Source organism: Bactrocera dorsalis, chromosome 2, assembly GCF_023373825.1.
Source record: "Bactrocera dorsalis isolate Fly_Bdor chromosome 2, ASM2337382v1, whole genome shotgun sequence".
Taxonomy (NCBI): domain Eukaryota; kingdom Metazoa; phylum Arthropoda; class Insecta; order Diptera; family Tephritidae; genus Bactrocera; species Bactrocera dorsalis.
The window spans coordinates 87892121-88148611 of NC_064304.1; the positions used below are offsets into that span (position 1 = coordinate 87892121).

Here is a 256491-nt window from a genome sequence, read left to right on the forward strand (position 1 = left end):
TGACTTGCCAGTACGCAAAGAACGTGGGCTTGGAACTGATTTACGTACTTATTATGTATTTTATGAGCATACTGTTAGTCGTTGGCTAGGTGAAATATTTTGTCTTACTAAACTTGTAAAAGTCGAGAAATGCTGGCTTAGGCAGTTTTAACCTTACTGACATACAGGTGTGATACTCTCGTGAGGTAAAATTTGACTAATTGCCTTTGAACTGGCGTCAGACAATTTATATTCTGATTCTATATTTTACATAAATTGATCGCAGTTATTCGATTGATTATTCTCCTTTATTTGTTGGCTGTGAAGAGCCACAATGGATCGGTAGAGCGAATGTCTAACGAAGACAGGTTTAGAAATATAGTATAGTATAAATAAGCATTATTTGGACTTTAGTGAATTACCGATTTTCCAGTGTTATGGTGGAGGGGTGAAAGTTTAAAACTACATAATTTATGTTTTGAAATAAATACATTGACAGATCGCACCTTTTCGACTTGACCTATGCATTTATTTATTTTCACTTATAAGTTTGAATGACCTTGGAAAGGCCACATATCGTTTAATGAACAACTAGTTAAGGGTTAAGAAATCTGGTGCCAGCAAAGCTTGCAGAAGCAAAATAATGCTCGCATTAATTTTCATATGAAAAATTCGGCGAACTTTCTTGACTAATCGACAAAATAACACCAACACATAAATCGTATGATTTTGAACAGAAAATAAGGAAGGTTAAGATCGAACGAAAACGCGCGATCTTTATAAATATATTTTGTAATATGAAATATCAGATCTATGTACTATATATTCCCCACTATCGACGGCTGAGAGGTCTATGACAGAGCCAAGCCCAAGTCACTTTATTACAATCGCTAAACATTTTCTCTCTGAACTGAAATTGTAAGAAAAGATATTAAAATACCGCTAACTGTAATAGGGGAATTGTTTATGTCATAGCATGAAAGATCTCAGTATTCTTATTTCTTCCTCAGTAGTTAATGTTGCATCTGAATTATTCAGACGAATGGACCGGACCGGACCGGACCTTACGAAATCCTATTATTTCGTGTACTTAAGACTCTTTGACAGAATAGTGCTGTGCGCGGGTATAAAATGATAAAAATGAAATTGGAATCCCACGACATACCCCCCATGGCATTGCACGAGTACAAAACATTTGCCTACACGCATACATGAGCATCATAGAATGTGAACATTAAAGGCCACAGCGTTGTGACGGGTCCCGTGGCCAGAAAATTTAGCTAAGCAAGCGCTGGCCGGCAGAAGCGTATGCGTCCTAAAGAACTTTGGCTGAGTTTATGCCAAACCAAATAGGCCAGCAAAACAGCAGCGAGAAATAATATTTCGAAAATTTGGATGTTCGTTTGGATCACTCGGCACTGGCTCTTTGGCTCTTTGCTTGACTTTGGTGAACGCTATAGTATGTATGTATGTATGAACATACGCCTACCATTGCCTTTATTGCTGTTGCTTTTGTTAGTTGCTGAGAAGCATAGTAAATTACATAGAAGTCAACCGCATGGCTGCTGTGGACGGCGCTGCAGCGACAATGCTGATGAGAGTGAGCGGCTGGTACGCGCGCGGTCGTTTAGCTTGCCTAGTGGCGCGGCGCGGCACGGCCGGCGCTGCTTTGGCGACGACAACGTTGTGTGTCTGTTGTCTGTCTGCCAGAGAGTTTTAAAAGTTGACTTTTTTGCGCGGCGCGCCTCAGAGACTACGGTGTACTGGTTTTAGATGGTTAGCGTTCGCTGTGGCGGTAACGAGTGCGTCCTCAACGTTTTTTCGCTTCTATTTCAATTAATTATATATTTAGCAAATTTATATTTTCAATATCGAAACAGTTGTTCCATTTCATAATAATTTCGAAGTTGTTTTTATCATCGGAAATAAATATACATGTGTGTGTGATAGTGTGTTTGTACGTACGCAAAAAAAAAAAGAAAATAACGTATTCTATGCGTTCGACTGTCAATCGCTTCCTGTTGGATTTGCGAATTGGAAGTTGAGTTCAAACGAAAGCGCACAGAAATCACGATTTGTTATACAACGATATTATAAAATTATTCTCTGAGAAATGTGTGTGGCAGCGAAATAATAAAACAGTGTTTGTTGTGAAAAGTATTAAATACGAGTGTATCGAGCGCTGGAAGTGTAAAACGAAAGAAAAAGAAAACATTTGAATTAAATATTTGTTTTGGAAAAATAAAGTGCAATAACTAAGGCTGTCGTCTTAAAATAAAAAAAATATCATTTGTATTGAAAATGTTTTCTGGCTAGAGTGTGTAGCATATTTTTCAAGCTGTTGCCGACCGCTTTGCTCTTGCGTACCGAATTGCTTGTTACTTGCTTTTTTTGCTGCACAGTGTTCTGAACCTGATAAAATTTCAATGAAATATCAAAATAAATATATTACAGATCTACATTATATCTGCGTGAATTAATTTCATTGAAATACTAAAATGCTTAACAGAGTATGCCAAGGAAACTAAAATCTTAAAGGAATGTTAAAAAATTAAAAAACATTAATCATAGCGACAAGTCAATTTTGCTTCATAGAACTATGTGCAAAAAAAAAAATAAGGTTTAATAAGCTCAAAATCCTTCGTGAATACTCGTATATTTTTATTATTTGACTTCATGTTTCGTTTTAATTGCCTGTAAATAATTTAACATTCAAGACTCGTGTGCACATATTTTGTGTTAAACTGTGTTTTCCTTTGAGTTTTAGCAAGGAAATATTTGTTAAAAATAAGTTTCAACCCTCGGGATCCCTACCAGGGATAAACAAATTTTTTGTAAATCTCAGATATGAACTATAAGGATTTGAGGTTAAAAAAATCATGAATGTGTCCATTTTGTGCATCAAAACTCAAATTGTCTCAAATCATCTTAACGGATATATTCTAATATATTATTGTATAAACAAAAATCGAGATAATAAAATATAATATATATTTGTAAAACTTCGAAATAGAATGATGTGTACTGAAATTAGTTCTGACTTTTGTTTTAAGTGATTTTCGTTTTAAAAACAATTATAAGTATTAAGCGTAAAAATTTGCTGATGCAGACTTTATTTCGATTGTTAAATTTGAGGTTGTAACAGTGTTGTTGTTGGCTTACGAGTTGTTGTGTCTGGTTATGTGCTTGAGGTTGCATGTTTTCTTCTTCGATGGTCAATTTTCCCCAACAGTAAAAGAAATTGGCATATTTTTGTCGAGATTTACATTCCGCAAGAATATATATCCCAACTAGTGAGATTGGAACTAGGGCTAATGAATGGTAATGTGTTAATGAATTACAGAAATATTTAAATTATTTATTTTATTTCAAAAAGGTTTTAATGTTGCCTACAAAATACGACCGCTTCAACTTTAGATATGTTTCAACATGTTCACCAATATTACAGTTGATTAAAGTTAATGTAATCGGTGGTAAACCATCACTTTGATTTTGAGCGTTTTCTTATGCAGTTCTTAAAAACGTTCTTCAAATCTCAACTTTTATTATACTTGTATAATATTATCTATATAACAGTACATTATATTGCATGCAGAACTTTCACTACAAATTTTACTTTGGAACATAGTATATGCCTAGATTAGGGATTGTCCTTGATAATCATCCATGTTAGCTGTTTAACGTTGAACACTGCTGCTAAAAAAAACAACTGTGGTTTGTAGCGCGACCTGGCTAGATCTCTAGCGACGTTGATTTGCCATTAGATTATTTAATCGGAAACTCGTAGATCTAAGGTCTAGGTTAAATTGATGGGGAACTCAGCCAAGCACATGATCAAATGTAAGAATCAAAAGTACATAAATTTCTATGTAAAAGTATGTATGGAAATTACATATTCGCCTAACCAAGTTGTACGAGTAATAGGGCCAATCTCACTATCTATTCGAAGTCGAGTGCGCATGCAGCAAGTTCAACGTTATTATCAGTAGATTAAACATTGCAAATTATGTTGATTCAAAGTCATTGTCGCAGAACAAAAACGTTTAAGTATTAAACAAACATTAACTACAATGAGCTAAACTGAAAAGAATAAAAAGTGAATAGAAAATGCAAAAATATGAAAATACTAAGCGAAGTGTGGGCAGCAAACTAGCGAACGAACAGCTGAGAAATATGAAAAGCTGATGATAAAATATAAATAAACAAAATGAAAAGCCCGCCAACTAACTGTAAGCTATGATAATGACGACCAGCGTTGAGGAGCGCAGATTCTAAAACACACACACACACACACACACAAGCGCGCGTACGTGTTAGCATGCAAATACACTACGTGCGTCATCCCAAAAACGATCTGCAGCTAGCGATAGTGTGATAACTACGGACGAGCCGGTATCTGTAATCAAGTCAAACGCGTGCAAAAACATTAAAAGCATACAAATATTAGGTTTGGCGAACAGCAACTGCTGCTGTGACTCGCTTATCGCCACCGATATTGCCGGTTGTGTGTTTGCAAATTCAACCCGCAGTCACACGGCAATGACTCGCAACAGTTAGCGAAACACTCACAAAGTGGCAACAAACAATCACTCAATCAAGCCGCCTTACAACCACATGTGCAAATATTCAATTGTTGGGCCTTTCAGGAGCCCTGAAGTTGGAGCGCGTGTGATAACGGTGCTAAGAGGGGCTACGCCTTGCGTTGAGGTAGCATTTATGTTGGGCACAGAGTGTATCGGTGGCGTGAGTTTCTACGCGTTGTGTGTGTGTGGTCATTGCAAAAAGGCTAGGTAAAAAATCTGCTGGCACAGCAAACGCGGCAATGAGTAGAACGGCAGATAAACCAAAAATGAAAATTCGCAAAGAGCCAAGCGGCAAGCGGCAAGCGGCAATGCTGAAAAGTTAGCTAACAGCGAAAAAACGAATATAAAGCTGTAATGTACAACAACAACTAAAGCTATAATTTCGCTGAAACGTGACATTTGGGAAGGCAAATAAACGCAAAGCGGCGAAGAGCGTACCAACAGCGCCCCGCGCTCCGCAACCAAAGCGCCGTAACGGCGTGCGCGACCGACCGAATTCAATTAACCGTCTATGCTATTCAAGCGCTTTGTTGTTTTTTTTTGTTTTGAATATTCATTGTGTTTTAAATTTAAGCAATTTTTTGCATTACCTTTCCTCCGAATTTCGCATTTAGCGCAAAGCTTGGAGTTTTGCTAGTGAGAAATAAAATTAAATTTAAATAAATTTAATTCAAAGCATTTACTTACTGTATGTAGGAAGCTAAAATTCGCAAGCCGCTATAGTTGACTCAATTGAGTGTTCGCCGAAAATGGGCATGATGACTGCTAACAACAACAACAACAATAATAATAATAATAATAACGATAGTGAAATTAATAATAATGGGAGTGGCGCGACCGCAATAACAACAACGCCCGAACGGAGCACTGCTGCTGCAGCAGAGACTCCACCAGCGCCCGTTCACCCGGCGCAGAGTGTCACCGAGGAGGCGTTGCCAGCCTGCATGGCGACTGGAGATGTGCCGTACAAGCAAAGCACCAGTGATTGGCATGACGCTGATGGCGATGTCGCTGCTATCGCAGCAGTTGCTGCAGAGTGTGAGCGTTTGCTCGCAGCTGCAACAGCTGATACAGACACCGGTGATGGGAAAGTGAATACTGCCGAAAGCGTTGGAACTGCCAACGCCTGCAATAATGCAACGTACAACAACAACAACGCGCAGTGCATGTGCGAAACGGTTGAGGGCGGCTTTTACGATGATAATGACACTGACTATGCTGACTATGACTTGGATAGCGCCGATGCAGAGGTATTGAATAGCAGTGCCGAAGTGACTCGTTCGAAGCTCGACTACACTACTTCGTTTGCCTCCTATGATAGTCATGTGCATCAGTTGAATCGCAGCCAACGGTGTAATTCGCACGCAACATTAAAGTTGTTGCGACAACAGCGTCAACAAAATCAACAACAACAGCAACAAAAGCTGCAACAGCGCTACAGCGCGCAGCAAAATTCGAGCTCTTTGAAGCTCAGCGCCTCCAATGCGTCCATATGCTCGTCAACCACCTCAACCTGTCCTGCGTACAGCATCGGAGAACCGTTGTACCAATCTGTTGCATTCACAGACTATGGCACTACGGGAGGTTGTACCATAGAGACGCTCACCACGGGTGAGTCCGCTGATGAAAGTGTTTTGCGGTATTCCTTTAAAGGCTATCCGCCTGAGTTGTATTCACCGCGCAAGGAGTTCATCTACACGCGTCCACTGGTTGAAAAACAGGTAAGGTAGTCCTTTTAAGTTTTTTTTTTTTTTTAATAAAAACCTTATCTCTTTATCTGTGCTTTAAATATCTGAATATTTTTCAAAGAGTCGGGTAATTAAGTTGAAACTTTAATTTGTACCGATTAGCGAGTACCGTGAGATCTCGATTAATCTACCTTGGCACATCGAAACATCAGTGTAACTTGCATTTGCTTCACATACTATGTATATATATACATTAGGGTGATTCAAAAAAAAAAAAGTTATAAAATTATTAAGAAATAAAGAATTTTTCCAACAATAGTCAAATTTCAACCGTTATTATCTTTTAAACGGTTGGGTTTACGAAAAAATCATAAGAGACCATATTTTAGAGCATTCAATTTCCTACAAAACCTAATTAACAAGATATTTTTTCAAGTATGTAGTTGGAAGCAAGATATAAATTTTTCTATCTGATAATAAGAAAAAATAGAAAACCGTTAGGCGGAGGACCTTCCCGTTACAATTAAAATCTCATATTTGGAGAGGCTTTCTTAGAGGTGTCTAGGAACCTATTTTTGCGAGTACCAATTGAAAAAAAAAATTTTTTTGAATCACCCTAATATACATATATACATACATATATATATTTTTTTGGCCCATCTACTCATGTTATCCTTATTGCTTTTGTGCTTTTATTGTTGTTTTTATCGTCTTCGGACACATCTGTCGTATTGGGTAAAATCCATTTAATTTGATTCGATTGGTTTTTGCACTTTTTATACCCATAAACCACTCACCACCATCTTTATAGCACTTGGTTCCGATTTATACATGAAAGGAACCAACAGAGAAATCGGAAATATACCCATTTTATGGGTGCAACCACATGTACTTCGGCTGTATTTACTTACATTGTTTTTCGGGTTCCACTCTCTAAGAAAAGGTGATTAGGAAAGGTTACTCTTTATATAAAGTTGACAAATAGCATGAATAACACTGTCAAAAGAGGCAAGCTCAACGCCTTCAAAACACTCAAAAACAAAATATATTTCATGATCATAAAAATTGTTATAATGTGCGTTGGGTTTGAAAAGAGTCGGTTGCGCTCAATGTAGACTTCCTTATTTAATTTGTTTGTTCTGAAATGTTTTTTTGTTTTTCAACTGCTTTTCGCTTTTATTTTCATTTTATGCACGTTGCTATAACGAAATACCCATAAATCTGAAAATGCTTGAGTGCGCGCGAAATAAATGAATTATAGAGCGTTTCATGTTTGAATAGAGGAACGTCTGTGCAAGTGTGCATATGCACGAGCATGAACATATAAAGCCGACTGCGGCAGTGTAGCTCGCGTGTATGGCGTGACGAATTGACCCCAAGTGTGAGGACACTGATACCTCTAACCCGTTGAGAGCACCGAAAAAACCGACTATACGATATATATGTACAGATAAATATATATATACATATATATATAGTATATTTATATACATGTGTATATAAAAATAAGATTTTCACATCACAAGCTCAACACTACATCGATTCAAACTCATGGTTGCAGCTATAATTATAAATAATTAAGGAATTAAGGTAGCCTCTGATCGGGACCACAATAACGGGTGGGCCATCTAACGTTTAAAATTTGAATTATCTATATTTCGACATTGGAAACGTCAAATACCATTCGGAAAGTGACAGATATTCAAGAAAAAGTCTAAAATTTACGAAATGGGTCGCTATTTACTATTCTACAGTTCGCAGATTGGGCAGAAGATCGTTTGACCGAGGCTGGTCAATTTTACCGAAAAATCATCTTTTCGAACGAGGCTCATTTCCATCTCGGTTGTTACGTTAACAAGCAGAATTGTCGCATTTGGGGCACAGAAAACCCGCACGTAATTGTCGAGAAGCCAATGCACCCAGTGCGAGTCACTGTACGAGTATGGTGCGGATTTTGGTCTGGTGGAATCATCGGCCCATTTTTCTTCGAAAATGAAGAAGGAACCGTAACCATCAATGGTGAGCGATATCGCGCAATTTTAATCGAATTTTTCTTCAAGCAATTTGAAGAGGAAGACTTGGACAACATTTGGTTCCAGCAGGACGGCGCTACGTGCCATACAGCAAACGCTACACTCGATCTTTTACGCCCTATCTTCGACATTTAATTATTAATTTTATATGGCCCATCCTATACTTGTGTGATACTCCGATATAACCAATTGATAAAGTTAGATAAAGTAATTATTTTATTATATTTTTACGAATCACCAAAATTGTTGTTGGTATCGATTAATCAACCTTAAAAAATTTGAAAAAACAATGTTGAAGCAAAAGAGTGCACATGGCTCAAATTTGCTGTTTATTTTCAATTGTTGTAGTTGTTGTGGTTGCTGCTGTCGCCGCCGCTTGGGGAGCGATTAGCATTACAATTGCTGTCTGTTGCTTTATTTTCCCTGTTTGTTAGGTTAGTTAGTTTGGCAAATGTTATTGCCGGTATATACATATATATATATACACACACACATACACACACACAGTTTATTTGCATGCCTTAATGTGTTTCTAAGTTTTTGTTTTGCTTTTAATTTTGTGTGTTGATTTTGCATTATTTTTGCATACTTGTCGGTTGTCATTGTTATTGTTGTTGTACTTTTTCGTTGTTGTTGACTTAACTGTTACTTTATTTAAAAGGCTTTCATTATGCAAAATATACGAAATAGCATGCATACTCGTACTCGCTGTGTATGATTATAGCGTTACTGTTGTGGTTGTTATTGTTATTAAATGTTTCAGCATGCATATGTTTACTGTTGTTGTTTGTGCTGCTGGTAATTGTAGCAAATATTGAAATTGGTCGGAGCTTTGAATATTCGATGAGAATTTTGTACACTTAAAAAACCTAAGATTTTTATGAAACATTTGTTAAAGCAAACTTGAAGAAAAATCCGAGTGCCACACTTCTTAATAGCAATGTTGCAACTTTTTAGTACATTTATCGTTGTTATAAAATATATGGAAATAAAATTGTTATTTTTAAGATTTTGTCCTAATATTAAGTCACATAACTTACAAGTATTAATAAATTTTATTCCGTTGTCTTTCCGTGTGGGTGTCGACTTAATCCACTCACTATCGTTGAGATTAATCGACGTTAATTCATTTTTAGACTTAACTAGGAAGACAACATTTGATCGCTCATCAGCGTTGGCGTTGCCCAAGTGGTTGCCATCTGTGTCCACGTCGACGACAGTTTGCTGCGCATGCGCTTGTTTGTATCACTTTATTCGGCACTTAATTAAATGTAAGTCGCCACTAATGATTTTTCGCCATAAAAACATTCATGAATGTTGCTTTGAAGAATTTATATGTGCACTTTGAATTTATTATTTCGAGATTTCCGCAAAAAAAAAAACTAAATAAGTACAGACACATAAATTCTCATATCAAATTAGGGGTTATGTTTCCGTATAAGTGTAATTAAGAAATATGTTTTGTGTTATTTCAACCGACTGGTTTGGAATGGGTGTTATTCAATTTGGTTAGAGTCAGATTTTATGGAAATTGGAATTATGAGAAACTTGACGATTAAGTTTGAAGTATCTTTCCTTCAAACTAAAATACTGTTTGACTGAAGATCAAGCCTCAGCTTTCATTGCATAATACTTATCTCATCAATTATTTCTTTTCGTATGCCGATTAAAAGGTTTAACTACTCTATTTCCGAATTGTTCATGATTATTTCTTCATATTTCTTTCAAACATTTATCAAGTCAACCACACCGTGCTATTAGTTGTTTTTTTTTACCTTGAAATTGATGTTATTTGCACTTTATATTATGTATAATTTATTTTTTGTTAATACTTAGTTGCATCCAAACATTTGGTTTCAATTTTTTGTTCTCTTTTTCTGAAAAGCAAGTAAAAATTTATTTTATTATATATATTACATATTTTATTTGCACAAAAAGCGTTGAGGAAGTGCTGTTGTTGATTATATTTCCAAAAGCGTGCTTGTCTTCAAATTCATAAATCATAATGCGTTGATGAGGAGTTGCTGCCTTTATTTCCTTGGACTTTTCTGCTGGTAGTTAGTACTCAAGTAAATGTTTGTTGTTTTAGCTCAGCTGGAAATTGATGATTGAGAACAATCATAAAATTTTTTATAGCAGAGCCAAGTACTGTTTGGTATAAAAAATGTGCTTAGAACGTGTGACGAATAATTAAATAATTTTTTAAAAATAACCGAAAAAAACTAACATTCTTGAACAAGAAGTTTTATTAAACGACTCAAAACGGCAAACATTCACTCCCTTCTTCTATTTTCCGCTAAGTAACAAAAAACGTAAAGCATTTTGCCAAACATTTAAGTCTGATGACAACAAAATTTGCTAATTTTATTACCAAACGTTTATGGTTAAAATGAATACATTAAATAAGCAGGAATAATTTTTCAATTTATTATAATTTCCAGCAAGCTCAGTCATATCATTAAGTACATGTAAGTATGTATGTGCAAGTATATGTTGAATTAATATTTATCTTATGCTAAGCACGTTGCAAGCGCGAATTCTACTGTCGCCGACGGTGTCGGTCATTGTTGCGCAGCCACGTCCGCCTGGCGGCACACCCTGTCGTATACGTATCTCCCATATACATACATATGTATGTGCCTGCTTGTATTCCGCTAATGATTAAACATCTCTTGGGTATTCAGCCAAGCTTTGGCATACATGTTTGACAATCCGCAATCCACTTGAAGCTCTGTAATTAATCTAATGGCGTAAACAAGCAAATTTAGACTTATGTCAACTTGTACTCTCATACAGTCCACACACTCTTATCTCTTTACCAAATTTCTGTATTTATTCATATTTTTTGCAACTTTCGGGCGTTATTCTGTTTCTGATTATTTTCAGATTCATTTACAAGTGCTATGTGCCATTTTAAGAAAGTGTAAATGAATCGAAATATTATTTTAAATATTTGAATTCTAAATGGAGAACTTATAGATTGAGTCCTTTTTTAATGATTGGTTCTTGTTAGTTAAAACACAACAATAAATAAATAAGTAATGTAATAATAAAGCGCACTTAAGGGTCATAGATAAAATAGTAATATTAAATGAAATAGTTTTCTAATTGCAATGATCAAAAAATTAATTTTACTAAATGAACTGCCCCATTTCTTAGGTAGATACTAATAATTCTATTACATGTACTAAATTTGGATCGATATGATCGTATAATGTTAACCTCTGTGTACCTGATAGAAATATACCTCTACTGCAGAATTGTTCAGCAAGTATTTATACCCCTTACAATAAGTTTCAAGAGTAGAAACTCATAATTGTAAATATTCAACTTTGTAAATGGTTATACGGTCTTAAACTAGCTCAGCAACTTCTCAAAATTAATGTTGGGTTATGTTCATATTTGCATATTCTGTCAAAATTCTGGCTGACAGCCTTTGCGTCAGTTGTTGAACTATAATTCAGTGCGCCTTACTGGCAGTCTGAGAGTTCTGTCAAAAAAGAAAAAATGAACAAAAGAGAAATAAAAAAAAAAACAGCCGCATGACCACAGTTACACCCAACAAATCCGTCAGCCATTCAAGCAGTCGCTTACTCATTGTGATCCTCACTTTCGTTTAGTTGCCCTTTTGTGTTTTACATACATTTTCTTTGTTTAATTTCTTTTTCGTTTTTTGAAAATGTTGTCAGAATTGTTGTTATACCGTCGGTGTGTGTACTCTTTTGCTTACGTCTTTGGCTTCGGCGTTGACGTCTGCTGTCATCTGGTATGCAAAACGTACGTAAAAAGATGTAGACTTGTACAAATTTACATCTGTCAACTTACGGTTTACTTGAAGCACAAGCACTTTTGGAGGCTATTAAGGGTGTCCCGAATTAAAGCAAGGCTTACATTTGCCGTCATTTATATATAATATATAATATAAATGTTGACATCCCGAAAGAGGTACAAATCGACAGCTGACAGTTAGACTTAGTCAAAATTGAGCGTTACGTGATAGCATAACGTATTCTTTATTTAATAAAATATCAAAAATAATGAAAGTTTGGCGGGCGCAGTTCGAAAATTGCACACAAAATATGGTCGGGTTATAACTTCGTCAACTGTGAAGAGATTAATGGAAATTGTGCAAATTTAAGTCTTGTGCTATTTTCGGACACCCTACATATATTTATATGGCGGGCATATATTTTATTCCCGAAGGGTCTGAATATAAATCTTTTATACAAATTAGTGGTCTCGTAGACCTTTTATGCAGGGGGTGGCTTGGTGAAATGTGGATAAATTATAATAATAAATTATTTACATTAACGTCTCACGTATCGCAGAAATTCCAAGTAAAGTTTTCAGCCGAAAGAATTCATATTTAGTTTTACTCGTATTATTGTCTTTCTATTTATTTTATTTTTTTACTTTTTGGGAGTGACGCCTTTGTCGCGCGTGGAATGGGAAGTTTTGCCTTTACCTCTTTCTACAAGTCTCTGACTGTGATCCTCGAGATACACCAGAACTTTTTAAAAGAGTGACTCACCTCTTGTACATTTCGCATTATTTTTTTATGGCTCACCGGGGATTCTAACGCCACTTCTTCACAGCTGACTAAAGGCAATTTTTCAGATTTGGATATCAGTTCAAGCACATAAATTTAATTGACTAATCCACTTTAGGTGTAGGAATTTTTATTTGCCAGCCATCATTTTGAGTGGTAATGAAGTGAAAAGTGTAAATTTTCGAAAATAAATTATTTGCAAGAAACACTTTTTAAATGACCACAAAAAATGCAAACAAATTCAAAAAGAAATATTTTAAAGAAAAAGTGGCATCGTTTTTTTATTAAAGAATGAGATTGATGACTTTAGCTCATTTTTAAGAAAGTGTAGACAAAAAAATATTTTGGCCTGAAACAAATCAACGTGAGATTAATTTTCATTTAAGTAGATTTATGGCAAAAGAACAAATGCCAAGAAAAGAATAAAAGTATAAGACACAACAGAGAGTTTTAAAGAAATTGTACAAAAGCACTTTTTCGCATATTTTTAATGGTAATTTGGCGAATACAACAAAATTGCTTGCATATACAAAATACACACATCTCAAAGCAGTTACGGTTATGCAATCTGTTTGTTTAAATCCATGTACGATATCGTATATATGTCTGTATGTATATGCTGTACGCACGTTTCACTGCGAGAAAGTAATTAATTAACTTTTATGCGGTTTTTAACACCCAAAAATATTTTCCTGATTTTTTATTACTGTGGGTTTAAAATAATTGTATTTATTCTTGAAAAAAGAAAGAAAATAAGGCCGCTGCAAAAACAAAAGCTGGTAGCCATGGCAAAGAGGCGGCCAAGTAACAGCCCCAAGTTATCATATATAGTTTTACTACAGAGCTGGTCTATGGCTGGATCAGAAGCTCAAAGTATGCATGGGATTTCGCTCAAACATCTACAGAAAATTGATAAGAATCTACTTTGTTGTGGTGAATTAGGATTAGTAATATGCCTGGATGTTCTCACCTCCTGTGTCTTTATCAAATAACGCATAGCAATACGAATAGCTTAAATTTCAACACAATAGCTATAAATTTTCTCTGTGAAATATCGCACGGGTCAGGAAATACGTGATTGAAGAGCATAAGACTTGAAAGGTATAGTAGTTCTGATCAAACTGACAAGTCAGTCTTTCGTAGGGCGACACCACGTAAAAAAATACCGGTTATTTGAGTGAATAAGGTAGTTACATCTATGTTTATGAGAAAATATATTGCAAATATAAAATATTTTAAAAATTACCCTTCCCAAAAATATTTTAGTTTACACAGCTGTAAAATTTTAAAACCAGTTCAAGCACAATAGTTTACAAATCACCACCTGGGGTTATTATGATTTTAAAAGCAATTTAATAAAAATTCACCGAACCTCGCCCAGAAGTATCACTTTAGAATCTTCTATATTTAGATACTTACAGCACACTTCGGAGACTTTGATCTTTAAAACTTGTCAAAATGAATTAAATCTCGAAAAAGTTATTTAATTGAATTTGCATAAGAAGTTTGCGAGTTATTCAAATTAAAATATCATAAAAGTGTCAGATGCTAAGTAAGACAAAGATGCGAGGAGATGAAATTTGTTACACATTAGCCAATCTAAAATTCGACTGGAGTAATTATGGAGACAAGCTGTGCTTGTGAGCTTTATTTGGCTAAGGTTTTATAGCCACGTACCTATTCACTGGGTAAAATATATAATGTAAGTCACATACTTGTATTTAGGATGCATCAAAGCTTTGGGTTTCTCCTCTTTATCGACCTATAGTGTTACTGAGCCAACGTAATACCATCTAGTATCACCTATGACGCTCAATCGGGGAACACAAGTTAATTAATCTTCACTTTTTGACAAAAGTGATTTGGGCGTCATTATAGCCAACTTTCATCTGCAGTCTCCTAAATGGTACAAGTATATACCTTTTATCAGCTGATTTTGCCGCCAAGCTACACTGTACATTATCGATAGACTGATTTTGTTTAGTTTTCGTTGCATACGCTATACTAGCCGTCAAATTCATTGCCATAAATTCTTTATTATTATTGAAAAAAATGTTTTAAATGTTTTTTATTAATAAGTTGTTTGTAAGAAATTAGCAAACGCGCTTTTAAGCGACATTACAATAATCGAACAACCAGCAACAATGGATTCATACACATACACACGCAGTAACAATTTAACATAATAACATTGTTAATGACATAATGTGTGTGTATTAAATAATAATAACAGTGATAATTAGGCAGTAACATAGTAATGTTAGTAGCATGAATCCAGTTGTTGGTGGCAAACAACACGAAAAGCCACGGCAACAAAGAGGAGTGGCACTGTGAAGATCAGCAGACACGCTCGCAGCAGCCGAACAACATGAATGACACTCAATAAATTAGCGTGCAATTCATTAACAAAAGGTTTAAGTATCTTATTATGCGTGTTGTTGTTATTTTAATACTTTGTCGGCCACAGGTTTTATTGTAATTTTGTTGTTGGTTTTAGTTTTTATTTCATTTGTTTCTTCTTAATTTCTTTGTTGTGTTTTTATTTATTTATTTTTTTTGTTTAAGTTTGTATTGAACTCGGTTATCAGCAGTTCGTGCACGATTCTTTGAAGATGTGCCGTTGTTGCTGGCAGCGGTTTTCAAAGGCCAAGGAACGACACAGATAGGCAAGCAAAATATAAAATATGGAAAGTATATTAAAAAATGTAAAATAATGGCAATCAAAAACGAAAAATAGTGTGGCGTTAAAGAGTAAACTAGCAAGCAATCATACAGCCTGAATGATTTGCTGCCAGAACGAGTTTGGTCTCAACCAGCAACCATAATAAACTACTACAAACGGTCACACTTTTTGGTAAGACAAAAGAAATCAGTTTTTTACGAATTTCGCCCCTGAGTTTTGAGTTTTTTCGTACGACAAGTGCCACGCTTACCACACTTAGCCATATATTATATACGCGTACGAGTATACTCAATTGTTGTTGTATCTCTCCTTACGTTTTTCAATACTTAAGTATTCATAAGCGATAAGATATGTCTCTTTTAGCCAGCAGCATTTATAAATACGTACATACATATGTACATGTTCACCAGTCACTCATTTACATTCAAAAAAATATATGATGCATATTTATGAGCTTTGTGCTAAATATATTCATCGCAGACGTTTTTTAAACCAAAGCTGCCACCTTTGCGGTCTTTTGGCTTTTGATGTGTGCGCATAAATCACAGGTGCTTTGCATACGACCTTCTCTGTCTGTAAGTTAGCACAGTTATTTGGGTGTTACATGTTTCGCTTTGGTGGCTGCAGAAAGGTTCCTCATGGCGTATAAGTAATTGTAGTGCGGAGTTTATGTTCGAATCCAAATTCTGTATTCCAACTTCAAAAGAAGTGTCTTACGGCATAACATATATACAAGTATGCTTACTAAACGCTTCCTCACGTAGGACACACCAATTGTTATTTATATATTTTGGTTGACACAGCACCATTTTTTATTTTTATGAATAGAGCTGAACTTCCTTAACTCGAATAATTGTTTCTTTAGAATCTTCATCGTTTTCCATGGCGCTATAAGTCATATTCGTTGGGTCTGAAATATTACAATATCATCTGTTATAAATCCGGCTGCGCAAATCTCATAGTCCACTGTCAATATAATCTGTAATAGTAAGATTTGAAGCGATAAATACGCGCGGCGACTTCTAAGTTTAAATGATCGATTCATAGAATGGAATTTGTATAAAATTTAACTTCGGTTGGCAATTCAAGAGTTTGAGTTATGGAGAACTGTATTTACTTGCAAATTCAAAAAACATAAAATTTTAATGATGTTTTCCACTAATAATAAGCGATAAGCTGCTCATCGGTTTATTTATTAATATTAAATAATTTCTATGCGGTTTCAAGTGACAAAGAATTTAGCATTTTTGACGCTGTGATTTTTGCAATCATTTAGGTAATAAAATTTTGAAACGCAATTGCTTACTGCATACATCATTGCGTTAAAAATGGTTTACTGACTACGAAAGGGACAAAAATATTGATGACAAATACGCTTGATTTCAAGGAAAACCTTTAATTTACAATAAATGTCATTTTTATAAATGGGATTTATTTTTTTTTAATTAATTCAGGGAATCCAATGGCTATATAAAGCAATATAATTAAAAAACATAAGCAAATGTTAAGATCATTAAATTGTGAGTAAGCGCTTAATCATCAGCGAGAACTAATGAGTTATGCAGTAGGACACTAAGGGACAATTTCTGTGAATGTGTTTAATGAGCAATATATATCTATAATATATATACATTTATATCGAATACATAGTTAATATAAAATATGAAAATACAAAATTGGTATAATATTTGTATTGTTTATAACAGATAACTTCCACTTTTATCACTTGCCAGATTTCGCTAAAATTAAGGTTACTCATACCACCCGTATGCCCGTAGGCGATTAAAGTTTACAATTTCAAGAGCAATAGAACTGTATGCCTGACTGCAAACATAGTTAACGTAACTATAAGTAAAATTCTATGATATATGCAAGTAAAAATGCGTTTGTGTTGATGGGAGGTGCTGCGTTCTTTACTTTATGCAGGTGTCATTATAATTATAAATTAATTAACGGAAAAAGAAAAAAAGTAATGTTTTTATTACAATAAACTTCAGAAATTGAAAAAAAAAAATGTTTGAAATAAACTTCTGAAAAAGAAAAGTTTCGAATAACATATCATTACAGTTTCTTGTCAAAATATTTACATTTACCTGAACCTACACAGGACCACCCTATTTAATCTCAATTCTACTTTATTGCTCTGTGCATATTTCTAACGTTAGCGGTCCTTCACCCCAAATCAAGCGAACGCACAGCGCAATTTCTAAAAAATACGGCATCTGTACAATTTTTCTGCTAAAACTGGTGTCAAAAAAATAAATTTTTGTTTTTTTTTTGCTTGCAAAATATCAGAGCATATTCAATAGACAGGCACATTGAGTGATGGCTGACGCCTCCAATAAATTTCCACGCGCCTATTGATCTGCATAGTAGCGAGTTAATTTCTTCTATTTTATAAAGAACTTAGTTCATGCCTTCATCACGAGAAATCGATTTCGATTTGGATAGAAAACGGTACAGAAAGGTAAACAATAAAGAAATATGATATATTCAACTAACTATGAAAGTGGTATTCTTATGGTACCTATGATTTGTTGTTCAATATTCCAAATTAGTTCAAAGTAAGTGCTCGTAAAAATTTGGTTTAAACATAAAAATTAGCATTAGGCAGTACTCCTACAATATCGTTTACATACATGTGTACCTTATATTCCGAAAATTTTGCTCACTTAAAGTACATACGATTGTAGTATTTCTTCTTCTTAATAACAATGTTTAGTAATATTTGCAGCCATTAAGGTGTTCTATGGAGGTATGTTTTCTTAAGTGAATTGTTGAGTGCAAAAAATACTACATAGCTTTGTATGTATGTCTAAGCACATTATATACAACATGCATAGAAATATACAAAATATTATATGAAATTTCTATATATATATATGTATATACATACCTTATATAGGCACTTACAGATGCGGGAATAGCCAATGTTTATTTGTTTTGCCTTGCTTTTGGTATTTACCTTTGAAGTGGCATCCACCGCAACTGTGCGCTCACTGCGCGCTGAGCTGCGAGCGGCTTCTATGGTATAAACATTGTATATGAACAACTTATCTTTGGCATAAACATTTGTGCGCCTTTTCACTTTCGAACCGCAGCTAATTGCAATTAAAAAGAAGATTTGCACGCTGTCGGAAACAAAACAAACAAACGTAATAATTGCGCCCAAGCCATGTCCATAAGTCTGGTAGAATACTCGATACTCAAGTTGATTTCTCTATCACTCATCCATGCACTATTTTTTGTTAACCATTTTTATAACCTGAACACATGCCACAAAGTTTGTAGAACACAGAAGGCAACGTCGGAGACCTTATATGTGGGTCGTCTTTTCGATATCACTTTATTGTTTTTTTATAATATTCTCAATTGAGATCTTAACACTGTTGCAAGCGTTTGAACCAATTGTCGAAATAACTACTTTTGCTGCTCTGCTTGTGGTATCAGTAAAACATTCAATTCCTCCGAGAACAACTTTTATTGGATTCGGCGCATCTGAAAACACTCACGCAAGCCACTGCTGTTTGTTTTCAAGTTAATACGCTTCATTGTCGAGTTTTTTAACATTTCACACGACATCAATAGTTTTCGAAACCACAAATTTGACTTGAAGTGATCTACGGCCTCGGTCGAATTCACTATACCGTCGATTAACACTTATCCCTGCTGAAGCTTCATCGCTAAACATTTAATTAAGCTCATCGATGCACTGTATCTTACTTAATCCGAGATGAATATTTTAAGTTACTGTAAACAACACACATTTCGTAAGTCGAAGTGTCCTGAGTGTGTAAAACATCAAAATTGCCAAACTTTTCGATAAAGTAGGGTTGCCAAGTTCTGTCTGTCCATCTGTCTGCATATATGTATGTGAACTGTGTGTTATAATAAAAGAGCCGCCTCTTCGATTATTGCCAGGGTGGCATGATGTACCTAGAGTTGCCGCATCGTTTTAAATTGTTAAAGTATAGTCATGTAAGTTTACTCGGTTTAACGGTATTACTTTACTAGTTATTCTCAATCAAATATATTGTGATTGTATTTTCCACTAAATCAATTGGATTACTTCAAAAGGCATATTTAACGACCTACCAACCATACAATGTATGTCTGAGCATGTGTTACCACTTAATGAATAATTTTTATTTGTTTGGGTTTCCTAAGCGTATTATCTGCACTAATATACTTTTTCGCGTCCAATTAAATAATCTAAAATTAAAATTATTTGCATTTTTCGTTTTACTTGTAAATTATTGACAATTATTAACCAGCTCTTTCAAGTGGCCACACACTTGTCCAGCTTCACACCTTACCCTCTCTCGCCTCAGCGCTAACTGATGTTTATCATAGTGTGTAATTACAAATAAATACCAGTTCAATATAGCAAAGCGTTCACGTGTGTGGGTATCAGTTGTTGTTTTTGTTTCTTTCCTTTGCGCTGCCTACATAAGAGTAGCCACTCGCCGCCTCTTGTTATACTGACCCGCAACAATGTTTAGTTATTGGTATAATTGTTGCATGGTTTATGGTTATTGTTGTATTCGCATTTTTCATTCGTCTGCACTTAAATATTCGCAATAAGTCTTTGGGCATTAGATGCTAATAAATGTGGGTCATTACCAGTCTTAAGATTTCACATTGACAAGTGCGAAACGCATTGCCAACTACGCATGCATGTATAATCATATTAAAATATTATTAGTAACCCTGTATTGAACTTAGTCTTGACATTACATTAACAACATTACGCTCATAAATTATTGTTCTTTAGCAACTAATCTGGAAGATATCACCCTACAATCTTTAAGTATTAATTCAAGATGGAAGATGCCTAGCGATGACCAGTAAAATGACGGATATTTTTTACTACAATATTTCAAGTAGATAAGCTTGAATTGCTCTACGTTTTGAACAGTTGCCTTTCTTTTTAAAAGTTAGATTCTCCTCACTTGGTACTTGTAAGAAAGCGTCTTTGTTGTCTTGTTGTTCCTCATAGACATAGAACAATAAATCTGCCTCTCGTTCATTTAACCATCTGTCTCAGAGAGCATAAATGCCTGTACTGAATTCAATGTGGTTTTTGATAATTTTTGATAATTCACAAGAGGTTTTAGTTAGTTAAAATCTACAAGACTAGCCTCAATTGTTCAACTCAATCGATTAAAAAGATAAATTTGCAAAGTTTCATTTCAGTTGGGCCTAATTATGATCTCAATTATTTATTTACATTTTGTTAATTTATATATACATATATTAAGCTATAAATTAAGTCGCTGGTATGCGAGTGTGCATGAGTCACTCAATACTAGGCGATTTAAAATATTTCAGAAAGTAGTGTGGTAAATAAAAGAATACCTAAATAGCACATACATACATACAGGTGTATACGTGGAGAGAGTAGAAAATAAGGTACACACAAGTTGCCAAGCTAACTAAGAGGGCGGCCGCTGAAAAGTATAGTACTAGGCAGGTACTTAACGGTTAATTTATGGTTGAATAAAGTCCAAAATGAAAGTGTGTCGAAAATGTGAAAAAAAAAACAGAACAGCCAAAACAAAACAAACATTTCTAGAGGAATTCCAAATTATTGCATGATTAGTTTAATTTATAAACAAATCAGTGGAATTCAAGTAATTTATATAAACAAATTCTAACACACGCCAAAATGGTACGAGTCCGAGTATATATGACTTTTCGATCTATAAATATTTGTATAATTCTAAGTTGTATGGAAATGAACTATGCAAAAAGCAAGGTCAAGCATAATTTTGGAGAGTGCGAATATTTATTTTATTTTATCTTTATAAATGTATCTACAAATGTATATTATATTACTCATATTTCCGCTTTTCTTGCAGGTTTGTACTTACATCTCGTTACACGTTCATTGTACCCACATTTTTTCATACACACTGTAAGTACTGTAGCAATTAAGGAATGGCTTGTCAATAAATTTGAAAAAAATATACTTCAGCTCATGTGACAGAAATTGGGTCACATTCAAAATAGCTCTAAAACCAGTTTTCTCTACAGAATCAGCGTCAATGACGTTGCACGAAAAGCTCTTAAATGAAGCAGCCCAATCCACCTACTTCACCTTTTTCTGAATTTGTTTAATTGTTTCTTTCTTCTTGTACATAACACCGTTCTATTACTTAATTTTACTTTTCGTTCACTATTTAACACCACATGAAGTTTTAAAAGTAATGACATATTTAATAGGTGCATATGCGAGTTATATAAGGAAAAGAGTCCACGAGTCCTCGTTCTTCGTAAAAAATGCCAAAAATGTATGCAAGAATATGGCGAACCTGTGTTTATTCGATTACTGGTCACTCACCGAAACCACACGTCTACGACAACTTAAACTTGTGATCAACACCGCTCAGTATTTCATGTCAGCATGTGCACTTAAGATTTACCTATTTCTGTTGCTGTTGAGTCAGGCCTCGCGGCGTAAGCGAAAACCAGCAATAGCAACAAAGATGAAATAATGGTAATAAAATAAACAAACGATTTTATAAATGACAGTGGTTTCAATAAACATTTGAACGAAACGAAGGCATTAAGTATATTGGTCAAATCGTGGGAATTCGAGAAATGATTGTAAATCCTACGATGAAATGTGCACGTTTCGCAAACGGCACGACACAACACAGCTGACTTACATCTGTATTTCTGGTTTCAATTATTTAGACTAGAGGACCCGTCCACGCTTCACTGTGGCTGGTACATAGATAATACTACTATCATCTATATTACTATTAGTTAATGAGATATAATATTTTGTGAAGCAACTTGTGTTAGTTTACAAATAAATGGATCATAAAGCATTTCGTGTGTTAATAAAGCATTTGGCTTTTTGGGGAAAATACTGTTGAATTTGGGCTCAGGGAAATCCACTGTTGAAAAGATATTTGCTAACCTGCCAACAGGCGAAATGAGCAAAGTAGGTGCTTCGCAAGCTCTTAATCCAACAAAAACAACGAATAACTGGCTCTGAGAAGTGTTTAAGTGCTCTCTAATCGGAATGAAGCCGAAATTTTTCGTCAGTGATAGAAATATAGCTCCATCATTTCCCACTGGAGTCCAATCGACAGTCGTTGTAGTGGACTGCACATGACGAACCTGATGAACCGGTTCTCAGGCGTGGAAAAACGACAAAGGCGGCGGGAAAGGTTATGACATCAGTCTTTTGGGATGCACGTTTGCCATTTTGCCATTATGCCACTTTGCCACTTTGCCAATTATATATATACGTAAGTGTCACATTAAATGAGTGCCCTTGCAATTATGTGAGCGACTTTGCTACATCACATTCATCTCATCACATGACTTCACATCACGTCTCTTCAAGGCGTGGCTAAAATTACGCACTGATACACTTTCTTAGGTGTTCAGAGGATAAAATTATACACAACTGAGTACGTTTTGACACTAATTAGATAATACACTATAGTACATATACAGTTACATATGTATAAATTAATACATTTATCACATCATATCACCATGTCATATCTTAGAGAAAAAGTCGATTTTGTCACTTCTTCGCATCTTACGAAAATGTGAAATTTATATACATTCCGTCAAGGAAGAGCGTGGTCGTGTTAATTTATAAAAAAAAAATATTTTATGAAACTTTCATATTTATATATACATTGTACACATTACAAATAATGATGCAATTTGGTCAATAATATGTCCAGCGGCGTCGATAATTGCCTGGCATCTCCAAAGCATGGTTTCTAATAATTTGACGGCGTATTCTAGTTTCAAAGATCTCCAGATCTGGTGAATTTCGTAAGACAACTACTTCAAAGTGTATGTGCGTCTTCCACGAAGCTTCTGTTTAATATATGTATAGTATGCCCACACATTTTCAATAGGGTTTGCATCGGGCGACTGCGACGGCCAATCCAATGTAACGATGCCAGATTGAGTTTTCCACTGAGTATAGAGCTTCCTGCGGTGTTTAGGATCGTTGTCCTCCTGTAGAATCCAATCTTCATTTTTTCTGATGAACCATCATTTGGCAGATGGCAGTAAAGCCTTTTAGTAGATTTTTATCATTTTCTTGGCAGTTAGGTTGTCAGTAAAGAGGTATAAAGTGCCGAATCCCTGCTTTGAGAAGCAGCCCCAAAGACGCACCTTTATTCCATGTTTTACAGATCGCTGAATAAGCCTATTGGTGGAAGTTGACCAGGCTCGCGTGTGAACAGAACGTGCCCATATACAAGTAGAACATTCATCAGTAAAAATGACATTTTCAGAGTCTCTGTCAATATTCTCATGCGCCCAAGCGAGTCGCTTTGCCACAAGTTTTTCAGTCAACAGAGGCTTCTTTATTGTGTTGCGCCATTTCAGATCATGAGTATGAAGAAGGGTTCGGATAGTTTGCCATTAATTTTGCTTGTCCTTGCCGCAGTGTTAAAGCAGGATTCCGCGAAAACAGATTCACTAATCTTTTTTAATTTTTTTTGTTCACTTTTCCTATCGAACCACGTTCAGGTAAATCATCGACATTTTTAGCCACTATATATCGCTGTATCCACTTCTGTACAAATGCCTTTGACTTTCTCATATATTTAGCAGTCGCTGTTTGCGACATTTTGGGTGGATCCAAAGAAACACAGGTTCGTAGCGCGACGCGTGCTTAGCACTCATGGCGTCTAACGTGATTCTCTTTCAAAAGATCAACGACAACTGAACCTTTGTTGACAATGTATCAAGGACAAAGCTTCCCTCTATCGGCTCGCGAAGGAATTAGAGCGAAATCTTTCATTAACTGTCGGTAAAGTCGACAACGCTCTTACTTGACAGACTGTATAAGGCCCCATCTATGCGCAGAGATTTCTTTGATTAGTCAAAGTTATTTAAAATAAATGAAAAGATCCATTGATCAAAGATGCTCTGGCGAGAGAAGTATTTAGTCACCACATTTCCCGATCTGAGCGGTATGAAAAGCAAATGACTTGTGTAGACCGACTATCAAAGTCGAAAAAACTGCATAGAAAAATCTGAAATAAGCTAAAAATAAACATTGGTACACTTACTACGGAAGAAGTGAAACATCTGTACATTAATATAATATAATGAATTTAATTTTAAAAATTAAAATTAATTAACTGGAAATAAGCGAAAATATTTCGATTTGTAGGGCAGCAGTGTGTAAACAGCGAATGTAAAAGCTCGATGCTTCATGTCAAATGTAAATACAGTAAATGAACGAGCCAAGAGGTGCTGAGGCAAAAATAAATAAAGAAAAAAATGAAATTAAAACAAAAATAAGAAGTGTAAATAAAAACAACGAAAAAGAGGATCAGTGGCCAGTTTGGTCAATAAAAAATAAAAAGTACAAAAAAGATGTAGAAGAGAACAAAAAGTAAGGACTGAAAACAAACTAACGAAGCTTACATATCTGTATGCGTATGCCAGCAAACTAAAACGTTCTGATCTGTTACGACGCCATGCGGTTCGGACTGCTGTGATGTGATGTCTGGTAATTTATGTTGATGTGATGCGTTTTGACGTTGGGCTGGATGAATTGTACTTACAAACGCCGTTGGGCAAAGCGGTTGATCATTTCCGGCAGCTGCTGCGTATCTTCTGCAACTAATTTACAAGGTTAAAAACAGAAAAATATGTAAGGAAAAATAACAAAAAACAGATCTGAGTTTCAAAGTAAAAAAGACCCTCGCATAATTAGCCATAGGGCCACTTACAATGACAGTGGATTATGTGGCCGAAAACATGGCTGTGATCTACGAAATTGAAAACGCATGGCTGAGCGCTTCACTGGCTCGCTGATTGACCGAGTGCCATCTACACATGTACATTGCTACAAACATACGAATATGAGTGATATAGTGCAGGCGATCAGTGATCAGGCAGGCAGTTAAAAAGGCTTGCGGGAACGATGAGGAAGCTGCAAAAAAAAAAAAAAAACAAAAAAAAAAAACAATTGAGAAATCAAAAGAAAAACATTTTAATAAGTGATGGAAGCAAACCTAAAATAAACGCTTTGCTGCGTGTGTATAGGCTTATGGTAAAATAAGCCGACAGCACATGCTGTCACATCATTTCTTAATTTTGTGGGTCTCGAAGCTTTTCGTTAACATGTTCTCTCCAACAAACTAAGCAAACAAGAGTAATTGAAGCAAACAAACAGCTTAACTAATCATGAATATAGTTGGTTTAATTAGCATATACAACAACAATAGCAAACTATTATATTACAAATTGGAATCGACATATTTATATATTCAGATGACTTTATTTTAAAGCGCTCAATTTTATTCGGTCTGACAAGCCGTAGCCACCAATGAAAGTAATTGCTTTTTTAACGGTTTCACGCATTAGAAACAAATTGTGTACAAAATACAAATTCGCTTCATTAACTACATTTGCGGCATGCCAGCGTAATTAGTCCACCATTACTCGGTAATAGGCTCGTGTTGTCCATATTCCTAACATAAAGTACATAAAAGTGTCTACAAATGGGGTTATGCTCATAACAATTAGTTTCATCTCAGAATATCTAGTCAATGTGAGGCGCTTACACGTCTTGATCTAATATAAAAAGCAATTGCAACAATATTATGAGGGAGCCAGCAATAGTAATAGCTGGAATGCGCTACAGTAAGAGCTTGAAATTTTACAAAAACTATTCGTTTTATATATTTGTTTAAAATGCCTACGTCACATTCGACTATGCTTTAACGCAGATTGTAGCGCCAGCACAGTCTACAACAACATTCACCGCAGCAACAGGAGTTACAGAACCGTCAACGGCAGCACCATTACTTTCTTTCGTTCGCGTGAATAATGAGGTCATGAAATCAGGCGTGAAAGAAATGCATAACTCATTGCATTTAAAAAATAGTTTCCTTGGAAATACGAATTAAAACGAATATCAAATTAATACGAAGCGCCCAAAACTTGTCATAATTATAAATAAATTTTGGTCGCTGTTGGGATTGGCGATAAAGCGCTGATAATAAATCCAATGCGGAAACATAGCGCTTGTACTATGCGCATATGTATTTATGTATATTAAGGTGGTTCTAAAATAGTCTGTAACCACACAAGCTAATCGCATATAATTAATTAAAATTTTGACACCGTAAACGAAGACGTAAAGTTTAGACTATAATACGCTTCGAAAACTAAAGCCACTAACCATTTACTTCATTTATCTATATACATATGTATCGCCACTGCTATAGTCAGAATGATCACTTGTACGTTTTAGTCCATAAAAGAAGGGCAAGCTAAATCTTAATCATCTGCGCTTGAATACAACATTTATTTTCGATATCTAAACTTAAAATCAATAGAGGTTTAATAAATGTAAACGTTTCCCGTTGTATTTTGAGACCACCCTAACGTGTATTGACGGAGAGCGAGAAATGCAACTGTGTGCAGCTAACACTAATTATAATAATTTTGATACAATAACAATAATAACACGATTTTTGTTTTTAATGGCAATTAATTACCGCATCATCATGACTACGTCACGGGCGACTGCGCCGTCGACGTCACCGAAGAAGACGCTTTATGACTTCTCCATATGTTCGCATGCAGGCGGCATGAGTAAGCGTTCTGTATGGCAAAGCTAGAGCCACACTCGCATCTACATCTAGTGTATATGTGTGCGCCAGTGTATGTATGTATGTATAACTGTGTGCTGTGGTTCATTTGGCCGCTTTACCACAGCTGTTGCTGCTCCCATTGATCTTATTCTTATTTATGCCTTTTCTTTTTTTTTTTTGTACGCTAAGTGTTGTTGTATTGTTGTTGAAACATTTATATATTCAACACTTCTTAGGCAAGCTTTCAATACGGTTGAAGTGTTATTTCCGCGCCGCCAGCGAACTTGTACGGTCGTCCAGTGCGTGGTTGATCGGTCCAGCAGTCCTTGCGCACAACTGTCGCAGCGCCGAGCGCGATCAATATCAGTCAAATTCGTTTCACAAAGTGATCTAGCAACTCAACGCAGCGGTGACATACATAATTGTCCAAATTCAGAGCTGTCAAGTGTTGCTTGTTATTGTTCAATCAGTGTTTGTGGCGCATAGATCACCATCGCTCGCATAACACTGCCCTGGTGGACATCAGTTGTGTGTTTTATCATATATATATATATAACGGTAACTTCTCTTTTTGGCTGAAGTGCTAAGCAATAATTAATAAAATCAACATTGAAGAATTATTAAGTTGGTTGAAAGTGCCGCCGCGCGCCAATCACGAACATCGATCAGCTGCAAGCCATAATATCCCAAAATCAATCATTCATCACGTTTCCCAGCAAAACAAAAAGCGTTAACAAAACGTGCGAATGTGTAAATATAAATAAGCCAGCCAGCAGAAACTTGCTATCGGTCAATCAACTATTTACGCTTTCACAATGAGATTTGTCGTTTCCAGTGTCATTGTGTTGGCTGGCCAGCTGGTCGGCTAAGCTTTCATGTGTGAAAATTATTCGCTGGGAATTAATTCGCCTGCTGCCTTCAAGCTAGCAAGAAAAAATAAAAACAATTCGATAAAAATAAAAGTAAATATTATAATTAGCGCAAGCATTGTGGCTGATGTTAAGCAAGCATCCAACCACCCTCGTTCAACGCACGCGAAACCGTAAATTTGCTAGCGTCAAGTTCAACTTGTTTTGACCACCGCCATTAGTTGCCGTGCAATTGCCAAATTATCGCTCAATTAGTGTTTAAATAATTGTAATTAAAATTATTAATTATTCAACTTGAGCGAACGCAATTAATTGCGACTGTGTGTGTGATTATGGTGCTCAAAGTGTTGCCGTTGAAGCGTCGCGCTACAATTTATGCGCCAGCCGAGAAATTGCATGTGGCCGACGGTGCTCAGCAGGACGCCAAGGTAATCGCTACAATTGCCTATTTATCTAACCCTGATTAATTGTATGTTTTCATTATTTAGTATTTTTATTATTGGAAAGAACTTTTATTTTCGAGGACCTTCGTGAAAGTGTGCTTCGGAAATAGTTACGACAATTTATTTTAAAATTTAAATTTTTAGTAATTTAACAGGTGAATGAAATTGTGCAACCACTTTAAGGTCGAAGAAAGTTTCGATAATGTCCTTTACTGAGAATTTGAATGCTGCTTGGCTCTCAGGATGTATGTCTACGCCTTTGAAAGAGACTATTTGCAGGAGAAGTGTGGTCATCGCTTTCCTAATGTCACTTAGGTTGGCTTTTGACGAATTTTGCTGATACATATGGTGTGTGTGTTAGTTTGCCTTAATCCATAAGATCTCTGGAAATTGGAAGATCACATACATATGTATATTCTAAGCGGCTAAAAAGTATCATCACACCAAAAATAGTTTCATATTCAATAAAAGCGCTCCATTTGGGCGTGTTCTCAAACCTCATAATCAAGCAAAATATGCTAATTTCAGTGGCACATCTTTTCCGAAGCAAATTTAGCACCTCACGATTTTGGGTAGGCCAAGAAACGACCTTGTCACTTAGTTCTATATTTTTTCGCTTCTCCATATATACACACATATGTAGTTAGTTATGTGCAAGTATGTGTATAAGAGAGTATGTGTGATTTTGTTAGCGAGCGTTGAGTAACACGCGTTAGAATAAAAAACATTTGAACATTAGTGCTTTGTGTTTATGGATGTATGTGTGCTGATTTAGAAAAAGAGTCGGAAGATGAATGAAGTTGAAAACGAAAAGTTGCAAATTTTTTATACACTCGCCTTAATTAGCATATTTCGCACAGCATGTACCCCAGTACATTGAACCAGTTTGCGGTTTAATAACTAACAAGCACCGAGGGTTCCTTCCGCATTACGTCAAGAGCGGATTACTACGCATACATATACACACATGTTGTAGCAAATAGAGCTCTGTGTGCTAAGATCATCATCGCGCTCGGCAATCACTTCTAGGGAACGCCAAGCGTTCATTAAAGGGAAGCTGTGGAAGCATTCGGAGGAAGATTTATTGCACGATTTCGAGGAAGCAAACAGAAATATACGTGCGCACGCGTTCGCAAGGTCATTCAGTGAGTTTAGGGTGGTCCAGAAGCAAAGGAATTAATCGAAAAATGAACGCTTGAGTGACCAACGCTGTCTTAGCGCATGCGCTCTGCCATTTATTTCATTTAATGCGACGATTTTATTATTATATAAAAGTAGCATTGTTTCGAGCAGACAAGGCGTGTGGAATTTTTATAACGGCATAAATAATGTGGCGAAAAAATTAAGCTAATATCAAAGATTCTCGTGAAATTCTTTAGAATGCTGATGATGACAAGTGCGTTGGAATGTATGTACTATTTTTCTATTTTTTTTTAACGTGCGGCCTAGTGTGCTTTTGTTTCATGCGCGCATACAGACAGACATAATCGCCACTGGGTGGGACCGCGCGGCGTTTGATTAATACTGAGTCCCCTAACGAGCTATTCGTGGAAAGTTGACGTCTTAGATGAAGCAGCTTGATAAGTAGTTATTCATTAGACAATCATTTTTTTGGAAAGTGTAGAAAACATCGACACTGACGGCAAGCGCAATTTGTTACTTCTAGCTTACTCATAGTTTTATTCAAGGATTTCGTCGACAAACCATTTAGATATTTGAAATGGTTTTAATATTGACGAAGACTATTAATTCAAATTTTCAGATTCAGCCCTAATTTTCCGGAACCCAGCTTCAAGTGTACATTTCGCAGAAATGCGATGTTCCAGCGAAGTCAGAAACCGATAACATATACAATGATGATGTGTCTAACCCAACTTCCTTCCACTGCCACAAACAGCACTGGGTTTAATAAAACGGGCAAGCTCTTGTACAGCGCACTGCGTAGGCGTACACAAAAATGGGCAATAATAAAGCCAAATGATCGGTTTCGCTCCAAAGAAGCAACAAGGCGAAGCGCAGAATTAACATAAATTCAGTTGTGCCATTTTGGACGAATTTACTAGCGCAATAAATTTGGGCGATAAATTTTTCGCGAGTATTAATAGATGCGAATGATACATGAACGCATCAGCATACATAGATGTGCATACAACAACATAAATACATGCGTATCATGCTACGATGAACATCAACAGTGCCCAAAAGTGGACTTATTCGACAACAAACAAATTTGTTGGAGGGAAGTGACACTGCGGCGTAGATATGCGTTACTAATATAATATATTTCCACGCAATTGCAAAGTATTTATTTGGTTGTATACAGTTGTAAGACAGCGCAACAAGGGCGCGACCCTGGTGTGTCGTGGTCGATGTTGGAGCCTTTGTGCGCTCATATTCGCAATGTGGCACCAACGGCCGAACTTCGAGCAGCTGAGCTGCTGTCAACAGCAGCGGCATCTAACAATGGCAATATTTGTAGCAACAACTTTGTGAACGATCCGCGAACATTCGCGTGTCAAATAGTTCATTCGCAGCACCCTGCAAATGCTTTTCCACATTCCATCTATACTAACTGTTCATTTTCAGTGCCATGAAATTTCTAAAAGCTATCAGGCTTCTAAGTTTATACTAATGGGCTGAGACTTGATTTTGCAAGCATGTGATTCCAATTATACTAAAGATGTGACGTCGTTTTCTTCTTACATTCAATAATTCCATAAATTTTATAAAGCTAATGGATTTAATAATTTCTTTCTCTCGAAATATCTTGGAAACGAGAATGCAAAGCATTAGTATAAATATTAATAATAACTATAACAACAATGTATTACGAGTATGAGCAGAACTTTTTCGCCAAGTGTAGCAATGCTTGTTTTTGTGCGTGCTTATGTCAGCGGCACGTCGTTCGCAGCTTGCTGTCTGGTATGCGAAATGACAAGCTTAAGCATAAATATAGCGGCCACAACTATAAATAAAATGGAATATTTTAAACAATGACAAAGCCAATTTTAAATGAAACAAAAGCACCAACTTGGAATTTAATAATTTCCATTACGACTTTATTGTTGTACGCAATTGGGTTGTCACATACGTTTGTATGTATGTACAACATATGTACACAACGATCAACATATTTTAGGCCCGCCGCTTCAAGTACACTTATTGCCACCAACAAACTTTCCACTCGGCACTATTTGTTGTTGGCATGAAGTGATTTGGCAGTGCGAATTTCCACAGAATTATTGCTGCTTTTAGCGCGTACAACTTGCCCCTTCGAAATTGTGTAAATAGTTTTCGATTAGAAGGTTAAATTACAAATATTGCTGTAGATCTTGCCTATTTTTGTGGAGCTTCCAACATTTTGGGATTTCGGTCGGCAGTTTCTGGGTTAGAATGTGAGTTATTTTAAAAGAAAATTTCTCCAAGAATGTCTTTCAAAAATATCTCTGAATGAATACTACTTTAATGCAATATTGCATGTTAAGGTAGCTAGCAGTAACTAGTAAAAGCAACTTGAGCTAAGACATTTGAATCGACTTCTAGCCACAACCTGAACATATAGTTGTCCGATTCTGAAACCTTGTCCTATTCTGAAATCTTGGTTTAGACTCAACACAAAGTCGAGTCCCGATTAGTTGCTAGTTGACAGCCGAAAATTAACATGTTAGAAGAAGTAGGATCTGAGGTGATCCATTGTTGGTGACACATGGCATTATGACAAACGAAACACACTCATTTAATTTTATTAAGACATCATACAGACTTTCCGATAAGCACATAGGGCTCAGTGGGACTGGAGACCCCGTTTTGGAGGCACCAGCCTCATATCTGTTATACTACGAGTATATGTGTATGGTTTGTTATACTCTCGCAACAAAGTTGCTAAGGAGAGTATTATAGTTTTGTTCACATAACGGTTGTTTGTAAGTCCTAAAACTAAAAGAGTCAGATATAGGGTTATATATACCAAAGTGATCAGGGTGACGAGTAGAGTTGAAATCCGGATGTCTGTCTGTCCGTCCGTCCGTCCGTTCAAGCTGTAACTTGAGTAAAAATTGAGATATCATGATGAAACTTGGTACACGTATTTCTTGGCTCCATAAGAAGGTTAAGTTCGAAGATGGGCAAAATCGGCCCACTGCCACGCCCACAAAATGCCGAAAACCGAAAACCTATAAAGTGTCATAACTAAGCCATAAATAAAGATATTAAAGTGAAATTTGGCACAAAGGATCGCATTAGGGAGGGGCATATTTGGACGTAATTTTTTTGGAAAAGTGAGCGTGGCCCCGCCCCTACTAAGTTTTTTGTACATATCTCGGAAACTACTATAGCTATGTCAACCAAACTCTATAGAGTCGTTTCCTTCAGGCATTTCCATATACAGTTCAAAAATGGAAGAAATCGGATAATAACCACGCCCACCTCCCATACAAAGGTTATGTTGAAAATCACTAAAAGTGCGTTAACCGACTAACAAAAAACGTCAGAAACACTAAATTTTACGGAAGAAATGGCAGAAGGAAGCTGCACCCAGGCTTTTTTTTAAAAATTGAAAATGGGCGTGGCGTCGCCCACTTATGGACCAAAAACCATATCTCAGGAACTACTAATCTAATTAATTTTACAGCAAAATAAAAAAATATGTAAATGACGGATAATGAAATCTCGATTATCACTTTATCATGCGAGAGTATAAAATGTTCGGTGACACCCGAACTTAGCCCTTCCTTACTTGTTTTGATATTGTTTATTTACCCCTGAGTCTGAGTAAGCGTTTACAACGTCTTTTACGAATCGTTTCACACTGGGTAGGGAATCTCTTTCAACAACTAACATCCTTATTTTATTCTCTGATGATAAGGATGAATCGATCAACGCATTTGCAATTTTCAATATTTTAGTTTGTGCAAAAGCTTGATTTATATATTTTAGAAATATTTATGGTTTCTAAAAGTTTCAAAGTATATACTTGTAGAACAAGCTTTTGCACAAAGTAAATTTAAGTGGCGTTTTGAGAGGGTAGGAAATGTTGCACCTTTGCCTGGTTAGAAGGCATCATTTTGAAAAAAGAACATGCAACTTTGACAGCCCAAGCGTAGTGCAGCATAAATGCGACATTCTTGTGAGAAAAGAAAAGGCTATAATTACATCTAATCTACGAGTATTGGTTATAGTCTTTTAGGCAAATTAGTCCTGCCCACAAATTATTTAATATAATTTTAAATAATTGATTTTCCAATTCACTTCCCTTTATGATTTAGGTATTTTTTTCTGATTTTGTGTTAAAAAGCATTATTTGATTTATTTATTTGTTGTTGTTGTTGTCGTTGTCTGCACACATGTACTTGTATATCGCGCACACGCGCCACAATTTAAAAATACATACACAAACGCTACTCAATTTGAAAGCACACAGACCTTACATACACTGCGAAATTCGCTCTCTTTTTTACTATTTTTTGGCTTTTGAAAATTTCATAATACAATGGCGGCGGTTTTGTTGCTGTTGTTAAGTGAAATAAAAATAAAACCCGAAAATTGCCAAAAATATATTTTAAATAACAATTCGGCAGCAATAGCGGGCGGCAAATTTGTACGCTACAACCCCTGCCACCCACTCATCTCGCAATGTACATATGTATATTATACATATGAATATACATACATATCTACATACATATATATTAGCGCTGTGTATATCGGAGCATCTTGTGTATATCACGTATACGCCCCATCACTTGCGTGGCGCGCAGCTTCAGTGTTGCCAAACGCCGGCAGCATGTTTGTTTACAATTGCACGAACGTGCCGGCAGTGGGTCGGTCGGTCAGTGAGCTCCTTGGGTGTGCATAAACTGCAGACTCCTTCGGTGAGCACACACAGCTAAGCAACTATTTGCTCTAGCATACATACATACCAATGCTTATGCTGCCCTGTACACATTTATATAGTCATACACACCCTGCTTTATATAAAGTGTGCATACTTGTATACACATTATTTGTTTTTTACTTCGTAGCGGTCCAAAGACTCTAACTGAGGCCTTTGGCGGTGCTAAAACGCTCTGCGTCGCAGCGGATGCCGCCGCCAGCGAGCGCAAGCCAATTTGGCTAACACTCTTGCCACCTAGGCAGCAGCCCGACCGACCGCGTTGCTATGCCTCAGCTGGGCAGCCGGGCAGCCAAACTCGCACTCGCCACACACTTTGCGGATCTGCGAATTTTCAGTCTTATTTCGATTTTCTCTCAGGCTCGGCGGCGCCGCGGCATTTCGGGGAAAAATTACAATTTTCGCACAATTTGTACGCGTAGCAAATCTAGTTAATTTTTTGATCGAAAATTTATGGGCATAGGCCATATAAATCACGAACAGAGACACATAAATGCATGCAAGCCGGTCTTCAATAGTTTTGCGAAGATAATTTGAGAAGAAGTGCAACTCGAACATTTCCAAAGTGATTTCAACGGGAAGTGTGGAATAAAAACTACCTTTGAATCTAAATAAAGCAACAATTTGTAGTTTAAAGTAAAATAAAAGTGCCCGATTTAGTCTGGGCATCAGTGGTGTGTAATAATTGAGAGAATATTTGTTCGGAGTGCGAAAATTTGTTTTGGGAATTTTTAGTTCCATGAAAGTCGTGTGTACCGTCCGTGCCTGCGTTCGGAAAATTGAATTGAGTCAGCTCCACTTGTGGAATTCTGTGAGATAATCAATTGAAGAAAAGTGAATAGTATAAAGTGTTCGAATAAATTTTGCTTCTATGGTTCAGCGAAATTTTTATGCTTTTTTAAAAAACTTGAATTACTTAATTAAAATAAAATATATGGTTTTTGAAAAACTTATTATTTAGAAAACGAAACGAATTTAAGCGCAGCTGGTTGTTGGTAAAGTACCGGTTGCTTGGAAAAGGTGACAGCAGACTATTTTTTGAGGTGACTATGAGGTAGTATTAGTTTTAGTTAATAAGTGGATGCTTAAAGCAATCGTATCATGACCCTTACATGCGCACCTAAGGTAAATGAAAGCTGCAAATGGCTTTTCATTAGCTCAATCAAAAGAATGTTGTGAAAAGTTGTGTCCTTAATCTAATTGGCTTTCTTAGTAGAAAACTCTGCAGGGTCAAAACGCTCGGGTTTTATGAAATCCAACTTTGTTTTGTATAGGCTACACATTTTTTATAAGACTATTTGCTATAAATATAAGTATATACTAAAGAATATATACAAGCAATAAATTTGTATTTTTGCTTGTCCTTCTTTGTCCTGCTATAAGTTATAGCAAAGCATAGCGTGATAAAACTCACGAGCGTTTTTCTGGCATGAGGAAACTTCTTTGCGATTATAAGACATATTATACAGATCCTAAAGCTAATGGTTAATAACAACCCTAGTTCAAACTTGTTGGAGCACCAATGTGTATATGGATGCATTTGTAGGATTTTATTGGGAAGATTCACACATTTACAAACACCCATGGTTATTAAACCAACTTGAACTGTCTGAAAACGAAATATGGATTTGTATGGCTGTGTGCGAACGAAAGTTCCTCGTGCGTCTGCTCTTATGATTTCCTTATACTACTGATGCGCTATAAGTAACTGTACGCGAATAGCTTTCGCTCACAATTTTTATTGGCTTTTGATGATCCTATAAAATTGCAGTTCGATGTTCTTCAATATTACGGCTTATACTTGCGTATTTGTTGGCGAAGTGTTTAAGTTTAAAGTTTGTTTTTGTTATTTTTTGCCTTTGCTTGAAAGATTGGCAAGCAAACGAAACGCTCTATGAAAAATGTATACTCGAGATTTAAAATTTTTTGGCGGTATTGGTGAGTTGTAATAAAACAATATTGCCGCAATAATAGCATGTTTATGTTAATATATAGGAAACAGTGAACTTAATGATATAAAATTAAATTAAACTAAGTTTGGATTAAAAAGCTATTGTACTTCGAAAAATATTTCATTTTTTTTGGTTAAAATATTGTCGAGCTCAGAGAAATATTCAGAAAATGTTTCAGTCGAAAAATGATAAAACTAGTATAATTTCAAGTTCTTCGCGGATTCACACTTATATATACATATACACTGATCCTCCTGTTGTCATAGTCTACTGAAGGTGAGCTCAAATTAAGCTCACTTTTTAATGAAATGAATGGTATATTTGAAGAATTTATAAACCGTTATTGTAATTTTAATTGCTTCTTCTAAATAAAGAAACTATAATCTATTACACATACACATACTTGTGGAAACATGTGTATGAGTTTGTTAAAGAATGCGGGTTTTCGCTCTCGCCCACTTGCCAACGAACAACTTGCAATACAGCACGATTGCAATATACACAAAAACAACACTAACAATGGAATGAATACGAAATGTAATTTGTGCAATATTTGCTTTTGTTTTTAAATAAAATATTTTTGAAGCAATGCATTATTCCACAAAAGATGATCAAATTTTCATTTAAATTACGATGAATTTTCGCAGCTATTTCTAGCAGTACACCATTCCGAAAATGGACTCGAAATAGAATTAACTGTGTATAACAATTTAAGTAACAGCAAATGTGAATAAATTTGAACGGCAAGTTTTTCGCGCATTGTTTAATCAAATGAACACGCACAACCGATGCGCTATGAAATTTAGCATTTGAATTTCAATATTTTATTTTATGATTATTCTTTTATTTCAATTTAGTGAACTGCTAAAATTATTTTCATGTGTTTCATGTATGTGTATTTAAGCAATTTGCGGTCAAAGTATGTGTAGTTTAGTCGTTGGAAGGCACACCCTGCGCCAAAAATAATCTGCATACATATTTAGCGGTGCGGTTGCATATAGAACTTATATTGGCAGTTAATTGCAATATAAATACGAAAATAGTAATATTTTTATTTATCATATTCTGTTAAGCAATAAACTGATGAAAATAATTTTCACATCAAAGTCGCACAGAGCAGAATGGAGACTCAGCATTCTGCTCTGTGCGACATTGAGCTGTCGTTCGCTTTAGTCATGGGGTACCTACAGATTACCGGCACAAATTTATTGTTTCGAAATGTCAAAGAATGAAATAAAAATAACAAATCGGCAATATAAAATTAGAAAGCGACGAAACTAAATTCTTCCTGTAAAAAGAACAAAACGAAAACCTAAAATAAAACAAAATAAAAAAGTCTCAGAATAAAAGTGAAAATTTTGCACAAAATTTATGACTTCCCAGTGAGTCTGACTATGCGAAAAAGAACACATAAATGTGACAAAAATATGCGTTCCTTTATATTTAACAAATAGATGGCAGAACGATGACCAACTCAACGAAATCTTTTGCAAATACTCGTATTCGCAGATATCCCTTCAAACTTTTTATTAACTCAAAGCATAATACTTCCTTCTTTTCTCTAGGCCCAAAACAATTGAAACAGTTTTAATTCGCATAAAAATGTATTCATGTATTTAATAAACAACAAAGAACATAATTTTTTGGTCACAACAACACAGTTTCATTTAAACAACATTTACATTAAGTTCGTTTTACTTCGTTAGCGAGTTTGCTTAGTAGCTACCAGCGTGACGATGATCATAACCATAGGCGCCATGATGATAAGCCTGAGGATGGTGGGCATGACCGATTTTCTTGACAACAGCGTTGAAGCCGTTGTGATCATCGGCGGTGTACTCTACAACGCGTGTGGTGCCATCAGCTTCCTCCAAGGTATATCCTCCTAAAGGTCAGAATAAGGTAGAATTATTCGGCCAAAATATCTATATATTGTAAAAGCAACTTACCCTTGACATGATCACCGTCACGGTGCTCCCATTGGCTCTTATGATCACCAGTATGTGCGTCCTTTACACCATACTCGAAAGTGTACTTGGGATAATGGTGGGGTTCGTGGTGCTCGTAGTGGTGGTCGTGGTGAGCATAGCCATGTCCAGCATAGTGCAGAGAGTTGTCGTGGCTACCATAACCATAGTGTCCATCAGTGTGTTGAAGAACCGAAGCGTAACTGGAGGCGTGTCCGTGTGGAATGTATCCTGCGCAAGCGACGCCAAAGAGTGCGGCAGCGGTAAAGGCGATACACGAGAGGATTTGCATTTTTAATTTAAGTTTTAAATTGGATTTGCAAAAACGAAAAATTATACGAATTTGTGACTCTGTTTGGAGTCAGTGGCTAACTGATACCAATCAGCTGAGTGCAGTAACTATTTATACCAAATTCTTTTCCTTAATTATATTTTCAATCGCGTTCTTAGTGCGTGTGTTTTAACTTATTAATTGCTAAAATGTAAAAAATACCAAAACCCATTAAACAATAGCACCATTCGACTGGTGAATTGAAGGCAATCACTTACTCCCGGCAAGGTCGCTTTGCAAATTCCAGAGCCACCCAAGCGCACAAGCCGTTCAATAGTGACTAAGAGACCCACTCGCCGACCAACCCAGGTTATGACAGTAACCACTAACAACACCTCACCATTATTAGTTCAACACCTTTGTGCTATATTAAGTAGTTAACTTCATATTGTACCTGATTCCATTCACACTTCAATTAAGCGATCAACACTTGCGAGCGCTTTGTTGGTTCTGTTACTGTTTCACGTTTGGCTATTAAAGCACTCGACGAAAATATACCAAAATAGACTAAATAAATATATTCAATATCTAATATTTTCGTTAAGACAATCAAATTACTAAGTATGAACTTTTGTATTCAAATTAAGTATTTGAAAGTTGAAGCAATTAGTGGAGTGAGGACAGTAAACGGCCATTCTAACATATTTAATAATATTTGGCTTTATTTTATACTTAAACTTCACTTTACATATCTCATTAAGAGACTGATATGGTCTATTTAGGGAAACGATTTGTGATTGAAGCCTTCATAATCAATTTAGTGCTATTTAAAGTTTACGAAAATGCTCGAATATAAATAGCAACTCGAAACAGCAATTCGACATCAGTCAAGCACTGCACTCAAACAGAATTAGTGAACACTTAAAGTTCAGCAACCGAGTTTTAAATATAATAAATCTAAAAAAATGCAAATCCTCTCGTGTATCGCCTTCACCGCTGCCGCACTCTTTGGCGTCGCTTGCGCAGGATATATTCCACACGGACACGCTTCCAGTTACGCCTCGGTTCTTCAACACACTGACGGACACTATGGTTATGGCAGCCACGACAACTCTCTGCACTATGCTGGACACGGCTATGCTCACCACGACCACCACTACGAGCACCACGAACCCCACCATTATCCCAAGTACACTTTCGAGTATGGCGTAAAGGACGCACATACTGGTGATCATAAGAGCCAATGGGAGCACCGTGACGGTGATCATGTCAAGGGTAAGTTGCTTTTACAATATATACATATTTAAGTCGTATTATTCTACCTTATTCTGACTTTTAGGAGGATATACCTTGGAGGAAGCTGATGGCACCACACGCGTTGTAGAGTACACCGCCGATGATCACAACGGCTTCAACGCTGTTGTCAAGAAAATCGGTCATGCCCACCATCCTCAGGCATATCATCATGGCGCTTATAACAGCCACTACTGAAATATTTGATATCTCTTAAGGAAAGCACCAACGAATTCAGACCCACTCGATTATAGTACCAATAATTGTTATATCTTTGAAATAAATCAATTTTGAATAAATGTTGATTTTAAAGCAAAAATGTTTAGTTTTCATGTTTCACTTCTCTTGATATGATATTGGTACAGGGTTCAATTAGGAGGTAATAACTATATGACAATGAAATTTCGCAACTAAATAGGATAATCCCTCTGTACTCAATTCTTAAGTAGTCTTCAAGACCTTCCATCACTAAACACGCCAATCAAATCCAGCGACATTAAAAACTCTGAAATAAATGTGCTGTACGTAAGTATGTATACATATTTGCTTGTTAATACCAAAGACCTCGCTGACATCACTTCAGAGCTTAGTTATGCCTGAATGGGATCACTAAATTATGGTCGGGATGAAAATAAATCTTAACGAAGAAATTCCATTTAATAAAAACGTGTGTGAGAAATCGTCGCCTGGCAAATATAAAAGCTGAGTTAGACAGACGCTTTTCACTTTACATACTTAGATATCTTTCAAAACCCAAAATATTTATTATTTTTATATACATACACATATATGTATTAAACTATTAGTCGCGATACAAACGCGCACACAAGAATGTATTTAAAAAAGAAAGAACTTTTGGTACATATATATTCACTTATAAGTGATCTTTGAGTAATGCGTATATGTATGTATGTATAACGTATACAAGATATTTATAGTATAGACATACGTGAAACTGTCCACTCGCGATGAGTGCCAAGTTTTCTATCTCAGCTGAGAAGACTGCTCGCAATGACTTACGCGGGTACAACAGTTTTCCGCTTTTATTTTCCTCTTTTCCTTTAATCAAGTGCTGGTGCATATATTATACTAGTGACGATCTGATATATATGTTTGTATGTGTAGATATCCGGCAAAATATTTGTATACATTCATATGAGTTTAGCATGATTTGTTTGATTTTTATACATACATATGTATGTATGTGGCCTATTGATCCGGACTAACAATTAGTGGTCGCTTTGGTAGCCTGCGACTCATTATTGCTCACACACATATTTCTGCAAAAGAATTGATGGTTTGAAGAATCACAACATATTCAATTGAGAATTATATACAATATTTACAACTTCTGGTTTGTAAAGTGATTTAGTAAACTAATATACAAACATATGTATACGACCAAAATTTATGAAAACGAAGACAGATTTGTTCGTATTCTATTTATTTTGCCTCACTACGGGTGGTTTCTGACACACTCACTATCATCAAAGCTTTTTTGTTTTGCTTTTAGTTTATTTTCAAATTTCGTTAATTTTACAATAAATTTCTGTTGGACTTTCTTTGGTCAACGAAAAAGTGATTTTTTATTTTCTTTCTCGTTGGTTTAAGCGATAATATGTAACAGATGAGCAAATATAATGGATACTAGTTGCCAACAATATTTACATGCATGAGTATATAAGTATATTTGCTTACTTTTGGTTTAAAATGCAATTTACATTCATTTCGTATTTTCTTACTTTACTTATTTTAAAGTGGCTTTAAAACTGCGGAGATTCTTGTTCAGCGAGAGAAGTAGCTTTATAGCCAACCCTATCTGTGAAATAGTAATACTTCGTCTCTCTTTTTAATAACAGCAGCTCCTAGTATCATACTTTCCCAATAACCGAAAGTAAAGGATATGAAAATGATGAGCATTTAGTATTCGGCAAAAAAAGAATACGAAGAAATCGAAACTAAACGCTTAAGTTCTGTTAAGACTCACGGTCCACGATTGAATAAATTATTTCAGAATATTTCTCTAGATTTCCTTAGAAGTCGTTTCATTGAATCCAACTGATCTGCACTACATTCGAAGTTACGACTTTGTGATTAGAGTGAAGCAGATAAGCTCTTTTGTGGATATCTTTCTCATATGAATTGCTTATTAGTCAAAATCATAACCGCTAATCAATCATGACAAATGTATTCATTTACAAAGTTCATTAAATTTTTTTGAATATCATTTAAATATTTTTTTTTTACTTTTCGCCAAAAAATAAACGTTTTAACATATCATCCAAAAACAACCTCTGCAGTGTGCATATCGCATTTCACATACCACGAATTCACTCAGCCGCAACGGCGCCAACTTCAAACAGCATGGCAACGCCATAAGCGGCCTTCCGTCAAAGCTGCCACACCGCCAGCGATTACGAAATGCTCATTTAAACACGTTGATGGATGGTATTTAAAATGGTTAATCGCAAGCTGTGCGCCTCAGCGGAGAAAGGCGGGAAAGGTGAACAAAGAAAGACAACGGAAGAGATGGTTTTAAGAATTTTTGATAATTGCCACAGCATCAACGCGCCAGCGCTCATTCTGCCTTTCCTTGTTTTCAGCGTTGATCATACTTTAAATTTATTAATTGTTGTGTTCGGCTACTCATGCCTGCCAGTATTACGAGCGCACTGTCGTTTGTCATAAGGCGAGACCTCGGCGCCAATTCCATATACGAATGCCGTCTGTTGCAAGCCAAATTGTGGCGATAAAGACAGTGGCAGGGGAGAGGCGTGCTTGTGACAAGACGCGGGGGCCATTGCGATGCGGCGCCACATCAATCAACAAGATAATTAAATATATGCACACAAATGTATTAAATGTGGGAAAAAGTTATGTTCGCGCTAAATTTTATAGGAGAGTGTTCAAGTATGAGTGATTGTGAGTATGTGGTTGTAGAAGCTCTTAAAATACTCCGGCTTGTGAGCGCTTGGCAAATGCATTTTTCAAATTTGTTTAATTCTTTTACTCAATCGCAATTAATTTTACGCAAAGGTCATTTGAATTACGCTATTGCAGTTGTGTGAATTATAAAATATTTTATATAAAATTATGGATTTATTAGTAAGAAGCAATGACAACGCGTTGCCAATAAAATTTGAATTTGTAAATGTTTTAATAAAATATTTCAATGTCACTTATTAAAACGGACAGCTGCGTGAGATCGTACTGAGTAGTCGAAAAAGACTTTTCGTATTTCTAATCGAATTTCAACTTATTTTTTTTTTTAATATTTATACTTATAAATTAATTTTTTTGGTTAAATGAACCTTAAAATCTCACCTTTCCAACACTCTATAGTACTTATGATACTATGTGATTGGTAGCACTAGAGATATACGATTGCAATGACATCTACTGACAAAATACGAAAAGCCTTTTTCGACTAAAGCGCGTTTCCTCAGAAATATGTTTGGAACGGGTTCTATCGTTGAGAAAATGATATAAAATGTTGCACAAAACAAAAAAAAATAATTTCCTTACCCCATTACACAATTTTAGCTCTATGCGATATACCAAAAAAAGACACACATACTAAATTTTTCTACACCGTCAGCAGCCAACCAATTCCATACGAGTATTTTAAGTCGTGCGTGAAGCTATTTAATAAGCTAGTTATTTATAACTGCAAATATACGAGTATAAAAATGGCTGCATATTTCTGAATATCTTGCCGCACATGTAACGACTGTGAAAATTAAATTTAAATTCCTTTAATTCGAAAATTTATGACCTGCTTTATGTGTAATTCGAGCTGCCACACAACCGGGCACATGTTCGCATGCATGCATGTATGTGAGCATAGTTTGGAGCTTGCACCACCCGAGGCGGCCTATAAACGATTTTAACTGCCACATAAATTAACAGTGCTAAGCTCATATAAATTGTTGTTGGTCACTTTTGGGTTTTTAATTTCCACTATCACCAAGTCCAATTAAAAATGACAGTCACAACTGGCTAATCTCTCTCGATTACTTTCAGTTTCCGCCGAAATTGCCGCTGACGCAAAAACCAATTGCGGCGCTGGCGGCGGGCGTGGATGACTACAACGACAACAACGCTGGAAAGCTTATAAAAATTCACAAATGTTGCCACTACATTTTTATGTGTACGAATTTGTGTTTCTTTTACGTTTTTATTCATTGCTATTTGAATTTCTTTGCCTTTAATGCTTCGTCGGTTGGGTGCATTGACCGTTGCGCACGCGCCGCGCGCCGCTGTTGGCGCATCGCATACATTTTTGGCAGTATCACATGTCATATATGTGTATGTATGTATATACACAGGCGTGTAACATGGTTTGGTTGTTGGTAGTTGAGACCTACAGCTGACACTCCCACCCAGTAGTCGGTTTAATCGACGCTCACCAAGAGCCGCCACACCCACCCTATTTAGTTTCGAATCATTTCGTCACATTTGAGTTCATTTTTTGTTCCTAATACAATAACAACTTCTATAATTTGATAGTATGGAAATTTTTCCAAAGCGTTGCTAATTGAACGCCAAAACTCGTTTTACGCACGCTTTCTTATTATTGTGCAACATTTGGTGGCAATAAATTTTTTTGAAGCCGATGCGCTTGTGTGCCCAAATAAGTTTGCTTTTAACACGCACTGTTGAACACGACATTAAGAAGTTAATATTTTTTTTATGTGTTTTTTTTTTGGTAAGTGAGATTCCCTAGTACGAATTATCCGGGAAAAATATGAGGTTCAAACACTTTTATACAGTTGAAGCAAAAACTTGGCTTGATGACGAGTTTCCGGACACTGCCCCAGGAAAATAAACCATTAAGGATTGAGCTTAGTTGAGGCGAAAGAGGTTCTTACCTACGAAAACATCAAAAAGTCCACAAAATAATTATGGTTGAACTAAAGTGAGGTTGTTCAAGATAGCAGAGACTCAAAGGATATCAGCTGAATGTGTATATTATAATATATATACGAATATTTATACCCTGAACAGGGTATATTAAGTTTGTCACGAAGTTTGTAACACCCAGAAGGAAGCGTCGGAGACCCTATAAAGTATATATATAAATGATCAGTATGTCGAGCTGAGTCGATTTAGCCATGTCCGTCTGTCTGTCCGTCTGTCTGTATATATACGAACTAGTCCCTCAGTTTTTAAGATATCGTTTTGAAATTTTGCAAACGTCATTTTCTCTTCAAGAAGCTGCTCATTTGTCGGAATGGCCGATATCGGACCACTATAACATATAGCTGCCATACAAACTGAACGATCGGAATCAAATGCTTGTATGGAAAACATTCACATTTGACAAGATATATTCACGACATTTGGTAGAGATTATTTCTTAAGCCAACAATATAATCTTCAAAAAATTGTACAGAACGGATTACTATAGCATACAGCTTCCAAACTGAACACATAGTTATTAACAGAAATGCACCTGTGAAGGGTATTTAGCTACGATGTAACCGAAGTTAACGTTTTTCTTGTTTGGTATGAGAAAGCTCATTGCAAAGTGGGTGCCGCGCGGGCTCAGTTTTGGCCAAACACAACGGCGAGTTGATGATTCGGAGCAATGTTTGAAGATGTTCAAGCGCAATATGGTTAACCCGACTTTTTGCATTGATTTGTGATAATGGATGAAACATGGCTCCAACATTCCACTCCAAAGTCTTTTCGACAGCCATCCGCACTCGATGAACTCGCGATACAAAAATGGTATCGAAAAGTTGCAGGGCCCCGCTATAATAAGTGTATCAGCTTTGAAGGGAACTATGTTGTATAAAAAAACTAATTTTACAAAAACATTTTGCCAGGGGCTTTTCGATCGTGCATATTTTATGAATTAATCGGTTCTTGGAATAAGTGAGTACTAGGGAGTGGCAGCTCACATATATGTATTACATTTTCTCTTACTGCATTTCGAGACTTAATTGCGGGACTATGTACAAAGCATCAAGTTTACGCTGCATCATCTCAACTTCATGCTGAAATTGCATAATTAGCGCCACAAGCAGTTGTCTGTTCAGAAGGGTCGTTTAGTTTGATCCCTTGCCAGATTTCGATTATCCAACATTTACTCTTAATTTACAAACATCTGTATACAAAAACGAATGTGTAATTCTTATCGACTTGTAAGTGTGTGTGTGCGTTGGTATAAATCAAAGCAAAAATGTCTTTGGTCGCATTTTGTAGGTGGAATGTGATTTGTTGCCAAAAGGCAAAAGTCAACCAATGAAAGCGAAGACTCGTGTAAGCACCTGCAATGCATAAGCACCTGATCCAACACCTCCTAAATGATAATTTTGTGTGTATGTGTCTAAAATGTTAAGAGAAATGCTGCTGTGAATCTTTTCAGTTCTTCAGGTATGAAAAAAATTGGTATGATACATGATTTCCTGAACTCTACAAGAAAATACTTCAAAGAAAAAAAATTAACTTGAGTGAAAATTTAACAAGCCTACTTGCGACCGAGAACCTAGTTCCTGGCTGATGCTACTCGTACTTTAGGGTCACATGCATATAGCTTTATAACGACAAAGCGTCTTAAGAGCAAATCTACTCTTCTTTGTTTTACGAAAGTTTTATTATACTCGTAAAGTGAATCGTGACTGTGATTAAGCTGGCAATTAGCAATTTAAGACACTAAAAAATGTCAACTGAAATCGGTTCCAACAATCGATGAGGACCGCAGTCGAAGCGAAATAAATCGGTCTTGGCCGAATGGAGCATAAAAATACGAAATATGCATTTGCAATAATAAAATATTTTAATGACATAAATCTGTCGAAGCAGATAAGCGTAAGCAATGCAAAATGTAATAATTCATAAATGGATTTAAATCATGTTGTTTATGGTATTAATTAAAACGCATTTAATGACAGCTCATAAATCGGTGAATTGGGACCTCATAAAGAAATATAGAGATACCGGTTTTTAATTGGGTCAATCGGTGAATGCTCGAAAGCATATAATAATATTTCATAAGTAATTGTCACAAAAGGATGGGGGGAAAAGTATACTCGGTATAAAGTAGAAATTACTTTTATGCAAATTAACACGGTACAAAATTGAAAAAAAAGAAATATATTTTGCACTCAGTTTTGCTATTTTTTTATTGTCTCAAGCTTCTCCCAAATTGCTTTTTTAATAATGGCGAAATAATTATAATATACCATCAATTCTTACCAAATATTATATAAATTTTAACTGAATAAATGTATAATTTCTATTGCAGGTTTGTACATCCGAATAACCGCATTATGATCCTCAGTTTTTAAAAAAATGTGTGAGTAAACAGTAAAATTAAGTATATTAAATAATATAAAATACAGCAGTTCATTGAATTCACATATGTATGTAGGTTAGGTTAAAATTATTTTCGAAAGATGTTCTCAAATAAAACTTCTCCCACCGAGGCTTCTATTGCCAAGAACTGCAAATTTCATATGCTGCCAGTTCTATAATAATAATGATAAGAATATTTCGTAATAACTGCGTTTTCTGAATGTTAAGAAACTTTTTTGAAAACTTCTAAAGAGTAAAAGCAGCATTTCGCCAGGCATTTCAGACAGTCTCGTTTATATTTTATGATTACAATGATTCCGTCTTTCTTTCTGTGTACGAAATATAGGGTTCCTTCAAGCTATATAGCTATATAGGGTTCCTTCACTGCTATAGCTTAATGATCAAAAGCATGTGAATTTATTTCGAAAACTCAAAGTATTCCTGGATGCGGGTGTTAGCAATTTAAAGGCGTTATAAATTAATTTTAAACACAATATATGTAACTTTAAAAGACTTGCTTAATATAACAATGTACATATAAGTAAATAATTACAATGTAATTTACGGCGGCACGAAAAAATTAAAACTAAAAGTTAAAAATTCGAAAACAAAAACTGGCATAAACATATTTAAAACAAATGAGATAAGAATAAACTTGAAGCGATTTAAAAGCAATAATTCACAATATCAAAAAGACAAAAGTGACAGACGATGAATGAAAAAATTACAATAAAAAGGGGAAGGGGTGCAGGAGGCACAAAACTAATTGACAGCCACGCCAGTACTGGCAAAACACACAATGCCCAACGCCTTGCGTTCTGCAGTAAGGCGAGCTGGGAGAAGGTGCGGTGTTGTAGGTAGAAATGCCGCTACGCTTTGAATGACTATTATATTAATGAAGAATAGTTTCTGACTAAGAAAGGCGCATAGCAAAAAATAGTTAAAATGAAATGTAATGGGTGTGAGATAATGGACAACGGACGGCTTGTGGTATGAATGGGTCTTGTTTCGTGAGGCTCATTGACTTTGCGTTCGCTCTGACTTGCCTTTACGTGACAGTCAGCCACGAGTTATGGCAAACTAAATTACATGGCTAACAACGATTACGCACTAAATTAGGGATAATGGGCGCATAAACGGCATGACTTGAGTGATTGAAATACACTATAGAAACAACGATACCACAGATACACATAAATAATACAAATGAATAACCTTCTATAGAGCGAGCACAGCTGAAAGCAGAAGCCAAAATATTGTAGCAAGACATATGTACATGCATGGCGGCTTCCAAACAAATGTAAGTGTATATTTCTGGCCTTTCACATTTGCATATTAATAGAGGCATTAGTCTTTATACTGTCGGAAGAAAAATGTATTAATGTCTACAATTGCGATTTTTTTTCACGCGAAATTCAATTTTAGCCAAGAATTCATGCGGAAGGAAATGTCTTCTCAATATTGACTGTAAATGTTTTACGGATAATAAGAAAAAATATGCTAAGAATAATTTACCCAAAAATTGCAATGGCAGGCCAATGAGCCGCAAAAGTTTGACAAACGCATAAATCAATGACACAAAAAGAGGCAACGACAATCGCCAAACAAATGAGGCGAGGTGAATGAAATTTGCGTATGCGCAATGGTTTGCTTGAAGTCAACGACATTGCGACTGCGTGACAGGGCTTTGTATGCAGAAATTCAAAAGACAAAAAGTTCATTTGAATTAAAATTTGTCAATTAGAGGAGACTGTGGCACAGGACGGTATGCTAACGAACGTGCCGGCAAATTTTTTCACTGACGATTTTGTTTTCCATTTATGCAAGGTCTTCAAACTTATTCATTATGTGACAAAGTGTGTGTGTGTTCAAAGTTATATTTGGCAAGTTGATTAAAATGTCTTCCACTCAGCAGATTTTTATTCGCCCACTATTAAGAAATCTGTTGCATATACGGAATTTGTTAGTGCTCCGTTAGTTTTCCATTGCTCCTAAACGAAATCTCGCCAAGAGCCTCCAACAAATTAATCTATTATACAAGCAAAGTTAATACTTTTTATACAATTACTAAAATTATAGTGTAATTAACACAGCCATCCTGGCAGCCCCACTTAGTAACCATCGCAATTAGCCTTTGTACCTGGTGGAAATAGGGGTTTCCACACACACGCTCCTATGTACATTCTCATTTGCTGCTTTGATTTTATGTTCACACTTATCCCCACACACTTATCCTTACTTTTGTTGCCGGTGAGTCAGCAGACCCAACGGGTAGCGCGATCTTTTTGTGTCTGCTTTCCACTCAATTCCTGCTTTTTTCTCACCTCAGCCAGATTAGACGCATAGGTAGATTGCTATGTATTTTGGGTTTCAGACAATTCGAAAAATAAAAGAGATAATTTCACTTTTTACGTGTCTTGCTTTCAACAGAGGCTCCTACAGCTTTGAAGACCGAATGTGTGAAAAACCGAAACAATTATCTTAATATCTGGTTGTAACGAACAGAAGCGCTTCTAGTATTGATTCAATTGAACCAAAAGTGTGGGTATTTCTCAGTGAGCTTTGTACATTTTCATCTGCTTATAACGAGAAATAGCTCTCTGTGTAAATATTAAACTCGTAATGGAGTACTGATTCACTCCAACTGTAAAGTAATTTTTACGCCACTCTGTTCTCGGAACTTCTGTAGAATATACATTTAAATATTTTATCGCATTCAGCTTTGAAAGCTTTCTTTGCACTAAAGTCTATAAAGTGGTGTTCATATGTCTCTCTATTTGGTTGATGTTGTTACATGCTTGTATTATACCATTGAGTCCTGCTTTCAAAAAATTGCCTATACAGGCTTGCATAATCTCCCTATGTTTCTCTATTTTGTCACAGCATTGTTTTTTGTAGTTTATTGTGTATTCCTTTCTTGAAGCCGGAACTGTTAGTTGACTTGAACTGTGGAACAACAGAAGTAAAGCGAGTTGATTTCCTTTTTATTAAGCGCAGACAACAATTAGCCGTTTCCAGATTGAACTCGGTAGCCACACTCTTGACAGCAATGAATGGCACGTCACATTAGCATTAAAAACATTGCAAATTGCAAGTCAGTTAATAATTAAAATAGAACAAAAAGGTGTCATTAATTATACCAACAACAACAACAGCGACAACGGGCCACTACCACTTTGCATTGCTTGCTCAAAGTCATTGTGCGACAACAACTCCAGTAAATTGTTTACTAAGCTTGCTGCAGCAACTAATTTATTATAAATTTATAAGGCGATATAAATCAAATAGATTCAGCTTTTTTGCATATCTTTTCATCTAACTGTACATACATATATTTATATGCAGATACATATGTACGCGTGTATTCGTTAAACGTGACTTTTAAATTCTCATCATAAATTACTAATCTGTGCAATTGCTCATGTCACTGTTGGTTGCGCCAAGCAAATATTTTAAGTTTAAACAACACAACAGCAACAAAAAACTACTCTAGCAATGAACAATGCTTTAATGTATAAAAATCATGTAGAAAAATGTGAGGAACTGCAAAAGGCAAAACGAGTTCGAGTGCCAGTGCTGTCTTCATCATTTAATAAAAATCAGTTTTTTTCTCGCTGCAACTGATTGACAACGCAAGATGTCAATATCCTTTTGCGAACAATACCCATTTATGGCTTGAGGCACTTGTACTCGTCAGTGTTAGTGCGTGTTGTTGCTGCAGCTGCGCATTGCGGTTGACAAATGCAAATTAACATATTAAAGCTCAAATAAAAAACTAAAGAAACACATACATATGTCATATTTAAAGCAGAAAAATATAATAATAAAAACCAGAGTTTGGCATAGCAATATTTCATTACTCTATATACAGTGAGCTTTCTCATAACCGGACACTCACCGTCGTATTGAACTAATAAACGCGGCGAATGCCAGCCAGGAGTGAATGTATTCCAATTATCTCATTAGTTTCCGTAGAGCCACCGTGAACCATATGTCACCAGCACAAGACAATTTGTTTGCTGTGACCATTTACGTACTGCATCGAAACACCCAAAATTAGTAGGAATTTAAAAAAGCGGGAAAAATAAATTTTACAGACTTTTTTTTAAGAAATTTATGAAATCTTTTCCGTTTATCAGGGATAATCTTAACGAAATATTGAACGTTCTCATCTCAAGTTAAAGAAATTGCTTTTGTGTGAAAAGAATAATGAAAACTTTGTCTCCATGAAATTGTCCAGTTATGGGAGATGTTCGGCTAGGTTCGCTGTCCGTAATGGGTAGATATATTTGCATATACATACATACATATACAATGCTTGATTTTTATACTCTCGCAACAAAGTTGCTAAAGAGAGTATTATAGTTTTGTTCACATAACGGTTGTTTGTAAGTCCTAAAACTAAAAGAGTCAGATATAGGGTTATATATACCAAAGTGATCAGGGTGACGAGTAGAGTTGAAATCCGGATGTCTGTCTGTCCGTCCGTCCGTCCGTCTGTCCGTCCGTCTGTCCGTCCGTCCGTCCGTCCGTCCGTCCGTGCAAGCTGTAACTTGAGTAAAAATTGAGATATCATGATGAAACTTGGTACACGTATTTCTTGGCTCCATAAGAAGGTTAAGTTCGAAGATGGGCAAAATCGGCCCACTGCCACGCCCACAAAATGGCGGAAACCGAAATCCTATAAAGAGTCATAACTAAGCCATAAATAAAGATATTAAAGTGAAATTTGGCACAAAGGATCGCATTAGGGAGGGGCATATTTGGACGTATTTTTTTTGGAAAAGTGGGCGTGGCCCCGCCCCCTACTAAGTTTTTTGTACATATCTCGGAAACTACTATAGCTATGTCAACCAAACTCTATAGAGTCGTTTCCTTCAGGCATTTCCATACACAGTTCAAAAATGGAAGAAATCGGATAATAACCACGCCCACCTCCCATACAAAGGTTATGTTGAAAATCACTAAAAGTGCGTTAACCGACTAACAAAAAATGTCAGAAACACAAAATTTTACGGAAGAATTGGCAGAAGGAAGCTGCACCCAGGCTTTTTTTAAAAATTTAAAATGGGCGTGGCGTCGCCCACTTATGGACCAAAAACCATATCTCAGGAACTACTCGACCGATTTCAATGAAATTCGGTACATAATATTTTCTTAGCACCCTGATGATATGTACGAAATATGGGTGCAATCGGTTCACAACCACGCCTTCTTCCAATATAACGCTATTTTTAATTCCACCTGATGCCTTCTCTGTATAATATATACATAAGGAACCAATGATGATAGAGGAATAAAACTTTACACAAATACGGTATTTGAGCTGAGGTATCCCTTGTGGAAAATTGATCGGACTATAACTTTTCCAGGTCCCTGATATCGAACACGAAGAACTCCGTGCCTAACCTAACCTAACCTAATTTTTCACCGAAAATAACGGTAAATCTCTCAGAATTTAATTCTAATTAATTTTACAGCAAAATAAAAAAATATGTAAATGACGGATAATGAATCACTTTATCATGCGAGAGTATAAAATGTTCGGTGACACCCGAACTTAGCCCTTCCTTACTTGTTTCTTTTGTTTTTTATTTGTCAACAGCCTTTCAAGCTTATTTCTATTTTAGACTTGTTGACAAGCCGCGTACTCGCACTTACTTAGACTACTCGCTCTCTTTGTTAAGGAAATTATGACTTAATTAAAATGTCAGTCGCTGCAGCTTTACAAAGTCATAATCAATTAAAACAAATGACAACGAACAAGACAATTCTCAAGCCAAAGCCAAATCTAGGCAAAATGAGACGCAGGCGCAGCTAATGTCAGAATGTTTGAAATTTTTTTCTTTCTTACGCCATTCTTTATAATTTACGATTTAACGCGATATTTCTAGACATAAATTGCTTACGCATAACAACAAATACTACCAGATTATATTTATAGACATGCTGTTGTATGTGCGAAGTGATATAATAGACTGTCATGGTCAATTCCATCCAGCTGTCTGACATTCTGACTGCCCGCCGCGCACTTGGCCAGCGAAACGGACAGCTGCGCTCCTCTAAAGGGAAATGGAAAAATCGTGTTTACAACATTCCAAAGACCTAGAAAATTTATGTTGATCCGTTATCGGTATTCGTGTATATACATACATATGTTTGCGATGTTCTTGTACAAGAACAAAACGTGAAATTTTGCAGCATAGAAATTTCCTGTGAATTATTGCGCGCGCCAATAGTGAATAAACCGCAAGCAGGGGCTACTGGGTATTCAACTTGAAAACTGTCGGTTATTTTACGCAGATAAACACAGTAATAATATTGATTTCTTTCAATATGAATGCAAACGGATTAAACAATACTATAGCATTCGCTGTTATCGTGGAAGCTGAGCGCATGACCTCCATCGGGATAGTTATATCGGGCGTGCTAAGAAGTCCCTGATTGACAAACCAGAAAAACAGCTAAACATATAAATGTAAAGCACATCACTCTAACCGTAACTGTGACGCGCAGAAACAACTTCAAACAAAATCTAAAAGCGCCACACATTCCATGCATATGCCGCATGCCACATGCCGCAAAACGCAGGCAAAGTCAAGAGGAATGCACTTGAAGTGCTCGCGCAGAAAAACATATTTGGAGACATACATATGTACATACATACGCAAATGTACTTAGTTTCATATGTGCAGATCTATTCCGCAGTTGTATGTATGTATGTACACAACGGTGTGAATCGAGTGTTTTCACAACTCGGCCAGACAAATGTCTGGCAGCTAATAAAAATTCTTGCTTCACTGACTTGCTCTGCCTTGTTGTTACGTGTCTCAACTTTTTTGCCATTTATTTTAATATTTTTTTCTTTATTTTTCTTTATCATATCACTCGCCAATGCATTCATTGTCGCCTCTTCAATTGCTTTGCTCTTCGCCGTTGCTTGGGTCTTATTTTTGTGGTTGTTTTTGGCATGTTGCAGCAAGTTGCTGGACACATTGGCAGCTCTACTAATTTAAATTGCTTGCTTGGGTTCCACCAACACATGCATATACCACATACACGCACAGCCAATTATTAGTGCACGAAACCCAAGTATGCACATAATTTAGCGGTTTACGGACTACGCTGCGGTTCACCCCAATGTTACCACCGCCTTCACTTTGCGCACTTTGACGAATGACCTTCTTCTTCGGCGACATTTCCTTCGTTTTTTCTAAGACGCCACTGTCCACGTGGCAGAAAGGAGGCTAATGGCCCGGCGTGCCTCTTAAGCGTTCCGGTTGGGCGCGTGCGTTTAAGATAAACACAGACACCCGAGTTTCTCATCGCCGCCTTCCAAAAAGCCTACTGCCACATGTATCTGCTTTGAACTTAAAAAAAATGAGCGCTTTGTTGGTCGCTTCGTTGTTGTGTGCCGCGTGCTCGCTGCTGCGTCGTGGCCCCTGCGGATGGATCCATGCGAAATTGTGTGACGTTTGCAGGGCGAGCGGCGTTGCGCACATGTGGCGAATTTCAAGTTGAATGACTGCGAAGTGAAATGCCAACATTATTTTTATTTTCAGCTCATACATTTCTTCTCTTGCTTTCTGAACAATTATTTAAATTTAATGCAATACATCAATTTTTCTTACTTATAAACCTTTACAGAGGCATTTCTGCCTTTTTTCGAAATTTACAAGCTTAATCTAAGCCTACTTAGTTTCAATATCGTAGGTCTAAAAGATCTCTCTCATTCTGGATCTCAACCACACCAAACAAAGTCAAGTTTCAGTTAACATAGGCAACTAATCACCGAAAAAAATTAATAAATTATGACTTAACGTCGAACGCCTTTGATTTGACAGAAGTTTCCATAATATTGAAACATTTGTCTTGTTTATGATTTTGAACCAACGAATCCTTCGTTGGTAGCCGCGAACATGCATACTGAAACCGAGCCACTAATATCTTAGCATTTTAAATGTCATTTTATATACTATCGAAGCGCATAATATACTTGTTTCTTAATGAGCCGGCACCAATTTTCAATAAATGTTTAAATGCTCGCGTTACTACATACATATGACATACATACAAACAACTACAGATTATAAGCGGGCTCCCTGATTGGGAAAATGTATATAATAACGCGCAATCTGATAACAAAGACTCTCGTAAGCTTTCGAGCGACGTGTTCGCCGTCGTAAATTAAAATTATTAATTGTATAAAAATTGTACAAAAAGCGATTAATAAAACTCGACACACAGCATGACAAAGAAGAAACAATAAAATACTACAATTACAACAAACATACGCACACTTTAAACAAAGAGTTTAAAGCTGTTCCAACAATAACGTTCGCGCGTCATTGTTGTCCTTCCAGTTGGGTATCATTCAGCTCCCCGCGCGCTCCTCCTCATCCATTTTCTACGCTTCATCCACGTTCCTGGCGGGCAAAGCACAGCACGTTCGCTTGATACACAGCTGCCTGGCGCTGATGCTCTGAGAAATGCTGTTATGATCTGCTTTCATTTCTTCCCGGTTCAAGTGGCTCCAATGCTACACAACAAATAAGCAAACATGCGCTGTGTATGTTCGCATTTACATACTTGTATACACACACACGGGGGCACACAGGCAGTCACACATCCAGTGGCACGATCGGCTGGTTGCGTTTTTGCTTGCGTACGTTTTGCAAAAACTGCAACCCACTATCTATCTAACTGGCCGTTTTGTTTGCCTCCACGTCTGACTGACTGTCTGTCACGCGTCTGGCGTTTATTTACTCGAAGACAAGTCGTTCATCTTTCATCGTTGACTGCTTTACATACGCACACATACACATTATAAGCACATATTTGCGCAAAAACACACAACCACATATATATATGTACATATAGTGCTTATATGTATGTATGCGTAAATGCATATTGCAGCTTCCCCAAGCGCCCAGGCTGTATGAGTGGGCGGCGCTGAGGGTTTCTTAAGGTGAGCGCAGTAATTTATTGGTTTGTGTGGGTTTGCACTTTATTTCAAAGGGAAGAGCTTTTTTATTTTTACTTTCTCGATTGCATTTTAATGCTGAATATCTGTTCATATGAATATATGTATGTTCGCTTTGACATACGTGTGCCTGTTCTCACCACGCCTTTTATTTCACTTCATTTCGCTGCACTTATCTAGTACCATAACCTCTATTCGAATTAGTTGGTGATCTCCCAAATTTCCATCTTAATTTGTTGGCTTGAGTAATATGACATTCTCAATGTTGTTTCACCTAAAATGTATTTGAAAATCCCCGTTTATTCTTGATCAGCAACTGTATATGATTCATATGCGTTTTTCAGTTGAATTCTCTTGTGCATTTCAGTCTCATTACAGACCATTTTTCGGAAGAAATAATCTTAATTGATTTCTAATAAATGGTGAGTGTATATCCAGTTATAATTCTTGCGGCAGTGAATTTAAATATAGCATTTACTTACATCAAATCTCTGCAATTACCAAAATAATAACATTTAATCTCTCTCAAATGTAATCTCTTCTCAGCTCTTAGTGCGAATACTCTTATACAAAAATAAAAAGCTCATTCCACATTTCAACTTAAAAATGCTCCTATTGCCCTCTAGTTCAGCTCGACATCTCTAAAACTATTCCATAACTACCTCACCATTTCTCCCTTTTTGGTCCAACACATTCTAAGTGTTGAAGCTGCAGCGGTTTGGCGGCATTCTTCACTCCTTTGTTTACGGGTGGAGGAGTTGCCGATGTTTTTTCGTTTGTTGCTTAGATGTTTACAACTAATGTTGTCGTACTCAACCCACATTCTACCTCGCAATTTTCGTTGGAGCTGTGTCTTATTTTACTTACCAGCAACTGAATTGCGTTGAGGAAGATCCACTGGATCGTACTGCCGTTGGCTTGTTTGTGCTTACAGTTGAAGTGATTCGCTCGTTCTTTCGCCACTCATTCGTTTTGTTTTTTTGTTTTTTTTGTTGTTTGGTTGCCCGGGGACTCAAGTAGTTGACTTCTCGACTGTAAGCCTTCGTATGCAACGGAAGAATTGGCATTCTTTGTTGTTTCTGCTGTTGCCGAGTATACGTACGAACACTTTTACCCGCAGCTGGATCACTCGGCCATTACTTTGTTCGCATTTCAGTGTCAATGACAACAACTGTAATAACAACAATAATGCAGACTGTGTACAGGCAACAAAGAATTTAATATCAGGCCAAGAAATACAACAACAGCAAGTGTGTTGAAGGCATTGCGTGTAAGTCTTTGCATTGCGGCTGTTGTGGCTGTCGCAGCCAGCTAAAGTCAGTTGTCAGTTGCCAGTCGACAGTTTACATTCGCCAATCCACCAGTCCAGTCAACAGTCTACCACCAATCACTTCAGCTGATTGTTTAAGCGCGCACACATACATATACTGGCGTCTGTTAGGTCGCCATCGGTTGTGGCTGACACTTTTAGTCGTTGAGGAATCTCAGCGCTGCGCAGGCGTACCCACAACTGCTCTGTCCGCGTATATTTTTTCGTTTTCTCGCCTCGATGAGTTCGGCTTGCAGTGTACGAGCTGCGCATGCGTATCTTCAACGATTGTGTGCCGCTGCAGCGTTGTTTGTCGCTGGTTAAACGGTTGGTGTTTGTGCGTGTTGTGAATAATAGTGCACAAGTTGTGGTGTGGTGTGGCATTTTGTGGTCCCATAGTATTTTTATGGCATAACAAGTGCCGTTAATAATTCTTAACGCTTTCTCTTGAATGCACCAAGGAGTGTTTAGTGCGTGGTGTTTACCATCTTAAAAAGTATAAAGCTGTAATGCAAGCGCTTCCTGAATGATCTCGTTGCGTCGTGAGGGCTAGCTAGCCCTAGCTCGAGGCTAGTTGTTGTTTGATTTGCTACGAGAAAGTTGTCTGCTAATCGGGTGATGAGTTCAAGTGCTAAGTGTCTTCAGATGTGATGCAGAAAACCATAATAAAAAATATAATTTCATTTCTTTATGGAGAGCATTTCGAAGTGTTTTAACAAGAAAGATCTTCTGAGCCAATATTTCAAATTTTAAAGTGTACAAATACAAATCGACTAGTTGAAATTTTATTTTTTGCCGTGCGGTTGATTTCGGGTGTTCATATTTTGCAAGTAAAAAGTACTCATTGTCTACAATATTTTTTGTCATGCAAGACTGCTGCAATAAATTCGAAATAAAATGCACTGCAAATTCAATTTATACAAGTGAAATCAAAATAATCATAAATCAAACAACAAAATCGTAAAGCAGCATACAAATTCTAAAAATTAAAAATTAATTTCAAAATGTGTTGAGCGCAATTTTTAATGAAAGCAACCGAATCGTGGAACGTTCCGAGTGGAATTTCCATATCAAAATTCCTCTGTTTCGTTTTATAGTACGTATACACACAGTGATGTTCTTATTGTTGTTGCTGTTGTTATTACACTTAATCATGTCATTGTTGTTCATATGTTATGTATCGTATATGAGTGTCTATGGACAAGTATCGGCGATCGTTGTGTACAATAAACATGCGTTATTCATTAAAACACTTTTTCCAATCAGATAATTGGTGTACCTACATACATACATATATTGTATTTTATGCCTCTTTTACTGGCATAGGCAATTTTGGATGCAAGTGACATTGGAATATATTTTTTTCGTGAATAAAAGTGCATCAGTGGCTGGCTAAGCTCGTTTTTGTGAAGCGCAAGATTAAATATTAAGTATGAAACCTTTATTTTTGGTTAATTTCACAAATACAAGTCCATTGGGTAACTATGATACTTAATAATTATGCTAGCATCTTCTTGAGTAAACAACAATTGTAGATGTTTTATGATATAGCGAAGTGAAACATTTATTGATAAATTAGTCTTCACAGTCTCATTAGGATCAATTTGGAGTGTATGCATGTATAAGATGATAAACAGAAGTGATCGTAGTGTAAATTTACTGCAGGGACAAATGGCTCGGATGTGTGTGAAAGATACCACAATTTTGTTATAAACACGGTTAAACGTGCCACACCAAGACTCTGCAAATACCAAAAAAATTCACATATTATTTATGCAATTTATTTATTTATTTTTTATTTATTTAACTTGTTTGGCTCTTGGCGCATAAATCAGTGATAGTTTTTAATTTGCCACACATTGAGTGAGCAATTATTTGATTGACTGTTGGCAAATAAGTTTTCGACAAGTGATTAATTCAACAAAATGGTTGTCTGCAATCTCATCAAACACATAAAAACGGTAAGAAATAACCAATTACCTAACCGCTAGTATATTTTGCTGATTATTTATCAAACACTTCTCCTTAATACAACACGTTTTATATAATTTGTTGTCAACATTTTGTAGTAATTTCTTCAGGACATATATTTGTATATGTATGTTTATTCTCTACAGAAATCCCAGAACATTTTTCAAAAACTTATTGACAGGAATACACAAATGGCTTTACAACATGTTTTGATTCGGCTTTTAAAAGTTTCGAAATGATTACCTTTATAAGCTTTAAAGCATTCTCTGACCTCTTTTAAAAGCCGTACAATATCCCTCCAGACTCAATAAATATTTACATGAAATTTTCTTCACACAATGAACCATAAATCCGTTCATCAAATATCAAAAAGTGGCATATTAAATGTTTCAACAACTTTGGTAATGGGTTTAAGAATCCGCAATATCCAAAATTAATGTTAATGTTGTTGAGAGGGGTTGGATAAGACGCTTGCCGCTCTTTTTTTTATTTACTCATTTCGCAAAGCTTTGACATGCATAAGGTATAGAAAAATACTCGTACTAAAATAAATTTTATTCGAATGCTTTTAGGCGATGAAGACGCTAAATAAAAGATGACGAATCAAAGGTCTGCTCTGAACCATTTCAATGTTCAGAGTGGAATGCTTCGGTAAGAGGGGTTCAGAATTAGAATTTTTCTACCACACTGTACCAAAAAAATATCCATAAGCGATTTGTTGGACTAGTAATGACAACATCTTTTCAAAGTACGAAGGCTGCTATATATATTTCTGGCCTAATAATGAAAATAGGCATATTTATCAACGAAAATGTTTCTTTTTTTTCGTTGGATTTGGCTCATCTTGGAAGACCCACACGGTCGATTGCTGTTTTGTTTCGGGCTCATACGCATAGATCCATGATTCGTCACCTGTGACGATCTTATAAACGTCTTTTGAAGCACCGCGATCGTATTTTTTCAGCATTTCTTTACACCAATCCACACGAGCCTTTTTTTGAGCGATTGTCAAATTGTGCGGGATCCAACGAGAACAAACCTTTATCGAATTGCAATATCGAATGTATGCTGGTGGGAGAAATGCATAGGCATGCCTCTATCTGAAGGTATGTTATATGACGGTCTTGCATTATCAGTTCACGTACGGCATCGATGTTTTCTGGCACAACGGCTGTTTTTGGACGACCTTCACGGAATTCGTCTTTGAGCGGGCGCCGGTCACGATTGAATTCGTTGTACCAGTTTTTCACAGTGCTATAGGATGGTGCTTCATAGCCATACAAAGATTTTAGTTCATCGATGCACTCTTGTCGTGATAATCCACGTCGAAAGTTGTGAAAAATGATCGCACGAAAATGTTCACGAGTTAATTCCATTTTTTGGCCGAGATGAATTTTTTTAATTCCCTGTAAATAAAACAATTCACGATTAAATGACAAAACGTTCTGAGTGATGTTATGCTAAAAAATGTCAAACTTTCCAATGGAAATGTCAGATTGCACCTGGCAACACTTAGTGTTGCCTAGTCCAGAAATATATATAGCAGCCTTTGTAAATAACTACATTTTAATTAAATAAGATGTTATTCCTTGATTACTTATTATTTTATCGGCACTGTAGAAGTTATCGAGCCTTGCACATACAAATTGCAGATTTTCACACTGCCACAATTTATCTGATAGAAACTATATTTTTTTTGTTTGCACTTGGCAATTAAGCGCAAATTGAACACACTCGTTAAAAAGCCAAAAGCGTTCAAAAAGCGAACAAATCGCTCAAGCAACTGTTGATTGCTGCAAAGCATAATTATAGCGATTTTTCAGCCACGAGCTGAGGAAATAATGATACATTCATGTACATCTGTCTTCAATTAGTAAGGAGTCATGCTCTTGGCCCACAGCAAATCATATGCTTAATAGTAACGGGGCGTAATTGCAACGCGAAGCCACAGGCAACGCCGGAATGAGCGTGTAAACAAAGTGGCTTTTATGAGTGGTAACGTTTAGCGCGCAGCGGCAAAGACCACAATACCATACAATCCATCGCTGTGTGTGTGTGGCCGGTGGAATTGAATTTGAACTCGCTTAAACATTATGCGAAATATGCAATTAGCACCGTCCAGTGTAAATAGCCGAGAAATTAGTGCAAGATACACCTGTATGTGTAAAGTACTTATTATTATTTTGCTTTACTTTGGACTCTGTTATAGTTGGCTCTAAAAATCGCTTTCAAAAGCGCGGCAAGAACATTTAGTGTTGTTCAAAGATCATATAATTATTTCGTCTATGAACAATTTACGTGAACTTGATATTGAATTTTACTATAACAGGAATGCAAAAGCGTAAAAAATCTATAATAAATCTCGATTTTCTGCGAAAACGTGCCAGAAAACTGCAAAAAACAAAAAAAAATAAATAAAAAAAACTTGAAACGAATTAACGCAATAAACTTTTAATGTTTTTGCTGTTCCCCTTGAATAACTAAATAGTGAGCATAGCTTCCAAAAACAAAAAAAGGAAACAACAACACACATACAAGCAACATTTGAGCATACACAGTTTGATTTTCCGCTGCTAATTTATTGATTTAAAATCGCTGCTGTAGTTTAAATAGGAGAAAAATGGGTTCATTTTGGAAATGTACAGAGAGATTTTTTTTAATTTGTTTGAATTTATGTATTTTCCAATACAAAATTGATTATAAAGATCCATGCGTCAATGAATCAACTACGCTACAGGCGACCCAGTGATTGTGGAATCGTGAGAGCACCTGCTCGCAAGAAAGTGGACTTGTCTTCGAAACAGCTCAGCCTTGCAAAATTGTTCAGATATTCTATAAATCTAAAAATTGTTACAAAATTTTTCGGTTGTATTGAAACCAGCATTGATACTTTCCGCACAAAGAATCGAAATCCACCATCTTGAATGCTACACTGTAGTAATCAGGCACTAGTGAAGTTGACCAGCTTTGCAATGGCATTTTCAATGATTTTAGCTGTGATATTTGAACGATTTTTTATATAATACCAGCTCTCTACTCTCTTTCTTACTCAATCAGGTATTCCATATAATGCTCTTGCAGTAAATTCTTTTAAATTTTCCCAGCTCTTGTTAGTTCTTTATCTCCATCTTCAGTAAAATTACAGGAAATTTCTCAATTCGATTTGTATTCAAGAGACACAGTTAGTGATTAGCTCAATAGCATCATTCACACTTTTCCAAAAATGAAATGCCCAAAGTTAAATACTGATTTCTTACCTAATCTTATTAAGAATGATTTTGTCCGAGAAAAACAGAACTATCTCCGAAAAGCGGGCCACTAACTCGTATAAATATGTACTATATTTTTTCTCTCTGCAAGTTTGTTTTTCGAAATTTCAATTTAATGACTCACATCTGCTCGAGCGCAATTATGTTTGTTTATTAAAAGAAAAGGAAAAACAAAAACACTCAGACAGAAAATGAAATCGTGCCTTGTGGATATGAGGTGAAGGCGTGCAATTTCATTAAATTAAAAACTTTATCGTCGATCATTTGGCTACATTTCAAGGTTAGGCAGGCGCGCGCACGCACTCATGCACACGCTGGCACACACACATCCACACAAGCACGCACGCCAGCACGCACTTATGCCGTAATTATTTCAGTAACAACAAGTACTGACAACAAACGCAATAGACACTGGGAGCGCATGACAATGACAAGTTGCGACAACGACATAGTCAGTGTGGTGTCATCAACGCAGAAGTTAGAAAAGCCAATCAAAAGTAGCCAGCTATGGTTTTATGGAACGATCCTTGGTAGCTGGACTGAGAGCGTTTTACCCAGCAGTCATCTAGCTGCAGAAGAGATCAGCAGTTCAAAGAAGTAGAACCAGGCACTTGAGCCTTCTTTACAAATGGCAGCAAACTTTTTAATTCATGTAGGAGGCGTTCTGTCGCACTTGAAGTATAGTCACCGCAGAATGTGTAATTTGTGCCAAAAATCTTCGAAAAACTGCCATCCATTTGTAAGATTCAGTCCATTGGTCAATCATGCTCTCATTTCCGATTAGTTCTAGATGCTTTTGACTTGCAAATTTAGCACTACAAAACGCGCATGTTTGATATAATTAATACTGATGTAAACCCACACACACACGTTAAGCAGTAGTAGTTAAGAGTACACTCTTCAATCTGCTTCGAATTTAATTGTGGCAAATAGGCACACTTGCCGAGCGGCGAAACAGATTGCTGGCAATTAATGCCTATTGTTTTGCACCGAGGCATGCCACAAAACGCGTAAACACAGCGCGTAAAATATGAGGCACGCAATGCTCGGTGCGTATTGCGGTGCACGGCGAAGGCGATTGCATTAATTGCCCTGGCAAGCCGTTCGCACGAAGTGTGTGTCTAGGAGAATCGTAAAATTCTAATTGCAACTATATTTATCAAAGGCGAAAACGAAAAGGAAACCACTTGAATGCAAAAAACTCAATGGAAGCGCGAGTGCTGCAATTTGAATCGTTTGCTGTTGCAGTTTTTACGGGTTGCTCACCAGTGGAGCGTTGAGGAGGTCGCGCTCCACAAAGCGTTTCACTCTGTGTTTGTTGTTGCGGCAATAAAAAATCTACTTTTATGTGTGTCTGCGCATTTTTTATGCACAAAACTTTTCACTCTGCTTTTTTCGCACAAGAAAAATGATTTGTTGTTGATTTGTGATTATTATTTCTATTCTACTAAAATTTTATTTCAGTTTTCATACTAACAACAGTAAACATTAATACGCGTTAGCCGAGAACATACCCACTGTGTGCATGAAACACAACTCAAATTTCCCTTTCAATTGCTCAGCCGCAACTTTTTGTTACAACAGCATTGATTCTCCATCGAGATTACCATATATGATCTCGGCTTCATGGCAACAACAATTTCTCTCTTATAATTGTGTGCTTTTGTTCAAATTGTTTATTCGTTTGACTGCTGGTTCCGTTGTGAGAGCCAAACAAATACCACACTATTTTATTGCAGCGCTAACACTGAACTTGACAGCTCGGCGTTCCCATAACATAAATTTATGGCGATTCATTCGAGTGCCCCTCGTGGAAAAGTACGAGGCTCGCCCAGATATCAAGTGAAATATAAATCACAGAATGTTTCTAAAAACCTTGAGTTTAATTCCCAGATATGGCGGAGCTGTCCGACTTCTTGTTTGTTTGAGCTTCTTCGGGCTTGCAATGATCGACCGCCATCAAGTCCTTAAGAGGCTTTCGTATTTTTCTCGCAGGGTATATTCAGTGGGAGTATAAAATGGTGCAATGATACATGTACATAGGTGTTATTCCACCCACAGATCAATGATCAGCGCGTGGGGCGTTTACAGAGGAATCGAGCATTTAAGCTGTTCCGGGAATTTCTAGTGAATTTCATACAAACTCAAATTCAAAAAATTTACAAAAAGAAAATTCGCAAATATTTACAAATAACCGTAATTTATGGTGATGTTTGTCCAACTTTGTTTCTAGTTATCCTAACAACTGCATTTGCTCCGACTTTATTGTCGACAACATTGTGGCGATGTCGGGAAATTCGCTGATGTTGCTATTAGTTGTTGTTGATTTTGTATAATTTGTTATTGCACGTTTCGCTAAATTTCTCTGTTTGGGCGCTGCCTTCCAGCGAATATTTCGAATTTCGAATTTTGATTTTTCGTTTTGTGTTTGGGGTTCACTTTCGCTTTGAAAAACAAATTTGTTTTGACCAAAATTGAAAACGACTTTGCCCAAACAAAGAACTAATGTTTTGGCAAAAGGAATGCAATCTGATCTGCTAAGAAGACTCGTTCGAAGCATTTAAATTGTGTGGCGTTGAATAAAACATGTACAGTTTGCGAATTTGCTTGGGCGCGTAAAGAATAAGTTTTCTCAGGGTTGAAAACAAGAGAAAGACTAAATATTTGTGAACCGATCAGTAGTCCATACTTTAAAGAAAATATAAAAATTGTAAAAGTATTAAGTGAGTTAATAAGCAGTTGCAATGTAGTTCTTTGGCAAATATAATTTCAAAATCCTTCAAACCCTGGCCAACAGAATCTCTACTGCTGCACTGTGCCCGCGTCTCATTATACATCTTTTATAACTGTATTTGAAGAGAAAGCGGCGCATCAGAAATCGGTCGCTAGGTTAACGGCATTAATAAAACAGACCGCGCGGGCGTATGAGTGACATTAGTGGCGGAACAAATAAAACATTGAACGCACCCAATACGCGCGGAAAGCCTAGTTTTCCAGAGTGTGTGAATAAGCGATAGCGTGAATGAGATTATCACTATTTACGGAGAGAAGTGGGTGTAAAAGCAATTTTTGCAACGCAGTTTGTACAACAATTGACCAGCGCGGGCAGCTCATCCAACTTCGAGCCGGAGCATTTTATGCGTTCTGTGGAAGTTTTCGCTATTTCGATTGTTTACGATCGTTTCCAATGTTTTTATGGCGCCAATAAACGCTGAAAATGCAGTAAACTCTATTAATGCTGTACACTTTTACATGCATTCGTGTGCCCGACTTATCTACGCGCTTGCTTTATACACACGCACATACAATCTCCCGCGCAATCAATGCAACGCTGCATACTTGCTTATGTCTTTCGAAAGTTTCTTCAAGAAAGTGAGTTGTGCGCCTGCAAATCTCTCTGCCTTTGATAAACAAACCCGTACTTTCATACGCAAATAAACCGATGTGCAACTACACACACACACACATGCACTTGTAGGCATTCAAAACTCGCTGCAAGCATTCATTTTCGCGGATAAGCACATAAAATCGATTTTCTGCACGTTAAACCGTTACGTTTCGTTGGACTTTTCATGCTTTGCATTCGCCGCATTTCGGCTCACTCAAGTTTTTACGATTTTAACGCATATTTCACTTTGGGTGCATGGCCCACTTGGCGTATGAGTGACAAGGTTTCTCCGCTGCAAGTGTTCGTGCAAGACACAGATATCTTTACACTTGCATTAGTGAATATTCAGTTATGATTAATAGAAAATGTTTAAATGTTAATGAAGAGTCATGAGTAGCATGTTTTGAGGGCGCTGTCCTGTTCTATTTTTTTATTTTCTTCTAATGATTTAAAGCTAGTTTGAAAAGTTGGCGTATGTTATAAAAAGTGAAAAACATAAGAAATCTTGCAGCTTAGAGTCGAGAGTCGGGTTATGTCAACGGAATACTTAATGATAAATATAAAACTGGGATTGATTTGATATTTTGCTATTGACTCTTCTAAACATATTTTTAGCAAAGCGCACAAAAGGAATTTCGAGTGACTATTATTCATTAATAGTCAAATATAATAAAGAATATAAGTCTGGATGAAAAAGTTCAGCATTTAACATTGAGTTCTATTAACAATTAATTCAAAAAATATAGTATAACATTTAATTAATTAGTCACAACTTGTTTCTCTAAAAAAATCAATATTAAATTTGACTTGTTGCAGATTTCTTCATAATATCTGTGTACATATGTTCACAAACATTTAATAACGAACTTTAGAGCTCCTTGCAAGTATTTTAAGCATTTACAATTTTTCCCAGAACTCGTGCTCAACTCACAGACCGCATGTCGTCGCTTTGCTCGCCGTTAAGTTTTTTCAAATTATTTGTCTCTATTTTTTGTGTGGAAAGAATAGGTATAGAAAAAGTGTGTAAAAAATAATAAACAAACCGTTCGCATCAAACCCAGAGCTCATATGTTAAAATAAATAAATAAACTCATAAACGTGCTAAAATATATGAGGTTACTGTGCATGCGCGGGCAGGTGCCCAACAAACAGGTTCCCAGTCATTTCAAGTTGGTTTTTTTAGAATATTTTGTATCCAAGCACACAAAAACAAATTCAATTTATAGAATTAGCAACCCAATAAAAAGGCAAAAGTCGTTAAAATCGCTACAGTAAAACTCTGAATAATAAAGGCACACAAAAACAAAATATTTACAAAGAATTGCTTCGTCTAATCAAATTGAAATTTATTAACTAAAAGCAGCAACAATGAGTAGTTAACCAAACACTACAAACCGTTAGTAAAGAGCATTAAGGTCGCTCAAGGCAGTTTGGTACAACTCAATACTTGAATACTTACATAACGCATAAGTATGTGGATCGGCTCGGCTGCTGGCCAGTTCTCGCACTAGCTGCCCGATAGTGCGCAGCTCGGCTTTATGTTGACTCTGTTGGGTTCGTGCCGCTGACTAGTTGACTGTATGTAACATGAGACTTCGCGTGCGATGTTCATCCAAACCAGTTGAGCCTGTGGAATGTTCCATAAATTCCAATCAAAATTTCAAATTTAGTCCGTATATTTTTTTGGCTGCTCATCTGCATTATCTAGTTAAGTGGTCGATAAGCCGCCGATAAGTGATTTTTATGAATATTTTTTGTGATCAACACAGTGGGCCGAAAGGCGGTTATATTTAAAATATTATTATAAGTCTTAAAAAATAAATAGTTGGCTGTAATATGACTTTTTAAGTAAACGAGTTTGAATATTTTTTTTTTATCAACTTAATAAAATTCAAAAGTTTTCTTTTTCCAAAATTTATGTTCTTCTCCAATAATGTTCAAATTATTTTATTTCAATGTGAATCTTTATGTGTTTTGGAATTTATTTCGTTTGACGATCTTTTGATTTAGTGAACAAATTTCATTTAGTCAATTAGATTTAGTTAACTTTGTCCCGTTGTCGTTTGACTGGCGATTCGTGCATAAAAATGCGCCATTAATTTTTAATTCGATTAAAAATCGCTTAATTAAAATCGTTAAAAATAACGAAATGTAGCGAAGACCTATCAAATTGGCAGAAATAGTAAATTACTAGAACGAAATGAAAGCACAAAATACACAACGCAAAGAATTCTTTGTATCAACATACAAAGATAATACCTATGTAAGTAAATATAAGGAATAGCGCATCGAACAAAACAGCTCGAATCAGCATTCCTTAGCGTTTAGTTTGTTCGCGCGTGCGCGCCTTCGAAACGTGCCGAGCTCTAGCCAATTAACAATGTGTAGTTGGAAGAATTCACTGGTATGACTTACAAACGAGACTATGTTTTTATATGCCTGTACGCTTTTAAGGGCCATAAGCAAGGTAGCGCTTTGTACTGCTCACATACACATATACATACATGTGTATTTGTATTTACTTATAGTCGCTTCGAAACTTTACTTTCCAGCGACAGCTCGATATTCGTGTGGGGTTACACGTCGACGAAAGACTTAATTGCGGATGTGCGAGCCCTTATGTGCTCGCCTCCGCTGGGCGCAGCAAGCACGTTCTGACACTTTCAACTGTTTATGCAATAAATATTTATCATATTCAAATGGAAAAGGGAAGCAAAAATTATTACAGTTCTAATAAAACGTACCTCGACGCTTAAGTAAGTGAGTCTACACTAACCTACATATAAGTTTTGTATTGCGAGCTTAAAAAGCAGGGCAGCGTATTGAATAATTCAAATTTATGAAATTTTATTTTTTCGGCGTGGCGCATACTCGTCACTTGAGGCTTGTCGTGGTGCCATTTTCCTCTGACCCACAATATATTGTGCCGTTTTTTGGGTTAATAATTTTTGTTGCATATCTCTTTTTCAGCTTGTGATTAAGAAGACTTGCGAGTGGTGGTTTTACAAAAATAAATGCCGCAATATGTCCACACATTGGAAGCAGAATGCATTTCTCATATGCTGCGTGATACTTTTCGGTCTTTTGCTGGGCTTGATCATTTGGTACCAGCCGGGGAGCAGCGGCAACAGCAGTCGAAAAGGTGCTCACACAATCGCGGGTGTTTCAAACATGTCAAATACGTGGACGAGTAGTACAGGATATCCACCCGTTGTGGACTCGCCAGACATACAAACGATTTTTATAAATCATTCATTTATTGGTGACGAGCAGTGGACCGAAGATGGTGAGTGCAACTTGAAAATCAATAAATAACTTGAAATAATAAGAAATATTCATTGCTTAACGAATATAACCACAAGCAAGTGGTATCAAATTCTTTACAACCTTTGACCATAGAAAACTCAAGAATTTAATATTTTATAGGAAGAGTATCAAAAAAAATGTTAATAAACAAAACGTGGCATGTGACAAGCCGTTTGTTGTTTGAAATAATTTTAATTTCGTTTTTAATTTTTTATCATTCCAACGCTGTCGTTTTCTTGCAGAGGATATTAAAGACGATATTGGCGATATAAACAACAGCATTCCGGACGATTTCACCAGTGATTTTGTGACGCCGAGAAAGGTGTACAATTCCAAACTAAGCGAAGATGATTTGCTCTACGAGTCAAATCGCAATAAAAGCAGCGTAACGAATGGTAAGCAAGTGTTTCACTAATCAAATAAGGCCACACGAAAATCAATTATTGAAAATACTTTGATAAACCAGTAGAAATAGGTTAGATTCCATGAGAAATATAATAAAGAAATATATATTAAGAAATTATACGAGTATAAAAGCAAACTATTTTATGTAATTTTTCTCATTTCAATATCAAGCATTTTTTTGGTGTTATAATATATATACTGGTATGTTTGCAAAGAATTACTAAATCGGTATTTCATTTTTATTAATTATTTAATAATTATTTTAAAAAATATTTTAGATTTTAGTAATTTCTTTTTTTAATTAAACTATTATTCATTTCTTTGTTTTAATTTGTGTTCCTTCATTTCTTAGTATTTCATTATCTTATTGTTTTATTTTATTTAATTATGTTTCAGGTTATTATTCAGCGTTCGATGAGACGGGTACATTTCGTAGTAAATCTAGTCAAATTTGGGATCCACATCCCGAATACATAATAAATGCTTTCGGGCATGAATTGCATTTGGTTTTATATCAGGACACATCATTCATACCACCGCAAACATTTAGTGTAAGGAAAAATATAATAAAAGTCAAAAATTAGCTTAAACCAATAACACAAATATTTTAGAAACATAAAAACTAAGCCTTCAGATTCTCTAGACATTATTAAATGCTAAATTCTATACATTTGCTATGCACTTCACAGGATCTAAATCTCACCTAATTTACACTTTAACTTCGTTTATAGGTAATTCGTATACTTAACAATAGAACCGAGGAAGAAGAAGAGGAAGACGAAGCCAATGGCCATTATTTGGGTTGCTACTACAAGGGCGTAGTGCAAGGTGACGACCAATCGACGGTGTCCGTGTCGCTCTGCAATGGCATGGTGAGTTACCCCCTTCAAAAATAGTTAACTAGAAATCAAGCTTTGCTTTGAACAAACTGAATGGCGCAGCGACCCATAAGTTGCCTGTACAATGAGCAAGAATTCACATTCCCAGCATAATACTGCCCACACGGCACCACCAGTAATTACAAGCATAATTAGAAAACACAGCTTTTTTATTGTCTACACCGTACAAAGCCGCGATTTTGCCTTTTCAATTCATTGCTGTCTGTATGTGCAAACGGGCCTGCGGCGACAGTCGCCGCGGTATGTACGGTAGCATCCGATCGCCATAAATTCATTCATTAGACGTATTTGCAATTTGCAATAAATCAGCTTTATGTATTTGCCTTCAACCGTGCTGGGTAAATGTGTTTGAATAAACATGCATATTTATGTATGTATATCTGTGTATGCCACACCTCTGCTCATGCCAACTGATCGACCAGCACATGCCTTAAAGGCAAGAAGGCAGTCATAAATAGAAATAATAGACACCTACACACATACATATATAACAAATACTTATGTATACATATCTACAAGTTAGCCAGTGCCAAAAAGTGGGCAATCGAGTATGAGTATGCGTACTTATCACAATACATACAGACATAACCACTTACATTAAAGTGTTTAGAATAGTTCCTTGCCCCTCCTTAATGAGCGCCATTATTTCCTCCACACCATCGCCGCTATTATCATTAGTAAACTCATTTATTTGCCGTCGTTTATTTGCATAATACATTTATTTTTTTATTTTTTGTTGTTTTTCTGCGCCAGACTGGTTACATTAAAACAAGTTTCGGCTCGCTGCTCATACAACCGGTCAATCAGACTGGTGATGGCGATTCGGAGGTGTTGCACAAAGTGTGGCGTCATTCGCGTCGCAATGCCAGACACGCCGTCGCCGATTCATTCGACATGGATTTGAAAGAACTCGAAGAGAGTCTATTCACGAGGTTGCATCGTAAGAAGCGTAACTACGTCGATCGTCATGTCTTCACGATGGAAGTGCTGGTGGCGGTTGATAAGACGATGAGTGAGTTTCATGGCAACGATCTGAAGTCATACATATTGACGTTGATATCGATTGTTTCGAACATATACGCCGATGCTAGCATTGGCAACTCCATTTATATAACTGTGGCGAATATATTGATATTACGCGACGATCGCAGGAAAGGTGAGTGTTCGTTTGAGATTGTGTGTGTGTGTGTGACAGAGAGAGAATGAATTTAAGGCGTAGTCTGAATACACTCTTTTCTCTTCTTAGCCACGTCGGCGTCTGCAATGCTAAAGGACTTTTGTGGCGTCGTTTCGAAGCAAGGGTACCATTACGACACAGCAATGCTCATTACACGGTGAGTTTGAAATAATGCACTATTTACTTGCATATACATATGATAAATATTATTACACATTATGAACTCAAAATAGTAAAATATAAGAAATAGCTAGGCTCTATTTTGCTGCCCTGAATACTTACTAAAAGTGTTTTCACTCGTATATTTGTTTACGAATATTCCTTTCACAGCGATCAAATTTGCCGCAACGAAGGTGAGCCTTGCGACACTTTGGGTTTGGCTGAACTGGGCACTGTCTGCAAGCGACGATCGTGCGCCATAGTACAAGATAACGGACTGCCAGCCGCATTTACAATTGCACACGAATTGGGTCACGTGTAAGTCGAATTAAATTGTGAACATTTTGTCGCCTTTCTTCCTCCAAATTCTTTTCTACAAAATTTTCGTTTGTAACGCAAATCTCTTATTACTAAAACTTCCTTCAATGTAGTTTAAATATGCCTCACGATGATGACGACCTCTGTAAACCATTCAACCGACCAGGTACGAAGAGTAAAATGCATATCATGTCGAGTATAATGGGCAGTGACATACATCCGTGGTCGTGGTCGGACTGTTCGCGTAATTATGTCTCCGAATTTTTAGAGTAAGTTTTTGGCAATAATTTGGTCTAATTTTTAATTACCTCACATTATTTGTTGAGTCTTGACCCTTCTGGCAATCTCAAACTCCGCGTACGATTTCCTCTCAAAAACAAATCACTATCATATACATTTTCTTTCATTTCTCTTCTACAACACAATATAGAAAAGAAGACAAATCCTGCCTCGAAGACACACCCACGCATTTCATAAAGAATTTCAACACCAAATTGCCCGGCGAGATTTACTCACTCAACCATCAATGCCAACTAATACACGGCAACCAATCGCGCTATTGCCGCATCGACGGCGAATGTAAGCGACTGTGGTGCAAGACGGACAGCAGCAGCAGTGACTGTCGCAGCAGCAATCTGCCGTGGGCCGATGGCACACCGTGCAACAACGAGCGCCACTGGTGTCAGAAGGGTGAATGTGTGCCGCGCGAGGGCAAATCACTGCAAGTGGTTCAAGGCGGTTGGGGTCCCTGGAGTGAATTTACACCCTGCAGCCTGACGTGTGGCGGCGGTGTGCAGGAATCACAGCGCGAATGCAATAATCCACTACCGAAAAACGGTGGCAAGTACTGTGCGGGCAGCCGAAAGAAATATCGTTCGTGCAACACACACACATGTCCACCCGGTACTTTAGATTCACGTGAGCAGCAGTGCTACGAAATGAATGGCCGGAATTTCTCTAGCAAAGGCATTGCCCGCTCGGCGAAATGGATACCGAAGTATGGACGTAAGTTTGCAGTTGAAAATACACCAAATTATTAATTTTCAGATTTTAAAGTAGTAATCTTATTTCCGATTCAATACCTACTTCAAGACTTTCATGCCAAACTGCTATGTCATATATTTTTCCAAAGGCGTATATCAGTTCAATATAGCTCTCTTAAGACAAATATCCTTCCCAGATATTTTTACCTTATCTATACATTCGAAAATATTTTAACTAACTCAAAACAATTTTTTTTTTTTTTGCTTTTTTGCCTTTTGTAGTGTCCTCGGCCGAGAAATGTAAACTGTTTTGCCGCTTGGAAGACAACAGCGCGTATTTTATGCTCGCGGACAAGGTGAAAGACGGCACCACATGCTCGTTGGATAGCTTCGACAAGTGTGTCAATGGCATTTGCCGGCCGGCAGGTTGTGACAATGAGTTGAATTCGCTGGCGAAAATAGGTAATTTGCAAAAATAAACAAAAGCCTAAATAGAAACACAATAATAAAACAATATAAACTAATAATAATATGAACTAAAAGCAGAAGAGTAACTGATGTATTTACAAATGTATGTATATAAAGAGCCTTGTGCCACGTCAAAACCGCCGTCTGTCTACAAATACATCAGAACACATTTTACACATAAATAAACTGAGAATTGCGCGCGGAACCGCAACAGCTGGACCTTCAGCGGCAAAGCATAGCACTGATGGACAGTCAAGGTGATGTGCCACACATGACAGGTTCCCGAACGCAAAAATAGCACAAAATGAGTCAATCATCTTTCACTCGCTAACGTGCGCGTCCATAAAATTTCTTTTTATGAAACATTAAAACCAAATAATCACAGGCAATAATTTATCAAAAACACACGATGAGTTTTTAACTAAAAAAATTCCAATGTATTTATCATGTTTGCCTTTTTATTAAATCACAATATTTCTGATTTCTTTGCAGATAGATGTGGCGTTTGTGAGGGTCACAACGAAACCTGCCAAGAGTACACCGGCAACTTCTACGTCTCCGATTTGTATAAGACCAAGTCCGAGTTATATTATTATTATGTGACAACCATACCAAAAGGTAAAAAATTAATGTCATATGGTCTTTACCTTATCCAAGGAATAGAAACTGCTTGCCATTAAAGTAATTTGGCATGTTCAGATGTCAAATAAATTTATTTCACCTCTGCTTTCCTCACATGAGTCATATCATACATACAAGTATATGAAAGCAACGAAAATATTTCTGCTAATATTTTATATGCAACATCATTAAAGATTTTTTTAGTTGCAGCAAGGTATTTAACAAACGATTTCGAGCACCACTGATGATTAATCTTTTAATTTGTTAAAAAAATACAGTTTTTTTATAAAAAATTTTCCTTCGAAATAATTTCTAGAATATTTTTTTATTAATGATGTTTAACTAATGACAAGTAATTTTCTAAAAGTTTAATTAATATAAAGCATACAATTTTCCATACTTAAACACTACCACTTTATAGCTCGGCAGCTCTGATCGTATACTCAGCATTCTTCGCACATTTGGTCATAGTACATTAAGCATATGCACTATCTGTCAATCAGCGCTTTTTTCTTAATCACACATGCTGTAATTGTTTTTGTTGTTAAACTTATTGTAATTATTATGTGGCGTCGCTTAATAGGCGGAAATATAAAATGCACTTAAATGTGTCCACAATATAAGTAACCAAACTCATTGCGAAAGTATGCAAAATAGGTATGCTTGGAGTACGTACGCACTACTTTTTTCAATATTTCAATGAGTAAAGTGCTCGTAGTAAGAAATATGCATACTATGTACACATTTATACCCAAAACAGGGGTTAAGTTTGCAATGCAGGTTGTAAGAACCAGAAGCAAATGTTGGAGACTCCATAAGGTGATTTAACCATGTCTGTCTGTCTGTCTGCATATACGCGAACTATCTCTCAGTTTTTGAGATATAGATGCGAAATTTTGAACAATTCTCCAAGCTGCTCATTTGTCGGAGCCGCCGATATCAAACCACGATAGCCTTAAGCCGCCATATTAACTGAACAATTGTAATCAAGTGTTTGTATGAAAAACTTTTTTATTTGACGAGCTATTTTCACAAAATTTGGCACGGGTTATTTCCTAAAGCAATGATGCACTCTCTGATCAAATTGATTGGATCCTATTACTATAGCATATAGCTGCCATACAAACTGTACAATCGGAATCAAGTTCTTGTACGGAAATTTTTGTGTTTGTAAAGATATTATAGCTTCGGTGCAACCGGAGTTAACATTTTTTTCCTGTTTTTTTTTTTTTTTTTTTTTGAACTGGAGGCGTTTCTCATTTTAGTGGCATAGTTCTCAAGAATATCCGCATTCGAGTCAATGTGCGGCAGTTAGCTTCAATAAGCGTTTACAGATTTTATGCATATTATAGACACTTCTGTGCTTGTATAAATGAATAAACGAATTAAGTTGTTTCATTTTTGGAACCCTAATTATTTCTCAGAATTTTGATAATTCGAGCCATGAGAGCAATTCCCTTTAAAATATTGAATCAAATGTCGCAAATTGTCTCACTGATAAGTTTGACACCTCTGAAAATCAGCATATAAATTATTTCCAAGTATTTACTTAGAAGCTTTATTACATGCAAACGCATGACAGCTTTTGTGTGATGCAAAAATGGGCCATCGGAAAGTTCAAGTTCAAGGTTATAGTGTTATCACACAGTCACGCATGGCGCCAACTGTCTGTCTGCCCAGCGCGCCAAAGTATGAGGCGATTAAACGAGCAATAAATATTTTTCTACATATATGGACATAGCCATCCATGTATGTATGTGCATATGTATATATGTATATATTTGAATTTCTATATCTGTATGATTTATTCGTGCATTCACCTCAATATGTGTAGCTATGTGTGTACGCCTGCATGTGTAAATGCATTATGCATCCACTTGATTATTCAATGGCAATTAGAAAACTGATAAAGCTAAAAGCACACACACATATGTACTTACATATGTATATATGTATAGTAGATCGTGCCGACAGCAGCAATTAATGCGATGCATACAAATTGCTTATCATCGCATTTAAGACTTGTGCATATTCATCACATATGAACCACACATACGCACACGCAACTGTTAATGCTCGCACAACAAACAATGTGACATTAAGATATACATATGTATGTACGTGCTCAGTAAGTAATAAACAATAATTTTAATGCGCGGGAAATCAGACAGCTCCTTAGCGCCGGTTTTAAAAATAGCAGCTGAATAACAGAACTATTGATGAATTATGTATTACCAGCACACACACATACGCTTTGGTGCGAAATTAAAAAAAAAAAAGTTTTTGTTTTTGAAATGCTTTTGACGAGCAGATAATTGAATCGATGGGAGTGAAATGTCAATCAAACTGCCTATTTCGATAGACAGTTGGAAAAATTCGTGGCGCGCACGCGCTGTGTGAAATGCTAATGAACACTAAGTGTGAACTGGTTATTGTAATACATGGCACGACAGTGGCATTAAAAGTTTGACTCCGCTGGACTTTGCGGGCCGCGCGTGTTGATAATTCACAAATCCTTTGAAATTCCACTTGTATTTATCACCAAATTAAGGTAGGGCATATGCTGTCGATGAGTTCCTTCGCATGCAAATGCTTTGGTGCTTCGGGTATAACCTTATCATCCTCATTACTTTTATTTGCCATTATTTAGGAGATTCTTAATTAAATTCTATGAGTAGCAAAAATTGCTAACCTTACGGGGCATCCCGACAGGCAAAAAAAGGAGAAAGATCCTTTTTTTTATAAATGTGTTTCGGGGAAAAATAAAAATTCATATTTTTCGACTACTATATAATAATTGTGGCATACATTTTATATACCAATTAAAATAATAAATTTGATATGAGCAATGATATTTTGATTTATGCTTGTATAAGCTTATTAAATTTAAGACACCGCTCATTCCCAACCCATTTTGTATAATTTTTCTGTAAATTAACAATATTAAACTATGTAAATATTAATTTTTTTGAAAAATATTATTTTGAAAATGTACTTTATCTTTATAACTTAACAAAACCGTCTTAATACTCGCTCTACCAAATTTAATATTATCGAAATTAAAATGCCTTCGGTATATGTACATATGTGCAAATGGGATATGTTGCTTCTTCGAAATTTCCATAGAAATGAAAACTGCGCTATCAAACTGCTTAAGTACATACCAATTAGTATTCTATATATTGCTTTCCATAAGCCACAGGGAGTCTCCACAGGCAATAGGCGCGGCTATACAGTTAGTATAACATACATTTTATCCTGTCGAGATGCCCCAAGCGAAAGAAAGCTCCAAATATTTTAGACTCCCAATTTCTTAACTTTTATTATTTGTAAAATAAAACTCATAATTTATTCAAATAGTTTTGATTAGAGCAAACCATTGTTGTTGTGTACTTTGAACTCACTGTTGTTATGTGTTTTCTACCTTTACAGGCGCCTCTAACATAGTTATTACTCAACCCGGTTATCACGCTGAGAATTTCATTGCACTGCGTGACGATGAGGGCAATTACATACTCAATGGGAAGAATGTCATCACCAGCTATCATAATATAAAATTCTATGCAGGCGTAACCATCGAATATAATGGCGCCGAAAATTTGGTCGAGCATATCAACACCACCGTGGCACGTAAAATGAAACGTGATTTAGTTGTAGAGGTGAGCTTTCAACGGAGTGGCTTGTAAACACGAGTGCATTAATGAAATCGCTTTGTTACCTTACAGATAATTTCCATAAGCAAAAGTGCACCGAAGGACAACGACTCACTGTTACTCAGCTACACGTATACCATGGATAAGCCGCTCAACCAATTGCCCGAGATAGAGGTTGAGATCTATAATTGGGAAAAGCAACCCTGGAGTAATTGTGATGCACTATGTCATGGCAGCTCACATCGTTTGCCGGTTTGTGTGAGCACCACGAAGGCATTGAAAGTGGCGCCACAGTTATGCGATGAGACGGCAAAACCGCCAATTGAATATCGCCAATGTAACACGGATTGTGTGCTTTCGCTGAACGTGGCAAACATTTCGGAGTGCTCAGCTTCGTGTGGCATGTTGGGCACGCGTGAGAAAACTTACTATTGCATACAAACATTCCCACATATCAGCCGCTCCAATATCGTAGACTTGTCGTATTGCCTCTCGAAGTTCGAGTTTAGTCCACACGAGTCGTGTCGTGAAGGTTGTTGGGACTATACCGAGTGGACGCCGGTAAGTTGGTTAATAAGAAGCCGCATGAAGCTAGTAAACATCATCTATATGATTTCGTAGTGCTCCAAGTCTTGTGGTACCGGCACGCAGACGCGTGGTGTGGCTTGCATGCTAAATGGTACGCGCGTAAGTGATAGTTTCTGTGATCAGCGTAAGCGTGATTCTTTCCGCGATACAATAAGAGCTTGTAAAACGGAGCCGTGTTATTCGTACGAAGACAATTTGGTAAGTTGACGTCGCTATTGCCAAAACAGGAAGTCACGCTTTTATTATATAACTTTTTAACTATTATATATAGGCTACACAGCGCTCATATGCCAGTTATTGGTTCGCCGATGAGTGGGGTGCATGTGACGATAATTGTGAAAAGAATCGTACAGTTACATGTCGAAATCCAATGGGTTATGGCTGTCCGAAAGAGCGACGGCCCTTATCCAAGCGTAAATGTTGCAACATCAAATATGTGTCCAATTGGTCGAATGTAAGTTCTGCATCTCCTACTCATCTACAAACTACTTATTTACTTGTTCTTAATCATGCAGTGCTCCGTTGAATGTGGTAATGGTGTGCGCCAGAAAGAGATTCATTGCGCACGTGTATACAAACCGGAGATTAAAGGAACGCCGCGACGACGCGTCATCATAGATCCATACCACTGTCGCCATTTGCGCAAACCAACGCCGAAGCGTATGCACAAGCCCTGCAAGATCAGCTGTAAATGGAACACTTCCGACTGGACGCAGTGTCCCGCCGACTGTCATGAAGAATATCAATCACGTTCAGTTTATTGTGAATCAGTGTTGGGCAATCCGATTGCTTATCGCTACTGTGACGCGTTGAAGAAGCCACCATCGAAGAAGATCTGCAACAATTGTGTTCGAAAGGAGTCGAAAATTATAACTCCTGTAAGTATTCGCTAATGTAACTTTAGGAATCTAATTGTAACTCTCTCCACCTCTTACTTCATTACGTCCAGTGCAATTGCGATGGTTTCCGACGTCGTCGCATCATTTGTTACGATTCGACGGGACGACGTATTGTCTGCCCCACCAAAGAGCGATTGATTAAGGAGAAATGTCCCCCGCCACGTGAATGTATGCCACAGTCTTGTGAGGACGTGCGTCGCCTACTTCGCAACTATCAGGACGATGAATATACCATATATGTGCGTTCACGCGCACGTAGAGTCTACTGCCATAACATGAGTAGCTCACCGAAAGAATATATAACCGTTAATCATCTTGAAAACTATTCCATTTACTATGATTATAAAACTTCCGTTCCGGACAGATGTCCGCCCGAGTCGAGAAATCGAGAGTTCCGTGATAACAGCACCAGTTCGGGACGTACGAACTTCCGTAAGATACGTGTAAATCTGCCAGACTTACGTATCATCGAAAATGATTTTACGTTTGCGGAAACAGTCGGCACTCCACAATTGTTTGGTTCCGCAGGCGATTGTTACAATCGTAACAAGGAATGTCCACAAGGTGACTTTTCGATAAATTTGGAAAAAACCGGTTTCCACATACGAGCCGGCGCACGTTGGGACACTTTTGGTCACAGTGTAATTATGAAGGTATCTATACCGGTAAGTGAAAGCTTAATTGTCAATCGTGCTTACCTCTAAGTCTTGACAAAATTATTTTATACATAACTGTACACAAACAAAAAAAACTTCAAGAATTCTTTAAATTTGCAAACGAATTCCAGTTCGACACTTCTACCGTTTCTCGTCGCGCTTTCTGCGGTGGCTATTGTGGACGTTGCCAACTTTCGCATGCGGGGCTGTACCTAGATGTATGATCGCACATCGGTTGAAACAACCTTAGTGTGGATACAACTTTTTGTTGGGTAAAATGTTAATTTACTTTATATAACCCTTTTGCAAACTAACGCCTTTTTCATTCTACCCAAACATTCAACGTCCAAATAGGCTCACAAAACCGTTCGGTTCGTGGTCTTCACACCACCAGTTTTGTGGGCGTGGCATCGGTAAATATGGTCGCAGACGTGTCGTGAGCATGGAGACTGACAATGCATAAGCAAAATTTTATGTGCCATAGAATGACTCGACGATGTCATCGCCCACCCATAAGCCAACATAAACCCAGCAGCGACTACAAAGGCGAAGGCAATAGACCAAAATTATACAAAAACACAGAAGAAATAAACACAAAGTACTTTTAATATTGTTGAGCACCTAGTCGACGAGCAGGGAATGAACGAGTCCAACTACTGCTAGCGAATTATTATTAGAAGTAAAACACAAAGCAACCAAAACGGCTGGTGTTCAGCCGATAATGTAAACTGCCAGCAACAAACACAAACAAAAAACTAGCAATACAAACGATCACTGAATAATTTATGCGAAAAAACCAAAAACTCGTTGCAACTCACAAATCAAAAGTAAAAGAAAAAACTAAAAATAAAACACATAAAATATTGACCTTAAGTTAAGTGCAGAGTTGAATTTTCTCAGCTTTGGCCAATTGTGGTATATGCCAATACGAGCGTAAAATATGTGTATGTAATATTGTTCATTCTTTCAGTGTATTTTAGCACAAAAATTTATTGGAAAAAATTTTATCCGTTTGGAAAAGTATTAATTAACAAAATGAAATATAGCAACAAATTTTAAAATAAAATATTTTACTATATTCGTAGAGATGTATGTAGTATATTGTGTTGACAATTCGAAAGGAATAAGAATTTGCTATTTCCATAAATTGTATACCTTTGTTGAAAATTGAAGCGAATGTATGTAATATATTAGGTAAATATGTAGGTATGTAAGTACAGTTTACAGTATATGTAACTATTTTATATATATACGATAGCTTTATGACCGATGGTGAGTGAACGAAAAGAAAAAGTATTTATTTTGAAAAGAAAAAAGTAGCGTTAAGTCAAGGCATCGCTGAATTTTACAAGTTTCGAAGGCGCCATGTGTGTGTCATACCGATTTTTTTAATAATGCAATAGTCGTAAAAGTCGTAATAGTCGTAAAAGTCCGTAAAAGCTTTCAAAATACACGAATGGGCTACAAAAAAGTCGAATTACTTATACTCGTATAGCCATTTTAACCAGTTTTAAAATCACGACAAAATTTGCTCACGCATTAGCGCAGAAAAACAAAACACAATTAAAACACACATATAACGAATTGCACAGTATATTTATGAAATTAGGAATAATTTTTTTTTTTCAAATTACCTAAACATTTATTTTAAGCATAAAATCAAGAGTAAAATTTTAACAAAGCTTAGAGCAAGGCCTAATGAAATTAAAATTGTTTAAGCAAAACAAAACAAATAACTAAGAATTTTTAACAAACTCACTCAAAACCAAAATTAAAAAAAAATGTAATTGTAAAAACTATCTGTAGATATGTATGTAGGTATGTACATCAACGTAATGAGCCATATATTTCATAAATCATTTGCATTTAGTTGCTGCTTGCGTTGGAGCTGAAAACGTCTTATCTCATAAAAAACAACAACAAATAAGTTTTTGTTAATTACGCACACATTTTACATTGGTTTAAATATACAGTCTTTTTTAAAAATAACAAACGCAAGAACTTCTCACAGGCACGCCTGTCTCTCTTACAAAAAATATTTGACCTTTTTTATTACACAAATCTTGTTTTTATTAAAATCAAAATAGCCTATTACAATATATGAGTTCCAATTTGTTTGTTTTCTTTTTAAACTCCTTCCAAGCAGTTGCTTTAAAGTCAAAACATTTGACTCGAATATAAATGTAGTTTAGTACTAGGTCACAACTATGGCAATATAAGTTTTTACTGTAATTTAAAATTATAATTAAAATACGTAAAAATGGTGCTTATAATTATATAAATATTTTACTTACAAAAACAAAAAAAAAATATATTAAATAGATCATAGAGTATATAAACTTATGTGCAAACGCTATTTTCTGTGAAAGTAGACGTGCGTACGCAACGATAAGGGCCAGTATATGCAAGGAGAGATGTGCCACTTGCGCACATTAACTTATATACTATACTGCCATGCATTGTACACTTATGTATAAATATTTAGAAAAACAAATCTACTATTTACACGCATACTTTTGGCATTTCTAGAATTAAACTTTCTAAATATTCTCAACAAGTGCCCATTCATACCAAACGATCATGAAATAAAAAATAACTTTTGTAAATGTATTTTAGCAATAAAGAAAAATACTCATAAATGTTAAAATTAATGCCAACTACGAGAAGATAATACAATTTTAGTGGGCCATACAAAAACAAAAACAAAAAGAACAAATAACAAATAACAAAATGTTGGCTGAACTTCTTTACATTGAACACATTTCACATTTCATTAGGAATTTCAAAATTTGGCTTCTTAGGTGTCAAAATTTGAGTGACGGTCGCCAAATCCATTGATCGCAGGTTCGATACAATGACTCTAGTTATTTAAAGGCCAATAACAACAAGCACGATAATTAGAGATTGCGGCATTAGTGTCCAGCGACGCCTGTGGCGTGCTAAAAACACAATTGTGGAAATGTAAAAATATTGAAAATAAATCCACTTTCAAATAAATACTAAAAAAATTAACCGTAATTGAAAGTAACTTAAATTTCGTTCTCTGAATAATGATAAATGCAATTATTAAGTCAATAAAAACATTTAATTTATAGTGCAACCTTCAGCCATATAACGGTGCGCTGTCATATATTTGTTAGACCTGCGCTCACTGCCAGCAACATACACGAACTCAACAAACATACATACAAAATGTCATATCACTCTTTGTGCCAAGCAAGTCTTTACAACTTGCTAATTATCCTTAAAAACCATAAAACACCCCCAAACTAGAAGGCAGTGTTGCCAATAAATGACTGGCGCATCATACATATATATAAAATGTATAATATATAATATATAATTGCTTTAATATTCATATTATGTGTGTATGTATTTGTGTAAATAATTATACGTTTTATTTAAAACTTAAAGATTAGAAATAAATAAATATACACTGAAATAACATTAAAATGAAAATGAAAGCACTAAACCGTTGTTTCATTGCAAGCAAAATTTCTAGGTAACTAACTCAGCCGTGAAGACGATTTTATTTCAAAAAAATATCTAATCAGTATTATATATTCGGCATCTTACAAAGGTTTTGAAGAAAAATGTGCATTCCAAAGTTAATTCTGTATTCGATTTTGCTATGCTTGATGGCATTGGCGGAACTAGGCGATTTATATACGATGTGTCGTCTATTTGGATTTGGAAAAGTTACACCACAAATTTGAAAACTAAGGAGATTTTCAGTTTTTTTAACGGAACGTCTTCAGCGAATCATTAAAATATTACACAAGTTTTTCATAAACCGTTTTGGTTTCAAAACAAGAATACTTTCTCTCGCATAAGTTTGTCTTGTAACTATACTAACGACGATAAGAGCGAGAGAGGTGCAAAAAGCTCTTAATATCGTTTATAGCTCGGTTTTACAGATATAAAATGTTTCAACCTTGCCTTCAGCAAAAGATCTGAATAAAATTTAACTCATAGCTCTCTTATTTCGGCTTTCTTTGAGTTAATGCTGCTAACGAATACGGAATATTATCCTTTAAACTAATGAAAGCTATGTTTTTAAACACTCCTGATCATAGTCGATGGAATTATATTTTCATGTTTATCAAGCAAGCATAGACCTGCGTGTGGAATATGAAAGGGAAACGCTTTTGATTATACATTCTGCTTGTAAGCATATGAAAGCCTTTACTGATAATGCAGGTAGAGAATTTTAAAAAATTATCTAAAAAATTTGTGTAGAGTCGAAGTTATCCGTAAATTCATTTGAGAATAAAACTATCGGCAAGTAATAAAATCTATCATTTGAAATACCATTCTATTTGCGCTGAAAACTGTAATCGGTGGCTTCTTATTTATTTCAAATAATTTACTTAAAGATTTTGTTGTTCATTTAATTAAGTTTAATATAATTTTAAAAAGATGAAATAGAAAAGCACTTTGGTTTTTATAAATTATAAATATTTTTTTGGTTTTTTTCTTATTTAGTTTTCTTCCATTTTGTATGTGCTCTAGTATATAATGTTTCAAGCTTTGGTTAGTCAATGGAAAGGTGTTCGTTTTAATTAAGTAAATAATTGTTTACTTGTTGTTTATTTCTAAATTTTGGTGATTTGGTTTCATATTTTTTTTAGTTTTACATTTTTTTGTTTTGTGAGCACATTTGAAGAAACATTTTCAGCTTTGCACGAGTTTTATTTTTAAAATCCGGAAATTGAAATTTATTTGAAATTTCACGTGCAAACACAATGTAATGCAAAAAGAATTCCTACAGATGGCGCACATGTGCACTGTCGTATGATATCCGTTATGCGCGCTCTTCTTCTTGTTATGGTGTTTAATGTTACTATTTTTGGCGCCATTAATTTGAGCATTCGTTGTGTGCTTATTGATTTGCTTAAATTTACTGTTGTTGCTTTCCCTATATAACTGTAGCGTTCTTTTGGTTCTTGTTGTTACTAATGCCTTTTGTGTTGTTGTAATTGAAGTTCTTAACTGCGCCATGAATTTGGTTTTGGTGGTTACATTCGCTTTCAGCACGATGTCTTGCTGGCAGTCGAAGTATCCAAACGTAGGTATGTTGTTTTTGTTATTGTTGTTAATTCTAATTTTGTGCGAGTGTTCTTGCGCTAAAGCATTCAGCAATCTTTCATAATCGAAAGACTTAGAAGCATTTGCGGTGCACAATGCCAGGTCCGGATTCATCATATTCCTGCTTGGAGATCCACATCTGTTGGAAAGTGGACAAAGAAGCCAAGATAGAACCACCAATCCAGACGGAGTATTTTCTCTCAGGTGGTGCAATGATCTTAATCTTGATGGTCGATGGTGCGAGGGCAGTGATTTCCTTTTGCATACGATCGGCAATACCTGTAAAGATATAAAAAAAGAATTCGATTGAATAGATCGAAAACAGCGTAAACGCTTTATTCATTATTTCTGGCTTTTTTGTAGAAACAATTAAATTACCTGGATACATGGTGGTACCACCAGACAAGACCGAGTTGGCATACAGATCCTTACGGATATCGACATCGCACTTCATGATCGAATTGTAGACAGTCTCATGAATGCCACACGATTCCATGCCCAAGAATGAGGGCTGGAACAGCGCCTCTGGACAACGGAAACGCTCATTACCAATGGTGATCACTTGACCATCAGGCAATTCATATGACTTCTCCAAAGAGGTGGATGCAGCGGCAGTAGCCATTTCCTGTTCAAAGTCCAAAGCAACATAGCACAATTTCTCCTTAATATCCCTCACGATTTCACGCTCGGCAGTGGTGGTGAATGAGTAACCGCGCTCGGTGAGGATCTTCATCAAATAGTCGGTCAAATCGCGACCGGCCAAGTCAAGACGCAGAATGGCATGTGGCAAGGCGAAACCTTCATAGATGGGTACAGTGTGCGAAACGCCATCACCAGAGTCCAAAACAATACCGGTGGTACGACCGGAAGCATACAGGGAGAGCACAGCCTGAATGGCCACATACATGGCGGGCGAGTTGAATGTCTCGAACATGATTTGAGTCATCTTTTCACGATTGGCTTTGGGATTAAGAGGCGCTTCGGTCAATAATACTGGATGCTCTTCAGGTGCCACACGCAATTCATTGTAGAACGTATGATGCCAGATTTTCTCCATATCATCCCAATTTGTGATGATGCCATGCTCAATGGGATATTTCAATGTGAGTATACCTCTTTTGCTCTGCGCCTCATCGCCTACATAGGAATCTTTCTGACCCATACCCACCATCACACCCTGGTGGCGTGGCCGGCCAACAATCGAAGGAAATACGGCACGGGGCGCATCATCACCGGCGAAGCCAGCCTTGCACATACCAGACCCATTGTCAATAACCAGGGCACCCGCATCATCGTCACACATTTTGGCAGTTAGTTAAGTGAGTTCTGCAAATGAATTATATGCAAGTGATGACAATTTATCACCTTAATAGTTTTTCACATGCATTTTTCGTGATATTGAGAGAATTGCAATTTATTCTTTTACTTCCGAAATGCCTACAACTTTAATAATTTTACACAGGCTTATCCGAAATGCAATATATATATAACTATAGAAATGAAATGCAATAAACCATTTCAATTGAAAATTTCACACGCTTTCGAATTTTGAATAAATGAAATAATTATTTGTTTCCTTTTCGTGAAAAAAGTATGAGTTGACAAAAAAAATGCCAGGTGTGATATTTTTCTTAAATTGGAAACTTCGGTCGACAAGTTTATTTCTATATTTAAGTAAAATTCTTTTGCGCAAAAAAATATAGAATTTTGATAATTTTGGCGATCGAAAAGTTGAGTTAAATATATTTTCGCTTCATTTTCTATAATAAAAAAGCAAAAAAAGCGTTTTACAAATTCGGTTAAATATTTTTCAGTAAATTACTGAATTTTGTTAAAAATAGTCTAAATTAAGTAAACATATTTATTGAATGAAACTTTGTGGAGTTTCTTTTATCAAAAAAATATTATAAATTATATTAAATATATCAGCTTTTTTCTTTATTTTAGCGTATAAAATGGCTGCTATAATTAGCAAGCGCTTTTTATTGGCCCCTTTCACTTTCATTCAGTCTTAATTTCACAGATCCTTAATTGTCGGACACAAAAATACACTCGTGAAAGTACAGTATACTCTCGAAAAGTAAATTCTCAGAAAGTAAATAATCGCGGAAAAGTAAATCACCTTTAAGATTACACATGCACCTCGAAAAAGTAAATTTTTTAATTTACTTTTCAGAGAATGTGATAAAAATTCGAAACGAAGCAAGCAGCGTTTTTTACGATGTTGCAAAAACACTTACTCTCTTGTTTATCGCGTCTGTTAGTAAATAAACTTTGAGATATGTACATATGTAAATGGTCAGAAAATATATTGCAAAAGAAAAAAAACAAATGAATATTCAAAATTTTTTCTCTTCATAATAAATACATATGTTTTTTCATGTAAATCCATATGTTTTATTGAAGCAAATAAATTAATGAATTTTTTAAGTTTAAAAAAGCATTTAATATTATAAAAACAGATAATATATGTATATATTTGGAAAAGTAAATTATTCGAAAAAGTAAATTACCCAAAATACCAATCGATTTACTTTTCGAGAGTATACTGTACTTCGGTCGGTTGCTATTTCTACACACCGATTGCGTAAGAATTCATTGCGTGTTGCAACAAGAATATAGCCCCGCCCTTGTTCATTGCATAATCACTAACAAACGGTGCGAGAGCATACTTAATTAAAGACTTATTTGAATGGCGCTCACGGATATTGAATATTCGAAATCACCAACGGTACAAAAGAGTTTTGGAAATGAAAGTTTTACAAACGCAGTATAATCTAAGAACGCATTTCTGCAAGAGACCTCAGACCTGCAAAATTATTCTACTACAAAAATATATACAGAAATTCTTTGAATATTGGTCTACAAAACCGAAACTGGAATTTATATCACTGTAAGATTTGTTTTAATGAAACCTCAATGCTCGGTTATCACACTGGATTCGCTTTCGCTGTTTAAAAAAAATTTAATTTACACGAAATTGTCGCTTAAATATTCTATGTAATATATATTTGTAATATGATACTTCCAGAAATTAAATTCTCTTTTGAAAAGTTCACTCTTTTTACAAGTTCGGTTACAGGTAGTCATTCTGAGGATTTAAACTCTCCAATTTAACTTAAACACATCATTCGCACTTGATCTCAGTTTTCACTATATACCAAAGAACTTTACTACTACTTTACTTCCCAAAAGTGTCTCACAGTCACTTTCTTCCCTCTTCCTTTTTCACAAAAACAAATTGTTTTGCCTTAACACACTTCTTCCAAGGCTCTCTAATAAATTTGTTTCAAATTTTCGTGGAAGTTTTAAATTTTTTGAACTCTCGAAGCACCGTATTACCTTGCGGCCAACAATCGAATGGAAATCGAACTTTGTGTTATGTGTGAACTCGATTTTTTATAGAGTCTGCTCGTGTGGGTCCTCGTTGGCGCCCTAACTCAACAACAAATGGAATGACGATCCCGGCGCAGTGCCTTTATATCACCACTGCTGAGGTTGATTGCGAAAAAAATTGCATGGCAATTTAAGGCAAAAATTCTTGCATTCTTCTCGGCTACGGAATGGCTGGTAACGAAACGCAGCCACCATGACAAAAATTCTAAAATAATCAAAATGAATTAACCAACACACAGACGTACACAAACGCCACACAAAGGGTATACTAGCGTAGCGCCCTGTTGATTTATTATGCCACAAACAACCAAACACACAGCGATTTTCGGTCAAATGCAATTGTAATTAAATCGACGAAGGCCCATGCTTGTGTTGGTGAGTTTATCGCAATGATTAGAGATGCTGAAAATCTTTGTACCAAATGTGTGCTTGTGTTGGTGTTCGAAATAGTGTGGTGCTTTGTAATGGTTCACCGCTCATTCCATATAAGCAGTGTGAGTTTTTTAGGTGGTGACAATTTCTTATCTTTGTGGTTCCCAGCAATCGGCTGTGGTTACTCATACGACATGAGGGTTCTCACTTGCGCTAAATATGTGGAATGAGTTATTTGAGAGTCCTGAATTAGTTCTCTCTGGTGGACCGCCTCTACGCTCGCGAAATTTTTATCAACTGTTACTACAGGAGAGGTGAGTGCATGTAGAACGTCCACGTCACATGTCAGACGGAAAGCGTATGGAATCTTTGTTATCTAGCAGGACCGCATGAAAGCTCAGCGAGCATTGAAGAGTCGTATATACTCGGAAGGTCCTTATGGTCACTAGCGAATCACTAGAAGTCTACTAAGCTTTGTACATTCACTACGGTTTATCTTAAAAGCTTTTAATTTGATGGGAAAGTTTGATTCCATGAATGAAGGGTCCATAAAAAATCGTACTATTTATTTGTTAGGACTAATATGAGGATACATACAAAGATATGAAATTTTCAAGGGATCGAAATATATCTCCCAGTAGGGGATAAGAAGCATCTATAAAATCAAATTAAAAATGCAATTTCTATATTTCAGTATACAATAAACGTCTCTTCGCAAAAAAAAAATTATGAAGCCAATGATGTCTGCTTTTGGTAAAGGTCAAGGAAAATATGTGTAAGTAAATTAAGAGAAATCGATGAGTCAATGACCATCAGTAAAAGTACCGTTTATAAAAAAATCAGCCCTCTATTATATTTGTTGGAAGTGCATGAGTATACGTTACCACAACACAAATGCATGTATATTGAGGACGCTTCCACTTTAGCTCGATAGGCAATCATCGACAGATATATCAGCTGAGTAAGTGTAAACATGCAAATGGAAATGGAACTGCTTGCAGTCATTCAAGCATTCTCACTTGCTTAAATGCAAGCAAACTCAAAATACTTGACGATTTCTCACCGAACCCCAAACACTTCCGACAGCATTCGTCTAATCGATAAGATCAGCGGGCTATTAAAAAGCCGAAGAATCAAAACAACAGCAAAAGTATTCAGCGCAAACAACGAATCTGTGGCTAATTAACGCAAGTAACAGTGCAACAGCAACAACAATAGCACTAATCGCTAAGTCGGATGATGCACGGAGGAAGAGAGAGTGTACTCGGGGAAAATGCGATCAATGCAAATTCTAAACGCCGGCAGCGATTGCCTGCGCATACTTGCGATTGTCGCTTGCCGGCGAGCGAGCTGCACTGTATAGCTTTTTAAATAGAAACGAACCGTAGAAGGACTGATGCCACTGATGGGAACTCTCATGCTCATTCGAAATGAAGCATTTCGCCCGTTTGCTGACACTGCACTTGTTGTTGTTGTAAGTTTTGCTTGGCGTCTTATACAAGCGCACAATAAGCACTTGTAGTTGGTGACAGCAATTAAGTGATCAGCCATCGTCGGCACAGCAACAACGCCAATAAATCAACATCAAGGTTGGCGGCCTCAACCACGCAATCCGCGTGCCACAGGCAACCAATTTACGTTTGCTTGCAACATTGGCTAAATAGGAAACACGCCACACGTACATTTATATATATACGAGTATATGTATGTAAGGGATGGTTGTTGAAACTTACATAAATTTGGGCCAGGGAAATGTCGCGTCCATTTGTCTTCGACTACCTGCTGCTGCGGTGAGTAGCAAGGAGGACCTTTGTTATTGTTTCACTTACAATATTATTAAAACAATATGTGCGTGTGTGTGAGTGTTTGGTGCTTCGCACCGACAACCAAATTGGTATTTCAGTCATTCCATCCCAAATACTAGCCGAATGGAATACTAGTCTGAGGAATGCTCTAGTGACAGCCTCACTTCTGCTTGTGTCGTTTGTGTTGCAGAGCTTTTAAGTAACAATTGATCAAGTTTTTTTATACTCTCGCAACAAAGTTGCTAAGGAGAGTATTATAGTTTTGTTCACATAACGGTTGTTTGTAAGTCCTAAAACTAAAAGAGTCAGATATAGGGTTATATATACCAAAGTGATCAGGGTGACGAGTAGAGTTGAAATCCGGATGTCTGTCTGTCCGTCCGTCCGTCCGTCCGTGCAAGCTGTAACTTGAGTAAAAATTGAGATATCATGATGAAACTTGGTACACGTATTTCTTGGCTCCATAAGAAGGTTAAGTTTGAAGGTGGGCAAAATCGGCCTACTGTCACGCCCACAAAATAGCGGAAGCCGAAAACCTATAAAGTGTCATAACTAAGCCATAAATAAAGATATTAAGAAATTTGGCACAAAAGATCGAATTAGAGAGGGGCATAATTGGACTTAATTTTTTTGGAAAAGTGGGCGTGGCCCCGCCCCCTACTAAGTTTTTTGTACATATCTCGGAAACTACTATAGCTATGTCAACCAAACTCTATAGAGTCGTTTCCTTCAGGCATTTCCATATACAGTTCAAAAATGGAAGAAATCGGATAATAACCACGCCCACCTCCCATACAAAGGTTATGTTGAAAATCACTAAAAGTGCGTTAACCGACTAACAAAAAACGTCGGAAACACTAAATTTTGCGGAAGAAATGGCAGAAGGAAGCTGCACCCAGGCTTTTTTAAAAATTGAAAATGGGCGTGGCGTCGCCCACTTATGGACCAAAAACCATATCTCAGGAACTACTCAACCGATTTCAATGAAATTCGGTATATAATATTTTCTTAACACCCTTATGATATTTGCGAAATATTGGTGAAATCGGTTCACAACCACGCCTTTTTCCAATATAACGCTATTTTGAATTCCATCTGATGCCTTCTCTGTATAATATATACATTAGGAACCAATGATGATAGCGGAATAAAACTTTACACAAATACGGTATTTTAGTTGAGGTATCCCTTGTGGAAAAATTGTCGTGATCGGACTATAACTTTTCAATGTCCCTGATATCGAACACGAAGAACTCAGTGCCTAACCTAATTTTTCACCGAAAATATCGGTAAATCACTCAGAATTTAATTCCAATTAATTTTACAACAAAATAAAAAAATATGTAAATGACGGATAATGAAATCTCGACTAACACTTTATCATGCGAGCGTATAAAATGTTCGGTGACACCCGAACTTAGCCCTTCCTTACTTGTTTTTTTAGATTTTGCAGTGCCGTAAACTTTTTGTTTTATTTATTTATATTTTTCGTTATTCATTCTGCTGCTTTGTTGGCTCTTTTCAGGTGATTGCCATTTTAAGCAAAATATATATATAAATCATACTTAAATTTAGAAATTGTACGCTCAGAGCTTTTATCATTCCCAATGCGTCCTCAGTTTTATTTTGTATAGAAAAGTCAGTCAGACACTTTTAGCTGCCATTGGTTTACTTTTTTGCTTGATCAATTTAAAAACATTCATCTACTTACTACCGACTAACTTATTAATATACTACCTACCAACTATTGGTTGGTATTTGCTGTTTTCAGCTTGTCAGGAGGAGAATTTTAATTTGAACAAATTAATAAAAATTTATTAACTCACGAGCCTGAAAATAGGTGCAATAGATTTTGTAAATCCTAAATCCATCGATTCCAATTGATAAAACTTGGGATCAAAGCTAAAGCATTCTCTATACAATGGTGTACAAAGGTTCATTGCGAACAAGTTAAGGGTCCACACAAATTTTGTCCTCCCTGCCTTTGCAGTGGTTGCTTTGTCTTGATTGTCTGAAGCTTACATAATATACATATATCCATAACTGTTATATTCACACATAAATTATTAATTACTGTGAAGATTTGGTGTTCGCTTAAATGAGGGGAGCTTCAGTGAAACTATGGCGATATATCCGATTCGTTATAAAAACAAAAATTTGGTTATAATCCATAACTTAAGTGAACGAGCTGATCAAAATGACAATAGAGATTGGCAAATATGGAAGAGCCTTTTTGGTATATAATTTATTTGATCACGTCCTATACTTATTCCTCATTTCGCTGTCTGGACAGTGGACTACATTGTTTCGAAACGCCTTTTGGGCAGGAGAATATATTTAGCAGGAAGGTCACCTCGGAAGCTTGCAGTTTGTTTGAAAGTCATTAAATAAGAAATCATTTCCATCTCTTATTTATAAACAGCCATGTATTAGGGTGAGATTAATGATTAGTACTATGACGCTCAGATATTACCAATGAAGTCGGTTGCGAACAGTTATCAGCATGTCAGCAACATGTTGCCATGAATAGTGTACAGCCTGAAAGTATGCAATATAAAATTATAGAGTGGTGAATATAGACCTCTATTCAATCAAACATTTATTGAAAAAATTAATTACCGCTTGGTGCAGCCACAGAATATTAATTAATTTTAAAACATTAAGTATTATTTATATAATGTTTATTAACATTGTCTGTCAATATTTGCAGCGCAGAAAAATTACTAACCAGGCATATGTATAGCTGTTATCAGAAAAAGAAGAGTGTAAATTGGGTTCATGGATAATGAAGGAAAATCTATTAAATGCGACTTTATTGTTTCGAATATATTTCCTTTATCTAATAATATATAATTAGCAATAAAAAATATATAAACAAAAAATAACATATACATACATACATATATTCATAAAAAATAATATTGAAATTAAAATAAAAATGACTTGCTCAAAATAGAAGGAATGATGAAAAAATATGCAAATATAATATTAAAAAATTTTTCAAAAGTTTTTTTTTAATTACATAGTTTTAAGTAAGGAGATAATTCATGGCATCTCCTAAGTTACATAATTCCACAAAATTTTGTCATATTTTTGGAGGATCTTTTGAGCTACAGTTGCTTTATAGCCTTCCAAAACTCTTTTATATTTGTGGCAGCCTTATTAGCGACTTTCTTTTCTTTATGTCTGGGCACAAATTTTCAATCAGGAGACTGATCGGGCTATTCAAGCACTCTTATGGCGTTATCAGCGAACTACTTGTTTCCCCATTTTGCTTTTATTTTAGATAATTATCATCTGATGACCACTCAATGTCTAGTTTTTCAAACTGAGTCCGTGTTGCTAGGCTTTTGCTTGTTTGAAAATGAATTTTCTCGGGCTATGTGCTGTTAAATCATAAACCGTTCATAGTCTTCCAGACTGATTACTCGGATTCATGCTCGGCTTTTCCTGCATTTTGTTTAACCTTGTTGCTTCTGTATCTAGTTATGTGTATTTAACAACTCGGTTCCCGATGATATTTTGTACCATACATACCTTTTACGTCTTCTTCTCTAGTAATTAATTTCTGAATCAATTCAAACTGCTCAGTTGTGGATTGCTTTCTATGAGTCATAGATTTCATTACATTCAGATTATACATCAGCCGATTTCATGCACAAGTTTTGAAAATGAGTTTTAGGTAGTTTTGCAACACTTATTTATGACATTCGGAAATTATCGTTAACAGAAAAAAGTCGATGGTAAAATATTTAAACAAATTAGACGAGAAAGGAACAAAAAATTTAATTGCAGCAACACTTAAATTATTTTACTAACAGCTGTATATACTAAATTTCAGACTAAGCTTATAACCAAGCACAATTACGATTCAGAAAAGTTCTATATGCCTGCATGCAGCGGCAAGTTTGCTAATTTTTTCATACCTAAAATATCTATTTTACTTATTAGTAGCGTTTTGTGAATTTATAAAATGTCTCTCGTTTTATTTTAGGGCTACAAACCACATTAGCAAATTGTTTGTGGCCATTTGCCTAACTTAACTAAATCATACACTATAATTTGCACAATGATTTCATAATTTTCGCTCTCTCATATTAATAAATTCGCAGCATTTCTTCGTGGCCTACTTCAGCACCTCTGTACACACACACACATACATGCATGTGTACATACATATATTATATGTATATTCTTTCGGCAGTGAAAGTAATGCGTATCTGTAGCCGCCCTAAGTGGGTCAAAAGAGTAGTCAAATTTGCCAAAACCTAACTCCAAAGAACACGCTAATTATTACTTTTTAATAAATATGTATGTATTTACTTTTTAAGTAACAAAAAGTTATTCGCTACGCTTTGCCCCTAACTCAATTATTAGTTTCATCATAGACCTTAGTTAAGTTGCTTATGTAGAAATAGTAAGGGAAGGAGCAACAACACGAAACTGCCTAATCCGCGCAGCCTCCAATGTATGTTTAACTGCCGGAAAGTGAGAAGTTGTAAGCATTGTTTGTATGCATGTGACCTAAATAAAAAGTAACGGCAGCATCCAAACTATGTTCTTATGCATACGAATTGCCCTGATAGTGCTATATATGTATGTACAAGTATATGATCTCAAAGCATAACCAAGAAGATCGCTACTCACCGTGGTGCGCCCTTGCTGCACAACTTCATGCATACACCACTTATGCCAGATTGCCGAGATTTTGATGGACATTAGAAGAAAGAAATGCTTTCACTAAAATTTATGAGTGAATATGTATTTATGTAAGCGTGTAGTACATTTACATTTAAAAAATTGGTGGAAATAAATGGTAGTGATGTACGCCCTCACCGTTGGAGTCTACAGCGGTGATTCAAAACAATATAGGTCAATGATGTCATCTGTCAAAATTCTACAGCTAGAATTGTTTTTTTTTTTTTATATTTCCAATAATGTTCAAATGTTAGACATAGATTGGATACTGTCATTCTTTGCAGATTTCTGGTGGCAAGGATCTGTGTCGATCAAAATAATCCAGTATAAACATCCCAAGTTCTACTCTGACAATTGAGATTGCTACGGTGTGCTTTATATTGGTCGATATACGCTAGAAATAAAATTATATAAAAATATTGTAATGATTGCGATGTAAAAATAACGGATCACATATCCCTACACACACACCCAAAAGTAAAGAATAAAAATCCAAGAAATCATATAATGTTTGTATTTGCCGTTTTCTCATTTTCGTTGAGTTTTACTTTACATATTTCATTTCGAGCGAAGAAAGTGGCATTTTTCGTGAAATACGGTAATAGCACCTCCAACGCAGGCTTCAAAGCATACACAAAAGAATACATCAACTAAGTCAAAGGCTAATAAAGATGCAGCCAAGCCGAAAGTTAACTGCAGAACATCCAACAAATGAAGCTACACACGTAAAGCTTATATGTAACTGATTTGAATGTGTTTGTAACTGTATTTTTTCTTATAATTTCCTTGTATACATGCACAACAACACAATCCATACACATTGGAATAGGCCTACGTCAGTCTTGGGTCCCATGGTAACACTATAAAAATCATAACAATGCCATGCTAATAAATTCAAGCGGTAAAAAGCGGAGAATCTCAGCAAAGAAAGCAAAACAGCAAGACAAACAGTCATTCAGCCAACCAGCAAGAAAGAAAGAAAGAGTGAAAGAAGAACAACAACATAAAGCTGAGAATTATTGTTGCTAACGACAACGATGACGCTGACTACGACGTGAGCAACTACGTCAACAAAGCAACAGCAATAACAAGTGTGTTAAACGAGTTGGCGTACGCATGCGCCAAAGCCAGTCACAACTCCACAGCGTCTCCGCCTCCGCCGCAGTCTTCGCCTTTTGTCATGACGCGAACAGCGCTTCATTCTCACACACACACATACCCCTCCACTCCACTGCCGCGTACACTTCTATGTCGGAAAAAGAAAGTGCAAGTGGACGGATGCTTAAGTATTCCATTGTGGTAGACTTTTTAGAAACGAGCTTGAGACCACAACCGTTGACCTAGTTTCAGGCGCGCGAGCGCACAACCACGCACACCACCACATCCAAGCGTGTGTACACGTTTATCATCATATGAGTATGTGTGTGTATATTATGCATATAAATGGTTTGCTGCGCGCGTGTGCGAATGTGGCTATGTAAGCAGTTGGGGGCAAGTCATACAATCAGAATGTTTCATGATTCGATCTTTTGGACTTTTAATTTTCGCCGTCGCTCTTTCCGTTTCTCTTTCATTTTTTCTTGCCTTTTCTTTCATTTATTCTTTTTCAAAGGCTTAAAATTTACTCAGCTTTCTTGCTTTGGCTTTCAATTGCAGTGTTATTGTTGTGATTTTAACTATCTGCTTCTTCTTCTTCTTTTCCTTCGTCGTCGTCGCAGCGACTTACGTGATGGCTGGCTGTTGGCTGCGCACTCGACATTTTATTGAGCGGACTAGATGTGAAGACGTGATTCGGTTTGTTAAGAAAATTCACACACACACGCATTTACACAAATACAAAGCCCTATTTTTATTTGCAAACGCCTGAGCTTGGGTTTGCTTCATCTGTTATTTTTGACTGAACATTTCTGCTGTTGAAGTATTACATACATACATGTTTGTTGTTGCTTTACTGTTTTACTTTGTATACTTGTATTTATTTGATAGGCCTAAAAGAACACAAACACAAATTTCAATCATGACTTTCGAATTGTTTTTGTCTTTCATGTTTTTTTTGTTTTGCTTTGCTTTTGCTTTTTCCTTTTTGTGCATTTCTCCTTACATTTGCGCGTAACTGCTGCTCAAGTACTTCACCATTAACATTTTGCTGTACATATAGGCGTATGGTATGTAAATAAACGATTTTGTGTGTTCGAAAATTTGAGCCTATTCTCACAGTTATACACTTTCGAAATTCTTTGTCTGCATATTTTTTTAAGTAAATATTAAGCAACTTTCGGTTAGAAACAGAAATACGAATAATTTTAAAAGTAAAAGAAGTAAGGAAGGGCTAAGTTCGGGTTTAACCGAACATTTTATACTTTTGGAACTTGCAAGATTCAAAGCCAAGGACATAGCTTACGATGTAAAACGTCAACCATACTCAAAATAACTCATATACTGATTGACTTATATGCCATGAGATTTCTTAGAAAAGCGAAAATCATTATACGTAGCATATGGAAGTTAGGGTAGAATCAACTCTATTTTATTTATTAAGTAATTACTAAAAAGTTTCTTGGGTCTCATAAAGATACCTCACATGCAATCACCAATCACCAATATGGAGTAAAGGAAGCAAGTAGTTCGAAAATCCTCATAATAGTTATACGGGTGTTAGGTCAAGTTTTCGCCGAATTTTATTTTAGGCACAAGGATGCATTGTTATGCGTAAAACACGTTATGCAATTTTCATTGCCACATCTCAAATATTGACCGATATATGTAGTATAAAGTCAAACGGAAATTCGAAAATGTTTATACCAGGTATGTGGGCTTAAGGAAGAATTAAAGAATTGAATTGATCAACCAATTTTTGATACACAGAAATACTATTGTCAGGAAATGTTTCTGTCTGAATTTCAATTGTATATCTCACACATTGACCAATATTTGCGGTAAAAGGCAGTATCTATAGTTGGGGTTCACATATTCGTAGTCTTCAGATGGCATACTTTAGAGGAATTATTGTTGCAAAATTGCATGCCGCTGTGTTAATTACTTATTGTCTTATGTACTGGAAAGTGAAAGAATCAAATGGAATCTATAATTCTGTTATATGGGAAGTTGGCGTGGTTTAGGGACAATTTCGAATTTTCGGACTGTAATGTCTTTTGAGTCTAGAGATATATGATTTCCCCAAAAAGGCGGCGGTGTCACGTTTATCATACAATTTTCACACCGGCCTCCATAAAGCCCTCTAACATCACCTCAGAGATAAAATTTAATGTATCTCGTATTTCACTTTTAATAGTTTTGAACGGTACCGTTTCATGGGAAGTGAAGAAAGTAATATTAGATTTTATCAGTTTTCGTAGTGTCGGTAGGAATTCTTAAAACACTTGAGCTGGGTAAACTTGGTTGTTGTAGCTTTCATGGTTTAGAAGATATATACATTGAACTTATTAGAGGGCTGCATGACGCCAACATTTTCAAAAATATTGCCCACAAGTGCCGCTTGCCACTGCGTTTCTCTGTACCGAATCGCAGTTTTATATCTTAATTAAGCACTCTGTGGTTATGGCGCTTTATAAGTTTTCGATTAATGCCATTTTGTGGGCATGGCAGTAATCCAATTTCGCCCATCAATAAACACGACATTTTTTTTTCTAGGTAGGTAGATAAATTGGGATCCATCAGCGCTGGGCCTTATAATTTTACTATGCCTTTTTATCGTTAAGTCAAAATATTTGGTGCTAACATTGAAACTGTTTGGTGCATAAAAAGTTGCAAGTATTTTGTGGCGGGTTTGGGATGGAGCTAGGCAATGGCAGAGAAAGTGGAAAACAATTTCTGTGCTTCCTTTTAGTTTTCAGCTGCGGAAGATATTGTTATCAGGCCTATTTTTGGCTCATGCTCTCCAAATGGACAGTTTTCCGTAACTGTAACTCTGTACACATTATTTCGGGACTTATTTAACAATTCTCTGGTTATATTTCTGTCATATTTATGCCATAACTGCTTTATTATTCTATAGCTTCTTATTGATTTCCTTCTGTTCTGAGGTATTTGTTCAAAAAGAATTTAAGGCTCTCCTTTGATCGCTCACTGCGGAGATGGTATTAAATCAGCCTCGGATTCGTCTAAAGAGGTTTAAAGCTTCTGTGACCGAGAACCCAAATTTTGGGCAAGTACAGTTAATGATCTTCCGATAAGCTTAGGCCTTTCCACAATTGTTGACTATGCCGGAATTAATCTGATAAGGTCAGCAATGCTCTATGGCCATCTATCTATATAGTGGCTTTCAGTGTCCTCCCCTAATCATTCATTGGAAGAACGTTGACGAATTGACTGTAGCCTTGTGCATATTAATTTGCATACATCGAATTGTCTTAGATATCTTGCTGCTCTGTTATTGCCACATCCCTTAGCAAATGGTTGGTGTCGTCGACATCTTTTGTGACAATAAATCGTGTGTCCTTAAAAATATTTACGAAAACATGTTGAACACATGACAATATAAATAATAGTTATTTTGCCACAACCATTACGAATTTTACCCACTAGCAAAAAATATAAAATTTTCAAAGATCTAACCTTGCCGTAACGAGGGTTATCTGATCTACTCGTTGCTTACGCGCTGATTAGTAATCTGATGCTGGGTCCTGATATACTACAATTCGCAAGCAAATCATCCAAATGACACCACAAACAACGCCGCGGATTACAGTTAAAGAGAGAAATAGCACATCGCGCGACCCTCGCGCAACAACAAAAAGATGCCGTACAAAAAAGAAATCTTACAAAATAAATAAAATAAAAATTCGCGTAAAAACTTTCGATTGTCTGCACATAACTGTTTCTGATGTACATTTCAATTTTATTTCTCTTCGATTGTGCCATTGTTTGCGCTTACCTGCTTTTTGTCAATAAACTTATTTTATTTTCGTTTTGAACGCTGTCCTCTCAGAGCTTTGAGTGCGTGATTGTTACCTTCAACGGTGTGTCAAACTTGGCCAACTTATTCGGTTATTTATTTATTTAACGCACCAGCCTCTGTGTTTGTGTGTGTATGTAGATTATGGTTTGGGCGTAAATGAAACACCCGCCGCTGCTGGCACTTCGCTTTCATTGGCGTTCTCTGTTTCCCTGCTTTGGTCACATCTCCGCAGTGGCTCATTTTTACTTTTGTATATGCGTGCGTTTGCGCAATTCTTCACTCTTTTGACTTTTTGGTGAATATGTAATTGGGTCAATGCGGGAAATTCTGTCTCCTAAATTCTTGCTTGCACTCACACAGACACATCAATGTTCGTTAATCAGAACACACCAACCGAATTCAATTTTTTATTTGCATTCAATTCGTCAGTCGCGGTTCCTCTCACCTTGACGTTCCTCTTTCTGGTCGTGGTTTTTCATTTCTTTTGAACACGACCTAATTTAGTTGCGACTTTCGAGCATGACTTGTGTTGGGCTTGCTTTCTTTCGTGTACACTTTTCTTGTGCTACTTCTTGACTGTTCTTGGCCCAGCTTCCTAAATAAAAAATCGTAGATTCTGCTTCTGCAGAGCACCTTTTGATTCACCTTTCTTTGGCATTTAAAGGCATAATTTCAAGATACTATGAAATCATTAGGCGGCACTCCACATATGTTGTTGTGTGCTTCTTTTTCAGCTTGCAGCTTATTCCACTCATTTGCTCATCGTCTTCTTTTGTGCTTTGTCCATTTACCTTTCTTCGAAAAAAAATAACGCATATTGTAGCATTTTTCTGTTTCTTGCCTTTCTTACATTTCTGCCAGTTCTTTTTCTGTATTTTGGTGGCTTAAAAGTTATTTGAAAAGTGAAAACGCTTACGTACAAATGTATGTACTTACGTGCGTGTGGTTGTGGCGTGGTATTTTGATTTGATTTCGGTTCCGTCTTGCTAACCGAAAGGCGGTGTGCTTTAACTTGTATTTTGTATGCGACGAGTTTGTGTCTTAAGTCTTTCGTTTCAGCGCAATCATTAATTTCAAATTGTAAATTACATTATGGTGAAATGTGCGTCGCTGCAATTGAAAAATAGAAATTAAAATGTATGTGCATGCTTATATGTAAACATATATTTTGAAGATATTATATATATACATATGCTGTGTACTGTATACATATTTACATAGATATACAATTATCACTAAAGGGAGTAGTCACATTTTTTTGTTGAATGCTATTGTACTCGAGCGTCAGCATGGAAGCCCTCTAATGATGTTCGGTTATCTAAAATATATATCAAGATATCAAGGAAAGAATTCAGAGAAATATAAGAAAACATGAATAAAAAGAAATGCAGCGCATTAACCGTTAAATGCTTCAAACGGAAAATTTCTTCTATAATTCGTCAACGAAAATCGTGAGGAGGAGGAGAATAAAGGATATCACTAACATATACATACAGTTCGTACTGTTATCAAGTTGAATGCTGATTCAACATTGCCACGAAGAAGCAAATCACCCTCAATTATATAATGTAACTTCTTCAGCACCAAAGTCAAAATCCAAAAACGCAAACCATTTGTGTGACTAAAAAGTTGTAGCGACACTCAGAAACATTTTACATAGATATGAGAAAAATGACTTTAAAACGCTCGTCATCAAAATTACAACAAAAGTTATTATAATAGATTTTTTTTTTATTATAATAGATGCACGACGTTAAAAGCCATAAACAATGTAAAACTGTAATATAAGCATAGATTTGTCTACTTCTTGGATGGCTAGTAGTAGAAAGTGCAAAGAGAAAAAGAAAGAGGGAAAAGAGGGGATGCGCAGGGAGAGTGAAACAAACGAAAATTATAAAACTGAATAATGGAAGATTACATTTTTAAAATTAGCTAGAAATAGAAATTTTCCTATAAAGTAGTAACTTGTTTAAATAATTACAACAACCAGCTGGAAAATATATTTGTACAAACAGAGTAAATAATGAAAAACGAGAAACAGCCTCGCTCCCTGAAGAATGTGGAGTTTTAAGCTTTGAACGGCCTAAAGACTCTAACTAAATAACTACTTGCCGCAGGATAGTATTGTGAATGACAGAAGCTTTCTACAGTCACCTAAGGTCTGCATCGAAAAACCCTTACGCTACAAATACAAAAATTCCAATTCCACATCGTTCCATCCATAGTTCTACTCATACTCACACAGGGCACAGCCAAAGCTAACTCTATGCTGCTATTCACAAACACATTTTAAAAATGTGTACTTTCACACATACACGCTCATACATACACACAATGTAGTGCTCAAAATAAATACACACACTCAAACACCGAAACTTGTCAATGCGTTGTATGTTAAATCATCACAAAGCAGCAAGAAACTTTCTTCTTCAACAACAACAACTCGTAAACTAAGGAGCAAAAGAAAATTGTTGTCTTATATATATGTATGTATATACATATGGATAGATATGCATATACTTATAACTAAATAAAAGTTAAAGGATTTTGAAAAGAAGATTTGGTTGAAAGCCAAGCAAAATTAAATTAAGTAATTACAAAATTGTACACAAAGGTATTAGTTAACTATATTTATATATATTTATATATAATATATTTCTTCTTTATTTTATTTGTCTCTATTGATTTTGTAGATTACATACATGTCGTATTCAAAGGTAAAATTTTTCCAAAGAAAAATATATGTTTTGATATTTGTTGTTTTGTAGGTGTTGCCTCTGTAGTCAGAAGTTACTGATTTCTTCATTCCTGTGGAAAATTCTCAATTTAAAATTATGCAGATTAACGGTGTGCTTATTTGTCTTGATTAAATAATACCACTGAATTGCTAAGAATAAGACAGTTAAAGCCGCAGCTTGATTTCCATTTTCCAGTCTCTCCATTCATTTTTAACAACGCAATGCCGAAAAATGAAGACTCGGCAAAAAGTACAGAAGCTTATGTCTCAAAATGAAAAACATATCAACGAATAATAAAAAGTATCTCCAGATTACGAACCCTTTTCATCTTTGGATTCGCCCCGCTTCGTACGAGAGCAGAGCTGATTCAACGTGGGTATTTTCACATAACTGCAGACGCCTGGATTTGTCCCTAATCATACTTTTAATACCAACTGCTCTTTGCTTTGGCTTTAGAGCTTTACTACACACATTCAAGAAGGAAAATAAATCACAAGAGATCATTGAATTAAACACAGAATATGCAAAGAATGCTACTACAAATAAATGATGGCCTTCGAGCAAGACCAGCGGATCTCTAAAACTACCTAATTTTACTTTTCAAATAAACTTCAATTAAACTTATAGAATTATTACCGAAGTGATATGCTTCTAATTAGTTTTGATCGGGTTTGAATGTAAATAATTCCACATTTTTTAAGATTATATAGTATATTTGATGATAAAATGAATATCTGTTATAGAAAATTTTACGTAGCTTTTAACGAAGGTTGCAATATTTTTTATTATCAATAAAGTTAACCCTTATATTTCATAAATCTTCGCAACAATATCCAGGTGATCCTCCGAACAGCAGCAACAAAAATTACAAAAGCACACAACAACTCAAAATAACGCGAACTAACAAGCTCTGACTTCAAAGAAATAGAAGCGATAACGAAACGGAATGGAAATGAAACAATGGTAAGCGCTGAGCGCGGTGCTGAGAGTGGCACTATGACAAGAAAACAAGCGACCAAGAAGTTGTTCAGGCGCAGACAAAGAAGCCCGTCACACAAGCGCGATCGCGAAAGTCAGCTGGGTGTGTATGTGTATGTACACGCGTGAAAGCATTTCCACGGCCAAGACGAGTAGTCAGTACCAAGCGACGAGCAAGCGAAAGCCAACCAAGAGAAAAAAGCAAAAAAAAAAAGACACCACAGTAGAAGCTTGTGGCTGCTAGTAAGGTTGATAGAAGTGGTAGCAGCTACTCGGAACGAAGAAGCAGCAGCGGTAACGGCCAAAGCAGCAACAGCAGCAGGCAATGGCAACAGCAATAGCAACAGCGAAATGGGAAAAAGTTTTGCTGCTTAGCGGTTTGGGGGATAAGCGTTGGTTTCACTTCAGCACGCCGCACAGACGTTCCCAGTTGCTCGACGTAGACGTTACGTTTTTTCGAAAGACGCGGAGAACGTTCGATTCTTAAAACTCAGATTTGTGTTGTCTGCTACATTTCTGTTCATTCAAATTTCTATTCACTTTGACCGGATTAACAGTGGAGTACAATCGAAAGTGAGCAAGCAGTTTTATACTTAGAAAACAAAAATCGAAAATAAAGCAAAAAACACAAAATAATCGGCCAGGAATCACCTGTATTTGGATAACAGTTCTTCGTGAATTTCATCAAAATGCAAATCTGAAACTATTTGTTACTAAACTGGTGTAAAAAAACTATTGAAGTTTGTGAATTGACATAAAAAGTGTGAACTGGACGTGAATTATAAAATAAAAAAAGTAAAAAAAAAAAACAATTAAAATTTCTTTTTTAAACTTTAACTCTAGAAAATTGTGTGAGAGGCATAAAACAGGTGTGTTCTGTATAAAGCTGAACAAAATTTAAAATTTTCTAAGGAAAATCGAAAAATGTCGCTGACTTGAGTTTCGCTGGCGTCAAACGCCGCCACCAGTGTGAATTGAAATAAAATAGAAGTACTTAAAAGCTTTTCGAAATTTCGTGGGTTTATCTTACTGACACTCGTAAATGTCGTGTGAGAGCACGCTGCAACATCACCACCTTCAACTCATACCAGCACCAAGCCATCAATGTAATCACAACAACAACATAAGCAAGTAAACGAAAAGTGAAAGTGTGAATTCTGTTGTGTGCTGAAAATTTCCAACTTTCAAAACGCAAGAGAGCAATAATATATATTTTTACATATACATATGTATGTACATATGTACATATTTTGACGAAACAGAAAAGGAATATTCAAAAGAACTGTGTTTTAAATGTGGATATTTCGATAACTAAAACTCTGCATTATAGCAACAAGAAATAAAAATTTTAATAGCAATTTTGGAAAAAAATTAACTAAGGATTTTTTAATTAAAAACAGCCAACTGCGGCCGATTTGAGCCGCTCAACAGTCTCCAAACTGCTTGTGGATTATTAACTGTGCAACAAAACATACTTGCAAACAAACGTACTCACATAATCGCTGTTTTCTTTTCACCAGCAATCATTGCACCAAAATTCACAGCAAACAGCATCCATGGATATGGCCGCCAACGAAATCATGGCCGCCAATGAGATTATGGCGCCCAATGTCAATGCCAATTGCCAATATTCGACACGATACTGTTGTAAGTAGACACTTACCCAATAAAATTATGTAAACATATACAAATATTTAAAGGACTTACGAAATACTTCCAATTTGGAATGCGTTCAATATTAAATGCGAACTTTTTATAGTAAAAATAAAAACGTTTTCAATTTAAGGACTCGCTAATATCTGGTATTTTTAGTTGACAAATTTTATACAAAAAGTCTTATGTTCACGTTTGTTCTAAAATATATTTGTATCTAATGGATATTTTTCTCTAATAGATCATGGCTTTTCAGTAATAATTAATAAAAGAAAAAAAAAATTAGTTCAAAGAATTTTCACGCTTTAATGCCTCTTTCGCAAAGTTGAAATTCGCGACGCAAAATAAATTTTTGGGCCAGAATATTTAAAATAAAATATTTAAAATAATATTTTCAAAAACTGCATTACAAAAACAACTTAAGCAGACTGAACGATGGTTCCTAAAAGAAAATAAGAATCCTTCCAGAATTTCAAGAACTCCAATTGTGAAAATAAGTATACTCTTTGGAAAAAGTCAATAACCACAAAATGTGTGTTCACAAAATAATTATATACATTTTAATTTATATTATATTTGCAAGTGCAAACTTGTCCGTTCTTAAGTTCTCTCTGTAATCAGCTGTTTCAAATAAGCAGAGTTAAAATTAAAAAGACTAATAGCCATACAAAGTGGACCTTAACTGTCGTGTCCATGTCATAGTGCATATATACGCGAGTGCAATGTGTAATGCAATTTAGCCATGTGACGAGAAATGAAAGCCGACCAACGAGTCTAGCCCCGCAACCACTCGAATGCAGCAGGCAGACTGCCGTGGCGTCCACCCGGCAGGTACAGCTGAGATGTACTCGAACAGTACAACCGCCACCCTGCACTTGCTATGACTTTCCAGAAGTTTTCGTTGCTACGTAGTTGCCACCGATGTCATTTGTCTTATGGACGCAACAGCAAATGAACGTACTATTGTAGGTGCTGACTGTTTGTTTGTGTATGTACATATGTGTGTGTTTGTGAATAAGCTGCAACAAATCGAGTTGGCAGGCGTTTTCTCTTCGCAGCAGCCAAAGAAGCCAATTGGTAGGCATCTAAAAGCTCAGCCGCACAACGGTAGCAGAAAAGAAGCACAAAAACAACATTAGCATTGACTAAATTCGGTGCGGTGCACATGGAGGCTGACCTCCGTTGCAAGTTTATCATTTATGTGATAGTTTGTTATTTTCGTTACATTTTTCTATTTATTTTGAAACTTGTTTTTAATTTCTGAAGATTTCACTACTCACAGTTTGATTGTGGTGAAATGTCTGCTCAGGTGGAATAGCTGCGGCCTGCAAGTGGCAAGCGATTTTCGTGCCCATTAGCTGCCTTGGCAGAGTGTCTGTTGGGTTAGCAAGCACGGTGGCAGCCAAATTGTAGGCAATGTTTTACATTGGCCTTGTCTTTTATGATTAATGCATTTTATTTATTTATTTTTTTTTTTGTTTTACTCTTTCAGGGAAATACAATTTTGAAAAAATAGAAACCAATTGAAGTTTAACAGTGAAATTTTTCTCTTGTCTCAGTAAAATGATCTTTTAAAAAAGTTTTAAATTGCTTTAGTCATGAATTCATATATTTTTAGAAATTAGAAAATGGAGAATTTTATTGGAAAATTGGTAATATTCAGTAAAAACTACAATCTGATAGAATACTTTCTTTACACATACATGTACCATATTCACGTATGTGTGAGTAGTCTGTTGCTTTCGCACTACTTTATATAACTGATTTCCGATGAACGAACATCAACTGAATTTGCTTTGAAATCCACTTTATATGCTTGGGTGCCGAAACTGAAACGAAGAAAGCAAGAAAAGCTCTTACCAAGCTGGCTGTTTGTTGCGTCTTCTTGTCTACTTCTTCTGCTCCATCTAGTTGATGTTAATACAATGCGCATGCGCAGCAGCAAAGGCATATAAAAATACTCATAACCATATGTATTTTTCGTACTTTTACTTCACACACGCATAAATATTTAATATACTCGTATACACATATATATACACCATATATATATTTATATATATATATATATATATGGAAGTAAGCGCACCTATAGGGAAACGGTTGAGATGCGTGTAGATCATGAGATGTTGAGCCATTGTCACTCTTAGTGGCCACCGAGACCACCAGAAAATTGTGGCAATAATATAATATATATACCTTACATACATATTGAAATTGGATTTCCTTAGGAGAGAAGGGATGGTTCAAGCAAAACAGAGTTCGAAACGAACCTGTGGCATTTTGCCGTACGTTCGGAGAAAAGTCATGATTTCTACATATTTCTCTTAATTATTAGAAACATACACTCTCTTTTATTACATGAATTTTTCATAGATAATCTTTCCGATGAGAAGCTTTGCGCACATGTATGTGTGTACGAATGTACGAGTACTCGTTTTTTTTTTAATTTTATTCATTTCACTTCTACGTTTCTTTAACTTTTTCAGTTTCTTTCTATGCTTCTGCATGAGCAATGAACGACACGAATATTAATAGGTGAAAGTTGTTACCAACTAAGGCAGCGCTGCTGCTGCTGTAAGTGTTTTTATTGTTGCTATTGCTGGTGTTATTCGATGTTCTTTGTGTGCTTTACATAAGCAACAATTGCTGGTGCGCTTTCTGCTCCAATACACATGCTTTTCTCTATAAAAGGGTGCTTGCGTTTCAGCCAGCGCTTCAAAATAAGAAATATTTGTATGTATGTGAAAATTGTATATCTCTTATTATCGTGTAATTGGCATTTCGGTTGGTACAAAAGACTGAAATTCATTATTTAGCTGTAATACCGTTTAAAAAACAGGCGTTAATGTGACCCTAAGGATCAAATCGCTTATATTTCATTCTGATTATTTCATATTTTGTATTTTTCTTATCAAATTTTGAAAGAACAAATATTATTGCATCAAAGTTTTTAAAACATGAAGAGTCGTGGAATAGTCTGTATTCCAAAGAGGTGGAAGCACGGCAAATAAAATGAGTATTTCTTTGTCAATGTGTTTCCTTACCAATAGTATGCTTTTATGTTTTTTTATTATTTCGCTCTGTCTCACTTATTTCGAAAGCTTCCATAATAATTTGAAAACATTTTAATAAAAGCTCTTTTTAAACCAAAGTAAAGGTTAAACGCTAACAATCCTCACTGATCCGAAGATAGAAAATATGATACCTTTTCATCATATCCAGCAAACCAAACAGTTGCAATAAATATGAAAGGCACAGTATTACCAAAGCCAGACCTTCTTCTTCTGCATTAAAATTTCCTGTTGGGCACTTCACACACCAAAATACAAAGACTTGTGAGTTGTTTGTTCAATATCCATTCATCGGTGGACTTTTGCTATTGCAAAATCTCAAACATGCGTATACTCATCTAAACGTGTACTTCTTTTGTGATGAGTCATTTTTGCTAATTAAAATGTGTACTATTGAAATTGCAGTTTTGTTCGCTAGCGCAGTTAAAGTTCCAGGGAATTTTCGGCGCAGATTCGCACATTCATTCATACATGTGTACTGGCAGTGTTTCAGGCAAGGCTGTAATAAATCAGCTGAGTCTATCTCACTTGCTTTTAAGTACATATATATAAATGTGTATGTGTGTGTGTGTGTGTGTCAACGCTCAGCAGTGGTGAATAACTTGAACGCACAAGAAGGATCTGGAGTTTTCCGTTTTACAGCCAAAATGAATTATACAAAGCACCAAGCAATCAAGCCTTCACCTTATGATACTCGCATGCAATTATTTCATATTTACTTCTTTTTATTCGGCGATGAGTTGGTAAAAGCTGCTGCGAATGCATTGAAGCTTTTATGCGCAGCTTTCTTTGGGCGATTAACATTTTGCATTGTAGTATTAGTATGGCTGTACATATTTATTTACATACGTATGTATGTTTGTGTGAGCGTGTAAAAGCAAATTAAACGCTCGCGAAAAAGGCATTGAACTTTCAAGGCCTGGCGCACGGTACCGAAATGAGATGAACAACAACTAAATACAATGTTACAGCAACCGCATCGACAACATCCACAACAACAGCTATAATGGAGCATAGCACAACGGTATTAAAAGCGCTTACAAAAATTTGACAAAATAACAACAACAACTCGTGCCATGGTTATGCAATTACCCTTGTAGCTTTATATGAATAGTTCAGCGTCTTTTTGTGGCTGCTGTCGTCGCTCCTTCCCTCCCTCCTTCGCTCCTATCTCGATTTGTTTTTTATTTTTTTTAAGGAAAAACCCAAAAACGAAAACAAATCGCATAAACGCAAATGGGACAAATATTTACATACACAGAATGTGGGACATATGTACGTAAAAATGAAGTGTCGGTAAAACACCGATATTACTTTTACAATTTTTCTTCTTTCTGTTTCGGTTACGCAATATCGAATGTGCTGAATGCGGTTGTATCTCTCCTTCTGTTTTGCTGGAACCATTGCGTAAGTGCGCTTGCGCAGCCAAATTTTGACACCAATACAAGACACCACTGCCGAATATCGTGTATGTATGTATGTATGTGTGTACATCAAAGTGATTAGCAACTCTATACCCTAAAAAATAATTCCTTAAAACTCGATTAATACGAGTCCGCATTCACTACAACAGCAACACCACACCAAAAGTTGTCAAAAACAAGTGATGCAATTACTCTCGGTTATGTAACGATACAAGGTGAAATAATTGTAAACAAACGATGAATGAAAAGAGACGCGCAAACTCGAATGTACGCTGACTAACCCGATCTAAATGCATACAATACAAAGCAAAACACACATAGTATTCTGTGTTTATGTAAGGAATAATTAAATATGCTGTTATACGCAAATGTTCACTGGAATTATCTAATGCAAATGCACGAAATGTATTTCTTTGTCTGTTTAATATAATTTCTACAGCTAAAAGCCCTGTAGAAAGATAAAACACAACATCCAAGTTGATAAGTTGATGTGATGGCAGCTTCATCAATCGAAATAAATCGTTGGGAGGGCGTTATTGAAGAGCACACTGTCGCAAATTGAATGCAAACGCTGCCACTTTTCAGCTCACCTCGGTCTCTCGACCTGAGGTCATAGTAACTTTCCTACCTTCAAAATTATTCTCTTTCAGAAGTCGCGATTTCGATATTTAGTGAACTGGTCTTAGATATTTATTTTTAATATCATATATTAAATGAAGATTATCTTCGAATGATTATAGCACGATTTATTTGACAGATTGTATAGCCTTCTTATGGTGTAAAGGTCAAGAACTTATTCGGAGGGATATTCGGTATTCACCTAATTAGTTCAGCTAATAATTTTCAACATTCCTTTGTCATTTTTCCAGATTATTTTAACAGCATTATGAATTGTAGTTCAAAATGAATTTGAAAACACTCAGAAAGGTATTTTGAGTATCATAATATACTCGTATCTAAAGGATATATTTGACTTTTCTTTAGATTTGTTAATTCTATTTGTAATACACTAACCCCAGTAGATCGGAGTTACAAAAATTTGCTAAAGCCAAGTGCAGCGTCTTGTTAAGTAAAAATTCAAATGCGCAAGTATACTTGGTGTTGGACATTATTAAGGAGTATGTGTATGTGAAACTCCACGCACTTGAAGCCACAGATACAGCGAAATGTGGGCGATGCAAAGAAATAACCACAGAAAATTCCCATAAAACTCTGCAGCTATGCCTGTACTCGTACAACAATAAATAAGTACACAAGTGCCTACCCAAGTAAAGGTAGTCGTGGGTATGATATGTAAGCAGAAGGCAGAAACAAGTGTAAGCGTTTGTGTGTGTGTCTGTAAGTATTCACCAGCAAGCACACAAAACGTCGCAATTAAGCACACTCACATGCAAGACTACATGCATACATACATACACATATTAACACATGCAAAAGCAGTATTTTGCGTTTTATGACTCTGCGCTGTGTATTATTAAAGTGAAAGTTATGCTGGCTCTGGCTACACGCCGCACACAAATAGCAACAAACAACGCCAACAAACACCATCACTATTTGCTTTTCTTATTTCATTTGCTGGCCTTTTTCAGTGTGCTCTGCTCGTCTGTTTTTGGTTGCGTTCACATGCGTTGATAAGAATTTTAATTCCGTTTTAACGATGTAGCGGGTTCGCAGCTTAAGTCTTTCGTTAGCAGCCACGGTTATGGCACATACTTATACACTTACATATACATAGTATGTATGACCATATGTGTGTGCGCAGCTGAGTGTCGTAGTTGCTGGTGGAAAATGCAAGTGCGTGTTGGCTGGTGTTTTCGCTGGCGTCTGGTCTTCCTCATATTTCGCTGCAGGCGCTGCTTGCGTCGCTGGTGCTAAATTTTGGTTGTTATTTTTACTGCGTTCGGTAATCAGCCTTATTCTGCTTGTACATGCGTGTGTGTGTGTGCTTTCCATTGTTCGCAAATAAAAGTGAGCGTGATTTGCGGCTCATTCCTGCCTTTTCTTTTTGACAACAAGAACAACAACAGCAATGGCAGCAACACTAATAAACGACTTGACTTATTACACTCGCCAATTCATTGTTGCTCACTTGATTGCAATAGCAACTGAAATCGACTAGATTTCTGCTTTTTTTCTATTAATGGAATAATATCTTTCGATTTTTAGTTAGAGCTAATTTTTGAATATTTGAATGCATATGATTGTCAACAGGTTTCTCGTTTAGATTAACGGATGTTACATACTTGTTGTCGGTAATATTCGCTTAGAATAGAGTAATGTTGAAATTTAAATTGGTTAATGACTTCATGACTTAATCTTTTGGAATTTATGTAATGACATAAATATTAAATGAGTCGGTTGATGAAGATAATTATTTCTTTCAGCTGACAAGCGCAAACACAATTTGAATTATACATAAATACCCAAATACGTGAATTTTTATTTATTAAAAACTTTTTCGGTTTGACTTCATTAGAAGTATAAACGAATAAAATTACTACTAAACTATAAGAAAAAGTATTCAAATTTATAACATCTATTAACCGCCTAACGCTGCTAATTCTAATTATATGATTTAGCCATACTTATACTGAATGTCATGTAATATGTCTTATATATGTAAGAATTACCTGCACCGCTCAGATAAGCAGAAATATGACAATTACTTTGTAAAACAAAACGACAAGCACAATTTTCTAAAAAAGAAATTTTAGCAAAATGTTTCAAATTTCCAAAATTTCATTCGGCCAATCCAATCGTAGTAGTTTTCACAGTTATTTTTACTGCTTATCTACTCTTTAGTCAATCAACTCCAATGGTCAGTTAGATGTTTGCCATTAAAACGAAGCAACCAATAATGTTATGTTTGTTTGTACACATGTATGTACATAGTACATATGTGATGTGGCATGTGCTTATGCGTGTGCCTGTGTTAGTGTTAGTGCATGTTATGTGTTGAAGTGAACGACTTTCGTTGGTTATATAAAAGTGCGTTGCTCTTTGAAGCTGCGGTTGCGAAGTTAGCTGAACTACGACGAAACCTTTTTAATTACACATAATGAATTATAAACTCTTTATTTTTCTCTTGGAATTTTCCATTCGTTTGAGGTCTGCATTAACGTATTCTGTTTTGTTTTACAAATTGGCAATCAGCAGTTGGATGCTTTTGTTACTTCAGCGGGTTGAAGCCAATAAAATGTATTTTTACTTGATTGAGACTTAGCTTTTATTCATTGATATAAAACGATGGTATATTGTATGTATATTCCTAATTTTTTCATCGCATATTGAGTTAATTGACATTGCTCATACGCCAAGGTGTTTTATAACAAAACGTCTTTGTTTTTATTGGAATCTGTGTAACCAAATGCAATATTAAATGGACGTATACATGCCTTTTAGTTTCATTGCTGTCCTGATTGCTTTTCTATAAGACTTTTTAATGTTGTTTTAATCCTTATAAAATGGTTACTCATACGCCGTGTTCGACTACGATTTATCAGTATTTTGTAGAGGCGGTTTTATCTAAAAAATGAGGTATTCTGTAATGGTAAATGACTAATCGGTTCCATGACAGAAAGTAATACTCCAATGATCTTGCAACAAAGAAATTTTATTCAAAATGTGTAAAGAAACACTCGGAATGTACACTGCCTGGTCTGATAATAATTTTTGTGAAAAAATTTGTTTAAAAACATAATATTAGCTAGATTGCATTAAGATAATGTTAAAAAAAGACTATATTATTGTAAAATTTAAAATTGGGAGATTCCGCGGAATTTAACTGTACTAGTGCTGGTATTACTTAAGCAGTATTGTAAATATTGTTGTAAAAGTTGAAGTTGCACCTTAAAACGAAAATACTAAAGATGTTAAATTATAAAAAACAATAAGAAATTGCACCGAAGTTATAATACCCTTCACGTAACCGTAACATCATAACGGCTTGCAGCCAACGAAAACGATTTGAAAGGTAGATTTGACTCGCGGCTTTTAGGGTTATCTTGGACAATAAACCATGTAAATTTCAAGAAGATATTTTCTCAAATAATAAACAAGTTTTCCATACAAAAACTTGATTTTGATCGGTCCATTTGTTGGGCGGCTATATCTGGTGGTCTGATATTGGTGGTTTCCACAAATTAACAGCATCTTAAAGAAACAATGACGTGTACAAGATTTCATATGCTATATATACTCTATTTAGGATATAAAAACAAAATATAAATCAAGTAAAAAATGCAATAAGTAAACTTGAGGCGACGATGGCCAGCTTAGTGCAAACGAATTGGTAAGAGTTCATGAACCTCAATTGAAAAAATGACACCACAACAACTACACGAATGCACAGAAACAGCATTAAACCACAAAAGTATTGTAAATTCCAGTGAAAAACTAATCAAAAACACTTCTCGGCAACAAAGATACCGTGTAAAACCCGCTTCAGCATGAGTAATTGAACAGGCAGCTGGAAAATCAAAACAAAAACAAAAACTGTGTAAATAAACTTAGCTGCCGTTAGGCTGACAGGCGAAGAGACGAACGCTCACACCCAATGACAGATCGGCTGAATGGCACTTAGGCATACGAACTAGTGCTATGCAGCGCTTTTCGAACATTTCAGACAAGTTCACCAATGTAAAGCAAGACTAAGTGCAGAGCAACAGCAACAACAACCACACAGGCAACAAGCGTTGTCTATAATCTAGCTAACAATCATAGTCAAGCGCTCGCACTCTCAAATGCAGTTACTGCGACCGCGGTGAATAAAAATATATGAAAAATACTAAGATGTTGAGGTAAAACCAAAAAAAAATTAGAAAAACCAACATAGAAAACAAATAGAAAAACCTGTATGCCTCAGTGCAAAAGCTCAATGCTTTTCCCTGGCGTTGAATGCACTTTTCGAAGCTGCGGCCATTTATGCTAGTATTAGTTGTTATTGTTTTCTTCTTGAAATTATTATCTGCACGTATGTGTTGCCGGGGCAACTGCCAGCAGCAACATGATAGCTTCAAGCCGTACATTCAACTATCTGAGCTGCCATTAAAAAAAAAAGGAACAGCAAAGGAAAAACAGCGACTGCGTGCATCCACTTCAACCAATAATTTTATTCTCTGCTTACGCCTCTGCGTTTGCTAGTGAAATAGTAGACCTTTCGCCGTCCATTTCACTTTACACAGCCATTGGGCCTTTCCTTCTTGTAGCTGAGATTTATTTGCTCTCGCAGCAATATCAAGTTTCGTGTGGAATTTCTTGTCGTCCACCATCGCTTGCTGCTGTGAGCTGAACGCTTTCTTGTTTTGCTATCTGTTCCCCGGTACTTGGCGCTGCAAGTTTCTAAACGAGGATGCTGGCTTCATCGGCAAGTAGAAATCCGAGGCACTAGCTATCAACACTCTCGTGCATTCATAACTTCTTTTGCTGCGGTTATTATCGCCTCTGCCGCTCTCATCTACTGCTGCTACCAATGCCTGTACCATGCTCTTGCCATTTTTATTAACACTTCTACAGCTGAAATACCAAAAATATGAAAAATCAGCTTTTACTACTTTTACTACAACAACTAAGTCTGTGAAAAGCAGCCAAGTAGCCGAGCAATCAAATACTAGCTCTAACGTATGTATAACCGCGGGCATTGGGAGAAAGTAAAAACAAGAATGTAAAGTGAATGATGGTGAGACTTGACTACTTACAAGTTAATGACAAATTAGGAGAATTACTATTTGCTGCGAAAATATTGTATAACATTTCGGAAATTAGTAAATATATTCCCGTATGTAAATATATATAGTGAGATTTCCAAAAGTACCCGTCGAGTTATGCTAACCTGAAATGGTATAAATGAACAGAACTAGTGTGAAAACTAAAGATCGAATGAAATCAGTTTTTAGAAACCTTCCATAGACTTCAAAAAAATTCTTAAAAATCAGGATTTATTCTTACTTTCTTACATATTTGAATTTTTTGTCTTATTTCTCAATCTATCTAAGACATTTGAGCCAAATAACGATTAAAGAAAAAACAGATATTTGGTACGAGTCTGCACAGTCCAAATTAGTTACGAAATCTGGGATCGAGAGTCTCCATAATCCATATTATTACAGAGTCCGTGCTTGCTTTTAATAACTTTCTCATGGCGATTTTTACATAAAATGGCAATTAAAAGTAAATATTCTGAATATTAGATTTTAAGGAAGTGCAATCAACTATCTTATAGTCAACTATTTACAATACTGTTTCGGCGAACTTCGAAAAACTCTAAAAAATATTTTTCCAATAACTTGACAATGCATTCGACCATCGAAATGTCGCATTTAAAACATGTTTAATTTTCTTTTACTGTCCCTAGTAAAAGGCGGTTAGAAGTTGGAAATATTTACATATATCTACATTTAGCGGAGGCCTGAAAAGAAAGGTAGAGTCGATTATGTCTCGTATTCATATTTATGTATGTATACGTAAGTATGAGTATTTGGATAGATTTTCTTAACGGACGTTCAACGCAAAACAAACTGAATCAAAGTCTATAGCAACCGCATACAAATAGTTGCAAAGTGTTGCTAAAAGAATAATGTTGCACCAATCATGTGAACTATTTAATCGAAAGGTCGCAGCAACCAACACTTGAATACCTTTTGTATGCAAACATACAAACATATATGCATACATGCTAATTACTGCAAGTGCTTATACTCTGGTCAGCTACGCCCAACGGATTAATGAGATATTAACCTACTTTTGTAATCGTCTGTACAAAAGATACCTAAAGTAAAAGTCTGAGGCATGCAGCATCTGGTCTGATTCTGAGGTGCTTAGTATGAGTGGCTGTGCGATAGATGCAGCTATTCTTGCCAGCTCGAACAGCAAAGAAGAAAGACAGCAGATCCAAAGTCAGTTTAAACACCATACATTGCATGAGAAAACAATGTATGTATGTGAGCAAAAAGGAAAAATGAATTATTAGCGCAGTGCAAAAGCTAATCGCATTAAGAATCTGCGAGTGTGCATATGGAGGTATTGCACGGTATATAACATAGTGGAGTGGAATACAGAAGTAGCGGAAATCCATTCATATTGGAGGAAAATTCTTCAGCCACACTTTCTGAGTTTCCAATAAGTGCTTTCTCCTGTTCTAGTGTATAATTAAACCTGACAACCTGCAGCTTTCTTTTCTACAAATATTTAAGCGCGCTCGAAAAGCCCTGTAGACCTAATTACTTTCTTTGAAAAATTTAGTCCCCACAGCTCAAGAAGAATATATAGGTATTATATCGCAACAGATTGCCGAAACATGTACATTTTGATGTGAGTTAACTCAAAAGAAATGTGCAAACATAAGTTCTCTAAGTTTTCTGCCGAACTCTTCGCAAGCGTTTTTAATCACTTCCAAAAGAGAAAGGCGCCAAAGAATGCTAAAAGCAAGTCAGGCGAATCCGAAAGCACGTTTTAGCTGTAGCGTAATCCGAAAACCGATGGGTGTGTGTGTGTCAACAGAAAAATGTACACAGAAACAAATATGAAGCATTGTTTGCACGTTACAAGAACAACACTAAAAAGAATGTAAAAGCAATCGAAGAAAGTAATTACAAAAACAATGATGCAGCAAAAATGTAAACAAAGCTACACGAGAATGCAAAGCACCCCATGTACAACAACAACCAATACAAAGAACAACAGCACAGCCGTCACGCTAAAAGCGAATCTCACGAAGCCGCCGAAGCTCAGTAGGTGACGTGAAATGAAGAGTGAGCGCGATGCAAAACCAAAGACTTACGCCACGAACTTCCCCAGCACAGCGATGAGAAGTGAGAATATTAGCGACCGAGTTGTGCACAAAAAGAATACTACTTTCAACGCTTGCAGTGCAGTGAGCGAGCGAACAACCACAACAAAAGCAAGCACAAGCAAGTAAAAGCGGCTACGACAAAAAACGGGTATGTGAATGCACAGTGTGAAGATAGCGTTTGCTGCGAGATCGGCGACAGTGACGTTGTAGAATGTAGCTACAAATGTAGGTCAAAAGAGAAACTAACGGCGCTGACTGCACGCATGAACGCCGGCGATTGTGCTGGCTGCCTGGTTGACGGGCTAGCTGGTTGACTTGTTGGCATGGGTGCGCAGAGTTGTTAACTGCTGGAAAGCGATGACTTTTGTTATTGTTTTTAGACAGTACTCCACACTGGTGTGTGTATGTTGGACTGAGAAAATATTTTTAGCTTTTTGTTGGTGGAGAAAACCAACATTCATTACGATGCGTACAAGTGAAAGGAGTTCAAGTTCGATGGAAGCACGATAATGTAAGGAAATACATATTCATCTTTGGTTTCAAAAATCAACTGATATAAGGGGGTATAAAAAGATCAGTTCCTATGGCTGGTAGATGGAAGGTATAGTCTGCGATTCCGACAAATATCCGCTACTTAAGAAGAAAATAAAAAATTTCAGTTCAACTACTTCTGAAGGACTAGTTCACGTATATACAGACGACAGCCGGATATGGCTAAATCTACTCAGCTCATCAGGCTAATAATTTATATACATGTTTCATATTATCTCCGAATTTCCCTTAATATGCGTGGTATAAAAATAGTGCTCAATTAACAGCCTAACTTTATTATATACCTCAGAAAATGTCAATATATTTTTGTAGGTTTCTTTCATTTTTCTTAACCAACTCCAAATTCCTTGAGGCCACTAAACACATAAACCTCCTCTTTCATAGATGCGATTGGATGCATCGCCGATTGTCTCAGCTGAGTTGCACTGATCGCAACTAAGTCCAGCTCATTTCACTTCGTTTCAGTTTGGTTCGCTCGTCCGTGTTACGCTTTCTACCATTTAGTGGAATATGCTCCTCTAATAAACAACAATAAAGAACTAACAAGTTACAAAATTTACTTTATTCACTTATTTACCGAAATCTTACCGATCACCTCTATTATGATTACTTTTCTCTTTGCTTGAGAGTATACTCAATTGGCCTTTGAAGTGCTTGCAGTTAATTTCAGCTTTATTTTATGCTTTCTTAATTTCCAAATTCATCAAGCTTGTAATTTACTTTAATCGAAATCAAACAAAAGCAAAACTGTTGTGGCTTCGAGCTTTCGCATAGATCCGGTATTGCGAAACGAATTCAACTGGTCATTTTAAATTCCTTTGCAAAGAGTCAAAATACAAACTTCTGCCGAAAGCTGCACACAGGTTCATGTTTAAGATGCCCGTTAGCTCATGTATTGCACACACATACTCATACAAAGGATGTAGTGGTATCATGCTGTTTTCAATATATAAACATACAACAAATAATACCTACACTGGTATATATAAACACAACGAGTGCATGTGTGAGACATAAAAAGAATTCAGAAACTCCGCACTCTACAGAGCGACAGCAATTTAAGGCGTACATGCATGCATATATGTATGCACTTGTATGTGAGTCGCATTCACGCACACATACACATGGTATTCATATGCGCACACCAAATTTATGAGCTTACTTAATATGTGTGCATTCATATATATGTACATACATATGTATATAACGAAAACACTTACTACTCGCTCGCTCCGAAGAAAGGCAGCGCACTCAAAGCCGCAGCGCTGAACAGGTAAGAAAGCTACGCGTACACACACACGCGTATGTACAGACGAACTGGTGTTTGTGCACCGTACAATTTCCAACGTCATGAGCGAAAGTGAAATCTGCTAATGAATTCTTCAACGTTGAATAGTTTTCGGTAATTACCACAAACCAGTCCAATCAACAATACAAATCGACTTTAAGTTCAAGTAAAATTGAATATGAAGATATACCGTACTTACAAACACAGCCAAAGGAATAACGAATAATAATAAAATTATAAAAATTAATAATGAGAAAAGGCTTACTAAGGTTTTGCCTCATATGTGAAAGAGTAGGTGATATATACTACATATATATAATACCTACATACATATATATATATGTATTATGCATACAGATATTGTATGTGTGTGTGGGTACTCCCGCAAAACTATCACTACACTAACTATATGGAAGTTTGTATGTCCACAAAGCACTTTAGTAATTATAATATTAGTTTTTAAAAATGATACTTCTCAACTTCTTCTAAAATCGTTTTCATAATGTTTTATTGAAGCTTACGAGTTGAATTATTTCTCATATATAGATATATATTTCTTTTGTAATTCTAAAAAATTATAAAACCAATTGCTTACATTTATTTCCTTTACCACAGGGGAGGCAGAGAAGGTCAAAACATTAATCAGATTACGTGCGGAACTCTCACCGCTATTCACAGGCAAGCGTAATGCCTCCAAATATGCTTGGGCGTAAGTAAAAAATAATAATACTAAAATTATTACATAAACAAATGCCAAAAATTCAAAATGTACGAAGTCTTCACATTTTCTTACCAACGTTCAACATAAAATATCACAGGTTTCCCTAAAATATTTCAAATATAAGTTTAATACATAGGAATGAGAATATCACTTTTTGGCAGTTTATTTGTTATTACTTAAATTATTATTAATATTAATTTATATATAAGTATATTACAGCCTTTTATTTTGAATTTTCCAATCAAATATAACTACTTACAAATAATAAGAATACGAAATTTTTTGGAGTTTCTTTATTTCTTAAAGAAATTTGTATTATCTTTTACTCATTCTATACTTTTCACTGTCTGTCTTCTTCTCTCGTCCAATTTAACTTGCTATAACGTTATCTGCCTTTATTGTGCATTTCACTGTTCTCTCATTGACGTCCACCTTTAATACCACCCGTACCACTTGTAGGGTCGTGGAGCGCAAACTCAATGTCCCGCTGCCACTTTCGAAGATCATCAAAAAATGGAATAATCTACTGCAAGAATACAAAGTGAGTACCAGCTCCAATTAGCAGAGAATATCACTCGAACACTTGAACTAATCCACAATTTTCCCTATTCCCCAAACCAATTTGCCGCCCTACAGGCCATTAAAATGTCCGAAGAGCCAAAGCGTCGCGAATGGCCCTTCTTCACACTGATGGATGTCTATTTCAGCGATCAGGTCAACGATCCTTCGTTACGTCTCTTTTCCTCTACCAAAACGCTACGCGAGACAATCGATGACAGTGTCTTCGAAGAGGACCCCATTATTGTGTCCGCCATAGAGGCAGCTACTTCAGGCGCTTACATGGACATTGATGAGCTCATACGCCGCCAAAAAGAACGTGCCGAAAAGAAATACGCCTTGGCTGGCGGCGGCATTGGCGATTACAAATACGACATCAAACCGATGTTGCAGAACAGTAAATTTAACAGTAACGATACGTTGAAGCTATCGAAAAGCGTCGATGACTTGAGCATGCAACAGTACAAAATAAAAGACGAACTCATGCGGCAGCACGAGCAGGAGCAACAGGAGAATATACTCAAGATCAAGCAGCACGCACGTCAACAGCAGCAGCAGGCTCAACAACAGGCGCAGCGTGAGCGCGAGCGTGAACGCCAGCGTGAACAACAAGCTGTGCAGCAACAACGTTTCTTACATGCCGCAGCTGGACAACAACAATTGCCGCCACCACCGTCGCCGCATGCAGTGCATCGCCTGCCACAGCAACCGACACCACCACCGGGGCTGCAACATGCCTTGCAGCAGCAACATCAACATTTGTTGCATCAACACCAACAGCAGCAGCAGCAGCACCATCTTCTCCATCAACAACAGCAGCGTCAACAGCAATTACAACAACAACAACAACAGCAACAACAGCAGCAGCAACAGCAGCAACAACCGCAGTCGCAACCGCAGCAATTGTCACCGTCGATTGTACTGCCACCGCCACCCACACCACCCACCACAGCTCAGCAGATACACATACAGACGGCCCAACACCAAGCCACTCAACAGCAGTTGCACTTGCAACAGCAACAACAGCAGCAGCAACACAATCCGCAGCATCCGCAGCAGCAACAACAAGGGTACACCGATCCCAACACGATCGACCAGTACCTCCTGTCGTGGAATAACTTCCATGGCAATATGTGTCGTGGCTTCCACACCCTACAAAAGGACGAGAAGATGGTGGACGTAACGATCGCCGCGGGCGGAAAAATTTTCAAAGCACACAAACTCGTAAGCATGCAATTGAACTGACATTCAAACCTTGGTGGAATCACGAAGGTCGCGTACACTTTTCACGAAGATTCAATAACTATATATATATATATATATTGCGTATTTTTTCACTCATTCTCATTTCACACTTTTTGGAAGAGTAAAAAAATAACGCCATTTTTAACTCATACTATTCAATTATATCGAAACTTTGCTCAAAAGCATATTGTTTAAAATCATAATCATCATAAAAGCTCTCAGCGCATTGTGCACTAAAATAAGCTTTTATCACACTTAATCATTATATTTTCACTTTTAAATCATTTGCTCATTTTCTCTTATCGTTCTCTCTATGTATTCTCAGGTACTATCCGTTTGCAGTCCATACTTTCAGCAAATATTCCTTGAGAACCCCTCCAGTCACCCTATTCTTTTAATGGCTGATGTAGAAGCTCCTCATATGGCTGGTTTACTGGATTTTATGTACAGTGGACAGGTAAGTTTATTCTAACGGTTTTAACTGAGTGACACTAAACACTTTTCATAATATAATGAATGTCCATATATGTAATTATATTTTATTTGAACCTTTAATTGCAGGTTAATGTAAAATACGAAGACCTACCTGTTTTCCTAAAAGTAGCTGAAGCAATGAAGATCAAAGGACTGCACACCGAGGTAAATTGAGTACAATATAAGTATATAGTAAAAGAAATCAAGAGAATGACTTATTGCAATATGTCGCACATAAAAAGTATTTACAAATTCAAAGCTTGTAATTCGACTTCCTTCCAAGTTATTGAAATAAGCTTCTATGTATTGAAAATGGAAAAAATTGAGCCGACAGATGTCGTGCTGTTAGTGATCTCTAAGAGAACAGCTCAGTTATAATTTAGTAGCAAACTTTTTCTAAAACAAATTTCCTTTTCATTACCTACATAACTTTACGTTTCGTTCAAAATACTTTCATTTAGAAAAACATGAACGATGATAAGGAAAATGGCTCTTCACAAGATGGCGACTCTCTGGCAACACCAACCGGTTCTGGTACTCAATGTCATTTCGACCGTGCCACACACAGCGTTAACATTACAGGTCATCCATATGGACAATCCCCAATACACCCGCAACAGCCACCCCAACAGCCATCTGCACCACCGCCACCACAGTCAACCGCCCAGACGGCGATTGAACATGGCATGAACGGTACCGGCGGACCACTTTCACCATCGCCAGGTTTTGCCAGCTTCCGCGATCACATCAAATCTAAAGCCAGCTTCGCGGAAACTTTTATGAAGAATCTAAGTCGCAATAACAACAATAACAGCAGCATTAATAATTACAATAATTTGAGCAACGCGTTGCCGGAGTCGACCGCAGTAACACGGAAGTCGGATAATTTCGCCATTATACAAGCGAATAGCAAAAAGATCTTAGACACATCAAAGAAACCACATAAATATCTCGCTAAACGGAAAATATTGATGCATTACAATGAGGAGCTGAATGAGAAGCGCAGGAAGGAGATGGATTGCTACAGCGTTGACACAGATGTGAACAGCAATTTGGATGTCACGCTAGTGGAAACAAACAATACGACATCGGAGACCTTAGGCTTAACACCAGCAATATCGGTCAGCGCTATAAGTAACAGTAGCAGCAATAACTACAAGATACGACTCATGGAGAAGCATCAGAATGATACGGCTGCCCAAGCAGCAGCTGCCGCCGCCGCTGCCGCTAATACTGTCACATCAAAACACAACAACAACGACGACGCAATCAATAATAACGAGTCACATACCACTAAGGAAACCACACCGCTGGAAGAGGAAGTCACAGAAGCATTAAATCTCGTGCAAAATTGTACCACAACCAGCAGCTCGTACGATGGTTCGAAAGCCGCAACCGACTCGAGCGAAAAAACAAGTTTCAAGGAAAAAACGACAACTAGCAGCACCATTTCCCCGCTTGTGCCTTTAATCAACATCAAAGTGGAGCAGCCCGACTCGAGCTACAATATGGGAAATATGAGTAGTGGCCTAAGCAGTGGAGCTAGTAGCAGCGGCTGCAGCATTGGTGGGCGCAGCAGTACGAGTACATCAGATGAGGATGAGCTGGAGCGCGAGCGTGAACGAGAACTGGAACGTGTGTTAGAACGCGAACGGGAGCATGAAAGCGAGCGCGAACGTCAACGCGAGCGCACACTTGATCGTGAACGTGAACACGAGAGGGAACGCAATCAATATCACACTGATTATAATAAGGACGAAATGGAGACAGATCCCAATAATAACAACAGCAAGGACACCGCAAACTTGAATAAGAACGTTGCGCTCATACACGCAATTACACGCAATTTGGAACATCCTAAGAGTGACAACAACAATAATCACACAGAACTAGATTTAAGTAATACGCATTTAAGCAGTTTGGGATTGGTAGCCGGCATTACCGACAACGAGACTGTCAAGAATATAGCGACAGCTGAGATCTTGTGCGGTCTGAAGAGTAAAGTCTTCAAAATGGAGAAACTAGACGAGGATCGTGAGCGGGAACGTGAGAATTGTCGTAGCTTGAGTGAAATAAAAAATGCGGGTGATTGACAATTGAGCGCGTTGACACGAAAAGCCCATTAAGGATTGGGATAAGCGGCCGAGTGAAAGCATCAGCCCAAGGCATACAAATTTTATTGAAGGGATGGACAGATTTCGAACATCTGCGGTAAGACATCGTTTCGACGTGGAAAGTGTCCCTCAAGCGTTAGTTTAGTTGATACGTTGAAATGCATTTGTTTATTATTTTTTATTATTTTTGTTAATTGGTAGTTATTTATTTTTTACATACTCGTACAGAGATACTTACAGGTATGCATGCATACATTGCTCTACTTTCTCCATTAATTTAGTAAGTACGCATGAGTAGTTAGATTAAGATACAACTAATAAGTTTATGTTAATGTGTGGAATAGATAAAACTTAGATTTAAGCAGCGAAAATGTTGATAAATAAAAATATGGCAAATTAATATAAGAGAGTAAACAGAGTTGACAGAAAACGACAAAATACATATTTCCCTGCTTACTCAATTATAAGAAGAAACCATCCAGCCCTTTTGATCATAAAAATTTAATAAGAGCATCTCAGCGCACGAAGGTACACCATTAGCCGAATATACGTATTCGTTGACTTCGAATTTTGATCTTGAGAAAATCTAAATTGTGTTATAAAGCTAGAAATTCAGTCGAAAGTGTCAATATTGGCAGACATTTTTGCATATATGTATATCTCTTCCTTTTTGTACGATATTTAAAGGAAATTTGCTAGTTAATAAACAAAGAGATAAAGTGAAACATTTAAATTAAAATAGAAATAGTAATTATTTTACTTTACCTGATCAACTCGTAAATTATATGAAAACATTAAATTAAATATTTGATATCACTTTGCTGCAGCTTAACTTGCCAGCTCTATTTTTAATACTTAAAATACATTTTATTGTTAAACACCAGGGAAACTTTTAAAACTTTAAAGGAGTTTAGGAATTTCAAAGAACGTTTTAACCCATAAAATCCTCAAAATAATAACAAGTATTAATTTAATGCACTTAAATAATACAATAATAACTTATTTATATTAATATGTCTTAATCCCACTAAAACCATTAAAATGGTTACAAAAACGCATTGAGCAGTGCAAGCAGAGCTTATGTTATTATTTCAGGAAACTCTGCTCCGATTCCATATAAATTTTTTTTTAATTTTGTTACCATAAAATATTGTTGTTTGGTAGATTCCCGATAATCAATTAATAATCAATGTACTTTTCTGATGTCACTACTTTTCTGCAATTTTATAATAATAATTAATATTTATTTCATCTCATTTGCTATTTATTGTCGTATGTTATCGAACACAAATCAATTATTCAATTATTTTTTCGGTATATATTACTAAACTAAATCTAGATTTCATTATTTTTAATATTCATTCGCAAGTACTATATATGTATGTACATATGGATGTGAAAAGTTCACATTAAAACAAAGTTTCGTAATTTAAAGCAAACAAACATGCGATTAAGTATTTATATATGCATCGGCTGTTTGAAGAACCCCCATCCCACATGTATGTATTTATATTAGCATAGTAAAGTCTATACATAAATACAGACAGGAAAAGAGAAAAATTCACCCATTCACCACATTGAATAAGAATATGTAATATAATATAAATGTAAAGTCCGTGCGCTATAATGCACCACAGTGCCTTTCAAACTACAGTGGCTCTCAAAACGTTGATTGAATGCCACGTTAGTGTTGAACAAAACGTACCGATCGGTTCTTAAGTCGTGTCTTTGCAGTTACGTATTTTTATATTGCCTGTCATTATCGCATGTGGCTATACAATTTTTTATGTTTATTTATTGTTTTTACCTGTATTTATGTTATATATAACAAGTAATCGTACATTCCAACATGCATTACAAATGATGTACTCAATTCGTTCATAATAAGTTAATACACATTGTACAACACTTGCATTCTTTTGATGTATGTAATCGTATTAAATAAATTACAAACAATTTCGAAGCGTAAAAAAATACGTTTAAAAATTGTTAAATAAATAATGCGTAAGTTGATTTTTATGAAAATGAAAAATTTATAAACAAATAAAGATTAAGTCTTGTTTTATTTTCACGAGATTGCAATATTTATTTTAAATCAATCAAGTCAAGGAATCACACCATAGCTGAACAATTCTTTGATGTTCTCTGTCTGGCTCAGGTATACGAATTAGCGCCATCTACTGGCGTCCTTTTTCCAAAACTACTTTATTGAAGATCCCTACCATCGTGTGAGAGGAGAATCCTTCAAAAATATTTATTTCACACCACGACTCTTAAACCAACAACTTGCTGAGGCATTCAGCAACGCGGCGAAACCTACATCTTTGACGATGCGATGGTTTGAACAGGGTGTGTTTCACTTATACTGTTGTGCGTATAGAGGTGTGTTAATACATGCATAGACACAAACAACCGAACATTTGACAATAGGCGGTTCAACAGCAGGATAACAACTAGAAAATCCACCACAATAAATGCACTCATTTAGGAGCAGGACATGCGCATTCGCCAAGTCATTGAACGATTCCTTGATATACATATGTTTTAACCACTCAAATATCGAGTTCGCTGCCTGACAGGCATTCAGTTGCTTGGCATTTCATTGTTTCGCGTTTCGTTTCAATGTGTCGAGCATTTTGTATACAAATCAAAACTACAATAATGAACGAAAGTCACAAGCACACGAAGGTGAAAACGACGTTAACCAAGGCAACGGTAATACAAGTAGAACGACATTGCAATCCCTGCCCAAAAAAAAAAGAATGAAACAAGCCGCCTTAGTGAAAAATCGAAAGACACACATACATTTTGAGAGCGGAGAGCAATGAAAAAAGGCGAAGAACTCGCAGCAGTCGTAAAAAACCGGTTAATAAATAAGTCTCGCATTTAAGGAAAATAAAATAAGTGTTTACACTAAGAAAAGTTGAAAAATTAAATAAAAATGTTAAAACGCTTGCGAAAAGATTAAAGCAGAAGTGAGAAGCGCGGAAATTGTGGTACAGCGTAATCCTGCGGAAAAAATGTGTACATTACAAATTAGCTCCCGGACCAAAGGCATAATTTTTGTAATTTCTGATATGTACCTATTTATATGGTACATAAATTGTGAAATGCTTCATGGCTTGGATTAAATCGTACTGGGAACACCATATATGCATACATACATAAAAAAGTTTTGAAAATTAGAAAATAATATAAAGTAGCCGTTTCAAGTAAATTAAATTACACTAATAATGTATGAGGTGTAGTTTTCCAGAAGCATTGTAAGGGCGATGGTGTCTCCAAATAGGAATTCGACACTCTTACATTTACACAAACAGATGTGGTTACGAACGGGAATACTTGGCAGCTGCTCCTTAAAGTACCTACATACATACATAACACAAATGTATGAAGGTCTTGCTATTGTGTGTGTATGGTATAAGCGAAGGCGCACAAAAGTACATCACGACTTGGTGGGACTGCGCTGGCCATATCCCGGATGCCAACCTACAAACATGTTTGCATGCATATGTATGTATGTAGATACGAAATGTCTTGTGAGTATGTAGTGCCAGGGATACAGAAATAAGGCGCTTTTGCGCGCGCGTGAGTATGAGGGAAGCATTTAGGGAGCGGCAGTTCAAAAATTTCTGAAACCCATTTGAAAGTATGAAAGGCAAGGCGTCGAAAAGAAATATTCATTACAACAATATTAACAAAATGATAAATGTTATTAAATAAGCTGACGGAATTCTGATAAAACTGGACAATAGCCCAATAAATTAATTGTATTCTATAGTGCGAATTGCTTAGTGTTCCATAGTGTTGTGTGCAGTAGAGCACAGGTGGCATAAATAAGCGAAGCCACCACAATAGGTGCCAAGCCCGGCCGCACTCGTTGGTGCTGCTAGGTCTTCCTTTTTCTTTCATATGCTGCGACTGTGGAGCAAAACAACCCCCTCCATATCGGCAGTAAACAAAGTTTATACAACAGTAATAAGTTACAAGAACAAAAAAGCAAAAAATTATGCAAACATTAACAGGAAAGTGTGTATAAGGGAAACAATGAGGATGGGAGTATGTGTGAGAGTGAGCGCAAGCATGAGTGTTGCCACTTAAAGACAATTATAATGCGAAGAAAAAATATATATTAACAAAGTAAAAATGATAAGCTTAATCTGAGAGTTATGTTTTCAAGTACGTCTGCAATTATGCTAATCGGTTCGAGTACGTAACAAAATATCAAAAATAGAAAATACTCAAATCTCTTATTTTTGCCATATTGTAAAAAATTTCGTTAATTTTGCTTATAATTCTTAACAGTGTTTTAATTTTCTTTTGTTAAGTTGGTTGCTATTAACAGTTAGTAAAACGATCTGCGTAACATAACCTATAAATTTCATATCACTTTGGCAACTCTACAAATTTGCGCTCTCTCAAGAAATTTCTACTGACAGGTAGCAAAAGTGCTCTCCCATAAGTTTGACTCTACGTCAGTGGGTTTTCTTTAGGGGTCGAATATATCCTGGAAAAACCACAGTGTAGATAAAAAGAAATTTTGGTAGAAAGCATACGGGGTAGTAAATTAATAGAGAACATAAAATAAGTATATGAAAACAAAACATGTAAAGAAATTAGAGAATACAACAAATATATGGTGATTGAGTAGTAAGGAGTAATGCACATAGAGGAAGCGTTGTTGAGCGGCGTCGTTGTTGGTGTGGGTAGTAGGGAAGCAGAGAAGCAGGTTATTGAAATAACTAAAGCTAAACGTCAACTGTTTTCGCTTGCTACCTGTTTTTTGCTGCATGCAGTGCTGCCACCACTGTTCTTTACGAGCAATTCGCGCAGTTCTTGAAGGGTAGACGAGTCATTCATCCCTCACTTGACGTTCTTGTAATTTTTGGTATAATTCTTTATGAAATTTTAGCCTTTGTATGCGCGTTTACATTTCAGTATTATACACACTTCGGAAATAGCAAGCAATACATAAATCGTAACTCGTAGTGAAGGCAGAGTTCATTGCATGTGTGTCAGTGTGTGGGTACAGGCGAAAGAATGAAGTATGGGTGGTAGTGACTGCCGCCAAAACAAAGTAAAAGTGTGTTAGTGCACAGGCGAAAGATATAATCCCGCGAATGGGAGAAAGGAAAAGTAGTAGGCAAATACAAAAAATTAAGAAGAAAAGCCAACACACGGGCTATGTGTAGGTGTTTAGGTATACTCGTATGAACAGTATCTTTGAGAGTGTCGAAAGAATAAACGGAACTAATAAAACAGCATTGGGTCGATGGTTTCAGTTGGGTGGAGGTCAAACGTAAATCGCGAATGTACAACCGAACGGAAAATTACTTGCACAGAGCTTCTGAATACAACCGCAAGCACAATGGTATCGGTAGTGCCGTTACTTAGCGCAATTTATTGGTTGAATGCGTGGGGGAAACTTTACTTACTCATAAACTTACATAAAAATTTTGCTTTATTTTTGTATCGTAAAAGTGTACAATAAACGAGGACCATTTTTTATATCAAAAATTAAACGAGTATCACAAGACTGAAGTAGAAATACATATATGCCAAGTAAGAGACATCTTATTGAATATGTTTTAATATCTTAAACTTACATTCAATGGAATGTTTTTGTTAAAGAAAAACCGAAATATAAAAAGTTTAAAATTGAATAATTTCTACGAATTATTGTTGAATCATAAAATGTATTATAAATATATATATTTACTTGCTTGTAATTATGTGCACTCATACTATATCTATCTGAGGATATGTGCACTGCATTTGCGTGCTTTTGCGCCAAAGAGTATGCTAGGTTTGTACCCGAACACAAACACGAAATAGCGCAACAAATCTCTCTTGATCTACAGTTAGACTTTCGAGTATGTATTCGCGCATTACTCCTATACTCACACATTTCACTGAACTGTTTGTTGTGTTGGCGCTCTCGCGCCTTTCGCCCAATTACTTTGTCCGTCCCCCCAGTGAACAGCACGCACACATGCACATGTTTCAATCTGTTTCTGCTCACTGAGGCTTTCACTGTTGCTCCAGCCAACTCGTTGCGCTTTGTAATTCTTTTATTTTTGATTTGATGCTGCCGGTCGAGGGCGGTGGTCGTTTTAGAACAAGAGGAAACAGCGATAGTCCAACACAGCAAATCAAGAGAGCTGCAACAAAATGCAAACGCCTAAAAAGCAGCAAACAAAGTAGAAACAAAAACACCGTTAGTTAAGGTCTCGTTTTGAGTTTGACTTCAATTAAATTAGGTGAAAATATTCAGCTCACATTTGAGATTACCAAAAAAAGCACAAAATATTATGAAACAGACGCCCTGAAATGCAAAGAGTGGGGTTCAAATGAATTCTTGTGTGGTGATTTTTTGTTTTATTAGTTTTGAAGTTCAAGCTCAGTTTGTGTATGTTGTACTAGTATGTGGGCATGATGCTGAGGCGACACGCCTTTGCCATGACTGTGCCTGGATAATTAGCGAAATGCATCTGCGGAGCACTTTATTCACTAAACAAATGTTTGATTTTATATTTAAAAGTTTTACACTCAAAATCCAACGCGAACAAGGCAACTTCGATTGGGAGGAAAATAATCTAAGTTCATTGAGATTGTGCTAAATTTTATTTGTATTAAAATCATTAAAACTGACAAAACGTCTAAAATATGTAGCATAATACATAAGCCAACAACTATTCCAAATCTACGAAAGAAAATTAAATATGTATGTACATATATAATTGAAATTGTGTGTATATAATTGAAATTATCGCAAAAAAGTATACCATAAATCAGGCATTGCCTGCTACATATATAATGTAAATATATTTAAAACATGCATACATACATACACATATTAATTTTATGTAATACTAATATTCTCTTACAAATAGACAAACAAATAGCCTACGCCCGCGAAAAGTGATTGAAACATATTTGAAGCAGCTATTGTGTGTGTGTGCGCGTGTGTGCTGGCACTTTCAATGTCATCAAAAAGGGCTGTTGTAGATATTCTGTAACTGAGAAGTATCACAGCCAGCTTTGATGAGCATTGCAATTAAACCGCATAAGAAACACGAAAACAGTTAAACGCGCACAAAAACTATGTTGTGTTGGAAGAAGGAAAATGCAAACACATTTTAAAATATGTATGTATGTATGTGAAAATCGCACCACACATGGAGCCGGCGCTAAAAACACCAAGCAACGCCTGGAAGTATGTTACCGAATCGAAAGCGGCTGCTTTGCATGTTGTACACACACACCCACAGTATTTTATATTTTTTCACTTTTTTGCCCACGTTCTATTTGGTTGTTGTTACTTTTATTTTTGTTTTTGCATACGTCATCCGGTATCAGATCCGTAATGGCAGTTGTTTTCATGCGTTGCACTCATTTCATTGCTGCAACAGATTCAAACAAGTTGTTTGCCACACATGCACACAAACAACTACAAATACATGTAGGCACTCATGCGGGGCTATAATCAATACAGGCACATTTGTGTATATGCGTGTTAAAGCCTCGTATGCATATTCATGTCCATGTGAATGGACTATCCGGGTGCGTACTTACATACAAACATATCGGCACACCTGTGTACTTCTTACATACATATACATATGAACGTGTGCAAGGCAATAAAAAGTGTATTTTTGCCCTTCGACAAACTCAATCCTACGGTTTAACGGCACTTACGGTCTGTCCAACAAATACATCGTGAAAATTCAGTTTCAGGTTTAATTTTAGTAACAGAAATAAATGCAGTTAAACTTGCCTAGCTCCAATTACCATAATCCGCAAAAAAATGCAGTTAGAGAGACCACGAATTATAGAAGTTTTCATTAAAACATAAATTTTGCCAAAAAGCTGTAAATTATACACTTATAAACAGTATTCTAATGTGTTCTGTAATTTTTGGCTGAACATACATATATTTTTTGCTTGTTTGTTTCAGTAAAACGAGATTCTAATCCATTCAGTGTTTTGTATTGATCGTAAGTTGTATTAATATACAATATATTTGTATTTAAAGAGGAATTTAAAATTGCAAAGGAATGTGTTTCTTCTTCAGAATCGTCATCGCTTTCCATGGCGCTAGAAGTCAATATTCGGTTGTCAGTTCTCTTTTTTATATTACGTTGGGTGAATGTATCTTAAATCTATTTAATTAACTGAAAACACAAACAAAATGTGCGTTAACTCATATATTTAGCTGTCGATTAATGCTTTGAGAATTGCAAAGCTCTTATCTCAAAGATCTAGGTAGGAAATACTAATTTTGACTTAATATTTAGTACGTGAACAATTTGCATTGATACATACATCCATGTACTTGATGCGTAGTTGAAGTTCTTAGCTAGAAATATTCTGTTCCACTTCCACCTGAATAGCGTAGATTAAATCGATTTGCTATAAATTCTCAATAGGGTTAAAGTTCGAATTCTGGACAGGTGCGTCGATAGCTTTTTTTGCCTTGGATGATAGGGATTAACAAACCCAAAGTTAATCACGCCTGTGGTCAATTTCTTTTTTATTTATATGTCATACTTCTTTGTCACAACGAACTCACTAGTACCTTTAGAAACTACACACCCTCAAACCTAAACCGAAAACAAACCAAACTCTGTTTCAGAATAACGGACGCCTTTCAATATTCAGTGGAGAGAGCAAATGTGGCTTGCTGGCTATCTTCGATGAGTTTTTATAAGTTTTTAGAACTCTTCTGACGATTTCGTGATACACTGCCTATCTTCAATTGTCTTACAAAACATATCCCAAGTTTAATTCGTTGTCATTATATTATAAATAAATCAACGCCTAATTGAGAACATTTGAATTAATTTTTTGACCAGCAGTATAAAATTTCCCACCAGTTTAAAAAGGATAAGTTTTTGTTGATTTGCACAAATGAAAACAATGTATCCATTCATAAGAAAAACGCGCAAGAAATAATAATTAATAAATTAATAAACAAAGAATAATTTAAAAGAAATTAGTTTTACAAAGTTTTTTTTTTTTCTTATTCTGAATTCGGATCCAAATAAAGGTTCCAAAACATACCTACAGCAGATTTAAAAATATAGCAGATTCTTGCGCAACTCTTCAAGATGTTGTGAAATGTTTTCAAGCAACTCTATTCATATCACAGCCATTTTGATGAGTTTCGTTTGAATTATAACGGCAACATAACAAATATTATTAAAAGTATTAATTCTGATACACAAAACATAATTATTAACAAATGTAAAAAATCTTAAACAGAAATTTAGCAGCAAGAAAAAAACCTCAAAAGTGAGAACACTTGTGCAAAGCATATGTATGTTGATATATTCCTACATACATATATCGATTAACTGTATATAACATTTCAAATTATTAAAAAAACATAGTCTTTTCAAATGAAACTATCGCTAGTGTCCCTGTGTTGTGTGTGAAATCGCGTTGGGCTTTGTCGCCACGCCATTTCGTTAAAATGTTTGTGTTTATGTCGCCATTTGCATACTCATATCACAGCCATTTTGACGAGTTTGGGTGCAGAAAATGCAGCTCAATTCAAATTAAGATATCGGCTATTTATAAATACATACATACATACATATATTTTTTATATTTTTTTTCTTTGTAGCGAAAATTTAGAGCACTTAACTGTGTGTGTGCTTGTTTTGAAACGGTTCAATGGATCAACAGCAACGAAAGTTGGAATCTTGGAAAAATCATAAACTTGCCCACATTCACATCATAAATGCAACGGTCAGATAAGAGTAATGGCAAAGAAGTTAAAAGTATGCCGATGTTGTAATAAAAAAAATTGTAAAAGTTGTAATAAATTGTTACATAAACCAAATATGTGTATATTTTCGTTTTCTTCGGGTACGATTTTTCCCACAATCTACAGATGTACATACATACATACCTAAGCATGCCCAAATCTCTAAATGTTTGTATATCCATTATTTCGAATTAAGTGTAGACTACCCTTACCCACCAATATTAAGCCTCCGATAAAAACAACCTGCAGTCTTTTAAGTTTTTGTGTTTTGTTTCTTTGCTCATTTTTATTTACACATATTTTAGTTTTTTTTTATTTTATTTTGCTTTAATCGCACTCATACATATATGTATATGTTTGCATATATATATTTTATTTAAATATATTTTTCATTTATCTTCTCGTATTTTCAATGTACGGAGTAATTAGCTTGTAGGAGTACAAAAGTAGGGAGAAAACTTAACAAAAACACATGTCTTACTCTCTTAGCATTCAGAATTTTATAAGGGGAGGTGCAAGTAAATATTTTTTCTCGATTTTTTTTTTTTGTAAATTCTAGGTAAAACAACGAAGGGTAAGTAATAAACAAAAATGACAAAAAGTAAAAAACGAAAAATAAATATGAACTTCGCAAAAACGAGCTAAGTAAGCACTAAAATCGAACTGAGCAAAATAAATGCATACAATAAACGCAGATGATTTAATGACATGTACGACACGGGTCCCCCATTAATCAAATATTAATTTATTTAAGTTTTTCGCTTCTGTTGACTTTTGGTATCTTATTAAAAAAAAGTTTCGTCTAATATTTATTAAGCACAATATTCACGTTGGTTGCTTTATTGAAGTGTGCACAATAATAAAAATTTATTTATGGAAATGCTTATCGAGGGGCTTAGAAAATAAAGTTATGCTACATCAATAAGGCTTCTAAAGGATTTGTCTTCATTCGAATAAAAACGTTCCAGAAGCTTATGCCGTTATTGAGGCCGACCTCAAATGTGATTAAGCAGCTAATCTTGTCCTAAGCGTTTAGTTTTATTTTGCATATTTACTTTTTTAAATAGAGTTAGGCTTAACTCAAAGAAATTATTTTCCAATTTTGAACTAAATCGTGAAATAACTGTTTAAGAAGTCAAATTGATTCCAAGTCCTTTAAGGCAGCGTTTATATTGTTACTACGAATGTTCATAGAAGCAAATGTTTTATTTTTGATTAGAAAATACTTGTTCATTTTAACGTTTCCCTTTCGAACACTACAAATAGCTTTCGCGCTGCGTTCAAAAAAGTATTAGAAAAGTATTTGTTTTTTGACATGGAATGATTCATAAAGGATTTCGTAAGAAATCAATATTATTATTCTTTGAAAAATTTCCATTGCTTTTTTAGTTTGATGTGAAAACGCATCAATCCGACATATGTACATATAACATAACAAAGTATTACAATTCGTATACAAAAACAAAAACTCTGCACGCAAATCAATAAAACACACGGAGATATTACAATATATGGAGAAGATATGCACGAACGTGAAGTGATGCGGCACGCGGCACGTCGCCTGCCGACATTGATTGCGTTAGACGCAAACGATACGCAAAGTTCTACCTAAGTCGGTATACGTCTTCCGAATGCGGTACTTTAAGCGATTTGGTATAACTTTCATCGGTTCTAATCGCGCAATTGTTTTTGCATTTCATTGCTTTTATTTTTATACGTTTAATTTGCATTATAGAAATTTTTGTTAGGTGTTTATTTTAATTTTTTTCCTTTAGTTTTTTTTTATGTCCGCTATGCAATGCAGCAACATCAATGACAGCAATAATAACAATATGAAGAAAAATGCATTTTACATTTCGTCCCTATTTTCTACAATGAATGACAGCAAACATGCCACAAATAGTTGCAAGTCAGATTTTATGGATAATTCTCATATTATTCTCATTCTATTAAATAATTTTCAATATTTATGTTTAAAGAAGGCAAGTAAGGGCATCTAGTTAAATTGCAAAATATATTATAATTTGCCTTGAAGTCAAATTATGATAGCAAAATCTTAATACCTTGCTAAGACGTTAGTTTTACAAAATTCAGGAAAACTTCTTGCAACCATGGAAACATTACACATATGTACATATAGATTCTCACCCATGACGAATTTCTAATATATTATTATTATTTGTATTTATATATTTTATTATATTGTAATAATTTTGCATAAAAGCAATGGTTTTATTGTTATTATTGTTGGCAGATGTTGCTTCGCGGTATTTACAACTTAATTCGCGTCTATACTTCTTATACTTTCCTATAGTATGTACTATGAATGCTCATAATCAGCCGCAGCATGACTTCTTCCCCCTCCCATTTCAAATTTTCAGCACTTCTTTCTATATCCACCGCGTGACGCTCCCTCGCTCTTTTATGATAAATATGTGTTTCGTTTTGTTGTTGTTTTGTAAACATTTACTGCGCTGGATGCTGTTGCATCAGTATTTGAAACGGCTGCGTTTGTTGTGGATGCTGTGGCGTCGTCGAATAGTAGTGATTCGGCATGATCTGTGTCGAATGTAATACGGGATACACGACAGGGTACATAGGCTGTGTTTGCGGCGCGAATGTCGGTTGTGGGCCCCCGCCAGCAGGGGAAGGCTGTGGTGGCGGATGGAACGTCTGATGCGGCTGTCCTGGGGACGGTGTAGTTGATGGTGGTGTTTGCGTAATGAACTGCAACTGCTGTGGTGGTGGTTCATACATGCGCACCTGTAATACAAGATTTTGAACATTGTTAATCAACTTCATTTATTTTGCATAAATAAAGGCGGACAACCAGAAAATATTTAATTATTTAATTACACTTACATTAACATATGGCTGCGATTGGAAATGTGGCGCATGTGGCGTTTGTTGGTAATGTATAAACTGTTGTATAGGTGCTGCTGCCAGCAAAGGTTGTCCGGTAGCTGTTGTTGCTGAAACATGAGTTTGTGACGCCGCCATCGGACCTGTTAATAATGAATTATCCAAATGTCATATTAAATTCGCACAAGAAAAATACAAAAAACAGCAACGATTTATAAGAAAAATGTATTGGGCACTCACCATAGTTGCCCCTGCGCATGCGTGGTTGTTGTCCCGTCTGTGGATGCGTTGGTGCTTGGAATGCGGGTTGTTGTGATTGCATCACATACATGGGCGTTTGGCTACCAGCTTGCACATGCGTAGCAGTCGTGTAGATGTTTTGCATCGGCACTGGTGTTTGCGGGGTGTGCGGACGTGATGGATTCGGGGTACTGGGGCTTCGTGGTGTGAATGGTTTCGCCGAAGGATTTAAGACGTGTGTCTTTTTAACAGTTGTTGTACCAGTCGCAGTAACACTGCTGGTCGCTGTGGACGATGCAGCACCGCCAGTAGGCGTGGTCAGTTTATCTGATGCGCTGTTTGGTGACGTGTTGCTGACCGGTGTGACTGTTGTCACTGGTGTGGCCTCCATCTTATTCACTTGTTGTGCCGATTGCTGTTGCTGATGCTGCTGTGGTGGGGTATCTGCCACAGGCGGTGAACTCTGCTGTAATTGTGACGGTTGCGCAGGTTGCTGCTGTGGCGGCGACACATGATACATTCCCTGCTGCTGAGCTTGATGCTGTGGTGGCTCCTGTGCCAAAGGCGTAGCCGGTTGGGCCGGCGGTTGTTGCTGATGTTGATGTTGCTGCATAGACGGAGGCGGTTGTTGCTGCTGTTGTTGTTGTTGATGCAAATGTCCTTTTTGCTGCTGCTGCGACTGCGATTGCTGCTGTGCATGTGGGGGCCCATGCTGTTGTTGGGGTTGCTGCTGCTGCTGCGTCAAATGTGACGGTACGTAATGCTGCTGCTGTGCTTGTTGTGGCGGCGACGCATGATGTTGATTGTGATGCTGCTGTTGTACATGCTGCATATTTATATGCGGCTGCGTTTGCTGTTGCTGCACAATTACTTGTTGAGGCTGCTGTGGCGGCGAAACCGAAGGTTGTGGTTGGTGACCCGCTACTTTACCCAAATTCAGATGTTGTTGTTGCTGTTGCTGTTGCTGCTGTAGTGAGGGTTGCGTTTGCTGTGAATGCTGAGGCGGCGACGTAGATGTACTATTCGCCAATTGAAAATCTTGTGCAAATTGCCTTAAGTCTTGCATTTGATTGCGCATTTGGCGCTGCGGCTGAGGTGGTGGTTGATTAGGTGGTCCTGCCATGACTAATCCACCACTTTGAGACTGTGGATGATTATGGGGACCGCCACCAGTTTGTAAGGGGGGTGAAGTGCTGTTATTAACTCCTAAGGGACCCCCAATTTGTTGTTGGCCGTGCGGAGGACCATGTGATTTCGCCATTGAAACCTTTATTCATATTAAGAAACGATTACAAACCTCGGTTTTAAAAGAAATACGATTTTAATATAATTTACCTGGTTGTGCGAGTCGTTGTAGTTTAATGGAGAATTTGTTTGAGTACTCTGATACTGACGCATATTACGATGCGGCATTGGTTTTCCCGAGTTCGGGTTAGAGTCCCCATTTACCTTTGATGGTCCGCCCATATGCTGCTGGTTTCTATATTGTGACGACCTGAATGGACAAAAATATCAATCTAGCATTAGCAAACTGCACACATCTGTTGTATGGCAATGACGTACCCATGAATTATTTGCGGGTAATTTTGCATAGGTGCTTGGTTTTGAATTGGCATTTGTTGATAATTGCCAACTTTGCCTCCACCAACACTCGACTGACTTCCACTACTGCCTTGAGCCATGTTACCACCGCTGCCACCAGCACCAGATTGAGTGTTAGAATTATTGGATATTGGTGCATTGCGCAACATTTGTTTACCCTGTGGGACTGTTTTGCGCTTCATCATGGAACTGCCGCCATATTTGTTGCCACCATCCGAGCCGCTGACAATTCCAGTGTTTGATGACAGAGGTAACGACGATGTATTTTTAATGCCTCCTGCCATGCCACTGGATGACGATTGTATTGAGCTGGTTTGCTGTTGCTGAGCTTGCTGCGGCTGACCCATATTTGAGGAAGCCGGCGCGTTTACCATGCGTTCGCTACCCATCATATCAATGTTACCTCCGCTGTTGACACTACATCCGCGATCCATATGGCCTCGTTGTGTGGGACCATTGCCACTGGTTTGTGAAGATACGGTCGAAGAGGTTGAATTGGTGGAAGCCATAGCAACAGGCGGTGGCGGACCAGTTATACTACGCGTTGGCTTTGTTATATATCTTTCAGCCACAATTTCCCGATGATCGTACGCACTTGTTCCCGGACGTTTGCTCCGTTCTCGATCATCACGTTCGCGATCGCGTTCTCTATCACGTTGTTCTCGTTCACGATCCCGTTCACGTTCCCGGTCTCGCTCTCTTTCTTTTTCTCTCTCCCGCTCGCGTTCGCGCTCTCGTTCACGTTCTAAATCACGTTCTCTTTCACGTTCACGGTCAATTTCGCTACTCGGTCGTTCCACGGCAGCGAATAGAGTCTCCTCATCCCCGTTCTCTAAATCAACACGCTCTCTGTAGATAGGATTGTTTTCGATTTCTGCAGCCAACTTCTCGGCCTTGGCCTCCGCTTCTTTAAACTCATCAGAATCTACTTTATCAAGTTGAACAGTATATGATGACAACGAATCATCAAATGTTGACTGAACTCCAAAAACATGTTCATTTTGCCTAAACATATCATTTGGGTCCCAACCATTAGCGGCACCGTCTAACTCAATGTCGACATCGCCATTCATACCAGACGCATCCCATGGTTCGAGCTCTTTCTCCTCAAATCGAATACCTTTAAAAGAACACTAAGAGATATAATAACCCGCAAATTCAAAGATATCTTTCCAGTAACCTACCATTGAATTTTTCAGAGATGGCGCCGTCCGTTGCAAAAGTTCTCGTTGTGGCATAACGAGAATCGAAATCTTTTGCCGATATATTTACCACTGTATCACAAGGAAAAATCATGTGATTCGGGACATGCTTACCCTCATCTTCATTTTTATTTGTTTTAATGCATAATGGTAGTTCCAGAGCTACATCAAAACTTGGCGAGAAAGTGTGGAATACGCCCTCGTAAATATTACCCGAACGTAAGCGAACTTGAACAAGACTGCCAACTAACGATGTGGCCGCGTGAATGAAATGAGTGTTCTTATACACTCCCTGTGCCTGCGTACGACCTTTATTTGAATGCTGTTGATGTTGTTGCAATTGACGATTGTCGGGCACGTATCTTGAAGGTGAAAAAAATTTGTTATTTGATTTCGAAAATAGTTCCAAAGAAAACAAAATCCTGGAAACATAGTCTTAGTTTTTTTTTTTTTACTTGTTAAACACCCTAACCTTAAATATCAAAATATATAATGAAAACAATATCGCGAACCATCGCACATAGTACGGTCAACGCACTTTCTAATTCATTGACATGACGTCTTGCCATCTACCGCTTTGTAATGGCGCAGGTGTGACGATGTGCGTATTTATAATAAAAATATATAATATAACTACGCTGCATACGACATTGAGAAATTCGTAAACAAAAGAAGGAAAAAAGTTGACTTATTTGCGTCTAATTTTTTGAAATTACTTTATTAAAAAAAAACACGTCTATCAATTCAGTAATAATTCCCACCAAACACCGAAATACAATATAGCGGTATATTATTTATAGAAGCGGTTTAGCTTAGAGACTTTTATATGTATGTATGTATATAGCAGGATTTGTACTGATAAAAAATATAATATTATAGCTTCTAAGCATATTCAAATTTTAAGGATATCGGAAGGCCTATTATTTTGCAATTAAAAGCACATGGCTAGGAATTATACTGTTATATAAGATGGGTAATATACTTTCCATATATCGCTATACTTCTCAACTTACCGTCCTACGCCACCAGGGCGATTTTTGCGTTTATTACTATTGGTATTCATAATGATGTTGTGTTGAAATTCACAACAATAAATGACAAAGTGGCACTTTCGCTTGTGCCTCTTTTAGATTTACGTCGTCGTCGATACTTGCTCCACTTCTATTTCTCCCAGTCTCAACGCTAAGATGCACTACGGTACTTTGTACGCGACGAAAATATATCCTGCTTTTAAGTGAACACGTTTCTATCTTTATCTCTACGTATTTAACAACTTCTACCAGAGCTGCTTTGTTTTGATAGTTTAATGATATATTTAAATTCTCAAAAAAGTTCCATACACCAAAAACACGATATGAAAGGAACGTTTCACACTTTGTCAGTTCTTTTTGATATAATTTTTATGCAATTATCGCAATCGAAACCACACACACAACGTAGCCGTAATCGATGTTGCGTTAAATATTTACTTTCTTTTTCGCTTTGTGAAAATATATATTATAGTAGTACACAATTTACGTTAATCACTTTTTTCACAGTGAAGTTAACTCTTTTACTTCTTTATTAAGCTTGGATTTAAATTATGGTTGGCAAATTTATGCTGATGTTGCTTCTTCCTCATACGTTTTTACTATTCATTCTACATTCCTTTTCGTTCATGCAGGTTTTTTCGCTTCCTTTTCGATTTGGTCGTGGATGCGTTTTTCTACACAATTCCGCTTCAGGGCGACGTTTGGTAAATTTCGTTTTCACTGCACACACTTCCTTCACTACTAGCTTCGTTGCCACCTTCTCACACTGTCACAATTTTACAATACTGGGAAGCAAATGCCAACATCACCCTCACGAAGTTGTATTTTTGTTCCTCTTACAATTTTCCTTCGATCCAGATTGAATTGACACAAATGAGGACTGAATATCTTAAAGATTATTAAGTCTCTTTTATAGTCGATCGGATGTATGCAACACAACTTCAGGTAAGGAGTTGTTTTGAGTTATTTCCTCGAAATTCGCTAACAATTGCCTAAACACAATAGTTTTCAGGTAAACTGCAAGTATCAATTATTACTGTTCCGTAATTTTTCGCTGTCACTGCTGCACATGCAGGGTTGTACCGAACTCAGAGAACGTAAATTATATACGTTCTCTGCCGAAGTAATCTGGCAGTGCTACCATATTTTATTACGCTACCTGCTGTTAACGATGCCGCGCACTATTTTTTGACGGCGCCGAAACTTTTCATATTATTAAATAAAATTATTAGGATGTTAAATATTTTTATAACTAATTTTATATAATATGCAATAATATGTTAAAATCAAAATTTTGTTTTTGTAGGCCTGTATTATTTTGGAACCAACTATAACGGTAACACAATAATATTTTTGAAAAGATTAACATAATTTGAAGTTTAAGAAAAAAATACAATTTTATTAAGATATCTTTATTTCTTATTCTTAATTGGCGTAGACACCGCTTACGCGATTATAGCCGATTTAACAACAACGCGCCAGTTGTTTCTTCTTTTCGTAGCCAGGTTCTTCCCCACCTGGTCCTTCAAACGGACTGGAGGTCTTCCTCCTCCTCTGCTTCCCCCGGCGGGTACAGCGTCGAATACTTTCTGAGCTGGAGTGTGCTCTTTCATCCGGACAACATGACCTAGCCAGCGTAGCCGCTGTCTTTTAGTTCGCTGAACTATGTCAATGTCGTCACATATCTCATACAGCTCATCGTTCCATCGAATGCGATGCGATCACTGTGCCCAACGCGCAAAGGGCCGTAAATCTTTCGTGTTGTATCGAACGACTCGGAGAGTTTCTTCCCGATCCTGATGGAGCTTTTGGTGTTGATCAACGTTTACATAGCCGTATTAGTTTTGCGGCGATACCAAATTCAGACATCGCGGCATAGAGGCAGCTCCATTTCGTGCTGCCGAAAGCAGCTTTGAAACAGACGAAGGGTCTTTTCCAAAATTTGGCGCATAGTGAATATCTGATCGGTTGTTGATTTTCTAGGTCTAAAATACATATATTCATTCCAATTTTTTTCTAAAAAATCGCGTGTTTGGGAAATGTTCTACGGTCCATTCTGAACAATCTTGTCTTTTCTGCAAGATTACATGCTCTTTTAAATTTAAACCAGGCAACCGGAAAATATGTGATATACATATGTATACATAGTACTCCGATCTGACCGATTCCAACAAATGATCATATATTAAATTTCATTCAGCTATCTCAAAAACTGACAATGAAATTTTTTTAATCCCAAAGAGTTAAACTTGCTTGCTCGAAATCCGTTTTAGACCCGAATCCTCTTAGGCAAAGTTGTTCAGAATGATCCGCAGCATATTTCTCCCATATGCGGTTTTTACATTTGTTTGGCTCCCTGAATCAACCCATTCTAAAATATATGTAAATCAACTACTACAAACAAACATTTTGTACCAACCAGTGGCGTATCCAGAAAAATTTTTTGGGGGGTGTTTTACGAAAAGTTTTATTACTCAACATATTTTTAATATAGCAGTTCCCTCGCGAAAATTCAGTTATAAGTTATAAGGATAGTTGAACTGCGAAAATTCATATTATACTGTTGAAAAGAATGAGTTAATTATGCAACTTGACAAATAATTATGCACGTTATAATGAAGAGCTTGTAAATTTGACCATGTACAGCGTAAAATGGTGTGCAGGGGCAGGTTATAGTGCGCATGGGTGCATAATAATGCGCATGATATATTACTAAAACAGAACATGTTGATGAATACTTTCGCAACCAAGCTTCTTTCGTAATATTATTTTTCTCTGAGTTTAGGGGGTGTTTTAACACCAAAAACCTCCCCCCTCCTCGTGGATCCGCCACTGATACCAACACACACAACAAGAACATTTTATACCAACCAGAGAAACAGAATCCAAGGAATTCTATATACAGTTGGATTTCCATAACTCGAATCAGCATAATCCATAAATAAACTTCGGGTTAGAGGGACTTCGAGTTATTGAAGGAAATTTGTATAGAATTTGACTTTTATTACAAATTTAAGAGTCCGAGTTTTGGAGAACTTCGAGTTATAGAATTTCAAGTTATGGAAGTTCGACTCTATATAAATATATAGGGGTTTTCAATAGGGCACTACAAAAGTACACCGATAGGGACAGCAAATGGCACCATATTTTCCCCGCTTTTTTGACATTTCTCTTCAGTAAGATTTGCCAGTTCATCATGGACAGATATCCAACAATGAGTCGACATTTTTTAAATTTACCACTGAAATTCGGAGTCTCTGGCTTTAAGAGCTATATACACTTACACTGACCGACATATTCGAAATACATGTTCGCTGTTGCTGTAGCGGCAGAATTCTGCTGAGTTGACAGTCCTTGGCTTGATAAAGAATCCAGGTCCGTTCCGATTAGGTAGACCTAACTATCGTGGGAACGACAGACATGCAGATACTTGCTAGTCGTTGCAGCTTCGATATTTGTTTTAGTTCCATGAGAAGATCCTGGAGGACGGTGATCTCCTCCGACTCTAATGTCGCCGCCGGGTAGTTGAGAGTCAGCACAGCCATTTGGATGCCTTTTAGAGTATTCGCATATCTGCGCCGTTGCCCTTGCCCTGGGGAATTCCTGTGGCGTGATTTGCCAGCTTCTCCGTTTAGCAGTTTGTGACTGGGTAGTCGAAGGCGCTGCCTTTCGCTACCTCGCCTGGCGGTCAGGGTTGCGTTAACGGAACAGCGGCTTCGACACACTATACACATCTCCTTCTTGCAATTTTATCATATTACAATATTTCGAATAACATTTTTCACTGCTGGGAAAACCCGTGATTAGTCTGGCTCTTTAGCTTTCCAACGACGACGACAAGCAGTAATATTTTATGTTTGCATACTTGTACTCAATCAAATAGTCTTTCACTTCTAGGATTCTCCATGTGTCCGTGGATGCGATATACATATGTACATAAATATGTTCGTATGGAGATAGGTTCGCCTGCACTATGTTGCTTAATCTATTTAACATAGTAATCGTATCTTATCTGGTTAAACATGTTAATAAACATAAAACTACGCACGAAATTTCGGCTTAAAGTAAATTAAGCAAACAAAATACGTCCGCAAAAATCTAAAATCAGCTGTGCCTCAAACCTACAGGCAAATAAGTCAGAAAAAAATTCACCTGCATATTCGGCATTTGTTCCGTAAAGAAAAATGAATAGTTTTTGGCAAAGTTGCAAGCAAAACAGTATGATTTTAGGTCCAATTTTTACCACAAACTGCAACCATCTGCAGCTATGACATCAGGAATACTATGTACTTTTAAGTGATTGTTGCGTGGTTTTTGCCTTGTGTATTCCAATGCTTTCCACCGTTGAGAACTTAACTGATTTTTAAAACATGCTGCTGATACACTTTTGCCCCAGTTTTAACCCCTTTTTCATAGAAGTGAGCTTACACTTAACCGGTGTACAGGAGATGCTGCACTAAATCGTTATACTCGTATGTATGGTAGCAGTAAAATGGCACCCGCATTGAACTTTTGGTATAGCATTTTTCACCATTGGAAGTTTTTGCATAGATTTTGATGTTAATTTCAACAAAAAAAAATTCATCTGATCGTTTTTCTGGTCGTTGTTAAGCCTAATTCGTTCAAGCGCGTTGTCAGATGATGACCATACTTTTTATGCGAATTTTGCCCTCGCTGTATGCACTGTAAACTTTGTAACAGAATTTATGGCAAGACCAATTATAGTGATGAGTTAAAAAGTGTCAATATTCATGGATTAAATACTTAATCTCTCAGATTTTGCGAAACAATTAGTTTTTCTTGACATCCGAATCTGTGATTCTTTACAATACATATTGAACTCTAGTAATTTCCTGAATTTTACATAAATATACCACACTCAATATTCCTTCTAACTCGAGTTAAGACATTTTCTTACTAACACAGATGCGTATATATGTATGTATATACATATGTCAAGCCGTGTGCATATATTAACACGAAAGCTGCGAACACATAATTCTATATTGGATAATCTAATTTTATATCTCACTTTGAGTTTAAGGAAAAAAAAGTTCCCAAATAAACTAGAGGGTACTAATTTAATTATCTATGAGTACTTAACATAATTTTAACGAAAATATTTGAACTTCTGTGATTTGTTTATTCACAACAAATATATGCATATCTACGATAATGTTTATTTTCTTTTTCAGCATCGAATAAGCTGACTTAATTTTGCCAATCATTCGAAGTAAAATATTCATATACTTCAAATAAAAGTTTATATACATTTGTACATTACAAATATACATATACATATATAGTACATATGTACATATTATAATTATTTCTTCGGTGTAAACTCGTATCGGCCACACAGTAGGAGATTTTTAAGTAGCTGACGAGGTGTTAATATAATGAGTTATAACTATATCTACATACATATGTATATATACATGCTTTCAACTGGGTCATATAACACACAAATGTGTCAGTCAGACTGATCGGTCAGCCCTCTGTACACGCTGCGGAGCTGCAGGGCACGTAGCAAAAGTGTGCAAAAATGCCCCAAGCTGTATGCTTTGCAAAGGAGAGCACTCCGTCTTAAGTACAACTTATCCAAAGTACGAAGAAATGATGAAAACAATGAAAAAATGAGGTTGTTACAGCTAAACCTTAATCACTGCGCTGCAGCACAAGATCTGCTAAAACAAACAGTTCAAGAAGAGAACATAGATGTCGCCTTACTAAGCGAGCCATATAGACAGTGTTCGGAAAGCTCTTGGTGCAAAGATAAAAGTGGCAAGGCAGCAATATGGGCCTGCAAAGGACATGCTTTCTCATCCCGCTCCAAAGAAGCTCATAATGGCTTTACATGGGCGATGATACAAGGTATATATTTTGTAAGCTGCTATGCTCGTCCTAGCGCAACAATTAAAGAATTTGAAGATTTTCTCCTGGAGTTGTCTCTAGAGACCAGAAACAAATCGCCAATAATAATAGCGGGTGATTTTAACGCATGGTCTACTGCTTGGGGTAGCAGAATTCCAAATCACCGTGGTCACCTCATTCTAGAATTTTTGAGTCAAACAAACCTCTCGATTCTACACAATGGCACAAAAAATACGTTTCAAAAGGGTAATAAAGGTTCTATAATAGACCTAATGTTTGCGAACGACACGCTTAGCAGACATATTAAGTGGAAGGTATCAGATATTTACACAAATAGCGACCATATGGCTATAATCGCTGATGTTTCGTTATTCCAAGAAAAGGAACTGTTTCAGAGAAATACCTCTCGAAGACGTAGTTTGCGTGAAAAGGAATTTGATACTGACGTCTTTGAGAGCGTCTGGAGTGCGGCAAAGGCACCAGGCGAAGACGCCACCCACCTAGTATCCGCTGTGCAGAAGGAACTAGTTGCAGCATGCGACGCAACTAAGCGCAGGACGAGATACAATCACAGTCGAAAGCCGGTATACTGGTGGAGCGATGAAATAGCCAAGCTGAGGAAGCTCTGTCACTTAGCTACACGTCGCGCACAGAGAAACCAGGGAGGGGAAAACGAAATCCGCCTCAGAGAAGCATTTAAATGCCAAAAAAAGCTCTTGAAGTCAGCCATTATCCGTAGTAAGAGATCCTGTTTCGAAAAGCTATGTGAAGAAGCAAACATAGACCCCTGGGGATCAGCGTACAAAATTTTTATGTCGAAATTCAAAAATAAGTCGCAGCAACCTAATAACGCATTGTTTATGAAAAATGTTGTCGAAGCGTTATTCCCGACACATGCTTCCATTTCTTATATTAAGCGAAACGAAGCTACGGAGCCACCCCTATTAGTCATAGAAGACGAACTATTGGCTATTGCGAAAAATATTAAAAACTCCAAAGCGCCTGGAATAGATGGTATACCAAATAGAGCCCTTAAAGAAGCCATAACTCTTAGACCCAGTTTATTTGTTAACATGTACGATGCGTGTATATTAGAAGAGGTGTTCCCCGATCCGTGGAAGATACAGCGCCTGGTTCTACTCCCGAAACCAAAAAAGCCACCAGTATTATCGACCTCTTTGCATGCTCGACACGATTGGGAAAGTGTACGAAAGCATTGTAAGAAACCGCTTGGAATTAGCAATCCAAAAAGCCGGCGGATTATCAGAGAGACAATACGGCTTCATAAAAAAGAGATCCACTATAGACGCACTACGAGAAGTCGTCGATATTGCGAAATGTGCAGTAAGTGGCAACAGATGGCAAGGTGGCACAAAAAAGTACTGCGCGCTGATTACCCTGAATGTCAAGAATGCGTTCGACTCGGCGAATTGGGCAGACATAATCAATGCCCTGGATGAAATACGGGCCCCTGAATACCTCATAAATATAATAACGAGTTATTTTAAAAACAGAAAGCTGATTTTTGATACGGATGAAGGCACCAAGAGCTACTCTATCACGAGTGGAGTACCCCAAGGCTCAGTGTTAGGCCCACTATTATGGAACCTTATATATGACGGGGTGCTAAGAAGGCAGCAATCAACAGACGTGAAACTAGTAGCTTATGCGGATGATCTCATGGTGGTAGCAGTCGCCAAACAATTAGCAGACCTGAGAGATAAATGCAATGAGTGCATAAATAATCTACGTCAATGGTTCTCTTCTATAAGTCTGAAACTGGCGGAGGAAAAAACAGAAGTTTTACTGATAAGCACTAGGAAGATAGAAGAACGAATAGAGCTCACCATTGGGAGTAATATTAGAATCCAAATTAAAATTTAAAGAACACTTGTAGTATTCTTCCGCCAAGGCAAACAAAATTTATATTGCCCTATCGAGAGTGACGACCAATAGAGGCTGTGTGCGTTCCAGCCGGCGATTCTTAATAGCGAAGGCAATGAGTTCCGTAATACTGTATGCGGCACCAGTATGGATACAAGCAATGGATATAAAAGCGTATGCTAAACAAATAATTGCAGTGCATAGACTGTCTGCAATCCGGGTAATAAGTGCTTTCCGGACTATATCAACCGATGCTGCTGAAGTGTTAGCCAGCATGCCGCCCATTGACATCCAGGGAGATGAACTCGAGCGTTTGTATCAATTATCAACGCCTAAAACTGTCTCGGCGAGGACAGAGGAGAGAAACAAGAGCACTAAAATGTGGCAGGAGCGGTGGAATTCCTCATCCAAAGGGCGCTGGACCCATCGACTTATACCGGACATCCACTCGTGGATAGACAGACGACATGGGGATTTAGATTTCTATCTGACCCAAATACTTAGTGGACATGGTTGCTTTAGAAGCTACATTTTCCGATTCCACAATGACATTAGTCCGAACTGTCCGACGTTTACAGAGTATATAGAAGACTCTGAACATGTTTTATTTTATTGCCCTCGATTTTCGAATACAAGGGAAAATCTAAAAACCACACTCGGTGGTAGTTTTACGGTCGATAATTTAACGACACTCATGTGTCAGTCGACTGATAAATGGAAAGCTGTCAGCGAAGCGTCAGCGTTCATAATGACCAAACTAAGATCTTTTCAACGGACGAGGCGTCCGTTAGTCCGCGCAATAGAGGAGACTTAAATATCTAGTCCCTCCCACGAAGTAATACCTAGCCGGTGGTTCCGTGGGAGAGTGCTGAGTTGGAAGTAGGTTAGGTTTAGCGGATTAAAGTTCCGCACTTCGGCTTTCGATGCTTCCCCCTACTTAAAAAAAAAAAAATACATATGCATATATTGTATTTGTGGAGCAATTTTTGAGACTATTCACCAAATATAGTGCATTTAGACCTTTATGAGAAGCTTTAACATGAAAAGACCAAATACTTACGTACATACATATGTACTTGATAAGTGTAACATGCCCGATATGTTATGTACGAGTATGTCATAGATAAAATGAAATATTGGCTCCTAATTCCATTCTGGTCCACAACTAAGACACCGAATGTTGATCGAAATTATAAGGTGATCGTTGGGCGTCCCAGTTCGTTGTTATTGCTGTAGGTGCAGGATGCAATTAATTTGCAAGTGATGCTCTCTGATTTGAATACATGTTCTTATGGCTGGCAACTAAAATAATGAAGATGTCGATTTATATGTCTAAATTTGGGGTTTATAATAAAATACCTTTAAAATTTACGAACTAATATAAATAAATCGGGTTATATTTATAATTTTCTTAAAAATTTCATATGAAACCCATATTGGCCATTTTCAATTTGTTTCTCCCCACATTTTTACGAATTTTATCTACATATTAGCTAATGAAGACATTTAAATTTGCGACTTTCCGAACGCGTAGCTAGCTTCTACAAAGCCACTCACGCAACCACTTTACATTACAGAGACCGCTGCTGCCCTTTATTGAAGCTCACTGAACGCAGATAGGATGCTAATTGCTTCGGCAAATTCTCTCGCTTCACAAATTGATAAGTGAGTGCAACGTCAACCGTCGCATATTTCGTCGCTATGCTGTTTATCCATTTGATTTATATCATTATTATTCATTATAATTTTGATCGAAACGGAAAATTACGGAGGCAAATTGAGATCTATAATTGAACCGTTGAGCACTGCTACAAGTGCGGAGGACCACTCATACTCATCGCAGACTTCTCTAACTAACAACAAATACCAGCATCTCACAGCGACAAAGAATGATCTACGAATTATAATACTTAATGCAATTTCTCATAAAAAGTTGTAGATAAATTTTATTATCGGTATTTGATATTAGTATAATGTCCGCATTTAAAACATTTGGCTGAGTAAGACAACACCTCAGTTGCACTCTTCATCTTATCGCGACGACGTCGATTACACAACCATCGGATGGTTGCGCGTTCCAGCTTCCGCGAGCCTAGATAAGCGCCAACGCTGTCGAAGGGCACTATCTTTTCGCAACTGATTGCAACACGTATCGGTTGGGTCTACGGGCGTATTAGTGCAAGGACACCTACGGAAACGCAAAAACTGCAAATTTCGTTTGCCACCAAGTGACAAGGAAAATTAACGATAAAACGCGTCTCCACGAATAACAAGAAAAATAAAGCCGATTTGTACTTAAAACACGTGTATTGTTATTTCAAGGTGAACCTTATTATATTTAAATCCTTCATTTGTCAGATGGTGGATTTAAAGAATTCTTAAAACAGTTAAAGTTAAACGCAAAAGTCGCGGCACTGTCAGTTGGTAGCGGAGGCTGAAATGACGAAACCTAAAAATTTAACTGCTGAAGGTATGTACAGCGGCTTAAAGCCTTACTGGATATTGCATGTAATTATTTCTTTAATATATAGGCAATTCAATACATTGATATTTTATGATTGGATTTAGTTAGCTTGGTTTGAAAAAAAAAAATCGGGAAGATGTAGAATTTGGTTAGCTCTTTATAGCTTTATTCAGTACTCAGCCCATTATAGTTACAAGTAAAGGGTGATTTTTTAAGAGCTTGATAACTTTTTTTAAAAAAAAAACGCATAAAATTTGCAAAATCTCATCGGTTCTTTATTTGAAACGTTAGATTGGTTCATGACATTTACTTTTTGAAGATAATTTCATTTAAATGTTGACCGCGGCTGCGTCTTAGGTGGTCCATTCGGAAAGTCCAATTTTGGGCAACTTTTTCGAGCATTTCGGCCGGAATAGCCCGAATTTCTTCGGAAATGTTGTCTTCCAAAGCTGGAATAGTTGCTGGCTTATTTCTGTAGACTTTAGACTTGACGTAGCCCCACAAAAAATAGTCTAAAGGCGTTAAATCGCATGATCTTGGTGGCCAACTTACGGGTCCATTTCTTGAGATGAATTGTTGTCCGAAGTTTTCCCTCAAAATGGCCATAGAATCGCGAGCTGTGTGGCATGTAGCGCCATCTTGTTGAAACCACATGTCAACCAAGTTCAGTTCTTCCATTTTTGGCAACAAAAAGTTTGTTAGCATCGAACGATAGCGATCGCCATTCACCGTAACGTTGCGTCCAACAGCATCTTTGAAAAAATACGGTCCAATGATTCCACCAGCGTACAAACCACACCAAACAATGCATTTTTCGGGATGCATGGGCAGTTCTTGAACGGCTTCTGGTTGCTCTTCACCCCAAATGCGGCAATTTTGCTTATTTACGTAGCCATTCAACCAGAAATGAGCCTCATCGCTGAACAAAATTTGTCCGAAAAACACGAACACTGATTTTGGTAATAAAATTCAATGATTTGCAAGCGTTGCTCGTTAGTAAGTCTATTCATGATGAAATGTCAAAGCATACTGAGCATCTTTCTCTTTGACACCATGTCTGAAATCCCACGTGATCTGTCAAATACTAATGCATGAAAATCCTAACCTCAAAAAAATCACCCGTTAATTAAAGGGCTCAATCCCAAGCAAAAAATAATGATATGTTTTATGCCGTATTCAGCGGATGTTATTGAAATAATAAGAGAAGTAAATTCGCTTTGCGTCATAAACCTGTTAAATAACAGGTGCTCGATTTTTCAAAGATTAAATAAATATTATAACCTTTTTGTAATGTCTAAAATTGTATAGTATGCATGCTGTTTAAGCAAACTACACAATCACGGACTGCAGAGTTAGACTCCTGCCGAGCATCAGTACTGATATACTCAAAACACTTTAGGGGGAGAGACAAGGTTTTTAGAGTAAAAAAAAGACTTTTTTTTGCGAATTTATTTCTCAAATATGGATTGAGGAATTATTTGGACCTTTTGCATATTATTGACCATTCGCAAGAAAAGCCATTTTTGTTACCATGAAAACCGTGGGGTAAGGTTAAATACATATATTTACAGTCGTAACAAAACTTGGCTGACTAGTGACTGACTGCTAGACATTAACTATTTCCACTATTTATAACACCCCTACAGCATTCAACGTTAAATTAAACTGAACACTGACAGCTTTGCCGAGTTGTTGACTCTTGCCGCAAAATTTATTACCACAAGGTGTCACAGGCGACCGTCACTCTAAGTGACGACAGTAAGCGCTTGCTTATCGCTCACTTATCTTTGTGAGAAAAAATTACGAAAATAAACAATTTAACGTAAAATTTTAAAATATTTTGACATAGCAGAATGTGTACAAATGTAGGAGTTTACTTAAATGCCCGTGGGAATAATATACGACTTACTAAATTTAGCTGAAGCACATTTATACGAGTTCCACATTTTTTTTCGCTAAAACTTTTTTCCTGCGGACTTACCTTATGTGTGAACATTATCTGTTGGGTTTCCAAATCAGACATACATATGCATGACGCGTGGGTTAATTCGTGACGACTAGTTTTAAAATCGTACCTAGAGGGCATTAGAAATAATGACAGTAAGAACATTTTACCCAGAATACACATTTTTTCGAATTTACTTTCACGTATTTTTTAGGGCATTTGAAATCGAAAGACGTATGGATTTTAGCTCATAAATACTTGCCTATTTAGTTCGCGGTCAGCTTCTTTGGTTCCCATGAAGAAAAACAGATTAATAATTTTTTGTGTACCAAAAGCATTTGCTTTATAGCGCGTGTCCCAGTGAAAACCTCATATTTGCGCAGAAGTATTTAAATGCCAATGTCACGATCGCAAACATATGTAAATAATGCCTAGTGGCGTACAAAGTGAGGTGAAACATGCATATGTACATATAAAGCATCAACATGTGAAGTGGATTCGGTTGTACATATGTATACGAAGTTCGTACAGACTCGTCAACTCGTAAGTTTGTACGATTCAATTGCGATAACTAGTTGGATGAGACAAAAAAATCAAAATTATTGTTCTTCCTAAAAAGCTTCCAAACAAATAGATCAATTAAAATAAAGGCTTATTTTTCTTTTTAATCCTTGTTTTGACCTGGATTGACATTCACTTCAGAGACGTTTATTTTTAGTTAATTTTTATTCCCTGAACAAAGTGTGTTAAGTTTGCTACGATGTTTGTATTTTGACACCTATGACATGTAGTTGCCTTACAAACCGAACGATCAGAATCAAGTACTTATAAGGAAACTTTTTAATTTGACTAGATGTCTTCACGAAATTTAGCAAATTACTATATGAGGCACCATTACAATCTCCGTGGAAGTTGTTCAGCATATAGCTGCCATTTGAACTGGTCGATCAAAATAAAGAAAATGATATTTTTATACACGTTTATACTATAGATAACACTTATGAAGGGTATTACAATGTCGGTGCAGCAAAAGTGAACTTTTTTTCTTGTTTTACTTTAGCCTGACGGTATCAATGAAAAAGTCATTTTTAAAATCTTGGTTTTAAGCAATTAAATATATGTATATAAAATCAAACCAAGTAAACGCTATAGAGTCGGGACGTTAGTTTGCATATAACGAACACAAGCGATTCATAAACGAACATACTCCAAGCATGGATTTTCAACATCGAACACTCGGCCTTGTGAAAATTATTACATGCTGGACCTATTAATATTAAGTGCAAATATAAACCCAATCGTAGTCGGGGAGCTTAAACGGACTATTAAAATCCATAGCAGGAGGAAAATTTTATCTTTAATCTTGCAATTGACATTTAGAAAATTTCTTCCGAGATCGTGGACTTCTTAACAATATCGACCTATTTTTATCTCTATTTACATAAATATTTAGTTAATTTGTGGTAAAAACTCCACTGCCATAGCTTCTTCTACATCTTCGGAAAGAATAAAAATATTTAACGATATTAATGTCAATTAATCTGATTTAAAAATTTGCTAACATCTCTTGAAGCGTAGCAGAAGCGCTAATAATTATTGTTTTGATTTATAAAGCAAAGTAATCAAATATAATTGATGAGAATTAGCATTAAAATGTTTATAAGCATATATAATTCTGTACTATATACATGTATGTACATATGTATGTGGACGTGTTCGAAAAATCCCCTAAGCTGTTAGCAAAACAAAAGGCAAATGCAGCAATGTTTGACTAACAATTAATATTACGTCGTTATAAACATACTTACATTGATCTATCTACGTACGTACATACAAATATATTTCTGAAAGCTTTCTCATAAAAACACTGATTTTGGCAGTAAACTCCCTAGCTTCAAATTATAGCCACGGTTAATTCAGCACTGAAAGCTTTGTATTGAACACTCGCTTGCTGTTATGAGTTTTAAAATTTCGCAATTAGTGTCAAAATGAGATTCTTCATAAAACGTACATTCCGTTTGCCACAGCTAACAAATTACAAATCCCAAAACAGTGACGATGGCTCACAGAAACGAAAATCAATAATTAACGAAAAGCCAGTAGAAAATAGTAGTTTTGACAAGACACAAACTGGGTTTTCGAAGAATGATGACGATATTCAAAATGCCGATAACGTAGTGGATAATAAATGTAAATATAATAACAATAATAACAATAATAATAATAGCAATTATTATACATGATACCAGTGATATGACAGACGTATTGGCGAAGGTTCCACCTGGTTTATATTCCAAACAGTTAACGGCCATGATAGTCGCACCAAAAAAAGGGCATTTTACAAACGTTGAGTACAAATTTCTGACACAACGCACAAAAACAATGATATTACGTCTAATTCGGTGTCAAAGCAATGTAACCTGAACTAATACAGATCAATTTAAAATTTTAATTATAATTTCAATAAGTCGAAAAACAATCCTTCAATATATATACTAAACATATATCTTAAATGTTTTTGTTCTTCACCTACAGCTCTGGAGGAGCTAAAACCAATGAAAAATGGTGAATTGCTAGACACTAAGGTGACGATAGATACGGTGAAGTATGAGCAACCACCAGAGAAACATTGGATTTTAAGACGCTTATACTTTTTGAATTGGCTAAAAACCTACGACCGTGAAACTGCTATAGCGGATTTAATTGCCGGCATCACATTGGGCTTAACGATTATACCACAAAGTATCGCTTATGCGGCACTAGCCGGTCTCTCTTCGGAATATGGCTTGTACTCGGCTATTATTGGTAAGTTGACAGAATGAGGGTACAGGTATTTCATTTCAATGAAGGTGAAGATATTGTTTGCTTTTAAAAACTGTGACACAATCTTGGCAAACAACATGCGTATACCTACTTATACATATATACGCCTCATTTGGCGCATTTCATCAAAATGATTTCTTCTTGCAGGCAAAGTTTTCTATGCATTGTTCGGCACAATCCCTCAAGTATCGATTGGACCCACAAGTTTAATGTCTTTGATGGTTTTGCAATTCGTCGGTGAACGCCCTATGCAATTTGTGGTTGTGCTCGCATTTTTAGCGGGTCTTGTGGAGCTTCTTATGGGGGTATTTCAACTGGGTAAGCTTCTATATATTCAAACTCCTAAATGAAAGATTTTTCAATTTTTATAATAAGACGTAATATGTTTGTGTGGTCTCTCTACCTTCAAACACGCTCATAATTAAATGTATATACCATTTAGCGTGTTTAGCGTTTGTATGTATATACTACAAGTATAATAAATCTTATGAATGCTTTTTCATCATTGAAAAGCTTCTCATGAATTTAGAACCAGCAATATTTCAAAGGCGTCCGTTTCCGGAGAACATCAAAACTCTCACTTCATTGGAAAGAAAAATGTGTCATTCATTAAATTATATACATACATATGTCAAATAGAAAACAAATGTAAATAACAACAAATACTATTTTCACATATCAACAAAGAAAATTTAATGCCACTAATTAGTTTAATAAGCAAAGCTGTCGATGATTATTCAATTATATTTGTCATTGTTTGAATTTAATGTTTGGCTCATTTTTCACACCTAATTGCTCATCTGCCATACATACATACATATACTAACATGAGATTCCTGCTTAAAATGTAGAAAGTTTAATTATGTATTTCCTGCAGCAAACGTGTGAATCTAAGTCCGAAAGTATGAGAAAACTAAGTTCGGACGGATATAAAAATATAATGTATTTATATACTTACGTATATAGAGTGAGAGTGATAAGTTGATTTCCTTTAAACTAAAGTACGCTAAAAGCTTGGTGTCAAGCTTTAGAGGTTCATTTTGTGGAACCGATTTAATAAAATTTATTGCGAAACTCTTTTAAATACTGTACATGCTTGTATCACAATAGATAAACAATAAAAAAATATATAGGCATACAAAAAATTTTCATTTCAAATTGTGCTTCCAGGTTTCGTCGTAAACTTTATACCAACGCCAGTAACGAAAGCATTCACCAGCGCCACCGCTGTCATTGTAGCAGCTGTGCAATTCAAAAATTTATTAGGTCTAAAAGGAAAAGGTGTACCGTCAATTGGTGAACTCTTCAAGCGGATACATTACTCGGATGCCATATTAGGTCTCATTTGTCTGGTGGTGTTGTTACTCTTGAGAGTAAGTATCATTTAATCCTTAATTAAATTAAAATCCGATTTTCTTCGAACCTTACATAAGTTATACACATATTACGCGGTTACACCTTTTTAGTAAGACATTAACACGTTTTTTTATATTGAATTCATTCACAAACCTTTTTTTGTTCCTTTAACATGTATAATTTTTAATCAGTAAAAACGGAGAATTGGCGAACCGAATATAACAATTGCTAATTTTGCTGAATTCATAAAACTAATCTTGATTTTTCAACTTTCCACAGCAATTAGCACACATCAATTTCAAGAAGAACACACCAAATACACGCAGACTTAAGAAATTTCTATGGTACGTAAGCATCTCACGCAATGCCCTGGTTGTCTTCATCTGCAGTACAATTACGTACTTCTGGGTGAAAAATCGGTCGTTGGAGGCGATACCATACACGCTTACTGCAAAGGTTACCTCGGCTCAATTGACATTCAGTTTGCCACCATTCGCTTTTGATTACAAGAACACAACACTCGTATTCACCGACATCATTCACGAATTGGGCGCTGGCATTGCGGTGGTGCCCATCGTTGCAATTTTAGCGAACGTGGCTATTGCAAAGGCTTTTGGTGAGCTCGACACTTTCTTAATCATGTGTTCAAAAAAATAATAAAACTCTTACAGTTAAGGACAATCGTTTGGATGCCTCCCAGGAAATGTTGACCCTGGGTATTTGTAACATAGCTGGATCGTTCTTCAATTGCATGCCTACTTGTGGTGCTTTCACGCGCTCCGCCGTCAGTCAGGCGAGTGGTGTGCGCACTCCCTTGAGCGGTATATATACAGGTAATTAGCTCCCCATACATAACACGAGAAACAGTCCAACATTTTTCTCTTTCTTTTTCAGCTATTTTGGTGTACTTGGCGCTCAGTGTGCTTACTCCGTACTTTGGTTATATACCAAGGTCGTCAATTGCGGCTTTACTTATTATAGCTGTTGTGTTTATGGTGCGTTAACAAAGATCAAAAATTCAATTCCCCATATTTCATAAAATTACGATAAGGGCACCCTTCATATGCATCATCTATCTCTGAATGTTTGCTCGCGTTTATTATTAACACATACATATTTGATAAACGTAATTCCATATATAGCACACCTTGGGCATTATTTTGAGCAGGTGCCTAAGCATCATCGAAAACTAAAAATATAGCTGTTGACATCCTTGTTGTAGTTGTTATTTTATTTACTTGTTAGAAAAATATAAAAATAATAAACTTTTGGCTGCTGAATTCTTCCAGATCGACTTCTCACCCATTAAAGAACTTTGGCGCACGAATAAAAAGGATTTCTTCAGCTGGGTTGGATGCTTTATCGTATGCCTCGCCGCAGGCGTAGAAGTGGGTCTACTCTTTGGTATCGTGCTAAATATGATTTTCGTACTTTTACGATTGGGCAATCCCAAAGTGGAGGTGACGCTGATGGAGGTAAGCGTAATGGGGAAATTCACCACCAAAATGTATGTTTCAATATTTTCTTCTTCTGCTCGAACATTACAGTGCGAAAATCGCAATTACATCTTCGTCAGTCCCACCTCCGATGTCTACTATTCAGGAGTAGAATATATTCGAGATAAAATCAACGATGCTTGTTTGCTGTATCGAGACGATTTTCCAGTTGTATTGGATTGTCGACGGTTCATGCAGTTCGATGCTACGTTCGTCGATGTAATCAGTGCTGTGGCTAAGGAATTGCGCGAACGTGATGTTTTATTGGTATTGTTCGGCATTAGTGAAGAATCACAGCAATTAATGCACAAATCGGAGAACATCAACTATTGTGAAGGTGATCGTATTTGCTCCGACGATTTGTCACCAAAGAAACAGTAACTACAAATGGTGTCGAAAACCAATTGTGATCACATTTGTAAATACATATATAGAGACTAATGAGAACACGAGAGAAAACAGTAGTATTATTGTTCATTAGAACTAAATAGGTGTTGTAGCTAGAAACGATATAGTTCCTCATTACTCGTATCTAATCATAGACCACATTTTTGTCATTATTAGTTAATTAATTAAAAGTATTTTATATTTAAAAATTATCCTGAATAAAGTATCCATATATTTATATATAATGTGTTGAATATATATGTTGATTTATTTTGTTTTCAATTTTGATCATTACATAAGAGTAAAACTATGAGATGATATTATTTGATACATTTTATGGAAGAAATAATTCAAAATCTCAAAATTATTGATTAAATGCAATTCCATATAGTACGAGTAGTTGCAACTTTCGCTATTTTGGCATCATTTGTGCTTGCTTTTTCGTATTTTAGGGTCTCTAAGGAATTCGGAGAGACTTTTCTTTGCTGATTTATGATAGCGTAAGCGGTTGGCTTTTTTCACTGCGCTGCTGATTCCACATTCTGCGGACTGTCTGTCAGATAATAATGTATGTATGTACATATATTGTATGAATGAAAAATAACGTACAAGCACACACAAACAAATGCAATGCACGTTTTCGTTGTAACTACTGACGTTAATCGTTGATCGTAAAACCGCATATGAAAAACAATTTCACTGAATTTACGCCGAATATGGCAATTTAATTTAATTTCGGCGTAATTCTCCTCATTTTTTCATTTGTTCTTGGTAAACAGTAGCTCAGATTTTATCTTTGTTGATTAATAGATTAAATGAGAAGCGTTAAACTGCATATATGACTGGCTTTGTATGTGTAGACGTGTATTAATAGTTTACCCTTTGTAAAGCTTAAGCGATAGTTAGTTGTGTGACGATTTTATGGCACATCCGACGAAAACAAATAATATTTCACGTTGCGCACACTGTTCTGAAACGTGCTTTAATGAAGGTTCGTATTGCAGGTCGATGGAAATGGATCTTTGCTACGCCCATAAAAATTCGTTAAGCGAAATGTTGTAAACTACTAAAACTGTAATACGATAAAAGAAATCGTAGTAGAAGGGTGCATCTTAGTTACCATTCTGCCAAATTCAACATTATCCTACCATTCTTACGCAACCGTGTGAGAGAGAGCGAATTCGAACTACAACATATTTCGGAAATATCACGATTTTTAATTCCATATGATTCTTTCACTTCACAATTAACCTACAAATCAAGCACCAATTGTGTGAAGCGTAATATAATTATTGTTCAAGCCCTCAAATACCAAATATGTGGAGCGCTTTACCTATAGCTGACTTTTTATCGAAATTAGCGGTCAATCCATGAGGTGTATTATTGAAATGAAAAGAAAATCTTGTTCCAATAAAAAATTATAAATTATCTTGCATAACTCAATATCAAGTGCTGGCTCAAATTTGAAGAAGACAAAGTTCGAAATTATTTTTCTGCAATATTTTCTTTTTTGCAATTATGTATTTACGATTTTTTCGCATTTACTTTTATTAAATAAATTATAAGTTATAGAAAAAGTATAATAATACCGTATAACAATTGTCTGTTTCATCATTATCATCATCGTTATTAAAGTTATTATTTTAGATTTATTTTTTATTATACATATTATGTAATTTGTAATTATCGTGTATGCATTCACCGTTTATTTGCCTAATTTCTTTGACTATTTTTGAGTTAGTGATAAGTTCATAACCTGTGAAAGTATTCGACATTTTCTTTCGCAATTTATTAATTTCATAGTAAATAGTTATTAAACAAAATTTTGCTAGGGACATTTTTGCTAAGTATTGCAATATATGTATGTAAGTAAACATCTCTGTATTGTATGTATGTATGCGTAAGTAAACATGTGAACAATCTGCAATACTACGTACATATGTATATATGTATGATTGTAAGTGAGAATTTACATACATATGGAGATTGGTATATCTGTATGTTTGTATGAATTTGTAAAGTTTGCGTTCTATGCTTTCAACGAGTATATATGTATGTAAGTAGACATATTGACTAGTGGGCGTGACTTTAACAAGTGTATACGTGTTTGTGTGTGTTTAATAGTATTGGTAAGTGTGATATCTTGAGCTGATATCGTTTAAATGCTGCCATTTATTTCATAATAAATAAATTTCTTGAAATTTTAAAGCTTGGCTTGCCAGCTAACTGCCAGCTGTGAGTGGTAAGATGAATATAATTTTAGAAATGTAGTTGGCAATAACGGTCGTGATTAGAAGGATTCTTAGTAAACCACTTTTGAGTAAGTACATACATATGTGAATCCTATTTATACATATTACGTTATTTAGTTTTCATTGCTTATTATCAACATATCGCTTTTGCTTTGACTAAGTAAATATGAATATTAAACAATTCTCTTAGTATATAAAAAATTTAGGTGTAAACATGTTTTACATTTTGTGGGCAACATTGGATAGTCAACGATTGAATATTATTTGTATTGTTTTGCTTTGTTGTTGGGAAAGGTTTGTTTTCGACATATTGCTTTTTGTAATCGCTAGTGCAATTACATGTGTATATGCTCAATATGTATGTATTTGTTTGTGATTTGTAAGAATTTTGCTTAAATTATGCAAATAATGGTAATACTCTAACGGTTCTTTTTAATGATTCTTTTTTATTTTCAAGATTTAAGGAAAAATGATGAGCGTCAGAAATAATGTGTGTGTGTTTGTGGAAGTGTGAGAATATTATTGTTGAATTTATTTGTATATCAGTGAGTGTGTTGTGCATTGCTTAAGTCTTGCTTCCTGTCAATTATATGCATGTATGTATATGTATGTGGTATGTGTGTAGCTTTTACTTCTGTACATGTCGTCTCAGTGCTTTACTTTTCTTGCCAACTTCTCCATTCCAATTTCCCTACTACATTGCTTCATTTATTTGTTTGTTAAGTAATACAATAGGTACATAAAATATTTGGTATTTTCGTTCATGTTTTTGTGATTTTGTAAATTCTTTTATGCATTATCTAATTGTTTGTATGTATGTATATATGCATAACATAATTACATAAATATTATTCTAACTGATTTCATATGACTGCTTTAAGTATTATCTCCAGAAATGAAGTTACTGACTTTGACATTTACAGTTACTTTTGGAGTAGCATGTTCACTTAGTTATTATTTTAAAGAATGTTGCCTATTTTTTGCTGTGAGAAGGTGACGGAAAGCATGTTAATATATGTACTTCTTTAGTTGCAGCTTGCTATTTTCATAATATTGATTATTTACTGCATTAGAAACATCTTGAACTGCATATTCGCCGGATTACTTTCTTGTTAGATTATATTATTAATACACAGTAGCAACTTGGATTATAAATTTCTTTTTATGTACATATGTATGCATAATAAAAGTATTTTGGTTCTTAAGTTTTGCGAATATTTGAAAAATGGAATTGTTTAATGCGAAGATTTATGCAGTTTGTTTGATCAGAGCTATTGGCAGATAATTTTGTCATTTATTTTCTAAATATCATATGTACATATACTCGTACTTATGTGTATGTTAAGAAAGCAAATTAAATTGAAAAGCTATTTTTGAACGCGTTTAATAATATATACATATTGTATGTATGTATGCTAAGCTTATCCCCTACAGTTCTTCGAAATTTTGTGCTTTCTTTATTATTTCAAAACTTTAATATTTAGCATAACGGTGAAATTGAAAAATAATAAATAATTAACTGGAAACAGATTTTTTTACGAAAAAATCAAATTGCTGAAAAGTCTTGTCATTGTTTAATACTTACTTCTATATTCTACTAAAGCTTTCTGCGTTATGAAGATTTATAAAAATATCAATAAAAAACATTAGAAAAGCTCTCTTAGTATTTTTATAACTTCCAAATGCAAAAATGTAAAGGTAATAATGTCAAAATTAAAAATAGCGTTAATTTCGAAAACACAAAACAACAACACGTTTATCTGGGAAGCTTTTCGCGACATTAAAAATGTTAGTTAATCTTCATCCACAGATTTTTCATTCTAATAATTTTATCCATATTAACCTTTGTTTCTAAGAAAAATATTTTGTTTTCGAAGTCTCATTTATCAAGAGAAACGTTGCAACTTTGAAGTCGAAGGCAAAATAATATAAAAAGCAAATGGCATATATGGCATATAGCACATTTAAAGTTATTTTCTTTTTCGAAAATAAGCAAGCGTGTTCAAACAGCTTTTTTTTTAAACCCGTAACTTTCATGGCAAGTTTTTACCATCTCACCAAATCACATTTGAAATCAAAAATATAGTTTTAAAATATTCATAAATGCTTATTGTATGAAGAAGTGTAAGAGCTGTAGAGATTATTTAAGATGCCGCAAGATATGGCTACTAGTTTAAGTTTTAATATAAGAAACATTCAACTAGGGGCAAAGTAAAAAATGCGAGGTTAGGACGCGGTTTTCAATTTCTTTAACTTACATGCATACATACTTGTATATCTTCTTTGCTTATTATAATGTGTATGTGTATTAGTGAATTTACATACATTTATTCTGAGGGATTATTGTTTGAGAAAAAAACTATATAAAATAGCAAGAGATTTTTCAAATAAATTCAACTTTGAACTATAATGCTTAGAATTGCCTTTGGCATCTGTATTGATGCTCAGATGTTGAAAGCAAATCTTAAAACATGAATAAACAAATATTAGGAAAAATTAGGTTTCTTTTACAGTTTACCAACGAAAAGCATTATTTTTTATTTTATTGTTTTTAATCAATTTGCATTAGTTTTACAAATGTTTTGTTAAATTTTGGTATTTAGATTAAATTTTTTAAACTCACTCCTTTAGTATTAATCAATTGGAAATAGCTTTAACTAAATTTTTGTATGTATGTATGTACGTATCAATTAAAGTATTAGCATTTAAGTTTAAGTGTTACTTTTAAAGCAGATTTCTTATATCATTCAAACTCACTTCTATCTTTGTTTATATATATGTATGTATATATGTATATTATACATTAGTGTGTATAAGCTGGTACATATATAGTACACTTTCGCAGTTTTGAAGCCATCACTTCTTTGTTTTTACGAATCATTTTACAGGTGTTCTGTTCTCACATGCATTGTACCGCGATTTTTATTCTCCGAAATTTTCCCTCTTTTGAATTTAATATTGGGTTCATCGCTTCCATTAATTTTTTAATATGTATAATATAATATAGGTTAGATACTTTTTTTTTGTCCCTTACACTCATATAATACATAGTGAGTAGCATGTTTTTTATTATATTATATGTTATTTTTATTACTTTTTATCATATTTTTTTCCTTCATATATTTTTGACTTTAAATTTTTTTATATATTCATTTTGTTTTATTTATAAACTGGTCAGCAACAGTAGCAAATTTAACAATGTGCGTAACAAATAATTATTTTCTTGTAAATATATTCATATATTTATTTATATATATAATTTGTTTTAGTTTTTAATATTATTAATATTTATTCATCTCTTTATGTACTATATGTTCTTTGTGTATGCAGTATGTATAATTTTATTTGCATTGCCTGGATATATGTATGTATGTATGTATGTTATTATATTTATATATGTGTGTGTATATGTGTAGCTAGGTATAGATAACATATCGTATGCATTTATATATGTACGTACGTTTGTATGTAAATACACGAAGAATTCAAATAAATTACATATTAAGAGTTAGTTTCATATAAATTTTAATAAACGCCATTCAAGGTGATTTCTTTAGTTTTTCTTGTTGAATATTATTGCATTTTTGACTTAGCTATAAGTGGTATTTTCAACATTTCTCTTTTGTTTGTATATGTGTATGTGATCGATTTGGGCATTCATGTGTGTTTCCGTGTAATTTGGTGTACTTAAATTTTACTAGGTTTTGTCTCACAGTATTTGGGTTGATGTCCGCATATTTTATTTATACGCTTTCGCTTTCGCTTCAAGCACGCAAGATCTTCTGCCATCGCCATTTTCTCTCATATTCGATACGGCGGCGACCCCACCAACTATTTGTGCCTCTGTGCCAAAAGACACCATGGCATGGTCATCTTTTAACCGCTCGGTATATACACATATTGTATGTACGTATGTATGTAAAATGTGGCTTTGTTTTTTCGCCCGCGAAAAAGGGGGAAAAACACAAAGATTAATTGTATTAAATATTACTATCAGTTTTTTGTCGCTTTGCATATTTTTGTCAATTTATGTATATTATGTGATAAAAAATACTAGTACCGTTAGTTTTTTATAATCACCATTGCAACCAATTGCTTTGTATGATTTACAATCATAATCATATTTATAATATTCATTATTTTTGTAATTACTATTTATATTTGTAAGCGATAATAATAGTAGTGATTTTTGTTGTATTCGTCTTTTAGTTAATAATAAATACAAATTTAGATACAATATAAATAGAAATGTCCTACAAAATGACCGGGGTTATTTGCCAAAGCCGAATCCGAATTTTCCGAAGAGATCTTTGCCTTTTGAAAGCACATCCCCACCGGGCGCCGCCGCTGCAATACCTTTTAGTCCGCCCAACAGCCCCGCCCCTGGTCCCTGACCCTGTGGCGGAGGCTGTTGTCCTTGCGGCGGTGGCTGTTGTTGGCCTGGCTGCATTGGCTGCGCACCGACTGGTGGTTGCATTGGATCTTGTTTCGGTGGTTGTTTCGAACCAAATAGACCACCGGTGGCAGCCGAAGTAGCACCTGAGAGTAGGCTTGTAGCACCGGAGAATAGGCCACCAGATGACTGAGTCGTTACGGGCGGCTGCTGTTGTTGTTGCCCCGCCATACCGCCCATGCCCATTTGTTGTTGGCCGCCCATCATGCCGGCCTGCTGTTGCTGCCCCATCGCACCCATTTGGCCCATTTGTCCCATCTGCCCGCCCATACCCATTTGTTGTTGCTGTTGCTGTTGTTGTTGTTGTTGCTGCTGTTGCTGTTGCTGTTGCTGTTGTGGCGTCATCTGCCCCATCTGACCCATAGCGTTCATTTGGCCCATTTGTCCTCCCATCGGCTGTTGTTGTTGTGGTTGCCCCATCATGCCCTGCTGTTGTTGCCCCATTTGACCCATACCCATTTGTTGTTGCTGCTGCTGTGCCTGTTGCTGACCATATGGTTGTTGTTGTTGAAGTTGTTGTTGCATACCAACATTACCACCGCGACCGATCATCCCCTGCAAATGTCCACACAAATTATCAGATTAGTATGTTTAAAAGTGTTCATGCTTTCATATTGGAACTACGACAGAGGTTTTCATTATTCGTTATCTCAAGGGTAAGACGAGGAGGAAGTGGTGGGCGATTAGATAGATTTTGACATAGGTTAGAAAATTGGAGAGCAAAAGAGATAATTAAGTATATAATTGAGGAATTACAGGTAAAATTAGTTAGTGATTAACTTGGAACGCGTGTTTTTTTATCAATTAATTAAAGGGTACAATAACTATATTTCCGCTCGATAAACCGAAAAGTACAGGAACTTTACCACAAACATTTCTTCGATAGTGGCCATAGACTAACTTCAAAATCATTAATTAAGCAAATGTTAAAATATTTAAGAAATAAATTACGTTTATGTGGTTAACAAAATTTGCCCCTTTCACAGAACATCCTAAATTACTATTATCATTATTCCATTTACAGTATGACTTTTGCACTATATTGGCCCGTATGCAATCTCCGAAACAACGTTCATCGGTCAGAGAACGTTAGTCGCTGTTCCATTCCATTGCTATATCTACACTATGCTCGTATTTGCGAAAAGGAGCTATGAGGAAGGGAGAAAATCAACTAGTAGAAAGCCCAGCGGGCAAATTTTTGTTCCCTTACGTCTCACTTCGCTAAAAAATCTTTCAATGATTAGAGTCGACATCAATCTCAATTTCATTTTAATTCCCAGTCCCAATCTGCAATCTGTGAACTTGGAAAGGAAGATAGAAAGCCAATTATAGAAAAGCATGCAATGTAAACTCTCACGCTAATTTCTAACATAAAAAATACTTTCGAATATTTCAAAATATCGTAGATGAACATGTTCTAAGACTGAGGAATCGGTTACTGAATTTAATTCATTTGTTTTCGAAATGCAATTCGTAAAAATAAACAAAGAAATATGTTGAAAAAATTTTTTTCACAGACACCGAAAAGTTCTCAGAACGCGATTCGAATGGCATGTAAATACGTGCATACATATATCCCATAGACAAATCTTGTTAACCACACATTTAATATCAAAATACAAAAATGATTTATTTATTTTTACCATAACGAAAAATATAAATACATTAAAATACCGTTTTTTTATTATTTTAATCTATTATTATTTGTTTAAAATTCTTCAGTTGACCTCTTTTAATCGTTTACTGCTTTGAAAAATCGAAAATTTGAAAATCTTCAACAAAAGTTAGTAGAAGATAAATGGGAAGATGGGTTTTATGTAGAACTAGCAACGTTTTCATAACATTTTCGAACTTTGAACACTCTAAAGAAACTAGTTTCATAACTCTTATAAATACTAAAAACAACGTAGGCTTTATTGTAAGAAGAACATAACTCAAGGTGAAGATATTGAAATATAAATACGTAAATAGTTTGTATACGAACTGAAGAACGAAAAACTTCATAACTCATAAAAAGTAACTAAATTACTAAATCGTAGGCAAAAATATATATAGCCTTGTATTTTCTCTTCATATTCATGTTAATTATAATATTTAACTTCAATTATCAAAATATGTCTGGACATTAATGTACTCGTATATATGTATGTATTAGCAAAAGCATATAAGCGATTTCGTAAAGATTTATTTATTTATAAGTTTATAGGTATGTATGTAAATGTTGAAAATTGGTATATAAGAGTATGTAACAATTGGAAAGATACGTAAATATGCATGTATGTATGTTAGTATGTATAAATGTATGTATGCATGTATGAGCGAAAATTTGAAGAACGACGCTAAAATTCGAGGCGCTTTGTTGATGGTGAGAGTTGTGGCAGCGGTGGTGAGTTTGGTGGGCGCATGGTACATTGGTGGCAGTTGACGGGTTAAGTGTTTGTACTTTCTTTTTAATTTTCAAAATTAATAACAACAAAAGCAAGAAAATATCTAGTTCAAAAAATAATCAAAAGAAGCAATTACTATTTCCTAAATATGTATGTATATATATGTAGATAAGTATCTTCATTTGCTATCCTGAGGGCATACGCCTAAATTTTTGTGACTTGTTTGATGTACAAGTAAGTGTTGACTTGTTGTTTTGAAATTCTACATGTTTATAATCTCTTGGTACTGATTACAGCCGGCGCATATGCATACTCGATTATGTTGGAAAACAATTTTGCATTATATACCATAGTTTATGGAATTTTATTTGAATAATTTTTATTCTAGTTTAATTTACTGTATTGCAGACGAGTCGCAGTTCTTTACAAAATATAAAAAATCAAAGAGTCAAAGCGATAGGAGAAAAGATTTTTAGAATTATTTTATAAATAATAAAAAATAAAATTCAATGGTTAACTAAATTTATAAAATACGGCATTTGAAAAAAGGAGTAGATATTAATAACTGTAAATAAATGTAATGATAATCAAAATTATGAGTGGGGATTTCAATGGTCTCACAACGTTACTACTCGTACATAAGTAGAAAAAGTGAGAGGGAGCACATGGAGAGACAAAATAAAATATATGTATGTATATATAACTGGCATAATAAAAAAGCAAAAGCAACTGTTTTACAATAAATAATACTGAGTGTCAAAGTACACACAAATCTATAAGTGATATTTGCACAAAAATAATCTAAGCTAATTGCCGAAATTAAAAAGGGATATTTTACAATGGGAACGCAGTAAAATTAAGGGAAGATATCGAACAGTTACACAGCCCACACATCAAAACTAAAACTCAAAAATAACGAATAAGATTTTTACACTAACAAATAAAAATATAAGAAATTTTCATAGATTATATTGATCGCATTACACAGTGAATCACATAATACAATAATTACAAACATTACATCCAATAATAATAAAAATCATAATACGAGTACAAGTTTTTTTACGTTCACCAAAAATAAAACATAAGCTATTTATACAAAATACATGTTATTTTTGCTTTTGTTATTAATTGTCATTTAAAAAGTCTAATAATTACATGGCATGTTTTGGGGTTCTGGAAGCATTTTCACTAATTATTAGTGTTCATAATTGTGTTTCAAACAAGGATTAATAAACTATTATGTAAATGATTTTCGTATTTACACTTGTGTTAAATGTTTTCAAATGTATTTTTCAAAATATTTGTATGATTTTTAAGTGCGCATGTAGTCGATGTTAATGATTGAGTGCGATGGTGCGACAGTAGTGTTCTAAATAAGAAATATAAATATTCATGTATACATAGTATTAGTTTCTTTCTTCCTACAAAAATCAAAAAAAAAATGCTTTGCCGTGAAAAGAATATGCTAAAAGCTTTTACCCACTTTTTTAAATCCTTTTGCAGGGTTTTCCAATAAGAGTGATATGTTCTCTTATAAACAAAAACATACTATTTGTTAAGGAAATTCAAATATTTTTTACATATTCGAATATTTTTTTTATTTGAACTATGTATTTGTACTTGAACTACAACTGTACAATTAAGTCCTATAACATCATTCAATTCACGACGTTTGGTCCAAAGTCTTCAGTTCTTGAATGATTTTATATGAATGCAAGCCAAATTACTTCTTAAAATCCCCCAGGTTGAGGTTTATGACAGTTCCAATTCTTGATAACGTGTTAAAATCTACAAAATTTTTATTACTTCGACCATAAAATGGCAAAAGCGCTCGAAAAGTTGCAATTGAAGAGCGATTATTTTTATAACAAAATTGAATAACTGCTAAACGTTGTTCTTGCTTATACATTTCCGTGATTAAATTGTAAGCAGTACTGAATACAATGAAAAAAATTTAGAGATCATCACTTATTAAAAAATGGCCGTAACGACACTTAGAAATCATATCCTCCCTATTGGACAACCCGGTACTACGTATGCTATCTGAATTTGTTAACGTATACCAAGAAAACATACTACAATTAGCTCATTAACTGGCCTCCTTGTTATCTTATACATATAGTAAGGTTAAGTCTTTGTCAATACTTAATTATTTGAGGGTAGAAATAAAGTTCACTGCTTTAGGAAATATATCAAATATATGTATATCAAAGAATGATTCAATTTTATTTAACACCCGTCTTATCCGAATCTGTTATATTGATAATTACACTTGTATATAATCTGGAAAACCTCCTCTATCGGCCCTTACCAATTTCAACCCAGAATTCTGAGGTTTAACTTTAGCCTTTATAGGAAGTAAATAATGGATGAACCAGTGAATACTACGGTATTGTGAAACTCGTTTGTTGCTATTGATCATTTTCGAGTACAATGATAGAAAAATATGACTTCAATCTATTGTCGATCTTATTGCATAAATTAATTATTCTTACACCAGTATAGTCTCCTTAAGTAATCCTAAATTATCTGCTTAAGACTTAAAAATGAAGAGCCTTCGTAAGACAAAAGAGAACTTTCACAAGTGTTTTCGACCTCGCCGTACTTAATTGTAACACAAATATAAGAAATACTGGTCCTCTTTATGAATCAATTGCAATAATAATTTTGTTGAACTTAAGAATGAAGTGGTTGTTGAAGCATATGTTAAATGATAATAAAAATATTAAATGAAGAAACGAAAGAGGTATACATGTGCAAATAAATAATGACAGTCGAAAACACAATATGTGTAAAATAAAGTTAAAATGTTTTCGAAATGCACAAAATGAACGTTTGCAGGGTTACTGGTTATCATAATATCAACAAATAGGTTACTATGGAAAAATATAGTACGAATATAGTATTTGGTAATGGTAACTACAAGAGTTTGTTCAAAATGTTGCTAGTTATACATAAAGTTGTTATATCATATTTTATTTGTTTGTTTGTTGAATTTATATATAAATATATATATATTGGTATTCTGACAATATGACCATATTGGTTGATAAGTATTCGTATTTATATATTATATATATTTCTGTAAAATGCTTGACTGATATTTTGTCCTTTTCCAATTTTCACAATTAACGAATTTTATTTTAATGAAGCAATTTTTCTCGATTTGGTATTTTTGTGCTGTAAATTGAGTTTAGAAATTATGAAACTGTTTTTAATAATTCAATAAAATATAAAAAAAAAATTAAAAATAAAATACAAAACGGAAAATAGAAAATAGAAAACGGAATAATCAATGAAACAAGAAAATATAATTTTCAGACCAGTTGCTGGATCGAGGAATATTAAAATATTCCTTAGTTAACAAAAGTAGCAAATTGTCAAGATATGTATACTACGAGTATAACCTAAAATATATTAAATAAGCTTCAGGATATTTTTCGTGTTCAGGTATTCTTCTTTGTTCTCTTCTATAATATTTGATTAGCGGTAAAATATAAAGAAATTTTAATCAAGCACTTTTGAAGTATCGAACATTTTTATTGATTAACTTTTAGCAAAATATGTACAGAATTTGAGCACTGAGAAATGTTTAGGCTTCGCACAGCAACCGATCTGAAAATATGCTCATATTACAGAAATTTAAATTCCAAAGTCTGTCTGCTATACTACAAGTAAGACTACTAAAAATGTGGATTAACAAAATTATAAAAAAAAAATCGACTTAATTTATATAATAAAAATATTTTGTAAACACAAAAATTATTTATTTGAAGAAAAATATTAGTTAAAGAGAGAGCATAAATGGACTGGTTGGAGTAGAAAGAGTGGGGAATGGTGACATAGTAATGTTTTTCTGGTTATATTTTTACATGTATATTTATAGATATTGTTTTTGCTTAATAAATAAGACAAGAAAACGAAACAGAATGAACGAACGTAGAGAAGAAATGCGTTTTTTCGTTAAAAAAGAGAAAAGAGTATTTACCTGCGTTTGGTGATCGGGGGCAGGGAGGCCCGTGTTGTCTAACAGTGTAGGGGAAGCAGGGCGAGCATCTATAGCAACAAATATAACATAAAGACTTCACATTTACCACAGCAGACCATTACAGAAAAAAACTAAACTAAACTTAACTTTCAAGTTTCGAATAACAAATTAATGAAAGTGTAAATTTTGAAAATTAAATTACAAATTAATATTTAATATTTATTACAATACAATGATACAATTTTGAAATTATTTGAATAAAAATTAAGTTTCCATTTTTTAATTAGCCACTGATCAAGAACCAATGTCTGATTCCCTATAATTGAATTCGTTTGTCCTATATTAATGTGATTTTCTTCTGATTTGATTGGTAAAAAATCAATTCTTGCAAAATAAAACACATTCTTATATTTATATGTATGTATAAATAAATAATTCGAATTTTTTATAACTAGGATAAAGAAAAAGCAATTAAACAAAGACTGAATGAAGTCATAACAAAATAAATACTTAAATAGTAGTAGGATAGACACGTAAGTAAGTTGCATAAATTGTTTTTTTTTTTTTTTGCTATTCTTTTTCTCTGTTAATGAAAGCAACTGTAACTGGACAGACACCGGCTAGAGTGACCATACAATTGGTTATATTCACGTTTATGAGCTGTTAGTGCATTTTTGTTTAGTAATATTACATTTAGTTGTTGTAGTTAGTTTCCGAATACAAGTAATCATCTTGTTATTACACATAATCACATTTTTATCGCTTTGATGCGTTTGTTTATAGTGTACATTTACGCAGCGTTGCATTTAAATGATTTTTATTATTTTAGAATGTATTTATGTTGCAACTAAATAGTAAATTTATACATATATGCATATTAATGAAACATACATACACAAATGTTTTTTTTTACTCCCCTTATATATCATTCCTCCCAAATTATTGAAACCAAAGTGCTTGGGTCATCAAAAATAAAAGCTATTGAAAAATGTAAAAAGGTAGGGAAAAATGCGGAAATAGCAACAAAATTGAAATAAAATAAATATTGGTTGTGTTTGGATGCAAACAATTTATTTTTCACTGCAGATTATTACCAAGTCATCGATGCAAATAGTTTTTTCTCTACTACTCTTGGGTGCATCCCCTATTAAATACACTTTCACACCAAATAATTTCAATTTAGTTGGCTTTTGGAACTGTTTCGTTTTTGTTATCGGCAAGCTTTAAAACCGTCCATGAAATATTGGTGAATACAAATCAATGTTCCTAATTGTAGTTTTATTGTTGTTATTCGTTTAATATTTATTCCGGGGCACGTCAATGCATAATGAATGTATTTACATAAGTATTATATATATAGCTGCAGAAAATTAAACACGTTGTATTACCTTTACTTCGCACATGTACTATAGGTAGACTTCACGAACAATTCATTTGTACACATTTCAGAAATAGCAAATATTCATAGAGTATTTTACAGTTTTCGACATAATTAATTTGATCAATAGCTTTGAATGGTAATTATTTTAGGATAGTAATAATAATAGTAATACTTGCAGATTTTTAGTTTATTTACATTATTACAAATGATTTGACTTTTATATGTGATGGATACTGATATTTAACACATAGAAGGCAAGATAGATATGGTTTACTTTTCTGCCAATAAAGCAGAAGTTGTTGTTTTTGTTGGTTATGTTGCTTTACTAAAAATAAATATTCAAAAATTCCCATTTAACCTAGCTATCTATATCTTTATACGAGTATGTATTGTAGGCATAATAAATTTTGGACCACCAATAAAAATACAATATAAGCAGAAGTTGGAAAAGCTTAAAATCGCTCAAAACTATTTTGGTAAATGCATAGTAGATTTTAATTAACAGTAGACTGATTCAATGAACTTACCAATATAATATTTCTATACTCTTGCAACATGTTGCCACACAGTATAATAGTTTTGTTTACCCAACGGTTGTACGTATCACCTAAAACTAATCGAGATAGATATAGGGCTATGTGAATGTATATATAAATGATCAAAATGATGAAGAGGCAAGTTGAAATCCGGGTAACTGGTATGTGCGTTCCTTAGTAAAACAAAAGAACGAGTTCGCATATGAGCGTAATCGGTCCACTTTCACAACCACAAAACGTTATTAACCGAAAGTCTTACGACTAAAATTGCCCAAATCCAATCAAAGCTGTTCAAGCCGAATATGTGGACCCTAGTATTTATCGTTAACTTTTGACAGAAAATATCAGTCAATGTATGGAATATTCAATTGGAATTCAGGGAGAATCGTTTGCTGACAATAGTAATTCTGTATATCAAAAACGGGTTGAATGGAGTCAATACTTCTCTGAGCTCACATATATCGAACTTGCAGGTGTTTTTATGCTAAATATATCGGCCAATATTTGAGTTATTTCAACGAAAATGAGAGAACGTATTTTACTCATAACAGTGTATCTTTGTGTGTAAAATGGATTCAATTGGGCGAAACTTGACCCAGCGCCCATATGACTAATTCAGGAATTTTGAACATCCGGCTGACTTTACTCCATATGATTGGTGATTGTATGGGAGGTGCCTTAATGAAACGCGGAAACAGTTTTTTCGTATGTGGCATGATAATAGTTAATAGTTAAAATCGGGTCGATATATCGGTCAGTGTATGAGTTATATATATTATACGTACAGCTGTTGACAGCTAATTAGAAACCCTCCCCTTTTGTAAGGTGCTGATGAGTATAATGATTAGAAGTTTTGGTATACCGTTATTTATATTCCTAAAAATCTTGGTTGTTTGTGTTACTCTATGTACTACTAAATTCGTTCAGTTTTGTAGTTTCGCAGTTGAAGTTCTGTTAATTTTTTCAATTTTACGATATGAAAGGTGAATTAAGTGCGACAGCTAATTAGAAACAGTTGTTTAAAGAATAAAAATTCCGTCTGGTGCTAATTTTTATTAATAATATTATTGATTTCTGGTAACGATTTTGATTTCTGGTAAGGACAACAAATATATGGCAGTATTTTGTTTGGAGCGATGTAACCTAAATTAATCGCTAAATTGTTCTTCAACCAATCTATCAAGAATTTGATCCTTGCTATGTTTCACGCGTAGTGAAGCATGGCGGTGGATCAATCATGGTGTACGAATTCTTTTCCTGGAATGGTGTAGGTCAGCTCCATGCGATCGATGTAATTTTAAAAAAGGAGAAACACGTCGCCATTCTAAAAGCTGTCATTCTGCCATGGACTAAGGTGGAAGTTGCCTGTTATATGGAAATTCCAACAAAATAACAATCCAAAGGATATGGGAAAATTGACACAAAAGTTTTTTGCAGAAAATTCCAGGAATGTTTTGAAGTGGCCTGAAGAGAACACATCTGGGTTGATGTCTAAAAAGCTGTAGGTACCAAAAATATCACAAATATGGATGTTCTGTTTGATGAAATTAAGACGGTATGGCAAGCAACACTAGTGGTGCGCTGTCAGAGTCTTATAACATCAATTCGCAGTCGATGTGAAGCAGTATTAAAGTAAAAGGGTTAAGTAACAAAAAACTACCTGAAGTAATTTTTTTTAATAACGTTATTTTTTGCTTATAAAATAACACTTAAATTGTTGATTCTACACATTTTTGTTAAAATCTTAAAAACAAAAAAAAAAAAAGATGATTTTTAATTTAAAGTTTTACTATCAGAGTTTACGTTTAACGTAAGTTTTAATAAAATAAGTGATAAAGCATTAAAAATAAATGATTTATTGGAACATAACATCATTTACTTTAAACTATGTAGCGTTTCTAATTAGCTGTCTACAGATGTATATATATATAAAATTGCCTGGATTTCGATCTGCTGGTTAACGTTTTACACCTTAAGGTACGAGTATTTCCCAGGCTTTGATGCCAGCACGTTGCAAGAGTATAAAGTGTTCGGTTGCACCCGAACTTAGCCATTCCTTACTTGTTTCATTTTATTACTTGATTTTTCACATGTTGTTTTTTTGCTAATTTCAATTGGGTGTCTAATCAGCTTTCAACAGTCAACTGACAAATTGCGCTCTTAATTTCCCTTGCTTCATTGAGTATTTAGTAATTAATATAGTGAGTAATTTATAAAGTTATATTAACCAGTTTAAGCAACTACATAACATACAAACATGAATAAAAAATAAAAAATGAAAATATATATATATATATTAAAAGGAAAGTTAAATGAAGTCATTACACATATATATATGTTAAAATTAGGGGCATAAATAGGGGCATACGTATGTGGTACATTGTAATCGTAACATTCCTTTAATTCAGATATTTAGTAAGTAAGTAAATATTTATATGCAATTTCATACATACGACTATTTCGTCCTTTTTTTTTTTAACTGAATAACAGAAAAAAACGTATAGTGTAATTAAAATACTTTTCTAATATTTTTCTTTGACTGGAGAAAAGGTGTCTTGAGGTGCTAGACCGAGTTTTTGCTAATAAAAGTATTCAAAAGTGGTATACACTCCTTTCAATTCACAGCGAGTCACAAAAGAACATCTCAAAATCGGCATTCCGCCAGCTGGATAAATCGGTAGTAGAAAAATTAATACCGAAGAAGTTCCAAACTACGCCACCCTTTCAATCTCTTGAAGCGGCAGCAACAAGCCATATTCAGAAATCTTAAGAAGTATTTTATTCGAGTTGAGATTTCTTTTGTTACACGCCTTTATACTCATTAGCGAATTTTTCTTAGAGAAATCCGTTGTCCAACTATATAATATGCCCGACTAAAAATAATTTTTTTAATTTCATTATATACTATAATATATATAATATTATTATGGCACATAAACTGTAAGACCATGAGACTCCATTTTACAATGTCTAATGAAATATTAATTTCAAAAGTAATTAATTAATTAACATTCATGCAATTCGTGGATGAAAAATTATCGATGATCTCCTTGCCATCCATAAAATTGGTGTTTTTTAATAATTGGACAACGTTTTGGAAACTGACCGCACTGTTGTAAATATCATTCACACATCTTAAAAACATATTACAATTTATTAATTTGTTTTAAAAACTCAAAAGATTGCAAAGCAAGACGGGTTTATAAAAACTTCCAAACTTATTCCATGTCTACTCTTAACTTCTAGATACTACATGCACATATACAAATCATACGGAATGCGATAAAATGATTAATAAATAAGTTTAACATGTTCTTTCACAACTTCCCACCCTCCAAGAATTTTTGCTACTGATAAATTTAAACGACTTAAGTCAAAATATATTCTGATTGTGTTGGTAAAAGGAAGAGGAAATTGTATTTCATCCAGCACTTAAAATTCAAAAAAATGAGAGATCATAGCTGGACACTTATTAAATTATCATTTACATCAAAAATATTTTTCAGAGTTATAAAAAATGACATTACAAGATCAATCCGGTTCAATCAGTAATGTGTTTCTAGGAATGTCACTCAGAGGAATTTAAGAAAGGCGCTCACAAAAATTCAAAAACAATGGAAATTAATGTGCTCGGAGAGAGAGTTTAAGAGTTATAAATTTGACCGATATAAAAATATTTAACGTAATAAAAATTGCTGAAAACTCGTTTAAACGCCTGTTAAAGGTGTAAGCGTCAACAAAAACATTTTGTTTACCCGAACTAATAAAAAAAAGTTAAAATAATTTGAATTATGGCGGAATTAAGAAGAATATTCAATTGGTTATACCTTTGTGTACATATGTATGTAAGAGTGCTACAGACCAAAAAGTAGGAGAAATAACAAAAAATAATCAAATTGGATTTAATTTTAAGTTTTCAGCAAAAGAATAAACTATACGCCTTCGCTTCCACAGACATTACGCAGCACCATGGCAAAAATAATTTAAGATAATATTAATAATTACTAAATACGAATATACTGAAGAAAGTACAACACCAACAACAAGAACAACAACTATTTATATTGATAACTTTTCATATCGCAAACTTTTTTTATTTTCAAACAAAGCAATAAACTTAAGGATGTTAAACAAAATAATGAGAATGTGCAAAAACGAATTTATGAAAAAATTGGAATATACATATGTACAGATAGATTTATTTTTACTGAACTGGAACGAGTAAAAACAATGTATTTGTATTGGAATGAACGTAACACTTGCATACGATAAAATTAATAACAGAAAGAATTACAACTGAAAAAAAGAACTTCGGAATCAAGAAACAGTTTAAGCTTAGGAAAGAGTAAATTTGCAAATTGTTACTGTTTTTAGTTTTTATAATATGTTTTATTAGAATTTTATATGTAGTGCGCATATTTCAGCTAAGTTTAGTTGGAAGAGAAATTCATTAAAATAATATTATAAATTGTTGCTTGTATTTTTTATTTTTTACTTTTCTCTTGTTTTTGTTATGTAATTGGCGGGCATATCAGTTTATATTCTTTATGCTATCTGCGAGTATAAGTATTATGCTTCTTGTAAAATGTGTGAAATATATTTTTATACGCAGGCTATCGTTTGTTTGCGCGAGGTTTGCATGAAAAAAATTGCACTGAAAGAAATGAAAGCTCCGGATTTTTAGTTTAAGTCGCCTGAGTTTGTAATGACAAAAGATGTTGTTAAATGTCTTTGGTCACATAATGCGCTTGTGAATATTTTAGTACCCATGTCTGTCAATATAAACAATTTTTGTTTTTGTTCTAGAATTTTGTTGAGTCTAATCGAATTGCAAATGGAACATATAATATAAATTAAACAATTATATGATTATCTTAAGAGTATATAGTTCAGTAGTATATATATGTATATTGTATATAATAAGTAGATATGTATATGGCAATAATCTAAGAATATGTAGAAACTGACCTTCAACTGTACATTTTATTGTTTCATTCGAAGGCAAATAAAAATGAAATGAAAAAATGAAAATAGAATAAAAATTACAAACTTATAATTACAGAAAATCTGCATAAAAAAGACAGTTATAAGTACAAGTATACGTATATTGTTGTTTGTATATCATTTCTCATTTATATATTATATTTCACGTTGCACGGTTTTATGTTGGTTAGTAATTAGTAAGTAAGTTGTACGAATACATATACATAATTGTGTATGTATGTATGTATGATTTTGTAGAGTATATAAATATTGGCACAAAATTGACTTACTTTTGCCTATGGAACCACGTTGCCCAGTCATGCCGGGCATCATGTTATCTCTAGGCGGTGGCGGAGGTCCTCTGGCGCCGGGGCCTTGTCCTCTACCCCGTTGACTTAGGCCACCACGTCCTGCTGGTCCCATTTGATTGTTGTACTGATCGGGTGCTTCGGCGAGGAAATTTGACGGCACAAGACCACGTATACCGTCCAGTTCACCCATATAGAAACCATCTTCATCCATATCACCATAAACGAGTATTACCTCACCCGTTTTGAAGCTCAATTCCACCTGCTGTGAATTTGAAAAGAATATTAATTCGTTAGTTTGCTTTTAAGATATACGAGGCAAATGTAAGTTTGTAGCGAATAGATCAGTATATTCGAGTTTATGCGTTCTACAATCTTCGAAATAAAATTTTTGTGGGATAGTGGAATCTACATATAATTCAATTCATTCTTACAGCGTATATATTGTCTAGATTGAACTCTGATTAGTTAGGTTAGACGATTAACGGCTGTCTCTGAGAGCATACTAGATATTTATACACAGTTGCATCATGATATTTTGTCAGAGCACGACAATAAAGTCGTTCAAAGAAACAGGTGGACACAACTAAGGTAAAAAGGAACCCACTTTCTTATGTGGATGCTGCAGGTGAGATCACAATGAACTAATTTCTAGCTTGGTATTATCTAAATCATATACATATGTGTATTAAAGGGTTGTTCGAGCTTTACAGAACTATCTAATTTCGTAATGAATTAGACTGCAATTAGGTGATTTTCAAAATTTATGCTGATCGATAGCAATTTGTGGTTGATAGAGCTCCCATGAGATAGGAAGCTTTTGAACTCTAGACAACCGAATAAATCACTCACATTGCGTATAACTTTTTTATTTGCTTGGGGAGTTCCAAAAAGATCATCTATGAAACCACCTAGGAAACCGCTACTTGTTTCCTTACGCTAAGCAACAATAACAACAATAGAATATTTAAATGTTAAAGGACACATAAGTTAACTAATTTAAATAAATTCATTTAATGAAACCAGAAAAAAAATCATGCATACTTACTTCCGCATCCACATTCGGACTCAGCTCTTGCGGATCATAATCATATAGCGCGATCATACGTTTCACCGGCATGTTTGCATAGATATCACCCCAACGGTCGCGACTTACATTACGCATACTTTGTTGGGGCCCACCCTGTCCGGGCATCACTTGACCCGGACCACCAGGCTGCGGAGGTCCGCCCGGCATTGGGCCCATACCACCGGTACCATCATCTACTTCCGTTACCATATTGTGCGGTACATAGCCACGACGCCCGCGCAGTTCACCCCAATAAAAGCCATCAGCGTCTTTGTCCCCATAAACCTGTGCAGATTAGACATGATCACGATGAGAGCTTAGAATTCATTAAATATTGCAAAAATATTAAAGGAATATTTCCGTATATCATAAAAAATACATCAATATCACTTAAAATGAAGTCTTAAAAATTGTTTTATTTCGTAATTCTGAACACAAGACTACAGCGGATGATTACATATCATATAGCAATAGACTAACGGTTAAGGCATGCAACTTGGGTTTAGTGTGTAAAAAATCACTGTAAATCTGATCTGTTTAATGTATGTGTATGTATGTAAGTGAGTAAGTAGCCGATTCTGTAACCGATTCATTCTCGCTCCGATTGGCAAAATCAATATCTTAAAATAAACTTGTAGTGGTTATATGTGTAATCCTCATACCTTGGAGGTCTTCCACCGACTTTTTCATATACTAGCTCACCTCATAACACCAATGCTGGTGATATTTTGATCCGTTCTTATATATATTTTGAAAATTGTAAAGAGTATGTTTTCTCACCACCCTGTACACTAGTTCTATACATTAACTACATACCAATATTCTACTATAGTCTACCCCACAACACTACCACATACCTTGATTGTGTCACCTTCTTGGAATGGCAGTTCTTCGTCGCATCCATCTGGATTTGGACTCATTGTGCTTGGGTCATAGTCGAACATAGCGACGAAGTAACGTGGTTTCTTTTGTGCCGCCAATTGTTGTTGTTGATTTAATGGTTGTTGCCCAGGGCCCATACCCATTTGTCCCTGTTGTTGTTGCTGTTGTTGCTGCTGCTGCTGCTGATGTTGCTGTTGCTGCATTTGTTGTTGTGGATTTAGTGGGCCTCGAGGACCCATAGCACCTTGCATTTGTCCGGCCATTTGACCTTGCATTTGTAGGGGCATTTGACCCTGCATCTGGCCGGCTATTTGACCCTGCATTTGCCCAGGCATTTGGCCTTGACCTTGCATCTGCCCCTGCAATTGCCCGGGCATTTGTCCTTGCATCTGCCCCGGAGCGGGTCCACGTTGGCCGGGGAAACGCTGTTGTGTACCCATTTGCCCTTGTGGACCATAAGGCTGCTGACCAGGTTGTTGTCCACCCATCATCTGAGGACCAGGTGGTCGACCCTGCATCATGGGCCGCTGCCCCGTGCCTGGCTGATAGCCCTTCATTTATAGCATTTTAATATTTAATTTTTTTTTTAATTTTTAATTTTTGATGGACGAATCGTCGAATTGGATGTTGTTTTCGTAGCATTTGTTGTTGTTTCAATTGAATCGAACGAATATTGTTAAGCAATGATAAATCAGGCATGAATTTTGTTTATAAAGAAATTTTGGAATTTAGTTTGATTGATTTAATGTTACGGTTTTATATTTTTTTAAATAAAATTATTCACGGCGCAATGATTCGCATTTAGCTTTTTCAAAAATTAATGTATGTATGTAAATTACTTTATCAAAATTAAAAGTAAAGCGAAAATATACCAAAAAATGTACAGGCGCATCACATTACAATGAGGTGTCGTAAGTAAGTATTTCTTATATATATATTTTACGTAGGGAAAGATATAGACTTCGAAATAAAGGAAATGCAGAGCTACAAGTACAGAACGAAATTAGATTCGACATTGAATGCCTGAGAAGAAATACAAGTAAATCACGCAGAAAACATAAAATTAAGCTGAGTAAAATATAAATTTACCTACGCGAATTTAGTAAAAATGCAAAGAGTTTACTATTTATTACATTTTCTATTGAAACTTCATGATATCAAATGACTTGCTGGAGTAAAAACACTAAATTTCTACCGAAAACCATTTACTGCAACTCTTTTCCCGTCAGCCGCGGTTTTTATACTAAGCCTAATAAAGTTTAATTAGTAGTTGCCAATAATCAAAAACTGAAACGCCCCTTTCAAAAAAGAAATATATAGATTTTTGAAAATTAACTCGAAATCCAACCAAACGCATTTATTGCGAAAACGACAACGCCAATTTCAAGAATTAAGTATTATTTTTTACTCAATTCCGTTATAATCGTGCACGCAAATAACGCCGAAAGTTAAAGAAAAAACCCAAACACAAAGTATTCAGTACACAAATAAAATTTTTTGAAAAGCAAATGATCGAAAATTAGCAAATGATGATATTTAGGAGTTATGAATATTGTTGGCCCTTGAAGCAACCATGCGACAACCTCAGACAATTTTCGACAATGTTTAGCAAATAAGTAAATTTCAAGGAAGCACAAATATTTGCTAAATGGTATTATTCTGAGCTATTGGGCGGTTTGAAACCAAAACTCACTGATTTTCACGAAGAATGTACATATTTTTAAAATTATACAAAACTGCAAGTTGATATATAGACATACAGATTTAGTCTCTTACTTGGCACTTGTTTCAAAATTTGAGAGTTGGTGAGCCTTAATAATTTGTAAAGAAAGGAGCTATCGAGCTATTTTTATTGTATAAGAGGAACATGTTTATATAAATATGTAAGGCTTTGCATATCTTTTTCTTTCGAAATAAAAGCTTTTATAAAAAATATGATCGAATATCGCCCCATATAGAAGATTTCTATGCTTGTGTCAACTCTTACGAAACGTATTTAAAATCCAATTAAATTTCTAATTGTTTCGAAACTAAACATGACCTTTATTCCACTAAAAATAATCATCAATTGAAGTACTTCTATTGGGTAACTGGTAGGAAATTCGGTTAACTGGTAGGAGATACGGTTTTCAAATACTACACATCCGCTAGGATCATAATAGTACTAAATCTAAAAGCGATACACATACATATTTATGTGGGCAATTTTGATGTAAGAAGTTATATGGTTTCTGGTTTCTGTTCGCAAGCAAAATGTACAATGTAATAATAATGAGTATGTAATTAATGCTATTGTAGATATGTATGTAAACGTATAAAACTAAAATATTACATTGTTTATTAATAAAAACAATTCTTTAACTAAGTGTTAAGCATTCAAATGCATTCAGTTATCAGTATGTACTTGGTACAGAAAGAAACAGTGTTGGAAAATGGAGTTGAAGTCGATAATGATGCTTAATGCCAGCAAGACTAGCCGCTAGTTGTACGTGTTTAATAATAAAAATAGATAAAACTAGTATTTCGTATATTATGTAGCAATGTCTCTTTAGGTATATAATATTATTTTCAATAATCAATATTTTATAACATAAACAATTAAGTAATTCATTAAAGTAGACAAGTTAGTAAGTAAGTATGTGTTTAAGTTTATGTGTTGTTGGGTGAGTAACTTACATTGACATTCTGATTCACTTGACTCTGAGTAGTGGGTTTTGAGAAGAGGCCACCAAGCAGCCCACCTAATAAGCCATGGCTTCCGTCAGGCTGCAGTGCGAGTATTATAGATGGATGCGTTTGGGTTTTATGAAAATTGTTGTAAAATGTTGGTTGGTTTGATTTTGGTTTTTTCTTTTTGATTTTGTTTGATTGAATGTTAAAAATTGTATACTTGATTGATTGTTTACTACGAGTAGTTTGATTTGTACGGGTTTTGTAATGTATATATATGTTTTGCATTTAGAAAATAAGTACATAAGTGATATACTATATTATCGAATTATTGATATCCTATACACAACTTAGGGAAATCAACCATAAACAGTATGCTAAGTTTTCATTTAAATATTCAATTTATTTCAAAAACTCATATAAACTCCTTTAATGAAATTCCAGAAAACAGTGCACAAGTCACAAAAATTAATAAATGACATGAACATTGAAAAATACTCAATTTCTTCCAAACTCAGTAGGCATGCTCGAAAAGCGTAAGGCTCACTGCTTTTTCCATTAGTTAGTTTTAAACCGTTTACAGTGTAGCCAAACTTTATATACATACATTTTTCAGAACTTTGTTACTATTCTAAAAATTTTATGGTAAAATGGGGCTCAAAATATGGGACCTGTGGGAAGCAACAACTAGGTTGTGAAGTAAAGACGGTGCAATCAAAATTTGTTGATTAGTAGTACTCGGCTTACATTTTTAGGCTCAAAAAACACAACAAAATAAAATATTTTATCAATCTTATTTATTAGAATAGATAATTAAAGCAGAAAAATGGGCAACGCTGTTTAACAGTAGCATTTTTCTTGGAAGGAAACTTTGTTAAATTTCAGAAGATAATTCAAAAGTTGGGTAAACAGATTTCAGTTAAAGAAGAAGAAGTAAAAAGTTAAGAGAAGTTAAAGTTGAAGACCGTAGAGAAATATTGCAAATGGAAGAGTGAAAATCTTCTTAAAGTTTTTATAATTAGAACACCAACAAATAGCAAGCAAAATTAGAATTATGATTAAATTATGATAATTTATTATTTTGATTACATTAACTTCATATATGTAGATATGCATAAGGATTTTAAAATCTTATTCCCGAAAAATCTTTATCGCGTTTTCAAGTTTTCCTATGTGCTAATGGTTTTTTACTAAGTGTTTTAGCAGACAAAACAACGATTAATAGAGAAAATCTCTTGAGCTGAACCTTTACAGAATCATCATTTAACTAAATACAACACATTTATTGTAGTCTAAGCTTGCAGAGAATTTTTGCCTCAGTCACCGTGGTCAGCGATGGTCCTTTTCACGCTTCCATTCGAATTTTGCATCCATACATTTACAATATAATATTTCACAAGTTAATAAGCTATGTTCGTAAAAAATTAAAACTTAAAAATATTGCTTGCCACGTTATTAAATAATTATCTCATTTCAAAATATCGATTTAAAAAAGTTTAAGCAGCATTTTATACAAAAATTTAGGCAGGAATTCCAGGTATAGTGTATACGACAGTCGATATATATATATTTATATTTAATTAACAAAAGAAACTTGAGGCAAACGCAAAGAAAAGCACACACTTGTGCCTTTAATTCATCGATTTAATGCAACAACGAACAATTCCTGCTGGGTTAGTATAGTATTCAGTGCTTGTGCGGTTTGTGAGTGTGTGTGGGCGCGATTTATTAAAAAAAAGACAAAAATTAACTTTTATCTTTGGCTGTCTGCTTGTATATTGTATATTAATGTATGTATATACATATGTACAGCGCGCATGAATTTAGCATCAATTGATTTGTAGATACATACATGGGAACTTAAACGTTGAAAATCTTTTAAATTGCATATCAATTAATTGAAAACTTCAAAATGTAGAAAGGATTAATGTGGTTGTAACCATTTTGTCGGCACTTTCATATTTATGTACAATGTGCAGCAGTTTGTATGTATGTATATATGGCTATATTTATTTACGTACATAAATGCGTAATGATATCGATTATTATCGATAGTAGGAATCAAATGTTCTAAGTTTTGTCGTGAGTGTACTTATTTTCTTCGTGTTATGTTGTTTTTGTTTATAACAATAATTTGCCTGCCATTAATGCTTTGTATAGCTCACCTGTTGTCCTGGTTGCCCTTGCTGTTGCCCGGCTTGTTGTTGTTGTTGTCCGTGTTGCATTTGTTGATTTGGGTCATATTGATTCGGATCCTGGCCCATCATATGTTGCTGCTGCTGAAGCGGTTGACCGGGCATGCTCATTTGACCGGGCATGCCATGGGTGCCGGGTTGCATTTGTTGCGGACCCATGCCCATTTGTTGAGGCCCTCGACGACCTACTGCACTGCGCACCGTATCTGTAATTGAAATTAGTGAAAAGATTAAATTATAAATTTTATAACTTGCATTAATCAGTTCAACCATCTTTTTAATCATTAAATAGTTGCAGTTACTCACTTGGTATTAGTATGGGTGCGCTATCGGCTGATTGTGCGTCTCGCGATTTGGTGCGTATGGTGACCGCACGTGGATTAAATACGCCCAGTTTGCCGATATCGATGAGCGCATGATCCCCAGTTGGTGAGTTAATGTCTGTTACTTTCTTACCATCGGCGTACACAGCATAGCCGGTTACGGGGCCAGAAGATGTTGGCCGGTTAACCGGCTGCCATGTCACCAAAATGGTACCATCTTGAGGACCAGCCTCAAGTTGGATATCCTAAAAAGATATTCAAGTGGGTATTTTAAGTAAGTTCGAAAACAGTTTTCTTCTACATCGAACTCACCTGTGGCGGGTCGGGCAAGCCCTTGGTCAACGTACGGAAATCAGCATACGCACCCGGTGCTTCCTCTTGCGGACGTCCCGGTGTAGGTTGACCACCCGCTGCTCGCAGGTGTTTAGCCCGCACTGTGACTCGATATTGTGTGCTCGGGGCCAGCCCGGTAATTGTGTGACGATAGACACCCGGTTTGACCGTACGCACTTCTACATTATTCACGCACACCACATGCTGATGATTTGAGTTGGCCGGTAACCATGATATGACCGCCGATGAACACGTAATATGCGAAGCTCGCACCGCTGAAGGGCCTAAATGCGAGGTGTCGCGTCCAATAATCATTGTACATGCGGCATCGCGTGATGTCTGCCGATTCTGTGTAACACTACGCACGCTAATACGATGTGGCTGTGTTCATGTAAAGAGTGTTAAAGCATAAATATATGAAAAGTATATTTCATCTTTTTACCCTGTTTGAGTCTACGCCCTCTATAAGCGCTCGTGTCCGCTCATTAGCTTTTACCGTTACTTTCAGGACGCCGTCCACATAGACATGATAGCTGTCAATGAGATTATAGCCCACTGGTTCCGGTGGTGACCAACCGATAAGCACACTTTTATTTAGCTGGCGCTCCAACGTTAAGTGCTTCGGTGCTGGAACTGCGAACCATATAAACATCGATAAGAAAAAATCCTTAACTATCAAATCGAAAAAGTTCAAGCTCTATCTGAACATCCACATATGCTTTATACATAAGTCAAATATGTATGAAATAAAAATCAAGTAGGAAACAAACAATGTGGAATTTGCGGCCAACAAATTATCTACAGCATCTTTAGCGAATGATAATACGAGTATTTCGTAATCTCACATAGCACATACTTGTGTACTAGCTTTATTACTAAACATAATTGAGATATGTGTAAACTTTTAATATATGTATTTGAATTAGGTTTTCGTAAAAATTCAACTAGCCTTCAAATGCTGGCGCTGAACCTAGAAACAACTGATTCAATGGCCACGATGAACCTATATAGCTAGTTCGCATGTCGGAGTATACTTGCTCACGTTTCAACCACATCCAGATTACAACAACAAAAACAAATTAACGAAACACCAAAAGCATAGAACGGTAAGAGGAAAACAATCGAAATTAAATTAAATCAATTATTTGAGAAAATAAACAATCAAAATAAAATTTAATCATAATACATTTATGCCCATATATTAAATTTATAAATCGGTTGGCATGCTATGCTCTATCCTCAAATGCTACCGCTTACTCACCATTATCACTTATGTCATCCTGGTCGTGTTCCAAATCTGTGTGCGTCTCACTCAAACGTGCCAAGTCCTCCTGGGTGTGTGTGAGCAAAGGGTTGTGAGGTGGCAGCGAGGGCAACGAAGTAGTGTCACATTGCATAGAACCATCCTCGGCGTCACGCAATGTCGACAGTACTGCTTGATGGAATTCCAAAAGATCATCACCTGCAAGTCAATACATAATTACCAGCTTATACATGATAAAATGCAGTTCATTGTGAATTAAGGATTACCAATCAAACGTTGCACAAATGAGGCAGGCACTAGACCTCGTCGACCATCTAGCAATTCCGCATCTAAATAGCCGCCTTGTGGTTCGCCGCTCGTCCAAACGAGTAAATAATCACCAGCGCAAAGCGATAATTCACCTTCAGCTTCCCTAAATAAGACAATGCAGAAATCGTCAGCGAAAAGGCAACATAATAGAGAGTGCCAAAAGTAAAACTGCTTGTGCAAAACAATTTTTCGAAAATTAAAGCGGAAAAAATAAAATAAATTATAACAAATTATACATCAAAAGCTTGAAAGCGGCCCTAAGCTCTCGGGTTAATCCTGATCTTAGGACTAACCGTTTTTAAGTTACACTTACATATAGTTGTTTACAACTCCTTGATTTCACCAACCATTTTTACTACTACTATGCCGTACTTACTCTGGTGGATCGTATGGAAAACGCGCTATGAAAACGCAGCATCGTCCCTTGCCCGGTATGTCCAACATGTCTACTTGTGGTTCACTAACGCCATTTAAATTATGATTTCGTGCTGCAAATGCAAAAGATAACGTTATATAATATACCATACACGGTTTACCACATGTACCACACTCACTTTCCAAATCCAATGCCCCCAACGCCAAATTGCCACGATTATGTAACATTGAAGCACTCAAACTATCAGTGAACTCATCGAGTCCCCACGTGCTGGGCGGTATCGGTGAGCACGGCGAGCTGCGATTTCCATAACGTGTCAACGGTATATCAATCTCATCGAGCATTTTCATTTTTGTAGCAGTACGCAATGCAGCCGACGAATAGGGATATGAGGTGCTCGAACCCACGTCAATGAAGGGTGGGACATAAGAATTAGGTAGACCACTGGTAAGTCCACTTAAACCACCAATGCCGGGGCCAGCGCCCAATCCATACAACGAAGAAGCGCCCCCCACTCCGCTCAAACCCGACAAACCAGTAGTGCCGAGCAGGGTACTCGTATCGAGCATATTACCCAAGGCGGGGTGTGTCAGCGACGAGCCCAGCGGCGGCACTCCAACAGTGCCGGCACCACTAAGCCCCAGTGCCGAGTAACTGCTCGTACCGGTCGGTATGTTATGCGCGTTCAACGACAAGATGGGCATGGTTGTGCTCTGTAAATTATACAGTTGTATTGTGCCACGCTATTTTATAATTTCATTTTCAATATTTTCGTGTTATTTTGCGAGTTTTCAAAGTAATTGCGTTTTTATTTAGGGATTATAATATGTTATCAAGTAAATATTGTGTTTAGTTTAATTGGCATACAAATTTATGAGTTTTTTAATTTCAAAATTTACACAGTTATTTTGGTAAAGGTTAGTATATGGTGTGGACACAGTACACAAAAACAGACACACACACAAATTGAGAGTCAATAGAGAGAAAGTGAGAGCGCAAATATATAGAAACACAAAAAGAAAAAAAAGGAAAAACACCGCAGTTTTGTTTTTGTTTGATAAATGACAGCGAGATATTTAGAAAAGGACAACATATGTATGTATTTAATTAGTTTATGTATAAAAGATTTTAAACAGGAAGTTTTTGATTACATTGACACAATACAGTTGAACAGTGAGAGAATGGTTGGTGTATCACAGTTTAAATATTTTCAGTTATATGTTTATTTTAAACATTTATGTTAAAAAAGAAAGAATGAAAAAGACAACAGCACATATGAAAGAAGGAAAGAGAAATGAAAAATTGTTGCTTTCAGTTACCGTTACTTCACTTTCAGTTAGAAGGAAATTTTATGACAAAATATTTATGTACGAGACGAGTATGTATATATGTATGTGTGCAACAATATATTACACATACATACATAAGATCTAAATATGTTTGTATAAAACTGGTAATATAGATAGGATGCTGCTAAATACGATTATGTACGTATTAATGTACGAGAAATGTGAATATATACTTATATATCTACTGATGTCTTTCTAGATGAAGATCCATTATATTTTCTGTAATATGAAATGTCGTCTCAGACGAAAACAAATGAACATACTCGTACACAGGTGAAGCATGAAGTTAGAATGTTTTAATGAGCGCAAGCGAAATAATTCTTAACTCTTGTAACTATGCAAGTACATATGCATGTATGTATGTAATTTGAACGACATACTTAAGCGATTTCTGCTACAACATTTCTGCAGCAACTAATGAACAGAGCAAAGTGGGAGTAGAAAGAAAACTAAGTTATTTATACATAAGCATATAAAAATACACTCATACTAAGTCCAGTCGAAATCAAAGGAAAAGCGTTATTTTCAATGTAATCATATGCAATGGATAACTGTATATATCAACATACTTTTAATTCAATTTGCATACATACGTTCAAAACATAACACACACAAGCGTACACAAACATACATACATAGGGTATATTAAACAGAAAGTTGAAAATTGTAAGCTTTCAAGCCACGATGTCGGCCCATACATATCTGATAATCACAATTTAATCGAATAAGTGGCACTTTAGCAGAGAAATTAGGAAAATTTGCTTTAATATTTGCAGGCATGTTGTGATCAAAATATTTGTAAAACTCATAACCGCCTGTTTAGTTCAATTTCTCAACACGCCACAATGAGCAACATGAAATAACTCGTTGAGCTGCGCTGAAGTCGTACGTTAGTTAGTTTTATGTTTAAACACACAACTTGGCTTCAAAGTACAATCTCCAGTAAACTTGAAGGAAAGTAAATACCAAAAACACAAAACGCAAAACCAGTGTCTGACTGCTAAACTTCCTTGCCCGCTTTTTCGAAACCGTTCCCCTATAAAAACACCATATCGACAAGCATCCATAATGTTCAAAACTATATAATTAAGAAATCAGAACAGTCGACATGCAAATTGTTAAAAAGGTAAAAAAGTGTAATAAATATGTACATTAAATAACGATTATTTAAAAAAGCGGCTCTTTTTACTATACAATTAAATATATACTATAAACGTTGAACGTATAAAAAACCAAAAAGTTTAAGACTCAGAAATACACACAATGACATGTTCAACTTTTAATGCAGTGTCTGTGGTTGTTTCGTATATTGAATCTTCGTTTTATAGTTGACTTCTTACGTCTGACCTTAAAGTCTTAAAGCCACCTCCGACTGACTGATGTGTTTTTAAGATAGTAAGTAAGGCATGTCAAAACGAGCTAAGTGTCACGGCTTGCCGTTATACTTTAATGAATAGTATAAAAAAGAGGTTATCGTAGAGATTAAGTATTAAACCCACCATAAGATCACTTATCATGATCATTAGTAAAAATAAGTCAATTGTGTGTATTTTGGTGTCGTATTTCTAAATTACAATCATACAGATTGTTTATGAAAAATAATAATAACTACAAGTTTTTAACTAATTAACTCTAACACTGAGTACTACGTTTAAAAGAATTTTCTAAAAAAAAGTTTCAATTCAAGATGTTCAAAAGTGGTTTTTATAGTAAGGAAACATTCTTTAACGGAATTATAAATGAAATAGTAAAATTTTCAAGAAAATAGTTTAAAAGGGAATTTCACAAACATACGGAATTGGAATTTGGCTTGTGAAAAGAATTGTAAGAACACAGGACTCATTCCAAAGTTGGAAAAAATTACTCACTTGTTTGTGTTTTTTAAAAGAAATTAGTAAGCCATAAATTATATATAAAATTATTTTCAATAATGAAACTACTGCACAACAATAATACCACACATTTACTTCGAAAGCATGTAGTGATTTGAGCGATACATAAATTTTTTGTTTCTTCTTCTTCTTTACTGGCGTAGACACCGCTTACGCGATTATAGCCGAGTCAACAACATTTTTTGCTTAAACAATTTATTTTTACGCAATTGGAATTTTAAAAAATGTTGCATTTATTTCTTTTTATATTTTATTGAGCTTTAAAATTTAATCTCGTTCGTAATAATGATATAATGAAAGCTTCGATGTAATATTCGGTGCAAATTTAAATTGGAAAATTCAGAAAAATCGTATATTAAATCGCTCAGTCAACAGTCATGCTTTCGCTGCAAATCCATTGGCATTCGACGTTTTACCAATAACTTTTGCATTTGCTTAATGCTCTCTTTCGCATAACAAGCGGATGAGTTAGTATTCAATACAAAATCAAACAATTAGAACGAAATTGCGAAATTCTTAGCGAAGCCAATTCGAATTTGTTAGTACGATTGTATGTTATTCTGATTGAAATTGATTGTATTCGATAACGATTTGATTGATACATATGGAAGTCAATAGTAGTTTTCGAATAAGTTACTAAGTGATTTTCTGATTTGTTTTTTTTTTTATTTTTTATTTTTGTAATTTGTGATTTGTTTCGTTCATTATTAAAAATAGTTTACCTGACTTAATGCTGATGGCATAGACTTCATCGTATGAATATTTACCGGCAATGGTGGAATGCCGCCAGCGATTCCACTTGTTCCGCTTAGCAGTTTCTCAACGGACGTGGGACCAGCGCCATAGGCGGACGCGGCCGTGTTCATCGACTGTATAGCATGACTGCTCAAACTCGACGATATGCCGCCAATGGAGTTGGGCACCAGCGCTGATATAGATGAGAGGCCCATAACACCACCGCCGCCGCTGCCACCGCCTGGACCACTGCCGCCGCTACCACCACCACTGCCGACACTGCTGCCACCACCTCCACTAACGCCAACACCAACACCGCCGCTGCCTCCACTACCAACTAATGCGGCTGACATGGCGCTAGCGCCATTCGGCAGTGTGGAGGTAAGCGATGAGGGTAGGCCACCAGCGCCGGTGGTGGCTGCGGTACCATAGCTGCTGGTGAGCGCCGAACTACCGACGGCGGTGCCGCTTGTGCCGCCCAACACTGCGTGAATTTAAAATTGTTAAAATTAGTAATTGCAAAAATTATACGCTAGTCTACTATCCTTACTAACCTGCTCGCTTATAACGGTTCAACTCTTCTTCTAATTCTGAAATGTATAAGTTTTCATTATGATGTTGCTTATATATGACGATATTACCATAGCTTACCGCTTTTTGATATGGTTTGAAATTCACTATTTGTGTTATTCAATATGGAACTTGTTGGCATCGACGACATGCCCTTGGCCGATGTACGTGGCTGCTCCAGCTCGGCCAATACGCGATTATCCTGGAGAACAAAAAGCAAATTAATGCAAATGTAATACAAATTATATTTCAGCTATAGACACAATTGAGTAATTTGTATATTCAAAAGAATAATACTTCTTTTTCTTTCAATCGTCAGAACCATCTTTGCTTTAAGGATATATTTGATTTTAGAAACATTACTAAGAAGATTGCTAAGTTTTTCTACAAAAAATTTGAGATTTCCACCTTGCCAGATCTTTGCGTTATTTTTGAAGTAAAGAACTAACGGTTAACGGTTGATATTGTTTCCAAAACGCATATTGAATTTTTAGCGAATCAAAACTGAAAACATGCCTGTTATCTATAATTTCAAATCAAAAGATAATTAAACACCACATAAACTCTCATACGGATGAGCTCGACGGCATGAGCAAATCCATTTATCCCTTCGCACGAAATCTTCTGATTATGATAGCTATTTGCGCTCTTTATTTAAAGCAATGAAATTAGAAAGCCATTGCCTGCCAGTTGCGCACCTGTTCAATTTTCGCCATAATGATATCGATTTCAGAGCCTTGGTCCTGATGACTGATTGTCGGTGCCCACGTGACTGTGGAACTTGTGCCCGATATGGCGGCCGCTGAAGAAGCACTTGCGCTTGATGCTGAAATGCCGCCATAGTTGCCTCGGTCGCCACCGCCTGAACGCGCAGCCTTCGCCTTCAATGCGGACGTTAATTCAATTTGCAATTCCTCGCAGTGTACATTTTCCAAAGCGACCTAAAATTGGTAGCGTTAAAATTGATTATATTGATTTAACCAACGCAAAAGATGAAATCAACTTTAGAAAATTGTTTTCACTACAGTACGAGCTCGGCACCCGTGCCGTGCCACAAGTTTAATTAAACACTCTACCAACTCACTTTTTTCTCAAGTTCACGCGCGCGCGACTGCAGATTCTCAACAGCTTCTGTGTCCGGGCGACTGCTGCTCGACATATTGCGTATTTGTACCAACGTTTCCTGTTACCAAGCCGAAAAGAAAACGCAGCAAAAGAAGCAGTAATAGTTTATTAAAATCATAAATTTTGTTAAAGTTATAATTTGCTTTTGACTTTATTGCTGATATTTACCTGGTGTGCGCGCTCAATTTCAGTGCGGCGCATCTCCGCATCACGGAGCTGCAAACTCAATGAGTCCAACATGCCGTTGGGCGCTGATGACTGATGATGGTGCATTGACTCGTACGGCATTTTAGCGACTGCAATGTAAAAAAGTAAAGATATCAACACGATTGTAACATATATGAGGTATCGGATAAATAGCAGTTAACTTTGAGTTTAAATCATTTCGCCTTTGTTTCAATGTTAGGTACATTTTCTTGTTTAAAAAACGAGCATTAGAAAAAAAGAAAAAACAATACAAGTAAACAACGACATAATGTCTAATACAGAGGTGGATTTTAAATGTTTCGCCCTAAAGATTAGCTAATTTATATTGACTAAGTCCAAATTCAATTAAGTAAAAAATAATGTTTGTTGTTTAATTACAACAAAGCCAAAAAACTTTTAGGTTTCGTAAATATATATTCTATACATGAATGTAACTACGTACACACAATTCCGCTCGAGATACCGAACACCACATGAGTTCTTATGAGGCAGCTTTATAAGGTTCTACTGCACTGAAACCAAGTCAGTTCACTGATTCACAGCTGCCAACCGCCGCGTACTTTTGTATTTAGAACTGTGTGCAAATATTTCTCTTTCGTTTCCTTCGTTTTGTTTACTCCTTTATAACATCCAACAGCGGAGCCAAATTTTAAAATAATGGGCAGCAACGCCTTTTATAGCAAGAACTAAAGCTAAAACTAAAGTGTTGAGCAGTAACCGCAGAGGGGCAGAAGCTTTTAAATTGGATGGAATTTAGTGGACGCTGCAGTCAAGAAAAGTGTGAGCAAATGAAATATGAAGAAGGCAGCCGATGCGCGGATTTAAACTCAAGCTCACTATGGGCGACTGCCGCCGGTCCACTCTGCAAATGTAGATGTGAGTGAGGAAGTTGGCGACTGAGAGTTGGAGCGCATTTGTGCACGTGTATTCGTAAGCAAACGAAATGAGGTCAAAAATTTTTTGACAACGACACGTACGGGGGCTCTGGCACGCGCCAAGCCACAGTTGCAAAATGCAAAAACATTAATATACTCGATGCTTGAACGAACAAGTATGAAAACTGGTGTGTGTGCTTCTAAAGAAGTTTTTTTTGCAAAAGTAGCATGGAGTAAACAGCTGCTGCAACGCCAAGTGAACAGAGGAACTGCAGTCTGCCAGTGCTTGCGTACATATGTACATGTACAAATATTTATACATTTTACGCATTGTCCATATACAGTACATAGATGCATATGTAAATACACACACATTTGTGGATTTTCACGCGCACTTTCCGCTATCTTCAGATGCTTTTGAACTTTGAACTTTGGGTTAATTGCTTTGCTGACCGTGTTTTTAAGCAGCCAACGGCAAGGCGAAGCGGAAACGCCGATGTGAGTGGAAGACGGCCACAGCCGGAAAGTATGTACCATCATCGAATGCACGTAACCTACTCACGACAGACAAGCAGCCAAATTAGCACCAGTGATTGTCCATCAATGGAACGACTCAACAACTTCCGTTCACCATCAAAACAGCAGCCGAAATACAATTCTCAATTGCGCGTCTATTCTTTATTCATACATAGTATGTGCTACTTATGATATAAAATCACGAAAGCTGACGATAGGGATCTGTATTGGATCTCTACCTTGGAACATAATGTACAGAATATGGCGGCTCAAAGTACGCAAAAATGTTCACAATATTGGGTTTACAGACAACATTGCTGATGTGGTGATAGCCAAGCAAATATAAGGTATACATAAGTAGTTAGGACGAACAATAAAACAGTATCGTTAGTTAGATCGCTTAAGAAGAAATTACTAAAGCATAAGGAAAGGATTTGGCGACAAACATAGCACGGTCGAGATTCAGGCGTTCGACATTCTCCTCGTAAAAAACTATGCATATATGCTGTTGCATTCATACATAAAATAAAGGATGAACTGACTTAACTTGTTGTGCGAATGCAACTATAACTGATTTAGTCGACTTAAAATCCATTAATTTACTATGGTTGGAGTTATTTGCAAATGCTTTCGCATGCGTAGTTCTTATCGATTTACATGCTAGATATTTGTGCACTACAAGGCTTGTGCCAGCTTTCATTCGCTCAGTACACAAATATTAATCGTTTTATGTACAACCGTATTATGATCTCTTCTCAGCTTCACCTTGATGAAATTAAATTTCATTTCATTCTCTCTGGTTTATTGAATTTTGGTATGCCATTTATAAAGTTGTTTTCCCCGTTTACTGGATACGGGCAGACTGCACATTGACAGCAAATATGATTAAGCGAGTTTGAAAGCAGCTGGATTGCGGTGGCGTATGAGTAACTTTCAGGTCTGTGCATATGTACAATATGTATGTATGCCGTGGTGCTTTGTTGCAATTTGAGGTTGGCTGGCACTTTTGAACCTTAACACACTGTCATCGGGAATATAATTTTAATTAAACTGAACTTTTAGTTTTTATTTAAATGAAAAGTTTCACATTTGATTTCGCAACCATAAGAAATATCAGAACGCAGTCAATAGCTCCCCAAATGATTAAATAAATCAAATTACTTCTTGTATTTAAAAACAAGTAAGTAACACGTAAGAAAGTAGTTTTTAGTAGCTTTTAACAGTTATCATCTAATTGCATCCATTTTCACACTACCGGTATGAGTTCTTATAATTTTCGCTCTAGACGAATTTGGTTGTTGTAGCTTTAATGGTTTAGGAGATATGTGCGTTAAAACTATTATAGGGCTTTGCCATGCCCATTTTTTCAAGAACTCTATCACATAGGTGTCTCATGCTACTGCGGTCCCCCGTGTCAAATTCTTCTTCTTCTATTAATTTTTCTGAAAAAGAAACATGTGTAACAAGTTTCATTAAGATATCTTAATTTTTACATCCTTGCACAGACGGGTGGACGGGCAGACGGACATTCACTGGGATTTCAACTCGTCTAGTCCTTAGCCTTATTATACATATATACATTATATAACCCTATGTCTAACTCGATTATTTTGAGGTGATACAAATAGCCGTTAGATGAACAAAACTATTATATTCTGTAGCAACATGCTACAAGAGTATAAAAACAAGAATACATATTTTTAAGAACTGTACCTCAAGATAAAGACTTAGTTTCTTTCAAATATTAAAGGTGCACATCCTCCTTAACTGTAAAATAAATGATGTACCGGTAAATCCCTTTACTTGTACGAAGCTCAACGACGAAAAAATGAATCGCGAATCGCTTAAATTTTTATTCCCATATAATTATAAATAGTTTTGTCCACTCCTCTACCTCAATTATTCTCTAAACCAAAACTCAAGCTCATGAATAGCAAAAATAACGTACGGAAAAAAGAGCTAGTACAACAAACTCACACCTCCACGTATATTTACGTACTGTAACGAAATTCAATGACCCTGCTCAATGTTGGCGATGTGAGAATCCATCTAAAAGCCAAACAAAATTTAAGCTATAATTTAGAGCATTGAGGTATGACAACTCATTCTGCTTATACATTTGGTTAAAGCCAAGTATAACGGCCCAATTATATCGCTCGCGACTGAAAGGCGACAATACAGTATAAATGGAAAGATGGAACAACAAGACACTAGTGGCACTACATAATAGATTGGGAGGGAAAAGCAGAAACTGAAATAAAGTTATTCCAGCGTCGATTGGCATAATGTGCTGGAACATAAAAGCGAAGAAGTTATGATTTTAGTGCGTAAAGTAGCAAGAACACGAACCAAAAGAAATGGCTAGAATATATGATGCTCGCTCTAAGAAAATAAAGAAATGGTTTTTTTCTTTTTCCTGCTTTTTCACTGCTAGTTGCTGTGATGACTCATTGAAGCAACACCAGACGAATGTAAGTGGCCTTTAGGCCGCATCTTATATAATTTTCATAGAAGCAAATTCTCATAATAGATACAGTTGTACAGGCATGTACAAATCCTTATAACTACCAAAAGTTATGAATGAATGTGTTTTGTTCGATATTTTTTTTTTTGGATCTTAACAATATATGTATGTGTATAAATAATATTATATAAATAGTTCAAGCACCCCGCAAAGCACTCGCACATTCACATAGAAACATATGCAACGTACTTTGTTTTGCTAGCAAACACTCATACGCCGCGTCACACACTTAAATGCCACACACTAACTTATGTATATAAAAGTATGTGCATATTTTTGGCTGCTACTTGTACGCAGTGAACAGTTGGCAGTTGACAACACTCCATCGCTCCGGTTAGTCACTTATACGCCCAGCATGCAAAATTACACACTTATTGTATTGGTCACTTATACGCCCCGTACAATATCTCTCGCGCTACTGACAAAAAAAGCACCGAAAACACACACATTCATGCATTCGTGGTCGACGCTAGTTTGTCTAGACCAGTGGTCGGCATTTCATAGCAAAATTTTGCAAACTAACTTCACACGTACGCTTACGCTCTATCGTTCAGTCGTTGTCGAGCCATCAACGAATTAACATCACGCAAGACCATAGCGCAAAACGAAATATGCCCTGCGAGAAATATTTTATGATTCTAAATGCCTTTGATGCCACGCAATGCCTTTATGTTCCAAGTCTTTTAAAGATAATAGGGAATATATCCTCAAAAGACAATTTGTTAATTTTCATTATACTATTAATTAATAATAAAAATTGCTTAATTTTAATTCCAATTTCTCACTGGGCTACTATTTTTTCGTGCTCACCAACACAGTGACAGATCCTCTCATGCCGACCACTGGTCTAGACGGTGGCGCAATTAAATGAGATTCCATGTTTGTTTCCATAAAGCAAGCATGAGCGTAAAATGGCTGTTGTTTGACTTCATATGGACCAACATCACGAAGAGTAATAAAATGGAAATTATGAACTTTCTGATTGCTTGATTGTGCCAATTCCGGGTGGGTTCTATATTCAATTCATTTCACACTGCATTGGTTTAACGAATGACCAATTAAAATGTGAAGCAAAAGCGCGTTCTGCATATGTTTGTCCAATAAGTGTGCGCTTATTCGCTTTTTGCTTGAGTTTGAAAAATTGAAAAAACACGTGAAATGATTGAGTAAGTTGTTGTCATGTAGTGAACTTTGCACATGTGAAATATTGTAGCCGCTCTTTCATTAATTTTAAACAAAAGTATGTAAATCAATTCCATTAGGTTATTATAAATCACTAACACATCACACTCAAATATGTTTAACTGACAACTAGAAAGTGATATTAGATCTTTGAACCAACAACGGCTACAACAATATCCCTTCGAGTTATCACTCCGAATCTAGACGAATCTGTCACATAATATAGTGTGATAACTGTATCATCAATAAAAATCTACAAGTCATAATGTGGAAAAAAATTGTCACTGATTTGTCACATATCGGCAGTAACTATTACAGTCTAGAGTATAGTAATAACTAAACAGACTTCTTGCAGACCAAATAGATAGAAAAGGGATACCAATTCCAATACGCATACTCACATAACCCACAGTTCCACATTACTAATAGATTACTGCTAAAATACACGAGCTGGCATTAAAACTATAAGTGTATGTTCACCCACTACTATTTATATATATATATGTAGATGTAGGTGTGTTAATATGCATCCCTGGATGGGGTATTCATGGTGGTTGCATTCACCATCTACTTACTCTAGCCTGTTAAGAATGCCCACGACTTCACCATATATGTATGTATGTCGAAGCTTCAAGATGCCTAATGAAGTGAAGTTAGAGGCAAAGAAAGATAAATCAATGAAAAGAGCTTGACATTTTTACTTTTAATTTAGTGCTTCTACTTGTCTGCACCACGATCAGACACCAGCTGCACCGCGCAGCCATTCATTCATACAGCCGCTTAACAGACACAATCACAGGCGATTCATCGAAACGTACACAAACACATACATGCATATACGTTGATATAAATGTAGTTGTGAGTACAGACACCGATTAAACTATTATCTGCTCAGTGGCATACAGTTACTAATACTCATACAGATTGGAAATGTATGAATCAGTAAAGGTGCAAACACGGTTTGCTAAATCATGCAATCAGCCACCTACATCCCACAACACCATTATCAAAATCAAAATCAAACAGAAAAAAACTGAAACGCACAAATGGTGCCGCTGCAGCAAAGGAGGCGAGCAGTGTGAAAGCAGCAGTCACGAATTCACAAGATACACACACGAAAAATTTGCATTGATAAACGGACAAAAACATCAACATTAAAATTTTCTTTCTTATTTAAACAATTGACATCTCAAAAGTAAATCATTTTATTAAGGATAATTTGCAACTTACACTTTTCTTATTAATTTTAATTAAACTTTGCCAATTTACCTTCTGCGTTTGGTAGTAATATATTAACAAAAAGTTCACTTCCTTGTTACTTTCGATCAAATGGTACACGGTTCTTTAGAGAACTAAATGCTTTTCTGCAGATATAACGGTTTTCATTTTTTTACACTGAAGGAAAAAATTACGCGAATGCCATGCGATAAACAAATTTCGACGTCCTCTTGCTCAGCCAAACACTCGCGAGATGATGACGAAAATTCGCACGCATAGTCACAAATGCACAAACACTTGTGTACATGCACAAATATCAACGAATGTCAACGTCAGAGCAACGAAGTTGGCGTCGTTATGTTTATACGAATACCAAAAGGAATTTCTGCGTAAATTTATGTGTTTCAGTATTTACATATAAAGAAATTCGTATGCAAACATGCTTACGTATTGATATGATGCGTATGTGTATGTAAGGCAAACAATCGTACGTTTTAACGTATGCAGCCGAGCAGCGCACGAGCTAAAGAGTCGCCTCTGGCCACTAGTTGCTGCTTACACATATTGCTGCAATGTGACAATTGTGAACGAATAACTGAGGAAAAGCCCAAACCCAGCGAGTTCCTCTAAATTTATGTACATGAACGAGTGAAATACAAGTAAGAGTAACGAATAAGTACAACGAGAGTTATACAAAGGGGTAAAACGAGCGCACATAGATAGGTTATGCGAGCGAAGGTATAGAAGCATTAACTTATTAAACTAAGAGATTCAGCTTCAGCAACGAGTTATTTTCAATAGACTAAAGGTGTATATTAACAGAAATATCAAAGAAAATCGAAAGCAATGAAAACTCCTTATTGAAGCGAAAGAATGTGATAGTTGAAGCTAAGAGTGCCAAGAGCACGTTTTCAATACGAGTATAAAATAAGAGAAATTACATGCATATGTATGTATGTACACATGTCACTAAAGGTTTAATAATTACAATAAATATATATATTTGAATACATTTGAAATTTCAGCATTTATTTCTTTATTTAAATAAGGGATAGGTATTATAGTTATTACTTGTATATTAAAAATATTTTAGGTACTTTGATTACAAATATTAATTCTCTTTCTTTTTCAAATATTGCCGTTCTTAAGTATTTAACATATGCATTACTAGTAGAACTTAACTAACTCAATGATGCAAAGATTTGTATTAAACCGAAACACGCTTTATTTAGATATTTAGGATAGTTTGGTGAAATGAGGAAACGAGGTGTGAATTAATTTAAATAGTCATTCAAATGTTTAGATTGATCATTTAAAAAGAATTATTAGTGATCTAAAGAGTTTTCAAACACATGACTACCCAAATAGTACACCCATTTTAACAATCAATCTCCGAAACGAGACCATTTTAATCTCTTAAAATTGTATTGCGTTCTCAGTGTGCTTGCCTTACTCCTATTCGGGACGACTGTAGCGAGTAAGAAATGCGCATGTCAGCAGATACAACGACGGTAAGAAGTAAAATAACCGTAACAGAAACTAAAAAACGCAAAAACAAAATGAGTAAACATCAAAAGAAATGTGGGTGAGATAGTTAATCAAAAGTGACAGCTGTCTCTGAGCCATGGTGATGTTCAGTGGGACGATATGGGTGTTCGTGTGACGTAAGAGAAATGTAAGCAAGTATTACGAAGGAAGCGTGAGTTTCTGCACTGAGAATACATACATATTTGGTAGTAGGTGTAATGGAAACACCTCTTTGTTATGTACTCGCACAAATATTCAAGAAATCGCAAGCGAATATACTCCAACATACGAATATACAGGAGCCTCGCTGTCAAGCCGTCTAATCTTGACCTAATAGACTTATTTTTGTGTAATTGCTTAATTGGTTAGCATTTAATCCAGCATTTCGGACGTTAATTACTCGACCATTTCATACTTTTACCAACACCATTACAATTATTATTATTGCAATAAACAATATTTTTGTTTAAAGTGTATAGTAAATTCTATATATTATCAAGAGACTAATACATCATTGTTTAAAACTATTATTTACTAAATTATTAAAAAGGGCTATAATTAGGCCTTAGAAAATCTTTAAATATTTTCAGACAGCAGTATTGTCATACGGTTATTTCCATTTTACTTTTAATTTGAAAAGGAGATTTACCATAAAGCTTGCGATATGACCCTATATGATCCTTTGAAAAATGTTTTTATCAAATCCCGCCAATATTTGAAAGTAAAACCATCTTTGGATAAAGAGCGTATACTTTGAGACGGGAAAAATGTCTGCAGACTTTTAAAGACCTCACGAAATATCACACGAAGTATTTTTCAAGAAGTCGGAACTCGTAAAATATATAAAATAACATAACAAGTGCTATGATTAAGCCACAAAAGGATAAAACTCGTTATTAAGGAACATAGCAGGCGTAAGGTTCTCATGGTAAAAAATACTTTTTTGCGAATTTATTTCTTAAATATGGATTGAGTAATTTTATTCGGACCTTTGTACATTATTGAGCTTACTTTTGATAATATGGGTGATGAAACATTTTTTTTTTTCGTCACTTTAGTAAATTTTGTTTAAATTAAAGGTGTTTTCTGCAGAATGGCGCAATTTTTACTGGAAAATAACAGTTTACAATTTAGTGGCCGGATCCCCTAGTACTTGTATATTGGATTGTCAAAAAAGTTTTGCGGTATTTTCGCTAGTTGGCGCTGAAAGCGCGTAGTTCTAGTTTTATTCGTCGCATCGGGTAATGCTATACTATTTTGGAAAGCTCATTTCACGCGCTAACACGTGTGTGATTGACTTCTTTTATGTCGTTCGTGAGTTATAGCGTCGCAAACATGGAGCAAAATAAAGAGAAAAAACGGCATATTTTACAGTACTACTACGATAAAGGCAAAAATGCATCTCAAGCCGCCAATAAAATTTGTGCAGTTTATGGACCCGATACAGTTTCCATTTCCACCGCACAACGATGGTTTCAACGTTTTCGTTCTGGTGTAGAGGTGTTCGAAGTTGCGCCACGCTCCGGAAGGCCTGTTGTCGAAAATTGCGATAAAATCGCTGAATTGGTCGAAAGAGACCGGCATAGTAGCAGCCGTAGCATCGGTCAAGAGCTGGGCATGAGTCATCAAAAATTCATTTCAATTTCAATTAAAAAAAAATTCAATAAAAATACCGCAAGACTTTCTTGACAACCCAATATTTTGAATATGGTCATACAAATAAATTTATTTGGAATAAATAACGAATTTAAGGCTGCTTTCTAAACGTCTGGTTACCGGCTTTGCTGTCCAATTAATAGAGTTGTCCGCTTAATAGAGCGTCTATTTATTTGAGATTTCACTGTAATTTTAATTTATAAATTGTTTTTACTATCCTATCTTCTAAGTTGGTTCGAACTGGACACAATGTGCTAAACTTTACCTAAATTGGTTCAGTAATTTAGGAGTCCATTGCAGACAAACAACGTGACACGTACTTTTTATATATGTATAAAGATATACATAAGTATATAAATGAAGCGGTGAGTATATGCATACATTACATACAATAAGTTAAAGCATATCACGTACCGTTAACTACTATTAATCAATTTGCATTCAGATACCTCCTCATTTAGTTCCCTCTAAGTAGCTTAACCTGTAAATTAACCAACTTTAGATTGAAAAGAGGCATATGAAACTGCTACGAAGTTCAAGCAGATAATACACAGGCACGTCCACTTGCAGTCGAAGGTAAATATAGAAATGAAAAATGTGGGAGGAAAACGTAGTTCATAACCTGTGTGTCATCTTAAAGTAAAGGCGCAAGCGGATGGTAAACTGTTTGGTGAATTACATATATTTTTAGATATTAAGTATTAAGTAGTAATTGACTGCCCCATAGAAAATATCTTCAACTTTTCGCGTATCTCATGTTCTATGTTTGGCATTTAATTGATACGTAACACAGGTTTTTATTATTAAACGAAATTTAAGACTATAATGCCTGTCAATAGTGCTGCGCAGCTCAGCTAAATAACGCCAATAATATTCAGCTGAAGAGGGAGGAACATCACAGCTCAGTGCTTGACTGTGACTGTGGCTTTGCTTGCACTTGAGCGCACCGAGGGCGTTCAAGCGAAATTAACTTCAGCAACTACTACATGTGATACCGAAAGCAACAACAACATTAAACACAAAACGAGCAGGAAAATTGCTATTAACGGTGCAAGCCACGACCTGCTACTGCAACAGCCGCTTCTGCAATATATTCGCCACACTTGCATGCGCCAAGCACAAAGTGCCCATCTCGAAGCCAACGTCGGCTATACTTAGAGATCAGAAACAATCCAATGTTGGAAATGTGGTGATGGGGTTACGGCCATGCTGGTTTCGTTAGACGTTCACGACAGTATAGTATAGAGTGCTCCCTATAATTATTTTGTATAAGTGCACACGTTCCCTCATAAATTTTCATACTTCAACAGCTTTAAATAAGCTTAAGCATATTCATTTAGACTATGGACGGGTGTGTGTGAATAGATTCCTGGTGCAATTATTACAATTTTATTTATTAATACGTTCAGAAAAGCACCAAAATCAGGGAAGGCTATAAAGAACCCTTTCTGTAATAACTTTCCAACAAACATCGAAACTGTACAGATGAGATAATCTAAGTTTTGACTACAATTTTTAGGAAAACACTGTGAACCCCATCATCTTAAGGCCAAGAAAATTTATTAAAACCAATCATTCAATGTCGTGTAGTGGTTTAATTTACTTCTCAGTATTAGCCCCTTCAGTCTTTGTAAAAGTGTGGACCAAATAAGCCTTTTGGTTTGCTTATATTTAATTAAAATTATTTAAGAACTATTTGTCTAAATATTCATTCAAATGAAATCAGCAAGTTGTAAAACCATACGAAACACAAACGGGGTGTTTAATGCGATAATTATTGCAAAATATTGGAAATTTAGAGAGTGTAATCAGCGCCAAAAAGAAGAGCGGAAAGCAGAGGTCGTAACTGAAGCAAACATCTCTATTGAAGTACAATCTAGAAATAAAGTCTTCATATACCATTTACATAATTATAATTAATAATAAATACAGAGTTCCCTCAATGACTATTACATTAGCCAAACCTTAAAACGAAGGCTTATGGTCTGCTTTACACATTTGCTGCCCTGTCTTCTCATTGACACAATTCTTAAAATGCCATGAGCACAGCAGCAAAATATCCGCCGTCACGTGTTTACATTATTTATTATTTTTTAACATTTTTCCTTTAGCTTTACTTCTTTAAAACCAGATTTTTGTCGCGTTGTTCTTCTCATTCCTTTCATGCTTGACACTTATGTATATAATATTTTGTTGGTCCTACCGTTTTTTTTTTCCTGCTCTATGCCATTGTCTTTGTGCTTTTACGTTATTCGATGCAACACTGGTATACACTTAAGTCGTGTTGTAATTAGTATTCTTCCCCATTGAAATGCCCTGTGTAAACGTGCCGGTTTAACTGTATCCACTCAACGCTCCATATGTGGACGTTAATGCAAACAGTGCGAACAAACATTTGAAAGGACACGAGATGTGTAGTTGTAAAAAATTACTAGAAGAGATTTCTCAAGGTACCAATTTATGCAGAAAATACACATGTTCCTTCTTTATGAAGCACCTACGTACATGTATGTACCCTGCAGGAAGAGGCAATATGAAGTTTCGCAATGACAAAATTGGCAAAGAAACCAAAAAAATATATAAAATATAAAAATGATGAAAGCTTGAGAACCATGTGCTGTGAAAAACCGTCACATAAAGCATATATGTACATTTGGAAATCACCGGTCGTAGACGTGACGTACATAAGCTAGCAAATAGTTCTGGCCTGCCTTCTATTCAAGATTATTATACGTATAGGAATGATTTCTTTCCGCCAGATGTTGACCCACTTTTTGCTTTGTATGTGAACATATACTTCAAATCAGTCAATCACAAATATAATTAAATGTTAAACTTCTATGAAATCTTAAGATAGCGATTATCTCTTCGTATAGTTCCCTTCCGACATTTTACTACCGCTACCCTTTTACTTGTCCTATATGCCTATTCCATTCCATGTGCCTCTCCAAGCTTCTGCTCACACCCTTTACCTTATCCACATTTCAGCTCCAAAAAAAAAATCAACAACAATGTGACCTATTAAGCATATAGTTCTCATCATCTGCTTGCTCTTCACTTGACGTTGCTGCTGTCGATGTCGACACCACCGGCGACCGTTTTTGCCTTGGCACTGTCACTATTCCACTATTTACTGATTCCTTCAAATATACGGAGTAGTTGATGTGCATGCTGAGCGCCTCTAGTTGTCAACCGTTCAACTATCTGATAGTTCCTATTGTCTCGAGGGTAAGGGGTAATAGAATACACACCAACTGGGGACACCACCAACCCACTCACATCAAGGAATGAAGAGAAAGGGCTGAGTGGAAATACACAATGCGAAATGGATTGAATGATTTGCTGCGATAGTGTGTCTACATACATATGTACATATATATATTTGTTGTTACTATTGTTAGCATTACTCTTGCCAGTCTTTTTGATTATTCACATCGAACATATTTTATACTTAGCGCTTACGTCGGTTTTACCGCAAGTGTAACCACAAACTGTTCACACTTCAATGCAACCGTAGAAAATGAACGACCTCACATACATTTACCTGACAGTCAAGCTTTTAAAGGGCAAAGGACTATTTAGATCAGCGCTCTTTTGGCACTAAAATAAAAAATAGTAGAGTAAAATACAACTATTAACCTAATTTCTCGACAGATGCGGTTCGCGAGGTATTTGTACATGAATATATATAACAAATGCACATATAAAAAGAAGTAACGGAACACTAACTGCAGGTAAGACCAACAATAAAATAAGGAAGAAACAGTGTTCGTATAATTAACGAAAGGAGCAAAATGAGTTGATCACTCCAAATTGATAATAGTACTGTATACCGTTATATGTTAAGTGATACTTAACCCAAATACTTAGTGGTCTTTCCGAATACTATTTAACATCAGCAAAAATCAAATTTGTTATATTCTTAACAGAGCTTCTTGGCATTGTCCCACAAATGCAAAGTCTTTCCAGTTGCAAGCTGCCATCAAACGGTTGATATTGGGTAGTTTTTGATTCAAAAACATGGAAATTATTTGCCGTAATTTGAAGGAAAATGGCGTGCTTTGTTTGAACTCATTGGCATGGTGTAAAATATTCCACTGCTCCCCTCAAAATGTATAGGTCACCGAATTCATTTTAAACATTGATATATGTATGTAAACAAATACATATGTATATACACCTATGCTCAAATGCAAGCAGAAAATGTTCCCTAATCTACTCGATTGTGTGCTGGAAGGGTTAACAGCTAATTATGCATAAAGGCATGAGGCAGGCACAAAGCTTCAAATTAAAAATAGCTTCTATTAATACAATGCCGCGCATAAACAGAAACGCAAACGGGCGACAGAATTAGTGTAATTCTTTGGTGTAAGGATTTACGCAAAACGACAGCGATGAGCTTGAAAACGACAATTTAACATTGAGATAATTTGTCAATATTACATGCAACGATTCTCGATACTCGCCACAAATATGTATATACTTCATGGTCTGTTTTTGAAATATAATTTATTTCGACTTGTAATTTGCTCTAGTTTAAACCCAATTTATTTAAATATTATTTCCTTCAATGTATTTTATATCTTACATAGTTATAATCTTTATAACCAAGTTGCATTCAATAGATAATTAAATTCATAATACATTTCAAACTGAATAATTATAAAACGGCGTAAACGAGTATAATAAAAGTAGTTAAAAACTCATATTAAATCACTCGGAAGCACTATCTTGACATGATAAAATACCCAGAGACAAAACCACACAAGCATGCCACTATAAATGCTTAGTTCAACATAAACTGCTTAACTCGCTGTCACGCTTTCATATGAGGGTAGTTTCGAAACCCACTTCACTTGCCCACTATTTAACACCCCCTAAACCATGCTACACTCACACCTATTCATATTCTCATTTATGCTCACGCTTTTTAGCTGTTAACTTAACAGAGCAGATACCAACTAACTGGATGTGGGAGGGAGAGCACTTGGCGTATGAGTATCGCAAGAGCAGCGAATTGAGAACGCCAAAACAGTTGCAATGCGTTGTGTCAGATAGGAAAACTGAAATCATTGTTGTAATCGTGTCTCTAAAACGATTTACAAAGCTTTCGGCCTTACGAGCAAGTCAGAGATAACGTCCACGCTCCTACGTACATACATATGTAAGTGAGTATGCGCTTGTGTATGTACAAGTATGTATGTGTCATGCATATGCATATGCTTTCATTTGTGCACAGGAATGGGCGCAAGGGTAGATATGCACACAGTTATTGCCCTGAATGAACAGAAAGTTTAAATTTTTGTTTTCTCTTCTAATTTGCTTTTTCATTTGATAAATCCAGCGGTTGGGGAAAATTTGCTTGCAACACTCGCTACTTTATAAAAGCCAACACGCACGCCAACATTTGTCACAGTAACAAAGTAAATAAAAAATATTAAATAATTTGTTGCGAGTTCGGTACGCCGCGACACGACGTCCAATAGAGGGGAGAGGAGTAATTTTCAATAAATGCTATAATTTAACATTGATATGCTGATGTGTGAATGGACTTACATTTTTACGACTTTGCGGTTGTTACGTTTTGCTTTGCTTTAGTTATATATGTTGTGGTTGTTATTGCTGGTCCTTTTGTTATTGGTGATTTTGACGTTCTTCGTGATTTTGTTACCTTCTTGCTGTTGCCGTAAATTCGGTTGATGTTTTTGTTGTTGCCCCATCCGTTGCTGGTCGTATGAAATCATTTATGCGATTTGCTTTAACAAGCAACAATAAATTTCGCCAGTCAACCGACAGGCAATGAACCAATACTATAAAGGCGAAGCCGATGGTGTACGAGCGCTTGCAATTATAAAATGTGCCTGCGAGCGTGTTGGCGTGTGTGATTGTGTGAGCGTGCGAACGTCAACGCAATCAAGTAGAACGCCTTTGCCGTCGCTTACGTGCTTATCATCCAGCTGCACGGCTCCTTGCGCTCTCGTTTGCGTGGATGTATATGTGTGTGTATTTGTCCCTCTTTAAAATGTGCCACCTGCTGACCCTTCACTTCCACTTCCTCCACGTTAGCGTGTCGATATGCTTTTTCGGCGTTGGAAAGTTTAACCCTCCTTCGCACCCACTCCTAAAGTAGTTGCACGTTTATTTGCAAGTTGCCTTTTTATTATCGATATTTTAACTACTTCGTAAATTCAATAATATTTTTATATGTATTTCGATTATGTGTATTGCTATTATTATTATTATTATCTGTTCCTTTATTATAATTATACACGAATGAGTGGTGCCCCAAATTAGAACACACGTACATACATATGTAATTTTTTCGCTATTTTATTATACTCCGTGGATTTGTACGGTGCTGATTTGACTCGTTTACATTTGCATTTCGGAGGAATATAGATACTTTTCATAAATGCATTTCAATGGGTATTACAATTTTCACACCTTATTTAAATACGTACATATGTATTTATTCATTCAGAGCTAATAACTCATGTTTCTATTTTTTAACGTTAAGCGTCAACATCGTCGGATACTTATTTTCCAAAAAAAAAAGATTATACATTTACGCAATTGATACACTTTTCTTTCTAACTACATAATTTTTTACTTCGAGCCCATTTCATTCAATATTTTGCAGAAAGCACATTTTTAGCACATTTTCACTCGCGCAACCATGAAAGCAGCATTGTGACCGATTTTTATAAAACTTCGTACCAGCAGTTTTCTGTATAGCCTCTGCTAGCGCTCCGCTGGTGCTCCATTGACGCTCCACATCTTTTGCTGTTACGCCTACTGCTGCGCTGGATTGCGGAGTCAGGGGTGACTTTGTAGTATAGAGCGAATTTTTCTGCCTGCTGATTTTCCAATGTGTATTCCTCTACTGCATCTTCTGTCGTTTTACCTCTGCTTCATTTGCTTTTATTTTTTATGTTAGCTTATTAAACTGATATTAATTATAAAGCTTCACTTTTCTATATTTACACAAATATTTACACTTAATTTTAACGCTAAACTCTTTCTGAACCTAACACCAAGATTGCTATTTCTTAATGCGAAAATTCCGAAAAGTGGGTCATCATCCTCGGTCGCTTGGTAGTGGTGGTTTTCGATTTTCGTGCTTCGTACGTAACGGTCGAGTTGATTTTGGCTTTGGCTTTCAGCAACGAGTAGCTAAAATCGACTGCCACAACTTTTCTGCTTGCTAGCGCAATGCTGTAGTGATTATGTGGTACTCGACTCGTTTCTTCTATGTCGGAGGAATCGATTTTTGTTAACAGAAGCAATACAATAACAGAGCACCATACCTTTGTCTCTGTACTTACTACTCTTAAAAGCTTTGTTTTCATAATATTAACAGTTAAGGGCACCCCCATTAGACAAAAACTCATATGCCCTCCTACATGTAACACTGACTCTCTGGTCATAGTGTTAATCTCGCAGAATGTACAACGAAAATCATGGCTAACTCTTAACATTTCATGAGCTGCAATTCACTGAGTTTCATATTAAAGATTTTTATAAACCATATTTTAGTAGTTGAATTTTTAAAACGTACTTTCTTCTTTTTGAAAGAATTAGATATGAGTCTAAATGATAACAGTTAAGCGCAAATATACAATACAGTACCTTCACTACTTAATATTTTTTCTCTATAGAATTTGGGGTTTTTTGACCACTACAGTCTAGCATGAATATTTTGTTAATCCGGAAGTAAGATATTTGGGTACTACCGTATATTCAGACTGAACTGAAAAGGTATCCTGAATATGACAGTTTGTTACTCTCAAGGTGCTTTTTTATGTGGATAAAGGTATTTTATGGCACATGCTCCTAGTACCACAGCAAAAATAGAAAGAGAGCGGAATATGTACATATGTATGTATATTATATTTGTTAAAATTAATCAGCAAGAGGTTAATAGAACGCAAACTCTAATATGTTTACGATTATAACGATTTATTATTTTCCTAGTTAAATAATATTTTTGGAAAACCAGCATGTACATATGTATTAGGCCTATTAAAATTATTCGAATAACCTGAATACCGATTATTCAAATATCCGGTTTGTAAACGTTTGCATGAAAATTCTTCTTCTTCTTCTTCTTAATTGGCCTAGACACCGCTTACGCGATTATAGCCGAGTTAACAACCGCATGAAAATTAACCGATTAATAATATTGGACTAGTCGTAACTTAGCGACCACTTGAATATTTGTTCTACTGCGACTATAGTTACTCTGCTGCGATTGTTTGAATAAATGATCTATACGCTTATGTATATACGTAGAAAAATGTGTGGAAGCTGAGGGCTTACTATTCATATAGTCGACAACGAACGGTTAACCGGATGGTCGAAAGTAAGCGGTTAATCGAATAGTCGACGACTTACGACTATCGGGATACACGGAAGATTATTGAATATTATTCAAATAGTATCCGGTTAGTCGAATACTAAAAGTTCTAATATTTAAATAATATATATTAAACTATGTATTCGTTAGGGAATTAAATACTTTTGTGTGTATATACATTTATTGCGTTCAAATTATTCTTTCAATTTATTCATATACCATATTATATCAATAATTTAATAGGTTTTGGATTTATATAATGGATTACTTTAAATAACTTTTGCTGCTGAAATAAAGATAAAATTCCACTAATGTATATTTTAGGTTTCTATTCGCATTTACTTTTTACTGTCAACATTATTTGATTCGTTTGCCGTATCAGATAAAGTGCGCTTATGAATACTGCATTCGATCTGGAAGTAAGAAAAAAGGCTTGTTTTAATTAAAAAAAAAAATACACACAATTTTAAATATTGCTACATAAAACGTTTCATTGTGAAAAAAAACTAACAACACGCTCATACCCCTCAAAGTGATAATCATAAGGTTATTTTCTTTCTATTACTTGGGAACCAATAAATTATATGAGATACATTTTCTAGAAGTGCATCAAATATCATTAAATAAAGGAAAAGGTATAGGTGGGCCATATAAAATTTTAAATTTAAAAAGTGAGCGTAAAAGATTGAGTGTAGCGTTTGCTGTATGGCACGTAGCGCCGTCCTGCTAGAACCAAATGTTTTCCAAGTCTTCCTCTTCAATTTGCTTGAAGAAAAATTCGGTTAATTGCGCGATATCGCTCACCATTAATGGTTACGCCGGTTCCTTCTTCATTTTCGAAGAAAAATGGGCCGATGATTCCACCAGACCAAAATCCGCATCATACAGTGATTCGTGCTGGGTGCATTGGCTTCTCGACGATTACGTACGGGTTTTCTGTGCCTTAAATGCGACAATTCTGCTTGTTAACGTAACCATTGAGGTGGAAATGAGCCTCGTCCGAAAAGATGATTTTTCGGCAAAATTGAATGGGTTGAAGACTCACCACTTTGGAAAAAAGTTTTCAATATTTCCCAGTTTTCTTCTAGTGCATAGCGACTCATTTCGTAAAATTTAGACTTTTTACTGAATATCTATCACTTTCCGATTGGTATTTGACATTTCCAATGTCGAAATATAGATGATTCAAATTTAAAACGTTAGATAGCCCACCTTTTATTTTGGATAATTATATTTTTTTGAGGGTGGGATTAATTTACAAAAGATAATTATTAATTTAAACGGAGTTTAGGAACATCTATTATTCCCGATACTTAATCAGGCTACGATTTTTCCAAAACTCTAATCAATATTAAATTTATAACTCAACTTTTAATAGAATCTGGTAGTTTCTCATGACAACATGACTAATCATGTAGCATAGTATGTCCGAATTTCTTATTGTAAATGGCAATGACATCAATTAATTTTATGATAAGACTTTCAAACATCATATTAAGTGCGATAAGCATTAAGTATAGTATTAAAATTCCATACCTTTAAATAATTTTTAGAATTTACTTTTTAGATATTTATATATGAGAATGTCTGTTGTAATATTATGATTAATTTTGATTAAAAATCTACCAATATACTCACTGTCCCTCTTTGAAATATTCCTTAAGCGTTGTGCTAAATTTTTTGGAATATTTTACAAATTCCTTTTTACGTTGCTCAACCGCTTGTTTGCCCGTGACTCCTGGTATAAAGGATCCGATTTCATTAACCACATCCAATAGCTTTTTTATGGCGCTGGCAATTTCCCTATGTAATTTAAAAAATTATAATTATTACAACTACACAGTTATTATATTTCATATGCACTTAATGGTCTCCAAGAAAGCTTTACGATCGGTTATCTCTTCGGGTATACGACTTAATATGACTTTAAGAGCAACCGATTTTCGGTTTAGCTCTTGGAATGGTTCTTCAGTTCGTGTAAGACGATATTCGTGTACTGCAATGTAAGTATGATGATAGAAATATTTTCTGAACATTTTTATGTTTATAATTCATCTTACAATCCGACTCGGCAATATTTCCTTGCAAGCGAAGCACTGCTTCATTCAGATTAACATTTAGTTCAGCACGACGTATAATGGCCGCCACGAGATCATAACATAAACCTGGGTTATTTTGTTCACATTTCATTATGGCTGAACGCAGAGACTGTGCTGCCCCAACATCTCGACGCTCCAACTACAACCAAAAATATTAATTCAATAATGCAACGTAGCTAAATGCTGTTTTAATCATCTTTAAGGCATGGCCTACTTCCATTTTATTTGGGCGAGCACACAAACCTTTGCAATGATGGGCCTTAACAATACTGGAAAAATTAGAGAAGATGTTGGTGTTTCACCACCCATTGTCATTTTTTCAGCTACTTTCTGCTCTTTGATCGCTTACTCCTTCGGTTTCTTTTTATTTTTCAAAAATTTACACTGCTCTATTATTAATTAACTTATGAAAATGGAATTTGAATACGAAAGAACAAAAATTCAGATAAAAATAAAAGCAGTCATGAGAAATACCAATAAAATTAGGAATTGAATAGGTGAAAACGCATACAAAACACATGAAAGTTTGACGTTTAGACAACAACAATAAAAGATGTGTTTAGTAATCAAAATCGGGATGGATGAATGTGATTAAAGTGTGTTAATTATTTTCAATTTAAAAAAAGAACTGAATTTGCGATTGACGCTGTTAGTTTTTATAGCATTAAACATTTTCTGTATCCTGCCTGTTTTTCTGTACGGAATTACTCAATCACGTATACTCTAAATTATACCAATCATTATTAAATTTTTTTTATTACAGCTGATTCTATATTTTCTAAGCGCCCGTCAGCTGGCGTTCATGTAACTAATAGGCACAAGATGGGGCAAACTACAAATTGACAATTGCATTTGCTGAGACGATTCGTTTTTACATCTCTCATTTTCTACACGAATTTGTCAAAATTTGCAGAACAAAAGAGTATTTAATAAATGTTTTCTTCGAAATAAAGCGCATTTCGGAAGACATAAAATGTTAAAAGTAAGTACACCTCATGAAAAAAAAAAAACTAATTAGAAATGATCATATACATCAATTGGTTTTATGTGCAATAGGTGACTGTCGGACAGGGTAAAGGATTAAGGACCTTTCAAGAAGTATGGCCCGAAAAACGTCTTATAGTACTGAAACTATTAAATCAGGAAACAGTTTCTCAATTAGAATGGCAGGAATTGTTTTATGGTGTACATTTGGTTTGTTTGTGGGATGAGAAAGGAGCCATAAAAATTTATGATTGCTTGCAAGCAGATATTGTGGAATTTATAGTGCATGCTCAACGCAAGTTGCAATCACAACGCGGCGAACAGGCACTTCTCACGACATACATTGTAGAATGGCGTAAATTCTTCACACAATCCAATTACCTGCCACTACCTTTTCGTCAGTTGGAGCAGTCTCTTCAGTTCAAGGTGCCCACGTCTACATCCACCTCAACATCAGCATCTAGTTCCTCTGCCGCCAGTACAAGTGCCAATACTGCATTAACTTCAACGGCGGCCGGTCCCTCCACATCAGCTGCTGCCGCCGCAAACTCCACAACTTCACCTTCAAGTGGTAGTAGTAGTAAAAAAAATACCACTGAAGTTTCTATCGTCCGAAAACTTATGCTTGACTCGTGGAATGAACATATATTTTGTGATATAAAAGATCGTTTACAAGAATCGGCAATGAAAATTGTGCATGCCGAACGCAACGGCGATGCCTATGATGCGCAGCTAGTGATTGGTGTGCGTGAAAGCTATGTCAATTTATGTTCTAGTCCAGACGACAAACTTCACATTTATCGGGAAAATTTTGAAGCTGCTTACTTGAAGGCAACCGCGGCATTCTACCGCCTTAAAACTACAGAACAACAACAAGCAAACGGTGTATTGGCTTTTATGAGATATGCCGACGCAAAATTGCGGGAAGAAGAAACTCGTGCGAAACGATACCTTGAACCAAGTAGCTATTGTGATCTGATTCAAACCTGTGTCAAGGCACTAGTCGGTGATCATATGAACATAATTATCGCCGAGTGTGCTGCGCTTATAAGAGAATACGAAACAGAAAAACTAAATCTTATGTTTCGTCTTTTGGATCGTGTACGTGATGGTGTTGACCCGATGTTACGTGACTTAGAAAGCCACATTGTTACCGCTGGTCTAGCAGATATGCTCTCAGCCTCCGACGTAATCACCCAAGACTCGGAAAAATACGTTGAGCGGCTTCTCGAACTTTTTAATAAATTTAGTTCATTAGTAAAATATGCCTTCAAGGATGATCCTCGATTCTTAACGGCACGTGACAAAGCATTCAAAACGGTTGTCAACGATACAAGCGTATTTAAGGTAAATTTCCATACATCGCATGCAAAATATGTATATACTTTTAAGTTTTTATTTTCTATTGACAGCTCGAACTGCCAACCGGCCTAACAAATCGTGGCGTTAAGTCCATTACTCCGGAGAGTAAATGTCCAGAACTTTTAGCAAATTATTGCGACATGTTACTGCGTCGTACGCCATTAAGTAAGAAGCTCACTAGCGAACAAATCGATGCTCGATTACGCGATGTACTATTAGTGCTAAAATATGTCAATAATAAGGACGTATTTATGCGCTATCACAAAGTGCATTTGACAAGAAGGTAAGATAAAAACACCGAAACGAGCCGTGATTTACTTCATCAACATCAAGTCATATATTAATTATTTTTCTTTTTGCAGGCTCATACTTAGTACCAGTGCTGACAGCGAAAAGGAAGAGGATATTGTTGAATGGTTACGAGAAGCGGGTATGCCGGCAGATTACGTGAATCGCTTAGGGCGTATGTTCCAAGACATTAAAGTGAGTTGAGATCACTAGAGAACACTGAAAAACTAAACAAGATTAACTAAATGTTTTATGGTTTTTCTTTCAGCTTAGTGAAGATCTAAATACTCAATTCCGAAGCTGCACCGGCCGTCACGATGCAATTAATATAAAAATTCTCAATGCCGGGGCTTGGGCACGGTGCTCTGAACGAGTTTCTGTGAGTCTGCCCCTTGAATTGGAAGATTACATTCCTGACGTGGAAGAGTTTTATAAGAAAAACTTTTGTGGTCGTAAATTACAATGGTATCATCACATGAGCAATGGAACAATTACATTTGTAAACAATTTCGGTCGATACGACCTGGATGTAACTACTTTCCAAATGGCCGTACTTTTCGCATGGAATCAGCGACCGCATGATAAAATTTCGTACGAAAATTTGCGTTTAGCGACAGAATTACCAGGCTAGTGTGCTTTGTATAATTACATCAAAATTTAATAATTATTATGTTCATATATTCCACAGATCCTGAGCTCAGACGAACACTCTGGTCGCTTGTGGCGTTTCCAAAACTGAAAAAACAAATTTTGCTTATGGAACCCGCAACAATAACAACCCCGAAAGACTTTTCAGAAAATACTTTATTTAGTGTTAATCAAGAGTTTGCTGTTGTGAAAAATGGCAAAGCACAGAGAAGAGGAAAGGTGCGTGTTGTTAACATTTAGCTTTAGTTATTCTATCTAAACTAACTTTTGATTGCTTTTGCAGATGAACATGATTGGCCGTTTACAACTGAGTACAGAGCGTTCACAACAGGAGGACAATCAATCAATAGTGCAGTTGCGTATATTACGCACCCAGGAAGCCATTATAAAAATTATGAAGATGCGCAAACGCTTGAATAATGCAACATTGCAGGCCGAATTGATTGATATACTCAAGAATATGTTTTTGCCTTCGAAAAAAATGATTAAAGAGCAACTGGAATGGTTGATCGAACACAAGTATATGCGACGTGATGATGATGATATCAATACATTCATTTATGTGGCTTAATGAGTGCTTGAGCATGCAGCTGACTAGGCTGGGCCGCATAGAAAAGAGAGTGAGATAAGTTGTATCACTATGTCACTCCTTTTTTTATGATCTTTTAAAAATTAAATTTTACCTTTTACCTTATAAGTTAATTGAAATGGACCAAATGTGGGATTCTACTTATAATACATACCTAAATATACTATAATGATACATTAGTTTAAGATATATAGGTTAAAAATATTTACAATGCCAAACATTTGCTATTTCTTTTCAAATGTTTATACGAGCTGGTTCTTAAATTATGTTTAACATTCGATACTAGTTAGAACATTAAATTCATTGTCACTGACTCCAAGTCACCATTATATTACTTATAGATAACTCGACCATTCGATTATCAACTTATGACTGCTTCATTTCACACTTTTTTAAATATGTATATCCCAGTTAGGTGAATATTATATTATTTCATTGTTTTTATATTTTTTTAATTGTATATTTTATATTATATGTATTGTATGTATTTGATGTCGATTGTTATCAATTATCCGTTCATTACCATTTTTTAAATTTTATAAAATTAGGTTTTAGCCAGACAGTTTATTCGTCTTTTACCTACATATATCATTAATTGCAATGTGAATTGAGCGTTCGAAAGGAAAGACAGAACACATGTGTCGATTCATGCGCATATTTAAAGGAAGCAACTTTTTATCAGCAATAATTGTACTAAATCTCACAGATGCAAACAAATTTAACGTGTGAAGAGAATAATAGAATTACGTCGGTATAATGAACATAAATTACTTTGAAATTTAAATACTTATACATATATAAATATATCAGTAAACATTAAGTTAATTAAAAAAGAAAATACAAATAATAAAAAATTCGTTTAACAATATCCTTAGAAAGCTTATGAAAATAAAAAAGTCGAATCATGAAAACATCTAAGAACTACAAGTTACTAAATATGTTTCTTATTGAATTACGGCAGTTTCAGAAAGGAAAAATTGGCATTTCTGCGCCCATGGTTAATTATTTAGAAGATGTCGTGAGTAGAAAAGATCGTCTAGAGAAAATAAATAAATCAAATACATAATGTAGGTTAAGCTTTGCAGACACTCATATACATGTATATAGGCGTTTAATCTTTTGCTGGAGTTTATTTTCTTACCATTTTTTGCTTATTACATTTATATTCTCTTAAACTATAGCAAGCTGCCACGAAAAATGTCAATAATATTTGTAACAAAACAAAATTACTTATTTACATATGAACGTATGAAAGTATGTAATATAAATACTTATGTTGTATATGTGGGGGATCGTTTCAATTTTCAGTTAAGTGTTATGAATCTCGTCCAGTAAAAATGTCAGTACATTAAAACTTATCCATTTAGTTATAAAATATGTTTATAGATTATAATCTAATCAATACAGTTACGGAAGACGTAACAAAACTACTTGCGCTTATATGTGTACACTATGTTCGAATACACGTTACACACTGAGCCGCAAAACTTAAATATGTATATCTTCTTATGCCTACCTAAATTATATGAAATACTCATAAAGTTCTTGTAAACTATCGCCGTTGTCAACTTTATTTTCGTCGTCGTGCTTTACGATACCCCTTGCCATACCATCCTGCTTGAGTGCGCGCCAATTTGCGGGGGAAAGTGTTGCTCAGCTGCAATTGACGTTTGGCCGCCTCAGCCGCTGCTATATGTGCTAAGGAAATATTTTCATCGTAGTCATCGTCGTCTTCATCTGAATATGAACAGCACTCACATACCACAAAACGCCCGTTACGTGCGCGTTTTTTATGTTTACGTTCATTAAGATGCCATTTACGATAAAACTGACACTCGAATTCGGCATAGTTATCAAAGCAAAAATCACACTCCGCCGCAGATCTATTCATGGCGAATATTGGTATTACTTGATAGTTCCAAATATTCATATCAGCTGGCGGCGGATAAACAATACTATGTAGACCTGAATAGGCATACTTGACATCGTACCAACAAGGCAATTTGCGTAATAGCCAGTAACGTTGTGTGCCAGCACCTTCCAAAGCTTTCTGCTTTGCTAATTTTAGTATGTCCATTTGGGCCACAACGTTCTCACAACTGGACTCATCATCGTCAGAATTTATTACGTTTACCATAGTGGTCAAAACCTGAGTTAATTCGGGTTTAACGACGTTAAACGACTTATTCTGCCTGATGGGTACTAAAGCAGGCATTTCAAAAGGAATTTCTGTTTTAACTTCTACTTTAGTATCTATTTTCCCTTCATCGACTTCGGTTTTAAGGGAGCAGATATTTTTTAAGGCAACCTTGCTGTTTGTGTTCAAGGTGAACTTGTTGTTCGTTAAACTTACATCATCATCCTCTATCTTTACGTCAGAATTTAGAACATTTTCAGTGCTTGATTTAGTAACTAAGAATTCCGATTGAAATTCCACTTTAATTTCGTGTTCATGTTTCATGTCCTCATCCAATGGTATAGTTAAATCCAGGTTACTATGCGCCAATGACTTAATTTCATTGTCGCACTTCTCATTTATAGAAGAATGTCCGTCTATTACCTCTTTCTTGATACAATCAATTTTGTGCTTTTCTTCTAACTGTATATTCCGTCGATTTTCTACCATGTCCATTATTTCGTGCGGCTTTAATAAATCCATTTCAAATGAACAACCATCATCGTTTAAATTAATGTTTGCTTCTTTTTGAGTACTTTGTTTTCCATTTATTTTATCCTTGTATGTCGTTTGATCACTCTTTTTTGTTGCTTCTATAGAACTTTTATCGCTCCTTTCACTCTTGACATCATCATCACAACTCTGGGTACCACTTCCGACTTCTATCCGTGGAATTTTGTATTTCAACTTCAAATTCGTTTTTATACGGGTACTACTCTTAAGGGGAGTACGTATACGCGGCCCTTTGCCTATCGGCATATCCGCACCACTGTCTCCCGACATTATCGAGTCCAAAGTTTCTTCGGTCGCACTGGTGCATGTTTCAGGTTCATCTTCGGCGGTCTCAGTGTCTTTATCCAAAACTTCGCCACCACCTTTTAGCAGAGGCTGTGTTAGCGTGTGCAGCTCCTCTGGCATAAGTAGAGATGCGTGGGCAAATATCGGATCCTTCTCTTTTGTGTATAATGGAACAGTTATGTTGAGTGCACGCATTAAAATTTCCATAACCCGATCACATTTACCATTTATTTTTATTGTTGCAATACTATCCTTTGGTGTCCACTGCAAGTTGACGATGCATATTTTTGGGCGTTGTTTTGCTGGACGGTCCATTTGCCACAGCCATGTATATTTTTTTAACACTTTCAAGCTAGACCCTAAACATAAAATAACATCAGCTTTCTCTGCGTGATGGCAAGCACCAGCCCAATTTAATGGCCACTTAAGATTCCCGCGCTCACCAAAATGTACAATTGTATCATAAAGTGGTTCTGAGCAGCGATGACAGAGTCGATTTGTTTTATGGCAATACCGTGCAGTCATCTCGGTGGTGTCGAACAATCTCCAATATACCGCAGGACCAGGTTTGCAATGTTTGCACACCTCCATATACATGTTGCCGTGTATTTCTGACAGAGATGCTCGCGGTAACCCCGAACGCAAATGTAATCCATCGCAATTTTGCGAAACAACATAACGTAAAAGTCGTCGTCGATGCAACTCATAGAGTGCCATATGAGTGTAAGTTGGATTTGCTGCTGATAAATCATGCTCCCCGATATCTTCACCTTTTTGTAATAAAGTCCAAATGCCCTTACTGCCACGGTAATCTGGTATTAAAGCAGATGTACTAATGCCTGCACCTGTATAGCAAATTAAATGTTTGGACTGTGCTATTATCGCTGCCAAGTCTTCTACCTTCGCTTCTATGACATGCGGCTCATCTTCTTTTTCAACGATGCGGTCCTTGTAGATTTCAACTCGCTCTTTTCGTTTTTTTATTTGTTTTACAATATCCGGATATTTTTCACATAACTGGCGCTCTTCCGAGGTCAGCAATGAATCGCATTTTTTGAAAATAGTTGATATCTAAAATAAAGAGACACTTTAAATATATATGCACCACAACTGTACACTTGGATTATTTTGTCAACTTAGGGTGGTTTTTGTAATTCTAAACTTGGTGTAACACCAATTCTCAGCATTTGCACCCACCCTCTAGTTTAGTCACATAAAGCTATCAAAACTACTTCTATATACCAATTACCTTTCGCATTGCATCTTTCCGTCTTCGCTTCTCGTTATCACTTTTAGCAGGATTCATTTTAGCCCTTGTTATATATGATCCCTTATTGCCATGATGTTCATTTCTCTGAATTCCTTCGGCGCTGTCACCAAAAGAAATTCCTTCTAATGGCTTTTGTACACCTTTATGTGCATCTGTGTTGAGCTCCATCTTTACATTCGCCATGTCGTACTTTTTAAGGAAGCACTTCAAAGTTGTTCACTACGCTGCAAACGTCACGTTCAAAGAAACTCGTTCAGCAAGAGTATTAGCATATATTTTATAAGTTTAGCATATAAAGATACACCACGAAAAATCACGCACAAAACAAAACAATTAAAATTGCGGCGTTAAGCACCGTCTTTTGGTAATTATGTAAAAATCAATTGCTTCGATGCACATTTCCCCAAAGTAAGTGTACTGACGGTAACAATTTTCACAGATGAAACAATGTTGTATTTATTTTATATACACTTATTTGTTACTAATTATTTATTTTCTATGTATAAAATGTAAACAAACAAATGAGCGCGTACTACATGATGCGCTGCTTTAATTCCTCTGTTTCTGCCGTCGTCTCGTTGATTTCCTTGTTGAAAGTATGCGTCGCAGTCATATTTGTTGTTTTTCACATGCGTATTTTGAAGTTTCATGTCAATGTTGCCAGTTTAGGAAGACCATTAACGTTTATATTTTGCTTACATCAGCGAGCGCAATTTTATATCGCGATAGTAAAGTTGATATATTGATGGTTTCTATTTTTTAAGGATTTTTAAATATATACATTTTTTTTTCTTCCAAACCAATTATCATGGAAGATTTTTTATTAAAAGGCGGAGGGTGCGCAGTTAATACAAAACTTGAACAGCTGTGTGGTTCGGATTTTTGAAAAAAAGAGAGAAAAAACTGGAAAGAATGTTAGGGAACCCCTGTGTTGATTTAAGAGTGGTGAAGAATAGATCAACCAACAACAAAGTTTAAAATTTCATCAGGAATAGCAAGTGTATGAATTAGCATATACGAGTGCACGGCTTAGTAAGTCTCTCTTCTCAGTGGAATTCGAAGATGCTTGAGTACGTAGAAATGGTACAATGGCAGTTTAGTGAAGCACCCACAGTTGAGCTTCACAGTTGCAAAAAACGTTGGAATAAAATTGTTTGGATAATATGCATCAGTTCAAACACAGTTCACTGGCACTACTGCTACTCACCCTATGGCTCTTTGGAAATAAGTGTAAGATCGCTGGAGCACAAAATAACCTTCGAACTGAAGTAAGAAGTAAGTTTTGCAAATTTGTATATATTGAGGGCAGTATTATTTTTAATCGGTTAAAATTTTTTTTTAGCATGTACTCAGGTCAAACGACAAATATTCGAAGAGGTGAAAACTTTTAGTGCTTTTATACATGGAGCCCAAGAATTGAAATTTACTGTAGATAATTGTAAACCATACGCTCCGCTAATAGTTGGGGGAAGTCCAGCGAGTCCTAAAGAGTTTCCGCACATTGCACGATTAGGTCACGCCAGTATTAATAAGCCAACAGAATGGTTTTGTGGAGGTACTCTCATAAGTGAGAGATTTGTTTTGACTGCAGCGCATTGTTTCTCAACAAACCGGTAAGAACGAATACTTATATTGAATAAATGTATATGTGTTTTCGTATGTGCATGCACATTTATGTAAGAACAGACTTTCATAGAAATGTGGTATATATATTTAGCCACATAGGAGCTGCATCAGGTTATCATCCAAGCTATACATATAAGCAACATCTTTGCTCGATAACAAAATGCCGAACTCACAACTAACAGTGTGAACTATATATTTTCACTAGCCCTTTTACTTTTTATAATTATTCATAAAATAAAACAGCTTTTATCCTCCTGAATTCCACAGTGGCGAAGTAAACATTGTGCGGTTAGGAGATTTGGACTTTGGCAGAGAATCGGATGATGCACGGCCAGAGGACTTCCGTGTTCGACGCTACATAGAGCATAATGAATATAACAGTGCAACAATCTACAATGACATAGCACTCGTTGAACTGGAACGATCTGTAACTTTTGACGCATATAAACATCCTGCATGTTTGCCCACCAATTCTGGAGACGAGTTTCAAAAATTAGTGGCCATTGGTTGGGGGAGCACACGTTTCGCCGATTCTGATTCGAAAAAACTTCTAAAAGTAACCCTCAATCGGCTGGGCTTCGATCAATGTCAACGTCTTATCGCGTTTTCGGATGTGGATCAACTCCCCAGGGGTGTGGAGAATCGTTTGCAAATATGTGCTGGTTCGAATGAAGCAAAAGATACTTGCAGCGGTGATTCAGGCGGTCCATTATTAGCATACCATCCAGATTATCCATGTATGTACACCGTGATTGGCATAACATCATACGGAATTGGCTGTGGTATACCCGGACAACCGGGTATTTATACCCGAGTGTATAGCTACATTGATTGGATACGGATTAATGTTTGGCAACAAAGATAGAATAAACTTGCTTACACATAAGTTACCGAACAATTTAAAAAAATAGAAATAGCCTCATAATTGCATGTATATAAATATATACTCATTCTAACGTAAGTAGAAATTTTAAATTTATTTGGTGTATCAATAACTTATCTACAACAGCTTAAAAGGAGGATTGAAGTTAATAAGAACTCAAGTGAAATAAACATCTATTTTTGCTTATCCATTCACTTCCAAAAATAGATTTCGTGTTCCCTTTGGAAATCAAATTTTAATTCAAAGAGCTTTAAAAAGTCGAAAAGTGGAATAAATTACAGTCATATTGTGAATTTTCTTCTATGTAGTAGCATCAATTTATTACTATAACAGATTTAATAATATGTATGTATAAGTTTATATCGAACTTGTTTTGTGCTCTAAATTTAAAACAATTTAAAGCACTTGACATAATTGCATTTGGATTCAAGTCTATATATAATATTGATTAGCATTTTGCAGCCGCGGAATTGTTCATTCCAGTGCGTGTGCGCTTATGCGAATCGTACCGGCGCGCATTTTATTCTATACTAAAAATCGGCATATTTCTATGCATATGTAGATATTAACTTAAACATATGTATATGTATATCTTTATGTTATAGCGTTGATCACTACAACCACAAGCCTTTTTGTTAATTTGTTTTTCAACTCTTTTTTTCAACGGACGAATATGCGTTATAAAGTTGTTTAGGTAACTTTTCTGAGGAGATCTCATAAAAATTCACGTTTCTACCAAAATATGTGTAAATAAGCTATGCAAGCGACGTTCCTTCTCTGAGTAAATAAGTGAATTTAATCCATCTGTTAGAAAGCGTTTATATCCGGTTCGTAATAGTTCCAAACGAGCTTCGTTCTTCTTCTCAGGTTTGTGGCGCATCATCGTATATGTACTGTAGCTTGGTTCAAAGCGACATATATCTATTTTATGCGAATATAATCTATTGAATAAATCGTCATCTTCTCCTCCCCAACCCTCATATAAATTAGACATTCCGTTAATAAACCGATATTGATGCGTACGAATGGCTACAACACCTCCAAATAGTCCTCGGTAAGGTAATGTGAAACGGAAAATATCGAGTGCAGAGCACATATGACGAGGCTTCTGGGTACAGGCGTACAGTTGGCCCAAGTTCATTGGAAGTAAATCGACATCATGCAATATTAAACAAGGGAATTCAAGTTCTGCTGCAATTACTGAGCCAATATTGAATAGTTTTGCCCGATTGAACGGCTTTTGGTCATATTGTTCAACTAAGAAAATTCGATAGTGAATACGTTGCTGTCGCAAATAATTATGCATGTAGATGAGAAAAGCATGAAGTTGTTCCTCACGTTTTCGGTAAGGCACAATGATTGCCGTACTAAAGCGTGCACTGCAATCTTCTGGAAAATATTCGCCACCAGGCAAAATTTCTTCTCCCCGCAACACATGCTCTCGATATTGCGAACGATATGTAATAACGTTATCTGCAAAGATATCACTGTATTCACATGGTGGCATACGTTGCATTGAAATATTAGTCGTAACTTGTTCAACAAGCGCTTGTTGTATTTCATTTCGATGTAAATATTCATAATGAGAAGCAAATCGCCATGGCATAATCCAATATATCACTAAAGCGATACATGCGATACGTACAACCAAATCCGTAACATGATATTTTCTTTGATTTATTTTTAAAAACATATTTCCAAGTATTTCATATAATCGCCAAATGTGCTTTCACTGTATGCATGTCACACATGTTTAAAGTTATTTAAAATATTTAATAAGAAAACGCATAATTTTAATTTATAAAGATTACTGAATTTATTGTTATGAATCAGCTGATTCTGTGATGCCATTAAATTTTGAGTGATTATATTAAAATAAAAATAGGCAACACCTTACAGCGTTACCACAAGTAGGGACCGTTCCCGAAACAGTAGGATATACGTTACATGAACGGGCCGGTACAACAACAACAAACAAGTAAACATTTATTGAGCTTGTGGAATATTTGAAAGCCATTATGGTTTGTTATCACACAAAATAATCTCATTTAAAACATAAAATCGTTATCTCTAACTATTAGTGAAAATTAATTACTAGAATCTATGTTCCTTATTTTTACTATTGTGTAAAATGTAATATGGCCTCAATTTATCCCAAGTTTTCACGGCACTGCCAATCATAACTTAAGAAGCAAGAACAAATGAGGGTAAAGCAGAAAACGTCGATAAAGCAGGATGAAAGCAAATAATAGAAAATAGAAAATTATGAAGTAGATCAGTAATTGAGAGAAGCGTAAGCAGCGAGCAGCGAATATGGTGTAGAATAGGTCGTTGTGAAGTTACTAAAAATTCGTTTGTAGTAAAAATTAGAGCAATTGATGAAACATCGTTACACGATAACTTTTTAAAAGTTTTAAAATAAAAGTATGCATATAAAATATATTGATAATAACGAACTAATGAACAGATATGAGCGCAAAGTGAAAGAAAGTAGTAAGAGAACGTGAAAAATCGAAGTGAAAAAGTGAGTGGGGGCAGCAGCCTCAGCAGCAGCGACGGCAGAAGCAGCGGTAGTCAATTGAAAAGGTGAGCACGCCAAAGTAAGATTTACCAAAATGTGGTAATAATGGTGTCAAGCCGTGATATATTATCGTTGAGATAGTACAAAAAACGAGGAACTTTTACAACATGATCTGAAATGTGCCGATGGCGTCCAACGGTGAGGTTTGTGTTCACTATCTATATAAAAACTCTTAACATGCTGTGTTATTCTGGGGAGACACCATGTCGACGTTGGAACTGTGAGACAAATATTTGCTGTTACAGTTTTGAGTTTATTTTACTTCTAAATTTTAGGGTCTATTTACTATAAAACAGTGCGTACATTAAAAAACAAAATAATGAATGAAATATGCATATATACATATACGTATATATATTTATTCGTTAACTAAGCAATAATAAACAATATTTAATGCAATTACGGCGCGGAAAGCTTTGCTAAAAATCGGAAAGATTTTATGAATTATAATTTTCTTGTAGTTGTTGTTGGTGTTTAGTGCTTCTCTCAGACTTTATATACCGCACTTTGAGTGACTACGTGCTTTAATTATCACCGTGCCGCCAAACTAAAAATGCACCACCATTACTATTAATGCATTCCATACGAGTCGGCGCATTTTCCCGTCATTAATTAATTTCTTCGTTTATACATATTCTTATATGTGTTATAATTATTTTCTAAAGTATTTCTGCGTTCGCTGTAAACATTATTTTCCTTTTTTATCATGTATTATCCACCTGCACCGCGTTTTATTTCTGTGTATGTCCTATATTTATATATACAATTGCATAGCTACCGACTAACAACTCCATTTTCTTTTATATATACCATTAATTCTATTAGGAGATCTTTACTAATGACATGTGTTTTGTTTTTTCTCTTTTTAAGGTTGGTACGCCAATTGGAGATTTCTTCCTCATCAAGATAAACTGAACCGAAGGCTAAAAGACTATCTAAAACATAATAGTGTGAATAAGAGGATAGGCTGCGTGTGGCGTATATGAACCATATTATTATTTGGTCAGTAAGACAACTGCTGATCAACTGGGCGCTGTAACTAAAGTGTTCTTGGTGGTAATTAATAATTATTATCTAGTTTGCCATCCACTGCGATGGCAGTGAAAGTGCAATTCGAGATCGGTCATACGGCGAGGCTGCGCAGCAAAAAAACGTCCGAAGGCTTTACACATGACTGGGAATTGTACGTGCGTGGTGTTAAGGAGGCAGATATCAGCACCTACGTTGACAAGGTCGTTTTTAATTTACACGACTCTTTTCCAAAGCCAAAGAGGGGTAAATAGCACAACTTATTCATTTAAATACATATGTATATACAACGGATAATAATAAAACATATAAAAGACACACAAACTACACTATATACGCGTAAATGTGTGTTCTTTCATATGTGTGTATATGTGGTTGTATTGTGATTCAAACCATAGTCTAAGAAAAGGTTGGGTGAATAGATGTATCTGTAAATTTGTTGGGGGGTAGAATACATTGTTTAGAGGGTGGTTGTTGACGTGCGAATATAAGGGATGCGTAGCGTTTACTCTAGACAAATCCTTGTTGACTCGGTTTGGCTGTTGTTTTGTTTTTTTTATCCCGATCTTTCGTTTTGTTTTCTATACACTTTTGCAACCCAAAAGAGACATGTTCTCGTTAACAGGAAAAACAATTTATCTTTTTGTGTTTTGTTTTTAGCTGGCCGCAGTTTGACGAGTAGTTATTGTAGAACCCGCATTGAAGGGATTTACAGATAGGCAGTGCAAGAAGAAAAAAGAAAGGAAGAGTAATAAATGTACTTCAATGCAAGAAATCATTTAATAAAATTGTAATGACTTAACTAATACACTTCCTGCTTTTGCATTGCTAAAACTAAATAAATCAGTTTAAATCGGTTAATTAATGGACTATTTAAGCCTTCGAGTATGTATGTGCAGTGTTTATGGATTACTTACTTGAAATCTGTCTTCAACAAGTTAACGCCTCTTCCATTAATAGCTACATATTATCTACACTGAAGTTACATATGCGTTCCCTTGATTTTATTTATTATAAATGCGATGAAAATACACAATATATACATCCATACAACATACCTATCTGAGTGCTACTTATCTATAATCACCCTCCGCTAAAATTTTGCACCTCAATTAGTGTTTACAGCATTAATTGGTTATCAACTCAAACAAATGCCACTTCTTCACGTTAGAATCTACGTGCATTTCAACCCTTATAATGTTGCCCTTTGATAATCGTGATTTTTACACATAATAAAATTGAAATCGTACTAAAAATTTAATTTGATTTTATTAGTTTATTCACATATCAAGCAAGGAGTTGGGAAACAGGTAAAGCAATAAAAAAGCTTTAGCCCAGTACCTATTTGGCTTCCTTCATTTTTTTCATCGGAGTTTTTGGGAATAAGTCATTTAGTGTGGGATGTAACGATGTCTTTTGAAGAAACCAAAATATGCAATGATAGTTTAAACTTGTGCATACAACAATACATCTATATATTCGAAGTGCATCTACTTGCTTATAGCTTCGTTTTATATAATTTCTAAATCTTTTCCTATATTTTTACTCCCACAGTTTGCAACAAGCCACCATACGTGATAACAGAGTCAGGTTACGCTGGATTTTTGCTCCCGATCGATATTTATTTTCGCAATCGCGATGAGCCAAAGCGTATACAATTCACTTACGACTTAGATTTGCAACAGACAGGTCCGCCACATCATCGCTTTGAAGTGCAAAAATTTGTATTTGATCATGTTTCGGATGAATTTCGTCAAAAGTTGTTGAAAGGTGGTGGCATACCAGTGACTGGTGCAGGAATGGTTGGAGGAGCCACCGTTACATCCACTAATAACACCCCGAATGCCGCTATTAGTGACGAAGGCGGTGGTATGGTTAGCAAGCCGAAGCTGAGTAGCGGAGAATCAATTGGTGGCAGTAGCGGTAAAAAACACAAAACTCGTATAGATGACTCGAAGAGTAATTCATTTGCCAATCTATTTGGAGCACCAATTAAAAGCGGGTCAAGTAAACATTCGCCTGATGGAAAAAATAATAGTTTGAATACTGTTGGCGGAAAGGGAGCTCCGAGTACTAGCAACGCAAGCGGTAGCGGTGCTGGAACTGGAGGTGCAGCTACACCCAACTCCGGAAATATCAACTCAAACAACTCCATTGCAAAAGAAAAATCTAGTAAAGATCGAGAAAAAACGAACTCTTCAACGTTGGCTAGTAGTAGCAACGAAAAGAGTAGAGAGAAATCTGATAAGAAAGAAAAGCACAAGTCCTCATCCAGTCCTAATAAGGAATCACGTAGTGAAAATAAGAAATCCTCTGGAGATAGTAGCAAACATGAAAAACGTGAGGAGTCCAAATCAAAAAAGGATAAATCACGCGACAAAGAGCGGGAGCGTAGTCGAGAGAAAGGTTCAAGCGGTGGCACCAAACGCTCTCTAAGTCCAAAATCGAATGTCCGGGATGCTGGCGCGCCGAGCCCAAAGCGGCCAACACCGCCGCGATCTTCTTCATCCGCAAGCGGACGTGTAGAGGATATTAAATCAGCTGGTAGTAGTAGCAAAATTGAGGGGAAAGAATCGAAGTCACGCGAAGAAAAGTCCACTTCAAGTGGTAAAAAGTCGAAGAAAGAAAAGAAGGACAAAGACAAGGATAAGGAACGCGATAAAGAGCGACGTGATGAACATAAAGAAAAACATCGTAGTGGCGATGGTAAGTCAAGGGATCCAAAAGAGGAACGCCACGGAAATATAATAAATAGCAGCAGTAATACTGTGACGACGGCTACAACACCTAGTGGAAACATTGTTACGAATGAAGCGAAAGATAACAAAGGTCAACAATCACCAGCAAACTTTAGCATTAAAAAACCAGATAAAGATGCGAAAGAGAAAACAGAAGCTGTTAAAGGGAAGAACAATGATAAAAATATAGACAAAATATCGACAAATCCAACAACTACACAAGTAGGTGGTACGAATGCCACATCTACCAGTGGCGATAAGAAACTACCAACTAGCTCAAATAATCAGAGCGAAAAATTAGAAAAGGAAAAGGACAAAGATAAAGAAAAAGAAAAGGATAAGGAAAAGAGGTCTCATAAACATAAGAAAAAGGATAAGAACAAAGATAAAGATAAAGAACGTGAAAAAGAGCGTGATAAGGAGAGACACAAAGAAAGAGAAAAGGAAAAAGAGAAAGAACGCGATAAAGAGCGATCTGAAGAAAAGTTGCGTTCCGAAAAGCACACAGAAACTAATTCAAACGGGAATGCATCCTCAATGGGAGCCGCATCCACAGCTATATCCGGATCCAAAGCATCGTCTCTGCTTGTAGAGACGACAGTTCCACAAAATGAAACCTCTAAGCCTGAACCGAATAGTGTAACCTCGTTGTCGAACTCAACGAGCAACTCTACTAATTCCAATAACCTAAACAACAACGCCAATGGTTCTGCTCCTATCGCGCCAGTTAAGAAGTCACAAAATAGAGATAGGAAAAACAAAGATAAATCATCTAAAGAAGAGAAACGAAATTCAGGTGAATTGGGTGAATTAGAATCGCGAAGCAGTAGTAAGCATGGTAACAAAAGCGCTGGAACCATTATACCAGCAAACACCAACACTACAGTGACTGTTTCAAATACTACTGGAAATAACAGTAGCAAAACCGTTGATGCAAGTGACACTGGCAAAGTGCCCTTACCAGAGGACGCTGCTTTATTGGCGGCAACATCGGACACAAATCCAGCAGCTGTGACATCAACTGACATCGCACCGGTCGTTATGCATTCAGACAGCTCGAACAGCAGTTTTCCGGACTTAACGCCGAAGCCACCTGCGCCTAGCAAACTAACATCGCAAAGTACAAAATCGGAAACAACACCAACAGAAAAGCCAGACAAGACTACAAGTATTATCACCAAAGAACACAAACAGCGCAGTGGCGAACGTAATGCAAAAACGAAAGATATTAGTGATAAGACCGAAAAAGCTGATAAAAAGGTGGAAAAGGAAGAAAAGAAGCGTCGGCGAAGCTCCGTTGCAGCGAGCACCGTTTCTGCTAACTCATTCTTAGAACCTCCGCTCAAACAAGCTAAAAAGGAGTCTAATAAGACGGCCCGCGAACAAACGAAGTCTCCCGCATTGCGTCAAAGTCGAGCTGCTAGTATAAGTGGTCCCATCGGAATCAATAATGGCAACGACAATGGCAGTAACAGCTCCAATGCCACTACACAAAACAGTAATTCTAACACTACGGACGCATTAAATAGTGGTGGCGCCTTTTTGCCACCACCCAACAATACAACCGGAACTAGTGTAACTAGCTCTCCATCTACTTTAGCTATTACCAGCAATACCAACGCAAATTTAAATGCTAATAGTATTGTAAGTGCATCGACGACAGGTGCAGCGGCGGCAGCGTCGCTTGCGCCACCTCATCCGTTACGACCAGCATCACCGGCAGGGCCAGTAGGTGCGATGGCCGCAGAGGCAGCAGGCGCTAACAATGGTTCAACGCCGACACCGGCATTGCCAACTGAATATCTGAGTGAACTACAGGAATTACATCATAAAATAATGACGTTACAGGACAATGAGGAGTTGCAGCAAGTAGTCGAGATGATCGCTGCCACGGGCTGTTATGAGATTACCGCCAAAACTTTCGATTTCGATCTATGTAAGCTTGACCGTAGCACTGTGCAGCGTTTGCAAGAATTCTTTGCAACGTCTGTGTCGTGACACAAGATACACGCCTAAGGTGGAGAAGTGCCTCGCAGCATTAACTGCTGAATAATAGCGGAAGTGGCAGATCTACTTTACTGGTACTAGACCAGCTCGATAGTCTACCATTCAAGCCACCAACTAACCAGCTACAATTAAAGAAACATAAAATATTCAGATATCGAAACTACACTTAGAGGCAAGTTGCGGTGCGTTCATGAAAGTGGGAATAATAAATTGCAGCGCTATAGGGAAATACCGCAGTTATTTTTAGCAATAATTTATAAGAAATCCATGTAAACTAGTGTTGTGCGCGTTCAAAAAATATACATATAATCCGCAATAGAACCAAGGAGATCTTCGATTTTCATCCAAAATGGTTTGGGCACACAATATAATATGAAGACATGATTATAAAATGTGTTTACGTGTGGAATGTATTAGATACCATCAATATATGTATATATTATACATTAAAGCTAAATGAAGCTCACTGACCATTACATTTTACATTATTATCAATCGAACTATTGATTTGTATAAAAAACTATTTGGTTTAGATTATTGTTGTTTTTCTGTCGAATTAGTCATAAACGCGAGCATATACATAGGTACATAACACATGCCGTGTACAGAAATATACGTTTAATCATCTCTTTAATGCAATATTAATATGTACATATGTTTAGCCACTTGTAAATCAGCGAAAGATACAAGACATTTTAAATCGACGCAGCATTGTTTTTTTTTATAACTTTGATTAAGTTTCTTAATTTAACAAAAAACACTGTCTACAAAAGCGAGTCACCTGTATATAAACTTTTTACATACATACACGTTGCACTTTAATAGATACAAGTAACGCGAGCGAACTGTTATATTAAATAGTTTTTAATTTAGTTTAGTGATTTTTGCATAGAATATTATAGTTATAATTTTTCACAATTTCATATATTCTGTAGTAACTGCTATGGAGAAATTATTAACATGACAAATTATTTAGTTATCCATTATACTGTATAAAAATTTCGCAATAATATTAATAATACCCTTTGTTCATTATTCATATAACTCTAATCAATATAAAAAATGCTGTATCAGCTAAAATGTTTGTATAACAATGGAGAAAATATAAATAAACATAGAAGCAACAAAAAAATATATACAAATGCATAAATACTGATTCTTAAAGATATTCTCTTAATGAATTTGCTTAAGTAAATTGCTGCACATATACATATATTAACATACGTATGCACTTGAAATCAAATTTTTATAGAGAATTCTAAATGCAAGAGAAGTGGGCAAAATATGATATCAAATGTACTCATATAGTACACCTGTAGCTATTCGATAATTCACAACTTCGATTCCTTTCGGTTTGTTTGATTACGCACACAAGCTTACCGGAAACGATCAACTATTTTGTATTTAACGGAATTCAAATTGGAAATAATGCTATGTATAAGAAGACAGGATAGGCATTTACACAAAAATAATTGTGTTGGAAACGTAATTGTTGCTTAATTGTAGTTTTCGTTATACAATATTCAAAAATAAATTGTTGATCCATATTTTGTTCGCTTATATTTTCTCGTTATACTTTGCTAATAAGCCATAATAATGTTATGTTCGATTTCATTTTCAAAAAAAAAAAAAAATTGTATAACTACAGGGTTATGATACATTTTATTTTATTCATTCTAAAATTTCTGTTAAATACAAAGTTACTTTTTGGGAGAAGAAAGTGTGCAGCAATGGAGTGAACAGAATCAATAAAACCAAAGAAAAACAGAAACGGAATTAACGTCAATAAAAAGTACATAATTTCATTAATTCTAGTTTAATGGTTATGACTAATAAGAAAGTTTGTTCAATTCAGAGAGCTCAAATGTATTAAAATAAGTCTACATTTTCATAATACAAAAATAATTTAATTTTTTATTTACTCATCAATATTGTAATATGCTGTTGTGTCCGGAAAGTAAAACTAATAATCGTATTTTTCAAAATTATATATTTCATTTGAAAATAGCTAACAAAGAAAAAAGTAAAATAGCATAATTAAAACAATATATATTATATATAAATATTAAAGCTAAACTTAAACTATGTAAATATTATTCAACAGTCAAAAACCAAGCGACCAAGCGTTTATTTGTTTCATTGGAAATTTTCATGTTTTATACAAAAATGCTTGCCTACAAACAAGTGTAAGTACACGTATACATACATACATGAATATTTCGCATGAATGTAGTATACAATATATATGTATGTACATGCATATAAAACAGAAAATAGGATGAAGGCGAATTACAGAAATAAATTAATAGAATATAGTCTTATAAGAACAGAAAATTGTCAAACAATATGTAAAACTAATATATAATAAATAAACGTGTTAATAAAACATACCGAATTTACTAGATATTTTCAAACATACACACATACAGCATTATAATATACATATGACGAAATAGTTTGTTTTCGATTAATTTTTATTTGAAAAGTTTCACCTTGTTTCTGTTATGTTAATATTTAAATATATGCGTAAATGTAATTGTAATACTTAAATTGTATAGCGGTTGCTACGCCCACGCGCAGACTCTTATGTATCTTTTGGTTTGAAATAAAAAATATGTAAAATTATTTGGCGTATCTATTCTGACTATTCTTATATTCTATAATTTCAGTGAACTAATTTCTGTAGTAGACAAGTGCAGAAGTCTTTGATAATGATTAAAAAGAAAGAAATTCATAATACAGGGTGGCGCGAAAGTCAGAAGATGATCAGAAGATGCTATAAATTTTGCAATTGACCTCTAATGTAAGTTCTGTTTTGACATTTATGTAGTAAACACTTGCGAAATACACATAAATAAACAAAGGTACGCTACACTGCGTGCTACAACCGATATGCTGAATTATGCATTTCCGGGCGCATAATCTCCCGTTTTGGCGATTTGCACTGGCCAGCAGGATCGCCTGATTTGACCGCTCCAGACTTCTTTTTGTGGGGCTTTTTGAAGTCGGGGGGTTTATGTCAACAAGCCTCAGACTCTTGCAGCTCTTAAAGACAATATCCGTCAAGAATGTAAGGACCTATCCCAGGAAGTTCTGGCCAAAGCGATGGAAAATGCCATAAAAAGGGCTCAAATGACAATCAACTGCCACAGGCCATTTATATGATATTATATTCTCGAGTTGATGTAAAAAAATTTAAAAGACCAAATAAAAATAATACACAAGCAGAATCGAAGTTTTCCATTTTTAAAAAAGTTTTTCATTTTCCAAAAAACATCAGGTTATTTTTGCGCCACCTGTTAGATTCAAACCCAACGGAAACGAAAGAAAAAATAACAAACGTTAAAGGAAAACTATTTTAATGGTGATCGGGAAAAGAAAGGGGAACACTTTTCCTTTCATGAAATTTGGTGGAAGTTTCCCTTCTTATGTCCCAAGCACAATGTATTTTTTATTCAAAAACCTCTAATTTTTAATCAAAAAATCCCAAGTTAAAGTATTAATTTTAAGTCTGAAGGCTGCATGTCCGTGAAAGTCTACTTTCTGATGGCGCAAAAATATACATGCAAATATATGTATGTGTGTACATTATATGGAAAATTTGCAAAGAATATGGAAAACATAAACCAATTGATTTTTTTTCATATTTCGATATGTATAACATAATTTTCAAATTTAGTACCTAACAAGGTTTCTGTCTATCTTACCCCAACTCCATTATTTACCTGTTAAGATATCTTCGTTTAGCGCTATATCGCAATACGCTCTACTTTGATGGAAGAAATCTTTGGCGTTAAACGGATTCTTACTGTACCTGTACTTTAAAAATAATAGACTAAAATTTTAAAACGACATAACAAATAGCTTTTAAGTTGCAGCCTCCTAAAATTTAGCCGCTTAGTTAAATCAGTTGATCTTCAACTTGTTTTCTCGAAACAGCATTTTTCAAATGTGCTTGAGTGATTACTCGGAGTCATGAATGTTCTGTATATAGTTCTTCATACACTGACCCACGGGTTTTTCGATCCAAGATCGAACATCGGCAGGCAAAAACGGTCAAAATTTTGGGTAAAATTCAACATTTTTTTACACGACGGAGCACACGTTTTTTAATTTTTAATTAAATTTCCCCCCTTTTTTAAACTTTCAAATCGCATGCGATTTTATAAAACACTGGTCTAAAGTGGTTTTTGGTTTTGTAAGATTTGTTCTCGTTTATTTTTTAAACTTTGTATTCGATTTACATTATTATACATAAATTAGAAAACATGGAATAAAATAACAGATATATTATACATACATACATACAAATATATTTATAATATCAGTTTTGTTTTAGAAAAAAATAAGGACTATCGAGGCAAACACAGAGATGTATGTCTGCTATGCATTGTGTGAACAGCCAATCAAGATTTGGTGCCTGATGTGATCCAAATAGTCAGTGTCTGGTTTGTGCTAGAGCTGGACACTCACAGAGAAAGTGGAAGACTGTTTCCTTATTTCCTTCTAGTGAGGAACTGCCATTTTTAGATCGTGTTATCCAAACGGCCAGTGTTCCTACGAGTATAAGCCTGAAAATACTATTCCTGGACCTAGGTGGTAAGTCTTATCATATTTGCGCTATATCTACTACGTTATCTGTCAGTTGGTTATTGATTTCCATCTGTACTGTGCTATTCGTTCATAGTGAGTACTCGTATAAAGCTCTGTTTTGATCGTTCCCTTCGGATATGGTAATAACATCGCTTCGGATTCATCTAAAGAGGAGATCCTGTGACCGAGAACTCAAATTAAGGATACGTGGAGTTCAATCATATTCATATCATTAATTCACTGGGTTGTTTTTGAGAAAATACCTTTGGTGTAGGTGTTCCAATTTTACATTCACCTCCACGGGTAGAATGTAGAGATTTCTGGGAATTTGCCATCATTCTTTTTTAGGGAACTGGACATTTTGTGGACCTCCTTGTTACCTTAAAACCTTCTGCATAATTTTTTGCATATTATGTTCGGAAAAGAGCCTGAAAGTGGGGATCACGTGGTGCGCGAAAAACCCTAATCATGACTGCAAAAATAAATAAATGATTTAAATATAAGATTCAAATTTTCAAAAATTTGTTTCGGCATGTGTAGACGTGAAACCATCAAATTTTGGTAAGATGTCCATGGCAGCAAAGCAGACTTGAAAGGAGACGGACACGTACATAGTTTTAACAAGTAAAATGGCTTAATAAGAGTGTAACCGAACAACTTTATACATTTATACTACTACTACTTAACAACTGGAAGTTGTTTATTGATCGAACTTACCAATCTCTCGTTCTGTTAATGAAAAGTGATTTTTTCAATTTATTTATTTATTATTTTATGTTACATATTATGGTAGTTCTTTTACATTCTTACATCTAAATCCAATTCGATTTATATTTTTCTCGAAACTTTTTCGTTTTGCTTCAATTTTCATAATTCTGCTTTCTAATTTAACATTTTCTTATGTTTATTTTAAGACTTTGGTACATTCCTATACTGCTATACTGCTTAATTTGCTTGATTGCAATTAATGTATATATTAAATTTTAAATATACTATATAACGATAATTTGTGACTTCTTTCTAAAATTTGAAAACAATCCATTTATTTGCGATTTTTACGAGTTGTATACACACATTTTGTCTATATTTGGTTTTAATATTTTTCCGCTTAATACTGGTTGCTGAAACATACTTTCGATCACTAGCTTACCATAATTTATAAGTAATACCATATACAGTTCTTTGAAGTACGTGTCTAAAACTATTCTTTACTAAAATACTTCTAAGGAAAATTTGTTCGTTCGCATTAGTTTTGAAAATAATTTCAAAATTTCCACATTAACAAATACATTTTAAACTACCATAAGCACTTAAAGAATATACTTGCATTATTTGTTTCTTTGCGCTCCTACTATTGTGTATATATGTACATACATACGTACACATGTGGTCTCTAAAATTGGTACCTTCGTTTTATTGAATTCATTGCTATGCTGAACCTAACGTAAATTGTCAATTTGGAAATAATGTAATTAAGAAAAATTAATATTAATGTCTTAATGGATGGGACGTGCGCGACACTGTACAGCTGAGGAACAAACACTTGTTCTTAACCTTCACAGGCAAAACAAAAAAAAACATGCAAATAGATTGTTAAATTACTGGGAAGGTCGAAAATTTTGGTTGTGATTGCCCTGAAGCGCCAAAAATTACAAGATCGACGTAGTGGCATTAAAAAAACCTCTTCTACTACCGACAATTTATTTGCGGCTCTTGCGCTTTAAGTCATCAAAGGCGATTGTAGCAGAAATAAACAACGTAATATCAGCGAGTTTACAGATTATGATTTTGATGTGAGAAATGAACAACGTGGAAGACCACCAAAAAAGTTTGAAGACGCCGAACTACAAGCAATATTGGATGAAGATGATACTTTGAGTCAAAAACAAATGGCAGCCATGTTAAATATAACACAACAAACAATTTCAGACCGTTTGAAAGCTATGGGAAAGATCTAAAAGTGTTGCAAATGAGTGCCACATGATTTGAATGCAAGACCAACGGAAAACCGAAGAAACTCTTGTGAAATTGTGATTCAAAGACACGAAAGAAAATCATAGGCGTCTGATTGGTTTGCTTCAAAGACGAACATTTCTATTTGCATGGTATCCACAAATTGCCAGAAAGGTTTATACAAGATAACGACTAATCAAAGCTAGTAAAGGATTGGTTTCGTCAAAACAACATTAACTTTATGAATTGGCCAGCCAATCGCCTGCCCTGAACGCCATTTTAAATCTTTGACGCAACCTGCCGTAGGATGAAATTAATGAATTTTTTTAATTTATCAAAAAAAAAAATAAAACCTCCTAATTGTTAAAAAAAAAATCCCTTATTTAGCAACAAAATTGGTGGTACCTATTTTAGTGACCACATGTGTATGTACTTGTGAATGCCAGGCAATAATGAAGATTTTTTCAATAATGACACTGCTACGTCGTACTATTAATTCGTTCCAATGTGTTATTTAAAACAAAAAAAAATATTAATAATAGATATTTTATAAAACTATAAAGTGCTGACAGTCCTTTTACATTGACAATATTCGTTATTTACGGCACAAACAACTTGAGTTAGACTCCCAAAAATTTAATACCGCCCATGCTGCCCAAAGCAAAATGTATTTTATTAATATTTGAAATAGCCACCTTATATCATATTCTTTAACTTTTGAGCTGCCGAATAAATAGTATCGACAATACCTCAAATAAAAAATTACGAAATCTCGTTTTTTTAAGGTCTGCAACTTGGAAATCAAGAAATCAGTTTGCGCTCTGAATCTGACGACTGGATTCAGATAGAACTCGCATTCGCCATTGGAAAAGGGCAGGAAGTATTTGTATTGTCATGCTATACATTCAGAAGATCGGTTTTTAGACATGACTTCCATGGGTCTCCAGTAAAAATCGAAATCGCGAATATTAGGTTATGTATCTTTATTTGAGACACTTGTCATGTTAATATTTATGTGCCCTAGTAATAACTCGAATTCTACCCCATTGCGTTTGCTTGGGAAATGCCGAGAACACCTTGTCTAATTTGTGCAAGATAAGACAAGAACAGCAACAGTGGCAAAGCTATAACCCAACTGGCACTGCAATCACAAAGATACAAACTTAAATAGTGCATCAAAAGGAGAGGATAAGCAAAACCAACCTACAACTCATCAGCTACGATTTTATCGCTCTTCCTAAGAGAACGGTAACTAAATAAAGCACAAAAACAAAGAAACGATTGGATTGGAGATTAGCAAGAACAAATTTGACTTTAATGCTAGAGCTATTCTGCGATGCTCTCTTCTAATAAATTGCTGTTTTGGCATACACGGAGGAGTACAATATATAATTGCGGCTCTTGTGCGTTTGCTAGGGTTCCATGGACTGGATTTTCATTATTAATCGCTTTCGATCACACATTTAAATAAAAACATAAACTTCTTTATACTAAAACTAAACAAAGGTTTCAACGGTGATTCAGGGGTGAGTATTCGCGAGAAAAAAATCCATTGTGGAGATGATCTGTGATAATCTATTCACAAGATGCGTTTCATATGGTACTGTTGCAAGCGTGTCCAAAGCAAACAGTTCAGCAAAAATATTTTTCTTGTTGGAGAAGGATATGTAACCATTTTAGATGGATATTTTATTGATGCAAATTGCGGTAAGTTGCAAGGTATGGAAAAAGTTTGAACATTTTATTGTAATCATTCTGTAAGTGGGAACATTGTTTGGATTATTTTATTGGCACTTAATTATTTTTTATATTTAATATGTTTAGATAGAATTGGAACTATAGTCATTTGACTTATACCCAAAACTTCCATATGTATATGTAGAGTAAGGGCGGTCATTAAGCATGGATACTCTTCATTTATCTTATCAAATTAAACACTTAACGTGAGCGATTCACTCACAAACTTTTTCGAAAAAGCTTCTTAGTCATTTAAATCTGATATTTTCTCTTTTTGACCGTCCCATTTCAGTAGGAGAAAAATATTTATGTAAAGAAAGGACACCATTTTAAAATAATAAAAGGTGACTGCAAAAAAAGAATTAGAAAAAAATAAACAAGGACTTTTAATCTTATATACAAGTAAAAAGCGAAAACTGCGACCATCAGTCCATGAAAGATGGCTGATGCATTCTTAAAATTTAAATTCAAAATTTCCGCTTTCAGCAAAAAAGAAGTTTTTTCTATCCGCACTGTTCGTTTCTACCTATTTAGTAGAAGTCTTACGCTCAGGCTATTATGAAAAAACATATACCATACACCTACCTAAATTAGACTTTTTATTCGATGTTTTACTTTAAGAGTAAGCGATAATGAAATTGAAATCGAATAATTAACAAAAAAATTGCTATTGCTAGCCTAGTAACTAAAGTTTATAGTTTAAATGTAAAGATGTCAAGAAACATAAATGTTATGTTATGCTACTTTACTTGGAGCTTTCATAACTTTCCAGATGCAAGCCAAGCAAGTTTCATGTTCCGCTTTATGGTATGGATTGGAAAACAGATATGTATATACCATAACGTTCGGTTAAGTTGTTAATACCATCGCCGATACGTTGTCAAAAATAATTAACAGGGAGGCTCCATCCAAATTCCGTATATGGGACAAGCAAGTTAGTATAAATGTTAAATGATAAATAATGTACTTAGTTCAAGATAACTTTTAATTGACTTAAACACTGAGTATATGCAGATAAATGCAGTGCTAAGTTAAGACTATCAGTCATATATCACACATCTTAGCCCTACAATACAGTTTTAATGGCTATTCAAGCAGTATTTTAAACTAATATAGTTTACTGTTTTTTTTTTCAAAGCACAATATATAAATGTAATTGATTACAATAGACATTAAAGGACCGACTTTGAAAGAAGATTTATTGTAGTTAGATACGTCAGCGTTATCAGTATTTGAACTATAAAAGTATGGTAAGTTCATTATTTTTAATAGGATTGACAAGTTTTATTTACATCCCTGTAAAAATCTTTATTTTTACGAATATATTGGCATATCTCTTCGACATGTTTATAAGGATAAAATATAGGATAATTCTAATTATCATATGACTTTATTTCGATAACATACGGAACAAATCATTTTATGAAATAATAAAATGACAGGCTCTTTCTGTTGACATTTTTTTAGAGACGAGGAATGGTTTTGTGGGCATGAAAGTAATGACACGTTACCGAAAGACAGGTAAGTAATTGAAACTGGGTTCAAGAGGTTAGATGTTTAAGTATTAAATGTTTACATTTGTAAATGTTAAAAAAGAGGAAAGAAAATAGAATTTACTTAGAATGCATAATACATAAGTCTTATAGACCTAGATTTTTCGTACAAATAACGTTTGCATCAGAAGTGAACAATACGACTATCTGCGTACCGTTTTCGTACAAATGGTCATTTATTTTTGCGGAAAAACTATCACCATTAGATCAATGGGGAACGGTGATTTCTGGTGATAGTACAACAACATTTGGTCGGCAGATGAAGAATTATTCACACTAAACGGTTTTAACTCAGATTGAATATTCGCTGTCTTGACTTGCGTCGAACAATTGGAAAACTGCAAGGACTTTGAATACAAAATAAGCAAAAACAACGATTCGATCTGAGAAATCGAAATAAGGAAAAAATAAAAACTTCGAGATTTCACACTAGGTGGGCTACTTAAAAAAAGTGCCTTGTATTATTATAGAGACATTTAAATAGAACTTTAATTATGTAGATAATGGCAAAATATCAGCTGTGTCTTAAAGAAAGAAGTCTGTCAGCATTGTTTGTTTCCTTCTCTTCACTTGACCAAGGATATTCACACATTTTGATATTTAATTGTAAATAGAGTGTAGAAATGAGTTTCATTTTTAGATCAAGTAGACAATCATATATATTTGGAGGACACGTGGACACTAAATAAAGTGGCCACCAACATTCAGTCTTGAAGGAGGGTCAGTAATGGATTGACCCTGGTACTGGAAACATGGATCAGCATGTGGCATTCACAAAAGTAATACGATTCAAAGAACAAAAATTAATGTTGAAAGAGAGATAATCAGGTCAAAGATCGTTTACGTAATATTTACATGGTTGTAGCAGCATGAAAAGTTTGTTTGTAACGTGTATTTATAAAAAAAAAAGTATATTTTCAACATATTTGGAATCACTTTCAAATTCAAATATATTTACAGTTTTTGGTAATTTTGTGATGTTTTCTCTAATGAAAACTGTCATAAATATACTATATTCGGATTCATCGCACCAAAAAATCAGAGCGAAATGCTCCCAAGGTTAAGGCATCACTGTAAAGTGTCAGCTGATAATATCTAAAACTAATTGCGCCAGCCGGAAGTATCACATTTTTAATGCTTCCAAATGGCAAGTTTTAAGCAATATACATTTGCTAATTTATACTTTTTTTGGCATTCACGTACACTGCTTTCCTTTGGCTTTCTCAAGCAATAATGTAAAATTTGACTTTAGAAAGAATATTCACGTTACTGCTTCCATTTTTAAGCACTGATCGCGTACATTTATGATTTATCGTTTATTTTTTAATTTTGTCTTCCCTGTAAGAAACAATTGTTGGAAAATAAAAAGCATCGCTCTTTGTTCATTCAACAAAATAAAATCTGTAGGTAGTTGGATTGAAGTTTTCTTGTGTCATTTAAATCTATATATGTATCTATAAATAATTATGCGAATTTCGTTTCCATTGAAATGTGTACCGCTAGCAATGTGATCATCCCCAAATGTTTTCCTATCGTATCGGAACATAATTATATGCTAATTTTTTTTTGTATTTTTTAAATTTATACATGTAATATTGAATACAAGCAGATTTGGCTTAGCTTATTGTATGAATATCTGCTCAACGAAAACTATTTTCCTGTCTTAATTGTTAGTTAATTGAAGCGCACAATTAATGAACGTTTTTTTCTATACATAAGAATACATTAAATTTTTGGTATCTCTTAATTGTATATTGTGTTTTCTATAATAACATTTTAACTTATTATATACGTTATGTCGAAAGGCTTGCTTTAGGTTTTTTCATTTAGCCTTATTTTGCAACATACTGATGAAACGTGCGAAGAGTAAAAAAGAAGATTTAACAACATATTCTTTCCTGTATCTATTTCTTTTATGAAATACTCCAAGAGAGTTTTTATTACGGTATTTTCAAGAGATTTTGACTTTTTTTTACTTGTAATTGTGTAAGTATCTACTGTAAAGTTATTTTAATTTTACTTCCAATACATTTCAAAGATACTGTGTATTCTATACATGTGTGTATTATTTGAATACTTACTTAGATTTACCCGCTGTGCAGATATTACATTTAATGTTCGTACTGTCGTTTACATACTTCAACTTTTTGATTTGCCAAATCTAAAAGCTGTTTTCCTTATTCCTATGCTTTCGCATTTAAGTACATGCATTTGTGTGTGCGTATATGTATTTTCTGGTGCGTGTGGGTTTTGGTAATTCTTTATTTAAAGAAAATGTGTTAAATCTCATTCATTGACATCCTCTTCGGATGACGAGCTAGCTGGGATTGTAGAAAACCATGGTTCACGATTGTTATTTTTGACTGGACTAGAATCATTAACGAAGAAAAAAACATAGAAACAAATAGATTATATAAAAGCTTATAACACATATACAAGTATATTATATAAAATATACATATTTATTTATAACAACAGTCGCTGTCTACATGATGTTTCTGTTTTCTTAAACAGGCTCTTTAAATTTATATAGAAATTGATTTGCAAAGATATACCTACATATGTATGTATATTGCATGTATTAAGTGTAGAATATACTCACGCATTCTTCTTGGGGTTCGTTGGTAGCGTGTGCGAAATTCGATAATACGACTGCTCCTGCTCCTCTTTGTTGTCGTCCATCGATTTGCGCTGTAGGGTCATTGTCTCTTGTGGTATTGCACCCACTTCTTCAGCATTTAAATAATATTTGGCACTCTGCGCAATTTTACAATTCTCACACTCGCTTAAGTAATCATCATCCAAACTAGTGTCGTTTGGCAAAAAATGCTCCTTTGGATTTTGGCAATTCTTCGAAGTGGTACAGACTGGTAAATGTTTGGCAGAAGACAGAACATCACCATCAGATATGATGGAATTGAATTGCGTTGTTGCATTAGCCGTTGCGGTTGTTTTGACATGTGAACTAGTGGACTGTTGGGGATAGACGGGCATATTGCATTGAGATACCGACGATATCGACGCAACTGCTGTTGTCATTCCAGAAGCTGTACTATGTTTTATGGTGCTGCTGCCAATATTGCTATTACAATTATTGGTAGCATTAACGTCTTGCTGTTTTTTGGCACGCAAAATCTTTGGCAATGTTGTGCTACGGCCGTTTGCACTGCTACTCTTCGACGTAGACATTGCTGTGGGTTCGTGTTTGCTGTTTGTTGAATTGCTGTGACTTAAGGCGTATACACAGCTGTTGTTATTCTCAAATAAATCGACTTCGCCGCCACTAACTGGTATGCTGATCACTGAAGGCACCTTGCTAACCACACTGGCAATGGTGCTATTCAACGATACTTTGCCGCTTATATATTTTGGCAGTGTGTATGTCACATGATTATTTTGCAGTGGATAAAATGTGCTTGAATTGATTTTACTTGACTTTTCAGAAGAATGTGTTTGCGAACCTACAGTAATGTTGCCAGAACTACTTCCGCAACCACTACCAGTACTGGTACTCACACCTCCAAAATTGTTTGCTAACCCCGGCGAAAGGGGCAGAGTGAGCGAAGGTGGCGAATTCTTACTGCAACTGCTGGTGCCGCCGTTGCCATTTATTGGTTCATGGATAGTTTGGTGCTCCTTACGGCTCACATGTGCTGCGGTTGATGTGGATGGTTTGCTGAGAGTGTATACCGTTTGCACGGTTGTGTAACTCGAGCAGGTGGTGGCAGTGGTGGTGGGGTTGGGTGTAGTAACAGCAGCACATGAAATCTCTGTTGCTGTGGTCGTTATACTATGATTGTTGTTTGTTGTAGATTTTAAATTCGTTAGAGATTTGTGTAGTTTCGGTGGTAATATTGGATTTGTTTCGTTGGTTTGTTGTTGTTGGTGGTAATTCTGCTGCTGCTGCTGCTGTTGCGAATTGCGATTGCTGAAATTTTGTGGATGGGGAAAATTCAAGTATGCGTCGCCCTAATAAGATTAAAAAATAAAAAAAATACTAATTTATTCCCATTTATCTAGCAGCATAATATGCATACACTGGTTTGATTTCAGTCGTCAAATATTTGTACACATATCAGGCAAAGAATCTTAAATTACTGTCTGCCGTTTTAAAATGATATCAATATCGATATCGAAGTTGAATTTATGAAATTGAACAGAAAAAAGTTAATTAATTCTTTTAACACATAATATTATAAACGCAATATAATTATCTATCTTTTTCTATGTATACTTATATAAAATAAGTGTCATATTTGTCCAGGTAAACTACTGATCCGATATTGGTACAATTTAACACACTGTGCTCCACACACAGACATACTACTATCAGGAAAGGATCCTCTCTAAATTCCAATTGTATATCTCATACACTGAGCAATATTTTCGGTCAAAACCAAATATAGATACTGGGGTCCAAATATTCGGTACTTAGGACAGTTTTTGTTGGACTTGGACAATTTATCGTCATAACGTGGCATACGCTAAATGCATTTTATCCCGTCATATAAATTGCTTATTGATTTGTACACTCGCGTTGGCGGGGCTACAGGCCGATTTCGCACATTTTCACACTGTAACATAAAAATATCAGAGGATTGCCAAATTCCAAATGTGGTTGAAATCGGTCGAGCGAGTCCTGATATGTGTGATTTTACCTAAAGTAGGAGGTGCTACGCCCATCGTCCGGTTTTGACATCACCGGATAATGTCTCAGGCGTATTTAATTATTTATTTATAGCACTTTTAGTAGCTTTTATCAGTACCGTATTACTTTACCTATTTTTACACTGTCGTAAGAGGTGTGAAAGCAACTTAACCACTGCAAACTTGGTTAATATAGCTTTGATGGTTCGGGAGTTATAAACATTAAATTTATTAGGTCTTAAGTTATTCAAAAAACAGATGGATTCCCTTAATGTGATTCGTTGTACCAAATTAAAACTTTGTATCTTAATTTGAGGTGAGTTTTGGCAATTTGCTGGTGTTCGATTATTCACGTTTTGTGGGCGTGGCAGTGATCCAACTATTATGGTGTCAAGGAATATGAATATCTTACTTTTTACGGACGGACGGACAGACTTAAACGTGTCTCGTCGTCCTTATCATTTATGATATAGGTATACATAACCATACGAATTTCAATTAGTTTTGCGTATTAAATATGTATATTAATCTTCATTAGAGATTAGAAATTATCTATTCACCCCTATTACCTCATCTAACACTTACCTTTCTGTTCAAGTAAATTGTAGCAGCGCTATTCTCCAACTGGTGTGCGCTACTATTGCTGCTGGCACGCCCACTACTAGCACTGCGTGCTCGTTCACGGTCGCGCTCTCGTTCACCACTGGATCGTTTATGTACACGCCCCAAAACTATAGGCATACTCTCGTCGTGGGTCTGTGAAGGTAACACAACCACACTGTGTGCATGATGAGTATGGTGGGAATGGTGGGCAGCATGATGATGATGACTACTTATGGCTGTTCCTAGATCTGCAGCTGAGCTATCACCGACTTGCTTAGAAATTGTAGCAATTTTCGTGTCATAACTGCAAACGGATGTAGCATTAATGTTGCTATTGTTATTATTGGTGAGCGTTGACGTATTAGTGCTGGTGCTAGTGGTATGCATTGTGCGCTTTAAGGTGCTGCCCACACCGAAACTGTTGACGTCGTTCGTTGACGATTGTTGAAGACTATTAGAGGATTTGACTCGTTGCGGATAACCCAATGTAGTAACAGTGTTGGAACGCCCGTTACTGCTGCTGCCATGTGATGTAACTAGAGTTGATAATGCTGACGATGTTTGAGATGCCGCTGATGATTGGCAAGCTGCGCTCAATTTGCTGCTTAGGGCCGAAAGAAGAGCACTGTTATTGGGACATTGTGCGACATTACTCAGTTGCGTGGCTGCCATATATGACATGGGCACGTGCTGAACTGGGCACTGACAGGTGGGTTTTTTGGCAGAAGTTACAGCAGACACAGTACTGCTCGCTCCACCACGTGAGCTGTTTTCTGATTTGCTTTTATTTATGCCATAGGCTTCTTTGTCACTCAGCGGATCGGTAAGAGCAAAATATCGTGGTATAGTACGATGATAACGGCGTGAGGATGAGGGTGTTTTGCTGTTTTGGTTACTACTATTATTGGTGCTGTTGTTACCACTTTTCAATGTTTGTGTGTGCGCATTTGTCGGCAGTGTATGTGATCCAGAGACTGCGCTTATTGCTGTTTGTGTGACTGAATCGCTGGTGTTATTGGAAATTGTAGCGATTTCTCCGGTCATCAGTGGCAACACATCCATACTGGGTGTGGAAATTGCCCCCGTCATTTGAGATCCAGTATATTGCGTTGACGCGGGTACCGTAGCAACACTGAGCAGTTCCATTTCACGGTCACCCCCGCCGACACCGCTACCATTCGGCAATGAGTGATACCCAACGGTGTTACCGCTAATTTCCACATCAGCAACTGTAACAAAGTGTTGCAGCATATCTTGCGTGACTGGCAGTGTACGTTGGGAGCGACGCTGCTGTGATCCGCCCACAGTCGACGACGAAGCCAATGCAGTGCTGGCGCTGATATTCAGATGACAATTTTTATAGCTACACTCGTTACTATTCGACGTAGAACCAATTGAAGATGACATTGTCTGCTGCAAAGCTTGGCAAGCGACGTTAGCAGCAGTAAGTTGGTGGTGATGTTGCTGCTGTTGCTGCAGGTGGAGAGATTTGTTTATTCCCATCATTTGCGTTGATTGACTGAGTGGCTGATGAGCACCCGCTCCATTTGAGAGGGTCTGTACACAAATTGAATTGCTGGGCGTTGCGGCAGTCAGGTGGAGACGGCCCCCACTACTATTGCCTATGTGAGTTGTATTCATTAATTGTGGCTGCTGTTGTAACGATTGATGACTAAGTGGTTCCTGTAAAACATTGCCGCCACTTTCGTGTTGCAAACTGAAAATTGTAATATTCCATATAGAAATTAACTTCTATACTTAATTAAAAAAAAAGTTTTATACTTTTAACTAATAATTTCGTACGTTCAAAATGTGTAACATACATAAAAGAGCGTGTTTGAATCATTCAAAATGAAAAAGTTAAACAAAACCATTTTGAAATCTAACAACTAAACTACATAATATTAATGTGCTTCAGATTTTGTTATATTCACAAAATCTGGCAATTTCCTTCAAAGCGTTAACAGTTTTTTTTTAAAGGTACAGAATTTGTTGAATGTAATGCATGAAAACATAGCTCAGGTAGTTTAAAAAAGTTTTTAGATAACATAAAATAATACATACATAAATAAGGCCGATATGAAATTCAAAAAGATAACTCTGGCGCACAAGTAAATAATTTAGAGTCCAAAAACATTTATATTTCCAGTAATTTTTTGTTTTCAGTTATGTTAAAAATGTTTTCTCGGTTGTACTCGTGTTTTGAGAACTGTATAGAAGAAACATAAACCAAATAAAAATAAAAAATTAAAATATATGAATAAAACAAATAATTTTACCAAAATTTTATGCTTAACCATCTAAAGTAGATTTCATTATTTTTTTACTAAAAACAGTTCCTTAATTCCTGTAAGCGCTTACCTATATGGCGGTTGATGATTTTCACCCGTAGCAATTGTGGTCACATTGCCGCCACTATTGATATTGATGTTAATTAGGTTGGTGGTGCTTTGCGTTATTTGGTTGTGAGACTGTTGATGATGTTGCAGTTGCGGTTGTGCCGTAGACGTCAACGCACCGACATGATGCAATGCTTGCGTCGTGTTAGGCATTCCGGCAAGCGAAGTAGTACAGTTTCCACCACTACCACTGTGTGATGACGTTGGTTGATGCATATGTATCGCATGTTGCTGCACTAAAGTTTGTTGTTGCTGTTGTTGCATGTTGCGACGCATTTCGGCACTTAATTCGACCGGTGTAACCGTAGCATTAAGGCCCATAGCTCGGTGCGCTGTCGTGGCCACACTAACGGTGCACTGGGCGCTTAAGGCTTCTGCTTGCGATATGGCGACAGCCTCTTCGTAAGGAGGTGGCGCCTCCCCACGTGGAAAGTAAGCACCCGCTGGTTTCCATAGTGGATAGTGTGAAGCGCCACCACCATAGGAATAATCCATGCCGCTCATGTTACCTTCCATGTAACCCATATTACCGGCAATATAACTGTAACGAGCAATAACAATTTTGAATTAATTTTATTTTCTGATGAATCAAAGTATTGTTTTGTGTGCTTGTTGATCGTATGCATACTTACCCTATACTACCAACAATACTGCGCTGATCCTCGACATTCTGTCGACTTTCGCGTGCACGTATCTTACGCTGTCTCAGACGATTTACCAGAAAGAAGAGCAACGATAAAGAAAGTGTGGCAGTAATGCCACTGGCCACCAGTCAAATACCGAAATCAGTACTGCCATCAGTGAATTGATCATCAAGACAGATCACCTCGCAGCAACTGTTGCCATTGCCAACTTGAAAAGATTTGCATTTGCTAAATGCTTCACATAATACCATTTTACAAGCCTTCGGTAGACCGTTTTCACACACACAGAGGCGGCATGTATCTGGCCCGGGCATAAAATGCATCCCCGTTTCGTACATTTTTCCATTGTAATCACGACAATGGCCACCAGGAATGGCTGCATTGGCTGAAATTACACCTGCAGTAGAAATAAGAAAATTAATAAACTTAAGATATTAACGCATAAGTGCTAACTGACGATGCTTTTCTGCTGCTTATTTCTATATGAATAACGTTGGCAATTCTCGAAACTTAAAACTACACCTCAAGAAAAGTTCCCCATATCAATGAAATAATTATAATCAATATTTTTCTTTAATTAATGGGTGTGGCAATTCCGCGTGCGCTCTATGGTATACTAACCAGTCTGATACAATTTTTATAATTGCTTTATTAAAGATTTCCGTTGTTTTTAATTAAGAGTAATAGGCAAAATGCAAATGATAAAATGTAAGACTATTACAGCTAAACATTATGTTATACAGACACAGATACATATCTGTAAAAACAATTTCACCTAAAATATTAACAATTTTGTAAAAAAATTTAAAAAATTCGAATTTTATTAAAATAGCTGTAAAGCAACAACTGTTAGTTGCGAAACAACTACTATATAATTCGGGTATTTTTAGTTAAGAAAACTCAATTGTTCAATTCACAACCTGTCGTAAAGCATCGTAAAATTATAAATAAACAAGTGTAAAAATTTATAATTTTACGATTTTACGATGTTTTACGACAGGTTGTGAATTGAACAATAATTAATAAAAGAAGCTAAAATGACATAGAAGATCTCAAATATCAGAATATGCCCCAGTATACTATAAAGAGCGACAGCGAGTGTAAAGAATTTCTGTAGAGACAAGTTATAACATTCCGTGGCTGCTTTATTCCACTTAGTTAATTTTAACGAAAATGTATAGGAAGGTATAATGGAATATATTTCCGTAAAAATTTTAACAACATAAAGAAGAATTGGAAAGCGTTCAACATGTCTATGTACTCCGGTGGATAAATGTTAAACAATGGCTCTATACTGCGTAGATGTATCACCATTTTTCAAAACAAAATCAATCAAACTAATTATTAGTTGGTTTTATTTTGGCTAACTTTTGATCTTTTTGGATTTTAGTGCATCTGAGTATGTTCCGTTAACTTTTACTGAAAATCACGCATATCTGATATATGTATTAATTGAATTCAAATTCTTTCAAATTATTTATAAAAAAAACTACAATTATTATCGTTCCTGAGAACTATTATATTATGTGTACAACTTTGGGTACTCATATCCAAAAAATTAGATAGTTTTGTTCCAGACAAAATCAATAATTTTAAATGATTAATTAAATAAAAACATATATTATAACTAAAATAACAAAGATATGAAAAACAATATGAGTTTTCGTATTTGCATACACATATCGTTAAACAAAATTTAAAGTTTTATTTTTAATACTCACAGAAAAATTATTTTTTAGCAGACACAAAGAAGTAAGAATTTGCAATACCACCAATGACACGGCATTTATGCGACTAATCGAAATAAATGTAGATGCAATTTTTGGCAGCTTAATGCCCATTGGACAAATATGACTAGCAGTCAGTCGGTAGCTTCTTCGTCTACACGAAGTTGAAAACCATATATTGCAGTTAGCAACAATTTTTGTTGCAGCCACTTTTTTCCCATTATCCACTTATGTCCATAGCTTTCTTTACTCTCTTAGTTGATTTGAAAACTTGCATCACTGAATACACCTTGCACATACTATGACTTCTTTTCGCAATCAGTTATTGCATACTGTATTTATTTGTTAGATCCTGAAGGACATGTAGCTATGTGTATGTTTAGTGCCCTTATTTACAAATTCAAAACAGGAAGTCAAAAGAAAACAAAGAGGCAGCAATACATCAAACCCGGATATTATGACACCAACATACGTCATTTACTTTACTGCACCTAGATAGGATGCACTTCCAGAAACATAAGTAATTGCATTGAATATACATTGAAGCTTTTTATCGGCGGAAGGTACTAATGCACTCCAACAAACGCCCACAAAAGTCAATTTTCACGAGTATATGCAATCGTTGAATGAATTGCTTCGTGGACTAACCACCTGCAATTGGCAGTTTCACTTTGAGCACCCATTCGTTTTTGCTCCTGATGCACTTCGTGCATAAATTAATAGGCACAAACGAAAGCACCCGACAGGCTTAAGAATTGGGAGCTAAACGAGACGAAGCTGAGCACCAAAGAAGCGAACACATAGACGAAGATGAACACAAAGCACAATTGGAAAAAAGGATGAGAAAACAGCTCAGCACTGCACGGCGACGAGAAACGGGTGTCCCATAAATTTGGGACTCCGTTGACGTTGGCCATGGACCATTCGTTCGTTTGTTGGTGTTGATTGCAACGTATTGAGAAAACTTGAACAGCTGAATATTATGCGATGAAATGCAATTGACACAATTAAAACTATTTGAAGGCGATTGGCCCTATACATAGATTTACTTATTTCTTTAATAAATATATAGAAACATATACATATAATATATATATAAGTTTCTATTAGGCTTTTTATATTAATTTTTTTGCAGATGTAGAATATGAACTTATTTGGTTGATGTGGTATACCATTTTCGTTATTACCTTGAATGAAATTGAATACAAGCACAGTAAAAGCAAACATTATCGCACACCTTATACAATCTACTTGAATTTTAAAATATTTTAGATATATTATCAATTAATCAGTGTTCTTAAATTTTAAGTTAAAGCACAAAAATATTTTTCTTGTCCTATTTTTTATCACACTCGCCCCGAATATTTCCTTTCACCAACTGCACTCAGAATACAGCGACAATACACAAGCGTTGCCACGCTTAAGATATTAAGAAATAACAAGAATAATTTCTCATATATAAATATTGTAATTAAAAGAAGTCCTTCCAGAAAATTAGAGTCCTACTATTTGAAAAGGACTATTAATTTTTTATAATATAATGAAAATTCATTAATTTGTGAAGGAACTCAGAAAAATTACTGATATATGCATAACCCATTACTTATGTAGCTAAAAATATGGCAACAATATTCAAACGTTCTAATTGGATAAAACGATTGCAAAACTAAGCAAATGCAGCGATGAACAGTTTAGAGGACAGTGGAAAATTGCGCTTTAATTTTAAAACAAGCAATTCGAAAATTATACATACTTGTATATGTATATCCGGTGAAAGTTTCAGCATAAATCGAAATAAGTTACAGTGAAATTCCCCAATGCGGACAGTCCCATAGCCGAACACTCCTCGTAGCTGGACAAATTTCATAAACACAAGGTTTTCATTATTATTTTATACAAAAGCAATTCCCATAATCGGACATTAGTACATTCCAAAACCGGACACGGATATTTCTTATTGAAATGTATCAAGAAAATTGTGTACAATTTATAGTTCCCGCTTTTTTAAATTCTTATTAAATTTTGCTGTCTTGAGCCAATTAAGAACAGCAAACAAATTGACATGCGTTGGCGCCGTCTGGTTCGTTGGGACGCAACAAAAACTAATGGGCTAATTTTCATTCATTCACTCTAGCC

At 35.7% G+C, this 256491-nt stretch overlaps 15 protein-coding genes and 1 long non-coding RNA gene across 38 annotated transcripts; 8 read left to right on the forward strand and 8 right to left on the reverse strand.

Annotated features, from left to right (window-relative positions):
• Positions 1 to 1649: 1649 nt before the first annotated feature.
• Positions 1650 to 83626, forward strand: LOC105229576 (A disintegrin and metalloproteinase with thrombospondin motifs 9). Of its 8 annotated transcripts, none has more exons than XM_019991535.3 (21): positions 1650 to 1781; positions 5259 to 6283; positions 68993 to 69308; positions 69571 to 69723; positions 70130 to 70284; positions 70465 to 70605; positions 71386 to 71788; positions 71879 to 71966; positions 72140 to 72286; positions 72400 to 72555; positions 72717 to 73291; positions 73552 to 73731; positions 74230 to 74355; positions 77791 to 78017; positions 78084 to 78572; positions 78633 to 78797; positions 78871 to 79053; positions 79115 to 79477; positions 79549 to 80163; positions 80286 to 80426; positions 80509 to 83626. In XM_019991535.3, exons 2-20 carry the CDS (start codon positions 5312 to 5314, stop codon positions 80376 to 80378), a joined length of 5547 nt encoding a protein of 1848 aa, XP_019847094.2. In that variant the 5' UTR covers positions 1650 to 1781; positions 5259 to 5311; the 3' UTR covers positions 80379 to 80426; positions 80509 to 83626. The 8 variants fall into 8 exon arrangements, with proteins under 8 accessions (XP_019847094.2, XP_049304600.1, XP_029407527.2 ...); XM_049448643.1 differs by having other exon boundaries at positions 1734 to 1936; XM_011209951.4 differs by lacking the exons at positions 1650 to 1781; positions 5259 to 6283 and adding exons at positions 52687 to 57721; positions 59230 to 59355.
• On the reverse strand, positions 37854 to 38836 carry LOC105229578 (cuticle protein 8). The gene is made up of 2 exons (XM_011209958.3): positions 38219 to 38836; positions 37854 to 38154 (listed from the first exon to the last, which is right to left on the reverse strand). Exons 1-2 carry the CDS (start codon positions 38526 to 38528, stop codon positions 37985 to 37987), a joined length of 480 nt encoding a protein of 159 aa, XP_011208260.2. The 5' UTR covers positions 38529 to 38836; the 3' UTR covers positions 37854 to 37984.
• LOC105229577 (adult-specific cuticular protein ACP-20-like) lies at positions 39088 to 40567 on the forward strand. The gene is made up of 2 exons (XM_011209957.3): positions 39088 to 39782; positions 39847 to 40567. Exons 1-2 carry the CDS (start codon positions 39473 to 39475, stop codon positions 39996 to 39998), a joined length of 462 nt encoding a protein of 153 aa, XP_011208259.1. The 5' UTR covers positions 39088 to 39472; the 3' UTR covers positions 39999 to 40567.
• An 873-nt stretch (positions 83627 to 84499) lies between the features above and the next one.
• LOC105229580 (actin, indirect flight muscle) lies at positions 84500 to 88748 on the reverse strand. Its single transcript, XM_011209960.3, has 3 exons — positions 88585 to 88748; positions 85621 to 86568; positions 84500 to 85521 (listed from the first exon to the last, which is right to left on the reverse strand). Exons 2-3 carry the CDS (start codon positions 86543 to 86545, stop codon positions 85316 to 85318), a joined length of 1131 nt encoding a protein of 376 aa, XP_011208262.1. The 5' UTR covers positions 86546 to 86568; positions 88585 to 88748; the 3' UTR covers positions 84500 to 85315.
• Positions 88749 to 89005: 257 nt separating this feature from the next.
• LOC105229581 (putative mediator of RNA polymerase II transcription subunit 26) lies at positions 89006 to 127631 on the forward strand. Of its 4 annotated transcripts, XM_049448646.1 has the most exons (9): positions 89006 to 90800; positions 103200 to 104720; positions 105548 to 105794; positions 120543 to 120636; positions 121108 to 121189; positions 121285 to 122430; positions 122777 to 122908; positions 123013 to 123090; positions 123387 to 127631. In XM_049448646.1, the coding sequence occupies exons 3-9, from the start codon at positions 105704 to 105706 to the stop codon at positions 125016 to 125018; spliced, it is 3255 nt and encodes a 1084-aa protein (XP_049304603.1). In that variant the 5' UTR covers positions 89006 to 90800; positions 103200 to 104720; positions 105548 to 105703; the 3' UTR covers positions 125019 to 127631. The 4 variants fall into 4 exon arrangements, with proteins under 4 accessions (XP_049304603.1, XP_049304602.1, XP_049304605.1 ...); XM_049448645.1 differs by having other exon boundaries at positions 103200 to 105794; XM_049448647.1 differs by lacking the exons at positions 103200 to 104720; positions 105548 to 105794 and having other exon boundaries at positions 89007 to 90800.
• A 7428-nt stretch (positions 127632 to 135059) lies between these two features.
• Positions 135060 to 142805, reverse strand: LOC105229582 (ataxin-2 homolog). The gene is made up of 7 exons (XM_011209962.4): positions 141731 to 142805; positions 140700 to 141079; positions 139477 to 140635; positions 139249 to 139408; positions 137914 to 139180; positions 137674 to 137816; positions 135060 to 137574 (listed from the first exon to the last, which is right to left on the reverse strand). The coding sequence occupies exons 1-7, from the start codon at positions 141778 to 141780 to the stop codon at positions 137278 to 137280; spliced, it is 3456 nt and encodes a 1151-aa protein (XP_011208264.2). The 5' UTR covers positions 141781 to 142805; the 3' UTR covers positions 135060 to 137277.
• On the forward strand, positions 142561 to 143021 carry LOC125776486 (uncharacterized). Its single transcript, XR_007421749.1, has 2 exons — positions 142561 to 142693; positions 142754 to 143021. It is a non-coding gene; the product is annotated as an uncharacterized LOC125776486 (long non-coding RNA).
• Positions 143022 to 151513: 8492 nt separating this feature from the next.
• Positions 151514 to 160243, forward strand: LOC105229583 (sodium-independent sulfate anion transporter). Of its 2 annotated transcripts, none has more exons than XM_011209965.4 (9): positions 151514 to 151976; positions 156451 to 156720; positions 156886 to 157056; positions 157909 to 158111; positions 158374 to 158710; positions 158766 to 158927; positions 158989 to 159089; positions 159384 to 159569; positions 159642 to 160243. In XM_011209965.4, the coding sequence occupies exons 1-9, from the start codon at positions 151946 to 151948 to the stop codon at positions 159969 to 159971; spliced, it is 1791 nt and encodes a 596-aa protein (XP_011208267.2). In that variant the 5' UTR covers positions 151514 to 151945; the 3' UTR covers positions 159972 to 160243. The 2 variants fall into 2 exon arrangements, with proteins under 2 accessions (XP_011208267.2, XP_011208266.2); XM_011209964.4 differs by lacking the exon at positions 151514 to 151976 and adding an exon at positions 155809 to 156105.
• Positions 160244 to 161462: 1219 nt separating this feature from the next.
• Positions 161463 to 212278, reverse strand: LOC105229584 (RIMS-binding protein 2). 10 transcript variants are annotated; one of them, XM_049448628.1, is made up of 21 exons: positions 210622 to 212277; positions 195529 to 195656; positions 195320 to 195418; positions 194934 to 195176; positions 194317 to 194437; positions 194220 to 194255; positions 193698 to 194149; positions 189868 to 190402; positions 189690 to 189801; positions 189271 to 189416; positions 189002 to 189202; positions 188183 to 188373; positions 187720 to 188121; positions 187391 to 187652; positions 187055 to 187290; positions 184896 to 184985; positions 182195 to 182770; positions 181317 to 181622; positions 180251 to 180533; positions 173061 to 173128; positions 161463 to 167237 (listed from the first exon to the last, which is right to left on the reverse strand). In XM_049448628.1, the coding sequence occupies exons 2-21, from the start codon at positions 195646 to 195648 to the stop codon at positions 166500 to 166502; spliced, it is 5217 nt and encodes a 1738-aa protein (XP_049304585.1). In that variant the 5' UTR covers positions 195649 to 195656; positions 210622 to 212277; the 3' UTR covers positions 161463 to 166499. The 10 variants fall into 10 exon arrangements, with proteins under 10 accessions (XP_049304585.1, XP_049304584.1, XP_049304583.1 ...); XM_049448627.1 differs by having other exon boundaries at positions 189868 to 190432; XM_049448626.1 differs by having other exon boundaries at positions 193653 to 194149.
• On the forward strand, positions 208782 to 220175 carry LOC105229586 (cullin-5). The gene is made up of 8 exons (XM_019991534.3): positions 208782 to 208799; positions 216284 to 216502; positions 216577 to 217851; positions 217917 to 218149; positions 218229 to 218349; positions 218423 to 218780; positions 218843 to 219021; positions 219086 to 220175. Exons 2-8 carry the CDS (start codon positions 216494 to 216496, stop codon positions 219371 to 219373), a joined length of 2463 nt encoding a protein of 820 aa, XP_019847093.1. The 5' UTR covers positions 208782 to 208799; positions 216284 to 216493; the 3' UTR covers positions 219374 to 220175.
• Positions 213568 to 216030, reverse strand: LOC105229587 (programmed cell death protein 10). Its single transcript, XM_049448636.1, has 5 exons — positions 215764 to 216030; positions 215482 to 215659; positions 215285 to 215417; positions 215060 to 215224; positions 213568 to 213834 (listed from the first exon to the last, which is right to left on the reverse strand). The coding sequence occupies exons 1-5, from the start codon at positions 215833 to 215835 to the stop codon at positions 213750 to 213752; spliced, it is 633 nt and encodes a 210-aa protein (XP_049304593.1). The 5' UTR covers positions 215836 to 216030; the 3' UTR covers positions 213568 to 213749.
• Positions 220023 to 224474, reverse strand: LOC105229585 (NAD-dependent protein deacetylase Sirt7). The gene is made up of 2 exons (XM_011209967.4): positions 223615 to 224474; positions 220023 to 223436 (listed from the first exon to the last, which is right to left on the reverse strand). The coding sequence occupies exons 1-2, from the start codon at positions 223816 to 223818 to the stop codon at positions 220962 to 220964; spliced, it is 2679 nt and encodes an 892-aa protein (XP_011208269.2). The 5' UTR covers positions 223819 to 224474; the 3' UTR covers positions 220023 to 220961.
• Positions 224475 to 224658: 184 nt separating this feature from the next.
• LOC105229589 (serine protease snake) lies at positions 224659 to 226348 on the forward strand. Its single transcript, XM_011209973.4, has 3 exons — positions 224659 to 224910; positions 224978 to 225248; positions 225529 to 226348. The coding sequence occupies exons 1-3, from the start codon at positions 224799 to 224801 to the stop codon at positions 226124 to 226126; spliced, it is 981 nt and encodes a 326-aa protein (XP_011208275.2). The 5' UTR covers positions 224659 to 224798; the 3' UTR covers positions 226127 to 226348.
• Positions 226349 to 226686: 338 nt separating this feature from the next.
• LOC105229590 (beta-1,4-N-acetylgalactosaminyltransferase bre-4) lies at positions 226687 to 228051 on the reverse strand. The gene has a single exon (XM_011209974.4). The coding sequence runs from the start codon at positions 227835 to 227837 to the stop codon at positions 226869 to 226871; it is 969 nt and encodes a 322-aa protein (XP_011208276.1). The 5' UTR covers positions 227838 to 228051; the 3' UTR covers positions 226687 to 226868.
• A 354-nt stretch (positions 228052 to 228405) lies between these two features.
• On the forward strand, positions 228406 to 237124 carry LOC105229591 (protein AF-9). Of its 3 annotated transcripts, none has more exons than XM_019991547.3 (3): positions 228406 to 228863; positions 229596 to 230000; positions 231309 to 237124. In XM_019991547.3, the coding sequence occupies exons 2-3, from the start codon at positions 229820 to 229822 to the stop codon at positions 234488 to 234490; spliced, it is 3363 nt and encodes a 1120-aa protein (XP_019847106.2). In that variant the 5' UTR covers positions 228406 to 228863; positions 229596 to 229819; the 3' UTR covers positions 234491 to 237124. The 3 variants fall into 3 exon arrangements, with proteins under 3 accessions (XP_019847106.2, XP_011208279.2, XP_029407569.2); XM_011209977.4 differs by having other exon boundaries at positions 228406 to 228730; XM_029551709.2 differs by having other exon boundaries at positions 228732 to 228868.
• A 2713-nt stretch (positions 237125 to 239837) lies between these two features.
• On the reverse strand, positions 239838 to 255749 carry LOC105229592 (mucin-12). Its single transcript, XM_049447165.1, is given in 6 exon segments — positions 239838 to 246703; positions 246938 to 248304; positions 249568 to 251302; positions 251947 to 252525; positions 252617 to 253025; positions 255543 to 255749. Coding segments are annotated over 6 exon segments (4212 nt in total). The 5' UTR covers positions 255583 to 255749; the 3' UTR covers positions 239838 to 246621.
• Positions 255750 to 256491: the final 742 nt, after the last annotated feature.

Excerpts from the sequence above, each read along its gene's own strand:
- LOC105229587 (XM_049448636.1), bottom strand. The coding sequence starts at position 215,835 with ATGACAATGGGTGGTGAAACACCAACATCTTCTCTAATTTTTCCAGTA. Across the intron at positions 215,418-215,481 it reads AAATATTGCCGAGTCGGATT|TACACGAATATCGTCTTACA; the intron begins GTAAGATGAATT and ends CTTACATTGCAG. Across the intron at positions 213,835-215,059 it reads GAATATTTCAAAGAGGGACA|ATCGAATGCAGTATTCATAA; the intron begins GTGAGTATATTG and ends TCTTACTTCCAG.
- LOC105229591 (XM_019991547.3), top strand. The coding sequence starts at position 229,820 with ATGGCAGTGAAAGTGCAATTCGAGATCGGTCATACGGCGAGGCTGCGC. Across the intron at positions 230,001-231,308 it reads TTTTCCAAAGCCAAAGAGGG|TTTGCAACAAGCCACCATAC; the intron begins GTAAATAGCACA and ends TTACTCCCACAG.
- LOC105229585 (XM_011209967.4), bottom strand. The coding sequence starts at position 223,818 with ATGGCGAATGTAAAGATGGAGCTCAACACAGATGCACATAAAGGTGTA. Across the intron at positions 223,437-223,614 it reads GGAAAGATGCAATGCGAAAG|ATATCAACTATTTTCAAAAA; the intron begins GTAATTGGTATA and ends TCTTTATTTTAG.
- LOC105229580 (XM_011209960.3), bottom strand. The coding sequence starts at position 86,545 with ATGTGTGACGATGATGCGGGTGCCCTGGTTATTGACAATGGGTCTGGT. Across the intron at positions 85,522-85,620 it reads TGGTACCACCATGTATCCAG|GTATTGCCGATCGTATGCAA; the intron begins GTAATTTAATTG and ends ATATCTTTACAG.
- LOC105229590 (XM_011209974.4), bottom strand. The coding sequence starts at position 227,837 with ATGTTTTTAAAAATAAATCAAAGAAAATATCATGTTACGGATTTGGTT.
- LOC105229586 (XM_019991534.3), top strand. Across the intron at positions 217,852-217,916 it reads ACGATACAAGCGTATTTAAG|CTCGAACTGCCAACCGGCCT; the intron begins GTAAATTTCCAT and ends TTCTATTGACAG. Across the intron at positions 218,350-218,422 it reads GTATGTTCCAAGACATTAAA|CTTAGTGAAGATCTAAATAC; the intron begins GTGAGTTGAGAT and ends TTTTTCTTTCAG.
- LOC105229583 (XM_011209964.4), top strand. The coding sequence starts at position 155,904 with ATGAGATTCTTCATAAAACGTACATTCCGTTTGCCACAGCTAACAAAT. Across the intron at positions 157,057-157,908 it reads TATGGGGGTATTTCAACTGG|GTTTCGTCGTAAACTTTATA; the intron begins GTAAGCTTCTAT and ends TTGTGCTTCCAG. Across the intron at positions 158,928-158,988 it reads CTTGAGCGGTATATATACAG|CTATTTTGGTGTACTTGGCG; the intron begins GTAATTAGCTCC and ends TTTCTTTTTCAG.
- LOC105229582 (XM_011209962.4), bottom strand. The coding sequence starts at position 141,780 with ATGAATACCAATAGTAATAAACGCAAAAATCGCCCTGGTGGCGTAGGA. Across the intron at positions 139,181-139,248 it reads ACAACGACTCGCACAACCAG|GTTTCAATGGCGAAATCACA; the intron begins GTAAATTATATT and ends ATATGAATAAAG. Across the intron at positions 137,817-137,913 it reads CATGCGCAGGGGCAACTATG|GTCCGATGGCGGCGTCACAA; the intron begins GTGAGTGCCCAA and ends CATTATTAACAG.
- LOC105229589 (XM_011209973.4), top strand. The coding sequence starts at position 224,799 with ATGCATCAGTTCAAACACAGTTCACTGGCACTACTGCTACTCACCCTA. Across the intron at positions 224,911-224,977 it reads CCTTCGAACTGAAGTAAGAA|CATGTACTCAGGTCAAACGA; the intron begins GTAAGTTTTGCA and ends ATTTTTTTTTAG. Across the intron at positions 225,249-225,528 it reads CATTGTTTCTCAACAAACCG|TGGCGAAGTAAACATTGTGC; the intron begins GTAAGAACGAAT and ends TGAATTCCACAG.
- LOC105229581 (XM_049448645.1), top strand. The coding sequence starts at position 105,704 with ATGGATATGGCCGCCAACGAAATCATGGCCGCCAATGAGATTATGGCG. Across the intron at positions 120,637-121,107 it reads GCCTCCAAATATGCTTGGGC|GGTCGTGGAGCGCAAACTCA; the intron begins GTAAGTAAAAAA and ends TACCACTTGTAG. Across the intron at positions 122,909-123,012 it reads ATTTTATGTACAGTGGACAG|GTTAATGTAAAATACGAAGA; the intron begins GTAAGTTTATTC and ends CTTTAATTGCAG.
- LOC105229578 (XM_011209958.3), bottom strand. The coding sequence starts at position 38,528 with ATGCAAATCCTCTCGTGTATCGCCTTTACCGCTGCCGCACTCTTTGGC. Across the intron at positions 38,155-38,218 it reads TGACGGTGATCATGTCAAGG|GAGGATATACCTTGGAGGAA; the intron begins GTAAGTTGCTTT and ends TCTGACCTTTAG.
- LOC105229577 (XM_011209957.3), top strand. The coding sequence starts at position 39,473 with ATGCAAATCCTCTCGTGTATCGCCTTCACCGCTGCCGCACTCTTTGGC. Across the intron at positions 39,783-39,846 it reads TGACGGTGATCATGTCAAGG|GAGGATATACCTTGGAGGAA; the intron begins GTAAGTTGCTTT and ends TCTGACTTTTAG.
- LOC105229576 (XM_019991535.3), top strand. The coding sequence starts at position 5,312 with ATGGGCATGATGACTGCTAACAACAACAACAACAATAATAATAATAAT. Across the intron at positions 70,606-71,385 it reads TGTCGCTCTGCAATGGCATG|ACTGGTTACATTAAAACAAG; the intron begins GTGAGTTACCCC and ends TTTCTGCGCCAG. Across the intron at positions 79,478-79,548 it reads AGTCGAAAATTATAACTCCT|TGCAATTGCGATGGTTTCCG; the intron begins GTAAGTATTCGC and ends CATTACGTCCAG.
- LOC105229584 (XM_049448624.1), bottom strand. The coding sequence starts at position 195,648 with ATGCCGTACGAGTCAATGCACCATCATCAGTCATCAGCGCCCAACGGC. Across the intron at positions 194,438-194,933 it reads TTATGGCGAAAATTGAACAG|GATAATCGCGTATTGGCCGA; the intron begins GTGCGCAACTGG and ends TTTGTTCTCCAG. Across the intron at positions 187,653-187,719 it reads GCTTGCCCGACCCGCCACAG|GATATCCAACTTGAGGCTGG; the intron begins GTGAGTTCGATG and ends ATATCTTTTTAG.